This window comes from Salvelinus fontinalis, chromosome 33 (assembly GCF_029448725.1).
Source record: "Salvelinus fontinalis isolate EN_2023a chromosome 33, ASM2944872v1, whole genome shotgun sequence".
NCBI classification, from domain to species: domain Eukaryota; kingdom Metazoa; phylum Chordata; class Actinopteri; order Salmoniformes; family Salmonidae; genus Salvelinus; species Salvelinus fontinalis.
This window is the reverse complement of record NC_074697.1, coordinates 9,669,358-9,957,715: the sequence shown is the minus strand read 5'-3', so window position 1 is coordinate 9,957,715 and position 288,358 is coordinate 9,669,358. Positions and strand designations below refer to the sequence as shown.

At 44.9% G+C, this 288,358-nt stretch overlaps 11 protein-coding genes and 2 pseudogenes across 17 annotated transcripts in view; 6 read left to right on the top strand and 7 right to left on the bottom strand.

Moving 5' to 3' along the window:
• Positions 1-4,325: 4,325 nt before the first annotated feature.
• LOC129832551 (olfactory receptor 1L4-like) lies at positions 4,326-5,826 on the bottom strand. Its single transcript, XM_055896695.1, has 2 exons — positions 5,031-5,826; positions 4,326-4,492 (listed from the first exon to the last, which is right to left on the bottom strand). Exons 1-2 carry the CDS (start codon positions 5,824-5,826, stop codon positions 4,326-4,328), a joined length of 963 nt encoding a protein of 320 aa, XP_055752670.1.
• A 25,545-nt stretch (positions 5,827-31,371) lies between these two features.
• Positions 31,372-32,310, bottom strand: LOC129832552 (olfactory receptor 52B2-like). The gene has a single exon (XM_055896696.1). It carries the CDS (start codon positions 32,308-32,310, stop codon positions 31,372-31,374), a length of 939 nt encoding a protein of 312 aa, XP_055752671.1.
• Positions 32,311-50,047: 17,737 nt separating this feature from the next.
• Positions 50,048-50,998, bottom strand: LOC129832517 (olfactory receptor 52J3-like). Its single transcript, XM_055896636.1, has one exon. It carries the CDS (start codon positions 50,996-50,998, stop codon positions 50,048-50,050), a length of 951 nt encoding a protein of 316 aa, XP_055752611.1.
• A 2,953-nt stretch (positions 50,999-53,951) lies between these two features.
• LOC129832555 (putative gustatory receptor clone PTE01) lies at positions 53,952-54,887 on the bottom strand. The gene has a single exon (XM_055896698.1). It carries the CDS (start codon positions 54,885-54,887, stop codon positions 53,952-53,954), a length of 936 nt encoding a protein of 311 aa, XP_055752673.1.
• Positions 54,888-71,059: 16,172 nt separating this feature from the next.
• LOC129832553 (olfactory receptor 52E4-like) lies at positions 71,060-71,997 on the top strand. The gene has a single exon (XM_055896697.1). It carries the CDS (start codon positions 71,062-71,064, stop codon positions 71,995-71,997), a length of 936 nt encoding a protein of 311 aa, XP_055752672.1. The 5' UTR covers positions 71,060-71,061.
• A 582-nt stretch (positions 71,998-72,579) lies between these two features.
• Positions 72,580-102,054, top strand: LOC129832516 (olfactory receptor 16-like; annotated as a pseudogene).
• Positions 102,055-102,195: 141 nt separating this feature from the next.
• LOC129832515 (olfactory receptor 24-like) lies at positions 102,196-103,378 on the top strand. Its single transcript, XM_055896635.1, is given in 2 exon segments — positions 102,196-102,239; positions 102,649-103,378. Coding segments are annotated over 2 exon segments (774 nt in total).
• Positions 103,379-111,079: 7,701 nt separating this feature from the next.
• On the bottom strand, positions 111,080-118,048 carry LOC129832549 (neuronal acetylcholine receptor subunit alpha-9-I-like; annotated as a pseudogene).
• Positions 118,049-118,178: 130 nt separating this feature from the next.
• Positions 118,179-129,287, top strand: LOC129832558 (post-GPI attachment to proteins factor 2-like). Of its 3 annotated transcripts, none has more exons than XM_055896705.1 (6): positions 118,179-118,622; positions 118,856-119,021; positions 119,106-119,355; positions 119,669-119,775; positions 125,255-125,363; positions 127,900-129,287. In XM_055896705.1, exons 2-6 carry the CDS (start codon positions 118,857-118,859, stop codon positions 128,028-128,030), a joined length of 762 nt encoding a protein of 253 aa, XP_055752680.1. In that variant the 5' UTR covers positions 118,179-118,622; position 118,856; the 3' UTR covers positions 128,031-129,287. The 3 variants fall into 3 exon arrangements, with proteins under 3 accessions (XP_055752680.1, XP_055752679.1, XP_055752678.1); XM_055896704.1 differs by having other exon boundaries at positions 118,851-119,021; XM_055896703.1 differs by lacking the exon at positions 118,179-118,622 and having other exon boundaries at positions 118,818-119,021.
• Positions 129,288-129,894: 607 nt separating this feature from the next.
• Positions 129,895-132,219, bottom strand: LOC129832561 (rho-related GTP-binding protein RhoG-like). 2 transcript variants are annotated; one of them, XM_055896708.1, is made up of 2 exons: positions 132,102-132,219; positions 129,895-130,992 (listed from the first exon to the last, which is right to left on the bottom strand). In XM_055896708.1, exon 2 carries the CDS (start codon positions 130,964-130,966, stop codon positions 130,391-130,393), a length of 576 nt encoding a protein of 191 aa, XP_055752683.1. In that variant the 5' UTR covers positions 130,967-130,992; positions 132,102-132,219; the 3' UTR covers positions 129,895-130,390. The 2 variants fall into 2 exon arrangements, with proteins under 2 accessions (XP_055752683.1, XP_055752684.1); XM_055896709.1 differs by having other exon boundaries at positions 132,111-132,210.
• A 3,497-nt stretch (positions 132,220-135,716) lies between these two features.
• LOC129832544 (stromal interaction molecule 1-like) lies at positions 135,717-216,435 on the top strand. 4 transcript variants are annotated; one of them, XM_055896689.1, is made up of 14 exons: positions 135,719-136,548; positions 137,046-137,169; positions 152,465-152,595; positions 159,410-159,524; positions 162,287-162,395; positions 162,494-162,609; positions 167,690-167,867; positions 195,668-195,845; positions 197,424-197,591; positions 206,839-206,939; positions 207,072-207,304; positions 210,709-210,789; positions 212,553-212,616; positions 213,978-216,435. In XM_055896689.1, exons 2-14 carry the CDS (start codon positions 137,058-137,060, stop codon positions 214,510-214,512), a joined length of 2,121 nt encoding a protein of 706 aa, XP_055752664.1. In that variant the 5' UTR covers positions 135,719-136,548; positions 137,046-137,057; the 3' UTR covers positions 214,513-216,435. The 4 variants fall into 4 exon arrangements, with proteins under 4 accessions (XP_055752663.1, XP_055752664.1, XP_055752661.1 ...); XM_055896686.1 differs by lacking the exon at positions 210,709-210,789 and having other exon boundaries at positions 135,721-136,548; positions 212,550-212,616; XM_055896687.1 differs by lacking the exon at positions 210,709-210,789 and having other exon boundaries at positions 135,723-136,548.
• Positions 216,436-226,282: 9,847 nt separating this feature from the next.
• On the bottom strand, positions 226,283-234,281 carry LOC129832514 (short transient receptor potential channel 2-like). The gene is made up of 13 exons (XM_055896634.1): positions 234,267-234,281; positions 233,314-234,006; positions 232,792-232,992; positions 232,499-232,663; positions 232,040-232,214; positions 231,226-231,426; positions 230,895-231,057; positions 230,669-230,761; positions 230,389-230,581; positions 230,117-230,244; positions 229,953-230,013; positions 229,727-229,859; positions 226,283-228,783 (listed from the first exon to the last, which is right to left on the bottom strand). Exons 1-13 carry the CDS (start codon positions 234,279-234,281, stop codon positions 228,350-228,352), a joined length of 2,655 nt encoding a protein of 884 aa, XP_055752609.1. The 3' UTR covers positions 226,283-228,349.
• A 10,520-nt stretch (positions 234,282-244,801) lies between these two features.
• The window catches only part of robo2 (roundabout, axon guidance receptor, homolog 2 (Drosophila)), a 768,110-nt gene continuing 724,553 nt past the window's right edge, over positions 244,802-288,358 (top strand). The window contains exons 1-2 of the mRNA XM_055896664.1: positions 244,802-244,904; positions 249,027-249,155. Coding sequence (XP_055752639.1) covers positions 249,041-249,155 — 115 coding nt within the window. The 5' untranslated portion in view covers positions 244,802-244,904; positions 249,027-249,040. The remainder of the gene's footprint in view (positions 244,905-249,026; positions 249,156-288,358) is intronic.

Sequence of the window (288,358 nt, the reverse complement as noted above, 5' to 3'; positions counted from 1 at the left end):
GCTCAGCATACGTAAGAACCCCTTTCAAGGCGTTTGGAAAAGCATTCCAAGTGATCTGGTTGAGAGAATGCCAAGACTGTGCAAAGCTGTCATCAAGGCAAAGGGTGGCTGCTTTGAAGAATCTCAAATAAAACATATATTTAGATTTGTTTAACACTTTTTTGGTTACTACATGATTCCATATGTGTTATATCATAGTGTTGATGTCTTCACTATTATTCTACAATGTAGAAAATAGTCAAAATAAGGAAAAACCTTGGAGTGGGTATGTGTGTCCAAACTTTTGTCTGGTACTGTATGATAATGTTTGATCATGTATGTTTTGGATGTATGATCATGTATGTTTTGGATGTACAATAATTTATGATAATGCATGTTTTTGGATGTATAATGTATGTTTGGTATGTATGATATTGTATGTTTTGAATGTATGATAATGTATGTTTTCGATGTATGATATTGTACTGTATGTTTCGCTAAAACTGTTTCTTGACTTTTGAATTATGACTCACATTCTTGTACATTTCACAGTACACTTTTTAATACATTTCATGAATAATCTTTTAGAAATATTTAGTTTATCGTAAATGTTACAAATGCTTCTAAATAGATTTGAAGGACTCATATTATATCACTGGCTCATAATCTTTTTTCAGCTTGATCTACGTACAGCTCGGAAAACGTATGGTGTACGTGGACAACTACAAATACCTAGGTGTCTGGTTAGTCTGTAAACTCTCCTTCCAGGCTCACATTAAGCACCTCCAATCCAAAATTAAATCTAGAATCGGCTTCCTATATCGCAACAAAGCATCCTTCACTGATGCTGCCAAACATAGCATCTTAAAACTGACCATCCTACCGATCCTCGACTTCGGTGATGTCATCTATAAAATAGCCTCCAACACTCTACTCAACAAACGGGATGCAGTCTATCACAGTGCCATCCATTTTGTCACTAAAGCCCCGTACACTGTCCACCATTGCGACCTGTACACTCTCGTTGGTTGGCCCTCGCTTCATACTCGTCGCCAAACCCACTGGCTACAGGTTATCTACACGTCTCTGCTAGGTAAAGCCCCGCCTTATCTCAGCTCACTGGTCACCATAGCAGCACCCACTCGTAGCACGCGCTCCAGCAGCTATATCTCACTGGTCACCCCCAAAGCCAATTCTTCCTTTGGTCGTCTTCCCTTCAGTTCTCTGCTGCCAATGACTGGAACGAACTGCAAAAATCTCTGAAGCTGGGCACTCATATCTCCCACGCTAGCTTTAAGCACCAGCTGTCAGAGCAGCTCACAGATCACTGCACCTGTACATAGCTCATCTGTAAACAGCCCATCTATCTACCTACCTCATCCCCATACTGTATTTATTTATTTATCTTGATCCTTTGCACCCCAGTATCTCTACTTGCACATTCATCTTCTGCACATCTACCATTCCAGTGTTTAATTGCTATATTGTAATTACTTCGCCACCATGGCCTATTTAATTGCCTTAACTCCCTTATCTCACCTCATTTGCACTCATTGAATATAGACTTTTTGTTTTCTTTTGTTCTACTGTATTTTTGACTGTATGTTTTGTTTATTCCATGTATAACTCTGTGTTGTTGTATTTTTCGAATTGCTATGCTTTATCTTGGCCAGGTCGCAGTTGTAAATGAGAACTGTGCAACTGGGTACTGGACTTCCTGACGGGCCGCCCCCAGGTGGTGAGGGTAGGTAACAACATCTCCACCCCACTGATCCTCAACACTGGGGCCCCACAAGGGTGCGTTCTGAGCCCTCTCCTGTACTCCCTGTTCACCCACGACTGCGTGGCCATGCACGCCTCCAACTCAATCATCAAGTTTGCGGACGACACTACAGTGGTAGGCTTGATTACCAACAACGACGAGATGGCCTACAGGGAGGAGGTGAGGGCCCTCAGAGTGTGGTGTCAGGAAAATAACCTCACACTCAACGTCAACAAAACAAAGGAGATGATTGTGGACTTCAGGAAACAGCAGAGGGAGCACCCCCCTATCCACATCGACGGGACAGTAGTGGAGAGGGTAGTAAGTTTTAAGTTCCTCGGCGTAAAAAATGTATCACTAGCCACTTTAAACAATGCCACTTAATATAATGTATATGTATATACTGTACTCTATATCATCTACTGCATCTTGCCATCTTTATGTAATACATGTTTCACTAGCCACTTTAAACTATGCACTTGTATGTTTACATACCCCACATTACTCATCTCATATGTATATACTGTACTCGATACCATCTACTGCATCTTGCCTATGCCGTTCTGTACCATCACTCATTCATATATCTTTATGTACATATTCTTTATCCCTTTACACTTGTGTGTATAAGGTAGTAGATGTGGAATTGTTAGGTTAGATTACTCGTTGGTTATTACTGCATTGTCGGAACTAGAAGCACAAGCATTTCGCTACACTCGCATTAACATCTGCTAACCATGTGTATGTGACAAATAACATTTGATTTGATTTGATTTTGATTTGAACTTGTTCTCAACTAGCCTACCTGGTTAAATAAAGGTGAAATACAATAAATAAATAAAAATAGAGGACCTTACCTGTCACAAAGAAGTGAGAAAAAGACCAAGAGAACCTTGGGCTCAAATGGGACTGGCCCATGGTATGGAACAACATTTCTTCTTCATCTAGAAACCTTTCCCATCAGCTGGACTTATTTCACTCCTGACAGTAGACTTTAACTACAGCTTGTAGATAATGATCAACATTACAAATGCTCTTGTTCTGAAATAGGAAACTTTCTGCATATTTTTTGGCACTGTTTTCACCGTGGATCTCCTTGGAAACACGTTTTAGGTAAAATTGAAAGTAAGATATTTCCATTATGCTCTGTTCTCATGCTGTGTCCCAAACGTGTAACTACACTGCTCCTTAATAGTTATGTATATTCACCATATAATACAAGAACTGCAACACTGTGTATTTTATTTTAATTTCATATCCTTTATTGTTTTATTCCTTGTTTTATCTCTCTTTTATTCCTCGTTTCTCCCCTTGCATACTGCTTGTATGTTACCTTATACTGAATATATTAAAAATAAATCAATACTTTTATTCCTCGTTTCTCCCACTGCATACTGCTTGTATGAACTGCTTCTATGTTACCTTATAACTGAATATACTAAAAATAAATCAATACTTTTATTCCTCGTTTCTCCCACTGCATACTGCTTGTATGTTACCTTATACTGAATATATTAAAAATAAATCAATACTTTTATTCCTCGTTTCTCCCACTGCATACTGCTTGTATGAACTGCTTCTATGTTACCTTATAACTGAATTTACTAAAAATAAATAAATACTTTTATTCCTCGTTTCTCCCACTGCATACTGCTTGTATGAACTGTTTATATGTTACCTTATACTGAATATATTAAAAACAAATAAATAATTGTTCACATTTAAAAAAAAAATTGTAATGATTATAAAGCTTATACATGCTTATGAATGCTTACAAATATGTATTTATTAAAGGTTTATAAATCATTTATTAATCCTTATTCATGAAATGTGTTAGTGTTACTCATTTTACCTTTGAACAGAGCACTACAGTGTGTCTCTGCCAGTGAATATATTTTAGTGCCATCTAGTGGAACTAATGAACGTATGTTATTTGACTAGTTGAACTCTTTCAACGTAAATACTGTATATCTAGATACTTTGCAAAACTTTACCTCTATGCCATAATTGTATGTGATGATCACTATATGTGACAAATACCTGTACTCACTCATCATGCCCTGTACTGTCAGTTATCATAATGATTTTACCTGGATATTCTGTACCTTTCTGTTAATAGCTTTATTTTATTTTATTTTTTAAATGTAATCTTTAACTAGGCAAGTCAGTTAAGAACACATTCTTTATTGTGGAAGCAACATGAATTCGTCCAGTAATTAATGTTATTATAATATATAAACACTCCATGATTACAGCTGTGGCATAAGAACTTGTATCTGAAAAGCACAAAAATAATGATTTGAAATTAGAAGTTTGAATTGTATTCATTTACCACAATAAAATATGTTAAATCTATTATATGCAAATATGAAGTGTTCAACAGAAGAATAGTCAGACATTGTTTTATTGCAATTATCTTAAGAGTAAGAGTGTTCATAAAATAGTATTAACAGAAAAATGCTGAAATTAAATAGATACTAAATACAAGGGGAAAGTCACCTTACTTGGAAACTTTTCCTATATCTACAGTTCTTGAGTTTTTGCTGCAGATTTGAAAATACGATCAACAACTCCACGCAAAGTCTCATTTGTGAGAAGAAACTTTTGTCTTTACAAACAGTTTGGTGATTTTCTCCCGCAGCTCCTCTGTCTTTAGGCTGTAGATGATAGGATTGAGCATGGGTGGCAGGGTGACAGACACAGTGAGGATGGCAGTCAGGAGGTCTGAGGACTGCACCAGGCGCAGGTTACCTAGGAGGGAAGGGAAATCACACACATCCAGTGGCTTTGAGATGTTGATTGATAGTATTAACAGTAAATTATGATATTCAGCTAAAATAAGAAGGAACTTGTGCACTGAGACATGCTGTACGCTCCCACTTGTCATAGCCTAGCAACCAGACAACTCAGATGTGCGGCAGGTAGCCTAGTGGTTAAGAGGTTTGGACCAGTAACTGAAAGGTTGCTGGTTTGAATCCTGAGCTGACTGTGAAAAATCTGTCAATGTGCCCCTGAGCAAGGCACTTAGCATCTACTAAAATGCAATGTGCTAGTGATCTTTTGAATGACAATTTATACAGCACAATAAACACATAATTGGGGGCAAATTAGTCAGAGTCTTCCTTTATTCCTGACCTACACTTAGGGAGCATACAGTTTACAGCAGGTATACAAGTTGTGGCGAAGAGCACATAAACATTTCGCTGAACCTTTTAGACCTGTGGGAAACTGTGAACGTGACGAATATTTTTGATTTGATTTTGAAGTCTACAGTCGTCCCTGTGTTTACCTAGGACGTAGGCCAGGATGACAGGGAGGTAGTACACCAGGACCAGCAGCAGGTGAGTGAGACAGGTGTGGAAGGCTTTCCACCGCTGGGTAGTCGAGGCAAACTTCAGCACCGCAACCACCACCACAGCATAGGTGAAGATGATGAAGGACAGGGGGCCTAACAGGACAGCCAGAGTTTTAGCTGTTGCTAGTTTCCTGTTGAAAGAGATGTCAGAGCAGGCCAGTCTGTATACAGGACCGTGCTCACAGCAGCAGCTCTGCACCACCCTAGAGGCACAGTAAGGCAGTCTAGAGGCCAGGGCGACAGGGTAGACCTCCAAGAGGAAGGCCAGAGTCCAGATCCCTAGCAGGATGAGCAGCATCCTCAGGTTGGTGTTGATGGTGAGGTAACGCAGAGGGAAACAGATGGCTATGACACGGTCGTACGCTAGGAGAGCCAGGGAGAAGGACTCCATATCGCCAAATAAATGCATGAAGAACATCTGAGAAAAACACGTCCCAAAGGAGACGTAGTTCAGATTGAACACAAATACAGGCACCATCTGGGGGATGATAACACTGTTCAAAGAGATGTCCACCACAGCTAAATTGCACACTGCAACATATTTTGGATTTTGAAGGCTTGGGTTCATAATGAAGACTGCTAACAGAACAAAGTTACCCATTAGAGTGATGATGTATATTATAGAGAGAGCTAGGATGAGGTAGTTCTTATTGCCCAGTGTGTGGAAGGCTGTGATGTAGAATCCATCATCTGATGATCCCGTTCCATTGTAAAGCACAGAAAAACCCATTTGAGGGGCCACTGTGTGTCTGGAAGAGAAATACAGATGACCGAAATGGAAAATCAATCAAAATCCATAAGTTATCTGATGATACATAATGAAGTGACTAAGGCAAGACCATCTCAAACTAAACAGCCTTCCTGTTCATTTTATACCTCTCTGACACTATTTTACAATAATAATGAACACCCACTGTGCCAACACCAATAATACTGAACACCCACTGTACCAACACCAATAATACTGAATACCCACTGTACCAACACCAATAATACTGAATACCCACTGTACCAACACCAATAATACTGAATACCCACTGTACCAACACCAATAATACTGAATACCCACTGTACCAACACCAATAATACTGAATACCCACTGTACCAACACCAATAATACTGAATACCCACTGTACCAACACCAATAATACTGAATGCCCACTGTACCAACACCAATAATACTGAATACCCACTGTACCAACACCAATAATACTGAATACCCACTGTACCAACACCAATAATACTGAATACCCACTGTACCAACACCAATAATACTGAATACCCACTGTACCAACACCAATAATAATGAATACCCACTGTACCAACACCAATACTACTGAATACCCACTGTACCAACACCAATAATACTGAACACCCACTGTACCAACACCAATAATACTGAATACCCACTGTACCAACACCAATAATACTGAATACCCACTGTAACAACACCAATACTACTGAATACCCACTGTACCAACACCAATAATACTGAATACCCACTGTACCAACACCAATAATACTGAATACCCACTGTACCAACACCAATAACACTGAATACCCACTGTACCAACACCAATAATACTGAATACCCACTGTACCAACACCAATAATACTGAATGCCCACTGTACCAACACCAATAACACTGAATACCCACTGTACCAACACCAATAATACTGAATACCCACTGTACCAACACCAATAATACTGAATACCCACTGTACCAACACCAATAACACTGAATACCCACTGTACCAACACCAATAACACTGAATACCCACTGTACCAACACCAATAATACTGAATACCCACTGTAACAACACCAATAATACTGAACACCCACTGTACCAACACCAATAATACTGAATACCCACTGTACCAACACCAATAATACTGAATACCCACTGTACCAACACCAATAATACTGAATACCCACTGTACCAACACCAATAACACTGAATACCCACTGTACCAACACCAATAATACTGAATGCCCACTGTACCAACACCAATAACACTGAATACCCACTGTACCAACACCAATAATACTGAATACCCACTGTACCAACACCAATAATACTGAATACCCACTGTACCAACACCAATAACACTGAATACCCACTGTACCAACACCAATAACACTGAATACCCACTGTACCAACACCAATAATACTGAATACCCACTGTAACAACACCAATAATACTGAACACCCACTGTACCAACACCAATAATACTGAATACCCACTGTACCAACACCAATAATACTGAATACCCACTGTACCAACACCAATAATACTGAATACCCACTGTAACAACACCAATAATACTGAACACCCACTGTACCAACATCAATAATACTAAACACCCACTGTACCTCCGCTTTTAACAACGTTTTGTAAGCAGTCTTTGTGTGAACTGAGGGACAATTAGACAAATCCACCATTATAAAGAGTTGTGATAAAGAATGCAATCGTCATTTGGGTTTAATTAGAGTGAGAAAACAAGTACATATTTATATATTAACAACTCATTAAAGGTAATGTTAATAGAAGAGGACCTAATTATCACCACCTTATTTTATCATGTCAGGGCCTAATGATCTCTTTTGACTATAATGTTTACACTCATTACGTTCTCTGTTTAATTATAACAACAATTAAGGATAATCTAGTTTAAACCGCTCAGTTCTGCCTCCAGGGAAAGGTTCATGACAATAAACACCAACCTGCGCCTTTTGGTCTTCCCATTTGCCTTTTCTAACTCTTGTTCTGGCCTCCCTGTAAGAACATTTTAAAACCCCTGGCTTATCTTGACATGTCTTCTAAACCCATACGCTATCCCTGTCTTCTAAACCCATACGCTATCCCTGTCTTCTAAACCCATACACTAACCTGTCTTCTAAACCCATACGCTATCCCTGTCTTCTAAACCCATACACTATCCCTGTCTTCTAAACCCATACGCTATCCCTGTCTTCTAAACCCATACACTATCCCTGTCTTCTAAACCCATACGCTATCCCTGTCTTCTAAACCCATACGCTATCCCTGTCTTCTAAACCCATACGCTATCCCTGTCTTCTAAACCCATACGCTATCCCTGTCTTCTAAACCCATACGCTATCCCTGTCTTCTAAACCCATACGCTATCCCTGTCTTCTAAACCCATACGCTATCCCTGTCTTCTAAACCCATACGCTATCCCTGTCTTCTAAACCCATACGCTATCCCTGTCTTCTAAACCCATACGCTATCCCTGTCTTCTAAACCCATACGCTATCCCTGTCTTCTAAACCCATACGCTATCCCTGTCTTCTAAACCCATACGCTATCCCTGTCTTCTAAACCCATACGCTATCCCTGTCTTCTAAACCCATACACTATCCCTGTCTTCTAAACCCATACACTATCCCTGTCTTCTAAACCCATACGCTATCCCTGTCTTCTAAACCCATACGCTATCCCTGTCTTCTAAACCCATACGCTATCCCTGTCTTCTAAACCCATACGCTATCCCTGTCTTCTAAACCCATACGCTATCCCTGTCTTCTAAACCCATACACTATCCATGTCTTCTAAACCCATACACTATCCCTGTCTTCTAAACCCATACGCTATCCCTGTCTTCTAAACCCATACGCTATACCTGACCGTTGGAAGTGAGTTTGAGCAATGTACAATGTATTAAAACAATTATGTTACGTTAACATGCAACACAAATGGCTGAGTTGATCAAACAACCAGTTAAAATACTGTGTTGGCTTAAAATGCATATGTTCTCTAAAACATATTTCCCGGCGTGCTTTTCAGCAAGTTGCATTTCACTTGTCAGGGACCAGTTGACAACTAAAATGTATATTTCAGAGGCTGAAATATGCATCAGATGCATTAAACCAGTGTAGCAACAAAGTACAGTGCCTTCAGAAAGTGTTCATACCCCTTGACTTATTCTACATTTTCTATCCCATCTATACACAATACCCCATAATGACAAAGCAATAAAATGTTTTTAGAAATGTTTGCAAATTAATTGAAAATGAAATACAGCAATATCTTATTTACATAACTATTCACACCCCCGAGTCAATACATTTGACAGCAATTACAGCTGTGAGTTTGTTCAACATTGGATTTCGCAACATTTGCCTGTTCTTTTCAAAATTCTTAATGTCAGACTGTTTCTTAACCATCGCTAGACAACCATTCTCAAGTCTTGCCATAGATGTTAAAGTAGATTTAACCCTCTTAACATTCTGTGTACTCCCCTTGTCCGAAGGGTAGAAAATGACCCGCGTTCACTAAACCCCTAAAATAATGTAGCTTAATTGAATTTGAAATCCCAAATCTATTTTGCATGAAGAAATAACCTGTCATTCATCACAAACTTTGTGAATATTTGGGTTTTCCCTCTTCACAATGCAGAAAGACTGTGTTTAATCAGTGGACACCACTCTATACTAAAGTAAAGGTTTATTATTATTATTATTATTGCTAAAGGTACTGCATAGGTGTAAACATACATTTTTTAGTAAGAGATAGTACTTGTATAGCCTAAGAAAGTATCAGAAATGTGCAGAAAGTAGTTTTGAATGCATTTTATTGAAGGGAAACAATAACAGTCTTGAACTTTTTGGCAACATAGTGATATATTCTTATATATTGTACAATGAGAAATTCAAGAAAATACTAGTCTTCTCCCATTTTTTAACCATTGCCCCCACCCACAAGGTGTATAAACAACAACAAATAAGAAAACAAGATAATAAATACAAAACAAAAACGTAAAGAACATAAATCAATCAACTCTAATTAGCACATGTAGGACAGTATGCAAGTATATGTGCATGGACTTTGCAGATGTATTTCTCACATATGAAGCACATAGTATTTGTTTTACAGTCCTTCTTTGGGGGGCATAATTGGCATCTCCTCTTTCCTGCCCCAGCTGCAGCCTCCGGTGGATAAGGACAAGATTCAGCCCCCTGAACAGCTTTCATAAGCACTGCAGAGGCTGCTGTATGGGGGAGGCGCTCCCTTATTTGAATGTGTGGAGTTACAAGTGCCTTTCCCAGCTTCTCCAGCAACACCCTCCTCTTGTTCCGCTTATCAGGCATCCAGGTAGGGTTGATCTTGTTCCATGTCACGAAGGCATTGTATGAGGACACATCAATGATATTATGGAAGATGACCAGGGGCCAGCGGGCAGTCATCCTCCTGCAGCTGTAAGTTCCAATCACCTTGTCCAGGTTGTCCACGCCTCCTTTGTTGTGGTTGTAGTCGAGGATGATGGCTGGTTTTCCGTCCTCACAATCACTCAGCCGTTTTGTGCAGTGTGCTCAGGAGGACCACATGCTTGTTCCTCTTTGGGAGGTAAGAAACTAGAGTGGTGGTGGGGGTGAAGGAAAACTTTGATGAGAAGGCCTCTCTCCCCCTTGTTGCGAGGACTGCAGGGGGAGCTCAGGCTTGTTGTTTCTAACTGTGCCAACCATGGTGATGGTTGGCACATCTTCCTCTTCAGAAGCTGCTGGCTGAGTTCATAAGAGGTGAAGAAATTGTCACACGTGATATTGTGCCCCCTCAGTCCATATGTCACATCAAGCACAACCCGCATCCCCTGGTTCTTCTCCGGGCCTCCGCTGGTCAGCTTCCCTGTGTAGACTTGCATCTTTCCTCCAAGCGTAGCTGGATTGTGCGTCACAGGCCACCCGTATCTTGATGCCATACTTGGCTGGCTTGCTGGGCATATACTGCCGGAAAGGAATGCAACCTTTTGACAAATGAGATTACAATCAGTAAATAGTATCAGTGTCACAGAAAACAATCACATAAATCAATGATATTACAGCAATACATAATAAAATTAACAGTGAAAATCACTTACATTACAGATATGAAAATAAAAATGTACCTCTGAATGGAACCAGTTGCTCATCCACTGTTACTTCAGGCCCAGGGTTGTAGAGGTACGGCAGACGCTCCACCCACTTCTCCCAGACCTCTCTTATGGCCTCCAGTTTGTCTCTCACACGTATTGCAGGTCTTGACTCGCGGTTATCAAATCGTAGCATTGTTGAGAAAGTGTGAAAGACTTTCAGTGGCATCGTGGCACGGAAAATCACCCTTCCACTCTCTGCATCCCAGAGACTACATGTAGCCTCACCTCGGGACCTATATACACCCACAAAGATTAGCAGCCCTATGTAGGCACACAGGTCAATCTCATCCATCCTTTTCCAGTTGTCTCCATATTTACGGAAACCCTCCAAATGTGTCATCTCCAGGACGTTTTCTCCGATGGCTGGTGTGATGAACATGTAGAATGTTGAGGCGATGCCCTGGGCATGGGCAACTGCATGTCTTGTGGGCCCTGGGGTCATCCTTGTGACATTTTGTGCTGCCATCCTGCTCTGGTTGCCATATGGTGACAAGGACCATGTTATTTTGCTGTTCTTTGACAAAAATGTATCTTTTTCAGCTTGGGGGATTTCTTCTTCATCTGAAGATGATGCATCGTGCTCTGGGTTGTATTCTCACCATCTTATTCTTCAAATACCTCCTCCTCTTCTAAATCATTGTTCTATTGATCCTCCTGGACATCTGAAAAAATCAGATATACAACCTGTTGGGCACTGAAACGTGCAGTCAGCAAAGAGAGAACTGGGGGGACTGTCATCTGCAGCACCTTTATAGCCTCTGACTGCATTCCACATTAGCAAACAATGCTTTCAAGAAATGTTTATTTTGTCTGAAATTGTTTTTATTTTGTCTGTGAACTTGAGTCATGCTGCATGTGTACAATACAGTTTTAGTTTTGTCTGAGTTCAATCAGTAGCATGCAATCTCAATTTCTCATTGTGTGTTTGTGTGTCTGTGGTTTTTGTGGTGTGTAAACTATTTTATAACTGCCGAGTCAAAAATGACCCTAAGACAATCTTTGAACCCTGGTGGTGTACAGCTTTCATGGAAATATGAACAAAGGTGATGTTTCACTTTTTCTAATGTTGAGGTCACTCTAGAAAAAGTCATCAAATTTCAAGTTGAGAAAATATCATTTAGGGGGTTTTCTCTGCTGTTAAACATAGTGGCGGGTCATTTTTGACCCTTAAGACAACACACAGGTTAAGTCAAAACTGTAACTTGGACACTCAAGAACATTGACTGTCTGCTTGGTAAGTACCTCCGGTGTAGACTTTGCCTTGTGTTTTAGGTTATTGTCCTGCTGAAAGGTGAATTGATTTCCCAGTGTCTCGTGGAAAGCAGAAGGAACCTATCACGACTCAGGATATGACCCAGATGCAGACACAAGAGACAGAAGGTTCAATACACAGAGTAGTTTATTAAACCACAGGAGACAGGCAAAGGGCAGGTCGAGACAGGCAGAGGTTCGTAACCAGGTCAGAGTCAGATAGGTACAGTACGGCAGGCAGGCTCGGGGTCAGGGCAGGCAGAAATGGTCCGAACCGGGAGGACTAGAAAACAGGAACTAGAGAAATAGGAGTACGGAAAAACAACCTGGTAGACTTGACGAGACAAGACGAACTGGCTACAGACAAACAAAAAACGGAGCTATAAATGCACAGGGGATAATAGGGAAAATGGGAAACACCCAGAGGGGGGTGGAGACAAGCACAAGACAGGTGAAACAGATCAGGGTGTGACAGAACCAGGTTTTTGTTTGTGCTTAGCTCCATATTTATCCTGAAAAACATCCCATTCCTTAACGATTACAGGCATACTCATAACGTGATGCAGCCACCACTATGCTTGAAAATATGAAGAGTGGTACTCAGTAATTGTCACGCCTGCTCCCGCTCCCCCTCTCTGGCGCTCGAGGGCGCCAGGCTTCCCTTCATTATGCACACCTGTCACCATCATTACGCTCATCTGCGCTCATTGGACTCCCCTGTACTCCTTCACGGTTTTTGATTGCCCCCTCTATATCTGTCTGCTCCTCAGTTGTGTTCCTAATTTTAGCATTATTGTTGTAATGTCATTTTGTTTCCCCTGTCGAGAAGCTATTCTGTCCATTTTCCTTTAAATATTCTCTACCTGTACTTGATTCTCGTCTCCAGCGTCGGTCCTCACAGTAATGTGTTGTATTAGATTTGCCCCAAACATAACACTTTGTATCCAGGACAAAAATGTAATTGCTTTGCCACATTTTTTGCAGTATTCCTTTAGTGCCTTGTTGCAAACAGGATGCATGTTTTGGAATATTTTTGACACTGTAGAGGCTTCCTTCTTGTCAATTAGGTTAGTATTGTGGAGTAAGTACAATGTCACCATTGGCCTCCTAGTGAAATCCCTGAGTGGCTTCCTTCCTCCCCGGCAACTGAGTTAGGAAGGACTCCTGTATCTTTGTAGAGTACTGGGTGTTTTGATACACCATCCAAAGTGTAATTAATAATTTCACCATGCTCAAAGGGATATTCAATGTCTGCCTTTTACATTTCTTTACCCATCTACCAATAGGTGCCCTTTGCAAGGCATTGGTAAAACTCCCTGGGATTTGTGATTGAGTCTGTATCTGTTTGGGTTTACAGAGATTTAGTCATTCAGAAAATTGTGTCCATGGAACTTATTATGTGACTTGTTAAGCAAATTATTACTCCTGGAGGAGGTCAGAGTCCTGGCAGTGTGGTGCCAGGACGACAACCTCTCCCTCAACGTTAGCAAGACAAATGAGCTGATCGTGGACAACAGGAAAAGGAAGATCAAGCATGCTCCCATTCACATCGACAGGGCTGTAGAGGAGTTGGTCAAGAGTTTCAAGTTCCAACAAACTGTCATGGTCCAAACACACCAAGACAGTCGTGAAGAGGGCACAACAACACATTTTCCTCTCAGGAGACTGGAAAGAGTTGGGATGGGTCCCCAGATCCTCAAAGAGTTCTACAGCTGCACCATCGAGAGCATCTTGACCGGTTGCATCACCGCCTGTCATAGACTGTTCCCTCTGCTACCGCACAGCAAGCGGTACCGGAGCACCAAGTCTGTTTTTTTATTTTCTTTTTTTATTTCACCTTTCTTTAACCAGGTAGGCCAGTTGAGAGCAAGTTCTCATTTACAACTGCGACCTGGCCAAGATAAAGCAAAGCAGTGTGACACAAACAACACGGAGTTACACATGGGATAAACAAACATCCACTCATTAACACAATAGAAAAATCTATATACAGTGTGTGCAAATGTAGTAAGATTACAGAGGCAAGGCAATAAATTTGCCATAGTGGCGAAATAATTACAATTTAGCAATTAAACACTGGAGTGATAGATGTGCAGAAGATGAATGTGCAAGTAGAGATACTGGGGTGCAGAGGAGCAAACAAATAAATAAAAATATGGGGATGAGGTAGTTGGGTGGGCTATTTACAGATGGGCTGTGTACAAGTGCAATGATTGGTAAGCTGCTCTGACAGCTAAAGCTTAAAGTTAGTGAGGGAGCTATGACTGAAGCTTCAGTGATTTTTGCAATTCGTTCCTGTCATTGGCAGCAGAGAACTGGAAGGAAAGGCGGACAAAATAGGAGTTGGCTTTGGGGATGACCACCCACCTAGGTATTTGATGTTGTCCACTTATTCTAAGTCAGAACCGTCCAGAGTAGTGATGCTAGACAGGCGGGCGGGTGCGGGCAGCGATCGGTTGGAGAGCATGCATTTAGTTTTACTAGCATTTAAGAGCAGTTGGAGGCAACGGAAGGAGTGTTGTATGGCATTGAAGCTCGTCTGGAGGTTTGTTAATAATAAGGGCCAGAAGAAGTATACAGAATGGTGTCGTCTGCGTAGAGGTGGATCAGAGAATCACCATGTAGGCTCCTTAACAGCTTCTACCCCCAAGCTGTAAGACTGCTGAACAATTAATCAAATTGCCACCAGGACTATTTACATTGACCTCCCCCCTTTTTTGTTTTTGCATTGTTGCTGCTTGATGTTTATTATCTATGCATAGTCACTTTACCGTACCTACATGTACAAGTTACCTCGACTAAGCTGTTACCCCGCACATTGACTCTGTACTGGTACCCTCTGTATATAGCCTCGTTATTTATATTTTATTGTGTTATTTTTATAAAATCTTTTGCTTTAGTTTATTTAGTAAATGTTTTCTTAACTCTATTTCTTGAACTGCATTGTTGGTTAAGTAAGCATTTCACGGTAAGGTCTACCTACACCTGTTGGATTCGGCGCATGTGACAAATACAATTTGATTTGATTTGCCATAACAGAGGTTGCAAACTTACTGACTCAAGACATTTTACTTTTTCATTTTTAATTCATTTTGAAAAAATTTTAAAACATAATTCCACTTAAGGGGCCAGTGCCCCAAAAAATATAGATTTAATCCATTTTGAATTCAGGCTGTAACACAACAGAATGTGGAGAAAGTCAAGGGGTGTAAGTACTTTTTGAAGACATTGTATGTGGATTTGTTCTCACCATTAGTGAGATTGTTGTACCAGTTTATCCGGTTAATGGTTTAGTGGCATCCTCTGGTGGCTTATTGATTGGGCATTATCAATATCACTACAACTCAAACACCCTCTCTACCTTTTTGTGCTGCTCTTAAGAAAGTGGGACAAAGAATAAGGGGGCTGTATAAGAAGTCATGAATCATGAAAGAGGATTAAAAACAGCACACAGACTTACAGGATAACTGTGATATATCAGACATTATAGGTATGACAACGAAAAAAACGTTTTACTGGTCTTATGTTGGTAACCAGTTTGTAATAGGAATAAGGCACATAGCAATAAGGCACCTTGGGGGCTTGTGGTATATGGCCAATATACCACGGCTAAGGGCTGTATCTAGGCACTCTGCAGTGCGTCGTGCTTAAGAACATTACTTAGGCGTGGAATATTGGGCATATACCACACCTCCTCAGGCCTTATTGCTACATTATACAATCTAATCAACTGATACCATACTAACTTATTCTGAATATAAAATACACATTTACATTGTGCATGTGTGTTACTGAATTCCCTGTTCACTAAACTCAGAAAGACTTGATAAGATCAATGGAGCTGCGTTAGAAGAATCATAGTCTGAAGAGAGGAGTAGGTAAAGTCTGTCAGTGAAGATGCAGCCAGTGAATGAGAAGATTGGGGACCTGGGCTCCACATTCTAAAAGGATACCTCCCCCTCCTCATAATCTACTAACACCCCCACCTTCAGAGGCTTCTCTCTCAGGGAGAGAATAAAGCTGGGCACAGCGTGAACTGACTATTCCCTATTTTTTCAGGCCCACAGTCCAGTATCCATTTGCTTTACTCATGTCACGCCCTGACCATAGAGAGCCCTTGTCAGGGCGTGACGAGGGGGTGTTCTAGTTTAAAATTTCTATGTTGGTGTTTTGGTTTGGTTCCGAATTAGAGGCAGCTGGTAATTGTTTAAGTAGCTTATTTTCCCACCTGTGTTTATGGGATATTATTTTGTGTTTGTGCATGTGCACCACGTAGTCACGTTTCGTTGTTCGTTTATTGTTTTGTTTTGCTTAACTTCACTAGGGTAGGGGGCAACATTCTGAATTTTGGATGAAATGCATGCCCAATTTTAACTGCCTGCTTCTCGGGCCCAGAAGATATGATATGCATGTCACGACTTCCGCCGAAGTTGGCTCCCCTGCCTGTTCGGGCGGTGCTCGGCGGTCGTCGTCCCCGTCCTAATAGCCGCCACCGATCCCTTTTTCGTTTGTCTATTTGTTTTGTCTTATTACTTGCACCTCCGGTTTTTGGTTTCGCAATGAGCTTCCCTATATTTAGGAGTTTGACCCGCCCTTGTTTTGTGCGGGATTGTCTTTTGGTTACGTGCGTGTGTTTTGGGTTTTGCAAGTGTTTCTCTGCGCCCTGGATGTTCGGGCTTATCATTTTTGTGAAATAGTACAAAGGACTATTTTTTCCAAGCGGCTCTCTGCGTCTGATTCTTTCACCCACCTAGTCCCGCGTGACAGAATCCCGCACCACCAAATGGAATCAGCAGGAGCAGCCGCGTCTCCTCTCCCATCGATGGAGGAAAGGGTCCTCCATCACACCAGTGTTCTCCACAGAATTGGGTCAGCTATGGACCAAATGATGGAGAGGATGGATCGATGGGAGAGGAGTGGCCTTCCCACCTCATCTCCAGCACCCCCTCCTCCAGCACCTCCTGTTCCTGTTACCGCATCCGGCTCCGGGGCTCTTCGGCTGGCGCTCCCACGGGAGTATGATGGAACGGCGGCCGGGTGTCAGGGGTTCCTTCTCCAGCTGGAGCTTTACCTGGCGACCGTTCGTCCTACTCCCTCCGGAGAGGAGAGCGTGAGCACCCTCGTCTCCTGTTTGACTGGACGAGCTCTCGAATGGGCCAACGCAGTGTGGAATGGCCCAGACTCGGCGAGGGATCATTACCCTGAGTTCACCCGCCGATTCCGAGCTGTGTTTGACCACCCACCAGAGGGTCGTGCGGCGGGTGAACGGCTGTTCCACCTGCGTCAGGAGACAAGGAGCTTCCAGGACTTTGCCCTGGAGTTCAGGACCTTGGCCGCAGGAGCAGGGTGGAACGACAAGGCCTTAATAGACCATTTCCGATGTAGCCTTAGGGAGGACGTCCGCAGGGAGCTAGCGTGTCGGGACACCACACTCACGCTGGATGAACTCATTGACATGGCCATCCGTCTCGACAATCTGCTAGCTGCCCGCGGACGTTCGGAACAGGTCCTGTCGTTTCCACCTCCCAGCCCTCCTGCTCCTATCCCTATGGAGTTAGGGGGGGCAGCGTCAAGGGGGACCGGAGGAGGAGTGTCCTCCTGCACCAGTTGTGGTTGGCGAGGGCACACGGCCGACCGGTGCTGGAGGAACTCTTCTGGGAGTCGGGAGGGCAGGCGGAACACTACTCGATCACCCCAGGTGAGTCAGTACCAGACTTACCCAGAGCTTCCTGTCAGTCGTATGTATGTGTTAACCTATTTCCCCGGGTTTTCTCCCTCTCTACAGCATAAGGCGCTAGTCGATTCAGGCGCAGCTGGGAATTTCATAGATCGGGGGCTCGCATTGAGGCTAGGGATTCCCCGTGTGTCGTTAGACCTACCTTTCCCCGTGCACTCCTTAGATAGCCGACCATTAGGGTCAGGAATGGTCAGGGAGGCCACAGTACCACTGGACATGGTAACGCAGGGTAGTCATAAGGAGCAGATTAGTCTGTTCCTTATCGACTCACCTGCGTTTCCAGTGGTGTTGGGAATTCCCTGGCTAGCTCAGCACAACCCGGTGATTTCCTGGCAACAGGGGGCTCTTAAGGGGTGGTCAGAGGAGTGTTCAGGCAGGTGTATAGGAGTTGCCGTTGGTGCGACTACGGTGGAGAGTCCAGACCAGGTTTCCACCGTGCGCATTCCCTCTGAATATGACGATTTGGCTATCGCCTTCAGTAAAAAGAAGGCGACCCAATTACCACCCCATCGTAGAGGGGACTGCGCGATAACCCTCCTGGAGAACGCTGCACTTCCTAGGAGTCATGTGTATCCTTTATCCCAGGAGGAGACAGCGGCTATGGAGACATATGTTACTGAATCACTGGGGCAGGGATACATTCGGCCCTCCGCATCACCTGTCTCCTCAAGCTTCTTTTTTGTGAAGAAGAAGTATGGCGGTTTAAGCCCGTGCATTGATTATTGAGGTCTAAATTCCATCACAGTGGATTTAGTTACCCACTACCTCTCATCGCTACGGCGGTGGAATCATTTCACGGGGCACGCTTCTTCACAAAGTTGGACCTGAGGAGTGCGTATAATCTGGTGTGTATCCGTAGAGGAGATGAGTGGAAAACCGCATTTAGTACTACATCTGGCCATTATGAGTACCACGTCATGCCATATGGGTTGAAAAATGCTCCAGCTGTCTTTCAATCCTTCGTAGATGAGATTCTCCGAGACCTGCTCGGGCAGGGAGTGGTAGTGTACATTGATGACATCTTGATCTACTCTACCACACGCGCGGCGCATGTGTCTCTGGTGCGTAAGGTACTTGGGCGACTGCTGGAGCATGACCTGTATTGCAAGGCGGAGAAATGTGAGTTCTTCAAACAGGCCGTTTCCTTCCTGGGTTATCGTATTTCCACCTACGGGGTGGTGATGGAGGATGACCGCGTTACAGCCGTGCGTAATTGGCCGACTCCGACCACGGTGAAAGAGGTGCAGCGGTTTTTAGGGTATGCCAATTACTACCGGAGGTTTATCCGGGGTTTTGGTCAGGTGGCTGCTCCCATTACCTCACTGCTGAAGGGAGGACCGGTGCGCTTGCGTTGGAAGAGCGCGTCACGAGTCCGGTGCAACCTGTGCTGGCTCCACGCATCAGGCCTCCAGTGCGCCTCCCCAGTCCGGTCCGTCCTGTGCCTGTTCCCCGCACTCGCCCTGAAGTGCGTGTCACCAGTCCAGAGCTTCCGGCGACGGTTCACAGTCCAGAGCTTCCGGCGGTGGTTCACAGTCCAGAGCTTCCGGCGACGGTTCACAGTCCAGAGCTTTCGGCGACGGTTCACAGTCCAGATCTTCCGGCGGCGGTTCACAGTCCAGAGCTTCCGGCGACAGTTCCCAGTCCAGAGCTTCCGGCGACAGCTCACAGTCCAGAGCTTCTGGTAACGGTTCAAAGTCTGGAACTTCCTGCGACGGATCACAGTCCGGAACCTCCTGCGACGGTTCACAGTCCGGAACCTCCTGCGACGGTCCACAGTCCGGAACCTCCTGCGACGGTCCAAGTTTCGGAACCTCCAGCTACGGTCCACGGTCCGGAACCTCCAGCGCCAGTCCACGGTCCGGAACCTCCAGCGCCGGTCCACGGTGCGGAACCTCCAGCGACAGACCACGGTCCTGAACCTCCAGCGACAGTCCACAGTCTGGAACCTCCAGCGACGGTCCACGGTCCTGAAACTCCAGCGGCGGTCCACGGTCCGGAAACTCCAGCGACGGGCAATGGTCCGGAACCTCCAGCGACGGGCAACGGTCCGGAACCTCCAGTGACGGGCAACGGTCCGGAACCTCCAGCGACGGTCCACAGTCCGGAACCTCCAGCGACGGGCAACGGTCCGGAACCTCCAGCGACGGGTAACGTTCCGGAGCTTCTAGGCACGGTGTCCAGTCTCGCTCCAAGGTATGAGCCTTCCTCTGCGCCATGGCCAGTTTAGGCACGGTGTCCAGTCCCGCTCCAAGGTCGGAGTCTTCCTTTGCACTGGTGTCCAGTCCAAGCACGGCGTCCAGTCCAGCTCCATGGCAAGAGCCTTCCTCTGCACCGGTGTCCAGTCCAGACACGGCGTCCAGTCCCGCTCCTAGGCCGGAGCCTTCCTCAGCGCGGGTGCCCAGTCCGGGCGCGGCGTTCAACCCAGCTCGATGGCCGGAGCCTTCCGGAGGCCGGAGCCTCTGCGCTGATACCCAGTCTAGGCAAGGCGTCCAACCCAGCTCCAGGGCCAGAGCCCTTCTCTGCGTCGATGCCTACGACCCGCACCGGAGCCACCCCCGCACCGGAGCCACCCCCGACACTAGTCACCCCCCCAAACCCTCCCATTTGGTTTCAGGTTTTGCGCACCTTTGGGGGGGGGGGGGGGGGGGGGGTACTGTCACGCCCTGACCATAGAGAGCCCTTGTTTCTCTATGGTGTAGTAGGTCAGGATGTGACGAGGGGGTATTCTAGTTTAAAATTTCTATGTTGGGGTTTTAGTTTGGTTCCTAGTTAGAGGCAGCTGGTAATCGTTGCCTCTAATTGGGGATCATATTTAAGTAGTTTTTTTCCCCCACCTGTGTTTGTGGAATATTATTTTGTGTTTGTGCATGTGCACCACGTAGTCACGTTTCGTTGTTCGTTTATTGTTTTGTTTTGCTTAAATTTCACTTGAGATTAAAGATGTGGAACTCTACGTACGCTGCACCTTGGTCCAGTTCTTACGACAACCGTGACAATTTAGTTGGTTACCTCCCTGTCAACTGACTCTCTGTACACTCCTAAATCCCAGCCAGTCTTCCTCTTCACCTGCACCTCATAGTAGAAACTCCCTTAGGAGAATCCCTAATTTTCTCAAACATAGCGATTATTCTAAAACCTCTGTGGGTTAGCAGGTAGATTCTGAGGTAAACTAAGTGACCAAAAGTATGTTGACACCTGCTCGTCGAACATCTCATTCCAAAATCATGGGCATTAATATGGAGTTGGTCCCCCCTTTTGTCACGCCCTGACCGTAGAGATCCTTTTTATGTCTCTATTTTGGTTGGTCAGGGCGTGAGTTTGGGTGGGCATTCTATGTCTGGTGTTCTATGTTGTCCTTGTTTTGTATTTCTGTGTGTTTGGCCTGGTATGGTTCTCAATCAGAGGCAGCTGTCTATCGTTTTCTCTGATTGAGAATCATACTTAGGTAGCCTGTTCCCACCTGTGTTTGTGGGTGGTTGTTTCCTGTTTAGTGTTTGTTTCACCATTCAGGACTGTTCGTTTGTCGTGTTTGTTGTTTTGTCAAGTGTTGCGTATTTTATTAAATAATATGAACACTTACCACGCTGCACCTTGGTCCTCTTCTCCTTCTCCCGACAACGTTCGTTACACCTTTGCTGCTATAACAGCCTCCACTCTTCTGGGAAGGCTTTCCACTAGATGTTGGTAAATTGCCGTGGGGACTTCCATTCAGCCACAAGAGCATTAGTGGGGTCGGGCACTGACGTAGGGCAATTAGGCCTGGCTCGCAGTCGGTGTTCCAATTCATCCCAAAGGTGTTCATTGGGGTTGAGGTCAGGGCTCTGTGCAGATCAGTTAAGTTCTTCCACACTGATCTCGACAAAGCATTTCTATATGGACCTCGCTTTGAGCATGGGGATATTGTCATGCTAAAACAGGAAAGGGCCTTCCCCAAACTGTTGCCACAAAGTTGGAAGCACAGAATCGTCTAGAATGTCATTGTATGCTGTTGCGTTAAGATTTACCTTCACTGGAAGTAAGCGGACTAGCCAGAACCATGAAAAGCACCCCCAGAACATTATTCCTCCTCCACCAAACTTTACAGTTGGCACTATCCATTTGGGCAGGTAGCATTCTCATGGGATTCGCCAAACCCAGATTCTTCCGTCGTGATTCATCACTCCAGAGAATGCATTTCAACTGTTCCAGAGTTCATTGGTGGCGATTCCATTTCACAATAACAGGACTTACAGTTGACCAGGGAAGCTTTAGCAGGGCAGAAATTTGAAGAACTGACCTGTTGGAAAGGTGGCATCCTATGACGGTCCCATGTTGAAAGTCACTGAGCTATTCAATACGGACCATTCTACTATCAATGTTTGTCTCTGGAGAGTGCATGGCTGTGTGCTCAATTTTATACACCTGTCAGTAACGGGTGTGGTTGAAATAGCCGAATCCACTTATTTGAAGGGGTGAGATGGATGAGATGAGGACATGCTGTATCAGCATGTCTCAAGAAACTTCTCCATCTCTTTATTGAGTGTTTTTCAGCTCTCTTCACAGTCAGCACACCCAGACCACTGTGAACACTGGTCTCAGACCTACATCTACATATCTACCTCAATTGCCTCGTACCCCTGCACATCGACTCGGTACTGGGACCCCGTGTATATAGTCAAGCTATTGTTACCCATTGATTTACTTGTCTCAAACAAAATATTAATGTTAAAACCGAAACAAAAATCCATAGTCGAGCAACTTGTCTCATGAGTCAGAAGAATTTCCCTAACACATACTTTTAAGTTGATTATACTGGTAACACTTTGCTTGACACCCAGCGTCATAACACATTATGAGACGGTCATAACCATGTCATAATATGTCATAACAGCTTACATAACTTGTTGTAACATATATTCTGTTATTTTATAGCTGGTTATGACACCTCCATAAGTGTCAAAACCCATGTTTATTAAAATGTGTTTTTCCTGCCAAAAAGTTGCCTTTCGTTTGAAAAGTTGTTTCTTAAGTCCTTTGTTGTTGATGTAATGAATTATTTACAGTCGTGCTTTTAAATAACCTGTCATAATATGCTGTATATTTAGACCTGTTGTGACATATAATGCTTCTTGACAGTATCATAAAGTGTATTTTCTTAGTCCAAGTAAAGTGACATTGCATGGTCATAATGCTTCATGACATTGTCATAAAGTGTATTTTCTGTATGTTATTTAAAATCACGACTGTAAAGAATTCATTACATCAACAACAAAGGACTTAAGAAATACATTTTCAAACAAAAGGTAACGTTTTGGCAGGAAAAACACATTTTAATAAACATGGGTTTTGACACTCTTACAAAGGTGTCATAATTTATATTGCGTTATTTTATGGCTGGTTATGTCAGCTGTTATGACATGATTATGATCGTGTCATGACGTGTTATGACGCAGGGTGTCAAGTAAAGTGTCAATTAAAGTTCAGAAATAGTTACTTTTTGAGTTGGGCCACCTAAAAAACAAAGTACATTGTAACCAAAGCCATTCCAGCTGAGTTGTAGTTGGTCAAGTGTTCCCACTCGTTCACAGATGGCTGACTCAATAACCTGAGGCTCTTGCTGTCAACCATTCCCTAGAGGTCCATTACCAGTGCTAAGTAGGGAGGTAGAGGGACCCAGGAGAGGAGCATGTGTGCCACACCCTTCCTATCAACTCTGCTGCAAACAAAGCAGTCATTAACCTAATGAACAAAGTTTCAAAGAAAGCAAACATTGTGGTTGCTACTGTATACACATGGTTGGTAAGTGTACTCTTCAATAACAAGGCCTAAGGTGAGGAGAGACCCTCCAATGACATGAGTTCACCGAGGCAGCCAATGAGGTGCAAGCTATGATGACACCACTGTGTCGTCTAATTCCATTGGGTGCTTTGTCGGAGCAACATCTCTAAGCTTCATTTCAGTTGTAACAGAGGCGACAGACAGAGAGGGCCTCACACTACAGAGCTCATTACAGAAATGTATCAACAGTTATACGTACAGATATATTTTATTTTCTGTTCAGGCACTGTAGAAGATGACAATACTACACATTTGCTGTCTAGTGTATACAAAGCACACTGAATAAATCCTTACGGGAGTCTACTGAATAATAACTCATGTTTATTCCTATCACGTGTCAGCCGTCAACAAAACACCTTTTAAACAGAGTTTGTTAACTGTAATATGCACATTATCGGGCTGCAAATCACGCTGTGAACCTCATGCTCAATGTTAAGATTGAACATTTTGAGACACAATTGCCCCAGATTCAATTTACCTGTATAAAACTGCTGTTTGTAATATTTTCAAATGAGGATACTATATTTCCTCAATGACCAACAGTCTTTCTATAAGCAATATCTATATGTAATGCATTGCACGATAAATGCAAAATAGGCATTTGGTTTACAAAGGTTCTCATTAAAGCCAGGAGGTTTTATGAACGCTTATAGCAAACTATACAACTCCTCATCTTTGGTGAAATAAGACATAAATGAACAGGAATTAGCTGACAAAAGGAGAGGAAAGGCTCCACCACTCAAGACAATTTAATTAAAGTTCAATTGTTCTTTTCTGCCATCTTTTGACCTTTGAGTGTGACGTGCATTTTATTTATTTATATATATATATATTACAAAATATTGTATAAATCATGTTTTTATTTATTTATTATTTAACCTTTATTTAACTAGGTAAGTCAGTTAAGAACAAATTCTTATTTACAATGACGGCCTGTTCAATTCCACTGTAAAACCCTTCAATAAAATAGCCTATTGTAACCCAGTCTTTTTCTTTATTTTTTGCTATGTGAGTGCTTTATCTGCAGGATATTTCCATGGCTTTGCTCTGATGAAGGCCTGAACAACCATGGCCCTGCCAGACCATGTCTGCAACAGATCTGGGTTCAAATACATTTGTATTGGAGTATTTGTTAATTAAATGTTTGAGTATTTGTTATTTCTATAATGGAGTATTTTCCTATCTTAATAATATGCATGCAACAACATGTTTCAATAAGTATTAACACTGATGTACTGCACTGTACATCTACAGTACAAGGCTATCAGTGATTAACAATTCCAAATACATTTAAATCAATGTTTAATGGGACTTTTTTCAACTCTTCAAAGCTGGTGTGATGCTGCCGTGAGGTTCAACACTACAGGAGGATCGGGAATCGAACCACAGATGTACTTGACAGTTTTTTTATAACGGGCAAAATAGACTTGTCCTCTGAAGGGAAATATTTGACTGTCCTAATAGGCTCTCTCGTCTACACTGTTCGGTAATCTGGCTTTGCTTGCGGTTATAGCTTTACACAGAAATTGACACAGGCCTTCGTATCTGTTCCTTCTGAACTTATCCATCAATGACTTGATCGATATCAGTGCCATGATTCCAAGGGTCGTGTCAGATGTATTGTCTGAGGATAGGAATATCAGTTACCCAGCATGCTTGGTTCAGGCTTTCTGTATTCATATGTATGGCAGAGCGACACTTATCATATTGTCTATCATGTCTTTTGATCTCTACATACAGTACCAGTCAAAAGTTTGGACAAACCTACTCATTCAAGCGTTTTTATTTTTTTATTTTTTACATTGTAGATTAATAGTGAATACATCAAAACTTTGAAAAAAACATATATGGAATCATGTAGTAACCAAAAAAGTGTTCAACAAATCATAAAATATAATATAATATAATATAATATAAATATAATAAGTTGCCACAATTTGCCTTGATGACAGCTTTGAACACTCTTGGCATTCTTTCAACCAGTTTCATGAGGTAGTCACCTGGAATGCATTCAATTAACAGGTGTGCCTTGTTAAAAGTTAATTTGTGGAATTTCTTTATGCGTTTGAGCCAATCAGTTGTGTTGTGACAAGGTAGGGGTGGTATACAGAAGATAGCCTTATTTGGTATAAGACCAAGTCCATATTATGGCAAGAACAGCTCAAATAATCAAAGAGAAATGAAAGTTCATCATTACTTTAAGACATGAAGGTCAGTCAATACGGAACATTTCAATAATTTTTAATGTTTCTTCAAGTGCTGTCGGAAAAACCATCAAGCGCTATGATGAAACTGGCTCTGTCACGTTTCCCCGCACGTGCCGAGCTAGAGTTACCATCCAGCCAGGACGGGTTGTGCAGGCCATTAGCTCGAGACCTCCAGTGCGTCTTCACGGTCCGGTCTATCCAGTACCACCAGTGCCAACACCACGCACCAGACCTCCAGTGCGTCTTCACGGTCCGGTCTATCCAGTACCACCAGTGCCAACACCACGCACCAGACCTCCAGTGCGCCTCCACAGCCCAGTACATCCTGTTCCTTCTCCCCGCACTAGCCCTGAGGTGCGTGTTCCCAGCCCGGTACCACCAGTTCCGGCACCACGCACCAGGCTTCCTGTGCGCCTCCAGGGTCCAGTATGCCCTGTTCCTGCTCCCCGCACTAGCCTTGAGGTGCGTGCCCCCAGCCCGGTACCACCAGTACCGGCACCACGCACCAGGCCTACAGTTTGCCTCGGCACGCCTGAGCTGCCCGTCTGTCCAGCGCCGCCTGAGCTGCCCGTCTGTCCAGCGCCGCCTGAGCTGCCCGTCTGTCCAGCGCCGCCTGAGCTGCCCGTCTGTCCAGAGCCGTCAGAGCCGCCCATCTGTCCTGAGCCGCTAGAGCCGTCCGCCAGTCAGGAGCCGCCAGTCAGGAGCCGCCAGAGCCGCCCGCCAGTCAGGAGCCGCCAGAGCCGCCCGCCAGTCAGGAGCCGCCAGAGCCGCCCGTCAGTACTGAGTTACCCCTCAGTCCGGAGCTGCCAGTCAGTCCGGAGCTGCCAGTCAGTCATGAGCTGCCCTTCAGTCATGAGCTGCCAGTCAGTCCTGACCTACCCCTCAGTCCTGAGCTTCCCCTCAGTCCGGAGCTACCCCTCAGTCCGGAGCTGCCCTTCAGTCATGAGCTGCCCTTCAGTCATGAGCTGCCCTTCAGTCATGAGCTGCCCTTCCCAGTCCTTCAAAGACTGTTTCTTCATAAAACTGGTTGAGAGAATGCAAAGAGTGAGTAAAGCTGCCATCAAGGCAATGGCTACTTTGACGAATCTCAAATATAAAATGTATTTTGATTTGTTTAACACTTATTTTGGTTACTATATGATTCCATATGTGTTATTTCATAGTGCTGATGTTTTCACTATTATTCTGCAATGTATTATTCTACAATCCCTTGAATGAGTAGGTATGTCCAAAGTTTTGACTGGTACTGTAGCTATCTGTCATCCCTTTAAGGTACCACTCCATCATGACTGTTGTAAGTCTCATTGCCTCTGCTTGGCTGATTTACTTTTTACTGATGGGGGCTCATGTTGTGTTTCCCTGTTTGTAAAACAGTTATCGTGAACATCTGTGGTGACAACGTGTCCCTGTTAAGACTGACCTGTGCAACAGACACAGTAGTGAACAACCTCTATGGTTTATTTATCACAGGCATACTCCATGGGGAGTTTTTTTTCTGTGATCTTCACCTACTCATTGATTCCATTCACATGCTTTAAAAGTAGTGACTGATGCCAAGCTAAAGGCCTTAAATACCTGTTCCACACACCTGCTTGTATTTCCAATCTATTGGTTCTCAGGTATCATTGTTGTCCTTGTGTGTTGAATACTAAACAGTCGACCGCTACTTCAGAAATATGCAGGACTGATATGTTTTATATTTCCTCCAGGTCTAAACCCAGTAGTATATGGTATTAACACTAAAGAGATGATAGTGAAATTACTTCAGCTTTTCTCCATGTCAAAAGGCTCAGTTAGAGCAGTAAAAGTCAACGGTCATTCTTCATTGTTCTGTTTGTTATACACTGAGTGTACAAAACATTAAGAACTTTCCTAATATTGATTTTCACCCTTCTCTTTTGCCATCAGAACAGCCTCAATTCATCGGGGCATGGACTATACAAGGTGTCGAAAATGTTCCACAGGGATACTGGCCCATGTTGACTACAATGTCTCCCACAGTTGGCTGGATGTCCTTTGAGTGGTGGACCCTTCTTGAAACACACAGGAAACTGTTGAGTGTGAACAACCCCGCAGCCTCGCAGTTCATGACACAAAATAAACTCAAGGAAAATAATAGTCAAGAGGACTGTATGTTAGAAAGCACAGGGACGTCAATATATATTATAAACCATAGGGACATCAATGTATATTAGAAACCATGGGGACATCAATATATATTAGAAACCATAGGGACGTCAATATATATTAGAAACCATAGGGACGTCAATATATATTAGAAACCATAGGGACATCAATATATATTATAAACCATGGGGACGTCAATATATTTTAGAAACCATAGGGACATCAATATATATTAGAAACCATAGGGACAGCAATATACATTAGAAACCATAGGGACATCAATATATATTAGAAACCATAGGGACATCAATATATATTAGAAACCATAGGGACATCAATATATATTATAAACCATGGGGACATCAATATATATTAGAGACCACAGGGACGTCAATATATATTAGAAACCATAGGGACGTCAATATATATTAGAGACCACAGGGACGTCAATATATATTAGAAACCATAGGGACGTCAATATATATTAGAAACCATAGGGACGTCAATATATATTAGAGACCACAGGGACGTCAATATATATTAGAAACCATAGGGACGTCAATATATATTAGAAACCATAGGGACATCAATATATATTAGAGACCACAGGGACGTCAATATATATTAGAAACCATAGGGACGTCAATATATATTAGAAACCATAGGGACATCAATATATATTAGAAACCATAGGGGCGTCAATATATATTAGAAACCATAGGGACGTCAATTTATATTAGAAACCATAGGGACGTCAATATATATTAGAAACCATAGGGACAGCAATATACATTAGAAACCATAGGGACAGCAATATACATTAGAAACCATAGGGTCATCAATATATATTAGAAACCATAAGGACATCAATGTACACTCCCATACATATTTATTTGGACTGTTAATCTAAAAGTTATAATTTGGTTCTATACTCATACTATGAATATGGTACCAAATGAGTGAATAAGTGAATTTGTCCAAATATGTCTGACACCTTCAAATGGGGGGACTAGATACAAAAAGTGCATTCATTTCTAAATGGTAAAACAGATATTTGATATAAAATCCAAAATGCTGGAGTATTGTGCCAAATTAAGTTTTAGCTTCGATGTGCAAATCAATACGTTGGGGAGTTTATTTGTTCGCGGGCCATTTCCAGACTTGAGCTGCATGTGCAGAATGTGGACAGTAATATAATGCATTGATGTCCAGAGCCTGTTGTTTAGCTGCAACATGCACGGCCAGTCACGGCCTGTTCCCCCCCGGAGACCAGGGTTCAATCCATGACCCTTCCTGCTGTTGTCCCACTTGCCTGTCCCCCCTCTTTTTCCAGCCATCTAAATAAAGGGTCAAATACTGTGTGTGTATATACAGTATATTATGTCAATTTCAGATTCATGTAAGTTGATTGTGTTTGAAGTTACCTGAATTTCCACAAAAAGAAACAAACACATATTTAACCTTTAATATGTTTAAGTATCAAATTCAATTTACTACACATATTTAGATTTTTACTTTGGTTTAATTTATGAAAACTGTCGGCTGGAATACCCCTTTTCTATTAACACCAAATTTATCATAAAATATAAAATCATTTATTTCAATAATTATTTCAATTTGTAAACAAAACTTTCCACTACTCTTTTCCTGACACATTTTCACTTTACATTTGTATTTCTAGCCTGTTTTAGTATTGTTTCATTTCTTTGATTCAGCCTGGAACTGAATTGAATCTGAGCTGTGATGAAGGGTGTTACACAACAGTCAATAGACCAAATCTTCAGAAGCCACATTTATCCACTTGGGCTAAACCCGCCTGTCGTTTCTGAGAGGACGCTGATCAAATGCCTCTACTGGACAATTTCCAGACTGAATCATTGACTTGAAACAATAGTGAAACACTGTGGATTCTTGGCTATATTCTGTGCAAAACAAATACACTAGAGGGCGCTGTGAACTAATTCAGTTCATCAACATTGTTGTAATCAGCATCACAGGCTTTAGAGATGAACATAATTTCTAGACCTAAATAGAAATGTGTATGTCTCGTTTTCTGCATTTGAAATATGTCTTGTTTGGTGGTATGAGTTTGTAAGATGGATAGAAGAGTTATTACTGTAGGCCTACAACTGCAACACTAGGGCATTACACAGCAGACACACTGATTGGAATATGATGTCATGTCTTTAATGTGACCAGACATAACATGACAGATGGAATGCATAGGCAGATATATAACTATTTGTTTTTGTGTTAGCATTTGAGAATCCAGCGAAATATTGCCAGAGAATTAATTGTACATGATTAAATTCAACATTATTTTACCAAATCCGACCAACGTTGAAGATGGATATTGGAAATCAGTTGATCAATTTCAGACGTATTTCCACAGATAAATAAAAGTCTAGTCAAGATGAGTCCATGTCTCACACCATCTGTGGTGGTGATCCATCTTTATACATGAATCCCCATGAAGTAGGAAAGATAGGCGCTACGTAATTTCATGATTTTATTTAGTGCATTTTAAAATGCAGACTATTATAACCATGATGAAAGATATCACAGGACCTCTGACTTTCTCATCCAATGGGTTTTCAGAAGGAGACGAGGAGAGAGGACACGAGGAGAGAGGACACGAGGAGAGAGGACATGAGGAGAGAGGACACGAGGAGAGAGGACACGAGGAGTAGGCAGTTAAGATCTTCACATTGACGGCATGATTTACATTGTCTTGTGAAATCTTGACAATCCACAAAAAGCACAGGATTAAAATCTTCTTACTAGTTCATTCAAAATATGATCTTCTATTTACATTGACTGTTGTTGATTGACCCAGACCATTTTTAAGTGTATTTGTGGTTTTATTTAATTTGTTCCAACAAAATCAGTCTCTGATTAACACTAGCGTCCTAGCGCATAAAATGAATGGCACCCAACAATGACTCTTATATAATTTCAAATCAGGTGAGGGATTTCTTGATACCCCGGGGTGTTTCATTGGTTTACTGGTTTTGGAATATAAGTGATACATTTACAGTTATTATAAATAAAGATAACAACAAGGGGTACATCAAGCTGCCAGACTGTAAAAAACAGCAAAATAGCCTAAATAAAATCGCACTGAGTAGATCGTGACAATTCATATAGTTTTGGATAAATGATGTAGTGGTTCTCTTCAAATCCATGTCTACTATTGGAAACTATGATGGAAAGATCTTTGTCCGCAAGAAATGCATTGCTTTTACTCTGATATCCTTTATTTTAAGACCATATATAATTGGATTTAAAGTTGGGGGGAAAATTAATGTGGAAACTCCTATGAGTCTCCGTAACTGCGGGGGAAATTGGCTCAGTCTGTATGAGATAACAGTGAGAAGCCCTAAACACTCTAAGAGGAGAAAAACAATTAAATGTGTAGCGCAAGTCTGCAGAGCTTTGCTTTTAGTGTCAGCTGATCCTTTGTTTCTAAAACATGTGACAAGTATCTGAATGTAAGTGTAGAGAATGGCCCAAACAACTATGACCTGCATGAGGGCAGTAATAAAGAGTCCATAGATGTTATTGATGGCTGTGTTAGCACAGACCAGTTTCAACAGGGAGGGATTGTCACAGTATGAGTGTGACATCAGAGATCTGCAGCGTGGTAATCGAAGCAGCAGGAAAAAGAGCACTCCAATCAAAGTCAAGTCACACACCCATAGCAGTGTGATGATTTTCCTGAGATGAGCATTGGTCATAGTTGTGTTGTACCTCAAAGGGGAACATATGGCAATGTATCTGTCATACGCCATAGCAGTCAGAATTAACACAGCTCCCGTTCCATAGACATGAATAAAGAAAGCTTGTGTGACACAAGCAGAGTATTGAATGGTCCCTGTGTCAAGTAAAAGCTCTTTGATGACCTGTGTAAAGAGTGCCGTGGAGCCTATGAGGTCATTGATGGGTAGGTTTAGCAGCAGAAGGTACATGGGCTGGTGGAGACTCCTATTGAGGATGATGGTGAGAATCAGGACCAGATTACAGAAGAGAATGACCATATAGCTCAGTGTGGCGAAAATAAATGCGGAAAAGGCACTTTCAGGGGGGAGATTGAAGCCTTCTAGTGTCAAAACAGAAGACACATTTGAGAAGTCATCCATTTTCACGGATTCAGGTTTTCCTCTTCAAGCCTGTAAATGTACGACAACAACTGTTATGTTTACAATACATTTTAACAATGAAAACTTTATTATAGTCACATTATGACAACGGATGAATAGTTGAGTCATTAATAAATCAATTAATCAATACATGTTAGCAGTTCTAAATACTTGAACTGTGTAAAAAATTGACATTAATACATTAAATTGACATTTATGTTAACAGAACACTGGAACAAGATTATGACCATGGGTGAATACTGCTTGTCTTTTTAAAACTCAATGTAGTGAGTCATGATACCCAATTTTAAAACAAATCATATAGTGAGGAAATCACAGTAGAAAATGTATACGACTCACGCTAGAGAGACATCATTACCTGAAACTCTGAGAGAAACTAACTCTATCATATGACTTGGTAAGGTATTTATAGAGACTGTGAGGAACATTCGCCATTCCTCTGAGATATCTAATAGTTGATCTTCAAATAATGGGTTAGTCTCTCAAGAGAGGTCATGTCTTGAAAAACATGTGTGACTCATTGTGAGGAACAACATACTGGAATTGAAACAGAAAAATAATCCAGTACATCATTTTATGTTTAGGATATTTATTTTTGTAGTAATATGTTTTTTCAAGTATTCATTCACTCAACATCTCTTCCTCCGCATCGGCCTGACGAATGTGCTATCAACCTTCTCCCGGGCACCACACCGCCTTGGGGGTGATTTTGTCCCTGTTGGGTCTGGAGACCAAAGCGATGGAAGGGTGCATTGAGGATTTTCTCGCTGCAGGGATTATGTGTCCATCTTCCTCCCCCGCCAGTGCAGGCTTCTTATTCGTGGAGAAGAAGTACAAGACCCTGCGCCCATGTATCGACTACCGGGGTCTTAAAAACTTCTTATGGCTGCAATCCCGGTAACGGGATCGATATGACAACAGCCAGTGAAAGTGCAGGGCGCCAAATTCAAACAACAGAAATCTCATAATTAAAATTCCTCAAACATACAGTGGGGCAAAAAAGTATTTAGTCAGCCAACAATTGTGCAAGTTCTCCCACTTAAAAAGATGAGAGAGGCCTGTAATTTTCATCATAGGTACACTTCAACTATGACAGACAGAATGAGAAAAAAAAATCCAGAAAATCACATTGTAGGATTTTTTATGAATTTATTTGCAAATTATGGTGGAAAATAAGTATTTGGTCAAAATAACAAAAGTTTATCTCAATACTTTGTTATATACCCTTTGTTGGCAATGACAGAGGTGGGAGAACTTGCACAATTGGTGGCTGACTAAATACTTTTTTGCCCCACTGTACATGTGTCTTATACCATTTTAAAGGTTTAAATCTTGTTGTTAATCCCACCAAAGTGTCCCGATTTCAAATAGGCTTTTCAGCGAAAGCACCACAAACGATTATGTTAGTCACCACCAACTCACAGAAAAATTCAGTCATTTTTCCAGCCAAAGAGAGGAGTCACAAAAAGCACAAATAGAGATAAAATGAATCACTAACCTTTGATGATCTTCATCAGATGACACTCATAGGACTTCATGTTACACAATACATATATGTCTTGTTCGATTAAATTCATATTTATATCCAAAAACCTCCGTTTAAAATTGGCGCCATGTTCAGAAATGCCTCCAAAATATCCTGAGAAATTGCAGAGAGCCACATAACAGAAATACTCAACATAAACTTTGATGAAAGATACATGTTTTACATAGAATTAAAGATACACTTGTTCTTAATGCAACCGCTGTGTCAGATTTCAAAAAGCTTTACGGCAAAACACAATATTCAATAATCTGAAAACAGCGTTCAGCCACAAAAGCAAGCCATACAGTTACCCGCCCAAATTGTGCAGTCAACAAAACTCATAAAAAGCATTATAAATCTTCACTTACCTTTGCTGATCTTCATCGGAATGCACTCCCAGGACTCCCACTTCCACAAGAAATGTTCGTTTTTTTCCATCTTGTCCATCATGTCCATGTCCATCATTTATGTCCAAATAGCTATTTTTGTAGCGTGTTTGGTAAACATATCCAATGCCAGGGAAGCGCGTTCACTAAAACCTGACGAAATGTCCAAAAGTTCTGTAACAGTCCGTAGAAACATGTCAAACGATGTATTGAATCAATCTTTAGAATGTTTTTAACATAAATCTTGAATAACGTTTCAACTGGAGAATTACATTGATTTCCGATGAACGATGGAACAGAGCTCCCTCTCATGTGAACGCGCAGGGTCAAAGAACGGTCAGGTCATGGCAGACCTGACTAATTTTCCTCTGATTTTATTCGATATAGGTGTTAAAGACATCATAATGTTGTTATTTTAAACCGAGTTATATCAGTTTATATCAGTATATTGCGATTTTCTGTATTTTATTTGTGCTGCGTTATGGTGAGTTGGACACGTTTTCGCCACATGGCTGCATCCCTGCGCCTTCCTTTCCCATCATCTTAACCCCGCTGAGAGGAACTATGACGTGGGAAATTAAGAATGACTTGCAGTTAAGATGGCGTTTGAGGAGTGGACGCACTGGTTAGAAGGGGCAGAACATCCATTCTTGGTGTGGACAGACCATAAGAACTGTCACGACTTCCACCGAAGTTGTTCCCTCTCCTTGTTCGGGCGGCGTTCGGCGGTCGACGTCACCGGCTTTCTAGCCGCCACCGATCCATGTTTCATTTTTCCTTTTGTTTTGTCTGTTTACACACCTGGTTCCCATCTCATAATTATGTTCCTTATTTAACCCTCTGGTTTCCCTTTCTGTTTTGTGTGTGATTCTCTTTCGTGTATTCCGGTGTGTTGTATTTTGAGTCCTGTTTTGTCCTTGTTTGGAACGGGATTTTGTTACGTTTTGGATTGAGTAAATCAGTATTGTTACTCTTACCTGTGTCCTGCGCCTGACTCCTTCGCTATCTTTTAGATAGACTCAACTCCAGGCAGGCGAGATGGGCCCTGTTATTCACTCTTTTCCATTTCACTATCTCCCACCACCTGGGGTCCAAGAATGTGAAGCCTGGCGCACTCTCACGTCTGTACAACCCCGCTACCACACCACGAGATCATCTTCGCTGCACAGCTATTTTCAGGTCTCTCCAGAGATGTTCGATTGGGTTCAAGTCCGTGCTCTGACTGGACCACTCAAGGACATTCAGAGACTTGTCCCGAAGCCACTCCTGCATTGTCTTTGCTATGTGCTTAGGGTCGTTGTTCACGTTGGAAGGTGAACCTTCGCCCCCAGTCTGAAGTCCTGAGTGCTCTGGAGCAGGTTTTTATCAATGATCTCTCTTTACTGTAATCCGTTCATCTTTCCCTCGATCCTGACTTGTCTCCCAGTCCCTTCCACTGAAAAACATCCCCACAGCATGATGCTGCCACCACCATGCTTTACCGTAGGGATGGTGCAAGGTTTCCTCCAGACGTGATGATTGTCATTCAGGCCAAAGAGTTCAATCTTGGATTCATCAGACCAGAGAATCTTGTTTCTCATGGTCTCTGACTCCTTTATGTGCCTTTAGGCAAACTCCAAGCGGGCTGTCATGTGCCTTTTACTGAGGAGTGGGTTTCATCTGGCCACTCTACCATAAAGGCCTGATTGGTGGAGTGCTGCAGAGATGGTTGTCCTTCTGGAAGGTTCTCTCATCTCCATAAAGGAAATTTGGAGCTCTGTCAGAGTAACCATCGGGTTCTTGGTCTGGTCACCTCCCTGGCTAAGGCCCTTCTAAAACCTGTTTTTGCTTTGTCATTATGGGGTATTGTGTGTAGACGCTGAGGGAAACAAATGATTTAATACATTTTAGAATAAAGCTGTAACGTAACAAAATGTGGAAAAAGGGAAGTGGTCTGAATACTTTCCGAATGCATTGTAGCTTTAAGATCCCTCAGTAGAGCAGGAAATTTCAAACACAGACCAATGTCTTGCACATAAGGGTACCTATTGGAAGATGGGTAAAAATGAAAAAAGCAACTATTGAATATCCCTTTGAGCATGGTGAACATATTAATTACACTTGAATAGGTTATCAATACACCCAGTCACTACAAAGATACAGGCGTCCTTCCTAATGCAGTTGCCGGAGAGGAAGGAAACCGTTTAGGTATTTCACCATTAGGACAATGGTGACTTTAAAACAGTTACAGAGTTTAATGGCTGTGATAAGAGAAAACTGAGGATGGATCAACAACACAGGAGGTTGGTGGCACCTTAATTGGGGTGCCACCAACCAATTACCATGAGCCCGTGCTCATGGTAATGGCTGGAGGGGAAAAGTGGAGTGCTATCAAATCATAAGACACATGGTTTGATGCCATTTCATTTGCTCCTTTCCAGCCATTATTTTGTGGCAAAGCAATTAACTTTTTGTCCTGAATACAAAGTGTTATGTTTGGGGCAATTCCAATACAACACATTATGTGGACTATGAATATGTGGACAGATAAAAATACATATCAATCATCTCCAATCCAAAATCAAATCTAGAATCGGCTTTCTATTTCGCAACAAAGCCTCCTTCACTCACGTCGCCAAATTTACCCTATTAAAACTGACTATCCTACCGATCCTCGACTTCGGCGATGTCATATAAAAAATAGCTTCCAATACTCTACTCAGCAAACTGGATGCAGTCTATCACAGTGCCATCCGTTTTGTTACCAAAGCCCCTTATACCACCCACCACTGCTACCTGTATGCTCTAGTCAGCTGGCCCTCGCTACATATTCGTCGCCAGACCCACTGGCTCAAGGTCATCTATAAGTCTATGCTAGGTAAAGCTCCGCCTTACCTCAGCTCACTGGTCACGATAACAACACCCACCCGTAGCACGCGCTCCAGCAGGTATATCTCACTGGTCATCCCCAGAGCCAACAACTCATTTGGCCGTCTTTCCTTCCAGTGCTCTGCTGCCGGTGACTGGAACGAATTTCAAAAATTGCTTAAGCTGGAGACTTACATTTCCCTCACTAACTTTAAACATCAGCTATATGAGCAGCTAACCGATCGCTGCAGCTGTACATAGTCCATCTGTAAATAGCCCACCCAATCTACCTACCTCATCCCCATATTGTTTTTTATTTACTTTTCTGCTCTTTTGCACACCAGTATCACTACTTGCACATCATCATCTGCTCATCTATCACTCCAGTGTTAATCTGTGTAACGGAAAAAGGAGGAGTGGTGATTCGACCAAGACGCTGCGTTGTAACTTGACATTATATTTATTAAACAAGACGAAAAAACACGAAACGAAATACACTTGAATAATTAACAAAATAACAAAACGGAGTAGACAGACCTGGACATGGAACTTACATAAAACACGAAGAACTCACGAACAGGAACAGACTACATAAACCGAGACAGTCCCGTGTGGCGCGACAAACACTGACACAGGAGACAACCACCCACAACAAACAATGTGAAACAACCTACCTTAATATGACTCAATTAGAGGAAACGCCAAACACCTGCCTCTAATTGAGAGCTATACCAGGCAACCCATTAACCCAACATAGAAAACACATAACATAGACTACCCACCCAAAACTCACGCCGTGACCAATTAAACACATACCACACAACAGAAAACAGGTCAGGAACGTGACAGAACCCCCCCCTCAAGGTGCGAACTCCGGGCGCACCCCTACAACTCAAGGGGAGGGTCTGGGTGGGCATCTGTCCGCGGTGGTGGCTCCGGCGGTGGACGAGGACACCACTCCACCACTGTCTTTGTCCCTCTACTTCGCGTCCTTTGAGTGGCGACCCTCGCCCCCGACCATGGTCCAGGAACCCTCACTAAGGCCCCTCCTACATAGGGGATACAGCTCAGGACAGAGAGGTAGCTCAGGACAGAGAGGTAGCTCCGGACAGAGAGGTAGCTTAGGACAGAGGGACAACTCTGTACTAATGGCAGCTCCGGACTGGGTGGCAGCTCCGGACTGGGTGGCAGCTCATGACTGGAGGGCAGGTCATGACTGGAGGGCAGCTCATGACTGGAGTGCAGCTCATGACTGGAGGGCAGCTCATGACTGTAGGGTAGCTCCTGACTGTAGGGCAGCTCCTGACTGGCTGGTGGCTCTGGCAGCTCCTGACTGGCTGGCGGCTCTGGCAGCTCCTGACTGGCTGGCGGCTCTGGCGGCTCCTGACTGGCTGGCGGCTCTGGCGGCTCCTGACTGGCTGGCGGCTCTGGCGGCTCCTGACTGGCTGGCGGCTCTGGCGGCTCCTGACTGGCTGGCGGCTCTGGCGGCTCCTGACTGGCTGGCGGCTCTGGCGGCTCCTGACTGGCTGGCGGCTCTGGCGGCTCCTGACTGGCTGGCGGCTCTGGCTGCTCCTGACTGGCTGGCGGCTCTGGCGGCTCCTGACCTGCTGGCGGCTCTGGCGGCTCCTGACTGGCTGGCGGCTCTGGCGGCTCCTGACTGGCTGGCGGCTCTGGCGGCTCCTGACTGGCTGGCGGCTCTGGCGGCTCCTGACTGGCTGGCGGCTCCTGACTGGCTGGCGGCTCTTGCGGCTCCTGACTGGCTGGCGGCTCTGGCGGCTCCTGACTGACGGACGGCTCTAATGGCTCGGGACAGACGGACGGCTCTAATGGCTCGTGGCAGATGGATGGCTCAGAAGGCCCTGGGAAGACGGATGGCTCAGAAGGCGCTGGGCAGACGGATGACTCAGAAGGCGCTGGGCAGACGGATGACTCAGAAGGCGCTGGGCAGACGGAAGACTCAGAAGGCGCTGGGCAGACCGATGGCTCAGAAGGCGCTGGGCAGACGGATGGCTCAGAAGGCGCTGGGCAGACAGATGGCTCAGACGGTGCTGGGCAGACGGATGGCTCAGACGACGCTGGGCAGACAGATGGCTCAGACGGCGCTGGGCAGACAGATGGCTCAGACGGCGCTGGGCAGACAGATGGCTCAGTCCTGCTGAGGCCCACAGTAGGCCTGGTGCGTGGTGCCGGAACTGGTGGTACCGGACTGGAGACACGTACCTCAAGGCTAGTGCGGGGAGCAGGAACAGGGCACACTGGACCCTCGATGCGCACTATAGGCCTGGTGCGTGGTTCCGGAACTGGAGGTACCGGGCTGAGGGCACGCACCTCAGGGCGAGTGCGGGGAGAAGGAACAGTGCGCACAGGGCTCTGGAGACGCACAGGAGGCTTGATGCGTGGTGCCGAAACTGGAGGCACTGAGCTTGAGACACGCACCACAGGGAGAGTGCGTGGAGGAGGAACAGGGCTCTGGAGACGCACTGGAAGCCTGGTGCGTGGTGTAGGCACTGGTGGTACTGAGCTGGGGCGGGAAGGTGGCGCCGGATATACCGGACCGTGTAGGCGTACTGGCTCCCTTGAGCACTGAGCCTGCCCAACCTTACCTGGTTGTATGCTCCCCGTCGCCTGACCAGTGCGGGGAGGTGGAATAACCCGCACCGGGCTATGTGGTCTCCCGGGTGGCGCAGTGGTCTAGGGCACTGCATCGCAGTGCTAGCTGCGCCACCAGAGTCTCTGGGTTCGCGCCCAGGCTCTGTCGCAGCCGGCCGCAACCTGGAGGTCCGTGGGGCGACGCACAATTGGCATAGCGTCGTCCGGGTTAGGGAGGGTTTGGCCGGTAGGGATATCCTTGTCTCAGTATGTAAAAAATGTAATGAAATGTAAAAAATGTAATAAAATGTATGCACTCTACTGTAAGTCGCTCTGGATAAGAGCGTCTGCTAAATGACTAAAATGTAAAAAATGTAAAAATGTAGGCGAACCGGGGACACCATGCGTAAGGCTGGTGCCATGTAAGCCGGCCCAAGGAGACGTACTGGTGGCCAGATATGTAGAGCCGGCTTCATGGCACTTGGCTCAATGCTCACTCTAGCCCTACCAGTGCGCAGAGGTGGAATAACCCGCACCGGGCTATGCACACGTACAGGAGACACAGTGCGCTCTACTGCGTAACACGGTGTCTGCCCGTACTCCCGCTCTCCACGGTTAGCCTGGGAAGTGGGCGCAGGTCTCCTACCTGCCCTAGACCCACCACCTCTTAGCCCCCCCCCCCAAGAATTTTTTGGGTTGGCTTTTTGGGCTTCCTTGCTAGACTCTTCCCCTCATAATGCCGGTTCCTCTCTCCGGTTTCCTCCGCTCTCCGAGCTGCCTCCAGCTGTTCCCATGGGAGGCGATCCTTTCCAGCCAGGATCTCCTCCCATGTGTAGCAACCCTTACCGTCCAAAACATCCTCCCATGTCCATTCCTCCTTCTTGCGCTGTCGTTGGTGTCCGTTAACCCGCTGCTTGATCTGGGTTTGGTGGGTGATTCTGTAACGGCCGTCTTTCGGTGAGTGAGTAGACCAAGGCGCAGCGGGTGATGAATACATAATGACTTTATTGTAAGACGAAGAACAGACACGAAATACACTTGACTAATATACAAAATAACAAAACGAACTAGACAGACCTAAACTACGAACTTACATGAAACGAAGAACACATGAACAGGAACGAACGAACGAGACGAGACAGTACGGTGTGGTGCAACAAACACAGACACAGCCACAATCACCCACAAACAAACAGTGAGAACAACCTACCTTAATATGACTCTCAATTAGAGGAAAACGCAAAACACCTGCCTCTAATTAAGAGCCATACCAGGCAACCCAAAACCAACATAGAAACAGAAAACATAGACTGCCCACCCAAAACTCACGCCCTGACCAACACACACATACAAAACAACAGAAAACAGGTCAGGAACGTGACAATATGAAGCTGTTATTGAATGCATTTCTAATGGCTAATATCAAATTCATTGAACAAATTCAATGTTTCATCAAATCATTTTGTCATCGTTTTTGATACCTTAAGGGGTCCTAAAATTCCAAATGAAATGGCTAACAAAAGACTTTCAGCAAACAGGGAAGGGCTTTCAACATGGCACTTACACAAATGGATAATTGGCTGAGAGAAATTGATAAGAAGAAGATTGTGGGAGCTGTTTTGTTACGACTTCAGTAAGGCTTTTGACATCGGTCATAATGCTTGAAAAACAAATGAGTTATGGCTTTACATCCCCTGGTATATTGCGGATCGAGAGTTACCTGTCTAACAGAACACAGAGGGTGTTCTTTAATGGAAGCCTCTTCAACATAATCCATTTGATTTACAAAGGAGCGTATCTTTCTTTTATTTTGGAAGGCCTTAAAAATTGTCCCTAAAGCCCATGACATGTATTATCAGATTCATGTTGCAGTATTTCTTCTCATTTAACTGAAGATACCCTTTGTTTGCAGAAACCCAGAACAATTTGTTGAATTTATTTTGTTTTTAGACCATATATGAGGGGATTCAGAATGCGTGGGAACACCATTACTGACACTCCAAAAGCCCTTCTCAGAGATGGAGCTGAAATCTAAAAAAAAGCTAAAATCGATGAGCTATCAGGGCTAAAGCAGGCGTTGAACTCTGAGAATACCAACACTACAAGATGTGTACCACATGTCTGAATGGCCATGCTCCGTGCATCAGTCGAATTATTCATAGCACAGGTGAGCAGGATCTAGATATATGCAAATATAACCACTATCAATGTTACATCCTGAAAGACAGCTGTTATTAACAACCCATAGCAGTTGTTTATATGTGTGTCATCACTGTGTAATGACCAAGAGCCACTGGTCAAAACACTGACTGTGGTCCTGCTGGGTCTGGTCACTCACTTCAAAATCTGCAGAACGACAATAGTGGATATGTTTTGTAACAATCCGTCATTGGTGAGGCTCATTTGTGATGACACACGTATAAACAACTACTAATCAAATCAAATCAAAATCCGGCGGTACCGAGTCAATGTGGGGGGGTACAGTCGAGGTCATTTGTACATGTAGGTAGGGGTAAGGGTTATGGGTTATGCATAGATAATAAATAGTGAGTAGCAGCAGTGTAAAAACAAAGGGGGAGGGTCAATGTAAATAGTCCGGGAGGCCATTTGATTAGTTGTTCAAGAGCCTTATAGCTTGGGGGTAGAAGCTGTTAAGGAGCCTTTTGGACCTAGACTTGACGCTCCGGTACCGCTTGCTGTGGGGTAGCAGAGAGAACAGTCTATGACTTGGGTGACTGGAGTCTTTGACAATATTTTGGGCCTTCCTTTGACACCGCCTAGTATATAGGTCCTGGATGTCAGGAAGCTTGGCCCCAGTGATGTACTGGGCCATACACACTAACCTCTGTAGTGCCTTAAGGTCGGATGCCAAACAGTTGCCGTACCAGGCGGTGATGCAACCGGTCAGGATGCTCTCGATAGTGCAGCTGCAAAACTTTTTGAGGATCTCTGTCTCCTGAGGAGGAAAAGGTGTTGTCGTGCCGTCTTCACGATAGTCTTGGTGTGTTTGGACCATGATAGTTCATTGGTGATTTGAAAGTCTCGACCCGCTCCACTACAGCCCCGTCGATGTCAATGGGGGCCTGTTCGGCCCTCCTTTTCCTGTAGTCCACAATCAGCTCCTTTGTCTTGCCCGCATTGAGGGAGAGGTTGTTGTCCTGGCATCACACTACCAGGTCTCTGACCTCCTCCCTATAGTCTGTTTCATCGTTGTCGGTGATCAGGCCTACCACTGTTGTGTTGTCAGCAAACTTAAGGATGGTGTTGGAGTCGTGTTTGGCCACGCAGTCATGGGTGAACAGGGAGTACAGGAGGGACTAAGCACGCACCCCTGAGGGGCTCCAGTGTTGAGGATCAGCTTACGGATGTGTTGTGGGCTTTGTGGGCACTATGGTGTTGACCGCTGAGCTGTAGTCAATGAACAGCATTCTCAAATAGGTGTTCCTTTTATCCAGGTGGGAAAGGGCAGTGTGGAGTGTGATTGAAATTGCATTATCTGTGGATCTGTTGGGGCGGTATGAGAATTGGAGTGGGTCTAGGGTTTCAGGGATGATGGTGTTGATGTTTTATATATTTTTATTTATTTCACCTTTATTTAACCAGGTAGGCCAGTTGAGAACAAGTTCTCATTTACAACTGCGACCTGGCCAAGATAAAGCAAAGCAGTGCGACAAAACCAACAACACAGAGTTACACATAAACAAATGTACAGTCAATAATGCAATAGAAAAATATATGTACAGTGTGCAAATGTAGAAGAGTAGGGAGGTAAGGCAATAAATAGGCCATAGAGGTGAAATAATTTCAATTTAACATTAACACTGGAGTGATAAATGAGCAGATAATGATGTGCAAGTAGAGATACTGGAGTGCAAAAGAGCAAGAGGATAAATAACAATATGGGGATGAGGTAGTTGGGCGTGCTATTTACAGATTGGCTGTGTACAGGTACAGGGATCGGTAAGCTGCTCTGACAGCTGATGCTTAAAGTTAGAGAGGGAGATATAAGACTCCAGCTTCAGTGAGTTTTGCAATTCGTTCCAGTAATTGGCAGCAGAGAACTGGAAGGAAAGGCGGCCAAAGGAAGTGTTGGCTTTGGGGAAGACCAGTGACATATACCTGCTGGAGCGCGTCCTACGGGTGGGTGTTGCTATGGTGACCAGTGAGCTGAGATAAGGCGGGGCTTTACCTAGCAAAGACTTAAAAATGATTTGGAGCCAGTGGGTTTGATGACGAATATGTAGTGAGGGCCAGCCAACGAGAGCATACAGGTCACAGTGGTGGGTAGTATATGGGGCTTTGGTGACAAAATAGATGGCACTGTGATGGACTACATCCAGTTTGCTGAGTAGAGTGTTGGAGGCTATTTTGTAAATGACATCGCCGAAGTCGAGGATCGGTAGGATAATCAGTTTCACAACGTATGTTTGGCAGCATGAGTGAAGGATGCTTTGTTACGAAATAGGAAGCCGTTTCTAGATTTATCTTTTTGGATTAGAGATGCTTTATTAATGTGAGTCTGGAAGGAGAGTTTACAGTCTAACCAAACACCTAGGTATTTGTAGTTGTCCACTTATTCTAAGTCAGAACCGTCCAGAGTAGTGATGCTAGTCGGGCAGGCGGGTGCGGGCAACAATCGGTTGAAGAGCATGCATTTAGTTTTTCTAGCATTTAAAATCAGTTGGAGGCCACAGAAGGAGAGTTGTATGGCATTGAAGCTTGTTTGGAGGTTTGTTAGCATAGTGTCCAAAGAAGGGCCAGAAGTATACAGAATGGTTTCGTTTGCGTAGAGGTGGATCAGAGAATCAGCAGCAAGAGCGACATCATTGATATATACAGAGAAAAGAGTCTGCCCAAGAAATGAACCCTGTGGCACCCCCATAGAGACTGCCAGAGGTCAGGATAACAGGCCCTCCGATTTGACACACTGAACTCTATCTGAGAAGTAGTTGTTGAACCAGGCGATGCAGTCATTTGAGAATCCAAGGCTTAGTCTGCCGATAAGAATGTGGTCATTGACAGAGTCGAAAGCCTTGGTCTGGTCGATGAAGACGGCTGCACAGTACTGTCTCTTATCGATGGCGGTTATGATATCGTTTTGGCCCTTGAATGTGGCTGAGGTGCACCCATCTCCCGCTCGGAAACCAGATTGCATAGTGGAGAAGGTACGGTGGGATTTGAAATGGTCGGCGATCTGTTTGTTATCTTGGCTTTCGAAGACCTTAGAAAGGCAGGGTAGGATGGATATAGGTCTTTAACAGTTTGGGTCTAGAATGTCTCCCCCTTTGAAGAGGGGGATGATCGCGGCCGCTTTCCAATCTTTGGGGATCTCAGACGATACGAAAGAGAGTTTGAACAGGCTAGTAGTAGGGGTTGCAACAATTTTGGTGGATAATTTTAGAAAGTGAGGGTCCAGATTGTCTAGCCCAGCTGATTTGTAGGGATCCAGATTTTGCAGCTTATTCAGAACATCATCTGTCTGGATGTGGGTGAAGGAGAAGCGTGGGGGGGGGGGGGGGGGCTTGGGCAAGGTGCTGCAGGTGGTGCTGAGCTGTTGGCTGGGGTTGGGGTAGCCAGGTGGAAATCATGGCCAGCCGTAGAAAAATACTAATTGAAATGATCGATTATCGTAGATTTATCGTTGGTGATTGCGTTTCCTAGCCTCAGGGCAGTGGTCAGCTGGGAGGAGGTGCTCTTATTCTTGAAAAAGCTAGCCTTAGCTTTCCTAACTGACTGAGTATATTGGTTCCTGACTTCCCTGAAAAGTTGCATATTGCGGGGGCAATTCGATGCTAATGCAGAAAGCCAGAGGATATTTTGTTGCTGGTCAAGGGCAGCCAAGTCTGGGGTGAATCAAGGGCTATATCTGTTCTTAGTTCTACATTTGTTGAATGGGGCTTGCTTATTTAAGATGGCGAGGAAAGCCCTTTTAAAGAGCAACCAGGCATCTTCTACTGACAGGATGAGGTCAATATCCTTCTAGGATACCCGGACCAGGCCGATTAGAAGGCCTGCTTGCTGAAGTGTTTTAGGGAGCATTTGACAGTGATGAGGGGTGGTCGTTTGACCGCGGACCCAATAAGGCAGTGATCACTGAGATCCTGGTTGAAGACAGCAGAGGTGTATTAGAGGGCAAGTTGGTCAGGATTATATCTAAGAGGGTGCCCATGGTTATGGATGTATAGTTGTACCTGGTAGATTCCTTAATAATTTGTGTGAGATTGAGGGCATCTAGTTTAGATTGTAGGACGGCCGGGGTGTTAAGCATATCCCAGTTTAGGTCACTTAACAGTTTGAACTCTGAAGATAGATGGGGGCAGTCAATTCACATATGGTGTCCAGGGCACAGCTGTGGGCTGAAGGGGTCTATAAAAAGCGGCAACGGTGAGAGACTTGTTTCTGGAAAGTTGGATTTTTAAAAGTAGAAGCTCAAATTGTTTGAGCACAGACCTGGATAGTATGATAGAACTCTGCACGCTAACTCCACCCCTTTTGGCAGTTGTATCTTGTCGGAAGATGTTATAGTTAGGGATGGAAATTTAAGGATTTTTGGTGGCCTTCCTAAGCCATAATTCAGACATGGCTAGGACATCAGGGTTGGCGGAGTGTGCTAAAGCAGTGAATAAAACAAACATTACAGAAGTCAACAAATTAGAGCGCCTGGGGAATGAGAGTGGTGCTGGGGGCTGCCGGGCCTGGGTTAACCTCTACATCACCAGAGGAACAGAGGAGCAGTAGGATAAGGGTACGGCTAAAGGCTACAAGAACTGGTTGTCTAGTGCTTTCGGAACAGAGAGTAAAAGGAGCAGATTTCTGGGCGCGGAAGAATTGATTCATGGCATAATGTACAGACAAGCGTATGATAGGATGTGAGTACAGTGGAGCTAAACCTAAGCATTTAGTGGCGATGAGAGAGGATTTGTCTCTTTTGGGGCACCAGGTGAGGCGAGGTCACCGCATGTGTGGGGGGTGAAACAAAAGGTCTATCTAAGGCATATTGGGCAGGGCTGGGGGCTCTACAGTAAAATAAGACAATAATTACTAACCAAAATAGCAATAGACAAGGCATATTGACATTAGGGAGAGGCATGTGTGGCCAAGTGATCATAGGGTCCAATGAGAAGCACTAGATGAGTCAGGAAGCCAATTCAGTAGTCGCTGCTACGCTAGGCGAGCTGGAGACACGGCGATGCAGACAGCTAGCGGGCAAGGGCTAGCAGATGGGCATCCGGTGACGTCGCAACAAAAGAGCCTGTTAAAACCACCCCGGACGGTTACGTCGGCAGACCAGTCATGATGGATCGGCGGGGCTCCGTTTCGGCATTAAAGGGTCTAGGCCATTTGGCAAAAGAGGTATTGTAGCCCAAGAATTGGCTGGTCGACCTCTTTGGCTAGCCGGGAGATGGCCCTAGCTCGAGGCTAGTAATGACCAGCCTTTCAAAGCACTTCATAGCTAAAGACATGAGTGCTACGGGGCGGTAGTCATTTAGGCAGGTTACCTTCGCTTTCTTGGACAGCAGATAGCGATATACCTGTCATAAGCCATGGCAGTCAGGATAGTGAAGGAGCCAGCTCCGTACAGGTGGATGAGCAGAGCCCAGGGGTAGTATACAGGGTAGGAGATAGACCTATTCTGAGCCAGGATGCTCACCACCAGCTGAGAGAAGAAAGCTGTAGCACTCAGGACCGAGTTTGGGGAACCCTGATCTAGTTGATGATAACATTTTAAAACAACTGTATTCCAATATTAACAGTGACTCCAGAAAGTATTTACACCCATTGACTTTTTCCAATTGTTGTTGTATTACAAGATGGGATACAAATGGATTTAACTGTACATTTTTTGTCAATGATTTACACAAAATTCTCTGTAATGTCAAAGTGGAAGAAAGATGGAAAAATTGTAAATAATTAAAGAAAAATAAAACACTACTATATCATGATTACATAAGTATTCAACCCCCTGAGTCAAGACATCTTATAAACTGGGTGGTTTGAATCCTGAATGCTGATTGGCTGACAGACGTGGTATATCAGACCATATACCACTGGTATGACAAAACATTATTTTTACTACTCTAATTACGTCGGTAATCAGTTTATAATAGCGATAAGGCAGCTCAGGGGTTTGTGATATATAGCCAGTATACCACAGCTAAGGGCTGTGTCCAGGCACATGCCTAAGAACAAGCTTTGGCCATGGTATATTGGCCATATACCACACCCCCTTGGGTCTTATTGCTTTGGCACCTTTCTGGGTAAGTCTATACACACCAGGATTGTACAATATTTGCCCATTAATCTTTTTAAAATTCAACCAACTTTTTTAAGTTGTTGATCCTTGCTAGACAGCCATTTTTGTGTCTTGCCATAGATTTTCAAGACGATTTAAGTCAAAACTGTAACTAGGCCACTCATGAACATTCATTGTCCTTTTGGCAAGCAGCTCCAGTTTATATTTAGCCTTGTGTTTTAGGTTATTGTCCTGCTGAAAGGTGAATTTCCCAGTGTCTGTTGGAAAGGAGACTGAACCAGGTTTTCCTCTAGGATTTTGCCTGTGCTTAGCTCTAATCAGTTATTTTTATCATAAAAAAACTCCTTAGTCCTTGCTGATGACAAGCATACCCTAAACATGATGCAGCCACCACCATGCTTGAAAATACGAAGAGTGGTACTTAGTGAAGTGTTGAATTGTCCCCAAACATAACACTTTGTACTCAGGACATAAAGTTCCTTTCTTTCCAACATTTTTTGCAGTTTTACGTTATTGCCACACATGGTCTACTGCTTGATCTCTTGTTCCTTTTATAGAATATTAGCTCAAAAGTATTGTGGAGTTCCTGCACCTAAATATTAACAGTACCGGCACCCAAAATGAGTACCAGAACCTATTTCAGTCCAAGTCAAGCACTGGTTCTACCCCTCCCATTGTTTGGCATTCAATGATGATAATGATATGTTGTGAGTAAGTAAACTAAGCCAGTTTTCGGTTGCTGACTTTCATAATCTATATACTAGCCAGTTATCTGTACACTTGAAGTTTGTCTGAACTATCCCTTTACAACAGCCCAATGTGAGTGAAACGAGTATGCATATCGGTAGACCAAGCTCAGACTGTCTAAGCTCAAAGTACTGTGGTGATTATAGATACAGCCCCGGAAGACAGGTAAACTGTGACAGAGACAAAAGGAAGTCTCCTTGGGTTTCCATGGTGCTGCTCTTCCGGTTGTGGAGTACAGCTGTAGTCACACCTGCCCCCTAACAGTCACACCTCCTAACCGAATAGTACACAACCACAAGGCCTTCCAAATGCCTTACTTAAAGGTCCAATGCAGCTGTTTTTATCTCAATATCAAATCATACATGGGTAACAATTAAATACCATGTTGTGTTTGTTTTCAATTAAAATGGTCAAAAAGAAACAAAAATTGCAAAGAGAAATTTCTCAATCAAGAATTTTGCTAGGACTGAGTCTTCTTAGTGGGGAGGGAAAAATGGAATATTAGCTGTTATTGGCAGAGATGTTTGGAACTATTTCTTATTGGTCTATTAACGAATTTACTGCCTGGTGACCAAAAAGCCATTCCACCAAAACAGGCTGAAATGTTTTGAAATAGCTCTTACACTAAAAGGGCATTGTCTTATTTTTACAATTTCATAGTATTAAGTGTGGAAATATATATAAAACACTGGGCCTTTACGTCATTGGGACTGTGTAAACCATAAAGCCGTCTAAAGGCCTTAGTTAAATCATTGGGACTGGGTAAGATTACCAATTACACATACAGCTGTCTCATAGTCTGCTCGAGTCCAATGACAAAAGAGGCTTTCATAGACTGAAGCAGGTCATTTTCAATTTAATAATTTGTAATCACATTCACATTCCTAATGACTGACACTTATTGATAATATGTCATAGGGTTGATTGGCTGATTGAACAATATAATACAGCACCAAGTGGTTCAGTCTGGGTGGCTTGGGAAATTGCAGGACTACTCATTCACATGACAGAATTTTCCACGCTGAGGTCACCTTGCAATATATCAATTTATATGAAACAACTTTATGCATATATTAAAATATCTCATAAAATATATGAGTAAAACAAACCTTTAAAAAGGCCACTGCCTAACATGTCCAGTTTACACAATGCGATTGAATAGTATTCTCAAAACAAGTCAAGGAAGAAAGGTATTAAACAGATGTTCGGTATTTTACTATGACAGCATATTGATCGGCCTACACTACATCAGCAGAGTATGTCGATGTTGCCCCAAAACAGATTCATTTTCCATTTGATTAGCGGAGATATACACATGAGCCCTAAGACACACAGGAAACCAGTGTGGAGCTGACATTCATGAAATGTTCACTTGAACGCTATCTTTTTCTTCCTCACGACCGTGAAAAATGCTGTTCTGATGTCCTTTGTTTTCATCCCATATATAATTGGATTAATAATTGGTAGGAGCAGGTAGATTATCATACCGCACAGTTTCTGTGCATTAGGAGGTATGTTCTGAAAGCGATATGACAGTATTACAAAGGTGGAAGTCAATTCAAAAAGGAGAAATGTCACTAGCTGAGCAACACAGGTGTTTACAGCCTTGCTCTTGGTGTCAGATTGTCGATTAATTATGCATATTACAAGAATGTTAATATAGGAAAATAACTGAATACCAACGCTGATAATCTGCATAACCGCTGTAATAGCCAAACCATAAATGTTGTTAGCTGTGAGATCTTCTCCACATGAGAGGCGAAGTAGAGAGGGGTTGTCACAGTAGACATTTTGTATGTAAGCCTTGCACCTCTTAACTCGGGACTGAAGAGCAAACAGGGTCAATATCATGGCCATGTCCAGGCCCCAAGCAGCTGATATAATGACACATAGTGTAAAAGGTGTCATGATCGAGGGGTATTGCAGTGGTTTGCAAATGGCAAAATATCTATCAATTGACATCGCTGCAAGTACAAAAAACACACCACCCCCATACATGTGGCAAAGAAAAGCTTGAAAAACACATGTGGGGTAGTACACAGAGTGAGTCTGTGTCACGATGTCTGACAACACCCTGGGTAGCATAGAGCTGATTCCTACCAGGTCATTCAGGGGGAGACTGAAGAGGATGTAAAACATGGGCTTGTGGAGAGTCCGCTGTGTGATGATCAACAGCATGATGGTCAGGTTACAGAAAATAGAGAACAGATAGAGCAGGAGACCCATGATGAACACAGGGTAGGTCAATGGGGTAGGGATGTCAAAACTGGCAATCTGCAAGTGGTAACTGAACGTCTGATTAAGAGTCTGGACCGACATCATCAAATACCTGTAAAGAGAGAAAAGCAAATCTAATGTACACCTTTTAAAGTACTATTAAACTAATTGGTATGCAAATCTGACTCAATACTAGCAAAAATGTATCTAAAGCTAGTTAGCTCCAGTGTAGCTTAATGTAAGGTTCTTATCAACATATTTACTGAATTTTCAGATTGGTTATATTCAGTCACTGTAGATGGTGAATTGAAATGTAATCATATTGTAGTTTATAATTGTAAACATATATTGTCTTTATCTTAACATGTACTCTGCATTTAAAGCAATGTGTATGTAAGTATACGGAATGTTATTCAGATGAGTGGTATAGCTTACCTGAGGGTTTATCTCTCTGTCACATGTTGTCTAAGAGCAAACAATACCCTGCTACTATGTTGCCAATCTTTCTGAACTAGTTTGGACAGAGCTGCAGCACTAGCAGAAATATTGCCCTAACTCGTTGTGCAGTAGTGAGTTATTTAAAGGAAACAGATTCATGTGATTGTAATCCCAGAGAACCACTCACACATTCTGACGTAACTCAAGACTAAGTCATTGGTTGTTGGGATGATTGCATGTTGATGTTGTCATGCCCTGACTTTAGTTATATTTGCTTTCTTTATTATTTGGTTAGGTCAGGGTGTGACAAGGGGTGGTTTGTTTAGTTTTTGTATTGTCTAGGGGTTTTTGACTTGTCTAGGGTTTTTGTTATCTATGGGGATTTTGTATTTTCTAGGGGTTGTAGGTTTATGGTGGCCTGTGTGGGTTCCCAATCAGAGACAGCTGTTTATCGTTGTCTCTGATTGGGGAGCATATTTAGGTTGCCATTTTCCATGTTGGTTTGGTGGGTAGTTGTCCATGTTTAGTTGCCTGTGAGCACTACGTTGGTGTTTGTTAGTTTGTTAGTTTGTTAGTTTGTTAGTTTGTTAGTTTGTTAGTTTGTTAGTTTGTTAGTTTGTTAGTTTGTTAGTTTGTTAGTTTGTTAGTTTGTTAGTTTGTTAGTTTGTTAGTTTGTTAGTTTGTTAGTTTGTTATTTTGTTAAGTGTTCTTCGTTGAATTGAAAGATGTATTCCAATCTCGCTGCACCTTGGTCCACTCCTTTAAACGGCCGTGACAGATGTATTAATTACTGTATCTAAATACATGATGATGTTGTGGTAAATTAGTGTATGTATAACATATGCTATGTGATCTATGAACACATTCTGTACATACAAGACAGTATTAATGTATATTTTAAACGTTAACACCAATAAAATGTCACTTTCTTTCTGAATACAGTAATGACCTATGAAAAGGCTTTATTGTAAAATCACAACATCAGCACATAACAGCACACTTTTAAAATTACCCAAAATTACAATAGGCTCTATTCAATCAATACCAGTGAAGTTCAGCTTTACAGTGTGATTGGAAATTAAAGGCAATGTTTACACTTTAGCGGAGACTGCATTCACAGTAAACGCTGCCTGCATACGGTGTGACGGCTGTATTGGAAATTTACTTTTACATTTATATCACAGAATCTGTTACGTTTCAGCTTTACAGATTGAATTGAGTCCAAAGTAGAAAATAAATTGTACATTTAGAAAACAATCAAATATTAAATAAAAATGTTATGGGGAAAAATACAAGCAAAATTACTCCTTGTGCTATACAAATCAAGGGCAGAAAATAGTATTTATACTATTTACTTTTAGGGGGAAATCTGCAGCTCAAACAATAACAAAGTGACAACTCACCACTGTTTTGGTAAACAGACAGCTTGCAGATGCTGTTATCCAAAGCCACTTATAGTCATACTTGCATACATTTTATGTACGAGTGGTCCTGGGAATCAAACCCACTATGCTGGCGTTACAAACACCATGCTTTACCAACTGAGCTACAAAAGGGGCTGGATAACTGTAACCTTTCTCTAATTTATAGACAGAGCTATAGATGCAAGAACTGACCATCCCTGATATCAAAATGATAGTTTTAACCATGAGTGGGTCCTGATGTTAGTACGACACTTGAACTAAGATAATGAGGCATTTAGAATTATACTGTATTTTTCAAGAACCAATGGGTATTATTAATTAAGTTAAAGTCCAAAAATGGATGTGCCAATCACAGATTGGACCTTAACATATATATTTTTTAAGTGTTCCCTCCCATATTTTACCTCATTGTTTAACGTTGTAAGTTTCCCCTCTGGAAACATGTCTAAATGCTTTCTAAAGCTGAACATTTTTAAATAAAAATACAAACAAAAAATACCAAGAAACCTTGAGATGTAAATAAAGATAAGGTGAAGGGATACAACTTAAAAGCACAATCTCTAATTTCAACAGCCAGTCACTTTGTTTGGTAAACTGAGAGATGGGGCTGGGGATTCAGGGACTGCCGGTCCATGAGGTTGAAATGATAGTTTGATTAATGATTTGAAGCTATGGTATACTTCAGCAATAAGGCCAGAAGGGGTGTGGTGTATGGCCAATATATCACGGTTCTAATACACGACTCAACACGGAGTGTCTGGATACAGCCCTTAGCCGTGGTATATTGCATTTCGCTACACCTTCAATAACATCTGCTAAACATGTGTATGTGACCAATAACATTTTATTTGATTGGCAATATACCACCAACCCCCAAGGTGCCTTGTTGCTATTATAAACTGGTTACCAACGTAATCAGAGCAGTAAGAATAAATATTTTGTCACACCCATGGTATACGGTTTGATATAACATGACCTTCAGCCGATGGTATATCAGCATTCAGGGCTCGAACCACAAAGTGTATACTGTGCATTGCTTACTAATACAAAGCACAGATATAGTGATGAACTAGCAACAGGCAGTATTACGCAACTAATTACTTTCATGTGTTCTGTGCAGAAACAATACACTGCCCCACATCTGGTCTAATTGGGACTGTAAATCATCATCACACACCATGTTTATAATTGGTTCAGACGGATACTTTGTTGAGAAATACTTTCAGTAGGGAGATTCGTATTTCACTTGCATTCAGCCCGTATACAATTGGATTCATAAGTGGAGATACTAGAAAGATGAGCATGCCCATAATCTTTTGCAAGTCAGCTGAGACATTCTTGAATCTGTGTGATAAAATTGTGAAGGTTCCCACAACCTCAAATATAAAGAATATGACCAACTGTGCCACACAGGTGTTCAAAGCCTTAGTCTTAGCGTCAGACTTTCTTGTAACCAAGCAAGTGATCAGAATCTTCACATAGGAAAAAATCTGAATGGATACACTTATAATCTGCATGAGTGCTGTGTTAAACAGTCCTATGACATTATTCAGTGTAGTATTACCACAGGTGAGTTTAAGAAGGGAGGGGTTATCACAAAACACATTCATTATGGAGGATCTACACCGGGGCAGATTTATCTGCAGAGAGAACAGCAGTAGGATCAAGAGGAGGTCAAGACCCCAAACCAGTAAAATAATGACTGTCACATTCCTGGGTGTCATAATAGTACCGTACCTCAACGGCTGGCAGATGGCAACATAACGATCAAAGGCCATTGCCGCAAGAATAAAGAGAATCGCACCTCCGTACATGTGGAGCAAAAACCCCTGAATAACACAGAGAGGGTAAAAGACCGTGTTTGTCTCAGTCACAATGTCTGACAGCACCTTTGGGAGCATCGCAGTGATTCCTATCAGATCGTTGAGAGGAAGACTGAAGAGAATAAAATACATGGGTTTGTGAAGGTTCCTTTGCATGACGATGACGGACAGTAAGGTCAGGTTGCAGAACACGCCAAATGAATAGATAGCAATGCCCAGGAAAAAGATGGGATACTTTCCACCAGGTGGAATAGAAAATGGGTCCAGAGTTAAGTTATAGCTGAGGGTGAAGGATACGTTCTCCATCAGAGCTCACCAGAGTGGTGCTGGAAACCTAGAGAGAACAATGTTGACAATGAGTCTAAGAACTATGTCCATGAAATCGGCTACATGTTTAATATACAATGCAATGCATCACCTTCCACGAACAGCACAGCATGAATCTTGAGAAGATGTAGGTGCCTCCAGGGTGGAGCACTGCTTTGTACGTATTGGACGTTGAAGCGTTCTTTTATTGCTGCCGTCTGACTGCTATGAGTCAGTCTTAGAATCCCATGAGATAGTGGAGGTTTGATTACAAAATTTAAAGGATCAACTTAGTTAGCGCGGGTTCGACTTGAAATTATAATGAATGAATTCAATATAATCAGGGTTAGGGTTAAGGGCTTTACAGACAGGAAGTGGCGCCATGGTTGCCCATTCATTTTCATTGTAGCTAGGCGGGGGGCGCAAATCTATCCAGGCCGGAGTGATCGGCACTGCTCATGCACGTGATTTATACAATATTTTTTGTATTATCCAGTGGTGAAAAAAGTGCTCAACTTTCATACTTGAGTAAAAGTAAAGATACCTTAATGGAAAATGATTCAATTAAAAGTGAAAGTCACCCAGTAAATTAGTACTTGAGTATAAATCTAAAACTATCTGGGTTTAAATGTATTTAAGTAGAGTGGGGGGAAAATTACTCAATTGTCATACTTGAGTAAAAGTCAAAAGTAAAAGTAAATTATATACCGTATATCAAAATCCTTTAATTAAGCAAACCAAACGGCACAACAAAAACATTTTACAGACAGACGGACACACTCCAACACTCAGACATCATTTACAAACACAGTATTTGTTTTTAGTGTCCACCAGATCAGAGGCAGTAGGGATGACATTGCTTTATATTGATAGGTGTGTGAATTGGGGGATGTTGCTGTTCTGCCTAAGCATTCGAAATGTAACGAGTACTTTTGGGTGTCAGGGAAAATGTATGGGAGTAAAAAGTACAGATCTTCTTTAGAAAGGTAGTGAAAAAGTTGTAAAAAATATAAATATTAAAGTCCAGATACCCTATTAAAGTCCAAACCTAAGTAGTACTGTAGGACTGTAGTACTGTAGTACTGTAAATAAGAATTTGTTCTTAACTGACTTGCCTAATTAAATAAAGGTTAAAATAAAGACATGTCAATTAACATATGTTTTATCTGGCATGAACACAACCAGTCATGATGTTTTCATCTGATTGTCAAACAAATCACTTCAAAAAGTAGGCTACCTGCGCACGTTGGTCCACTCCAAATCATTCCAGCTTCCAAACAGTCTACTGTGCACCCACCATTTGATGAATGTTAGGAGACAGTGTGATGTCATTCAGTGATTTGCCTACACAGTGGTGTGTATTCATGGATGCCAATTGGAAAATATTAAACTAAAAACAAATAAAACAAATAATAATTAATCTTTCTTGTCTCGAAATTGTCATTCAATTTGCATGTAGCTGAATCTATCTCACCGGAGAAAGTCAAGTCATTCTCCTTTTGACCAGACAGCATCCGATACATTGGCTACAAGTACAGGGGGCGCTGTTTTTCTCACTCGGATGCGTTCTCTGGTGAGATTGATGTGTCTTGCTGTCGGCGCACATCTCTGTCAAATGATCAATATGAAGAGAGACTACACCAATGTTTTGTTACCTGTAGGGGAGCTCAAGTCTCATTCAGATGCCTTACCATCACTGCCCCTCACCTTTCCTGTACATATACAATATCCAATACAGTAAGACGTAGTTGATTTTTAAATATCACTGATATCTAAAAACAAGTTATTGATACATGTTTTATAATTATAATACTCTCTGTTACAAGTCAGGATGTCTCTTTTTAACTTTTACCGTCTGATAAAGGCCCCATCTAGTATTCCATGTTTTGACCATTATTCATCAAATACAGTTCACCGTGGCTACTTAATCCCATGATGACATCAGTTAGAAGAGACTGTGTCATCTTGATGTAAGAAAACATGTATTAATGAGCACCGTAGAGAGCTGATTATATGATGTCTCATTAACTGTCTCTTGTTGTAATTAATCCGTTGGGACTTCAGAAACCTCTTGCCAGTTATTGGAGTCTTCATCTCTCGCTAATGAAGCATGTTGATCAAAAATACCACTGAGGCATCACAAGTTCAAGTTAGGCCTCTGCCTTATAGTTTGGTAGCATTACACATATTTTGATGAGATAAATCATATAGATGATATCTCAAATGTCTAATGCATTTCAATAGAGAAATGTCTTATTTAATTATCCATGCCTGTAGCCCAGGCATGCTCTAACCATAGTATCCATGTTGATGCTCCTTCAGAACGGATATCTAATCATATTTTAAAAGTGAATATTTAATATCTGCTCGTCTCTATTACCCCTTCCGTCCTGACGCATCAGGATGTCCGCAGAGAGAAACATTTATTAAGTATCTATTAAAACTAGAGGGGATAAGGGAATATGTGGACACTGACCGATGGGATTGCAGTGGATACAAGCGGGCCTCTTTACCAAAGTGGCGTATAGAACTGGGGAATGGTCAGAAGGGATAGGTTAATCATCCCACCCAGGAGAGAGATCCCTATTGGACAGGGAAGTGGTTAATTAATTGAATCAAGCTCTGGTCATTGTTAGTGGATGAAGGGTTAGGGCGAGGCCACCAGAACCTCTCTCATAACTGGAGGAATACTGAAGGATCCTGAGGGATGGAAGACTCCATGCCGCTGACTAACTATCCTCCCTTTACCCACTGCTAGACTGTCACGTTCGTCGTAATCCTCCTCGTCTGAGGAGGAGTAAGGATCGGACCAAAATGCAGCGTGGTTAGAATACATACTTAATTTAATAAACGATGACGAAACGAAGAACACTTGACAAACTATCCAAAACAACAAACGAACGAGAAGCTATATAACAAATAGTGCTGACACTAAAACACTACACATAGACAATAACCCACAACCCACAATACAAAACAGGCTACCTAAATATGATTCCCAATCAGAGACAACGCAAAACAGCTGCCTCTGATTGAGAACCATATCAGGCAAAACACAGAAATAGATAAACCAGACATACAACATAGAATGCCCACACAGATCACACCCTGACCAACCAAAACATAAAACAGACAAAGCAAACTATGGTCAGGGTGTGACATAGGCCATCCTTCACAAACCTACTGAATTGGTGAGGAATTAGTTCTTCAAAAACATATACAGTGCCTTCAGAAAGTATTCAAACCCCTTGACTTTTTCCACATTTTGCTGTGTTACTGCCTGCATTTAAAATAAATTACGTTTAGATTTTTTTTGTCACTGACCTACACACAATACCCCATAATTTTCAATTATAATTGTTTTATCAATGAAAAACTGAAATGTCTTGAGTCAATAAGTATTCAACCTCTTTGTTATGGCAGGCCTAACTAAGTTCAGTAGTAAACATGTGCTTAACAAGTCACATTATAAGTTTTATGGACTTATGCTTTGTGCAATAATGGTGTTTAAAATGAGTTTGATTGACTACCTCATCTCTGTACCCCGCACATACAATTATCTGTAAGGTCTCTCAGTCAAGCAGTGAATTTCAAACACAGATTCAACCACAAAGACCAGGGAGGTTTTTCAATGCTTCACAAAGAATGGCACCTATTGGTAAATAGGTAAAAAAAAAGCAGACACTGAATATCCCTTTGAGCATGATGAAGTTATTAATTACACTTTGGATGGTGTACCAGTCGTTACAAAGAAGCAGGCGTCCTTCCTAACTCAGTTGCTGGAGAGGAAGGAAACCGCTCAGGGATTTCACCATGAGGCCAACGGTGACTTTAAAACAGTTACAGAGTTTAATAGCTGTGATACAGTGTTTTGCAAAAGTATTCATCCCCCTTGGTATTTTTCCTATTTTGTTGCATTACAACCTGTCATTTAAATAGATTTTTATTGGGATTTCATGTAATGAACATATTTTCTTTTTTAATAAATGGAAAAGTGGTGCATGCATATATATTCACCCCCTTTGCTATGAGGCCCCTAAATAAGATCTGGTGCAAACAATTTGTCACGACTTCCGCCGAAGTTGGTCCCTTACCTTGTTCGGGCGGCGTTCGGCGGTCGTCGTCACCGGTCTTCTAGCCATTGTCGCTGCACCTTTAATTTTTCCATTTGTTTTGTCTTGTTTTCCACATACCTGGTTTACATCTCCTCATTATTACTATGTGTATTTAGCTCTCTGTTCCCTACATGTCTGTGTGGGGTATTGTTTATTGTCTAGGTTGGCACGCTTCCGGCTGGGTTGCGCCGGGTTTTATTAGTACCCGTGATTTGTGGCAGCCGGTACATTGTACTTGGTTGTTGTACTTTGTGCTGCCTCACTTGTTCTTTGGGCATTTGTTTTTGTGACGCGGTTGCGTTTTGTTCTTTCTATTGCCTCAATAAAGTGCTTCTTTGTTCACTCATCTCTGCTCTCCTGCACCTGACTTCCACCAGCCACACCCACCGCATGACACAATTACATTCAGAAGTCACAAAATGAGTTAGATTGCACACAGGTGGACTTTATTTAAGTGTCGCATAATCTGTCACATGATATCAGTATATATACACCTGTTCTGAAAGGCCCCAGAGTCTCTAACACCACTAAGCAATGGGCACCACCAAGCAAGCGGCACCATGAAGACCAAGGCGCTCTCCAAACAGGTCATGTACAAAGTTGTGGAGAAGTACAGATCAGGGTTGTGTTATAAAAAAATATCAGAAACTTCGAACATCTTACAGAGCACCATTAAATCCCTTTTTTTTTAATTTATGGCATCACAACAAACCTCCCAAGAGAGGGCCGCCCACCAAAACTCACAGACCGGGCAAGGAGGGCATTAATTAGAGAGGCAACAAATAGACCAAAGCTACAAAGCTCCACAGCAGAGATTGGAGTGTCTGTCCATAGGACCACTTTAAGCCATACACTCCACAGAGCTGGGCTTCACAGAAGAGTGGCCAGAAAATAGCCATTGCTTAAAGAAAAAAATAAGCAAACACATTGGTGTTCTCCAAAAAGCATATGGGAGACTCCCCAAACAATGGAAGAATGCACTCTGGTCAGATGTAGCTTTTTGGCCATCAAGGAAAACACTAAGCCTGGCGCAAACCCAACACCTGTCATCACCCCGAGAACACCATCCCCACAGTGAAGCATGGTGGTGGCAGCCTCATGCTGTGGGGATGTTTTCATTGGCAGGGACTGGGAAACTGGTCAGAATTGAAGGAATGATGGATTGCACTGAATACAGGGAAATTCCTAAGGGAAAGCTGTTTCAGTCTTCCAGAGATTTGAGACTGGGACAGAGGTTCACCTTCCAGCAGGACAATGACCCTAAGCATACTGCTAAAGCAACACTTGGGTGGTTTAAGTGAAAACATTTAAATGTCTTGGAATGGCCTAGTCGAAGCCCAGATCTCAATCCAGCTGAGAATATGTGCTATGACTTAAAGATTGCTGTACACCAGCGGAACCTATTCAACTTGAAGGAGCTGGAGCAGTTTTGTCTTGAAGAATGGGCAAAAATCCCAGTGGCTAGATGTGCCAAGCGTATAGAGACATACCCCAAGAGACTTGCAGCTGTAATTGCTGCAAAAAGTGGCTCTATAAAGTATTGCCTTTGGGGGGGATGAATAGTTATGCACACTCAAGTTTTCTGTTTTTTGTCTTATTTCTTGTTTGTTTCACAATAACAAATATTTTGCATCTTCAAAGTGGTAGGCATGTTGTGTAAATCAAATGATACAAACCACCAAAGAATTGCTTTCATTTCCAGTTTGTAAGGCAACAAAATAGAAAAAATGCCAAGGGGGGTGAATACTTTCGCAAGCTACTGTAGGAGAAAACTGAGGATGGATCAACAACATTATAATTACTCCAAAATACTAACCTAATTGACAGAGCGAAAGAAGGAAGCCTGTACAGAACAAAAAATATTTCCAAAACATGCATCCTATTTGTAACAAGGCACCAAAGCAATATTGAAATAAATGTGGCAAAGCAATTAACTTTTTCTCCTGAATACAAAGTGTTGTGATAGGGGAAAATGTATTTGGAGTGTACCACTCCATATTTTCAAGCATAGTGGTTCCTGCATCATGTTATGAGTATGCTTGTAATCGTTAAGGACGGGGGAGTTATTCAGGATAAAAAATAAACAGAATGGAGCTAAGCACAATCCTAGAGGAAAATCTGGTTCAGTCTGCTTTCCACCAGGCACTGGGAGATTAATTAACCTTCCAGCAGGATTGTCCTAAAACACAAGGCCAAATCTACACTGGAGTTGCTCACCAAGAAGACAGTGAAGGTTCCTGAGTGGCCCATTTACAGTTGTGACTTAAATCTGCTTGAAAATCTATGGCAAGACCTGAAAATGGTTGTCAAGCAATGATCAATAATCAATTTGATAGAGGTTGAGAGAGGTTAAAGAATTCAGGCAGTAACGCAACAAAATGTGGAATAATTTCTCATGGCACTGTACTAAACTGTACTAAACATTGCTTTATCGGGTTATCTCAACAAGATGTTATGTTCTAGGTGACAATGTTCTGATCTTTTACAGAACCATAGTAGTTCAAATAGAAATTCACCCACCAACTGAGAAGAGGATACAGAGCCTTCAGTCGTGCTGAAAAGACAGCATTTTTCAGGAGATTCTTCATATTTGTATGATTGAAAACATGAATACAACTAGATGTAAGTTCTTGTTAATTAATTCTAAAGGACTATCTGATTTTAATGAGTGGAGGTTAAGAATTTGATTTTACAATCCTCTTTTGTTTTGTTGTAGCAAATTGAGATCCCGAATAAGTTCCCCCAAAAAATATAAGATAAAATATCTTCTGGCCCGTGACGACTTAGATTTTTTTTTAAATACATACAAAATTAACCCTACCAAAATGTTAAAAAAATATGATACATTTTACATTTTTTTAGGAACTCAACTTATTGTTGAGAGTCAGAGAATTTGAATACACAATGTGCAATGTTGAAATTTGGTAGTTGTTTTTATACATCTTTCAAAGAGATTCTCCAGTACTTTTGTATACTTTTTAGCCAGTAGTTCTGAAAGTAGCAAGCCAAAAGCGGTCTACTAAAATTGCATACTACGTCACATTATGTGCAGATATGTGCACCACGTTTATGCTCTCTCTTTCCCTCTCCTGTGTGTGCATGATGTGCCTCTTACTAGCTGTCACTCATATGGCAAGCTCGTTGGTCAAACTCAAATTGCTGGGGGGTTGGCCCACATGGGGGAATAATGAAGGGAAAATGGCACAACACAGCTTCAACTAGGGATTTTATGGATATTGAGGTAAAACAGTAATTCTGCTAAATATTATTATGCATATTTTAACTACTCTACACGTTTACACATCCAGACCAAACTGGGTGGTGTGCAAAAAATACTTTGTAGTTGCCAAAGTTCCAGAGCATGGCATTAATACTGGTAATAAGAATGTGTTGTTAGGTGTCATGTTACACGGCTACAATTTACAATGTGATTTTATGAATGCTTATTAAAAAGCTATGGTTTAAAAACCCTAAAAAGATATTGTTTACCTTTTATATTTCTAAATACATTTGTTCGGCCCGTGGCCCACAAGCCCCAAAAGTTTGAGCACCTTGCTTTTTTTGGATAAAACAGTTTGGATTATGCACACATATTATATTATACAGGAAATGTAGCCATACTAGTGTTTTCCTCTCCATTGTATTGTTCCTTTCCCTGGTGGGAATTAGAGTTAGGGATCTTAGATAATTAGCCCTTTGTTTTTAGCCTGATTTGTTAAACGCTACAGTACATAATGATCATGGCGCTCATTTGTTCCTCTTGTCCTTGTACTATAACAGCTTGAACAACAACGGAAAACAATGTCAGGTCACTATCACTTGACCCGCTGTCGATATCAAAAGTATGTACTTGCTCCACTTGGGTAATTTAGAGTGAAATGATATAATTCCAAGAGGGCTTGCAGACAGGCGGAAACAGGTGTCATTTCACTGATCGAGGGCACAACATGATAGATCTAAGGCGTTGTTGAGAGTATGACAGTAGGCCCCTATGGCACCATCCATAAAATTGTTACATATTTAAACACATTGAGCATATAATGCATGGTCTAGTTTACCAATAATTAAACAGCATAACTTATTGTTGCATATCTATGTACCATAAGGACTGAATGCAGTAACCAATGTACATTTTCTCAGACACATACTGGGCTACAGCAGGGTGAATGACAGAATCATTAAATCACTTACAGTATCAGTATAAAATATCAGTATTTGATCTTACAGCTAGTCTGGTCCCAAAACCTTTTGTGATGACTATCCAACTCCTATATGGAGTAATTGTCACACCAACCAGCCATATTGGCCTGCATGGTGAGACAATGAAGACGGTGGAAACAGATCCAGGACCAGGCTAACAAAAAGCTACACAATATCCTTCAAAATCTAGTTGCCAGATGGCTTCTGTTAGTGATCCCTCGCACAATATTTTCAAAATCTTTAATGCATGAACATTTCCTTCTCAAGAGCCTCAAGATGACTTGTCATTTCAATCAGCCTAACTATAGCTTTTGAGACTATGTGTCACGTTCTGACCATAGTTCTTTTGTGTTTTCTTTGTTTTAGTGTTGGTCAGGACGTGAGCTGAGTGGGCATTCTATGTTGTGTGTCTAGTTTTCACATTTCTATATTTGGCCTGATATGGTTCTCAATCAGAGGCGGGTGTTAGTCATCCTCTTCAGACGAAGAGGAAATCTGCCGTTACAGAACCACCCACCACAAAAGGACCAAGCAGCGTGGTAACGGGCAGCAGCAGCGGCAGAAGCAGCAGCAGCAGCGATGTCAGGATTCCTGGACATGGGAAGACGTTTTGGACAACAAGGGTTGCTACATATGGGAGAAGATCCTGTCTTGAAGGGATCGCCTCCCATGGGAACAGGTGGAGGCAGCTAGGAGAGCGGAGGCAGCTGCGAAAGGGAAGCGGTGTTCGGACGGAACACGGCTGGCAAGGATGCCCGAGAGGCAGCCCCAAAAATTTCTTGGAGTGGGAACACGGGAGGAGTGGCGAAGTCAGGTAGGAGACCTGCGCCAACTTCCCGTGCTTACCGTGGAGAGCGAGAGTACGGGCAGACACTGTGTTATGTGGAAGAGCGCACAGTGTCTCCTGTACGCGTGCATAGCCCGGTGCGGTACATCCCAGCTCCTCGTATCGGCCGGGCTAGGTTGGGCATCGAGCCAGGTGTCATGAAGCCGGCTCAACGCATCTGGTCTCCAGTGCGACTCCTCGGGCCGGTGTACATGGCACCAGTCTTACGCATGGTGTCCCCGGTTAGCCAGCACAGCCCAGTGCGGGCTATTCCACCTCGCCGCACTGGCCTGGCTACGGGGAGCATTCAACCAGGTAAGGTTGGGCAGGCTCGGTGCTCAAGAGCTCCTGTGCGCCTTCACGGTCCGATCTATCCGGTGCCACCTCCTCGCACCAGCCCAGTACCACCAGTGCCAACACCACGCACCAGGCTTCCTTTGCGTCTCCAGAGCCCTGTACGCACTGTTCCTTCTCCCCGCACTCGCCCTGAGGTGCGTGCCCTCAGGCCGGTACCACCAGTGCCGGTACCACGCACCAGGCTTATAGTGTGCCTCGAGACTCCAGTGTGCCCTGTTCCTCCTCCACGCACTCGCCCAGTGGTGCATGTCCCCAGTCCGGTACCACCAGTTCCGGCACCACGTACCAAGCCTCCTGTGCGTCTCCAGAGCCCTGTACGCCCTGTTACTGCTCCCGCACTAGCCTTGAGGTGCGTGTCCTTAGCCCGGTACCACCAGTTCCGGCACCACGCACCAGGCCTACTGTGCGCCTCAGCAGGACAGAGTCTGCCGCCTGCCCAGCGCCGCCTGCGCTGCCCGTCTGCCCAGCTCCATCTGAGCCGCCCGTCTGTCCAGCGCCATCTGAGCAGCCCGTCTGTCCTGAGCCGCTAGAGCCGCCCGTCAATCAGGAGCCGCCAGAGCCGTCCGCCAGTCAGGAGCCGCCAGAGCCGCCCGCCAGTCAGAAGCTGCCAGAGCCGCCCGCCAGTCAGGAGCTGCCAGAGCCGCCCGCCAGTCAGGAGCTGCCAGAGCCGCCCGCCAGTCAGGAGCTGCCAGAGCCGCCCGCCAGTCAGGAGCTGCCAGAGCCGCCCGCCATCAGGAGCAGCCAGAGCCGCCCTCCAGGCATGAGCTGCCCTTCAGTCATCAGCTGCCATTCAGTCCGGAGCTGCCCTTCAGTCCGGAGCTGCCCTTCAGTCCGGAGCTGCCCTTCAGTCCGGAGCTGCCCTTCAGTCCGGAGCTGCCCTTCAGTCATGAGCTACCCCTCAGTCATGAGCTACCCCTCAGTCATGAGCTACCCTTCAGTCATGAGCTACCCCTCAGTCATGAGCTACCCCTCAGTCATGAGCTACCCCTCAGTCATGAGCTACCCCTCAGTCCTGAGCTGCCCCTCAGTCCTGAGCTGCCCCTCAGTCCGGAGCTGCCCCTCAGTCCGGAGCTGCCCCTCAGTCCGGAGCTGCACCTCAGTCCGGAGCTGCTTCGTCAGTCCAGAGGCGTCTTTCAGTCCAGAAGTGTCCCTCAGTCCTGTGGGCCCATTTAGTAGGGTTCCCAGGCCAGGGTTGGTGGCGAGGGTCGCCGCTCAAAGGAGGACACTAAAGCGGACAAAGACTATGGTGGAGTGGGGTCCACGTCCTGCGCCAGAGCCGCCACCGCGGGTGCTGTCACGTTCTGACCTTAGTTCTTTTGTGTTTTCTTTGTTTTAGTGTTGGTCAGGACGTGAGATGAGTGGGCATTCTATGTTGTGTGTCTAGTTTTCATGTTTGGCCTGATATGGTTCTCAATCAGAGGCAGGTGTTAGTCATTGTCTCTGATTGGGAACCATATTTAGGTAGCCTGTTTTGTGTTGGGGTTTGTGGGTGGTTGTCTTCTGTCTGTGTCTATGCACCTGTCACGATCGTGTGGCGGATTAACGGACCAAAATGCAGCAGTTGGAAAATAAGCCATCTTCTTTTATTATACAACGAAGATGAACACGACACAAGAACACTTTACAAACTAACAAAATAACAAAACGACCGTGAAGCTACAAACGTTGTGCACAAACATACAGGCTACTAACGTTTTACATAGACAATTACCCACAATCAATGAGAGCCTATGGCTACCCTAAATAAGGCTCCCAATCAGAGACAACCGAAATCAGCTGTCTCTAATTGGGAACTCATTCAGGTAACCATAGACTCTCCTAGATAACTAACCAACATAGACAACTCTAGACATATACACTCAACACAAAACCATCTACTACACCCCATAACCCCTTTACCAAATAAACACCCAAAACCAACAAAACATAAACATTCCCCATGTCACACCCTGACCTAACTAAAATAATAAAGAAAACAAAGAATAATAAGGCCAGGGCGTGACATAACCCCCCCCTTGAGGCGCGAACTCCGGGCGCACCATACACAGTCTAGGGGAGAGTCTGGGTGGGCTCCCCTCCACGGTGGCGGCTCCGGCTCTGGTCGTAGTCCCCACGTCACCACAGTACCTAACCACCTCCTAGGCCTCCTCCAAACGACCCCCCTCCACATTAACCCCATTGTATTAAGGGGCAGTTCCGGACTAAGGGACAGCTCCGGACTAAGGTCCAGTACCAGGGTAAGGGGCAGTACCAGGATCAGGGGCAGTACCAGGGTAAGGGGCAGTACCAGGGTAAGGGGCAGCACCAGGGTAAGGGGCAGCACCAGGGTAAGGGGCAGCTCCGGACTGAAGAATGGCAGCTCCGGACTGAGGGACTGCAGCTCCGGACTGAGGGATGGCCCATGGCTGGCTGACGGATCTGGCTGCTCATGGCTAGCTGACGGATCTGGCTGCTCATGGCTAGCTGACGGATCTGGCTGCTCATGGCTAGCTGACGGATCTGGCTGCTCATGGCTAGCTGACGGATCTGGCTGCTCATGGCTAGCTGACGGATCTAGCTGCTCATGGCTGGCTGACGGATCTGGCTGCTCATGGCTGGCTGACGGATCTGGCTGCTCATGGCTAGCTGACGGATCTGGCTGCTCATGGCTGGCTGACTGATCTGGCTGCTCCTGTCTGGTTGGCGGCTCTGGCAGATCCTGTCTGGTTGGCGGCTCTGGCAGATCCTGTCTGGTTGGCGGCTCTGGCAGATCCTGTCTGACGGACGGCTCTAGCGGCTCCTGTCTGGCTGGCGGCTCTAGCGGCTCCTGTCTGGCGGACGGCTCAGTGGGCTCATGGCAGACGGGCGGCTTTGCAGGCTCATGGCAGACGGGCGGCTTTGCAGGCTCATTGCAGACGGATGGCTCAGATGGCGCTGGGGAGACGGATGGCTCAGATGGCGCTGGGGAGACGGATGGCTCAGATGGCGCTGGGGAGACGGGCAGTTCAGTCATTGCTGTGCAGACGGCAGACTCCTGCCGGCTGAGGCGCACTGTAGGCCTGGTGCGTGGTGCCGGGACTGGTGGCACCGGGCTGGGGACACGCATCTCAGGGCTAGTGCGGGGAGCAGGAACAGGGCATACTGGACCCTGGGGACGCACATTAGGCCTAGTGCGTGGGGCCGGAACTGGTGGTACCGGACTGGGGACACGCATCTCAGGGCTAATGCGGGGAGCAGCAACAGGATGCACAGGACTCTGGAGACGCACAAGAGGCTTAGTGCGTGGTGCCGGAATTGGTGATACCGGGCTGGAGACAAGCACCATAGGACGAGTGCGTGGAGGAGGAACAGGGCTCTGGAGACACACTGGAAGCCTGTTACGTGGTGTAGGCACTGGTGGCACTGAACTGGGGCGGGGAGGTGGCGCCGGAAATACCGGACCGTGCAGGCGTATTGGCTCCCTTGAGCATTGAGCCTGACCAACCTTACCTGGTTGAATGCTCCCCGTTGCCCGGGCTATGTAGGCGAACCGGGGACACCATGCGTAAGGCTGGTGCCATGTAAACCGGCCCGAGGAGACGCACTGGTGGCCAGATATGTAGGGCCGGCTTCATGACATCCGGCTCAATACTCAATCTAGCCCTGCCAGTGCGGGGAGGTGGAATAACCCGCACCGGGCTATGCACACGTACAGGAGACACCGTGCGCTCTACTGCGTAACACGGTGTCTGCCCGTACTCTCGCTCTCCACGGTAATTACAGGGAGTAGGCGCAGGTTTCCTACCTGACTTCGCCACTCTCCCTTTAAGCCCCCCCCAAATAATTTTTTGGGGTTTTCCCACAGGCTTCCTACCGCTTCGTCGTGCTGCCTCCATTCGCCGGTATCCCTCCTCGCACTGCGCCAGAGAATCCCAGGCGGGCTCCGGCACTCTCCCTGGGTTGATCGCCCACCTGTCGATCTCCTCCCACGTAGTGTAACCCAGATCCTTTGTAGGTTCCTTTTCCTGCCTCCGAGCTAGCTCCTCATATCGCCGCCTCTCTGCTTTCGCTGCCTCCAGCTCAGCTTTGGGGCGGTTATATTCTCCTGGTACCTCCCGGTCTAAAATTTCCTCCCATGTCCATAAATCCATTGTGGGTAGGTCCTGTTGCCGCCTTCCATGCCGCTTGGTCCTATGGTGGGTAATTCTGTCACGATCGTGTGGCGGATTAACGGACCAAAATGCAGCAGTTGGAAAATAAGCCATCTTCTTTTATTTTAAAAGATGACGAAAAATAAACACGAAACACTTAATACAAACTAACAAAACAACAAACGACCGTGAAGCTACAAACGTTGTGCACAAACATACAGGCTACTAACGTTTTACATAGACAATTACCCACAATCAATGAGAGCCTATGGCTACCCTAAATAAGGCTCCCAATCAGAGACAACCGAAATCAGCTGTCTCTAATTGGGAACTCATTCAGGTAACCATAGACTCTCCTAGATAACTAACCAACATAGACAACTCTAGACATATACACTCAACACAAAACCATCTACTACACCCCATAACCCCTTTACCAAATAAACACCCAAAACCAACAAAACATAAACATTCCCCATGTCACACCCTGACCTAACTAAAATAATAAAGAAAACAAAGAATAATAAGGCCAGGGCGTGACAGCACCAGATAGACTGTTTCGGTTTTTCACATTTGTTGTTTTTGTATTTTGTAGTGTTCACGTTTTTTGTCATTATTAAACATGATGAACAATAACCACGCTGCGCTTTGGTCCGATCCCTGCTACACGTCCTCTTCAGATGAAGAAGAGGAAATCTGCCGTTACACTATGATGTGAAAATTCACATGGTGATAACAGTGGAGGCTCCCCAGAGGAGGAAGGGGAGGACCATCCTCCTCAGTGAGTTTCGTAAAAATAAAAATGGTTCAATGTTAAAAAAGTTATACGTTTTCGATAAAACTATACTAAATATATTCATGTCACCAAATAATTGATTAAAACAAACTGTTTTGCAATGAAGGTCTATAGTAGCCTCAACGGCACTCTGTAGGGTAGCATCATGGTGTAGCCGGAGGACAGCAGTTTTCCATCCTCCTCTGGGTACATTGACTTCAATACAAAACCTAAGAGCTCATGGTTCTCACCCCCTTCCATAGACTTACACAGTAATTATGACAACCTCCGCAGGACGTCCTCCAACCTGTCAGAGCTCTTGTTGCATGAACTGACATGTTGTCCACCCAATCAAAAGATCAGAGAATGAATCAAGTAGTGAAATTATAAGCTACAGTTAGCTAGCACTGCCCTGCTTAAAATGTGGTTGGTAGTTGACTCAGAGGGAGAAAGACAGTAGTTGAACAGTTTAAAGGAGAAGCAAGAAGGAGAAGGAGAAGAAAGGAGAAGGAGAAGGAGAAGCAATAAAGGAGAAGCAAGAGAGAGAAAGCGAGAGAGCTAGCTATATTTTATTGTATTTTGTTCACTTTCACCTACTTAGCTGGCGGATGCATAAAGCTAGTTTAGCCAACTCAAACACTAAACAGAGAGAGATGCTATGTTAGCTAGCTGGCTATGGCTATCCAACACTGGAACTGTTCCAACTCAAGGAAAGCTTTTGGTTTTATGAATTTATTGCCACCGTGGCCCGCTGGTGTACCTGCTAAACTGTTTGCTGACTGCATGATTGTAGTGGGTTTACTAACACGTTAGTTCTCGTAGTTATATTCACTATGACGTCACTTTAGCTAATATGGTGACAACGATGTAGGCTGTGTGTAATGGTTAGCTGATGTGACAAACAGCTGATGTGTTGTGCACTGAAGTCCACAAGCAAAGGAAAAGATGAGAGGAGGAGAGCGCGTAGATGCGAAAAGGAATTAATAAGCATGTTTGTATGTGACTGCTATGAGAGTGAACTGTGTTTTCGTGTGATCAGGGGTGTATTTATTCAGCCGATTCTGTTGAAAAAGTTTCTTAAAAATGGAAGTATACGGAACGAAATGGGGATAAACATACCTGAATTTGTCCAATAGAAACTTAGATTTGCAACAGTTGCACTAATGATTACACCCTTTATCAGCTAGATGCAAGAGTGTGCAAGGCTGTATTGAATGTGTCACTGTCTATCACCTTGATTACACGAATTTGTCTCTTGACCTGTGCACCTACATTGTAAACTTTCATTCATAGGCTAGGTTGTAACAACCTCATGATGGGTATAGGGAAAATTAGAGTATCATGTAGTAGCCTAAACCTATCGATGTTACATTGAGCTGGGTGAACGGAATATGAATCACAGTCATCCAATGTGCTGTAATAGAAAAAAATGACCCCAACCGCCACTGGTTGATAATCACGTGACTTGATTGACATCAAATTAAGGATGTGTTTTAGATAAAAAGGATGTGGCCGATGCCTGTGGCAGGATTCTCACTCTCTTCAGCAAGGTAAAGGTATGGCTTTAGAGGACTACCTTTCTACAGTCCTCTTGACTGATTGCAGCAGTGATATTCTTACTCACTCTGCCAAATGTGTTTATTGAGGTATTCAAAATGACTAGCAGCATTCACAAAAGAAGATACAAATAGCATGTGCTAAAAGTTGTATTTACAATTGCTGCCTATAATAATCATTTTTATCTATATTTGTATGTCTTCTTTTTTCAGGTTCGCCCTGCATTGCTATAAGGATGGACAACAACATGTCATTTCCAAGCCATATCCTTCAAATCCAGGGTTTTGAATTCTCACAGACATTCATGTATCCCATGTTTTTCTCCATACTGTTTGTTTATCTCTCCCTCCTTGTGTCTAACATTGGTGTCCTGATAGTCATCATCAAGGAAAGAAATTTGCACCAACCAATGTACATCCTCTTCTGTAACCTGTCTGTAAATGATCTGATTGGTAACACTGTCTTGTTGCCTCGCCTCATGGCTGATATTGTTTCAACTGAGAGGTTTATCACGTACAGCCAATGTGTTACTCAGGCCTTTTTCAGTCACACGTTTGGATCAGCCTCACATATGATACTGATCATTATGGCCTTTGACAGATATGTGGCCATATGTTACCCGTTAAGGTACACATCAATAATGACAACCAAAACTCTAGTTATGCTGTCTGTGTCTGCTTGGGGGGCTTCCCTTGTGTTAGTGTCTGTCCTACTGGGTCTCACCATAAGGCTTTCCCGCTGCAGGTCAATCATTCTAAATGTTTATTGTGACAATGCGTCATTGTTCAAGCTATCCTGTGAGAACGTTTCAATCAACAACATTTATGGACTTTTTTTCACAGTTCTGCTCTTTACTTCTTCAATGGGAAGCATAGCTGTCACTTATATCAGGATTGCTGTGATTTGCTGGACCAAGAAAAGCAAGGAGCTGAACAACAGAGCGTTGCAGACCTGTGCAAGCCACCTGGTGGTGTATCTCATTATGCTCTGGAGTGGGTTTCTAACCATCATACTGCATCGCTTTCCAGACTATCCGTATCTGAGAAAACTGGCTTCTGTTCTATTTCATGTTGTCCCTGCTCATTTAAATCCAATTATCTACGGCTTGCAAACAAAGTCATTGAGGCAGAAAATTATGCAAATACTCTGTCGGAAAGTTACACACTCATAATACAGATTTTCCTTTGTAAATCAACTCGACAGGCTTGATTATTGTGGTCCTAAAACACCCAAAACAAAATGGTTCGTATTTCAACACATCCCAGTCTTAAAAGCTGTGTTCAAGGTACCTTTCTATCATATTCATCATCTCTAGCACCAGCCCAACATCAACATACACTATGTGAAAATGGAGCGCTTCTATGTCTTGTAGTCAAAAAGATAGAGGAAGATTAGTGTTTCTGAGGACATCATCTGCTGTGTATCATGTGATTTGAACCAATTATGTGCAGGCAATGAGCAGAAATAGTTGTGGCAGCAATTGCAATATTTCCCTCTAAAGGTTATGTTTTGCCATTTTCACATATTTTGATGTTGGGGTGGTGATGGAGAGGATGAATATGAAGTTTAAATAATTGTTTTATTACCCTTTAAAGGTTATGTTCGGTAAGATATGAGGTATGAATGAGGGGAACTGTAAAGGTGACGATGAGCACACGTTCTTAATCAGGCTTTCCTGTCTGTGCTTAGTCGTTACCTTGTTGCCAGTCAAAATGGTATCTCAATTGAGACCTCTAGTGTCTGTTAGCTGAAAATGCAGAGGGACGTTGCAGGGATGCTCAAATCCAAGCCTGAAGGTCTGCAATACTGCTGGTTTTCAGGTGAATTGAGAGATTGTCACTGATGGTCAGAAATTCCACTCACCTGTAACGGATTCCCTCTATAGAGCCAACCTGGAACAGAGAGACTGATAAAGAGCTTCCATCTCTAGCCGGCCTCCGCCCGGTACCCTGTCCTGAACCTTAGACACTGTCACTTATCGGCTACCAACAGGTACTCTACCCTGCACCTTAGAGACTGCTGCCCTATGTACATACAGTAGTCATTAAATAATGTAATAATGTTTACATACTTTCTACTTTTAATATACAGTGCATTCAGAAAGTACTCACACAGTACTTCCACATGTTGTTGTGTTAAAGCATGAATTTAAAATTGATTCAATTGAGATTTGGTGTCACTGGCCTACACACAATACCCCATAATGTCAAACAGGAATTATGTTTTTAGAAATCTTTACATATTAATTAAAAAATAAAAGCTGAATTGTCTTGAGTCAATAAGTATTCAACCCCTTTGTTATGGCAAGCCTAAATAAGTTTAGGAGTAAATATTAGCTTAACAAGTCACATAATAAGTTGCATCCACTCCCTCTGTGTGCAAAAATAGTGTTTAGCCTCCCAGTATTTGTGGGTCCCCCACGGGACAGTTGAGCTAACATAGGCTAATGCGATTAGCATGAGGTTGTAAGTAACAAGAACACTTCCCAGGGCATAGACATATCTGATATTGGCAGAAAGCTTAAATTCTTGTTAATCTAACTGCACTGTCCAATATACAGTAGCTATCCAGGCTGCATCACATCCGGCCGTGATTGGGAGTCCCATAGGGCGGCGCACAATTGGCCCAGCGTCGTTCAGGTTTGGCCGGGGTAAGTCATCATTGTAAATAAGAATTTGTTCTTACTGACTTGCCAAGTTAAATAAAGGTTACATTAAAAACAAATAAAAAATGAAAACTATAGTAAAAGATGACCATGCTATTGTTTGAGGAGAGTGCACAGTTATGAACTTGAAAAGTTATTAATTAACCAATTAGGCACATTTTTTTAATAAAAAAATAAAAAATATATCACCTTTATTTAACCAGGTAGGCTAGATGAGAACAAGCTCTCATTTGCAACTGCGACCTGGCCAAGATAAAGCAAAGCAGTTCGACACATACAACAACACAATGTTACACATGGAATAAACAAACAGTATATCGAGTATATGGGGCTTTGGTGTCAAAACGGATGGCACTGTGATAGACTGCATCCAATTTGTTAAGTAGAGTGTTGGAAGCTATTTTGTAGATGACATCGCCGAAGTCGAGGATTGGTAGGATAGTCAGTTTTACAAGGGTATGTTTGGCAGCATGAGTGAAGGATGCTTTGTTGCAAAATAGGAAGCCGATTCTAGATTTAATTTTGGATTGGAGATATTTAATGTGAGTCTGGAAGGAGAGTTTACAGTCTAACCAGACACCTAGGTATTTGTAGTTGTCCACATATTCTAAGTCAGAACCGTCCAGAGTAGTGATGCTGGACGGGCGGGCAGGTGCGGGCAGAGATCGGTTGAAAAGCATGCATTTAGTTTTACTTGCATTTAAGAGCAGTTGGAGGCCACGGAAGGAGAGTTGTATGGCATTGAAGCTCGTCTGGAGGTTAGTTAACACAGTGTCCAAAGAAGGGCCAGAGGTATACAGAATCATTGATGTATACAGAGAAAAGAGTCTGCCCGAGAATTTAACCCTATGGCACCCCCATAGAGACTGCCAGAGGTCCGGACAACATGCCCTCCGATTTGACACACTGAACTCTATCAGAGAAGTAGTTGGTGATCCAGGCGAGGTAATCATTCGAGAAACCAAGGCTGTTGAGTCTGCCAATAAGAATGCTGTGATTAACAGAGTTGAAAGCCTTAGCCAGGTCGATGAATATGGCTGCACAGTAATGTCTCTTATCGATGGCAGTTATGATATCGTTTAGGACCTTGAGCGTTGCTGAGGTGCACCCATGACCAGCTCTGAAACCAGATTGCATAGTGGAGAAGGTACGGTGGGATTCGAAATGGTCGGTATTCTGTTTGTTAACTTGGCTTTCGAAGACCTTAGAAAGGCAGGGTAGAATATATATAGGTCTGTAGCAGATTGGGTCTAGAATGTCTCCCCCCTTCCAATCTATGGGAATCTCAGACGATATGAAAGAGAGGTTGAACAGGCTAGTACTAGGGGTTGCAACAAGATTTTTGGGAACTTTTGGGCAGTCTTGATTCAACATCTTGAACAGAAATACAATGGGTCATTGGATCAGTATAAAACGTTGCATATACACTGCTGCCATCTAGTGGCCAAAATCTAAATTGCCCCTGGGCTAGAATAATACATTATGGCCTTTCTCTTGCATATCAAAGACGATGGTACAAAAAATAATGTTTTTTTCTTTGAATTATCTTTCACCAGATCTAATGTGTTGTATTCTCCTACATTCATTTCACATTTCCACAATCAAAGTGTTTCCTTTCAAATGGTATTAAGAATATGCATATCCTTGCTTCAGGTCCTGAGCTACAGGCAGTTACAGATGAAGTCGGAAGTTTACATACACCTTAGCTAAATAGTTTTTCACAATTCCTGACATTTAATCCTAGTAAATATTTTCCCTGTCTTAGATCAGTTAGGATCATCACTTTATTTTAAGAATGTGAAATGTTATTTCGTTCATCAAATTCCCAGTGGGTCTTTAACTTTGTTCAAATGTTTCGGGAAGCCTTCCACAAGCTTCCCACAATATGTTGGGTGAACTTTGGCCCATTCCTCCTGACAGAGCTGGTGTAACTGAGTCAGGTTTGTAGGCCTCCTTGCTCGCACACACTTTTTCAGTTCTGCCCACAAATTTTCTATAGGATTGAGGTCAGGGCTTTGTGATGGCCATTCCAATACCTTGACTTTGTTGTCCTTAATCCATTTTGCCACAACTTTGGAAGTGTGCTTGGGGTCATTGTTCATTTGGAGGACCAATTCGCGACCAAGCTTTAACTTCCTGACTGATGTCTTGAGATGTTGCTTCAATATATCCACATAATGTTCTATCCACATCATGCCATCTATTTTGTGAAGTGCTCTAGTCCCTATTGCAGCAAAGCACCCGCACAACATGATGCTGTCACCCCCGTGCATCACGGTTGGGATGGTGTTCTTCGGCTTGTAAGCTCCCCCTTTTTCCTCCAAACATAATGATGGTCATTATGGCCAAACAGTTCTACTTTTGTTTCATCAGACCAGAGGAAATTTCTCCAAAAAGTATGATCTGTGTCCTCATGTGCAGTTGCAAACCGTAGTCTGACTTTTTATGGCGGTTTTGGAGCAGTAGCTTCTTCCTTGCTGAGCGGCAATACAGGTTATGTCGATATAAGACTCGTTTTACTGTGGATATAGATACTTTTGTACCTGTTTCCTCCAGCATCTTTACAAGGTCCTTTGCTGTTGTTCTGGGATTGATTTGCACTTTTCGCACCAAAGTCCGTTCATCTCTAGGAGACAGAACGCGTCTCCTTCCTGAGCGGTATGACGGCTTCGTGATCCCATGGTGTTTATACTTGCATACTGTTGTTTTTACAGATGAACATGGTACCTTCAGGCGTTTGTAAATTGCTCCTAAGGATGAACCAGACTTGTGGAGGTCTACAATTTTTTCTGAGGTCTGTGCAAATCACCCGACCTCAACACAATTGAGATGGTTTGGGATGATTTGGCCTGCAGAGTGAAAGAAAAGCATATGTGGGAACTCCTTCAAGTTTGTTGGAAAAGCATTCCTCATGAAGCTGGTTGAGAGAATGCCAAGAGTGTGCAAAGCTGTCATCAAGGCAAAGGGTGGCTACTTTGAAGAATCTCAAATATATAATATATTTTGATTTGTTAAACACTTTTTGGGTTAGTTACTACATGATTCCATACATGTTATTTCATAGTTTTGATGTCTTCACTGTTATTCTACAATGTAGAATATAGTAAAAATAATGATGCTGGCCTTTTAGGCAGATTTGCAAAGAAAAAGCCATCTCTCAGACTGGCCAATATCAAGAAAAGATTAAGATAGGCAAAAGAACACAGACACTGGACAGAGGAACTCTGCCTCGAAGGCCAGTATCGCGGAGTCGCCTCTTCACTGTTGACGATGAGACTGGTGTTTTGCGGGTACTATTTAATGAAGCTGCCAGTTGAGGATTTGTGAGGCGTTTGTTTCTCAAACTAGACACTCTAATGTACTTGTTCTCATGTTCAGCTGTGCACCGGGGCCTCCCACTACTCTTTCTATTCTGGTTAGAGCCAATTTGCGCTTTTCTGTGAATGGAGTAGTAGTACACCGTGTTGTACGAGATCTTCAGTTTCTTGGCAATTTCTCGCATGGAATAGCTTTCATTTCTCAGAACAAGAATAGACTGACGAGTTTCAGAAGAAAGTTATTTGATTCTGGCCATTTTGAGCCTGTAATCGAAACCACAAATGCTGATGCTCCAGATACTCAACTAGTCTAAAGAAGGACAGTTTTGTTGCTTCTTTAATCAGCACAACAGTTTTCAGCTGTGCTAACATAAATGCAAAAGGGTTTTCTAATGATCAATTAGCCTTTTAAAAGGATGAACTTAGATTAGCTAACACAACGTGCCATTGAAACACAGGTGTCACGTTCCTGACCTATTTATGTTAGTTTTTGTGTGTTAGTTGGTCAGGACGTGAGGTTGGGTGGGCATTCTATGTTATCTGTTTCTATGTTGGTTTTGGTTTGCCTGGTATGGCTCTTGATTAGAGGCAGGTGGTTTGCGTTTGCCTCTAATTAAGAGTCATATTTAGGTAGGGCATTCTCACTGTTTGTTTGTGGGTGATTGTCTCCTGTGTCCGTATGTTATGTTCGTACCACATAGGACTGTAGCGTTTGTTTGTTTCGTTTTCGTTTCGATGTCGTCTGTTACCTGTACGTAAGTTTATGTTTAGTTATGTAAGTTTATGTTCAGGTCTCGTCAACGTCGTTTTGTTATTTTGTAGTTTGGAAAGTGTTTTGTTTCGTTTCGTGTGCCATCGTAATTTATAATAAAGATGGCTTATTTCCCTGAGCCTGCGTTTTGGTCTGAAGATCCTTCTCTCCTCACCTCTTCCGAGGATGAGGAGAGCGTCACCCGTTACAGAATCACCCACCAAGCTAAGACCAAGCGGCAAGGGAAAACGAAACGGAGTAAGGGACAGGAGAGAAAGGAGCAATGGACATGGGACGATGTTTTGGATGGAAAGGGTTGCTACACTTGGGAGGAGATCCTGGCTGGGAGGGATCGCCTCCCATGGGAACAGGTGGAGGCATTGAGAGAGCAGAGGCTACCTGGGAGAGGAACCGGAGCTATGAGGGAACGCGTCTGGCACGGAAGCCGAAAAAGCCCGTAAGTAATTCCCAAAAATTTCTTGGGGGGGGGCTAGGAGATAGTGGGCCAAGGGCAGGTAGGAGACCTGCGCCCACTTCCCAGGCTTACCGTGGAGAGCGGGAGTACGGGCAGGCGCCGTGTTACGCAGTAGAGCGCACGGTGTCTCCTGTACGAGTGCATAGCCCAGTGCGGGTTATTCCACCTCCCCGCACTGGTAGGGCTAGATTGAGTATTGAGCCAGGTGTCATGAGGCCGGCTCAACGCGTCTGGTCTCCAGTGCGTCTCCTCGGGCCGGCATACATGGCACCTGCCTTACGCATGGTTTCCCCGGTTCGCCTACATAGGCCGGTGCGGGTTATTCCACCTCCCCGCACTGGTCGGGCAACCGGGAGTATTCAACCAGGTAAGGTTGGGCAAGCTCAATGCTCAAGAGTGCCAGTACGCCTCCACGGTCCGGTATTTCCGGCACCACCTCCCCGCCCCAGCCTAGTACCTACAGTGTATACACTACGCACTAGGCTACCAGTGCGTATCCTGAGCCCTGTTCCTCCTCCACGCACTCTCCCTGTAGTGCGTGTATCTAGCCCGGTGCCTCCAGTTCCGGCCCCACGCACTAAGCTACCAGTGCGTCTCCAGAGCCCTGTACACACTGTATATTCTCCCCCTACTAATCCTGATGTGCTTGTCCTCAGCCCGGCGTCACCAGTACCGGTACCACGCATCAGGGATAGAGTAGGCTTTGAGAATACAGTGTGCCCTGTCCCTGCTCCCCGCACTAGTAGGAAGGTGCTTGTCATTAGCACGGTGCCTCCAGTTCTGGCACCACGCACCAGGTCTACAGTGCGCCATATCCGGCCAGAGCCATCCGTCTCCCCAGCGCCATCTGAGCCATCCGTCTCCCCAGCGCCGTCTGAGCCATCCGTCTTCCAGGAGCCTGCAAAGCCGCCCGTCTGCCATGAGCCTGCAAAGCCGCCCGTCTGCCATGAGCCTACAGAGCCGTCAGCCAGACAGGAGCCGCTAGAGCCATCAGCCAGACAGGAGCCGCTAGAGCCGTCAGCCAGACAGGATCTGCCAGAGCCGCCAACCAGACAGGATCTGCCAGAGCCGCCAACCAGACAGGATCTGCCAGAGCCGCCAACCAGACAGGATCTGCCAGAGCCGCCAGCGAGCCATGAGCAGCCAGAGCCGTCAGAGCGCCATGAGCAGCCAGAGCCGTCAGAGCGCCATGAGCAGCCAGAGCCGTCAGAGCGCCATGAGCAGCCAGAGCCGTCAGAGCGCCATGAGCAGCCAGAGCCGTCAGAGCGCCATGAGCGTCGAGAGCCGTCAGACTGCCATGAGCGTCGAGAGCCGTCAGCCTGCCATGAGCGTCGAGAGCCGTCAGCCTGCCATGAGCGTCGAGAGCCGTCAGCCTGCCATGAGCGTCGAGAGCCGTCAGCCTGCCATGAGCGTCGAGAGCCGTCAGCCTGCCATGAGCGTCGAGAGCCGTCAGCCAGCCATGAGCATCGAGATTCGTCAGTCAGCCATGAGCTGTCCTTCAGCCTGAAAAGGCTGGATACCCAGAACTGCCCATCAGTCCAGAGCTGTCTCTCTGTCCGGAGCTGCCTTTCAGTCCGGAGTTGCCCCTCTATCCTAATCTCCCTCTCTATCTTCATCTATCTCTATATTCTTATCTATCCCTCTTTCTTGATTTATCTCTCTGTCCCGGTGTTGTCCCTATTAGATATGTTGTTAAGGGAATTTTGTGGGGGTCAAAAGAGGGTGGACATTCTTGGAGGGAGGAAGTTAGGATGGATTATGGTGGGGTGGGAACTGCGCCCCGAGCCTGAACCACCACCGTGGTTAGATGCCCACCCAGACCCTCCCCTAGACTTTGTGCTGGTGCGTGCGGAGTTCGCACCTTGTGGGGGGGGTACTGTCACGTTCCTGACCTATTTATGTTAGTTTTTGTGTGTTAGTTGGTCAGGACGTGAGGTTGGGTGGGCATTCTATGTTATCTGTTTCTATGTTGGTTTTGGTTTGCCTGGTATGGCTCTTGATTAGAGGCAGGTGGTTTGCGTTTGCCTCTAATTAAGAGTCATATTTAGGTAGGGCATTCTCACTGTTTGTTTGTGGGTGATTGTCTCCTGTGTCCGTATGTTATGTTCGTACCACATAGGACTGTAGCGTTTGTTTGTTTCGTTTTCGTTTCGATGTCGTCTGTTACCTGTACGTAAGTTTATGTTTAGTTATGTAAGTTTATGTTCAGGTCTCGTCAACGTCGTTTTGTTATTTTGTAGTTTGGAAAGTGTTTTGTTTCGTTTCGTGTGCCATCGTAATTTATAATAAAGATGGCTTATTTCCCTGAGCCTGCGTTTTGGTCTGAAGATCCTTCTCTCCTCACCTCTTCCGAGGATGAGGAGAGCGTCACCCGTTACAACAGGAGTGATGGTTGCTGATAATGGGACTCTGCACGCCTATGTAGATATTCCATAAATAATCTGCCATTTCCAGCTACAGTAGTCATTTACAACATTAACAATGTCTACCCTGTATTTCTGATCAATTTGATGTTATTTTAATGGACAAAAAATGTGCATTTCTTTCAAAAACAAGGTAGTTTGAACGGTAGTGTATATTATTAGATTTTTGAAAAATAATTCAGAATACATTGTAATATATACAAATATTTTTGCTTGGGCTATCAAATAATGGTCATAGATACAAAAGCCGCCAATGATCCAGGGTCTTTTTCCTCTGACACAGTTCCTACAATCCTTCTGGTAATCCCTCTCACAGAAGCAGAGCCAGGCAATTGACGTTCATGTCTGTCTGTTTACCAAAAACATCACAAGAGGGACAGAGTGAGCTCAAAAAGTTTGGAACAATTACACATTTTTGGATGTTTGGGCTCTGTACTTTGGAATTGAAACGATGACTCTGAGGTTAAAGTGCAGACCGTCAGCTTTATTTTGAGGGTATTTTCATCCACACCAGGTGAACCGCTTAGAAATTACAGTACATTTTCTGCATTTTAGGGGACCAAAAGTATTGGGATAAATTTACTTTTTGTCAGAGACGTGTGTATAGGTGGCAGGGAAGTCAGGCGCAGGAGAGTCAAACGGAGTGTAAAATGGAGTCTTTTAATGAATGTCGAAGAAACATGCTCCATAACACTAATAAGAAAATGAATAATAAACAAATATGGGTATGAAGACCCATCACGCACCTATACAAAATAAACACTATACTGACAACAAACAATCTCTGACAAAGACATGAGGGGAAACAGAGGGTTAAATACACAACAGGTAATGGATGGGATTTAAAACATGTGTGTGGGAAGACAAGACAAAACCAATGGAAAATGAAAAATGGATCGATGATGGCTAGAAGACAGGTGACGTCGACCGCCTAGCACCTCCCGAACAAGGAGAGGCAACGACTTCGGCAGAAGTCGTGACACTTATATGTGTATTAAAGTAGTCAAAAGTTAAGTATTTGGTCCAATATTCATTGCACGTAATGACATCCACCTTGTGACTCCACTAATTTGTTGGATGCATTTGCTGTTTGCTTTGGTTGTGTTTCAGATGTTTTTGTGCCCAATAGAAATTAATGGAAAATAATGTATTGTGCAATTTTGGAGTAACTTTTATTGCAAATAGAAATATAATATGTTTCCAGACACATTCATGTGGATGCTCCTGGATAATGGATAATGGATAATCCTGAATGAATCGTGAATAATGATGAGTGAGAAAGGTACAGATGCACAAACATCATACCCCCCCCCAAAAAAAGCATGTCTTGGGTGTCTGTACGTAACTATTTATATTTTTGACAACTTTTAGTGCACTCTACTCCTAAAGGAGATTATATGCTTTTTACACCATACATTTTCACTGACACCCAAAGTACTCGTTACATTATGAATGCTTATCAGAACAGGAAAATGGTCCAATTCACACACTTATCAAGAGAACATCCGTCATCCCTGCTGCCTCTGATCTGGCGGACTCTCTAAACACAAATATTTTTTTTGTAAATGATGTCTGAGAGTTGGAGTGTGCCCCTAGCAAGCCGCAAAAAAAAAAAAAAAGTTTGCCTAATATAAGGAATTTAACTTTTGATACTTAAGTACATTGCTCAAAAAAATAAAGGGAACACTTAAACAACACAATGTAACTCCAAGTCAATCAAACTTCTGTGAAATCAAACTGTCCACTTAGGAAGCAACACTGATTGACAATACATTTCACATGCTGTTGTGCAAATGGAATAGACAAAAGGTGGAAATTATAGGCAATTAGCAAGACACCCCCAATAAAGGAGTGGTTCTGCAGGTGGTGACCACAGACCACTTCTCAGTTCCTATGCTTCCTGGCTGATGTTTTGGCCACTTTTGAATGGTGGCGGTGCTTTCACTCTAGTGGTAGCATGAGACGGAGTCTACAACCCACACAAGTGGCTCAGGTAGCGCAGCTCATTCAGGATGGCACATCAATGCGAGCTGTGTCAAGAAGGTTTGCTGTGTCTGTCAGCGTAGTGTCCAGAGCATGGAGGCGCTACCAGGAGACAGGCCAGTACATCAGGAGACGTGGAGGAGGCCGTAGGAGGGCAACAACCCAGCAGCAGGACCGGTACCTCCACCTTAGTGTAAGGAGGTGCACTGCCAGAGCCCTGCAAAATGACCTCCAGCAGGCCACAAATGTGCATGTGTCAGCATATGGTCTCACAAGGGGTCTGAGGATCTCATCTCGGTACCTAATGGCAGTGTCCTCATATATCTTACTCGTTTTGGGAGAAACAAGCCTGAAACAAGTATTTTACTGGTTGACTTTCACCTTTACTTGAGAAATGTTCTTTTAACTTCATAAGGCTAGGCCCCTTTTATCTTCACTTCCTGTCTGACTGACGTGCCCAAAGTAAATTGCCTTTAACTCAGGCCCTGAAGCCAAGATATGCATATAATTGGTACCATTGGAAAGGAAACACTTTTAAGATTGTAAAAACGTTAAAATAATGTAGGAGACTATAACACAATATATATGGTAGGAGAAAATCCAAAGAAAAAACAACCAGATTTCTTGTTTTGAGAGCCCATGCTCTTACAATGGAAAGTATAAGGAAATTATTAAATCTACCTCCCAGGATGCAATTCCTATGGCTTCCACTGGGTGTCAGTAGTCTTTTATCAAGGTTTTTATTTATTTTTATTTCACCTTTATTTAACCAGGTAGGCAAATTGAGAACACGTTCTCATTTACAATTGCGACCTGGTTTCAGGCTTGTTTCTCCCAAAACGAGTAAGATATATGAGGACACTGTTGCTTGACATTAAGGTTTATTTTCTAATAGTGAATCTTGACTTAATTGAACATAAGCAGTGCCCTATTTCATTATCAACTGATTCCAAACAATTCTTTGCTTTGGAATTTGCAGTGTTGTCTAATGGTGAAACGTCTTGACCTGAACAACTATCAAACTAACTCTTATATCATCCTGAGCCTTAATAAAAGGCAATTCTTTCATTATGTTATCATGTAACTTCTGTCACTATTCAATTTAAAAAAGTTACACTATACACTGAGTATACCCCGCCCCTGTGCCCTCAGAACGGCCTCAATTCGTCGGGCATGGACTCTACAAGGTGTCGAGGGTGTTCCACAGGGATGCTGGCTCATGCTGTCTCCAATGTTTCCCACAGTTGTGTCAAGTTTGCTGTATGTCCTTTGGGTGGTGGACCATTCTTGATTCACACGGGAAACTGTTGATTGTGAAAATCCCAGCAGCGTTGCAGTTCTTGACACAAACTGGTGTGCCTGGCACCTACTACCATACCCTGTTCAAAGGCACTTAAATATTTTGGTCTTACCCATTAACCCTCTGAATAGCACACATACACAATCCATGTCTCCATTGCCTAAAGACTTAAAAATCCTTCTCTAACTTGTCTCCTCCCCTTCATCTACACTGATTGAAGAGGATTTAACAAGTAACATTAATAAGGGATCATAGCATTCACCTGGTCAGTCTATGTCATGGAAAGATCAGGTGTTCTTAATGTTTTGTATGCTCAGTGTGTGTGTGAGTGTGTGTGTTTGTGTGTGTATGTATGTATGTGTGTCTGTGTACATGTGTGTGTGAAACTACTGAATACAGATGTTTGATGTGTTCATAATAATGTCATAACAACTACACTACTTAAAACCTGATGATGATAGGGGGCGCTATTTACACTTTGGGGGAAAATCGTTCCCAATTTAAACGGCCTCGTACTCAATTCTTGCTCGTACAATATGCATATTATTATTACTATTGGATAGAAAACACTCTCTAGTTTCTAAAACCGTTTGAATTATTTCTCTGAGTGAAACAGAACTCATTCTGCAGCACATTTATTGTCAGGGAGTGAGATTTCAGAAATCGAGGTCCCTGTTCTGGGGTCAGTTTATAAGTCCCAATGTAAGCTATGGGGCTACATGCACTGCATACGCCTTCCTCTAGATGTCAGTAAGCGGTGAGAATTTGAATGGAGTGGATTGCGCAATCTGGGACCTTATATAAGACCGTGGAACGGAAGTACCGACCTTTTCAACGGTGCGCCTGGCGCAAGAAACATCACAATGGCGTCCTGCAAACGCTTTCGTTTTAGTAGTTCTATATCTCCGGTCATGTTTTTATTCGTTATAGGTGTTAAAGACATCATAAGGTAGTTAATTTAAACCGACTTATAGCAGTTTATAGCAGTTTATTGCGATTTTCCTGGATTTCTTTGTGATGCGCGTTCACGAGTTGGACACCTCTCCAGTGGGTGGCTAACGTTAGCGGCTAATTCGACAGGACAAGAGGACATCTTTCAGCCAAAAGACGATTGTTCTGAAGAAAGGACACCTTGCCCAAGATTCTGATGGAAGCTCAGCTAATAGTAAGCAGTCTTTATGCTGATAATTCATTGTTCTGTTGAAAAAAGTCAAATGCATAAGACGCCATTACTTGCAGTGTAGCCTTGCTTTATTGCACGCTGTATTGCGCAGTAACGTTAATTTAAAAAATGTAACCCAGCGATTGCATTAAGAACTAATTTGTCTTTCAATTGCTGTCCAACCTGTATTTTTTTTGTCAAGTTTATGAATAGTTTTCGATAAGAATAGGTGCCTTTCCAAGATGGCGCCATTTTTCGAACAAAACATAGATTTATTGTGTAACATGTTATAAGACTGTCATCTGATGAAGTTGTTTCTTGGTTAGTTTGGTTGCTTCTTGGTTAGTTAGGTTGGCTTTGTGCATGCTACCTGTGCTGTGAAAAATGTCTGTCCTTCTTTGTATTTGGTGGTGAGCTAACATAAATATACGTGCTGTTTTCGCTGTAAAACATTTTAAAAATTGGACATGTTGACTGGATTCACAAGATGTGTATCTTTCATTTGCTGTATTGGACTTGTTAATGTGTGAAAGTTAAGTATTTCTAAAAAATATTTTTTGAATTTCGCTCTCTGCCTTTTCAGTGGAATGTGGGAGGAGTTCCGCTAGCGGAATGCCTGGGCTAGACAGGTTAACAATCTATTCCTTTAAGTTACACTGTGTCAGACTATATGCTGTGTAAATATATACCAGTATGTGTTTTAGACAGTGCTTCGTGGATGCATGCTCTTCGATAAAAATCGTATTCTCTCGTGATGTTTTTCAGATGTTTTTCAACCACTGGAGTTCAACGTGAGCCTGTTTTCAGATTTCCTGATAGATGGACGGGAACTGGGTCTCAAGGAGATCTACACAGAGCTGGCCATCTTTCTTCTGTTGCTGTACATCATGTTTGTCATCGGCATGATCATCACTCTGGTGATCATCACTCCAAACTTCACACATCAGTGTGTATATTCCTCTGTAATCTGTCTCCCACCAACATTGTGATCACCACCAGTGTTCTACCTAAAATGATATCAGTGTGCTTGTGGAATGATGTGTCCATTTCATTTGCAGGTCGCTTCTCTGCAGATGTATACCTATTTGACATTCCAAACTACAGAGGGATTTCTCCTATGTGCTGTGGCCTACAACCGCTATGTTGCTACCTGCAATCCTTTACGCTACAACAGCATCATGACAATCAAAGTGTGTGTTCCTGGCCTCAACAACATGGGCTTCCAGCATTGAATGTCATTCTTGCATCAAAACTACCTTTCAGTAGTCATCAGATAATGTATTGGTTTTGTGATTATCCTCCGATTGTTACATTGTCAGGTTGGAAACAATATTGTTGATAGATCTAGCCCTCGCATGTGCTTTATTTGTGATGTATGTTCCATTCACTGTCATAATTTGGTCATATTGTAAAATCATCAAATCCGTTTGCAAAATTGCCACATCTGAAGGGCGGAAAAAAAGCTTTCTCTACCTGCTCCTCTCATCTCATTGCTGTCATTACCTTCTACATTGCATATTCATGTGTCTACATCAGTGCTAAATCATATCAGAATTATCCCAATGTCCTCATCTTGATGTCTATTGTCAACTCTGTTTTAACTCCTCTTGTGAATCCACTTGTTTACAGTTTCAGGAACAAACAGATAAAGGCTTCTGTCCTGAAATTCCTGTCTCCAATAAAGTTATTCCATAATGCACCATGTTTACATTTCATTATTATTATTATTGACCCTGAGGAATATACAGTGATGCCGAAAAGTTGGTAAATACCCATTGAGTTGCTGGGAGTTTGTATATGGAGTGTGCAACTTTCTTTATTTTGTTAGTTTATAGATTTTATTATTTAACAATGAATGAGCAGGTCTGAATTGGAGAATATAATTCTGCTACTTAGACATGATAAAAGGTTACTCCGCAAGGTAAAACCAACGTCTCTACATTTTGGGTAAAACCAACGTCTCTACATTTTGGGTAAAACCAACGTCTCTACATTTTGGGTAAAACCAACGTCTCTACATTTTGGGTAAAACCAACGTCTCTACATTTTGGGTAAAACCAACGTCTCTACATTTTGGGTAAAACCAACGTCTCTACATTTTGGGTAAAATCAACGTCTCTACATTTTGGGTAAAACCAACGTCTCTACATTTTGGGTAAAACCAACGTCTCTACATTTTGGGTAAAACCAACGTCTCTACATTTTGGGTAAAACCAACGTCTCCATTTTGTGTAAAACCAACGTCTCTACATTTTGGGTAAAACCAACGTCTCTACATTTTGGGTAAAACCAACGTCTCTACATTTTGGGTAAAACCAACGTCTCTACATTTTGGGTAAAACCAACGTCTCTACATTTTGGGTAAAACCAACGTCTCTACATTTTGGGTAAAACCAACGTCTATACAATTTGGGTAAAACCAACGTCTTTACATTTTGGGTAAAACCAACGTCTATACATTTTGGGTAAAACCAACGTCTTTACATTTTGGGTAAAACCAGCGTCTCTACATTTTGGGTAAAACCAACGTCTCTACATTTTGGGTAAAACCAACGTCTTTACATTTTGGGTAAAACCAACGTCTCTACATTTTGGGTAAAACCAACGTCTCTACATTTTGGGTAAAACCAACGTCTCTACATTTTGGGTAAAACCAACGTCTCTACATTTTGGGTAAAACCAACGTCTCTACATTTTGGGTAAAACCAACGTCTCTACATTTTGGGTAAAACCAACGTCTTTACATTTTGGGTAAAACCAACGTCTCTACATTTTGGGTAAAACAAACGTCTCTACATTTTGTGTAAAACCAACGTCTCTACATTTTGGGTAAAACCAACGTCTCCATTTTGTGTAAAACCAACGTTTCTACATTTTGGGTAAAACCAACGTCTCTACATTTTGGGTAAAACCAACGTCTCTACATTTTGTGTAAAACCAACGTCTCTACATTTTGGGCAAAACCTACGTCTCTACATTTTGGGTAAAAACAATGTCTCTACATTTTGGGAAAAACCAACGTCTCCATTTTGGGTAAAACCAACGTCTCTACATATTGGGTAAAACCAACGTCTCTACATTTTGGGTAAAACCAACGTCTCTACATTTTGGGTAAAACCAACGTCTCTACATATTGGGTAAAACCAACGTCTCTACATTTTGGGTAAAACCAACGTCTCTAAATTTTGGGTAAAACCAACGTCTTTACATTTTGGGTAAAACCAACGTCTCTAGATTTTGTGTAAAACCAACGTCTCTAGATTTTGTGTAAAACCAACGTCTCTACATTTTGGGAAAAACCAACGTCTCTACATTTTGTGAAAAACCAACGTCTCTACATTTTGTGAAAAACAAACGTCTCTACATTTTGGGAAAAACAATGTCTCTACATTTTGGGTAAAACCAACGTCTCCACATTTTGTGTAAAACCAACGTCTCCACATTTTGTGTAAAACCAACGTCTCCAGATTTTGGGTAAAACCAACGTCTCTACATTTTGGGTAAAACCAACGTCTCTACATTTTGGGTAAAACCAACGTCTCTACATTTTGGGTAAAACCAACGTCTCTACATTTTGGGTAAAACCAACGTCTCTACATTTTGGGTAAAACCACTGTCTTTACATTTTGGGTAAAACCAACGTCTTTACATTTTGGGTAAAACCAACGTCTATACATTTTGGGTAAAACCAACGTCTATACATTTTTGGTAAAACCAATGTCTTTACATTTTGGGAAACACCAATGTCTCTACATTTTGGGAAAAACCAATGTCTCTACATTTTGGGAAAAACCAATGTCTCTACATTTTGGGAAAAACAATGTCTCTACATTTTGGGTAAAACCAATGTCTTTACATTTTGGGTAAAACCAATGTCTTTACATTTTGGGTAAAACCAATGTCTCTACATTTTGGGTAAAACCAATGTCTCTACATTTTGGGTAAAACCAATGTCTCTACATTTTGGGTAAAACTAATGTCTCTACATTTTGGGTAAAACCAATGTCTCTACATTTTGGGAAAAACCAATGTCTCTACATTTTGGGAAAAACCAATGTCTCTACATTTTGGGAAAAATAATGTCTCTACATTTTGGGTAAAACCAATGTCTTTACATTTTGGGTAAAACCAATGTCTTTACATTTTGGGTAAAACCAACATCTTTACATTTTGGGTAAAACCAACGTCTCTACATTTTGGGTAAAACCAACGTCTCTACATTTTGGGTAAAACCAACGTCTCTACATTTTGGGTAAAACCAACGTCTCTACATTTTGGGTAAAACCAACGTCTCCATTTTGGGTAAAACCAACGTCTCTACATTTTGTGTAAAACCAACGTCTCTACATTTTGGGTAAAACCAACGTCTCTACATTTTGGGTAAAACCAACGTCTCCAAATTTTGGGTAAAACCAACGTCTCTACATTTTGGGTAAAACCAACGTCTCTACATTTTGGGTAAAACCAGCGTCTCTACATTTTGGGTAAAACCAACGTCTCTACATTTTGGGTAAAACCAACGTCTCTACATTTTGGGTAAAACCAACGTCTCTACATTTTGGGTAAAACCAACGTCTTTACATTTCAAATCAAATCAAATTTTATTAGTCACATACACATGGTTAGCAGATGTTAATGCGAGTGTAGCGAAATGCTTGTGCTTCTAGTTCCAACAATGCAGTAATAACCAACAAGTAATCTAACCTAACAATTCCACAACTACTACCTTATACACACACAAGTGTAAAGGGATAAAGAATATGTACATAAAGATATATGAATGAGTGGTGGTACAGAACGGCATAGGCAAGATGCAGTAGATGGTATAGAGTACGGTATATACATATGAGATGAGTACTGTAGGGTATGCAAACATAAAGTGGCATAGTTTAAAGTGGCTAGTGGTACATGTATTACATAAAGATGGCAAGATGCAGTAGATGATATAGAGTACAGTATATACATATGAGATGGGTAATGTAGGGTATGTAAACATTATATTAAGTGGCATTGTTTAAAGTGGCTAGTGGTACATTTTTACATAATTTCCATCAATTCCCATTTTTAAGGTGGCTGGAGTTGAGTCAGTATGTTGGCAGCGGTCGCTAAATGTTAGTGGTGGCTGTTTAACAGTCTGATGGCCTTGAGATAGAAGCTGTTTTTCAGTCTCTCGGTCCCTGCTTTGATGCACCTGTACTGACCTCGCCTTCTGGATGATAGCGGGGTGAACAGGCAGTGGCTTGGGTGGTTGTTGTCCTTGATGATCTTTATGGCCTTCCTGTGACATCGGGTGGTGTAGGTGTCCTGGAGGGCAGGTAGTTTGCCCCCGGTGATGCGTTCTGCAGACCTCACTACTCTCTGGAGAGCCTTACGGTTGTGGGCGGAGCAGTTGCCGTACCAGGCGGTGATACAGCCCGACAGGATGCTCTCGATTGTGCATCTGTAGAAGTTTGTGAGTGCTTTTGGTGACAAGCCAAATTTCTTCAGCCTCCTGAGGTTGAAGAGGCGCTGCTGCGCCTTCTTCACGACGCTGTCTGTGTGGGTGGACCAATTCAGTTTGTCCGTGATGTGTACACCGAGGAACTTAAAACTTTCCACCTTCTCCACTACTGACCCGTCGATGTGGATAGGGGGGTGCTCCCTCTGCTGTTTCCTGAAGTCCACAATCATCTCCTTTGTTTTGTTGACGTTGAGTGTGAGGTTATTTTCCTGACACCACACTCCGAGGGCCCTCACCTCCTCCCTGTAGGCCGTCTCGTCGTTGTTGGTAATCAAGCCTACCACTGTAGTGTCATCCGCAAACTTGATGATTGAGTTGGAGGCGTGCATGGCCACGCAGTCGTGGGTGAACAGGGAGTACAGGAGAGGGCTCAGAACGCACCCTTGTGGGGCCCCAGTGTTGAGGATCAGCGGGGTGGAGATGTTGTTACCTACCCTCACCACCTGGGGGCTGCCCGTCAGGAAATCCAGGACCCAGTTGCACAGGGCGGGGTCGAGACCCAGGGTCTCGAGCTTGATGACGAGTTTGGAGGGTACTATGGTGTTAAATGCTGAGCTGTAATCGATGAACAGCATTCTCACATGGGTATTCCTCTTGTCCAGATGGGTTAGGGCAGTGTGCAGTGTGGTTGCGATTGCGTCGTCTGTGGACCTATTGGGTCGGTAAGCAAATTGGAGTGGGTCTAGGGTGTCCGGTAGGGTGGAGGTGATATGGTCCTTGACTAGTCTCTCAAAGCACTTCATGATGACGGAAGTGAGTGCTACGGGGCGGTAGTCGTTTAGCTCAGTTACCTTAGCTTTCTTGGGAACAGGAACAATGGTGGCCCTCTTGAAGCATGTGGGAACAGCAGACTGGGATAAGGATTGATTGAATATGATAAGGATTGATTGAAAACCAACGTCTATACATTTTGGGTAAAACCAACGTCTATACATTTTTGGTAAAACCAACGTCTATATATTTTGGGTAAAACCAATGTCTCTACATTTTGGGAAACACCAATGTCTCTACATTTTCGGAAAAACCAATGTCTCTACATTTTGGGAAAAACCAATGTCTCTACATTTTGGGAAAAACAATGTCTCTACATTTTGGGTAAAACCATTGTCTTTACATTTTTGGTAAAACCAATGTCTTTACATTTTGGGTAAAACCAATGTCTCTACATTTTGGGTAAAACCAATGTCTCTACATTTTGGGTAAAACCAACGTCTCTACATTTTGGGTAAAACCAACGTCTCTACATTTTGGGTAAAACCAACGTCTCTACATTTTGGGTAAAACCAACGTCTCTACATTTTGGGTAAAACCAACATCTCTACATTTTGGGTAAAACCAACGTCTCTACATTTTGGGTAAAACCAACGTCTCTACATTTTGGGTAAAACCAATGTCTCTACATTTTGGGTAAAACCAATGTCTCTACATTTTGGGTAAAACCAATGTCTCTACATTTTGGGTTAAACCAATGTCTTTACATTTTGGGTAAAACCAACGTCTATACATTTTGGGTAAAACCAACGTCTATACATTTTGGGTAAAACCAACATCTATGCATTTTGGGTAAAACCAATGTCTATGCATTTTGGGAAACACCAATGTCTTTACATTTTGGGAAACACCAATGTCTCTACATTTTGGGAAAAACCAATGTCTCTACATTTTGGGTAAAACCAATGTCTTTACATTTTGGGTAAAACCAATGTCTTTACATTTTGGGTAAAACCAATGTCTCTACATTTTGGGTAAAACCAATGTCTCTACATTTTGGGTAAAACCAATGTCTCTACATTTTGGGTAAACCCAATGTCTCTACATTTTGGGAAAAATCGATGAACAGCATTCTCACATGGGTATTCCTCTTGTCCAGATGGGTTAGGGCAGTGTGCAGTGTGGTTGCGATTGCGTCGTCTGTGGACCTATTGGGTCGGTAAGCAAATTGGAGTGGGTCTAGGGTGTCCGGTAGGGTGGAGGTGATATGGTCCTTGACTAGTCTCTCAAAGCACTTCATGATGACGGAAGTGAGTGCTACGGGGCGGTAGTCGTTTAGCTCAGTTACCTTAGCTTTCTTGGGAACAGGAACAATGGTGGCCCTCTTGAAGCATGTGGGAACAGCAGACTGGGATAAGGATTGATTGAATATGATAAGGATTGATTGAAAACCAACGTCTATACATTTTGGGTAAAACCAACATCTATGCATTTTGGGTAAAACCAATGTCTATGCATTTTGGGAAACACCAATGTCTTTACATTTTGGGAAACACCAATGTCTCTACATTTTGGGAAAAACCAATGTCTCTACATTTTGGGTAAAACCAATGTCTTTACATTTTGGGTAAAACCAATGTCTTTACATTTTGGGTAAAACCAATGTCTCTACATTTTGGGTAAAACCAATGTCTCTACATTTTGGGTAAAACCAATGTCTCTACATTTTGGGTAAACCCAATGTCTCTACATTTTGGGAAAAATCGATGAACAGCATTCTCACATGGGTATTCCTCTTGTCCAGATGGGTTAGGGCAGTGTGCAGTGTGGTTGCGATTGCGTCGTCTGTGGACCTATTGGGTCGGTAAGCAAATTGGAGTGGGTCTAGGGTGTCCGGTAGGGTGGAGGTGATATGGTCCTTGACTAGTCTCTCAAAGCACTTCATGATGACGGAAGTGAGTGCTACGGGGCGGTAGTCGTTTAGCTCAGTTACCTTAGCTTTCTTGGGAACAGGAACAATGGTGGCCCTCTTGAAGCATGTGGGAACAGCAGACTGGGATAAGGATTGATTGAATATGTCCGTAAACACACCAGCCAGCTGGTCTGCGCATGCTCTGAGGACGCGGCTGGGAATGCCGTCTGGGCCTGCAGCCTTGCGAGGGTTAACACGTTTAAATATTTTACTCACCTCGGCTGCAGTGAAGGAGAGCCCGCAGGTTTTGGTAGGGGGCCGTGTCAGTGGCACTGTATTGTCCTCAAAGCGGGCAAAAAAGTTGTTTAGCCTGTCTGGGAGCAAGACATCCTGGTCCTCAACGGGGCTGGTTTTCTTTTTGTAATCCGTGATTGACTGTAGACCCTGCCACATACCTCTTGTGTCTGAGCTGTTGAATTTGCGACTCGATTTTGTCTCTGTACTGGGACTTAGCCTGTTTGATTGCCTTGCGGAGAGAATAGCTACACTGTTTGTATTCGGTCATGCTTCCGGTCACCTTGCCCTGGTTAAAAGCAGTGGTTCGCGCTTTCAGTTTCACGCGAATGCTGCCGTCAATCCACGGTTTCTGGTTTGGGAATGTTTTAATCGTTGCTGTGGGTACGACATCGTCAATGCACTTCCTAATGAACTCGCTCACCGAATCAGCATATTCGTCAATATTGTTGTTGGACGCAATGCGGAACATATTCCAATCCGCGTGATCGAAGCAGTCTTGAAGCGTGGAATCAGATTGGTCGGACCAGCGTTGAACAGACCTGAGCGCGGGAGCTTGTTGTTTTAGTTTCTGTTTGTAGGCTGGAATCAACAAAATGGAGTCGTGGTCAGCTTTTCCGAAAGGGGGGCGGGGGAAGGCCTTATATGCGTCGCGGAAATTAGTATAACAATGATCTAGGGTTTTTCCAGCCCTGGTAGCACAATCGATATGCTGATAGAGTTTAGGGAGTTTTGTTTTTAGATTAGCCTTGTTAAAATCCCCAGCTACGATGAATGCAGCCTCAGGGTGTGTGGTTTCCAGTTTACAAAGAGTCAGATAAAGTTCGTTCAGGGCCATCGATGTGTCTGCTTGGGGGGGAATATATACGGCTGTGATTATGATAGAAGAGAATTCCCTTGGTAGATAAAGCGGTCGACATTTGATTGTGAGGAGTTCTAGATCAGGTGAACAGAATGACTTGAGTTCCTGTGTGTTGTTATGATGATCACACCACGTCTCGTTAATCATAAGGCATACCCCCCCGCCCCTCTTCTTACCAGAAAGATGTTTGTTTCTGTCGGCGCGATGCATGAAGAAACCAGCTGGCTGCACCGACTCCGTTAGCGTCTCTTGAGTTAGCCATGTTTCCGTGAAGCAGAGCACGTTGCAATCCCTGATGTCTCTCTGGAATGCTACCCGTGCTCGGATTTCATCAACCTTATTGTCAAGAGACTGGACATTGGCGAGTAGTATGCTAGGGAGTGGAGCGCGATGTGCCCGTCTCCGAAGCCTGACCAAGAGACCGCTACGTTTGCCCCTCTTACGGCGTCGCATAGGGTCCCCGGCTGGGATCAGATCCATTGTATTGGGTGGAAGGCAAAACACTGGATTCGTTTCGGGAAAGTCATATTCCTGGTTATAATGATGGTGAGTTGACGTTAATCGTATATTCAGTAGTTCCTCCCGACTGTATGTGATGAAACCTAAGATTACCTGGGGTACCGATGTAAGAAATAACACATAAAAAAACAAAATACTGCATATTTTCCAAGGAACGCGAAGCGAGGCGGCCATCTCGGTCGGCGCCAAATTTTGGGTAAAACCAACGTCTCTACATTTTGGGTAAAACCAACGTCTCTACATTTTGGGAAAAACCAACGTCTCTACATTTTGTGTAAAACCAACGTCTCTAGATTTTGTGTAAAACCAACGTCTCTACATTTTGGGAAAAACCAACGTCTCTACATTTTGGGTAAAACCAACGTCTCTACATTTTGGGTAAAACCAACGTCTCTACATTTTGGGTAAAACCAACGTCTCTACATATTGGGTAAAACCAACGTCTCTAAATTTTGGGTAAAACCAACGTCTCAAAATTTTGGGTAAAACCAACATCTTTACATTTTGGGTAAAACCAACGTCTCTACATTTTGGGTAAAACCAACGTCTCTACATTTTGGGAAAAACCAACGTCTCTACATTTTGTGTAAAACCAACATCTCTAGATTTTGTGTAAAACCAACGTCTCTACATTTTGGGAAAAACCAACGTCTCTACATTTTGGGAAAAACCAATGTCTCTACATTTTGGGAAAAACAAACGTCTCTACATTTTGGGAAAAAAAATGTCTCTACATTTTGGGTAAAACCAACGTCTCCACATTTTGTGTAAAACCAACGTCTCCAGATTTTGTGTAAAACCAACGTCTCTACATTTTGGGTAAAACCAACGTCTCTACATTTTGGGTAAAACCAACGTCTCTACATTTTGGGTAAAACCAACGTCTCTACATTTTGGGTAAAACCAACGTCTATACATTTTGGGTAAAACCAATGTCTTTACATTTTGGGTAAAAACCAACGTCTATACATTTTGGGTAAAACCAACGTCTATTCATTTTTGGTAAAACCAACGTCTATATATTTTGGGTAAAACCAATGTCTTTACATTTTGGGAAACACCAATGTCTCTACATTTTCGGAAAAACCAATGTCTCTACATTTTGGGAAAAAACAATGTCTCTACATTTTGGGTAAAACCATTGTCTCTACATTTTGGGTAAAACCATTGTCTTTACATTTTTGGTAAAACCAATGTCTTTACATTTTGGGTAAAACCAATGTCTCTACATTTTGGGTAAAACCAATGTCTCTACATTTTGGGTAAAACCAACGTCTCTACATTTTGGGTAAAACCAACGTCTCTACATTTTGGGTAAAACCAACGTCTCTACATTTTGGGTAAAACCAACGTCTCTACATATTGGGTAAAACCAACGTCTCTACATTTTGGGTAAAACCAACGTCTCTAAATTTTGGGTAAAACCAACGTCTTTACATTTTGGGTAAAACCAACGTCTCTACATTTTGGGTAAAACCAACATCTCTACATTTTGGGAAAAACCAACGTCTCTACATTTTGGGAAAAACCAACATCTCTAGATTTTGTGTAAAACCAACGTCTCTACATTTTGGGAAAAACCAACGTCTCTACATTTTGGGAAAAACCAATGTCTCTACATTTTGGGAAAAACAAACGTCTCTACATTTTGGGAAAAACAATGTCTCTACATTTTGTGTAAAACCAACGTCTCCAGATTTTGTGTAAAACCAACGTCTCTACATTTTGGGTAAAACCAACGTCTCTACATTTTGGGTAAAACCAACGTCTCTACATTTTGGGTAAAACCAACGTCTCTACATTTTGGGTAAAACCAACGTCTATACATTTTGGGTAAAACCAATGTCTTTACATTTTGGGTAAAAACCAACGTCTATACATTTTGGGTAAAACCAACGTCTATTCATTTTTGGTAAAACCAACGTCTATATATTTTGGGTAAAACCAATGTCTTTACATTTTGGGAAACACCAATGTCTCTACATTTTCGGAAAAACCAATGTCTCTACATTTTGGGAAAAAACAATGTCTCTACATTTTGGGTAAAACCATTGTCTCTACATTTTGGGTAAAACCATTGTCTTTACATTTTTGGTAAAACCAATGTCTTTACATTTTGGGTAAAACCAATGTCTCTACATTTTGGGTAAAACCAATGTCTCTACATTTTGGGTAAAACCAACGTCTCTACATTTTGGGTAAAACCAACGTCTCTACATTTTGGGTAAAACCAACGTCTCTACATTTTGGGTAAAACCAACGTCTCTACATATTGGGTAAAACCAACGTCTCTACATTTTGGGTAAAACCAACGTCTCTAAATTTTGGGTAAAACCAACGTCTTTACATTTTGGGTAAAACCAACGTCTCTACATTTTGGGTAAAACCAACATCTCTACATTTTGGGAAAAACCAACGTCTCTACATTTTGGGAAAAACCAACATCTCTAGATTTTGTGTAAAACCAACGTCTCTACATTTTGGGAAAAACCAACGTCTCTACATTTTGGGAAAAACCAATGTCTCTACATTTTGGGAAAAACAAACGTCTCTACATTTTGGGAAAAACAATGTCTCTACATTTTGGGTAAAACCAACGTCTCCACATTTTGTGTAAAACCAACGTCTCCAGATTTTGTGTAAAACCAACGTCTCTACATTTTGGGTAAAACCAACGTCTCTACATTTTGGGTAAAACCAACGTCTCTACATTTTGGGTAAAACCAACGTCTCTACATTTTGGGTAAAACCAACGTCTCTACATTTTGGGTAAAACCAACGTCTATACATTTTGGGTAAAACCAATGTCTTTACATTTTGGGTAAAAACCAACGTCTATACATTTTGGGTAAAACCAACGTCTATACATTTTTGGTAAAACCAACGTCTATATATTTTGGGTAAAACCAATGTCTCTACATTTTGGGAAACACCAATGTCTCTACATTTTCAGAAAAACCAATGTCTCTACATTTTGGGAAAAACCAATGTCTCTACATTTTGGGAAAAACAATGTCTCTACATTTTGGGTAAAACCATTGTCTTTACATTTTTGGTAAAACCAATGTCTTTACATTTTGGGTAAAACCAATGTCTCTACATTTTGGGTAAAACCAATGTCTCTACATTTTGGGTAAAACCAACGTCTCTACATTTTGGGTAAAACCAACGTCTCTACATTTTGGGTAAAACCAACGTCTCTACATTTTGGGTAAAACCAACGTCTCTACATTTTGGGTAAAACCAACATCTCTACATTTTGGGTAAAACCAACGTCTCTACATTTTGGGTAAAACCAACGTCTCTACATTTTGGGTAAAACCAATGTCTCTACATTTTGGGTAAAACCAATGTCTCTACATTTTGGGTAAAACCAATGTCTCTACATTTTGGGTTAAACCAATGTCTTTACATTTTGGGTAAAACCAACGTCTATACATTTTGGGTAAAACCAACGTCTATACATTTTGGGTAAAACCAACATCTATGCATTTTGGGTAAAACCAATGTCTATGCATTTTGGGAAACACCAATGTCTTTACATTTTGGGAAACACCAATGTCTCTACATTTTGGGAAAAACCAATGTCTCTACATTTTGGGTAAAACCAATGTCTTTACATTTTGGGTAAAACCAATGTCTTTACATTTTGGGTAAAACCAATGTCTCTACATTTTGGGTAAAACCAATGTCTCTACATTTTGGGTAAAACCAATGTCTCTACATTTTGGGTAAACCCAATGTCTCTACATTTTGGGAAAAACCAATGTCTCTACATTTTGGGAAAAACCAATGTCTCTACATTTTGGGAAAAACCAATGTCTTTACATTTTGGGTAAAACCAATGTCTTTACATTTTGGGTAAAACCAATGTCTCTACATTTTGGGTAAAACCAATGTCTCTACATTTTGGGTAAAAACCAATGTCTCTACATTTTGGGTAAAACCAATGTCTTTACATTTTGGGTAAAACCAATGTCTTTACATTTTGGGTAAAACCAATGTCTCTACATTTTGGGTAAAACCAATGTCTCTACATTTTGGGTAAAAACCAATGTCTCTACATTTTGGGTAAAACCAATGTCTCTACATTTTGGGTAAAACCAATGTCTCTACATTTTGGGTAAAACCAATGTCTCTACATTTTGGGTAAAACCAATGTCTCTACATTTTGGGTAAAACCAATGTCTCTACATTTTGGGTAAAACCAATGTCTCTACATTTTGGGAAAAACCAACGTCTCTACATTTTGGGTAAAACCAACGTCTCTACATTTTGGGTAAAACCAACATCTCTACATTTTGGGTAACACCAACGTCTCTACATTTTGGGTAAAACCAATGTCTCTACATTTTGGGTAAAACCAATGTCTCTACATTTTGGGTAAAACCAATGTCTCTACATTTTGGGTTAAACCAACGTCTCTACATTTTGGGTAAAACCAACGTCTCTACATTTTGGGTAAAACCAACGTCTATACATTTTGGGTAAAACCAACGTCTATACATTTTGGGTAAAACCAATGTCTTTACATTTTGGGTAAAACCAACGTCTATACATTTTGGGTAAAACCAACGTCTATACATTTTGGGTAAAACCAACATCTATGCATTTTGGGTAAAACCAATGTCTTTACATTTTGGGAAACACCAATGTCTTTACATTTTGGGAAACACCAATGTCTCTACATTTTGGGAAAAACCAATGTCTCTACATTTTGGGTAAAACCAATGTCTTTACATTTTGGGTAAAACCAATGTCTTTACATTTTGGGTAAAACCAATGTCTCTACATTTTGGGTAAAACCAATTTCTCTACATTTTGGGTAAAACCAATGTCTCTACATTTTGGGTAAAACCAATGTCTCTACATTTTGGGAAAAACCAATGTCTCTACATTTTGGGAAGAACCAATGTCTCTACATTTTGGGAAAAACCAATGTCTCTACATTTTGGGAAAAACAATGTCTCTACATTTTGGGTAAAACCAATGTCTTTACATTTTGGGTAAAACCAATGTCTTTACATTTTGGGTAAAACCAATGTCTCTACATTTTGGGTAAAACCAATGTCTCTACATTTTGGGTAAAAACCAATGTCTCTACATTTTGGGTAAAACCAATGTCTCTACATTTTGGGTAAAACCAATGTCTCTACATTTTGGGTAAAACCAATGTCTCTACATTTTGGGTAAAACCAATGTCTCTACATTTTGGGTAAAACCAATGTCTCTACATTTTGGGTAAAACCAATGTCTCTACATTTTGGGTAAAAACCAATGTCTCTACATTTTGGGTAAAACCAATGTCTCTACATTTTGGGTAAAACCAATGTCTCTACATTTTGGGTAAAACCAATGTCTCTACATTTTGGGTAAAACCAATGTCTCTACATTTTGGGTAAAACCAATGTCTCTACATTTTGGGTAAAACCAATGTCTCTACATTTTGGGTAAAACCAATGTCTCTACATTTTGGGTAAAACCAATGTCTCTACATTTTGGGTAAAACCAATGTCTCTACATTTTGGGTAAAAACCAATGTCTCTACATTTTGGGTAAAACCAATGTCTCTACATTTTGGGTAAAACCAATGTCTCTACATTTTGGGTAAAACCAATGTCTCTACATTTTGGGTAAAACCAATGTCTCTACATTTTGGGTAAAACCAATGTCTCTACATTTTGGGTAAAACCAATGTCTCTACATTTTGGGTAAAACCAATGTCTCTACATTTTGGGAAAAACCAATGTCTCTACATTTTGGGAAAAACCAATGTCTCTACATTTTGGGAAAAACAATGTCTCTACATTTTGGGAAAAACAATGTCTCTACATTTTGGGAAAAACCAATGTCTTTACATTTTGGGTAAAACCAATGTCTTTACATTTTGGGTAAAACCAATGTCTCTACATTTTGGGTAAAACCAATGTCTCTACATTTTGGGTAAAAACCAATGTCTCTACATTTTGGGTAAAACCAATGTCTCTACATTTTGGGTAAATCCAATGTCTCTACATTTTGGGTAAAACCAATGTCTCTACATTTTGGGTAAAACCAATGTCTCTACATTTTGGGTAAAACCAATGTCTCTACATTTTGGGTAAAAACCAATGTCTCTACATTTTGGGTAAAACCAATGTCTCTACATTTTGGGTAAAACCAATGTCTCTACATTTTGGGTAAAACCAATGTCTCTACATTTTGGGTAAAACCAATGTCTCTACATTTTGGGTAAAACCAATGTCTCTACATTTTGGGTAAAACCAATGTCTCTACATTTTGGGTAAAACCAATGTCTCTACATTTTGGGTAAAACCAATGTCTCTACATTTTGGGTAAAACCAATGTCTCTACATTTCGGGTTGATATTGACTTGAGCTTTCAGATTTGAAAACTATCACACACATCTAAGCATCATTTAAAAGGACATGTACAACTCCCTGCTGGCAACACAACTGTTTGTTTTATATCCGCATTTGCAGTTAATATCTAGCTAGCCAATGGAGTTTGTTAAGAGTTTGTTGAACATCTATCCATGCATATAGACATTTTAGAGGATCAAAATTAAGTGTTGGACATAATTAATCAGAAACTATGTGCTCCAGTCATAAAGGAGGATACCTAGTCAGTTGTACAACTGAATGCATTCAACTGGAATGTGTTTTCTGCATTTAACCCAACCCCTCTGAATCAGAGGCATACATAATGATGCAACATGGGAAGGGCGGCACAGAATAAAGTTATTATTATTATTTGTTTTAGCTCTGCTCTCGTTTGCAACGAATGCCGTGCACGTTTTACCAATCAATGCATGCTTGGGAGTTATTAGGCCTACTGTTGTGTTTAACGCTGATTGGCTGGAATAATCCCAGGAAACCAACTATGTTCTGAACTAGGAGAGAGCTTGCATTCAGAGGAGGTGTGTGGAAGCCCCTGGGAACTGCAGGAGGGCCATAAAATCAACAGGACAACAGAAACACAACACTTGGTCTCTAGATAAAGTCCACATGATGACCTGTACATTGAGATAAACTAGTCAGTCATATTGTCAACCCACTATCACGTGTTTGATCTTTTGCATTTTCTTCTGTGAATTAAGTCTTCTTAAGTGAATTATTTTTTGCAAACTCTATTAAGCAGCATTGTTTTGTGTACAGTACACAGACGGTAAGTGTTAATGTATGGTGATAGGCATTTCAAACCTTGGTGTTGTTGGGCTAATTCAATACCAGATTCATCAATTCATCATTTGCATCAATGGTTATTCAAAATTGTTTATATTTAAATGTAGTGTATACTATAGATTCATTATTCATGTTGGTATGTCTCTTTTTGTGTCTGTTCACAGAAATAGTCCAAATAATATCAAAATCTGGCGTGTGAACAACATAAATGCCCCGAATAGAGCTTTCACAATGTAGAAAGTAAGTGGCTCATACAAAATAGCTGTTTCTGTCTTTCTCAAGCAAATGTTGATATTGTGCACCTTAGTAAAATGATCTTCCTTGACCTCCAGAAGACTCTTGCCTTCAAGCCAACGTGACAGTTGTGACTGAATTCCTCTTCATTGGGGTTGAGAGCGGTGTAACGTTTATCGTCATAATCTTCCTCCTCCTCGGACGAGGAGAGGCGAGACGGATCGGACCAATACGCAGAGTGGGTAGTGCTCATGATAATTTATTAAATCGAACTTGAACACTAAACATGAAACAAAATAACAAAATGAAACAACCGACAACAGTCCCGTGTGGCACGAATACAAACACGGAAACAAACACCCACAACACACACGTGAAACCCAGGCTTCCTAAGTATGATTCTCAATCAGGGACAATGATTGACAGTTGCCTCTGATTGAGAATCATACCCGGCCGAACCCAAACATCCCAACATAGAAAATCACATATAGACAAACCCACCCAACTCACGCCCTGACACAAGACAAAAGAAAACAGGTCAGGAATGTGACAAGCGGGCTGAAAAACGTCTACCTAGAGCTGGCCATCTTCCTATTGGTGGTCTACCTGATGATCCTGATTGGAAACCTCACCATACTTACCCTGGTGGCGACAGACCCCAAGCTGCAGTCAGCCATGTACATTTTCCTCAACCAACTGTCCCTCGTAGACATTGTGATATCGACGAGTGTTCTGCCTAAGATGATAGCAGTGAGTTTGTGAAATGACGTAACGATCTCCTACTCAGCGTGTTTCCTCCAGTTGTATGTGTATTTGTCATTTCAAACCGTGGAGAGCATGCTGCTGTGTGTCATGGCCTATGACCGCTATGTGGCCATCTGCAAACCCTTACACTATGGCAGCATTATCACTAAGAGACTGTGCGGTCTGTTGACTACAGCGGCATGGGCATCTGGACTCAGTGTGTCTGTCTTCTGTGTCATTTACGCAGCACAATTGCCCTTCTGTAGCAACAAAATAAAATGTTGGTTCTGTGACCTTCCTCTTTTAGTTTCACTGTCCTGTTCGGACACAACCTTTTTGATCGACGTGGCTCTTGTGTGTGCTTTAATAGCGATCTATTTCCCGTTCAATGTCATTATTTGGTCCTACTTCAGAATCATTGTAGCCGTCTGCAAGATTGCAGGCCTTCTCTACCTGCTCCGCACATCTCACTGTCGTCGTCACCTTCTACCTCGCTCACTCCTGCGTCTACATTAATGCCAAATCTGAAAACGTTCACTGTAATGTTATAATCTTGATATCTATTGTTAACTGCTTCCTGACTCCTGTTATGAATCCCATCATCTATAGTTTAAGAAACAAAGAGATAAAGGCTGAGAAAGCTCTGTTCTGGTAAGGGCGACTCTGATGGTGTACAACAGGGACACTTTTGAACCGTTGTGGGGATAAACAGTCAATTACAATATTCAGCTATACAAAATGCAGTAATTTGTCAGGAGACTTGCTGGATGTCTGAGCAGATCAAATTAAATATTTCTCTGTGGAGAGAGGTGAGATCAGTAGGGAATACAAGTTGGCACAACAAAGCAACGCATATGACGTACAGTTCAGGATCTGCACATACAGTTCAATCCACCATAAACGGACAATAAAGACTGGTTTACATACCAGCTAATAATTAAACCGATAATCTTTGTTTCTCTTAACAATTTCACGTGCATGTTAAAGTTGAATTGTCACTTTTAATTTATCCGACATACACTAAATGATGGTATAATTGTCACGTTCCTGACCTGTTTTCTGTTATTTTTGTATGTGTTTAGTTGGTCAGGACGTGAGTTGGGGTGGGCATTCTATGTTTTGTGTTTCTATGTTTAGGTCATTGGGAATTAGCCTTATATGGTTCTCAATCAGAGACAGGTGTTTGACGTTTCCTCTGATTGAGAACCATATAAAGGTAGGCTGTTCACACTGTTTGTTTGTGGGTGGTTGTCTTCCGTGTCTGTGTATGTTGCACCACACGGGACTGTTTCGGTTTGTTCGTTCGTTTGTTGTAGTCGGTACCTGTTCGTGCGTTCTTCGTGTTATATGTAAGTTCTCATAGTTCAGGTCTGTCTACGTTCGTTTGTTATTTTGTAGTTTGTTATTTTGTAGTCGTTACAGAACCACCCACCTCACCCAGGATCGGTGGTATGAGGAGGCAGCAAGGAGACGTGGCTGGAAACCCGAAAATAAACCCCAAAACTTTCTTGGGGGGGGGGGTGGGGGGGGGGGGCTAAAAGGGAAGGTGGCGAAGTCAGGTAGGAGACCTGCGCCTACTCCCTGTACTTACCGTGGAGAGCGAAAGTACGGGCAGACACCGTGTTACGCAGTAGAGCGCATGGTGTCTCCTGTACGTGTGCATAGCCCGGTGCGGTACAAACCAGCTCCTGTATCGGCCGGGCCAGATTGAGCATTGAGCCAAGTGCCATGAAGCCGGCTCTACACATCTGGCAACCAGTGCGTCTCCTCGGGCCGGCTTACATGGCACCAGCCTTACGCATGGTGTCCCCGGTTCGCCTACATAGCCCGGTGCGGGTTATTCCACCTCCCTGCACTGGTCGGGCGATGGGGAGCATACAACCAGGTAAGGTTGGGCAGGCTCAGTGCTCAAGGGAGCCAGTACGCCTGCACGGTCCGGTATTTCCGGCGCCATCTCCCAGCCCAGTACCACCAGTGCCTACACTGCGCACCAGGCCTATAGCGCGTCTCAGCCGGCCAGAGTCTGCCGTCTGCCCAGCGGCGCCTGAACTGCCCGTCTGCCCAGCGGCGCCTGAACTGCCCGTCTGCCCAACGCCGTCTGAACTGTCCGTCTGCCAAGCGCCGCATGAACTGCCCGTCTGTACTGAGCCTTCAAAGCCGCCCGTCTGTACTGAGCCTGCAAAGCCACCCGTCTGCCATGAGCCTTCAGAGCCGTCCGCCAGACAGGAGCCGCTAGAGCCTTCCGCCAGACAGGAGCCGCTAGAGCCTTCCGCCAGACAGGATCAGCCAGAGCCTTCCGCCAGACAGGATCAGCCAGAGCCTTCCGCCAGACAGGATCAGCCAGAGCCTTCCGCCAGACAGGATCAGCCAGAGCCGCCAGCGAGCCATGACCAGCCAGAGCCGTCAGCCAGCCATGACGAGCCAGAGCCGTCAGCCAGCCATGACCAGCCAGAGCCGTCATCCAGCCAGGATCCGCCAGAGCCGTCATCCAGCCAGGATCCGCCAGAGCCGTCATCCAGCCAGGATCCGCCAGAATCGTCATCCAGCCAGGATCCGCCAGAGTCGTCATCCAGCCAGGATCCGCCAGAGTCGTCATCCAGCCAGGATCCGCCAGAGTCGTCATCCAGCCAGGATCCGCCAGAGTCGTCATCCAGCCAGGATCCGCCAGAGCCGTCATCCAGCCATGACCAGCCAGAGCCGTCATCCAGCCATGACCAGCCAGAGCCGTCATCCAGCCATGACCAGCCAGAGCCGTCATCCAGCCATGACCAGCCAGAGCCGTCATCCAGCCAGGATCCGCCAGAGCCAGCCAGCCAGGATCCGCCAGAGCCAGCCAGCCTAGATCCGCCAGAGCCAGCCAGCCAGGATCCGCCATCCAGTCCGGAGCTGCTGTCCCTCAGTCCGGTGCTGCCGTCCCTCAGTCCGGAGCTGCCGTCCCTCAGTCCGGAGCTGCCGTCCCTCAGTCCGGAGCTGCCCCTTATCCCGGTGCTGCTCCTTATCCCGGTGATGCCCCTTAATTTAGGTGGGTTTATTTGGAGGGTGCTCATTGAGAGGGGGATACGGAAGCAGGGAGTGATTATGGTGGGATGGGGACCACGCCCAGAGCCTCAGCCGCCACCGTGGACAGATGCCCACCCAGACCCTCCCCTAGACTTTTGGTGGTGCGTCCGGAGTTCGCACCTTGAGGGGGGGGGGGGGGGGTTCTGTCACGTTCCTGACCTGTTTTCTGTTATTTTTGTATGTGTTTAGTTGGTCAGGACGTGAGTTGGGGTGGGCATTCTATGTTTTGTGTTTCTATGTTTAGGTCATTGGGAATTAGCCTTATATGGTTCTCAATCAGAGACAGGTGTTTGACGTTTCCTGTGATTGAGAACCATATAAAGGTAGGCTGTTCACACTGTTTGTTTGTGGGTGGTTGTCTTCCGTGGCTGTGTATGTTGCACCACACGGGACTGTTTCGGTTTGTTCGTTCGTTTGTTGTAGTCTGTACCTGTTCGTGCGTTCTTCGTGTTATATGTAAGTTCTCATAGTTCAGGTCTGTCTACGTTCGTTTGTTATTTTGTAGTTTGTTGAAGTGTTTTCGGTTTTCGTCTTTACTTTAATAAACTTCATTATGTCCACATTCCACGCTGCGCTTTGGTCCAATCCCTACTCCTCCTCTTCTTCCGAAGAGGAGGAGGACAATCATTACAATAATGAGATATTGTCAGTGCTTAAAATTTCAGCCGAATCCTGCCAGAACAGGATCCGGCACCTCTCCGTTTTGGACTGTTTTGTTCCGGTACCTATTTGGCCGGATCCGGTACCTCTCATGGCATGAAAAATAATTGGCACTTTTTTCAATGTAAAAATTATAATAAAAGCTGTTCAAGTTCTCTTCGTAAATGATCCTGTCCCAAAACAAATGCTATGTGAAATAGTAGATTTTCATCCCGGGCCTAATATTCTAAGAGTCGTTTTGGGTCGGGCCGGCCAGGGTTTATGGTTTGCGCAACATTGTAACCGATGTGTGAGTGTAAGGGCTGTCTCTCTCCTCATCCTCGGACGAGGAGAGGAGAGAAGGATCATCAGACCAAAATGCAGCAGTAGGGAAATAGGCCATCTCTTTATTTGAAAAACTATGATGGCAACACGAAAAAACAAAACACTTTCAAAAATACAAAACAAGAAAACGACGTTGACGAAACCTGAACATAAACTTACATAACTAAACGAAAACTCACGGACAGGAAACAGACGACATCAAAAATAAACGAACAGCCAAACAGTCCCGTATGGTACATACATTCGACGACACAGGAGACAATCACCCACAAACAAACAGTGAGAACACCCTACCTAAATATGACTCTTAATTAGAGGAGAACGCAAAACACCTGCCTCTAATTAAGAGCCATACCAGGCAACCAAAACCAACATAGAAACAGATAACATAGACTGCCCACCCAAAACACATGCCCTGACCTAAACACATACAAAAAACAACATAAAACAGGTCAGGACCGTTACAGAACCCCCCCCTCAAGGTGCGAACGCCGGGCGCACCAGCACAAAGTCCAGGGGAGGGTCTGGGTGGGCAGTTGACCACGGTGGTGGCTCCGGCTCTGGACGCTGTCCCCACACCACCATAGTCACTCCCCGCTTCTGTCTTCCCCTCCCAATGACCACCCTAAAACTAACATCCCCTAAATGAATGGCCAGCACCGGGAGAAGGGGCAGCACCGGGACAAGGGGCAGCACCGGGACAAGGGGCAGCACCGGGACAAGGGGCAGCACCGGGACAAGGGGCAGCACCGGGACAAGGGGCAGCACCGGGACAAGGGGCAGCACCGGGACAAGGGGCAGCACCGGGACAAGGGGCAGCACCGGGACAAGGGGCAGCACCGGGATAAGGGGCAGGTCCCGGCTGATATACTCTGGCAGATCCCGGCTGATATACTCTGGCAGATCCCGGCTGAGGGACTCTGGCAGATCCCGGCTGAGGGACTCTGGCAGATCCCGGCTGAGGGACTCTGGCAGATCCCGGCTGAGGGACTCTGGCAGATCCCGGCTGAGGGACTCTGGCAGATCCCGGCTGAGGGACTCTGGCAGATCCCGGCTGGACGGCTCTGGCAGGTCCCGGCTGGACGGCTCTGGCAGGTCCCGGCTGGACGGCTCTGGCAGGTCCCGGCTGGACGGCTCTGGCAGGTCCCGGCTGGACGGCTCTGGCAGGTCCCGGCTGGACGGCTCTGGCAGGTCCCGGCTGGACGGCTCTGGCAGGTCCCGGCTGGACGGCTCTGGCAGGTCCCGGCTGGACGGCTCTGGCAGGCCCCGGCTGGACGGCTCTGGCAGGCCCCGGCTGGACGGCTCTGGCAGGTCCTGAATGGACGGCTCTGGCAGGTCATGGCAGGACGGCTCTGGCTGGTCATGGCAGGACGGCTCTGGCTGGTCATGGCAGGACGGCTCTGGCTGGTCATGGCAGGACGGCTCTGGCTGGTCATGGCAGGACGGCTCTGGCTGGTCATGGCAGGACGGCTCTGGGTGGTCATGGCAGGACGGCTCTGTAGGAAGGAGAAGGAGAGACAGCCTGGTGCGTGGTCTAGGCACTGGCTGCGCTGGAGAGGAGGATACAGCAGGAGAGAGAACCCGGAGAGACAGCCTGGTACGGGGGGCTGCCACCGGAGGACTGGTACATGGAGGTGGCACCGGGTCTACCGGACCGTGAAGGAGGACACGTGCTCTTGAGCACCGAGCCTCCCCAACCCTACCAGGTTGAATGGTCCCCGTAGCCCTGCCAGTGCGGCGAGGTGGAATAGCCCGCACTGGGCTATGCAGGCGAACCGGGGACACCACCTGTAAGGCTGGTGCCATGTACGCCGGCCCGAGGAGACGTACTGGAGGCCAGATACGTTGGGCCGGCTTTATGACATCCGGCTCGATGCCCAACTTAGCCCTCCCAGTGCGGCAAGATGGAATAGCCCGCACTGGGCTAAGCACGCGTACTGGGGACACCGTGCGCTTTACCGCATAACACGGTGTCTTACCAGTACGACGCCTTCTACCTCCACGGTAAGCACGGGGAGTTGGCTCGGGTATCCTACCCGGCTTTGCCACACTCCTCGTGTACCCCCCCCCCAAGAAATTTTTGGGTCTGACTCACGGGCTCCCAACCGCGTCGCCGCGCTGCCTCCTCATACCAGCGCCTCTCAGCCTTCGCTGCTTCCAACTCCTCCTTGGGACGGCGATATTCCCCTGGCTGAGCCCAAGGTCCTCTACCATCCAGGATCTCCTCCCAAGTCCAGGAGTCCTTGTTGCTCTGTTGAGCATTCCCTTGCCGCTTGGTCTTAGCGTGGTGGGTGATTCTGTAAGGGCTGTCTCTCTCCTCATCCTCGGACGAGGAGAGGAGAGAAGGATCATCAGACCAAAATGCAGCAGTAGGGAAATAGGCCATCTCTTTATTTGAAAAATTATGATGGCAACACGAAAAAACAAAACACTTTCAAAAATACAAAACAAGAAAACGACGTTGACGAAACCTGAACATAAACTTACATAACTAAACGAAAACTCACGGACAGGAAACAGACGACATCAAAAATAAACGAACAGCCAAACAGTCCCGTATGGTACATACATTCGACGACACAGGAGACAATCACCCACAAACAAACAGTGAGAACACCCTACCTAAATATGACTCTTAATTAGAGGAGAACGCAAAACACCTGCCTCTAATTAAGAGCCATACCAGGCAACCAAAACCAACATAGAAACAGATAACATTGACTGCCCACCCAAAACACATGCCCTGACCTAAACACATACAAAAAACAACATAAAACAGGTCAGGACCGTTACAGTGAGACCAACGCTTGGCCGTGCCTGTGTGAGAAGCGCGCTTCTATCTCTCACATAACTAGAATTAGATTCACTTTCTATGATCTCTCTCCATCTCTGCTCTGAAAGACATGAGCCTACAACTCTCATCTCTCATGCACTTTATAATGTTTTCCTGATAAAACCATTGCCACGCGAATGGTTCTGAAGGAACTGCAGCACCCCTGATACATACATTTGCCAAAATTATAGAATTACCGCTGTATGTTAATGAAATCATTCAGAATAGCCTACTACACCATGAGAAGGTCTATAATCTAGCCACCAAGGATCAATAGATTTTTTTTTTTAAATAGCATAGCTGTGGATTGTTGCCCAGTAACACCTTGCCCAAACCGGCTGCGCGCGGGCTCCATCGTGCGCTATCGTGCATAAATTTATTTTGCCCCCCCACACCAAACGCGATCACGACACGCAGGTTAAAATATCAAAACAAACTCTGAACCAATGACATTAATTTGGGGACAGGTCGAAAAGCATTAAACATATATGGTATTTTAGCTAGTTAGCTTGCACTTAGTAGCTAATGTTAATTTGTCCTGTTTAGCTAGCTTGCTGTTGCTAGCTAATTTGTCCTGGGATATGAACATTGAGTTGTTATTTTACCTGAAATGGACAAGGATCTCTACTCCGACAATTAATCCACATATAAAACGACCAACCGAATCGTTTCTAGTGCTACAACGCGACGTGTCCGGTCTGGTCAGCATGTAATAACGAAAACCTACAGCGGCAAATCTGTCCGTGAAAAAACAGCATGCAGTCAAAACCGTTTTTTCGCAATATTTCAAATACAGTTGAGGGGAAGCACAGGTTGGAAAGCAATTGGCTCCTGCTGAAAAGTGAACACTATGCTGTAGGCTACCAACATATTTGATCAACATCCAAACATTGTTTTACCAAAGAGAGAGAGCGAGGCTTTTGGCATGAGCGCATCATTGGTTGAAACTGGAAAGCATTTTTAGGAATTTCCTAGGCAAAGGCTGTTGATGGATTCAAGACAAGGTCGTTTTCATTGATCTCATATTCTCAGTTTGTCAGTGTCAAAGATTCTGCCAGTCATGCAAAATTACGTCGAATTGCATGAAATGCATTAATAAAAGGCCACATTATTTCCCAGACACTAGGCTACAAATTATTTTCCCGATGTGTGCAACTTCTGTAAGTGCCTCTATTCTACTGCTCTATGTCACTACGCACATGCGATAGTCTGCATGCAATGCTTTATTATGAAGGGGATTGTTTTTTCTTATTTGTTCTGGTACCTTAGAACTCCCCATGTCGCTCTCACTTTTTGACCAGGAACCTCCCGATTTACAAATTAAGCACTGGATATTGTGATGCTGTAACTGATTATTTAAGTGTTTATTAAATGTCACAAACATAATTGATTTTCATGTGTTATTAATTGTTGACAAATTAACCCATAAAGCTTAAATCAACTGTTAATTTCTGTTTTATCATCCCTGAATGGTATTGCAATTCCCATGTTCACTTTTAAATTAATGTTAGAAATTACAAATAATGATCTAACACACACCACATGTAGAGATGTAGGATCTTCATTTCCTCAACCTTTTGCAGGAGAACTCCAGGAAATGTAGAACTTGTAGTATATGTGAGCTTCTTAAGTTTGTAATTTCCACTTTGACATTTCAGACTTGATTTTCTCGTACAAAAAATATATCACCCCTACAAAAATGTCCATTAATTATATTCCACATAATTCACATTTCCTGTTGCTGCAGCAGGATTATTTTTCCTGCAGTAGCAAACTGGCTCAAATTAAGATCCTACATCTGTATGACAACTAAACTGTAAAAGTAAACAATAACAACATATGAAGGTAACAAACACACATTTGGAATAACAAACAATTAAATTAAATTGATGAAGTCTGGATGAAATCCTTCTGTTCAAATTAGGCCTTAATGTATAAAAAAGTGTGAGGTGAAAAGTGGAAACTGATCACTTCAAACGTATTGCACATGCTGCCTGTTCTCTCAATTTGGTTATCCTCAATAAGTGTAAAACCGAAAAAACATTTTGATACACCATTTCAGGCAAAACTTCCTTCACTTCAACATGTTTTCTCCTGTTTCGTACCTAATGAACACAGCCCAGGTATGAGGTTAGATGGCTTTCCCCATGATGAGCAGGCTCATGGAAAACACCACGATGAAAAAGATCCACATGAAGAATCGGTCCAACACCTTCGCCACCTTCTTCCACTCCCCAGTCCTTTTTGCTGTGGCCCTCGTATCTCTGTAACAGTTGGCAATGTACTCAATATGTCAGAGGAGCTGCTGGTGCTGACAGGTGCACTGGGTCTTACACACCTCCTCTCTCCCTGTACTCTCTCCTACTCCACCATTCCGGCTCCTCCTGGCTGCGGCCAGCCCTGGCGAGTCCCCACAGTCCATGAACATGCCGTTTCTCCAGGCACTGTAGTGGTTGGTGGGGTTCCTCCCCATGGAGCCGGTGGGGCTCATCAACTGATCTTCTGTCTCCTCAATTATTTTGTGGGTCTTGACCTCTTTCCACCTTCAGAATCAAGTCTTCTTGGACCTTTTGTCCGTTCATGGTGTAGTTGTTGCACCTCAGGTTGAGGTGGCGGGTCCTGTTTCTCAGGCTGGAAAGACATGCAGTTCTCCCCTACTTCATATACAAAGCACTCCTTGGCCATGTACTACAGGATGAAGATCTTGGCCCACTTGGGCACAGGCTTGGCGTCTGGGCCACAGTGGTGGATGTTCGTGATAAAGATGGTCAGGGCCGTGGAGGCTGCTATCATGGTCATGGTGGCAATGTAGTACTTTCCTGTGGGACATTGAAAGAGGAACATGTATAATTATCACTATCTATCATTGAATGGTACTGATGTCACTTTAAAGGTCCTGTTTTCCCCTTGACAGAGACAGTGCATGGAGTTCAATCAACTACAGTGTTACGGACATGTTCATCACTGGCTAATGATTGCCCTCATGGGCGGACTGACCATTTGGCATTTCAGCAAATATCAGATGTGATGGTCCATTTTTAGCCTAGTGGGCCTGTCTCACTTGTTTTTTTCTGCAAAATTATCATGATCTGGGTAGTAATGGGGGCCTCAAGGGAGAAAATAGTCTGATGTGGGGGACTCAAGTAAAATAATGGGCCAGTGTGTTAGAAATGTCAGGGCCGATTTCTGGTCCCAGTCCACCCCTGATTGCCCTCACCAATAAGTGGCACGTTCTCTGATGGAGGCATGGTTTCAGTGACCAACAGCTGAAACACGGTGAGAGCCAGCATGACGGTGACGCCCAGGGACACCTTCTCCCCAGAGTCAGCCGCCAGGTAGAAGCCCAGCGGAGCCAGGAAGGAGATCATCACACACGGGATGAGCAGGTTGAACACGTAGAAGGAAGCCTTCCTCTTTAGTTGGTGAGTGTAGGTCACATCAGGGTAAGGTTCAGCACAGCAGCGATACAGATTTATGTTCCTCTTGGCAGGCATCCCCAGGACCTGAGAACCAGCACCACAATGGCAAAGAGTGATTCAGTTATTCATTCATTCATTGGGGAAAAGATGGACAGAGTTCAAAACAGAGGATAAGAAGTTAGACCGTGTTTCCCGAAGGAAAAAATATGTTAACTCTACTGTGTTTTTATCATCAATGATTTTTTATTGAGTGTATTGTTGCAACTCTATGTAATTTAAATTGGTCAAATAAAAGGGATCAATTAAGAGTAAGATAGAGAGAGAGAGAGAGAGCTAGAGAGAGAGAGCTAGAGAGAGAGAGAGAGAGATAACTGTACAGCTGTTGATTAAAGCACACAGTTAAGAATTATACTAGCATTGGTTTAGTGTTAGATCAACAGAGACTGAAGTCCATTCATATGAAGACAGTGACGAACAATGTATATATTAACACTCTAAGAAAGAAGAAACAAATGTATTAACCTTTTAGAACAGACAGGCATGACTAGCAGGACCAACCAGGCATGACTAGCAGGACCAACCAGGCATGACTAGCAGGACCAACCAGGCATGACTAGCAGGACCAACCAGGCAAGATTAGCAAGACCAACCAGGCATGGCAAGCAGGACAAACCAGGCATGACTAACAGAACCAACCAGGCATGACTAGCAGGACCAACCAGGCAAGATTAGCAAGACCAACCAGGCATGGCAAGCAGGACAAACCAGGCATGACTAGCAGAACCAACCAGGCATAACTAGCAGGACCAACCAGGCATAACTAGCAGGACCAACCAGGCATAACTAGCAAGACCAACCAGGCAAGACTAGCAGGACCAACCAGGCATGACTAGCAGGACCAACCAGGCATGACTAGCAGGACCAACCTGGCATGACTAGCAAGACCAACCAGGCATGACTAGCAGGACCAACCAGGCAAGACTAGCAGGACCAACCAGGCATGACTAGCAGGACAAACCAGGCATGACTAGCAGGACAAACCAGGCATGACTAGCAGGACCAACCAGGCATGACTAGCAAGACAAACCAGGCATGGCGAGCAGGACCAACCTGGCATGACTAGCAGGACAAACCAGGCATGGCGAGCAGGACCAACCAGGCATGGCTAGCAGGACCAACCAGGCATGACTAGCAGGACCAACCAGGCATGACTAGCAGGACTAGCCAGGCATGACTAGCAGGACTAGCCAAAGGCACAAGAAAATCAATGGAAGAAGAGTGGCCCCGTTATGAAATGAGATAGCTCTTTTATGGGTTGACTCAACTTTGTTTCTGCATTTTATAACCTTGATGTTTTATTGTCACATAGGTGCAGTGAAATGTGTTGTTTGGCAGGGTCAGCAACAATAGTACCGCACTAGTGGAGCAGATTTGTGTTAAGTGCTTTGCTCAAGGGCACATCGACAGATGTTTCACCTTTTCGGCTCGGGTATTCAAACTAGCGACCTTACAGTTATTGGCTGAACACTCTAACCGCTAGGCTACCTGCCGCCAGTTACTTCCCAGATTCCCAGTACATCCCAGTGTATAAAAAGCAGAACACTCGCATGAATAAATGTGTTCAAGGAGGGTTCAGCTTGTGCCTCCACACTGACAACAACGTTGATGTGTGGAATGGATTGTGGGAGCAACAGAGCTTTCTGATGAACCCAATACCAGTCTGACCTACTTGTTATATAAGACTATATCAGGTCTCCGTATATAACTACTAGGTATTCGGATGGTATCAAGTCTATCATAATCATCTTTATTCAAGGTGAGGTATGAGTCTACCCACACCTGTTGTATCCACAAATATGCTGTCAAGATCTGGTTATGTTCATCCTGGAATAGAAGGAACATGGTGACCACTGGCTTCATTTCACTAGTTATTAACTTAGCACTTAAAATATGACGTCTATTTCAAATGCCAAATGTGAACGTATGAGTTTTTTTCTTTTTTTTTTTTCTTATACATTTAAAAATGTATAAGAAAGAACATAATTCTCACCTAAACACCTAAACACAATCAATTTATTTTAATATAGTGAGCACGACATCATACATTTATTCAAAAATGACAATCTGTTACAACCTGATGTCAGCCAGAACAAAGATATACAGGTAACTGAAAAATAAAGGAAACACCAACTTGTTAAGACCAACTCGTCTTAATAGCCGAGCCGCCAGAAGAGCTTCAATGCGCCTTGGCATAGATTGTACAAGTGTCTGGAACTCTATTGGAGAGATGTATTACCATTCTTCCATTAGATATTCCATCCTTTGGTGTTCTGTTGATGCTGGTGGAAAATGCTCTCCTGCGCCTCTTCAGAATTTCTCAAAAGTGTTTAATTGGGTTTAAATCTGGTGACACACACACACACAAACACACATACACACACATATACAGAGAGACACATCCCATCATACTTAAATGACCCTAAGCATGATGGGGTGTTAATTGCTTAATTAACTCAGGAACAGCACCTGTGTGGAAGCACCTGCTTTCAATATACAGTACTTTGTATCCCTCATCTACTCATGTGATTCCTTTGTTTTGTCAGTTACCTGTTCATGGGTAAAAGTCTTAGTGTATCAGAGAACATGTGAACACATGGCAGATGGTGCAGAACACTGGGACATAGGGGGATTTGGGAGTGGATTACGCTTCTGATGCTATAGTAAGAGATGAAGCAAAGCTTCCATTATGAGCCAGCAGATGCAACTGAGGCATCTGTTGACCCCAAGCAGGGATATGTTGATACACGCCCTAATCCATGGGACATTTGCTATATAATACCACCATAGAAAATAAACACAGCTAGGCTATAATACACTCTAATAGACATACTGTACCCTGTTCTTGTAGGTTAAATGCATGCATTAAAAAAAGTGTTTTTTATTGTCACATAAGCTGGATAGGTGCAGTGAAATGTGTTGTTTTACAGGGTCAGCCGTAGTAGTATGGCACCCCTGGAGCAAACTAGGGATAATTTCCTTGCTCAAGGGTACATGGACAGATTTTTCACCTTGTCTGCTCGGGAATTCGAATCAGCAACCTCTAAACGCTAGGCTACCTGCCACCCTAAAGTACTTTATGCTGATTCTTTTTTATCCATTTGTATAGAAAGATAAAATAATATTTGGATGAGTTTTCAACAAAATACAGTTGTGCAATCTTCTGCATACTTGGAATATACAGGACCATTTCATTTTCTCTCCAATCTTTGATCCTGTTTCTTTGTATTATTATGTTGTTATGAGAATATATGGTTTTCACATGTATTAAATTATTGTTTTTTTCCCGAGAATTCATTTCAAATTCTTGACAAACATAATTGAGTTCAGAACACTGCCAGAAGCAACTGTTTACAGTGGTCTCAGTGGATTGGGTGAGCCAGATGTTACCCTGCTTCACTGTTTCAATAAAGCCTTTTGAGGAGGCTGTAGAAAAGGGCCACATGATTAATTTACAGTACCAGTCAAAAGTTTGGACACACCTACTCATTCCAGGGTTTTTCCTTATTTTTACTATTTTAGAATTTAGAATATTTAGAATAATAGTGAAGACATCAAAACTATAAAATATGACATCACTTGTCACAACACAACTGAATGGCTCAAACGCATTACGAAGGAAAGAAATTCCACAAATTAACTTTTAACAAGGCACACCTGTTATTGAAATGCATTCCAGGTGACTACCTCATGAAGCTGGTTGAGAGAATGCCAAGAGTGCGCAAAGCTGTCATCAAGGCAAAGGGTGGCTACTTTGATGAATCTAAATATAAAATATATTTTGATTTGTTGAACACTTTTTTGGTCACTACATGATTCCATATGTGTTATTTCATAGTTTTGATGTCTTTGCTATTATTGAACAATGTAGAAAATGGTGAAAAACAAAACAAAAAAACACCTTGAATCAGTCAGTGTGTCCAAAGTTTTGACTGGTACTGTGAATAAGATGATACCTAAACAAATGGCAGGGAGATCCTGCCTCCTGCCTGGGAAACAGCTGTGAGGGTTATCTAATCAGAATCTGACTGGGACAGAGGAAATAAACAACCACTGTAGATGTCACAATGATTCATCATTAAGAGACCATTAATAATGTAGTTTACATCAGGTACTTCAGTAACTCTTTTAATGTAATACAAATCCAACAGGCTATATGTCAAGAGGCTACTCTAAACCAGTCATGAAACCATTTAACTCACCACTTGCCTGATGTTGACTGAAAACACAAAATGAGAAACAATCATTGCGATTGGACTGTAAGTTTGTGTTGATATAGACACTTAACATAACGTCTACATTCCTAAATATGTACATTGGGAATTTACAATTTTCAACTGTACATAGTTCAGCAAAAGAGAGAATCTATAGCCTACCTGGAATAATATTCAAGCAGAAAATAAAACTCAGCGAAGCTCGAAATCCACATAGTTTAATTTTGCTGTTACAGGTTACACTTATCTATATCCAAAAATATACCAGATGATCATTTAAATTACGTTTAAGTTCCCGGATGAATAGCTGTAGACTGCTCTTGTGCCTTGACAAAGATGATGGTTAGCGTGAGATGACTGGCGTTAGAGGCGGGGTGGAGGCTCATCATGACGTATTTGAGCACTATTGGAATTTACACATCATATATTTGAATAAGACGCGTGGGACTTATCCATTGACCAAAAATCATCACCATCAACAACAAAAACATTGACTTGAGTCTTTTCCAAATACCCCCATTTTCTCAAAGTATGTATATGGTTATTTCATGAGGCAACTTGCATTGCCAGGCTGTCAAAGATAAGGCTACAGCATTTGGTGATGCGCAAGAACAGCACCACGGACAGCTCCGGTGATATAAAGTTGGCTTATCAATGAATTCAATTTCTTACACATCGTGACACTTCAGCCACCAATGATTTTTCAGTACAGACACATCGCGTAACATGACTGGTTCTTGACGTGCCGACGTTTTTTTATAGGCTACTCCCATCCGGTCACTACTGAGCCAGTACCTTGCTATCTCTTCCGGTTATCGCAATACATTTTAATCCGATATCTTCAATACTTTTTTCGTATTTCATTTGTACTGCATTTATTTTCAAACATTATTGAAGATATTTATAATATGGCAGCTGGGGGAGGATTCAGGTTAAACGCTTATTCTGCATCGCGTTGATGATACTCAGTGTTCATGTTGTGCTGGGCTGAAGGGAACATGAACAGATGCTAATGAATTAGAGAAAACATTACAATTTGTGAAATACCCGACCAAGATAAATCCCTATATGCGACGATGCAAATGCGTTTGTGGTGACAGTCCAATTCAAGCCAACAAAAGCCATTTCCTTTTCTGACTATGCAAGAGCTATATCTGTAAACAATTGATCTGGCTGTAGCCTACAAATAGGAGGTATGGAATCATATTCAGATCATTTTTATGCATGTTTCTGATCAAACGTATATATAGTCCTGCCTTAATATCACTGAAAACAGCAGCATGATTTTGCAGGAGGCATGTCAAACTCTCAAACCTAAATCCAGAATTAGCCTATATGATTATTACACATTATTTTGTTCATATCTGAACATTCTCAGTTAAAATGCTTATTTAGTGATAAATATGGCCCTGATGTCCCAGTCTAGGATGCTGCAGGGTCCACATGTCCTGGGTTATGACAAGCCCCTGATCAGACTATCATTCACCTCCTGTGTTGTGGGCACCGTCAGTCTGCCACTGCTTGGCTTAATTACCTGCATCTTCATCTCCTCCGTGTTCCATTTCCAGGACTCCACTGACACACATTGCAAGGTAATCAATCCTGTCCCTTTTATTAAAAATGTAGCATGCATGCAAATACATGGTCTGACTGTCTTTTTTTTGGGGGGGGGTTAGGTTACCAATTATCTGCCCTCCATTAGTGCCTCCATAAGCCTGAGCCCAGAGTGCCATATCTGGCGCTTCTGCATTGGCCTGCACTCTGCTCCCAGGTTCCTGGTGGCCGTGGCCTATTTTAACTTCTATAAGGGCCGCTTCTCCACAAGGTTCCTGGAGTGGCTGCTCAGCTGCCTCAACTTCATGTGTGCCATCACTGAGAACTTTGGCCTCTTGCTGCTCACCTACGTGTCATCCAATGAGACATACCGTGAGTGACCTTTGACATTTAGTCAGCTGGGAATAAATCGGCATAAGGCCTGCCCTACAGCATAATAGGCTGCTCATTTACATGGATTAATATGCTGCATGATATACAATTATGTTTTTGAACAAATTACAGAATTTCGTTTGCCTATTTCTTGCAGTTATAAATAAGGCCCTGAGTTTTTCCAGATACATGACCCGACCAGGAAAAACTATGGACCCTAGTTATAAACCATATAACCTGTATCAGTGAGTGTTATGACTAATACAGTTGTACTTGTATGCTTTTAGCTTTTATGTCCTTCTTTGCCCCATAGTTGTCCATAAAGAAGGTTTTGTCCTGTTCATTGCCAGTTCTGTTATCCACATGGTGTTAACCTGTCGGCTGTGGCTGGTTATAAAGAAGTACTCACTGATTCCTGAGGTAAGGCATCGTTACTTCCCTTCAGCCCTGTACTTGATCAGGAAATGTTGAAATTGCATGAAAGACAGAAATGTAAAGGGAAGTTAGTTGTTCGTTCAACTGAATGAAGAAGTGAGCTAACTATTTTGGTGGTATGATACAGTTTCCTGGTGAAGCAGGCAGTATAGTATAGTTCCTGTTAGTAGAGGGGCTTTTGGTGACTTTGTCTGCAATGTCGACAATGTTGACACTAGAGCCCTCTAGAGTAGAAGCCAACTACTGCAGCCTGATGAAACGGCATTGTCAAGTGCAGTTCAAAGCTGTGGGGAGATTCTCAAATGGTTTTGCTTGACTCTTCGCATCCTCTTCTCCATCCTCTCCTTGCCACCTTTCTAAAACGGTCAAAGGTAATCGAGGAGAGTAGTGAAGGAGAGGAAACATGGAAACAAATGCACTTGTATAAAATTAAACTCTTCTTCTCCACTAGCATGTCATTTACAAATTACGTTTACAAGGGTGGAATCCTAAAATAAATGCAAATTATTTTAGCTAGTTGTGTGAGACATTTTATATATAAAAGGGTAATTCGTGTATAAAACATTTTTCTCCCTTGAGAATACAACAGCTGTTTCAAAGGGAGTGCGGCAGATTTGAAAACACTTTGCACTACACATGAGTATCTTCGACTGTAGGAGGCAATTGAGGAGAGAAGCAAAGTTCTCTGTTCACCTATCATTGAGTTGAAACACTCGACCAATTATCGGTTTCCGGGTCACGGAGGAGAGGAGGACAGAGGAGTATAAGAGAAGACAGAATCTCCCTGTGTCCTTTCCTTTCACTCACACTGATGCATACTGCCTGGTGACTGAGCCTTCAGTGCTCCAGTCTATTGCATTTACCCATGTCAATCATTATAGCTAAATCTTATTTATATAGTCTCTCATTTTAAGTTCTTACTATATGGTTGAGGGACTTGAAGCACTGCTATTCTGTGTTAGGACTCTAGGAGAAATACCAGCATTTTGATCCCAACCAGATCGGTGGTATAGGGTGTTACTGAGGGTCTGTTCAGTCAGACTTGGAAGAAGCCTCTGGCTGTGTTTACACTGTCAGGACCTGGGCCTCTGTTCTGGAGGAACAGCTGTTTCCTGACCCAGTCTGGGGCTGTGACCAACACAACCCTCCACACTCCACACAACTCATTGGGAGTGTAGGCTGTCATGTGCACCACACATGCACACACGCAGAGATTGTAGCAAGCACAAACACATTAACCTTGCTCTAACTTGGCTTGCACACTTACACTGGCACATAATGTATTCATTGCATATGGTATATACTTGCCAAGCCTGAGTACCAGTATCTTTATCTTACATTCCACTCCTTGTCATTGCCAGAGACTGGCTTTCTGCCATCTTCAAATATGAACATTCTCGAGAACAGAGCTGATCCTGGTTGATAACCCTCACAGCTATGCTCCAATCGCATCGATTATCTGAATATTGGAACTCGTGTATCACTTTTTTTTTCTCCATGGAAAATGTTGGTAGTTATTTTTTTGTCCAGACATAACAAGTCCGTCAAAAGTTGCTAGCTCACGTCTAAATTCTCAAACTAAATACATACTGTAGCTACTTCAATTCCAAACACAAAACCTCTTTGCTTTGATATTAAGCTTCAACATACAAAAACTTGCCTAGCTAACAGCAAAATATTTGTTTTTGATTCTAATTATATATTTTTTGAGGATCCACATGTTGTCATGGAAAATATTAATGTTATTTCCAACAACAATGAGTAACTCCGTAAATCCAGCTGCATTGCCGAAAGGCCAGCCTCTTGGTCGTCACTAGTTACCACAGCCACAAAGTCATAAACCCCGCCTATTTCTACAATGACCTTCTAAAAATCAGATTTAGAAACTAATCTTTTTCCTAACCTTAAACTTAATTTAAGACAAAAAAGCTAATTTTTGTTTTTAAGAATTTTTATGATGTAGCCAATGTTTACTTTGTGGCTGTGGTAACTAGTGGAAACCCAGTCTGATTTGGCAATGATATGGAGTGGCAAGGAGTGGAATGTTAGCTAAATATACTGGTTCCTGTAAGGGCTGCTGGACGTCGTTTGGAGATGTGCTACATACATGCTACATACAGCGGTGGAGGCTCCACAGAGGAGGAAGGGGAGGACCATCCTCAGTGAATTTCATAAAAATTAAAATGTTGAAACATTAAAAAAACTAGCTAACAACCAATCAAACAAGCTAAGCGTCAGTATAGAGACAAAGTAGAGTCGCAATTCAACGTCTCAGACACAAGAGGTATGTGGCAGGGTCTACCATCAATCACGGATTACAAAAAGAAAACCAGCCCTGTCGCGGACCAGGATGTCTTGCTCCCAGACAGACTAAACAACTTCTTTGCTCGTTTTGAGGACAATACAGTGCCACTGACATGGCCCGCTACCAAAACCTGTGGACTCTCCTTCACTGCAGCCGACGTGAGTAAAACATGTAAACGTGTTAACCCTCGCAAGGCTGCAGGCCCAGACGACATCCCCAGCCGCGTCCTCAGAGCATGCGCAGACCAGCAGGCTGGTGTGTTTACGGACATATTCAATCAATCCTTATTCCAGTCTGCTGTTCCCACAGGAGGGCCACCATTGTTCCTGTTCCCAAGAAAGCTAAGGTAACTGAGCTAAACGACTACCGCCCACAACCGTAAGGCTCTCCAGAGGGTAGTGAGGTCTGCACAACGCATCACCGGGGGCAAACTACCTGCCCTCCAGAACACCTACACCACACGATGTCACAGGAAGGCCATAAAGATCATCAAGGACAACAACCACCCGAGCCACTGCCTGTTCACCCCGCTATCATCCAGAAGGCGAAGTCAGTACAGGTGCATCAAAGCAGGGACCGAGAGACTGAAAAACAGCTTCTATCTCAAGGCCATCAGACTGTTAAACAGCCACCACTAACATTGAGTGGCTGCTGCCAACATACTGACTCAACTCCAGCCACTTTAATAATGGAAAAATGGATGTAAAAATGTATCACTAGTCACTTTAACCAATGCCACTTTATATAATGTTTACATACCCTACATTACTCATCTCATATGTATGTACTGTACTCTATACCATCTACTGCATCTTGCCTATGCCGTTCTGTACCATCACTCATTCATATATTTTTATGTACATATTCTTCATCCCTTTACACTTGTGTGTATAAGGTAGTTGTTGTGAAATTGTTAGGTTAGATTACTCGTTGGTTATTACCGCATTGTCGGAACTAGAAGCACAAGCATTTCGCTACACTCGCATTAACATCTGCTAACCAGCCACGCTCAAGGTCATAAACGATATCTTAACCGCTATCGATAGGAAACAGTACTGTGCAGCCATATTCATTGACCTGGCCAAGGCTTTTGACTCTGTCAATCACCACATCCTCATCGGCAGACTCGACAGCCTTGGTTTCTCTAATGATTGCCTCGCCTGGTTCACCAACTACTTCTCTGATCGAGTTCAGTGTGTCAAATCGGAGGGTCTGTTGTCCGGACCTCTGGCAGTCTCTATGGGGGTGCCACAGGGTTCAATTCTTGGACCGACTCTCTTCTCTGTATACATCAATGATGTCGCTCTTGCTGCTGGTGAGTCTCTGATCCACCTCTACGCAGACAACACTATTCTGTATACTTCTGGCCCTTCTCTTGACACTGTGTTAACAACCCTCCAGGCGAGCTTCAATGCCATACAACTCTCCTTCCGTGTCCTCCAATTGCTCTTAAATACAAGTAAAAGTAAATGCATGCTCTTCAACCGATCGCTGCCTGCACCTGCCCGCCTGTCCAGCATCACTACTCTGGACGGCTCTGACTTAGAATATGTGGACAACTACAAATACCTAGGTGTCTGGTTAGACTGTAAACTCTCCTTCCAGACTCACATCAAGCATCTCCAATCCAAAGTTAAATCTAGAATCGGCTTCCTATTCCGCAACAAAGCATCCTTCACTCATGCTGCCAAACATACCCTTGTAAAACTGACCATCCTACCAATCCTCGACTTCGGTGATGTCATTTACAAAATAGCCTCCAAAACCCTACTCAATAAATTGGATGCAGTCTATCACAGTGCCATCCGTTTTGTCACCAAATCCCCATATACTACCCACCACTGCGACCTGTACGCTCTCGTTGGCTGGCCCTCGCTTCACACTCGTCGCCAAACCCACTGGCTCCAGGTCATCTACAAGACCCTGCTAGGTAAAGTCCCCCCTTATCTCAGCTCGCTGGTCACCATAGCAACGCCCACCCGTAGCACGCGCTCCAGCAGGTATATCTCTCTGGTCACCCCCAAAACCAATTCTTCCTTTGGCCGCCTCTCCTTCCAGTTCTCTGCTGCCAATGACTGGAACGAACTACAAAAATCTCTGAAACTGGAAACACTTATCTCCCTCACTAGCTTTAATCACCAGCTGTCAGAGCAGCTCATAGATTACTGCACCTGTACATAGCCCATCTATAATTTAGCCCAAACAACTACCTCTTTACCTACTGTATTTATTTATTTTGCTCCTTTGCACCCCATTATTTCTATCTCTACTTTGCACCTTCATTCACTGCAAACCAACCATTCCAGTGTTATTTTTTACTTGCTATATTGTATTTACTTCGCCACCATGGCCTTTTTATATTTTTATTTATTTATATATATATATTGTTTGCCTTCACCTCCCTTATCTCACCTCACTTGCTCATATTGTACATAGACTTATTTTTCACTGTATTATTGACTGTATGTTTGTTTTACTCCATGTGTAACTATGTGTTGTTGTATGTGTCGAACTGCTTTGCTTTATCTTGGCCAGGTCGCAATTGTAAATGAGAACGTGTTCTCAATTTGCCTACCTGGTTAAATAAAGGTGAAATAAATAAAATAAATAAAAAAGCTGTAATAGAAATAAGGCCATACTCATTATTTTTTATTTATTTTTATTAATCGTCTTCCCTGATCATGAATGGCACCGACCGCCATTGACATACAGTAGTATTAGGCTGCCACTGTCATACCATTTTTATGGGCAATTGCAGTTGGATAATGGTTTGATATGGGGCTTGTAATCGTGTGTCATGATAATCTATTGTGGGCATTTAAGGGTGGGACCAGTAAATAGAAAAAATGCTTTTGCTTGAGACGCTGCCAGTGATCTGCAGTATAAATAGTATTAGTGGAAGGATGTGGCTGAAACTGTTTTTACATCAGCTGCAATGTGTTACTGATGTCTCATCTCAATAGTTTCTCAGAGGGGGCTTGATTAAGACTGCTCATTGTCTTTCTCAACCTAGATAAATGAAAGGTTTTTAATTGTTCAAGTTACAAAGTAGGCCATTGCAATCGCATAGTACAAATACACAGTAGTTAAGTACACAATATATATTTTTTATATTGCAATCTTTCTCTATCAAATCGCTCTTTCTTTTTTCACACACAGGACGTGAAATCTTTCCACTGGAAAATCCGCTGCTTGATCCTCAACATCGCTTTCTGCTGCTTGGCTGCCTACTTTTACTGGAAACACAACATGTATTGTGAACAAGGGAGTAAGTATATTGTAGCATCAGTATGTTTAAGGTCATGAGCAGTCATTCTGAAAATACTTTTTCTCTCATGGCTAACTACCATGAAGTTTGAAATGACAAGCTGAGTGGGCGGGGAGATTATATTCATGAGCTCGCATTGACTGACAGCTCTTTGAAACGCCTATGTTAAGCAACTTGGATGCAGTGACCAGTGTTGCAGTAAAATCATCTAAAGGAAATTTGGTGAAACACAAAGTAACTGAAACATAATTGAAATTGCATCAATGATATCCTTGTTACAGTTGAAGTCGGAAGTTTACATACACTTAGGTTGGAGTCATTAAAACTCGTTTTTCAGCCACTCAACACATTTCTTGTTAACAATCTATAGTTTTGGCAAGTCGGTTAGGATATCTACTTTGTGCATGACACAAGTAATATTTCCAACAGTTGTTTACAGACAGATTATTTCACTTATAATTCACTGTATCACAATTCCAGTCGGTCAGAAGTTTACATACACCAAGTTGACTCTGCCTTTAAACAGCTTGGAAAATTCCAGAAAATGATGTCATGGCTTTAGAAGCTTCTGATAGGCTAATTGACATAATTTGAGTCAATTGGAGGTGTACCTGTGGATGTATTTCAAGGCCAAACTTCAAACTCAGTGCCTCTTTGCTTGACATCATGAGAAAATCAAAATAAATCAGCCAAGACCTCAGAAAAAAATGTAGACCTCCACAAGTCTGGTTCATCCTTGGGAGCAATTTCCAAATGCCTGAAGGTACCACGTTCATCTGTACAAACAATAGTGCGCAAGTATAAACACCATGGGACCACGTAGCCGTCATACTGCTCAGGAAGGAGACTCGTTCTGTCTCCTAGAGATGAACGTACTTTGGTGTTGAAAAGTGTGAATCAATCCCAGAACAACAGCAAAGGACCTTGTGCTAGAGGAAACAGGTACAAAAGTACCTATATCCACAGTTAAATGAGTCCTATATCGACATCACCTAAATGGCCGTTCAGCAAGGAAGAAGCCACTGCTCCAGACCTCCATAAAAAAGCCAGACTACGTTTTGAACTGCAAATGGGGACAAATATCGTACTTTTTGGAGAAATGTCCTCTGGTCTGATGGAGGAAAAAGGGGGACGCTTGCAAGCCGAAGAACACCATCCCATCCGTGAAACATGGGTTGGCAGCATCATGTTGTGGGGGTGCTTTGCTGCAAGAGGGACTGGTGCACTTCACAAAATAGATGGTGTCATGAGGCATGAAAATTATGTGGATTTATTGAAGCTGCATCTCAAGACATCAGTCAGGAAGTTAAAGCTTGGTCACAAATGGGTCCTCTAAATGGACAATGACCCCAAGCATACTTCCAAAGTTGTGGCAAAATGGCTTAAGGACAACTTAGTCAAGGTATTAGAGTGGCCATCACAAAGCCCTGACCTCAATCCCATAGAACATTTGTGGGCAGAACTGTAAAAGCGTGTGCGAGCAAGGAGGCCTACAGACCTGACTCAGGTCTCCTGACCAGCTGTCAGGAGGAATGGGCCAAAATTCAACCAACTTATTTTGGGAAGCTTGCAGAAGGCTACCTGAAACTTTTGATCCAAGTTAAACAATTTAAATAGGTACCGCCTTGTAACCGACATCGGAGAAGGCGTGTTTGTGTTTGCAGAGAGGCGTGGTTTACATAGCTAGATAGCTACTCTAATGATGCCAACATTTGACTGTAGGGTGTCAGCAAATATAATTCAAAGTTGACCCTATTCATCTATGGCAACGATACTTGTGTTTCCCCTTCCAACTGTGTATGGTGTTAGCTAGTTACTGGCTAGCTAGGTGTTCAGCCAGCATGGAACAAAAGGTGGGAATGCTGTGATCTGCATCCCAAGATCCCTGCCAAATGATATATATATATATATATATATATATATATATATATATATATATATATATATATATATATATATATATATATATATATATACTACCGATCAAAAGTTTTAGAATACCTACTCATTCAAGGGTTTTTCTTTATTTTTACAAATTTCTACATTGTAGAATAACAGTGAAGACATCAGAACTATGAAATAACACATGGAGTATTTGTAGTAAGCAAAAAAGTGTTAAACAAATCCAAACAAATTATATATCTGAGATTCTTCAAATAGCCACCCTTTGCCTTGATGACAGCTTTGCAAACCCTTTAAATAAGGTAAGAGTATATCGTGTTAACATTGGTGTATTAAAATGAAAGTTAAGGTGATGTCACCTTGTCCCCTTAATAATGAATCCTAGTGTTCGACATGGGGGAGGGGACCAGTAACTTTGTGATCAAACTTTATCAATGTAAAAGCAACAGTCATTTTTCATACTTTAGTCATCATACTTTCATCTGGTTTCCTTCAGATATCATCAATTTTCATGAAAAACATTATTTTGACTGTTCATAACCTTTAAGCATTATATGATACAAAAGTATATTTTAATTTTACATTGTTTGTTAAAGTGTTTATAAAAGTCTCCTGTCTTTCCTAACCTCCACAGGCTACACCTTTTTCGCCCTCTTTGAGTATTGTGTGGTGTTCTCCAACATGGCCTTCCACCTAACAGCCTTCTGGGACTTTAAGAGCAGAGAGATGGTGGTCATCTCACCAGAGGAGGGTAAAGACTTCTGACTGGGAAACAGAGGGTCAGGTGACAGGTGTTCAACCACTCAGAACACACCTAGCGGAGATGATGCTGTTGCAGAGGAGGAGGAGCAGGAAGAGAGCGCCTTCTTCCATATATTTACATGATGGCGGATGTCATGACTGTAAATAATCACTTTATTTATCTGGACTGTTCAACCTGAAAGTCAATCCTACTGTACCAACATGTTGATAATGTTGATATTAGCATACTGTATGATAGATGACAGACTTAGAGTCCTCTATGATTTGGGTTAGGGTTAGGGTTAGGGTTAGATCACCTTGACTTAAGAGTATGTCCTTCTTTAGTCATGCTCACGTGTCTATGACTTATCACTTGTGAAATTCGGGAAATGCTGACTGTTGCCAATGATGTGATCTGAAGAGAGTGTCTTCAGCTCTTTGTAGAAAGTATTTTTAAATGCATCACGAACTGTGGACAAACGCAAATATGATTTTGTATATTCTCAAGTAGAGAGAGATATCTTAAAGGTATTAATAGTCTAATAGTGATTTTTTTGCGTAAACATTAAGCTTTATTAAACAATTATTTCAGAACCTTTTTGTTATTTACCATAACATGCTTATTCTTAGTGAGTCAGTCAGTCAGTGAGGTCCACAACCTAAATTAAGGAAGTTACAAATAAATGTACTTCCTCGTTTGTAAAGACAGAGAGAGTGAGCGAGACAGAGAGAGAGAAAGAGAATGAGATGGAGAGAGAGAGAGACAGAGAGTGAGAGAGACACAGAGAGAGAGACACAGAGAGAGAGAGACATAGAGACAGAGAGAGAATGAGATGGAGAGGTAGATCCAGATAGTACTAGAGTGTATACAGTCACATACAGTATATACTATACTAAAACAGTAAGGACATATATCTGTATGTCCCTCCACTGCTCTCACACAAAGAGGTGTCTGTTATCCAGCAGGCAGAGCAAAGGCACTGAGGCCTTATTTCACTGTCAAATGAGTCCAGTGACCTGAGGTGTGAGAGAGGACAGTGATTGTGCAACAAATGAAAATGTATGTTTCACAACTCTGTAACAGCAAGCTGGATCATTTCACTTCCAAATCATTCTCAGGCAAATCAGGGACCTCATCATTGTTTAGCATGCTGGTTTCTATCACATCCCATGACTCCATTGGAAAGGGTTTGGCATTCTTGAAGTATTAATTTAATTGTATGCATTGATCAACACATTTATTTGCTGTTCCTGAATAAAGACATGTCACAGTAATCTACACTACAGTTTGCACATAATTTCCATCTCTCGTTTATAACGGTACAGAAGATGTCATAACAATAATAATAATTTGGTGGGTGCTTATGTTTGAATTGAGACACCCCTGAGACACCCTCGAAGAGTGGGGTCATGGCCTTCTCAAAATAGTTACACAACATTGAAACATCTAGAACCCCAACTTAACTAAAATAGATAATAAGCTAAGGACTTTCAAAGGGAAGTTACAACCAGGTTCCATTTCTCTCTCCTCTATCTCTCTCTCACACACACACACACACACACACACACACACACACACACACACACACACACACACACACACACACACACACACACACACACACACACACACACACACACACACACACACACACACACACACACACGCACACGCACACTGACTAATGACCTTCGATAGGAAAATCAGCCTATGCATTTCTTATCAAAAACCTCTCCCTGCATTTCCTCTTTTGTGTCCAGCATTCAACACATTCAGACAAAGTTGAATAGCACTAACAGCACACAACACACCTGATGGTGTAAAAAAACATACTTCTATGATACAACAAATTATTTGTGAAAAAGAAGTATTCATTATGGGAGGATGGATATTTAAATTCCTGATATTTTTTTTTATTTTTTTTGTAAAGGCCATACATGTCAAAATGTGACAACAATACAAGCACTGATAAATGAGAGAATGTATCTCCTCATCAGAAAGTCTCAGGTCTTGTTTGTTAATTGCTATAAAAAGAGGGCAAAATAATGGATATACGAAAGCAAGGATTCTTACAGACAGCATTTGACCCAGGTCCTTCTTGCCTACCTAACATTGGCTCAGTTTTGAGGCATCCATCTTGAGCCAATGCCTCTTCCTCAATGTTCCTCTTGTCTCAAGGAAGTCTTGATATGGCAGGGTTTGTTATCGGCAGTACAACAAAAACATATTTCACAATAAAATCAACTCCAATGGTTTACACACATTCAATTAATTAATATTGTTCTGTTTGATTTGCATATGTGATAGTATCTCTACTGCCTTTACAATAGCACACAGGGGTTCCTACTGCATTTACAATAGCACACAGGGTTTCCTACTGCCTTTACAATAGCACACAGGGTTTCTTGGTGGCGACAGGTTGTGGGTTGAGAAAGGCTCGCACACCCTCAGCGAACACCTCTTTGATTCCATCTTGGTTGAGGGCAGAGCATTCAAGGTACTTGATGGCTTGGATCTGCCTGGCCAGGGCAGTGCCCTGCTGTTGGGTGATGGTTGTCTGGTTCTGATCCTTAAGCTTCTTCAACACCTCCGGGTCATTACGCAGGTCCTTCTTGGTGCCCACCAGTAGAATGGGCGTATTGGGACAGTGGTGGGTGACCTCCGGGTGCCACTTGTGCTTGACGTTCTCAAAGGAGGGGGGGCTGGCAACAGAGAAGCAGATGACAAACACGTTGGTCTGGGGGTAGGAGAGGGTGCGCAGGCGGTCGTACTCCTCCTGGCCTGCTGTGTCCCACAGGTTGAGGCTAATAGTCCTGCTGTCCACAGTCACTTGGGCACTGTAGTTGTCAAACACAGTGGGGATGTACTCCTTGGGGAAGGCGTTGGTGGTGTAGGAGATGAGTAGGCAGGTCTTCCCTACTGCACCGTCTCCTACCACCACACACTTGATGCTCTGCATTCTGGCCCCTTCACTCTCTCAGACACCTGGACATGAGAAACACAGGGAGAAATGCACTTTATGCTACAATGTTCAGGTGCACTTTACACCAAAAGAGAGACACTGGCTAGGGCCCAACAAATTTAAACTGTTGAAAATGAGGTCTGTGGTTTAAATTGCTCTCACACTTTATCGGGTACGAACATCACTCTCACACCCTCATTTACACAGTACAGTTTGACACTATCTATTTTTATCCGTCTTTGTTTATCTACTGGCTTTCATTTCAACTTGAACATTATGTTAATCTGTGGGCCTACTTTATTTATAGTTACAGTACATAAGGCTTGTGTTCCCCATGAATTCAAGTGTGAACACTGAAACTGCAAAATATGGGTGGAGACTGGAGAGTTTGAAATACATGCAGTAATTGTAATTCATTGTTAGAGAGGAGAGCTGGACTCTTCCCACTGCTCTCTGAGAATGTTGGAGAAAATGTGAATATAACTAAACCCAGTCTACAGGGACCCGAGCCTGGGAGCACTGAAATGTACTTCTCTGTACACTGACTGGGGATAGTTCATCAAATCCAATAAACCTTTGTATGCCTACCACCACTGATGCATACCCTTGGCTTATCCACTGAATATCTATGATAGGTGAATTTTACTAATTTTAGGCCATCAACAAGGCCATAGCATTCTGATCGTGTACATTTCTCATTTCATTCACCTAGATTATTAAGAAAAGGGCTATGTGTTAATAGGGCCTAATAGTAACCCTGAAATTAGAAAAAGAGTTCACCATAAATTACAGTAAAGTTTTTTCACCATTATCATAATTTCACAGAAAAAGAGTCAGCAGAGCAAGTTAGAACTTTAAATGGGCTAAATGAAACACAAAATAACTGTCACAATTAAATATTGCAATTGTGGATTTTAACATTGCATGCCATATCGTAGGCCTATAGAGTTTGATATAGAATTGCGCCTACCAAAATTATAACGGCAGTTGGCTACCTCGCCTTATGGTGCGTCACCAAGTGCTTCCGTAGGTTTATATGTTACAGCCTACATATCTATTATACAGTAGTAGTACATAATTACAACAATTTGACAACAAAAACAAGCAAAGGTTAAAAACAAGTCAGACTCACCAAACATACTTTCTTTAATGGCAGGTTTTGTATGAACATATAGCCTACAATCTGTCCGAGAGCGTCAAAGCAGTCAAGCAAAGTGTTGCTGTAGTGGAGGAAGTGTGTGTGTTCGCTGAAGAGGAAGTCACTCAAGAAATAATGGCACTGTGAGGAAGTGTATTGTCTCCCCACCACGACAGCCTGAGCTATTGTTTTAAGTATACGTTGCTGGTAGATTATTAAACAGCATTTTTAAATAAAATTGTTACCCAATGAATTACCTTATTTGACATTCAAATGTACAGAATAGGAATAACCACATAGTTGTTAGAGGCCCAGTGCAGACAAAATTCAGTGTTTCCTGTGTTTTATATCATATTGTACAACAGCTGATGAAACTAACACTGTAGAAGTGGGAAGAAAAGGGATCAGTGTTTTTCCTGATTGTTGCCGGTTGAAAATATAATCTACACAAGACCATCTAATCCTCAGGTTTGCAATGGGCGGGAGTTTTGGTTTGCCTGGTGACATCACCAGGCAGTAAATTGGTTAATAGACCAATAACAAAAAGAGTTCCAAACCTCTCTGACAATAACAGCTAGTTTTCAGTTTTCCCCTCCACATTCAGACCACTCCCAGACAGTTCTAGCAAAATTCTTGCTTGAGAAATATTTTATTGCTAAAAAAGCTATTTTTGTCAATTTTAATGGAAAACTATTAAAGTATGGTACTTAATTGTTACCCAGAAATGATTTGATGTTAATATAAACATGGCTGCATTGGGCCTTTAAACTAAGAATTGATGATTTACCATTAGCTTATGATGCAGTATATTATCAGATCAAGGTGTATCATACATCTTTATTATAAGAATTTGTGATTTATCATGATAAGGCCTACATGATAAGGCCTATCCCATTGAGGCTCAAATCTGTTCTGATGGGGGGCATCAGTTCCATCAGAAGATGCCCCCCCTCTTTTTCCCTATCAACATATCTCCTCCTCTTTTATTGCTAGTGTTGTGTAGCCTACAGCCTCAAGGTGGCATACTTGAGCTTAGTTGTGGGGGCTGATGAGTCGATGAGCTCCTCTGTACCTTTGTTCTGATAGCCCACATAGACTTAGATCGACACCACATTATCCATTTTGAAGTAGTCAATTTTCTTCTTTAACTACATTGAACAAAAATATAAAATATAATAATAAACCATTTCAAATATTTTACTGAGTTACAGTTCATATAAGGAAATCAGTCCATTTAAATAAATTCCATAGGCCCTAATCTATGGATTTCACACGACTGGGAATGCAGATATGCATCTATTGGTCACAGATACCTTAAAAAAAGGTGGGGGTGGATCAGAAAACCAGTCAGTATCTGGTGTGACCACCATTTGCCTCATGCAGCACAGCACATCTTCTTGATCAGGCTGTTGATTGTGGCCTGTGGAATGTTGTCCTACTCCTCTTCAAGGGCTGTGTGAAGTTGCTGGATATTGACGGGAACTAGAACACGCTGTCGTATACGTCAATCCAGATCATCCCAAACATGCTCAATGTGTGACTTGTCTAGTGAGTATAGAAGAACTGGGACATTTTCAGCTACCAGTAATTGTGTACAGATCTTTGCGACATGGGGCCATGCATTATAATGCTGAAACATGAGGTGATGGCAGCAGATGAATGGCACGATGATGGGCCTCAGGATCTCATCACGGTATGTCTGTGCATTCAAATTGCCATCGATAAAATGTTATTGTATTTGTTGTCCGTAGCGTATGTCTGACTATACCATAACCCCACCGCCACCATGGGGCACTCTGTTCACAGCGTTGACATCATCAAACCACTTGCCTACACAACGCCATACAAGCTGTCTACAATCTGCAAGGCACTGTTGAAACCGGGATTCATCCGTGAAGAATATACTTCTCGAGCGTGCCAGTGGCCATTGAAAATTAGCATTTGCCCACTGAATTAGGTTACAACCCTGAACTGCAGTCAGGTCAAGATCCTGGTGATGATGACGAGCACATACTTGAGCTTCCCTGAAACGGTTTCTGACAGTTTGTGCAGAACTTCTTTTGTTGTGCAAACCCACAGTTTCATCAGTTGTCCAGGTTGCTGGTCTAAGATGATCCCACAGGTGAAGAAGCAGGATGTTAAGGTCCAGAGCTGGCGTGGTTACACGTGGTCTGCGGTTGTGAGGCCAGTTGAACATACAGCCAAATTCTCTAAAACAATGTTGGAGGTGGCTTATGGTAGAGAATTTAACATTTAATTCCCTGGCAACAACTCTGGTGAACGTTCCTGCAGTCAGCATGCCAATTGCACGCTCCCTCAAAACTTGAGACATCTGTGGCATTGTGTTGTGTAACAAAACTGTACATTTTAGAGTGGCCTTTTATTGTCCCCCAGCACAAGGTGCACCTGTGTAATGATCATGCTGTTTAATCAGCTTCTTAATGTGCCACACCTGTCAGGTGGAAGGATTTTCTTGGTAAAGGAGAAATGCTCACTAACAGGGGTGTAAATACATTCCTGCACAAAATTAAGTTTTTCTTTGTATAGAACATTCTGGGATCTTTTATTTCAGCTAATGAAACATGGGACCAACACTTTACATGTAGAGCTTATATTTTTGTTCTTTGTACTTGTATGAGTTGGCAAACAAACTGAATGGGTGCACACTGCCACCTAGAGTGTGTTGTTTGAACAGGTAAAAATCCAAAGTTGGCGATTTACAGGATTTACATTATGGAATGTATTATTCATTGCCTGATCCTTCCTGGTGACCTGGATGGAATTATGTGATCATTCCTTAACCAATACGAAGTCCCACCCAGTGACTACTTCAAAATGGTGAAAATCCTCAATGGCTATGCCCGTGGTAAAATGTATTTTGGGCGCTAGAGTTCTCTATCTATCTCTATGCCTCAAAAATCTCAACGAATTTATTTGTGTGTGAAGCCAGCATGAGCAACAGCTAGCAACAATAAGGCTGTGACCTACAGTAGGAGATTTCCTTTAAAAAAATGTCTTGCGTTGATATTGCTACAAACGTAGCATACAAATGGTCGGTATTAATTTAGATATAATATATTTAATTAACTAGGCAAGTCAGAGAAGAACAAATTCTAATTTGCAATGACGGCCTACTGGGGACCAGCGGGTTAACTGCCTTGTTCAGGGGTAGAACAACAGATTTTGTTAACTTTGTCAGCTCGGGGACTTGATCCAGCAATCTTTCAGTTACTGGCCCAACACTCCAACCACTAGGCTATCTAGGTGTGGTATATGGCCAATATACAAAGGCTAAGGGCTGTTGTTCTTTCTACGACGCAACGTGGAGTGCCTGGATACATCCCTTAGCCTTTGTATATTGGCCATATATCACAACCCCCCGATGTGCCTTATTGCTAGTATAAACTGGTTACAAACGTAATTAGAGCAGTACAAATAAATGTTTTGTCATACCCTGAATACTGATTGGCTGACAGCCCTGGTATATCAGACCATATACTACGGGTATGACAAATCATGTATTTTTACTGCTCAAATGATGTTGGTAACCAGTTTATAATATAAATAAGGCACCTCGAGGGTTTGTGATATCTGGCCAATATACTTCGGTTTAGGGCTGTTCTTAGGCACGACGGGCCTTATTGCTTAAATATATAATAACTGTAACATAATTAGACATCCGAATATATTTTTTATTTCATAATTCATTTACACCGTTTACAGGGCTGTACAATTATTTTGAAGGATTATCAAAAAAACTGAACAGGAAGTGATTCGTTAATATTGCTGGATTCACATGGGTGAAGCAACCCAGTCTGAAGAACATTTTTTTGTGTGTGGGGGAAACCGGCTGTAGCGGACATGTAGCTAGTGCATTACAACCGCCCTGTGTTTGAATCAATCATAAATACGTTTTTCTTACTTGAGTGTATTTTATCCAGTAAATTTACGTAAAAGGACGGGGTTGCTAAGTTGCTCGCGTTCTGTCACTGTGGCTAGTTCGTGTGCGATGATTATCGGTTTAGCCAATCTTCCTAGCTGCTGACAGTGGTCTGAAGGCTGCTGTTCTGTTGTGGTGGTGAGCTACCCGAAGAAGCGGCCCCGACCATAACGTTAGCTAGCTGGCTTTATCCAAGTGTCTGTTTGTCGACCTCCACGTATCTGTTAGTCGACCACCTCGGCCAATTGCATTGGATTGTCTGCGCATTGCTGGCTAGCTAGCTACCTAACGTTAGCTGGCTAAACAGAGCGGAAAGTCATCTGTCATATGCAGATATGACAGCCAACTAGCTAGCTAGCCAGCTAACTTCGCTCTTTATCCATGGAATACAAATGGGTTTCTCTTTGGAGTATGAACCTACGATTGATGGCGTGCCTTTGAGTCTACGGTAACCCACAAGAGTTGTAATAAGAAAAGCATCCAATGCAAAAGTATTGAAAGGTAACTAACTAGCTACTATACATTTAATGGCTACCTAGAAAATCATGAAACGACTTACTTGATTATGATAGCTATTCAGGCCGGGCTGTCAAGCTCCCAGCTGTCACTTTTTGTTTTGATAACGTTGGTTAGCCAGACATGTATGTAGCTACTGACTGGTAACGTTAGCTATGGTTGCTTGTTATCCATGTGCAGTTAATATAGCCTTGTAATGTAATATAATGATTTTATTGATGGTGAAATTGTTTGCTAGTAGTGTTATGGTTTAGTATTAGCCAACCACTGATTTTTGTGAGAGCCTGTTATCTGCCTTTAGCCCTATGTGACTTCTATACTATGTCTGTTGATATTTGGCTTGTAAAGCTCTGATGTGATCTCATTTGTCATTGTTGTTTGAAATCTGAAGTTGGCATAGTCAAATCACTAGGCTAGTAGCTAAAATTGTAGCTATGTATGCGTAATGTCCCTCTAACATTTCCTCTCCATCCTCTTCCTAGCAAACCTCCATTATGGATTTCAGCAAATCGTTGACCTTGTGGATTGCATGCTTATGCCTCCTGAGGGAAAGCTGGACGATACACGCCAGCTCAGACCACCATCATATTGATAATGGTGTGTCAGGTATGTAAATATCATTCAGAATGTTCTGAACGTTATGACACACATGTAATCATTCAGCCCATATGCCAGCACGTGTATTCATACAATACTCCATACACAATGTGATCCACATCGGACACATTGTAGACATTTGTTGCATTATCAGTGTACTACAACCTCCTCTACCATTCCTGTATTTAGAAATTGTGCCGGCTCTAAATGTAGCCGTGCTGAGAATAGTTAGGGTATGCAATCTCCATTAAGCTCTGTTCTCGGGTGATCATGGCACACTGTCAAGTCAGGGAGTCGTGCATCTTCGTAGTGAGTTTGTTTTGTTACCTATTGACAAGTCAGTCAAAACATTTTTCACTCCTCTTCACTAGTTTTGCCACAGCATTCCGTGTCAGAACAGGAAAAGGATTCTCATAGGTTTTGTTTAAACTAAACTACATGGCACTGAGCATTTTTGGGACTTAGCAAAAATGGAAGGAACATCATATAGGTGCCTACACCTCATGTCAGCTACAATAGCAGGCTAGACGTAGCCTATTCATTGTTAGTTTCGACTGGATCAGACCCTAGATTTATGGAAATGTCATCTGTGTTGATTGTGAATGTCCTAACCAGTCTCTTCTGGTGTTCCCTGTTTGGTGGGTATGGATCATGCATCGTCATGTCATATTTATACAGCTGAGGGCAAATGAAGTGCCTGCCCATCATTTTATCATCACTGTTTATACAGGGCTCTTATGATTACACTTGAACAGTGTTGATGTTGAACTTGTGGCATTTGTAATTTATCATGTAGTGCCATGCTTCCTGTCCAAAGGGCCCTTAACTAATGTATGCCTATTCCTGAAACAATTGAGACATTTAGAAATGAATAACAGTATCTTTGAAGACCACTCTCGGCCCTGACTTTTGTAAGTAAGTCTATTCTATACCACTTACATTAATTGTGCCTCTACTTGTAAGGTCTTTGATTTGACATCATGCATTGAGGCCAGACTGCGTAAAGGCTTGGAAAGGAGCCTAGTCATGGAGTGATACAACATGTTTGGCTATGACAGTGACCCATCTCCAATAGAGATTGTATTTGTGGTAAAACATTACACGGTTTTAGTGGTTTCTATGGACCTGTTGGTGGTGAGACATTCTGTGAATGTGGCCTAGCTAGCCACATGCATAATGTATAGGTTAGTGTCTGTGCTCAGCAACAGTTTTACTAGCTCGTGACGTTTGTGTGATGAAGAGGCTCGGTGCCTGGAGAGGGTTGACTACTACAGACTACTGCCTGCTACAGTAAGCCTGGTTGGGCATCCTGGAGTCAGGATGGGAAACAGTAATTACACCGGCAGTGAACTGGAATGTTCCAGAGGGCAAGTGCGTGTTCAATCTTCTACAGGCACACATACAGAGAGAGTGTTACATAACGTAAAGCTTTTGAAAAGGTTGTCTAGTATGTAAATACCTGATCTCCAGACCCAGTAAGTTTGCAAACGAAATGAGAAAGAGGGTGTGAGTGAGAATAGCAGGTGATAAACATCATAATTGTTTTCATAATGGCAGTGTTTTCTGAAGAAGCACTGGGCTGGAGTTCTGGAATGTAGACCCACTAGTTTTTTCAAATACACAAAACAACGGCCCAAAAGTAGCATTTTTAACCACAACCATCACACACTTGGGCTGTAGACTTAACCTTTATCTAGTAGGCTAGCAGTGTTCAGCACACTGACTTGGGTTGTAGACGTAACCTTTATCTAGTAGGCTAGCAGTGTTCAGCACACTGACTTGGGCTGTAGACTTAACCTTTATTTAGTAGGCTAGCAGTGTTCAGCACACTGACTTGGGCTGTAGACTTAACCTTTATCTAGTAGGCTAGCAGTGCAGCACACTGACTTGGGTTGTAGATTTAACCTTTATTTAGTAGGCTAGCAGTGTTCAGCACACTGACTTGGGCTGTAGACTTAACCTTTATCTAGTAGGCTAGCAGTGTTCAGCACACTGACTTGGGCTGTAGACTTAACCTTTATTTAGTAGGCTAGCAGTGTTCAGCACACACACTTGGGCTGTAGACTTAACCTTTATCTAGTAGGCTAGCTGTGTTCAGCACACTGACTTGGGCTGTAGACTTAACCTTTATCTAGTAGGCTAGCTGTGTTCAGCACACTGACTTGGGTTGTAGACGTAACCTTTATTTAGTAGGCTAGCAGTGTTCAGCACACTGACTTTATTTAGTAGGCTAGCAGTGTTCAGCACACTGACTTGGGTTGTAGACGTAACCTTTATTTAGTAGGCTAGCAGTGTTCAGCACACTGACTTTATTTAGTAGGCTAGCAGTGTTCAGCACACTGACTTGGGTTGTAGACTTAACCTTTATCTAGTAGGCTAGCAGTGTTCAGCACACTGACTTTATTTAGTGGGCTAGCTGTGTTCAGCACACTGACTTGGGTTGTAGACTTAACCTTTATTTAGTAGGCTAGCAGTGTTCAGCACACTGACTTTATCTAGTAGGCTAGCAGTGTTCAGCACACTGACTTGGGTTGTAGATTTAATCTTTATCTAGTAGGCTAGCAGTGTTCAGCACACTGACTTGGGTTGTAGACGTAACCTTTATTTAGTAGGCTAGCAGTGTTCAGCACACTGACTTGGGCTGTAGACTTAACCTTTATCTAGTAGGCTAGCAGTTTTCAGCACACTGACTTGGGTTGTAGACTTAACCTTTATTTAGTAGGCTAGCAGTGTTCAGCACACTGACTTTATTTAGTAGGCTAGCTGTGTTCAGTACACTGACTTGGGTTGTAGACTTAACCTTTATCTAGTAGGCTAGCAGTGTTCAGCACACTGACTTGGGCTGTAGACTTAACCTTTATTTAGTAGGCTAGCAGTGTTCAGCACACACACTTGGGCTGTAGACGTAACCTTTATCTAGTAGGCTAGCAGTGCAGCACACTGACTTGGGTTGTAGATTTAACCTTTATTTAGTAGGCTAGCAGTGTTCAGCACACTGACTTGGGTTGTAGATTTAACCTTTATTTAGTAGGCTAGCAGTGTTCAGCACACTGACTTGGGCTGTAGACTTAACCTTTATCTAGTAGGCTAGCAGTGTTCAGCACACTGACTTGGGCTGTAGACTTAACCTTTATTTAGTAGGCTAGCAGTGTTCAGCACACACACTTGGGCTGTAGACTTAACCTTTATCTAGTAGGCTAGCTGTGTTCAGCACACTGACTTGGGCTGTAGACTTAACCTTTATCTAGTAGGCTAGCTGTGTTCAGCACACTGACTTGGGTTGTAGACGTAACCTTTATTTAGTAGGCTAGCAGTGTTCAGCACACTGACTTTATTTAGTAGGCTAGCAGTGTTCAGCACACTGACTTGGGTTGTAGACGTAACCTTTATTTAGTAGGCTAGCAGTGTTCAGCACACTGACTTTATTTAGTAGGCTAGCAGTGTTCAGCACACTGACTTGGGTTGTAGACTTAACCTTTATCTAGTAGGCTAGCAGTGTTCAGCACACTGACTTTATTTAGTGGGCTAGCTGTGTTCAGCACACTGACTTGGGTTGTAGACTTAACCTTTATTTAGTAGGCTAGCAGTGTTCAGCACACTGACTTTATCTAGTAGGCTAGCAGTGTTCAGCACACTGACTTGGGTTGTAGATTTAACCTTTATCTAGTAGGCTAGCAGTGTTCAGCACACTGACTTGGGTTGTAGACGTAACCTTTATTTAGTAGGCTAGCAGTGTTCAGCACACTGACTTGGGTTGTATACTTAATCTTTATATAGTAGGCTAGCAGTGTTCAGCACACTGACTTGGGTTGTAGACTTAACCTTTATCTAGTAGGCTAGCAGTGTTCAGCACACTGACTTTATTTAGTAGGCTAGCAGTGTTCAGCACACTGACTTTATTTAGTAGGCTAGCAGTGTTCAGCACACTGACTTTATCTAGTAGGCTAGCAGTGTTCAGCACACTGACTTGGGTTGTAGACGTTACCTTTATCTAGTAGGCTAGCAGTGTTCAGCACACTGACTTTATTTAGTAGGCTAGCAGTGTTCAGCACACTGACTTGGGCTGTAGACTTAACCTTTATCTAGTAGGCTAGCAGTTTTCAGCACACTGACTTGGGTTGTAGACTTAACCTTTATTTAGTAGGCTAGCAGTGTTCAGCGCACTGACTTTATTTAGTAGGCTAGCTGTGTTCAGTACACTGACTTGGGCTGTAGACTTAACCTTTATTTAGTAGGCTAGCAGTGTTCAGCACACTAACTTGTGTGGGTTGATTTGGAGCCCCCAGCGAGATTTATGCTGTTAGGTTGCTGAATTTAAATAACAGTTTGACCTGGAATGGATTTGTCAGTCAGTAATCTGGAGCCGTATTAGCATGGAGGCTGTCATTTTGAGCTGCATGGTTATTGTCAAACTGCCACTATAGATGGGGTTTGAGATTTTGTGCCTTTCATTGCAGCTGTACAGCCTAGTTATGGCAGAGGAAATACTGTTTTTGATCAGAAATGCTCCACCCCACTTTCTGCTGCAGTGCAGTGGCACATTTTTGTGGCACATGCTACTGCCTGTATGCTTGTGTTGAAGAGAAGGCTTTACAATCAGAGAATGTTAGCATGTCTTAACAAGCAGCTCCAGAAAACCTGACAGAAAGTCAGTTGATGGATTAGCAGCTTGTTGTAGCCTACTTACACTGTAAATAATATATATTTTTTCTTGTTAGAGTTCTGAATAGAGTGGTGGGAGGGTGTTTGACAAAGATGTATGTTTCCTCGTGCACATAAAGGCTTCTTGAAGTCAGGAACAGTTTTACTCAAATAGAGAATATATTTGACTAAATGGATAAATACAACAGTTAAAATCAGTTTTTGAGCTAAAACAAGGATATAAGTTCAAAAAGGCAAGATCACCTCTGTCCTTGTTTTCAACGACTCACACTGCCTATCTCTCACAAACACATAAACCCCTCTGTTCAACCAACTCAGTTTGGTTGGAGGGGCTACAATCCTGACTCAACACACATTCCTCACATGTATAATTACACACTTAACTGTAACAGACTAAATGTTTGACTGGAAGGTTATGAAAAATGACTGAAAAACAGGGCCCTTTAACAAATAAACATTAACACAGTCACACTCACACACAATGAGGAATGTATGAGTCTTTAGGTGAGGAAGTGCCATCATCCTCACAGGGTGTCAGCTGTGTTGGTGGTTGTTGATATGCCTGGATATTATAGAATTGATTTCACATTGGCCACCTGTCACAGCTAGGGCTGGGCAATATGGCCAAAATGTTAAATCACGGTATTTCCCCAAAAATTGGACGGTATGACGGTATTTGACTGTATTTTTAGTTTTGAATAATAAAAGTTGTACATTTACTTTATGAGTAGTGAGTGATCCTAGTGCTTTATGAGTAGTGAGTGATCCTAGTGCTTTATGAGTAGTGAGTGATCCTAGTGCTTTATGAGTAGTGAGTGATCCTAGTGCTTTATGAGTAGTGAGTGATCCTAGTGCTTTATGAGTAGTGAGTGATCCTAGTGCTTTATGAGTAGTGAGTGATCCTAGTGTTTTATGAGTAGTGAGTGATCCTATTGCTTTATGAGTAGTGAGTGATCCTAGTGCTTTATGAGTAGTGAGTGATCCTAGTGCTTTATGAGTAGTGAGTGATCCTAGTGCTTTATGAGTAGTGAGTGATCCTAGTGCTTTATGTGTAGTGAGTGATCCTAGGGTGGCAACACATTCATTCTTAGTGATTTCAATGAGTCTTTCTCCATTCTGATTGTTTTATACTGTTCAATTCAACTTCAACCAAAACACATTTCAGCACTTTTTATAATTTATATATTTCCTGCACTCAATTGCAGTGTTGGAAAAAGTACCCAATTGTCATACTTGAGTAAAAGTAAAGATACGTTAATAGAACATTACTCAAGTGAAAGTCACCTAGTAAAATACTACTTGAGTAAATATACTTAAGTATCAAAAGTAAAAGTATAAATAATTTCAAATTCCTTATATTAAGCAAAGCAGATGGCCCCATTTTTTTTTTTTTTTATTATTATTTTTTTTAAAATAAATGTACGGATAGCCAGGGGCACACTCCAACACTCATAATTTTCAAACAAAGCATTTGTGTTTAGTGAGTCCTCCAGATCAGAGGCAGTAGATGACCAGGGATGTTCTCTTGACAAGGGCGTGAATTAGACCATTTTCCTGTCCAGCTAAGCATTCATGTAACGAGTACTTTTAGGTGTCAGGGAAAATGTAAGGAGTTAAAAAGTACAGTATTTTCTTTAGGAATGTATTGAAGTAAAAGTTTTCACAATTTTTTTTTTTGTAAAGTACAAATAGCCCAAAAATGACTTAAGTAGTACTTCAAAGTATTGGTATCAGGCTGTATTAGCTAGCTATGTTTGCTCTTACTCAGTACATTTATTAGCTAGCTAACAATTAGCGTCTCACAAGATTTAGTGCAACTTGATAAGAAAAGACAAACTAGCTGTTTGCTGATGTAAGAAACACAAACTAATAGTGTCATTATAGAACGCTAGTTGATTTATATTAAGACGCAAAGTGAAAACAGCATCGTGCATGCTCTTCAACCGATCGCTGCCTGCACCTGCCCGCCTGTCCAACATCACTACTCTGGACGGCTCTGACTTAGAATATGTGGACAACTACAAATACCTAGGTGTCTGGTTAGACTGTAAACTCTCCTTCCAGACTCACATCAAACATCTCCAATCCAAAGTTAAATCTAGAATTGGCTTCCTATTCCGCAACAAAGCATCCTTCACTCATGCTGCCAAACATACCCTTGTAAAACTGACCATCCTACCAATCCTCGACTTCGGTGATGTCATTTACAAAATAGCCTCCAAAACCCTACTCAATAAATTGGATGCAGTCTATCACAGTGCCATCCGTTTTGTCACCAAAGCCCCATATACTACCCACCACTGCGACCTGTACACTCTCGTTGTCTGGCCCTCGCTTCATACTCGTCGTCAAACCCACTGGCTCCAGGTCATCTACAAGACCCTGCTAGGTAAAGTCCCCCCTTATCTCAGCTCGCTGGTCACCATAGCAGCACCTACCTGTAGCACGCGCTCCAGCAGGTATATCTCTCTGGTCACCCCCAAACCAATTCTTCCTTTGGCCGCCTCTCCTTCCAGTTCTCTGCTGCCAATGACTGGAACGAACTACAAAAATCTCTGAAACTGGAAACACTTATCTCCGTCACTAGCTTTAAGCACCAGCTGTCAGAGCAGCTCATATATTACTGCACCTGTACATAGCCCATCTATAATTTAGCCCAAACAACTACCTCTTTACCTACTGTATTTATTTATTTATTTATTTTGCTCCTTTGCACCCCATTATTTCTATCTCTACTTTTTTCTATCTCTACTATCTCTACTTTTTTTCTTTTTTTTAACTTGCTATATTGTATTTACTTCGCCACCATGGCCTTTTTATTTTTTAATTTATTTATATATATATTTTGTTTGCCTTCACCTCCCTTATCTCACCTCACTTGCTCATATTGTATATAGACTTATTTTTCACTGTATTATTGACTGTATGTTTGTTTTACTCCATGTGTAACTATGTGTTGTTGTATGTGTCGAACTGCTTTGCTTTATCTTGGCCAGGTCGCAATTGTAAATGAGAACGTGTTCTCAATTTGCCTACCTGGTTAAATAAAGGCAAAAAATATATATATAAATAAATAAATAAATAAATAAAATAAATCGTTGTCATCAACATTGTTGCATGTGCTGCACTGACCATGCAGACTGAATGCAAGTGTTTCATGGTTGAGGAACATCAAATGTGCTCCTTGAGTGGCGGGGGGCGTGGCTAGGTCTGTGTGGAAAGCGGCATGGAGAGAAAGAGTGGAGAGAGATGACTCCAGTAGCGAAGTAAACTATAAAAATTGACATTTAACACATTTTAACAAACCAACATTCAAATACTGTTCTAGAAGGTAAAGTAAAAACCTGAACCGGTCCCTGCATCAATACCGGTATATCGTAAAATACGGTATACCGTCCAGCCCTAGTCACAGCCTCTGTGGCTGGCTTGCTCTTGACAGTTGTGGTTCCAAAGAAGTTGAATCATTTGCCCCTATGCTGTTGCCTACAGCTAGACAGCTAGATATAATGCAATTCCATAACTTCACTTTTCTGGCCTGAGAAATGGCCATTTTCTGTGCAGCACTTGCTACCTTAATTTCTTTGAAGTCTTTGTCATAAATAAAGCTGCAGTAGGATTCCATGCCAGAGAAGCTCCTGCCTGCCCTGTGCTATAAGTTGCACTCTGCATGGGCCAATCGGGGAAAGTTACTTACTGGTCTTGCCTAGTGTTGTAATACTACGAGCTACCTTGTGCAGCAAATGGGAGAGCAAGCAGGAAGTAAACACACATGGACACTTGCTGTTGTGTGCTTCCTCATGATAGATTTCATCACACAGGGAGATGCCTGATATCACATTTCTTAGTGTGAAATATGACGATATCGCACTAATGTAGGCCTTGCACTATTTTTTTTATTTAACCGTTATTTAACTAGGCAACTCAGTTAAGAACACATTCTTAATTACAATGATGGCCTACCAAAAGGCAAAAGGCCTCATGCGGGGACGGGGACTGAGATTAAAAACATAGGACAAAACACACTTTTTATTTTATTTATTGAACCTTTATTTAACCAGGAAGGGCTCATTGAGATTTAAATCCTGGCCAAGATAGGCAGCACCAAGTCATTACAAAAATTACAGACAAACACCATGAAAAACTACAAGTAATCTAGTAAAAACCATAAAATTCACAAGAGTATAACAAAAATCAAAAACAGCAAATTAAAAACATTGACAGGTCAGGGAATCAGTCTCAAGATCATTCATCAGTGATCTAAAAATACCAATCGGGACAAGTTCTTCCAGTTTAAAAGTATTTTGTAAGGCATTCCAAGACGATGGCGCAGAATACATAAAAGCCCTTTTACCAAATTCAGTTCGGACATTTGGAACAGTTGGCAGGATAAAGTCCAGCGAACGGAGAGTGCCATCACGACGAGAGACAACACTACATAAAGATAGTCCTAAAACGACAACACAACATAAAGATAGTCCTAAAACGACAACACAACATGGCAGCAGCACAACATGGCAGCAGCACAATTTGATAGCTGCACAAAACATGGTACAAACATTATTGTGCACAGACAAACCACAAAGGCAAGAAGGTAGAGACAACAATACATCGTGTGAAGCAGCCACAACTGTCAGTAAGAGTGTCCATGACTGAGTCTATTTCATTTGGGTTTTGGTCAGGTTTCTGGGCAGGATAAGCCACACAGTCGTACAAGAGAAAATATTTTGCACAGACTCTTTTCTTTGATCTATCTGGTCAGCTCTTTCCCTTTTAGGGACTGTTGGCTATGACTTCTTTCAGCCATTTTGCCTGTATTTCTAGCCTGCTGTTTCATCATGAAGACTCCATTATTTCGACCTGAGATTGTATACTTAACTTAGAACATTGAAGCTTTCAGAAATGACACTTGGCTACACTGCAGATCTCTGTGGCTTAGAGGCAGCCTTGGTTACCCTCCTGCACACAGCCCAGAATGTCTGCAGACTGCAGCTCAGACCAAACTATGTTTTCCTCTGAGTTGAAGTGAGGCCGTTGATCTGCTGTTGTAGAGGGTTTCTAATCCCCCAGGAGAGAGGGGAAGACTGCAGGCCAGGCAGGCATAGACACACCACCTAATATACAGCCTAGCCGGATGGTTTCATAACCATGACTACAGCCAGAGATACTCCCGGCATGTGACACCATTCATACAACTTTTTTTTTTCAAACAACTGAATTGGAATGGCTGCATAGCTGGAATTCTTGAGGTGAAAGTGAACACACTTCTTACTAAGTATAGACCTCTATGTACGTGCTATTATGCTGATGTGTAATAATGTATGCTAAGATAGGCGGGTCGTTCCACGAATAGAGTACATTTTGGGTAGTGTAACTTGGTAAAATAAAAATATATAACGGTCTGTCATAAAAAGCACATAAAGATGTATTATAGAGGTCGACCGATTAATCGGAATTTGCCGATTTAATTGGGGCCGATTTCAAGTCTTCATAACGATTGGTAATCGGCATTTTTGGACACCGATCATGGCCGATTACATTGCACTCCACGAGGAGCCTGCATGGCAGGCTGACTACCTGTTATGCGAGTGCAGCAAGGAGCCAAGGTAAGGTGCTAGCTAGCATTAAACGTATCTTATAAAAAACAATCGATCTTAACATAATCGCTAGTTAACTACACATGGTTGATGATATTACTAGATTATCTAGCTTGTCTTGCGTTGCATATAATCGATGCGGTGCCTGTTAATTTATCATTGAATCACAGCCTACTTCGCCAAACGGGTGAATTAACAAGCGCATTCGTGAAAAAAGCACTGTCGTTGCACCAATGTACCTAACCATAAACATCAATGCCTTTCTTAAAATCAATACACAAGTATATATTTTTAAACCTCATATTTAGTTAATATTGCCTGCTAACAATTTCTTTTAACTAGAGAAATTGTGTCACTTCTCTTGCGTTCTGTGCAAGTGGAGTCAGGGTATATGTAGCCGTTTGGGCCGCCTGGCTCGTTGAGAACTGTGTGAAGACTATTTCTTCCTAACAAAGACGGCCAAATCCGCCAAATGGGGGATGATTTAACAAAAGCGCATTTGTGAAAAAAGCACAATCGTTGCACGAATTTACCTAACCATAAACATCAATGCCTTTCTTAAAATCAATACACAGAAGTATATTTTTTTAAACCTGCATATTTAGTTAAAAGAAATCCAGGTTAGCAGGCAATATTAAACTAGAGAAATTGTCACGTCTCTTGCGTTCATTGCACGCAGAGTCAGGGTATATGCAACAGTTTGGGCCGCCTGGCTCGTTGCGAACTAATTTGCCAGAATTTACGTAATTATGACATAACATTGAAGGTTGTGCAATGTAACAGGAATATTTAGATTTATGGATGCCACCCGTTAGATAAAATACGGAACAGTTCCGTATTTCACTGAAAGAATAAACGTTTTGTTTTCGAAATTATAGTTTCTGGATTTTACCATATTAATGACCTAAGGCTTGTATTTCTGTGTGTTATTATGTTATATTTAAGTCTATGATTTGATATTTGATAGAGCAGTCTGACTGAGCGGTGGTAGGCAGCAGCAGACTCGTAAGCATTCATTCAAACAGCACTTTCGTGTGTTTGACAGCAGCTCTTAGCTGTGCTTCAAGCATTGAGCTGTTTATTACTTTAAGCCTATCAACTCCTGACATTAGGCTGGTGTAACCGATGTGAAATGGCTAGCTAGTTAGCGGGGTACGCGCTAGTAGCGTTTCAATCGGTGACATCACTGGCTCTGAGACCTTGAAGTAGTTGTTCCCCTTACTCTGCAAGGGCCGCGGCTTTTGTGGAGCGATGGGTAACGATGCTTCGAGGGTGGCTGTTGTCGATGTGTTCCTGGTTCGAGCCCAGGTAGGGGCGAGGAGAGGGACGGAAGCTATGCTGTTACACTGGCAATACTAAAGTGCCTATTAGAACATCCAATGTCAAAGGTATATGAAATACAAATGGTATAGAGTGAAATAGTCCTATAATTCCTATAATAACTACAACCTAAAACTTCTTACCTGGGAATATTGAAGACTCATGTTAAAAGGAACCACCAGCTTTCATATGTTCTCATGTTCTGAGCAAGGAACTTAAATGTTTTTTTTACATGGCGCATATTGCACTTTTACTTTCTTCTCCAACACTTTGTTTTTGGATTATTTAAACCAATTGAACATGTTTCATTATTTATTTGAGGCTAAATTGATTTTATTGATGTATTATATTAAGTTAAAATTAAAGTGTTCATTCAGTATTGTTGTAATTGTCATTATTACAAATAAATAAATAAAAAAATTGTCAGATTAATCGGTATCGGCTTTTTTGTGACCTCCAATAATTGGTATCGGCGTTGAAAAATCACAATCGGTCAACCTCTAATGTTTTATCATCTCAAGGGGGTAACAAAAAGACTATAGGACATGCCAATAACGTGCCATTAAAGTAACAGGGTTGACCGTAACAGGATTGAGGTTTTCATCTTAAGTTAGCCATTAATCCCCTTGTGATATGGGGAATGGAAGCTTTGTGCAACAGGGAAGGGCAATTCAATGCAAGCTTCCCTCTTCTTCTTCTTTTTTTTTTACATTGTTCAAACATTTCTAGCTCATCTATTAGTAACAGGGTGTTATGTTCAGTTTTCCATCACTTAACACCAGAAAAGAAGAGTAAATGCTATGATTTGACTATTATATTTTCAATGTTTCTTACATATAAAAAAATGAGAGTTCAGTTGACGTAACAGGGTTGACCTTAGAATGATGAACAGGATTAATTGAATCACTAATCATAAAAAAAAATAATCATCTTCAGAAAGGAAAATCAAAGCAACAACATAACTAGGGCTTTACAATGATGGTGAAAACTTGAAGACGTGTTGGGGTTAGATCTTCCCAGGAAAGTCTGAAAAATATGACGAAGGACATGTCAAAATGCAGATTATTATTCATTTTTTATTCATATAAAACCTTATTTACAGAAATGTCCATGTGGTATATATTGAAAGGCACTTCATTAAATGTAATACTAGTTGTAGGCTTTATTCCATACTAAGTAAAGGAAAATAACATTAGGCTAGTAAGGATTTGGATGTTTTGAACACATGGTTCCCTCTGGTCTTTGACTTCTCCCTCACTAGAACTCTACTTCCCTACACACGTGTTGCACTGGGATTGATGACATAACATCAGCACCCTTGTCATTCTGAGTGTTGACAACAATGTGCTGACAACACTCAGGTTACACTGTTGTAAGAAAGCAGCTACCCGCCACAACACAGCCTGGTTATAAATAGCCCCTGTGGTTTTCTGCTGTGAGCAGCAAAGTTCCTAGGCCACAATGTGGATTTGAACAAATGGCTTGCGATGGTTTCAAGGTGGACATCATTTTGGCTGTTGTTAGCCTACCCATAAACTGAAGTGTGTTATAAGCTGATTGACACTAGACTAGAGCTGACCCCATTTAGTTGACTGGTCGATTGTTTGTTTGGTCAATAGGCTGTTGGTCGACCAATATATATTTTTTTGAGCAGTGCCAAATCTAGAAAAATAATTTATGGCACACGAGACACCTGTCTGATTCATACCTGTCTGAGTGGACTAACCCATTGCGGAGGCCTGTCTGAGTGGACTAACCCATTGCGGAGGCTGCGGGGATGGCACACCAGTATCATCAGTAGTACATTTACTGTTATTTCCCATTTCTCATCTACAATGTGTGTTTGGTTATGGTAATTTCTGTTAATTTATTTGATTTATTATTATTATAGTCTTAGTGTTGTCATTGTAGGCGTTGACACGTTGTTTGCAGAGAGCACAACTGAGGCTACACTTGTTAGAAAAAAGTTGTGGTTTATTTCATTCCATTTACGAGTTGTCAGATTATTCATTGTCTTTTGTTTTGCAGCGCTCTTGTCAATCTTGAGTAAGGACATGCACCTGATTACGCATAGAAGTAGGCCTAGACTACCTGGCCTACATGCAAATATAGGCCTATAAATGTGTCCATTTGGGGATTTGATACTATTTCTGATTGTCTTAACCATCACAAAGGAGCTTTTTAAAGAAAAAATGTATTCACATCAAACAGCAAGTAAACAAAGTGTGTTTTTACACCCATAGAGAATGACAGTAGTTCCTCAATGTAGCCTACTTGATACATTTTTTTTTGCGTCTCTCTATCGATTACCACCCCGCATGAAAGGGGGAAAAAATGTCATGCTCTGATCTGGTGGAAAAGTCATAAAATAGGCCTACCTAATTACTTCTTATCCCTTGTGCAAATAGCCTACAACTGTGTCCATGGCAGGGGAATATTTTATGCAATGTTGCAAGTTTGCTAGCACTAGCTTTGGGACATACCAAGTTAATAGTTGATACAATGTTTCAAGTTTCTTGCAGACAGGCCATGCGTAGCCAATGTCATTTATAGGATATTTATTTTTATCAGGATATTTTCTACCTGCAGGCTGCAATGTTTTTATTTGTTGGCCTTATGTAGGCTAGTTTTACATAGTTGGCAATAGCAATAAAAGTTACTTTTAGATTTGTATCATTTTCATTTAGATAGAATTTTGGCTACACCAGCAGCTATTATGTGGCTATTAACCACGTCATTGATTTTGAGATATGAAGACTTTATTATAAATGAAATGAAACTGTTCCACAGAAATGTACATATAAAACTGGCACATGGATTAGTAGAAATTGTAGGAAAACTTGGCACTCCAAATGGAAAAGGTTGCCGACTGCTGGTGTAGCCTTGGCAGAATCTGCAAAGGCAGCAGCAGCGGGCAGGGATAGGAGGAGAACATATTTCTTTTTAGTTTTTTTCTGGGTAGGCTATATTGATCTGTCTCCCTCTTTAGTAGTTTGTGTCTTCATTTTGAATCGCAGTGCTTAAAGCATCAGACAAGCTCAGTAGCCTACATATAGTTGATTTTATTCAAAAAGAGTGTGTCTATATTTGGGAAAAATGTTGTGGACAACCCTACACTAGACCTACTGTGTGGTGTTGGGCGGTTCCTAAATTCTGGTTCCAAAACGTTCCTGCACCATACCGGGGTATACGGTATTACTGACAGTGCACGCAAAGGGCGTTATTTCTTTCCAAACCCCCAAAAATATATACATTATTCTTTTGACACACAAAACAAATTTTGTCAGCAGGGATCTTGATCCAGGAGGAGATTGATTGTCTCTGCTCTAAGAAGCTTGATCTTGCAAGCTAGCCACTTAACCAGTCACTTAACCAGCCACTTAACCAGCCACTTAACCAGCCACTTAACCAGCCACTTAACCAGCCACTTAACCAGCCACTTAGCCAGCCACTTAGCCAGCCACTTAGCCAGCCACTTAGCCAGCCACTTAGCCAGCACGCTAGCAAACCAAATGCATAGGTGGAGCCCTGAGTTGGAAATAATTTATTTTGGCACATCTTGGATAGTGTTACTTATAGTTACAAGCAGTGGCGTAGCTTTAGGGTGCCCCAAACTATTGAAAATGTATACCAGTATACAATATATATGAATTACCGCCCAAGTTCAGGTATTGTTGGGAGCCCTGTACAACTGCTGACTCAAGTTCAACTTGTCTTTTCTCTCTCAGAGCTCTGTCGCATCGATGAGCCTCGGTGCTACGATGAAAATACCATCCTCAGCTTCGAGGCCATCCGCAGTATCCACAAGCAGATGGATGACGATGCTAATGGCAATGTGGATGTGTCAGAGACGGATGGGGTGAGTAGTACCACCAGGTTCCCTACACAATGTGGGCGTGTCAGAGAAGGACTGGATGAGTAGTACCACCAGGTTCCCTACACAATGTGGGCGTGGCAGAGGACTGGGTGAGTAGCACCACCAGGTTCCCTACACAATGTGGGCGTGTCAGAGAAGGACTGGATGAGTAGTACCACCAGGTTCCCTACACAATGTGGGCGTGGCAGAGGACTGGGTGAGTAGTACCACCAGGTTCCCTACACAATGTGGGCGTGTCAGAGAAGGACTGGATGAGTAGTACCACCAGGTTCCCTACACAATGTGGGCGTGGCAGAGGACTGGGTGAGTAGTACCACCAGGTTCCCTACACAATGTGGGCGTGGCAGAGGACTGAGTGAGTAGCACCACCAGGTTCCCTACACAATGTGGGCGTGTCAGAGAAGGACTGGATGAGTAGTACCACCAGGTTCCCTACACAATGTGGGCGTGGCAGAGGACTGGGTGAGTAGCACCACCAGGTTCCCTACACAATGTGGGCGTGTCAGAGAAGGACTGGGTGGGTAGCACCACCAGGTTCCCTACAAAATGTGGGCGTGTCAAAGGACTGGGTGGGTAGCACCACCAGGTTCCCTACACAATGTGGGCGTGTCAGAGAAGTACTGGATGGGTAGCACCACCAGGTTCCCTACACAATGTGGGCGTGTCAGAGAAGGACTGGGTGAGTAGCACCACCAGGTTCCCTACACAATGTGGGCGTGGCAGAGAAGTACTGGGTGGGTAGCACCACCAGGTTCCCTACTTCAATAGCATTTGATAGATTACTGGTGTTTTCATAGTGTGATGTGTTGGAGAGGATGTAGTGCTGCATGTCACCAGCCAAACCTGCCTATGTGAGTCACAGAAAAGTGTCCTGAAGGTATCAGTACTTTAATCCCCTGTCATCCACCAGCAGGGATTCCTTCCGAAGATGGCCACAGATAATGAGATTAGTTAATGGCTGCTCGGTAATGGCTTTTACTTTGCTATTGAAGTTAGTGGTGGATTTGTGCTCCTCCTGCTTCTCATGTTGTAGTGCTGTGCTTGAGTTCACTGAGTAGAAACCCCTGCTGGTTTTTACTATGGTGCTGCAGGAGTTGGCTCCTGTTTTACAGGCTCCTAACCAATTGCTATTTTACCAGCTGCCTCCGGTAAGGCATAGGGTGGTGGTCTGTGTCTGTCAATAACAGCTGGTGCGCAAAATCTAATATTTAGGAAGTCTCAAGGTTTTGCTTGACTGAGTATCTCTTGATAAGCTGTAGACCACACTATTTACCAAGAGAGTTTTCTTCTATTTTTCATATCTGTCTATTTACCACCACAAACCGATGCTGACACTAAGACCGCACTCAACGAGCTGTACAAGGCCAAAAGCAAATAAGAAAATGCTCATCTAGAGGCGGCGCCTAGTGGCCGGGGACTTTAATGCAGGACTTTTTCATTTTACCTAATTTCTACCAGCATGTCACGTGCAACCAGAGAGGGACCATAATTCTATCCTGATTCCTGCTTACAAACAAACGCTAAAGCAGGAAGTACCAGTGAGTCGCTCAATGTGGAAGTGGTCAGATGACGCAAATGCTAAGCTGCAGGACTGTTTTGCTAGCATAGACTAGAATATGTTCCGGTGTTCATCCGATTGCATTGAGGAGTTGACCACATCAGTCATTGGCTTCATCAATAAGTGCATCGATGACGTCGTCCTCACAGTGACTGTACGTATATACCCCAACCAGAAGCCATGGATTACAGGCAATATCTGCACTGAGCTAAAGGGTAAAGCTGGTGCTTTCAAGGAGGGGGACTCTAACCCGGAAGCTTATTAGAAATCCTGCTCTGCCCTGCGAACCAGCAAACAGGCAAGCCGTCAATGCAGGACTAAGATTGATACCTACTACACCGGCTCTGACGCTCGTCGGATGTGGCAGGGCTTGCAAACTATTACGGACTACAAAGTGAAGCCCAGCCGTGTGCTTCCCAGTGACACGACCTTACTAGACGGGCTAAATGACTTCAATGGGCGCTTCGAGGCAAGCAACACTGAAGCATGCATTAGAGCACCAGCTGTTCCGGACAACTGTGTGATCACACTATCCGTAGTAAGACCTTTAAACAGGTCAACATTCACAACGCCGCAGGGCCAGACGGATTACCAGGACGTGTACTCGGAGAATGCGCTAACCAACTGGCAAGTGTCTTCACTGACATTTTCAACCTGTCCCTGACAGTGTCTGTAATACCTACATGTTTCAGGCAGACCACAATAGTCCGTGTGCCCAAGAACTCCAAGGTAACCTTCCTAAATGACTACTGACCTGTAGCACTCACGTCTGTAGCCATGAAGTGCTTTAAAAGATTGGTCATGGATTACATCAACACCATCATCCCAGAAACCCAAGGCCCACTCCAATTCGCATACCGCCCCAACAGATCCACAAATAACACAATCTCTTTTGCACTCCACACTGCCCTTTCCCACCTGGAGAATAGAAACACCTACGTGAGAATGCTGTTCATTGACTACAGCTCAGCGTTCAACACCATAGTACCCGCAAAGCTCATCACTAAGCTAAGGACCCCGGGACTAAACACCTCCCTCTGCAACTGGATCCTGGACTTCCTGACGGGCCGCCCCCAGGTAGTAAGTGTAGGCAACAACACATCTGCCACGCTGATCCTCAACACAGGGGCCTCTCAGGGGTGCATGTTTATTCCCCTCCTGTACTCCCTGTTCACCCATGACTGTGTGGCCAAGCACGACTCCAACACCATCGTTAAGTTTGCCGACGACACAACAATGGTAGGCCTGATCACTGACAACGATGCGACGTCCTATAGGGAGGAGGTCAGAGACCTGGCAGTGTGGTGCCAGGACAACATCTTCCTCAACGTGATCAAGACAAAGGCAGTTATCGTGGACTACAGGAAAGGATGGCCGCTCATGCCCCCATTCAAATGAACAGGGCTGTAGTGGAGCAGGTTAGAAGCTTCAAGTTCCTTGGTGTCGACATCACCGACAAACTATCATGGTCCAAACACACCAAGACAGTTGTGAAGAGGGCACGACAATGCATATTCCCCCCAAGAGACTGAAAAGATTTGTCATGGGTCCTCAAGTCCTCACCATCGAGAGCATCCTGACTGGTTGCATCACCGCCTGGTATGTCAACTGCTCGGCCTCTGACCAGAAGGCCCTACCAAGTACATCACTGGGGCTAAGCTTCCTGCCATCCAAGGCCCTAAAAATGGCCAAAGACTACAGCCACCCTAGTTAGACTGTTCTCTCTGCTAACACACGGCATGCGGTACCTGAGCGCCAAGTCTAGGTCCAAAAGGCTTTTTAACAGCGTCTACCTCCAAGCCATAAGACTGCTGAACAGTAAATCAAATGTCCACCCAGACTATTTGCATTGACCCCCCCCCCCCCTCCTGCTATTCACTGTTTACTTTCTATGCATTGTCACTTTACCCCTACCTACATGTACATATTACCTCAATTACCTTGACTAACCTGTACCTCCGCCTATTGACCTGGTACCGGTGGCCCCTGTATATAGCCTTGTTATTGTTACTCTTTTTTTCTTAACTGCATTGTTATTTAAGGCCTTGTAAGTAAGCATTTCACAGTAAGGTCTACACCTGGGAGTGTTGGGACTTGTCCCGTCCTTTCTGTTGTGTAACCAGTGTCCTGGGCCTCCTCTGGGACTGGGAGAGCTTGGCAAGGCAGCCACAAGCAGCACAGCATGGCCAGGTCAGTCCAGGCATTCCTTCAGTCAGAGAGAAGTCAGGGCTGCAAAAATGACACCTGTGTGGCCTGACCTCGCCTACCCTCCCCGTAGCAGGCTTCCTCTAACACTGCAACCAGTAGTAGAGCAGCCACGACCAGGCTGGGAGAGGAGAGGCCTGTAGGGCAGCCACGACCAGGCTGGGAGAGGAGAGGCCTGTAGGGCAGCCACGACCAGGCTGGGAGAGGAGAGGCCTGTAGGGCAGCCACGACCAGGCTGGGAGAGGAGAGGCCTGTAGGGCAGCCACGACCAGGCTGGGAGAGGAGAGGCCTGTAGGGCAGCCACGACCAGGCTGGGAGAGGAGAGGCCTGTAGGGCAGCCACGACCAGGCTGGGAGGGGAGAGGCCTGTAGGGCAGCCACGACCAGGCTGGGAGGCCTGTAGGGCAGCCACGACCAGGCTGGGAGGCCTGTAGGGCAGCCATGACCAGGCTGGGAGGCCTGTAGGGCAGCCACGACCAGGCTGGGAGGCCTGTAGGGCAGCCACGACCAGGCTGGGAGGCCTGTAGGGCAGCCACGACCAGGCTGGGAGGCCTGTAGGGCAGCCACGACCAGGCTGGGAGGCCTGTAGGGCAGCCACGACCAGGCTGGGAGAGGAGAGGCCTGTAGGGCAGCCACGACCAGGCTGGGAGAGGAGAGGCCTGTAGGGCAGCCACGACCAGGCTGGGAGAGGAGAGGCCTGTAGGGCAGCCACGACCAGGCTGGGAGAGGAGAGGCCTGTAGGGCAGCCACGACCAGGCTGGGAGAGGAGAGGCCTGTAGGGCAGCCACGACCAGGCTGGGAGAGGAGAGGCCTGTAGGGCAGCCACGACCAGGCTGGGAGAGGAGAGGACTGTAGGGCAGCCACGACCAGGCTGGGAGGGGAGAGGCCTGTAGGGCGACCAGGCTGGGAGAGGCGAGGCCTGTAGGGCGACCAGGCTGGGAGAGGCGAGGCCTGTAGGGCGACCAGGCTGGGAGAGGAGAGGCCTGTAGGGCAGCCACGACCAGGCTGGGAGAGGAGAGGCTTTTAGGGCAGCCACGACCAGGCTGGGAGAGGAGAGGGCTGTAGGGCAGCCACGACCAGGCTGGGAGAGGAGAGGGCTGTAGGGCAGCCACGACCAGGCTGGGAGAGGAGAGGGCTGTAGGGCAGCCACGACCAGGCTGGGAGGGGCGAGGCCTGTAGGGCGACCAGGCTGGGAGAGGCGAGGCCTGTAGGGCGACCAGGCTGGGAGAGGCGAGGCCTGTAGGGCGACCAGGCTGGGAGAGGAGAGGCCTGTAGGGCAGCCATGACCAGGCTGATAGAGGCGAGGCCCACCTCAGGAGGCTCTGGTCTGGGCTAGAGCTGTCTTCCACTGCAGCTTCTTCTGCAGGGGCTAAGCAGTTTGAGAAGGAGACATTAGCTCTGCAGACATCCCTGAAGCAGCCAGCCTGTGAAATAAGCACATATCTCCAGTGTCAGTCCTGGCTCAGAGCCAACACTGAGAAAAGCGGAACAAGACATGTAGAGTGCTTGGACCGAAACAGCTCTGATGCCTGGGATCTTCTTAGAGAAAGAAAAATGTTATGATCATGTTTAAACATTTTTTTTGTATTTTATTAGGATCTCCATTAGCTGTTGCAAAAGCAGACGCTACTCTTCCTGGAGTCGACACAAAACATGAAACATCATAATACAGAACATTAATAGACAAGCTCAAGGACAGAACTACATACGTTTAAAGTGGCGCAGCGGTCTAAGGCAATGCGTCTCAGTGCTTTAAGCGTCACTACAGAAGATTCCAGGCTGTATCACAACCGGTTGTGATTGAGAGTCCCGTAGGGCGGCGCACAATTGGCCCAGTCGTCTGGGTTTGGACCGGTGTAGGCCGTCATTGTAAAAAATAATTTGTTTTTAACTGACTTGCCAAGTTAAATAAAAATATAAAGCTGAGATGATTGAAACAGCATGTTGCAGCTAAATAACACACCGGACCAGGATTTTTTAAAACATCATCTATCTGGCTACATTGTCAAAGAAACGGTATGATTTATTGCCTGATTGATTGTGAGTGTCCGTCCTGTAGTGAAAACCACCCACACTAAGCTCTGAAGAAGGAAAATCAGCATCATGGCTTGTCCTGCGCCCATGTTCTTTGAGATGTTCTTTGTGGGGGCGTGTGTGTCGTACAGCAGCCAAGCTTCTTCCTCCCAGTGATAACAGCATGGGGGCTGGCTAGCGATGGATGAAACATCATGTCATCTAAGCCCTTTTGCTGTGCTTCTATGTCGTTGCTCAAGAGAACTGGACACTTAATGTGTCCGATATTACTTAGAGTAGGCTCTTTTAGATTGAAAGATTGGTGAGTGTTTAGACGAGAAGAGGAACACCTGATTTCCTGTTTGTGTTTCTCATCAAATAATGATCTATTGTCCACTGCTGTTAGAAATGGAGTTATAGGTTTGTAGATTCAATCACAGGATCTCAGGCCAGTAAAGCTTCAGTGTAAAATATTATACATGTACATGGCCAAACGTATAGATCTTTATTGACATTCACTTGATGAGACAATGTCTAGGTCTTAACTGTCATTCAGTCGCAAAAGGCTATTTGTTTTCTAGCCCCTTCTCAGTGTGTGTGGTGTGAATAAAGCATAGTGTTCCTGGCTGTTCCATTAATGCTAGGCTCCTCTCTACTGCACACTGTACTACAGTAACAAGGCTGGGTGCACACAGTGAAGTGAGCCTGGTCTGCAGCAGTAAGCTTAGCTGTCTGACTCTGCAGGCGGGGGAAGGCTCAGGGCATGCCTCTATTGGTTATTCTCTGAGCACGCTGTACAGAGATCTTTTTATCCTTCCCTGCTATAGCTGACACTTTGCACTCTCTTAGGTTTACCTCAGCCTTGATGTAACGGTTTGATTCCACCATCTATAAGTGACAGGCCACATAATCTTTTTGGCTGCATTGATTGATACCTCCCCTGTTCTATCTTCACTTCTCTCTCTTACCTGCTCTCTGTCTTCCCTTCTGTCTCCCTCCATGTGACCCTGGCGACCTCCAGTTCCTGAGGGAGGACCTGAACTACCACGATCCCAAAGCCAAGCACAACAGTTTCCACGGAGACGACCAGTTCATCAGTGTGGAAGACCTGTGGAATACCTGGAAGGGTTCTAAAGGTGCTGGAACTACGCTGTAACTAACGCCGTGGTGTTACAGGAGCCTCCCGTTCTGTCTCTGCTCTCTACAGGCTAGCAGTACAAACAGGTCTCCCCTCCAGGCACGCTGCCCCACTTAGTGCATCCGTGTGCATATAAGAGAGTCTCAGACGATGAATCTCTGTCAGTACACTGTGTTCTGTGTTCTCCTCAAGGGAGCGCTGCTCTGTCCGTCCAGCCCTCCTTGTTTGAGGTCTCACTGCTGACTGACACCATGTTAGCTACAGTACCAGTCAAAAGTTTGAACACACCTACTCATTTCAGAGTTCTTCTAAATGTTTTACTATTTTCAACATTGTAGAATAATAGTGAAGACATCAAAACTATGAAATAACACATGGAATAATTTAACCAAAAAAGTGATAAACAAATCAAAATATATTTATATTTGAGATTCTTCAAAGTATTCACCCTTTCCCTTGATGACAGCTTTGCACACTTTTGGCATTCTCTCAACCAGCTTCATGAAGTAGTCACCTGGAATGCATTTCAATTAACAGGTGTGCCTTGTTGACATTTTATTTGTGGAATTTCTTTCCTTAATGCGTTTGAGCCAATCAGTTGTGTTGTGACAAGGTAGGGGTTGGTATACAGAAGATAGCCCTGTGTGGTACAATTCCATATTATGGCAAGAACAGCTCAAAGAAAAAAAACTGGCCATTCAATAGTTTAAGACATGAAGGTCAGTCAATCCGGAAAATTTCAAGAACTTTGAAAATTTCTTCAAGTACAGTCGCAAAAACCAGCAAGCGCTATGATGAAACGGGATCTCATGAGTACCGCCACAGGACAGGAAGACGCAGAGTTACCTCTGCTGCAGAGGATAAGTTCATTAGATAACCCAGCCTCAGAAATTGCAGCCCAAATAAATGCTTCAGAGTTCAAGTAACAGACACATCTCAACATCAACTGTTCAGAGGAGACTGTGTGAATCAGACCTTCATGGTTGAATTGCTGCAAAGAAACCACCATAAAGGACTCCAATAAGAAGAAGAGACTTGCTTTGGCCATGAATCACGAGCAATGGACATTAGACCGGTGGAAATCTGTCCTTTTGGTCTGATGAGTCCAAATTTGAGATTTCTGGTTCCAAATGCCGTGTCTTTGTGAGACGCAGATGACGTGAACAGATGATCTCCGTTTGTGTGGTTCCCACCGTGAAGCATGGAGGAGGAGGTGTGATGGTGTGGGGGTGCATTGCTGGTGAAACTGTTTGTGATTTATTTAGAATTACAAGCACACTTAACCAGCATGGCTACCACAGCATTCTGCAGTGATACGCCATCCCATCTGGTTTGCGCTTAGTGGGACTATCATTTGTTTTTTCAACAGGACAATGAACCAACACACCTCCAGCCTGTGTAAGGGCTATTTGACCAAGGAGAGTGATGGAGTGCTACATCAGATGACCTGGCTTGCACAATCACCCGACCTCAACCCAATTGAGATGAGTTGGGCCACAGAGTGAAGGAAAAGCAGCTTACAAGTGCTCAGCATATATGGGAACTCCTTCAAGACTGTTGGAAAAGCATTCCAGGTGAAGTTGGTTGAGAGAATGCTACGAGTGTGCAAAGCTGTCATAAAGGCTGGCTACTTTGAGGAATATAAAATCTTAAAATAAATGTTGATTTAACACTTTTTTTGGTTACTACTTGATTCCATATGTGTTATTTCATAGTGTTGATGTCTTCACTATTATTCTACAATATAGTAAAAATAAAGAAAGTCCCTTGAATGAGTAGGTGTGTCCAAACCTTTGACTGGTACTGCATATCAGAACCCTTCCCTGCTGTTCTGAGCCTCCCTGTGCTTTGTACTGTCTGTTTTAAAGCACTGCGTTGTTTTTACATTTGTATCATCAGTAATTAGATATCGATTGAAAGCTTAGATTTTCTGTCTGGTTACTGTATAGGTAATGGAGAGTATTTTCTCAGCCTCTCTGCAGTTAGGCTGCCCAGCCAGAGTAGTCAAACGTATCAGTTGGTATGTCATCATAGTCAAGTGAAGTGCAGACCACTTAGCAGCTCAAGCATCCTGGCAGAGGGTGACTAGTGTACCTTTCATCAGAACATACACACACAGATAACAACCATCCACACTGATGTACCAGCTACGCCTCCCTCTCCTTGACCTGCTGGCATTACACTCACTACTCTTTGTCCCTTACCCCTCCTTCCTCCCTCTCTCTTTATCTGTCTCTCTCATTCCACCCTCCCCTCTCCCTACCTCTCTTCTGTCCCCCATCTCTCCAACCCCCCCCCCCCCCCCCCTTTCCGTTTCCCTCTCTGGTTGTGTTTGAGTCTCTGCATTGCAGCTTCCTGTCAGGGGGTGCTCAGAGTGGAGGTTTGGAGCCAGGAAACTGCAGAAGCACATTAACCAAGCTAGCTAGTCAGCCTGAGCCCACAACAAACCTCACTGCTGCTGTCTCCCTGCCAGTCCCGTCTCCCTTCCTCTGGCTTTTATTGAGAGATGGCCAACGTGCGTAGCTACATTTAAGTGTGTTATGATAGAGGATACCTATAAGGGTTTTTGGATATACTCGTCTCACGGCGACGCTCATAAATTATAAAGCAGAGTCAAATGTTCTTTCTCTGTGTGTGGGTCTGCGTTGCCTCAACGTTGGCATATAACCAGTGATGGAGATTACTGAGGCTGAAACGAGAGTCTTTAGAGAGAGTTGAGAAGCAAGGATAGTGTGGTAATATCATGTTTGTGTATTGCAGTGTACAACTGGACAGTGGACGATGTGGTGTTGTGGCTCACCCACGTGGAGCTGCCGCAGTATGTGGACGCCTTCCGTAAGATGCACTTCAACGGTACCATTATGCCCAGGTAAGTTACCCCACAGGGTCCTTCCTACCAACCCTCCTATTCTCCCCCAATCTTCCTTTAACTGCACTGTAGAGTCTCAATCTGTCCGTTTCCTTCAGGCTGGCTGTGAAGAACGCCACTCTGACAGTGTCCATTCTGAAGATGCTGGATCGCAGCCATGTTCAGAAGCTGCAGCTCAAGGCCTTGGACACTGTGTTGTTTGGAGCCCCACTCAGTAAGTGGATTATTATTATTATTATTATTATTATTATTTTTTTTTTTTTACAATTACATTACCTGTTAGCGTTAGTAGTGTGTTTAACTTTCACCCAGACCGATAAAAGAGGATTTCTGTTAGATACTGAAGCGACTGTTTGTGAATGTAATTATAAGAGGAAGAACAGTGTCTGGTCTGTTTGTCTCTCCAAAGGGAGACAGTTGGGAAAACAACTCCAAAATGTGTTCATTAGTCTCAAGCAGCAGGTTGGCAGTGCTGGTAAATCTGTTCTTGTCAAGTTGTAATGTCACATGCACAAGTTAAATGTCGTTATTGCAAGCTATAAACCCAACAATGCAGTAACCAAGAACAATGTAATACTAAAAATAACATAGAACAAAAATAAGAAATAAGCCCCTCCCCCTATATGTTTTAGTTAATCATTTGGACTACCTGCAGTCAGCCTTCTTGCTGCAGCATAGAATACAGTGAATCAGTATGATCCATTTCAATTCTGCTACAATGTCCTCTGATAAATAACATAATTTCATGAGTATCACCAGGGTTACTCTGAGGCCAGAAACCACCATGGTTTCCCCTAAAGTAAGTGAAGTCTTCTTTAGAAAGGCTATTCTGTAGTGCTCTGTGTGCCATACCACAAGCTTTTCCAGCCTCAGCAGAGAGAGAGCATTACTATTGAAGAGGAAGTGAGTTGATGCTCAGGCTGAGCTACTCTGTATACTAGGCACACACCTTTGGCACACTGACACAAACACACCACATCTTTAGGATCCTATAAAATCGCACCTCTGGCGCACTGAGACAAACACACCACACCTCTAGGGCCCTATAAAATCGCACCTCTGGCGCACTGAGACAAACACACCACACCTCTAGGGCCCTATAAAATCGCACCTCTGGCGCACTGAGACAAACACACCACACCTCTAGTGCCCTATAAAATTGCTGTTGTGGACAGAATCATTGAATCCAGACATTAAAATGGAATTCAATAATAAATGTATTGAACTTATTAGAAACGAATTTGCCCAAGATAATCATAAAACAAAATGCATCAGTGAATCATATATTCCTGTAACTTTTTGAAACACAGGAATTCCCCTGTCTGTGTGTGTCTACTTTGTGTAGCCGTTAGCGATGATGCTAATGATAACTATCTTCTGGTAGAGATGGAAAGGCTTTCCCAAAAACCTTCTCAATTAAATGTTAACTCCAAAGTAGCCTACCTGGCAGAATGAGATCAGGATTATTTTCCTCAATCCAGTGGCCATTTGGTTTGTCAACTCTGCAATCACATGAGTGATACAGGAACATTGCTAACCAAACAACGGTCTCTTGCTTGTGCACACTTTCATTAACGAGGTGCATATCCTAACCTGGCACTAAGTCCTACCAGTTATGGAGTTAAAAGCACCTGCACTGTGTGAAAGCCGTTAGACAGGACAGGAAACAGAATGTGCCCGTTGTAGTTATGTGGAGCATGATTTGTCGTTCCCACAGCAACCCTGGGCCTGGTGAAGCAGGAAACACGCAGCAGTTGGTTGCTGACAGCTATCTCACAGTGACATAGTTCAGCATGTTGTAACAGCCCCAGAGGCTGCTGCTGTATCAGTGGTTGGTAGACACACCAGTTTCCCCCGTTTTTGTTTTCCTACTGGAAATGTATGTTGGTCATTCCTGTCAGACTGGCCCTGGGGCTTGGGAGAACCTGCTGATGTCATGTCACCACCAGACGAGGTGGTTCCTGGGAATCGTACCAGTGGGTTAGCTCTGGGGAGGGAAGGAGAACCTGATGTCTCACATTCTGGGGCTGCAGTGTGTGTGTGTGCACGTGTGTTTCACTATACTTGTGGGGACCAATAGTCTTCACAAGAATAGTCAACAAACAACAATTTGGGAAAATAAGATGTTGAATGGGACTGAATTGTGCGTCCCCACAAGGTTAGTTATACAAGACTGTGTTTTCTGCCTGATTCCGTTTTCTCTGTTTTTCCCCAGTTTAAAAAAATATCTAATAAATGTATATTTTTGGGTGTAGAACAAGAATCCCTGGTGAGATTATGTAAGGAAACCAGAATATGAATGCGCCCTAGTCCTTCCTCTGGCCTTGAAGTTCTGTCTGCTCTGCTCTCCATACTAGAGAAAGAAGAGGACACTGTGCAGAGAGGGGAAAGATAGAGTCAGGGGGAGGGGATTGGGGGGGGGGGGGGGATTTGGGTTGTTTTATAGGAAGGTTGCAGCAGGATAAGGGAGAGTTAGGGGTCTGTGTCTGGCATGTATCATTGTGCGTGTGTTTAGTGAAGAGTCTCAGCTGGAGGAAGAGAGGTCGTCTGGAGATGACAGCCTGAGCCTAAAGCCACAGGTCCTGCTGATAGTCCCACAGACTGGCTGTGCACAGCAGCAGCACTTTAAGACACATTTCACAATGGGCCCCATCAAAAATGGACACTTCTCCTTGTCTTAATGGCTGACGCATTTATCAAAGTGGACCCGTTCCACAGCCCTTTTTCACAACCTATTAGATGCAACTGGACTGTTCACCTGAAGGAGAACCGAGAAAGACCGGTTTGAGCCAAGTCGTTCCCAGTCTAATGGTCAGTTAGACCTGTCACTTTGGACTTTCTAGCCAACATTCCTGCTAATCAGCGACGTGTTTTCAGACAAAGAAAAAGCTAATGGATTGTGTTAGCCGTAGGTCTTTTCCTCTAGCTATCTGCCAAAAATGACATCATTTGGTGTTTTTTTGTTGATGGTGGTGGAAAACTGTCTCAGGCGTCGCTCCAGAATCTCCCACAAGTGTTCAATTGTGTTGAGATCTGGTGACTGAGACACACACACACCTTAATGAGACCAGTCTTTCAAAGTCACTGAGATCTCTTCTAGCCATAGTACTGGGTACTTTTATACGTGACCATAAGCATGATGTAATGTTAACTGCCTATTTAAATCAGGAACCACACTTGCTTTCAATATACTTTGTATCCCTCATTTACTGAAAGGTTTCCTTATTCTGGCAGTTACCGGTTTTATTCTGGCAGTTACCGGTTTTATTCTGGCAGTTACCCGTTTTATTCTGGCAGTTACCCGTTTTATTCTGGCAGTTACCCGTTTTATTCTGGCAGTTACCCGTTTTATTCTGGCAGTTACCCGTTTTATTCTGGCAGTTACCCGTTTTATTCTGGCAGTTACCTGTGCCTGTTTGTGTGTTGAACTGGTTGTATTCAACTACCAGTAATTGAACTGTAGCAACAGGAGATGCAAATGATTTAGTTGAGGATGTCCATAGGGATCAGATATTTCTCTGCAGTGTCTGGTCTTCCACAGACGAAGAGTTGAATTCTAATGCTGCAGACCCAAGACAAATGGATAGCGAAGACGCTGAAATTCAATATCATGTCAGCAATGCGAGAGGGAGTTGTTTTCCTGCGGGAGGGAACAGATGATTGGCCTGATGTATATTAGATAATACTAATATTAGAAACCATGTTGTCTCTCCTGTGTGTTGGACATAAGACTGTAAAATCAATAGCAAATCAGCATAGTGATTTTTAATTTAGGAAAATCTGTTCCCAAGTATTCCCATGAATAAATAGAGGGATATGTGATCGTATCCCATTGTAATCGAGGTTTGAAATTTCTCAGTTTTGATCAAATACTATATCTGTTTGGGATTATAGTGGTACATATGCAGCGTACAAATGATTTAGAACTATGTTCTGGCCCCCGAACATCTGCTCAAGGGATAATCGGCCCAGGGCTGAGTGTGATTGGGGACCCCTGCCCTAGAGCTTTATAAGGGAAAAGCCTAGGCCATTCTCATGTGGTTCACCTTGTTGCTGTAACACTGGTCTGACACCAGTCTAGTCATAAATGTTCTTCACTATCCGGCCAAGTTCTGCTGTTAATGGCCAACTGTGTTTGTACTGGATTGTGTAGGCAAGGCTACAAGAGCCCACACACACAGCTCTTGACTGATGACAGAGGGCAAGAAAACATTGCTGGCCTAATGAGCACATTACCATGCATCATTACTCTACATCAATAACCTATGTCGGTGACACGAAAGGAAGCCTTGTGTCAGCGTGGAGGTTGTTCTTCTGTGAGGCGAAGGGAGGTCTTTTGTTCCTTGTCAATAACAGCCAGCTGAGAGAGCTTAGTGTGTAAGGCTTGTTTGTAAGTTGGCACGCCCTCTATGCGCCAGTATAGAGAGATGCCAGGCCCAGGCTTTAGCTGACACTTCACTTCCTCTTTTGTTTCCCTCCAGGACATAAGTGCTGTGCTTGCTAAGAGATCATGCTATGTGTTAGCTCAGATCTTGTCCCTTTACAAGGCCCTACGATGGATCGGCCTTCACAGCTTTAAGAGAATGGGCTTTGTAGTCTTCATCTCTCTGTGCTTTAAGGATGATGGATGGATCACGTCTAAGGCCTCTTGGCTGATTTTACATGAGGGTTAGTTGCTGCCTGCCTGATTGGCGTCCTGGCAGTGACTGTGAGGAATGGGACTGTTCTGAATCCATTAGGATGGCAACATTATGACAGAGGACATTCACACCTCTCTACACGGGCCAAACCGCTTGTCCCCAGAGGACAGGGAGGGCAAGACCGAGGCTGTCGGGGCCGGGCCTTTGATTCGTCGCCTCTCATATAAATAGTGTGTTAATCTGCCTTTACCTTGGTCTTTTAGCCTGGTGCCTCCTCAACGCATCCCAACCTCAACCGCACATCTCTCTTGGCGAGACCTCGCCACAGTACCATGACTTGAGTTCATTCAGTTTCACACACTTTCACAACATTAGTTCACCACCAATGAGTTTTGTTGGATGAAGGGACAATCTGAAAACAATATGTATTATTTTCTATGTCTCTGCATCCAGTATGAAGGAGGTTAAAGAGTTTTGCGAGCTAATGCTAAATTGCGTTAGCGCAATGATTGGAAGCCTATGGTATCTGCTAGCATACTAGCTGTTACCATAAACTTACAATCTTTGTGCTAAGGCTAGGGGAAGGACATAAAGGTCTTCATTGCCAAAATCCTGAAGTATACCTTTTAACCTAACACTTCTCTCTCTCCCCAGTGAACACTCATAACCACCTGAAGGACTTCATGCTGGTGGTGTCCATAGTGATCGGCATTGGAGGCTGCTGGTTCGCCTACATCCAGAACCGTTACTCCAAGGACCACATGAAGAAGATGATGACGGACCTGGATGGCCTACAGAGGGCTGAGCAGAGCCTGCATGATCTGCAGAAAAAGTGAGTTTGTCTTTCCCTTCAACCACTGTACCTGAGGAAGCAGGCCCATAGTAGCCCATAGAAGTAGTGACTCTGAATGATGTCATTATCCACTGGCTTGACGTCGTGGTGGCTTGACGTCGCGGTGGCTTGACGTCGCGGTGGCTTGACGTCGCGGTGGCTTGACGTCGCGGTGGCTTGACGTCGCGGTGGCTTGACGAGAACTTGGGGACAGTCAGTGTTCATTTGGTCAGGAATTGGCAGAATAAACATGTTTTTCAGGTGTGTCATATTGAAGCCACTCCATGATACAACAGAAACAGGAAGTGAAGGTTTAACTGGTCTGAAGCCATCAGTTGAGTTCCTCATTCAGAGCTCATTCTAGAGATTGCTGCAGGAATTATGCAAGAGGACAAAATATCCTGTCCGCACATTGTGGAACTGTTCTCTATGGAATATCATTGAAGATTCTCTGAAGTAAGTCTCACAGCTGATCACAAGAGGGACTTGGTATCAACTGTCCTTGAAAATTATTTTTTTATGATTATTCCGCAAATATCTTTTGAAATCTGAGCTAGCATATGGCCCTCTCTAAGCTTCTATCCTGGTTCTGTCACTACAGAGCTCAACTCCCCTTCCTCCTCTGTGGCCCTCTCTCTCTGTACTGGTTCTGTCACTACAGAGCTCAACTCCCCTTCCTCCTCTGTGGCCCTCTCTCTCTGTACTGGTTCTGTCACTACAGAGCTCAACTCCCCTTCCTCCTCTGTGGCTCTTTCTCTCTGTACTGGTTCTGTCACTACAGAGCTCAACTCCCCTTCCTCCTCTGTGGCTCTTTCTCTCTGTCCTGGTTCTGTCACTACAGAGCTCAACTCCCCTTCCTCCTCTGTCACTACAGTATCACGTATGTCTCTCACTAGTATTATAGTACACCGCACAGCTGCTTTGGTGGGGTGTGTTTGTGTGTTGTAACAGGGGAGTAGAAAGTATGTCTCGCAGCACAGTGTATTGTTCCTGTTGAATACAGACCAACAGGCTCATTCTCCATTCTATGGCATGGCGACAAGCCAGGAGGTTCAAATTATCCTTCCCCCTGGCAGGAGGTTCAAATTATCCTTCCCCCTGGCAGGAGGTTCAAATTCTCCTTCCCCCTGGCAGGAGGTTCAAATTCTCCTTCCCCCTGGCTGGAGGTTCAAATTCTCCTTCCCCCTGGCTGGAGGTTCAAATTCTCCTTCCCCCTGGCAGGAGGTTCCAATTCTCCTTCCCCCTGGCAGGAGGTTCCAATTCTCCTTCCCCCTGGCAGGAGGTTCAAATTCTCCTTCCCCCTGGCAGGAGGTTCAAATTCTCCTTCCCCCTGGCAGGAGGTTCAAATTCTCCTTCCCCCTTGGCAGGAGGTTCAAATTCTCCTTCCCCCTTGGCAGGAGGTTCAAATTCTCCTTCCCCCTTGGCAGGAGGTTCAAATTCTCCTTCCCCCTTGGCAGGAGGTTCAAATTCTCCTTCCCCCTTGGCAGGAGGTTCAAATTCTCCTTCCCCCTTGGCAGGAGGTTCAAATTCTCCTTCCCCCTTGGCAGGAGGTTCAAATTCTCCTTCCCCCTTGGCAGGAGGTTCAAATTCTCCTTCCCCCTTGGCAGGAGGTTCAAATTCTCCTCCCCCTAGCAGGAGGTTCAAATTCTCCTCCCCCTAGCAGGAGGATCAAATTCTCCTCCCCCTGGCAGACAGACTGCTTTGCTGACCACCCCTTTTTGATGCTGTAGTCTAGGCTTGGGCAATACCACGGTGTATGATATAAACTGTTTATTTCGAAATACCGACTTTATGATTTTCAATACCATTTAAAAACGTGCTATGCCACGTTTACATATAAATCTAAGATGTGATAAAATAAATGATATCCAGCTCAGGGCTCAAGCTATTCATTTGGTGTGCTAAGTGGCTAGATGTCAGCTATTCATTTGGTTTGCTAAGTGGCTAGATGTCTGCTATTCATTTGGTTTGCTAAGTGGCTAGATGTCTGCTATTCATTTGGTTTGCTAAGTGGCTAGATGTCTGCTATTCATTTGGTTTGCTAAGTGGCTAGATGTCAGCTATTCATTTGGTTTGCTAAGTGGCTAGATGTCAGCTATGTATTTGGTTTGCTAAGTGGCTAGATGTCAGCTATGCATTTGGTTTGCTAAGTGGCTAGATGTCAGCTATGCATTTGGTTTGCTAAGTGGCTAGATGTCTGCTATGCATTTGGTTTGCTAAGTGGCTAGATGTCTGCTATGCATTTGGTTTGCTAAGTGGCTAGATGTCTGCTATGCATTTGGTTTGCTAAGTGGCTAGTTGTCAGCTATGCATTTGGTTTGCTAAGTGGCTAGATGTCTGCTATTCATTTGGTTTGCTAAGTGGCTAGATGTCAGCTATGCATTTGGTTTGCTAAGTGGCTAGATGTCAGCTATGCATTTGGTTTGCTAAGTGGCTAGATGTCAGCTATGCATTTGGTTTGCTAAGTGGCTAGATGTCTGCTATGCGTTTGGTTTGCTAAGTGGCTAGGTGTCTACTATGCGTTTGGTTTGCTAAGTGGCTAGATGTCTGCTATGCATTTGGTTTGCTAAGTGGCTAGATGTCTGCTATGCATTAGGTTTGCTAAGTGGCTAGATGTCGGCTATGCATTTGGTTTGCTAAGTGGCTAGGTCTTGGCTATGCATTTGTTTTGCTAAGTGGCTAGATGTCAGCTATTCATTTGGTTTGCTAAGTGGCTAGATGTCAGCTATGCATTTGGTTTGCTAAGTGGCTAGATGTCAGCTATGCATTTGGTTTGCTAAGTGGCTAGATGTCTGCTATGCATTTGGTTTGCTAAGTGGCTAGATGTCTGCTATGCATTTGGTTTGCTAAGTGGCTAGATGTCAGCTATGCATTTGGTTTGCTAAGTGGCTAGATGTCAGCTATGCATTTGGTTTGCTAAGTGGCTAGATGTCAGCTATGCATTTGGTTTGCTAAGTGGCTAGATGTCTGCTATGCGTTTGGTTTGCTAAGTGGCTAGGTGTCTACTATGCGTTTGGTTTGCTAAGTGGCTAGATGTCTGCTATGCATTTGGTTTGCTAAGTGGCTAGATGTCTGCTATGCATTAGGTTTGCTAAGTGGCTAGATGTCGGCTATGCATTTGGTTTGCTAAGTGGCTAGGTCTTGGCTATGCATTTGTTTTGCTAAGTGGCTAGATGTCAGCTATTCATTTGGTTTGCTAAGTGGCTAGATGTCAGCTATGCATTTGGTTTGCTAAGTGGCTAGATGTCAGCTATGCATTTGGTTTGCTAAGTGGCTAGATGTCTGCTATGCATTTGGTTTGCTAAGTGGCTAGATGTCTGCTATGCATTTGGTTTGCTAAGTGGCTAGATGTCTGCTATGCATTTGGTTTGCTAAGTGGCTAGTTGTCAGCTATGCATTTGGTTTGCTAAGTGGCTAGATGTCTGCTATTCATTTGGTTTGCTAAGTGGCTAGATGTCTGCTATTCATTTGGTTTGCTAAGTGGCTAGATGTCTGCTATGCATTTGGTTTGCTAAGTGGCTAGATGTCTGCTATGCATTTGGTTTGCTAAGTGGCTAGATGTCTGCTATGCATTTGGTTTGCTAAGTGGCTAGATGTCTGCTATGCATTTGGTTTGCTAAGTGGCTAGATGTCTGCTATGCATTTGGTTTGCTAAGTGGCTAGATGTCTGCTATGCATTTGGTTTGCTAAGTGGCTAGATGTCTGCTATGCATTTGGTTTGCTAAGTGGCTAGATGTCTGCTATGCATTTGGTTTGCTAAGTGGCTAGATGTCTGCTATGCATTTGGTTTGCTAAGTGGCTAGATGTCTGCTATGCATTTGGTTTGCTAAGTGGCTAGGTCTTGGCTATGCATTTGGTTTGCTAAGTGGCTAGATGTCTGCTATGCATTTGGTTTGCTAAGTGGCTAGATGTCGGCTATGCATTTGGTTTTTTCTAAGTGGCTAGGTCTTGGCTATGCATTTGGTTTGCTAAGTGGCTAGGTCTTGGCTATGCATTTGGTTTGCTAAGTGGCTAGATGTCAGCTATGTATTTGGTTTGCTAAGTGGCTAGATGTCAGCTATGTATTTGGTTTGCTAAGTGGCTAGATGTCAGCTATGCATTTGGTTTGCTAAGTGGCTAGATGTCGGCTATGCATTTGGTTTGCTAAGTGGCTAGGTCTTGGCTATGCATTTGTTTTGCTAAGTGGCTAGATGTCAGCTATTCATTTGGTTTGCTAAGTGGCTAGATGTCAGCTATGCATTTGGTTTGCTAAGTGGCTAGATGTCAGCTATGCATTTGGTTTGCTAAGTGGCTAGATGTCTGCTATGCATTTGGTTTGCTAAGTGGCTAGATGTCTGCTATGCATTTGGTTTGCTAAGTGGCTAGATGTCAGCTATGCATTTGGTTTGCTAAGTGGCTAGATGTCAGCTATGCATTTGGTTTGCTAAGTGGCTAGATGTCAGCTATGCATTTGGTTTGCTAAGTGGCTAGATGTCTGCTATGCGTTTGGTTTGCTAAGTGGCTAGGTGTCTACTATGCGTTTGGTTTGCTAAGTGGCTAGATGTCTGCTATGCATTTGGTTTGCTAAGTGGCTAGATGTCTGCTATGCATTAGGTTTGCTAAGTGGCTAGATGTCGGCTATGCATTTGGTTTGCTAAGTGGCTAGGTCTTGGCTATGCATTTGTTTTGCTAAGTGGCTAGATGTCAGCTATTCATTTGGTTTGCTAAGTGGCTAGATGTCAGCTATGCATTTGGTTTGCTAAGTGGCTAGATGTCAGCTATGCATTTGGTTTGCTAAGTGGCTAGATGTCTGCTATGCATTTGGTTTGCTAAGTGGCTAGATGTCTGCTATGCATTTGGTTTGCTAAGTGGCTAGATGTCTGCTATGCATTTGGTTTGCTAAGTGGCTAGTTGTCAGCTATGCATTTGGTTTGCTAAGTGGCTAGATGTCTGCTATTCATTTGGTTTGCTAAGTGGCTAGATGTCTGCTATTCATTTGGTTTGCTAAGTGGCTAGATGTCTGCTATGCATTTGGTTTGCTAAGTGGCTAGATGTCTGCTATGCATTTGGTTTGCTAAGTGGCTAGATGTCTGCTATGCATTTGGTTTGCTAAGTGGCTAGATGTCTGCTATGCATTTGGTTTGCTAAGTGGCTAGATGTCTGCTATGCATTTGGTTTGCTAAGTGGCTAGATGTCTGCTATGCATTTGGTTTGCTAAGTGGCTAGATGTCTGCTATGCATTTGGTTTGCTAAGTGGCTAGATGTCTGCTATGCATTTGGTTTGCTAAGTGGCTAGATGTCGGCTATGCATTTGGTTTTTTCTAAGTGGCTAGGTCTTGGCTATGCATTTGGTTTGCTAAGTGGCTAGGTCTTGGCTATGCATTTGGTTTGCTAAGTGGCTAGATGTCTGCTATGCATTTGGTTTGCTAAGTGGCTAGATGTCTGCTATGCATTTGGTTTGCTAAGTGGCTAGATGTCTGCTATGCATTTGGTTTGCTAAGTGGCTAGATGTCTGCTATGCATTTGGTTTGCTAAGTGGCTAGATGTCTGCTATGCATTTGGTTTGCTAAGTGGCTAGATGTCTGCTATGCATTTGGTTTGCTAAGTGGCTAGATGTCAGCTATGTATTTGGTTTGCTAAGTGGCTAGATGTCAGCTATGTATTTGGTTTGCTAAGTGGCTAGATGTCAGCTATGCATTTGGTTTGCTAAGTGGCTAGATGTCAGCTATGCATTTGGTTTGCTAAGTGGCTAGATGTCAGCTATGCATTTGGTTTGCTAAGTGGCTAGATGTCAGCTATGCATTTGGTTTGCTAAGTGGCTAGATGTCAGCTATGCATTTGATTTGCTAAGTGGCTAGATGTCAGCTATGCATTTGGTTTGCTAAGTGGCTAGATGTCTGCTATTCATTTGGTTTGCTAAGTGGCTAGATGTCTGCTATTCATTTGGTTTGCTAAGTGGCTAGATGTCTGCTATGCATTTGGTTTGCTAAGTGGCTAGATGTCTGCTATGCATTTGGTTTTCTAAGTGGCTAGATGTCTGCTATTCATTTGGTTTGCTAAGTGGCTAGATGTCTGCTATTCATTTGGTTTGCTAAGTGGCTAGATGTCTGCTATTCATTTGGTTTGCTAAGTGGCTAGATGTCTGCTATGCATTTGGTTTGCTAAGTGGCTAGATGTCAGCTATGTATTTGGTTTGCTAAGTGGCTAGATGTCAGCTATGCATTTGGTTTGCTAAGTGGCTAGATGTCAGCTATGCATTTGGTTTGCTAAGTGGCTAGATGTCTGCTAGGCATTTGGTTTGCTAAGTGGCTAGATGTCTGCTATTCATTTGGTTTGCTAAGTGGCTAGATGTCTGCTATTCATTTGGTTTGCTAAGTGGCTAGATGTCAGCTATTCATTTGGTTTGCTAAGTGGCTAGATGTCTGCTATGTATTTGGTTTGCTAAGTGGCTAGATGTCAGCTATGCATTTGGTTTGCTAAGTGGCTAGATGTCAGCTATGCATTTGGTTTGCTAAGTGGCTAGATGTCTGCTATGCATTTGGTTTGCTAAGTGGCTAGATGTCAGCTATGCATTTGGTTTGCTAAGTGGCTAGATGTCAGCTATGCATTTGATTTGCTAAGTGGCTAGATGTCTGCTATGCATTTGGTTTGCTAAGTGGCTAGATGTCAGCTATGCATTTGGTTTGCTAAGTGGCTAGTTGTCAGCTATGCATTTGGTTTGCTAAGTGGCTAGATGTCTGCTATTCATTTGGTTTGCTAAGTGGCTAGATGTCTGCTATTCATTTGGTTTGCTAAGTGGCTAGATGTCTGCTATTCATTTGGTTTGCTAAGTGGCTAGATGTCTGCTATGCATTTGGTTTGCTAAGTGGCTAGATGTCTGCTATGCATTTGGTTTGCTAAGTGGCTAGATGTCTGCTATGCATTTGGTTTGCTAAGTGGCTAGATGTCTGCTATGCATTTGGTTTGCTAAGTGGCTAGATGTCAGCTATGCATTTGGTTTGCTAAGTGGCTAGATGTCTGCTATGCATTTGGTTTGCTAAGTGGCTAGATGTCAGCTATGTATTTGGTTTGCTAAGTGGCTAGATGTCAGCTATGCATTTGGTTTGCTAAGTGGCTAGATGTCTGCTATGCATTTGGTTTGCTAAGTGGCTAGATGTCTGCTATTCATTTGGTTTGCTAAGTGGCTAGATGTCTGCTATTCATTTGGTTTGCTAAGTGGCTAGATGTCAGCTATTCATTTGGTTTGCTAAGTGGCTAGATGTCAGCTATTCATTTGGTTTGCTAAGTGGCTAGATGTCTGCTATGTATTTGGTTTGCTAAGTGGCTAGATGTCAGCTATGCATTTGGTTTGCTAAGTGGCTAGATGTCTGCTATGCATTTGGTTTGCTAAGTGGCTAGATGTCTGCTATGCATTTGGTTTGCTAAGTGGCTAGATGTCTGCTATGCATTTGGTTTGCTAAGTGGCTAGATGTCTGCTATGCATTTGGTTTGCTAAGTGGCTAGTTGTCAGCTATGCATTTGGTTTGCTAAGTGGCTAGATGTCTGCTATTCATTTGGTTTGCTAAGTGGCTAGATGTCTGCTATGCATTTGGTTTGCTAAGTGGCTAGATGTCTGCTATGCATTTGGTTTGCTAAGTGGCTAGATGTCTGCTATGCATTTGGTTTGCTAAGTGGCTAGATGTCTGCTATGCATTTGGTTTGCTAAGTGGCTAGATGTCTGCTATGCATTTGGTTTGCTAAGTGGCTAGATGTCTGCTATGCATTTGGTTTGCTAAGTGGCTAGATGTCTGCTATGCATTTGGTTTGCTAAGTGGCTAGATGTCTGCTATGCATTTGGTTTGCTAAGTGGCTAGATGTCTGCTATGCATTTGGTTTGCTAAGTGGCTAGATGTCTGCTATGCATTTGGTTTGCTAAGTGGCTAGATGTCTGCTATGCATTTCGTTTGCTAAGTGGCTAGATGTCTGCTATGCATTTGGTTTGCTAAGTGGCTAGATGTCTGCTATGCATTTGGTTTGCTAAGTGGCTAGATGTCGGCTATGCATTTGGTTTGCTAGTGGCTAGATGTCGGCTATGCATTTGGTTTGCTAAGTGGCTAGATGTCGGCTATGCATTTGGTTTGCTAAGTGGCTAGATGTCAGCTATGCATTTGGTTTGCTAAGTGGCTAGATGTCAGCTATGCATTTGGTTTGCTAAGTGGCTAGATGTCTGCTATGTATTTGGTTTGCTAAGTGGCTAGATGTCTGCTATGCATTTGGTTTGCTAAGTGGCTAGATGATAAAGCTTCTTGGCTTCAGCAGAGACCCTCCTTGATCAAGATCCCTGTTTCCTAAATTATTTTTAGAAGTAGTGCCTGTTGTGTAATAGCATATACCCCGGTATGGTACAGAACAGTATGACTGTATAAACCCTGGATACCACCGTACTGTAGTCTTGCCTTGCCATTTCTGCCATTAGCAATGAACATTTCCATGCTTTCTGCCGGAAGCTTGGAGGTGGGTTATTTTCACATCCTCCCGCTCATCTATGGTTCAGTCATGCTGACTCATACACACACACAGTGTCTCTATCCCTGACACACGTTTCCTCCTGTAGGCCACAGGAGGCTGCTGAGGGAGGACGGCTCATAATAATGTCCTGAATGGAGCGATAGAAGGGCATCCATGTGAAACTGTATATTTTATGTATTTGATACCATTCTGCTCCAGACATTATCACGAGCCTGTCCTCCCCAATTAAGGTGCCACCAGCCTCCTGTGATGTAGGCCTATTCATCCACCACCGTAGCTTAGCCATAAAGAGGCACCATCTGCTGTCCTTGCTACCAGGAGGTCAATTATCCTGTGTGTGTTCTACAGCCTTGCTAGCTGAGAGCGTTACCGGGGCTGTGTCCTCTGCTGTGCTGAGAGGAGAGCGGCCTTGGAACAGAGTTATGTTGTGCCTCTATTGACGTCCCTCTCTCCCCAGACAGACACTTTGTATATCACATCTTGTCAGTTAGTTACAGGGGTTAGTCATGCCCTCCTTGTTCATTCACTGTGATAGTAAAACATCTCTGGCATTCCTCACGTCACGCCATCTCACCCCCTGCTGCTGTGGCGCATGCAGATGAGGCTGGGGATATACATCTGCTGCATGTCCCTCTGCTGCAACTCTCTGAAACACCTAGTGAACACCAAAGCAGAATGTGAAATGCCAATTGATAATTTTTTAGAGAGGATTGCAACATCTCATGCGTACTAACTAATGTGCATGCAGTTTTGTATTGTTGCTGTTTTGTAGTTTGTTACCTATGGGGTTATAGACCTGGTGCTCTCCCAGGAGCTGAAGGGGAGAGGGGTCATGTCCTCTGTCTTTAGCCGTCCCTTCTTCCTAAACCCATGCTGGGGGCAAGCTGTAGGACTATTTCACCCTGTGTTTACTCTGGGTGCCTTTTACAACACCAGCTGGTGCCAGGCATTACCTCTTTACACGTCACCTCCACCGCTTACTCACTCCCATGTGGACGGAGGTGTGGACTGGGTTGTGTGCAGGACAGGACAGGTCTCTACAAAACGTAATCATGTGGACGGAGGTGTGGTGTAGTGGGTTGTATGCAGGACAAGACAGGTCTCTACTAAACGTAATCATGTGGATGGAGGTGTAGTGGGTTGTATGCAGGACAGGACAGGTCTCTACAAAACGTAATCATGTGGACGGAGGTGAGGTGTAGTGGGTTGTATGCAGGACAAGACAGGTCTCTACTAAACGTAATCATGTGGACGGAGGTGAGGTGTAGTGGGTTGTATGCAGGACTAGACAGGTCTCTACTAAACGTAATCATGTGGACGGAGGTGAGGTGTAGTGGGTTGTATGCAGGACAAGACAGGTCTCTACTAAACGTAATCATGTGGATGGAGGTGTAGTGGGTTGTATGCAGGACAGGACAGGTCTCTACAAAACGTAATCATGTGGACGGAGGTGAGGTGTAGTGGGTTGTATGCAGGACAAGACAGGTCTCTACTAAACGTAATCATGTGGACGGAGGTGTAGTGGGTTGTATGCAGGACAGGTCTCTACTAAACGTAATCATGTGGACGGAGGTGTGGTGTAGTGGGTTGTATGCAGGACAAGACAGGTCTCTACTAAACGTGGTCAATAGATGATGTAACTGATGGATATGGAATTCATACAGCATACACCTGGATAGGTATATACAGTGCATTCAAAATGTATTCCCGACCACTTGACGTTACAGCCTTTTTCTAAAATGTATTAAGTTGTTTGTTTTTTCCTCTTCTCATTAATCTACACTTTTTCCCAATCTACACACAGTACCCCATAATGACAAAGCAAAAACAGTAGGGTTTTTTTGTTTGCAAATTTAGATTTTTTTTGTAAATATATGAAATGGCACATTTACATAAGTATTCAGACCCTTTACTCAGTACTTTGTTGAATCACCTTTGGCAGCGATTACACCCAAGAAGACTCGAGACTATGACGCTAAAATCTTGGCACACCTGTATTTGAGGAGTTTCTCCCATTCTTCTCTGCAGATCCTCTAAAGCTCTGTCAGGTTGGGCGGGGAGCGTTGCTGCACAGCTATTTTCAGATCTCTCCAGAGATGTTCGATCGGGTTCATGTCTGGGCTCGGGCTGGGCCACTCAAGGACATTCAGAGACTTGTACCAAAGCCACTCCTGCGTTGTCTTGGCTTAGGGTCGTTGTCCTGTTGGAAGGTGAACCTTCGTCCCAGTCTGAGGTCCTGAGCGCTCTGGAGAAGGTTTTCATCAAGGATCTCTCTGTACTTTGCTTTGTTCATCTTTCCCTCTAACTTGACTAGTCTCCCAGTCCCTACCACTAAAAAACTTCCCCACAGCATGATGATGGTGCCAGGTTTCATCTAGACGTGATGCTTGGCATTCAGGTCAAATAGTTCAGTCTTGGTTTTATCAGACCAGTGAATCTTGTTTCTCATGGTCTGAGAGTCCTTTAGTTGCCTTTTGGCAAACTCCAAGCCAGCTGTCATGTGCCTTTTACTGAGGAGTGGAATCCATCTGGCCACTACACCATAAAGGCCTGATTGGTGGAGCGCTGCAGAGATTGTTGTCCTTTTGGAACTTTCTCCCATCTCCACAGAGGAATTCTGGAGTTCTGTCCAAGTGATCATCAGGTACTTGGTCACCTCCCTGACCAAGGCCCTTCTCCCCTGATTGCTCAGTTTGGCCGGGTAGCCAGCTCTAAGAAGAGTCTTGTTGGTTCCAAACTTATTCCGTTTAAGAACGATGGAGGCCACTGTGTTCTTGGGGACCTTCAATGCTGCAGACATATTTTGGTACCCTTCCCCAGATCTGTGCCTCGACACAATCCTGACTCCGAGCTCTACGGACAATTCCTTCAACCTCGTGGCTTAGTTTTTGCTATGACATGCACTGTCAGCTGTGGAACCTTACATAGACCAGTGTGTGCCTTTCCAAATCATGTACAACCAATTGAATTTACCACAGGTGGACTCCAATCAAGTTGTAGAAACATCTCAAGGATGTTCAATGGAAACAGGATGCACCTGAGCTCAATGTCGAGTCTCATAGCAAAGTGTCTGAATACTTATGTAAATAAGGTATTTCTGTTTTGTATTTTTTATACATTTGCAAAAATGTCAAAAAAAATGTTTTCGCTTTGTCATTATGGGGTATTGTGTGTAGATTGAGGAATTGTTTTAAGAATAAGACTAATGTAACAATGTGGAAAAAGGGGTCTGAATATTTTCAGAATGCTCTATACTTGATCCACGTTCTGCTACTGCTCATATTCCAGTGTCTCATAAACGATATTGATTTAAAACTAGTCTCACTTGTAGGAATGCTATTCACACAAATCTATATCAGCCCAGTCAGTCTGGAGCTACTGAGATGGTCCTGCAAATAGGCTTTGATGTTGTTTGATTGTACCCTGCAGTAGGGCTGAGTGTCTGCATCGAGCCTCCTTCAGTGGAGTGTTATACAGTGCTGTGTGCCTGCCCTGCTGTTGTTGCTGCTGAAGCTTTGGCTAGTGAATGGTAGAGGTCAGGGTCAAGAGCATTAGTGGGAGGGCCCACTCCCCACATTTTCCATTCTCAGCCCCCCGGATCACCTTTCACTGTTGCCTGGCTACCCATCCACATCACGCCGACATTTCTTCTCCACCATGAGTCTGGATTTGCCACCCTCCCTGACGATCTCTAGAATGCGAACACATTCTGACCGTTCTGATTTGTCCCAGAAACCGATGGGTTGGGCCTGAGCCGACCTGCATGATGACATTGTCAACTTTGATACGGTGACTGGTTGGATTTGTAAGACGATCCATTCGCTGATGAATTTGTTTTGTACAACGCGCCCTGTCATTTTGAAATGAAGTCACACAAACAACTTGTAGGATGGCAGCCCTCTACCTTCTCCTATACCTCTGGTGGGATGAGGCTGCTCATGACTGCAGCCCTCTGCCTTCTCCTATACCTCTGGTGGGATGAGGCTGCTCATGACTGCAGCCCTCTGCCTTCTCCTATACCTCTGGTGGGATGAGGCTGCTCATGACTGCAGCCCTCTGCCTTCTCCTATACCTCTGGTGGGATGAGGCTGCTCATGACTGCAGCCCTCTACCTTCTCCTATACCTCTGGTGGGATGAGGCTGCTCATGACTGCAGCCCTCTGCCTTCTCCTATACCTCTGGTGGGATGAGGCTGCTCATGACTGCAGCCCTCTACCTTCTCCTATACCTCTGGTGGGATGAGGCTGCTCATGACTGCAGCCCTCTACCTTCTCCTATACCTCTGGTGGGATGAGGCTGCTCATGACTGCAGCCCTCTGCCTTCTCCTATACCTCTGGTGGGATGAGGCTGCTCATGACTGCAGCCCTCTGCCTTCTCCTATACCTCTGGTGGGATGAGGCTGCTCATGACTGCAGCCCTCTACCTTCTCCTATACCTCTGGTGGGATGAGGCTGCTCATGACTGCAGCCCTCTGCCTTCTCCTATACCTCTGGTGGGATGAGGCTGCTCATGACTGCAGCCCTCTACCTTCTCCTATACCTCTGGTGGGATGAGGCTGCTCATGACTGCAGCCCTCTACCTTCTCCTATACCTCTGGTGGGATGAGGCTGCTCATGACTGCAGCCCTCTGCCTTCTCCTATACCTCTGGTGGGATGAGGCTGCTCATGACTGCAGCCCTCTGCCTTCTCCTATACCTCTGGTGGGATGAGGCTGCTCATGACTGCAGCCCTCTACCTTCTCCTATACCTCTGGTGGGATGAGGCTGCTCATGACTGCAGCCCTCTGCCTTCTCCTATACCTCTGGTGGGATGAGGCTGCTCATGACTGCAGCCCTCTGCCTTCTCCTATACCTCTGGTGGGATGAGGCTGCTCATGACTGCAGCCCTCTGCCTTCTCCTATACCTCTGGTGGGATGAGGCTGCTCATGACTGCAGCCCTCTGCCTTCTCCTATACCTCTGGTGGGATGAGGCTGCTCATGACTGCAGCCCTCTGCCTTCTCCTATACCTCTGGTGGGATGAGGCTGCTCATGACTGCAGCCCTCTGCCTTCTCCTATACCTCTGGTGGGATGAGGCTGCTCATGACTGCAGCCCTCTGCCTTCTCCTATACCTCTGGTGGGATGAGGCTGCTCATGACTGCAGCCCTCTGCCTTCTCCTATACCTCTGGTGGGATGAGGCTGCTCATGACTGCAGCCCTCTGCCTTCTCCTATACCTCTGGTGGGATGAGGCTGCTCATGACTGCAGCCCTCTGCCTTCTCCTATACCTCTGGTGGGATGAGGCTGCTCATGACTGCAGCCCTCTGCCTTCTCCTATACCTCTGGTGGGATGAGGCTGCTCATGACTGCAGCCCTCTGCCTTCTCCTATACCTCTGGTGGGATGAGGCTGCTCATGACTGCAGCCCTCTGCCTTCTCCTATACCTCTGGTGGGATGAGGCTGCTCATGACTGCAGCCCTCTGCCTTCTCCTATACCTCTGGTGGGATGAGGCTGCTCATGACTGCAGCCCTCTGCCTTCTCCTATACCTCTGGTGGGATGAGGCTGCTCATGACTGCAGCCCTCTGCCTTCTCCTATACCTCTGGTGGGATGAGGCTGCTCATGACTGCAGCCCTCTGCCTTCTCCTATACCTCTGGTGGGATGAGGCTGCTCATGACTGCAGCCCTCTGCCTTCTCCTATACCTCTGGTGGGATGAGGCTGCTCATGACTGCAGCCCTCTGCCTTCTCCTATACCTCTGGTGGGATGAGGCTGCTCATGACTGCAGCCCTCTGCCTTCTCCTATACCTCTGGTGGGATGAGGCTGCTCATGACTGCAGCCCTCTGCCTTCTCCTATACCTCTGGTGGGATGAGGCTGCTCATGACTGCAGCCCTCTGCCTTCTCCTATACCTCTGGTGGGATGAGGCTGCTCATGACTGCAGCCCTCTGCCTTCTCCTATACCTCTGGTGGGATGAGGCTGCTCATGACTGCAGCCCTCTGCCTTCTCCTATACCTCTGGTGGGATGAGGCTGCTCATGACTGCAGCCCTCTGCCTTCTCCTATACCTCTGGTGGGATGAGGCTGCTCATGACTGCAGCCCTCTGCCTTCTCCTATACCTCTGGTGGGATGAGGCTGCTCATGACTGCAGCCCTCTGCCTTCTCCTATACCTCTGGTGGGATGAGGCTGCTCATGACTGCAGCCCTCTGCCTTCTCCTATACCTCTGGTGGGATGAGGCTGCTCATGACTGCAGCCCTCTGCCTTCTCCTATACCTCTGGTGGGATGAGGCTGCTCATGACTGCAGCCCTCTGCCTTCTCCTATACCTCTGGTGGGATGAGGCTGCTCATGACTGCAGCCCTCTGCCTTCTCCTATACCTCTGGTGGGATGAGGCTGCTCATGACTGCAGCCCTCTGCCTTCTCCTATACCTCTGGTGGGATGAGGCTGCTCATGACTGCAGCCCTTTACCTTCTCCTATACCTCTGGTGGGATGAGGCTGCTCATGACTGCAGCCCTCTGCCTTCTCCTATACCTCTGGTGGGATGAGGCTGCTCATGACTGCAGCCCTTTACCTTCTCCTATACCTCTGGTGGGATGAGGCTGCTCATGACTGCAGCCCTCTGCCTTCTCCTATACCTCTGGTGGGATGAGGCTGCTCATGACTGCAGCCCTTTACCTTCTCCTATACCTCTGGTGGGATGAGGCTGCTCATGACTGCAGCCCTCTGCCTTCTCCTATACCTCTGGTGGGATGAGGCTGCTCATGACTGCAGCCCTTTACCTTCTCCTATACCTCTGGTGGGATGAGGCTGCTCATGACTGCAGCCCTCTGCCTTCTCCTATACCTCTGGTGGGATGAGGCTGCTCATGACTGCAGCCCTCTGCCTTCTCCTATACCTCTGGTGGGATGAGGCTGCTCATGACTGCAGCCCTCTGCCTTCTCCTATACCTCTGGTGGGATGAGGCTGCTCATGACTGCAGCCCTTTGCCTTCTCCTATACCTCTGGTGGGATGAGGCTGCTCATGACTGCAGCCCTCTGCCTTCTCCTATACCTCTGGTGGGATGAGGCTGCTCATGACTGCAGCCCTCTGCCTTCTCCTATACCTCTGGTGGGATGAGGCTGCTCATGACTGCAGCCCTCTGCCTTCTCCTATACCTCTGGTGGGATGAGGCTGCTCATGACTGCAGCCCTCTGCCTTCTCCTATACCTCTGGTGGGATGAGGCTGCTCATGACTGCAGCCCTCTGCCTTCTCCTATACCTCTGGTGGGATGAGGCTGCTCATGACTGCAGCCCTCTGCCTTCTCCTATACCTCTGGTGGGATGAGGCTGCTCATGACTGCAGCCCTCTGCCTTCTCCTATACCTCTGGTGGGATGAGGCTGCTCATGACTGCAGCCCTCTGCCTTCTCCTATACCTCTGGTGGGATGAGGCTGCTCATGACTGCAGCCCTCTGCCTTCTCCTATACCTCTGGTGGGATGAGGCTGCTCATGACTGCAGCCCTCTGCCTTCTCCTATACCTCTGGTGGGATGAGGCTGCTCATGACTGCAGCCCTCTGCCTTCTCCTATACCTCTGGTGGGATGAGGCTGCTCATGACTGCAGCCCTCTGCCTTCTCCTATACCTCTGGTGGGATGAGGCTGCTCATGACTGCAGCCCTCTGCCTTCTCCTATACCTCTGGTGGGATGAGGCTGCTCATGACTGCAGCCCTCTGCCTTCTCCTATACCTCTGGTGGGATGAGGCTGCTCATGACTGCAGCCCTCTGCCTTCTCCTATACCTCTGGTGGGATGAGGCTGCTCATGACTGCAGCCCTCTGCCTTCTCCTATACCTCTGGTGGGATGAGGCTGCTCATGACTGCAGCCCTCTGCCTTCTCCTATACCTCTGGTGGGATGAGGCTGCTCATGACTGCAGCCCTCTGCCTTCTCCTATACCTCTGGTGGGATGAGGCTGCTCATGACTGCAGCCCTCTGCCTTCTCCTATACCTCTGGTGGGATGAGGCTGCTCATGACTGCAGCCCTCTGCCTTCTCCTATACCTCTGGTGGGATGAGGCTGCTCATGACTGCAGCCCTCTGCCTTCTCCTATACCTCTGGTGGGATGAGGCTGCTCATGACTGCAGCCCTCTGCCTTCTCCTATACCTCTGGTGGGATGAGGCTGCTCATGACTGCAGCCCTCTGCCTTCTCCTATACCTCTGGTGGGATGAGGCTGCTCATGACTGCAGCCCTCTGCCTTCTCCTATACCTCTGGTGGGATGAGGCTGCTCATGACTGCAGCCCTCTGCCTTCTCCTATACCTCTGGTGGGATGAGGCTGCTCATGACTGCAGCCCTCTGCCTTCTCCTATACCTCTGGTGGGATGAGGCTGCTCATGACTGCAGCCCTCTGCCTTCTCCTATACCTCTGGTGGGATGAGGCTGCTCATGACTGCAGCCCTCTGCCTTCTCCTATACCTCTGGTGGGATGAGGCTGCTCATGACTGCAGCCCTCTGCCTTCTCCTATACCTCTGGTGGGATGAGGCTGCTCATGACTGCAGCCCTCTGCCTTCTCCTATACCTCTGGTGGGATGAGGCTGCTCATGACTGCAGCCCTCTGCCTTCTCCTATACCTCTGGTGGGATGAGGCTGCTCATGACTGCAGCCCTCTGCCTTCTCCTATACCTCTGGTGGGATGAGGCTGCTCATGACTGCAGCCCTCTGCCTTCTCCTATACCTCTGGTGGGATGAGGCTGCTCATGACTGCAGCCCTCTGCCTTCTCCTATACCTCTGGTGGGATGAGGCTGCTCATGACTGCAGCCCTCTGCCTTCTCCTATACCTCTGGTGGGATGAGGCTGCTCATGACTGCAGCCCTCTGCCTTCTCCTATACCTCTGGTGGGATGAGGCTGCTCATGACTGCAGCCCTCTGCCTTCTCCTATACCTCTGGTGGGATGAGGCTGCTCATGACTGCAGCCCTCTGCCTTCTCCTATACCTCTGGTGGGATGAGGCTGCTCATGACTGCAGCCCTCTGCCTTCTCCTATACCTCTGGTGGGATGAGGCTGCTCATGACTGCAGCCCTCTGCCTTCTCCTATACCTCTGGTGGGATGAGGCTGCTCATGACTGCAGCCCTCTGCCTTCTCCTATACCTCTGGTGGGATGAGGCTGCTCATGACTGCAGCCCTCTGCCTTCTCCTATACCTCTGGTGGGATGAGGCTGCTCATGACTGCAGCCCTCTGCCTTCTCCTATACCTCTGGTGGGATGAGGCTGCTCATGACTGCAGCCCTCTGCCTTCTCCTATACCTCTGGTGGGATGAGGCTGCTCATGACTGCAGCCCTCTGCCTTCTCCTATACCTCTGGTGGGATGAGGCTGCTCATGACTGCAGCCCTCTGCCTTCTCCTATACCTCTGGTGGGATGAGGCTGCTCATGACTGCAGCCCTCTGCCTTCTCCTATACCTCTGGTGGGATGAGGCTGCTCATGACTGCAGCCCTCTGCCTTCTCCTATACCTCTGGTGGGATGAGGCTGCTCATGACTGCAGCCCTCTGCCTTCTCCTATACCTCTGGTGGGATGAGGCTGCTCATGACTGCAGCCCTCTGCCTTCTCCTATACCTCTGGTGGGATGAGGCTGCTCATGACTGCAGCCCTCTGCCTTCTCCTATACCTCTGGTGGGATGAGGCTGCTCATGACTGCAGCCCTCTGCCTTCTCCTATACCTCTGGTGGGATGAGGCTGCTCATGACTGCAGCCCTCTGCCTTCTCCTATACCTCTGGTGGGATGAGGCTGCTCATGACTGCAGCCCTCTGCCTTCTCCTATACCTCTGGTGGGATGAGGCTGCTCATGACTGCAGCCCTCTGCCTTCTCCTATACCTCTGGTGGGATGAGGCTGCTCATGACTGCAGCCCTCTGCCTTCTCCTATACCTCTGGTGGGATGAGGCTGCTCATGACTGCAGCCCTCTGCCTTCTCCTATACCTCTGGTGGGATGAGGCTGCTCATGACTGCAGCCCTCTGCCTTCTCCTATACCTCTGGTGGGATGAGGCTGCTCATGACTGCAGCCCTCTGCCTTCTCCTATACCTCTGGTGGGATGAGGCTGCTCATGACTGCAGCCCTCTGCCTTCTCCTATACCTCTGGTGGGATGAGGCTGCTCATGACTGCAGCCCTCTGCCTTCTCCTATACCTCTGGTGGGATGAGGCTGCTCATGACTGCAGCCCTCTGCCTTCTCCTATACCTCTGGTGGGATGAGGCTGCTCATGACTGCAGCCCTCTGCCTTCTCCTATACCTCTGGTGGGATGAGGCTGCTCATGACTGCAGCCCTCTGCCTTCTCCTATACCTCTGGTGGGATGAGGCTGCTCATGACTGCAGCCCTCTGCCTTCTCCTATACCTCTGGTGGGATGAGGCTGCTCATGACTGCAGCCCTCTGCCTTCTCCTATACCTCTGGTGGGATGAGGCTGCTCATGACTGCAGCCCTCTGCCTTCTCCTATACCTCTGGTGGGATGAGGCTGCTCATGACTGCAGCCCTCTGCCTTCTCCTATACCTCTGGTGGGATGAGGCTGCTCATGACTGCAGCCCTCTGCCTTCTCCTATACCTCTGGTGGGATGAGGCTGCTCATGACTGCAGCCCTCTGCCTTCTCCTATACCTCTGGTGGGATGAGGCTGCTCATGACTGCAGCCCTCTGCCTTCTCCTATACCTCTGGTGGGATGAGGCTGCTCATGACTGCAGCCCTCTGCCTTCTCCTATACCTCTGGTGGGATGAGGCTGCTCATGACTGCAGCCCTCTGCCTTCTCCTATACCTCTGGTGGGATGAGGCTGCTCATGACTGCAGCCCTCTGCCTTCTCCTATACCTCTGGTGGGATGAGGCTGCTCATGACTGCAGCCCTCTGCCTTCTCCTATACCTCTGGTGGGATGAGGCTGCTCATGACTGCAGCCCTCTGCCTTCTCCTATACCTCTGGTGGGATGAGGCTGCTCATGACTGCAGCCCTCTGCCTTCTCCTATACCTCTGGTGGGATGAGGCTGCTCATGACTGCAGCCCTCTGCCTTCTCCTATACCTCTGGTGGGATGAGGCTGCTCATGACTGCAGCCCTCTGCCTTCTCCTATACCTCTGGTGGGATGAGGCTGCTCATGACTGCAGCCCTCTGCCTTCTCCTATACCTCTGGTGGGATGAGGCTGCTCATGACTGCAGCCCTCTGCCTTCTCCTATACCTCTGGTGGGATGAGGCTGCTCATGACTGCAGCCCTCTGCCTTCTCCTATACCTCTGGTGGGATGAGGCTGCTCATGACTGCAGCCCTCTGCCTTCTCCTATACCTCTGGTGGGATGAGGCTGCTCATGACTGCAGCCCTCTGCCTTCTCCTATACCTCTGGTGGGATGAGGCTGCTCATGACTGCAGCCCTCTACCTTCTCCTATACCTCTGGTGGGATGAGGCTGCTCATGACTGCAGCCCTCTGCCTTCTCCTATACCTCTGGTGGGATGAGGCTGCTCATGACTGCAGCCCTCTACCTTCTCCTATACCTCTGGTGGGATGAGGCTGCTCATGACTGCAGCCCTCTACCTTCTCCTATACCTCTGGTGGGATGAGGCTGCTCATGACTGCAGCCCTCTGCCTTCTCCTATACCTCTGGTGGGATGAGGCTGCTCATGACTGCAGCCCTCTGCCTTCTCCTATACCTCTGGTGGGATGAGGCTGCTCATGACTGCAGCCCTCTACCTTCTCCTATACCTCTGGTGGGATGAGGCTGCTCATGACTGCAGCCCTCTGCCTTCTCCTATACCTCTGGTGGGATGAGGCTGCTCATGACTGCAGCCCTCTACCTTCTCCTATACCTCTGGTGGGATGAGGCTGCTCATGACTGCAGCCCTCTACCTTCTCCTATACCTCTGGTGGGATGAGGCTGCTCATGACTGCAGCCCTCTGCCTTCTCCTATACCTCTGGTGGGATGAGGCTGCTCATGACTGCAGCCCTCTGCCTTCTCCTATACCTCTGGTGGGATGAGGCTGCTCATGACTGCAGCCCTCTACCTTCTCCTATACCTCTGGTGGGATGAGGCTGCTCATGACTGCAGCCCTCTGCCTTCTCCTATACCTCTGGTGGGATGAGGCTGCTCATGACTGCAGCCCTCTGCCTTCTCCTATACCTCTGGTGGGATGAGGCTGCTCATGACTGCAGCCCTCTGCCTTCTCCTATACCTCTGGTGGGATGAGGCTGCTCATGACTGCAGCCCTCTGCCTTCTCCTATACCTCTGGTGGGATGAGGCTGCTCATGACTGCAGCCCTCTGCCTTCTCCTATACCTCTGGTGGGATGAGGCTGCTCATGACTGCAGCCCTCTGCCTTCTCCTATACCTCTGGTGGGATGAGGCTGCTCATGACTGCAGCCCTCTGCCTTCTCCTATACCTCTGGTGGGATGAGGCTGCTCATGACTGCAGCCCTCTGCCTTCTCCTATACCTCTGGTGGGATGAGGCTGCTCATGACTGCAGCCCTCTGCCTTCTCCTATACCTCTGGTGGGATGAGGCTGCTCATGACTGCAGCCCTCTGCCTTCTCCTATACCTCTGGTGGGATGAGGCTGCTCATGACTGCAGCCCTCTGCCTTCTCCTATACCTCTGGTGGGATGAGGCTGCTCATGACTGCAGCCCTCTGCCTTCTCCTATACCTCTGGTGGGATGAGGCTGCTCATGACTGCAGCCCTCTGCCTTCTCCTATACCTCTGGTGGGATGAGGCTGCTCATGACTGCAGCCCTCTGCCTTCTCCTATACCTCTGGTGGGATGAGGCTGCTCATGACTGCAGCCCTCTGCCTTCTCCTATACCTCTGGTGGGATGAGGCTGCTCATGACTGCAGCCCTCTGCCTTCTCCTATACCTCTGGTGGGATGAGGCTGCTCATGACTGCAGCCCTCTGCCTTCTCCTATACCTCTGGTGGGATGAGGCTGCTCATGACTGCAGCCCTCTGCCTTCTCCTATACCTCTGGTGGGATGAGGCTGCTCATGACTGCAGCCCTCTGCCTTCTCCTATACCTCTGGTGGGATGAGGCTGCTCATGACTGCAGCCCTCTGCCTTCTCCTATACCTCTGGTGGGATGAGGCTGCTCATGACTGCAGCCCTCTGCCTTCTCCTATACCTCTGGTGGGATGAGGCTGCTCATGACTGCAGCCCTCTGCCTTCTCCTATACCTCTGGTGGGATGAGGCTGCTCATGACTGCAGCCCTCTGCCTTCTCCTATACCTCTGGTGGGATGAGGCTGCTCATGACTGCAGCCCTCTGCCTTCTCCTATACCTCTGGTGGGATGAGGCTGCTCATGACTGCAGCCCTCTGCCTTCTCCTATACCTCTGGTGGGATGAGGCTGCTCATGACTGCAGCCCTCTGCCTTCTCCTATACCTCTGGTGGGATGAGGCTGCTCATGACTGCAGCCCTCTGCCTTCTCCTATACCTCTGGTGGGATGAGGCTGCTCATGACTGCAGCCCTCTGCCTTCTCCTATACCTCTGGTGGGATGAGGCTGCTCATGACTGCAGCCCTCTGCCTTCTCCTATACCTCTGGTGGGATGAGGCTGCTCATGACTGCAGCCCTCTGCCTTCTCCTATACCTCTGGTGGGATGAGGCTGCTCATGACTGCAGCCCTTTGCCTTCTCCTATACCTCTGGTGGGATGAGGCTGCTCATGACTGCAGCCCTTTGCCTTCTCCTATACCTCTGGTGGGATGAGGCTGCTCATGACTGCAGCCCTCTGCCTTCTCCTATACCTCTGGTGGGATGAGGCTGCTCATGACTGCAGCCCTCTGCCTTCTCCTATACCTCTGGTGGGATGAGGCTGCTCATGACTGCAGCCCTTTGCCTTCTCCTATACCTCTGGTGGGATGAGGCTGCTCATGACTGCAGCCCTTTGCCTTCTCCTATACCTCTGGTGGGATGAGGCTGCTCATGACTGCAGCCCTCTGCCTTCTCCTATACCTCTGGTGGGATGAGGCTGCTCATGACTGCAGCCCTCTGCCTTCTCCTATACCTCTGGTGGGATGAGGCTGCTCATGACTGCAGCCCTCTACCTTCTCCTATACCTCTGGTGGGATGAGGCTGCTCTCTGGTGATGTAAAACAACATTACACCTCCTGCCTCCTTTATCATCTCAACCTCAATTTGCCCTGTAAAACCTGCTCTCAAAATTACTGATGCATTTTTTAAACTCATGCGTGTACTTCATGGATTCAGGTTCATTTATATTAATTGAAATGCTGTTCATAATTTCAATGTACCAATTCTCATCAGATATTGATAATCTCATACATATGCTGTGACCTCTTTAAAACATAGCAAGCTAGGCTGTGTACAAGCTAAAGCAGTCTCCTTGTAGATTTTACATGAATGTCTATAGTCCTATTTCTCCCAGTGGGCCCTCTGTGTGTTTGAACTGTGGTCTTGTGACCGACCTCACAGCATGGCGTGAAGTGACACGTACTAACCCAGCATGACACAGCCACCCATCCCACAAATGGGCTCCTTGTTGGTCATTTATATAGTCATGTCTGAGGCACTGGGGACATTATTCTGTGGCAGAGGAAGAGCACCTTGATCCCAATACAGAACGGCCATAGAGTACTGGGCTCTCTGTCACCACTGGGGCCCTGGCCTGGCCAAGCCTTGACATCATTCAGTACTGTGACAGCTGATCCAGGTCCTCTGCCCTCTACACATTAGCCATTGTTTTCAGCCACATACTGTAAGATGCAAGCCCCTCATGCTATCTTTACACTCCCTCACTCACATTCTTAGCCTACTATAAGGCTGGTGTTTAGCCAATGACATTGTCTACAGAGCAAGTTGTATAAAGTAGCCACTTTAATTAACTCTATTTACATGTACATACTAGAGGTCGACTCTAGTAATCGGCAAGGCCGATTAATTAGGGCCGATTTTCAAGTTTTCATAACAATCGGTAATTGGCCTTTTTGGACGACGATTACATTGCAATCCACGAGGAAACTGCGTGGCAGGCTGACCACCTGTTACGCGAGTGTAGCCTCAAATGGACCTTGTGGCTGCAACGAGCCAAGGTAAGTTGCTAGCTAGCATTAAACTTATCTTATAAAAAACAATCACTGTTCACGTATTCACTAGTTAACTACACATGGTTGATGATATTACTAGGTTAACTAGCTTGTCCTGCGTTGCATATAATCAATGCGGTCCCTGTTAATTTATCATTGTATCACAGCCTACTTCACCTTCGCCAAAAGGGTGATGATTTAAGAAAAGCGCATTCGCGAAAAAAACACAATCGTTTCACAAATGTACCTAACCAAAAACATCAATGCCTTTCTTAAAATCAAGACACAGAAGTATATATTTTTTAAACCTGCATATTTAGTTAATAGAAATTCATGTTGGTAGGCAATATTAACTAAGGAAATTGTGTCTCTTCTCTTGCGTTCAGTGCAAACAGAGTCAGGGTATATGCAACAGTTCGGGCTGAATGGCTCGTTGCAAACTGTGTGAAGACCGAATTTTACATTATTATGACATAACATTGAAGGTTGTGTAATGTAACAGCAATATTTAGACTTAGGGTTGCCACCCATTTGATAAAATACGGAACGGTTCTGTATTTCACTGAAAGAATAAACATTTTGTTTTCGAAATGATAGTTTCCGGATTTAACCATATTAATGACCAAAGGCTCATATTTATGTGTATTTATTATAATTAAGTATATGATTTGATAGAGCAGGCCGACTGAGCGGTGGTAGGAAGCAGCAGGATCGTAAGCATTCATTCAAACAGCACTTTACTGCATTTTGCCAGCAGCTCTTAGCAATGCTTGAAGCACAGCTGTTTATGACTATCAACTCCCGAGATTAGGCTGGCAATACTAAAGTGCCTATAAGAACATCCAATAGTCAAAGGTATATGAAAATACAAATGGTATAGAGAGAAAAAGTCAACGTGTCAGAATTCCTATAATAACTACAACCTAAAACCTCTTAACTGGGAATATTGAATCACCAGCTTTCATATGTTCTCATGTTCTGAGCAAGGAACTTAAACGTTAGCTTTTTTACATGGCACATATTGCACTTTTACTATCTTCTCCAACACTTTGTTTTTGCATTATTTAAACCAAATTGAACATGTTTCATTATTTATTTGAGACTAAATAGATTGTATTTATGTATTATATTAAGTAAAAATAAGTGTTCATGCAGTATTGTTGTAATTGTCATTATTAAAAATATATATATAAAAATCGGCCAATTAATCGCATTTCACTAAGATCTACACCTGTTGGATTCAGCCCATGTGACTAATCAAATTTGAGTAGATTTAGAGAAGACACTCTCTTGACTGTATGATCTGTGCACTCTGTTGGTTGCTTTAGTTTCACTGAATAACGTATTTATGCTGTTGTTTTTCAACAATATCTGCTCAGTTATGTGTAAAATGTAAAGCGTGGAAATTCTCTGAATTCCTGTGATAGGCTTACAGTCCGGAACTACAGACTAGTGCTCAACTCTTTAATGTAGTTACAAGGCAACAGGCTGCTACAGTCAGTGTACTTCCCCCTACTGTAGTTAGCGCTTGAAACCGGACCCTGCCTGTAAAACAAACCATGTCTTTATCTCTGCCCAGGGAAACTCAACTACATGTAGCATATACATCAAAAAATGATGGATCCCTGGCTTCCTTGGGCTCTATAGTGGTCATTCTTTATAGCAAGGAGCAGCAAGGTCCAAGGACAGCTGGTTGGAGAATACTATGTGGACTTTCCAGGCTCCCTGGTATCTAGTAGTAAAATTATACAGGCACTTCTATTGTTTGCCCCTGATGAGTCACTGATTACGAGCACCTGTAACAAGGCCTCAGAATTCTTCCAGATCCTGGTGTTCTTGATCAGGAACAGAACAGATCACATCTCATGCTTTTCCTTGTCTGATTCTCTCTTTCTCTCGCTTTCTCTCTCTCTCTCTCTCAATTCAAGGTGCTTTATTGGCATGGCAAATATGTTTACATTGCCAAAGCAAGTGAAATAGATAATATACAACATTTAAATAAACAATGAAAAATGTACAGTAAACATTACACTCCCAAGTTTCAAAGTAATAGAGGCATTTGCTATAACGATGTGCAAATACAAAAGGAAAAATTAATATGGGTATATTTACAATGGTGTTTGTTCTTCACTGGTTTCCCATTTCTTGTGGCAACAGATCACAAATATTGCTGCTGTGATTGCATTGTATTTCACCCAATATATATATATATGGGAGTTCATCAAAATTGGGTTTGTGTTTTAATTCTTTGTGGGTCTGTGTAATCTGAGGGAAATTGTGTCTCTAACGTGGTCATACATTTTGCAGGAGGTTAGGAGGTGCAGCTCTGTTTCCACCTCATTTTGTGGGCAGTGTGCACATAGCCTAGTCTTCTCTTGAGAGCCAGGTCTAATTAGCAGGTATCGGCCTAATCCTGCTCTGCATGCATTATTTGGTGTTTTACGTTGTACACAGAGATGTTTTCGCAGAATTCTGCACGCAGTCTCAATTTGGTATTTGTCCCATTTTTTTGTGAATTATTGGTTGGTGAGCAGACCCCAGACCTTACAACCACAAAGGGCAATAGGGTTCTATAAATGATTCAAGAATTTTTAGCCAGATCCTAATTGGTATGTCGAATTTTATGTTCCTTTTGATGGCATTTTAAGACCCGTCTGTCTCTCAGATCGTTCACAGCTTTGTGGAAGTTACATATGGTGCTGCTGTTTAGGCTGAGGTTGGTAGAGTTTGTTGTGTGCTCTAAGTCAACAGTGTATAGATGGAATTTGTATTTGTGGTCCTGGCAACTGGACCAGTATTTTTGTCTAACTGAGGTTTACTGTCAGGGCCCAGGTCTGACAGAATCTGTGCAGAATATCTAGGTGCTGCTGTAGGCACTCCTTGGGTGGAGACAGGAGCACCAGATCATCAGCAAACACTAGACATTTAACGTCAGATTCTAGTAGGGTGAGGCCAGGTGCTGCAGACTCTTCTACTGCTCTTGCCAATCAGTTAATATATACAGTGCCTTGCAAAAGTATTCATCCCCCTTGGCGTTTTTCCTATTTTTTTTGCCTTACAACATGTAATTAAAATGGATTTTTATTTGGATTTCATGTAACAGACATACAAAAAATAGTCCAAATTGGTGAAGGGAAATGCAAAAAAATAAATAAAATGAAGTGTGCGTGCATAAAGTTGAAGTCAGAAGTTTACATACACCTTAGCCAAATACATTTAAACTCAGTTTTTCACAATTCCTGACATTTAATCTTAGTAAAAAATCCCTGTTTTAGGTCAGTTAGGATCACCACTTTATTTTAAGAATGTGAAATGTCAGAATAATAGTAGAGCGAGTGATTTATTTCAGCTTTTATTTCTTTCATCACATTCCCAGTGGGTCAGAAGTTTACATACACTCAATTCCTGTTTGGTAGCATTGCGCTTAAATTATTTAACTTGGGTCAAACATTACGGGTAGCCTTCCACAAGCTTCCCAGAATAAGTTGGGTGAATTTTGGCCCATTCCTCCTGACAGAGCTGGTGTAACTGAGTCAGGTTTGTAGGCCTCCTTGCTCACACACGCTTTTTCAATTCTGCCCACAAATTGTCTATGGGATTGAGGTCAGGGCTTTATGATGGCCACTCCAATGTCTTGACTAAGTTGTCCTTAAGCCATTTTGCCACAACTTTGGAAGAATGCTTGGGGTCATTGTCCATTTGGAAGACCCATTTGTGACCAAGCTTTAACTTCCTGACTGATGTCTTGAGATGTTGCTTCAATATATCCACATAATTTTTCTACCTCATGATGCCATCTATTTTGTGAAGTGCACCAGTCCCTCCTGCAGCACAGCACCCCCACAACATGATGCTGCCACCCCGTTCTTCACGGTTGGGATGGTGTTCTTCGGCTTGCAAGCCTTCCCCTTTTCCCTCCAAACATAACAATGGTCATTATGGCCAAACAGTTCTATTTTTGTTTCATCAGACCAGAGGACATTTCTCCAAAAAGTACGTATAGTGTGCTCTATACCAAATTAGCATACCCCCTGAGTCTCTTCCCTGTTTCACACCTGGTAGTTTGGTGGATGGGACTACCAGCTCTCTGTAACCTAGAGGGCAACCAGTGGATCCATCTCCCCTATACCATGTTTCTTGTAGGATAACAATGTCTGTATTTCCAATATCTTTTAATTAAGTCTGGGTTCCTGCTCTTCAGGCCAAAGGCAGATGACCTCAGACCTTGTATATTCCAGGATGAGATAGTAAAAGATTCTCTCGCTCTCAGGCTGCAGATAGCCCAGGAGGAGCACCGTACAGTGGAGGTGGAGAAGGTCAACCTGGAACAGAAGCTGAGGGATGAGATCAACTGTGCCAAGCAGGAGGCCCAGCGGCTGAAGGAGCTCCGCGAGGGCACCGAGAACGAGCTGAGTAGGCAGAAATACGCCGAGGAGGAGCTGGACCAGGTACTGGACTGTACCACTTTGGGGAGGGACAGGTGTGGAGAACAAATGCATGTGGATGAGAGAGGGGGAATTAGTCTAGCGGGGTACTTGTTGAGAAACAAGGTGTGGTTGAGGCCACTAACATGATCCTGTAGATTAATGCCAGAGAGGGGAGACTTGACTGAACTTTGTTAACCACTCTATATTCTAGGGAGCCAGCTATACATTTAGATGGATCAGATGCAGAATGCTATCAGTAGGCATAACTCCCACTCAGCTCTTTGCCCATCAGGGAAATGGCAGGAAAAGAAGCAGCGGTCGGCCCACACAGGGCAGCTGAGCCGAGGGCTCATGTTGTGTACTCTCTTCATTCTACTACGATCACGATGGTCTCCTGAGAACACTGTAGTCTGCTGGAGGAAGCAATAGTCACTCCTTTATCTGATTTCTGTGTGTAAGAATCCAGCTCAGTATGTTTTCATATGACGTAAGGATTAGATTCACCACTCCTGACTGCAGACAGGGCATATTGCACCCTAAACCATGGCCTAGTTCTTCACAGGATTTAGAATGAAAATTTAATCCGGATGGTTTCTCTGGAGGCCTGTTATCTTGTTGTCAGGTCCCAGTGGAGGTCAAACCAGGTCAGCCCTCATGCCTGCCTGATCAGAAAAGAGAACCACACAGATGTCACATGGCCCCATATACAGCCCTAACTCTCCCCTGTGCACATGGCTTGCAGGCCCCCTGCTCACCTAACCCTAACTCTCCCCTGTGCACATGGCTTGCAGGCCCCCTGCTCACCTAGCCATAACTCTCCCTGTGCACATGGCTTGCAGCCCCCCTGCTCACCTAACCCTAACTCTCCCCTGTGCACATGGCTTGCAGGCTCCCTGCTCACCTAGCCCTAACTCTCCCCTGTGCACATGGCTTGCAGGCCCCCTGCTCACCTAGCCCTAACTCTCCCCTGTGCACATGGCTTGCAGGCTCCCTGCTCACCTAGCCCTAACTCTCCCCTGTGCACATGGCTTGCAGGCCCCCTGCTCACCTAACCCTAACTCTCCCCTGTGCACATGGCTTGCAGGCTCCCTGCTCACCTAACCCTAACTCTCCCCTGTGCAGATGGCTTGCAGGCCCCCTGCTCACCTAGCCATAACTCTCCCTGTGCACATGGCTTGCAGGCTCCCTGCTCACCTAGCCATAACTCTCCCTGTGCACATGGCTTGCAGGCTCCCTGCTCCCCTGGCTGGCCCAGTGCTGCTCCATTAAGGCTTGCCAGTGATTGAGTCTAAGGGCAGGTGGATGCCTCTATGGCTCTGGGCTCATTTGCACAGCTCTTAATGAGGCTGTCTGGAGACAAAGAGAGCGCTAGCTTTCACAAGCCAATGAGATCACATTTCCCTCTCCCACCTCCCCATCCACATTCACACCATGGTCCAGAGAGACACTGTGGGAATGATTCATTTGTGCTTAACCACTTTGACTTTTAGCGTGAAGACTTTTGTGTGTTCTTTTCACTGCTGTTTTGAGGCAGAAGAAGTTATATGCTGTAGGTTGACTTCTGGTCTTTGTGACGTGTGTATGTGTGTTTTTTTGCAGGTGCGCATGGCCCTGAAGAAAGCAGAGAAGGAGCTGGAGTCCCGCTGCAGCTGGTCCCCACCAGAGTCCCTCCAGAAGTGGCTCCAGCTCACCCATGAGGTGGAGGTGCAGTACTACAACATCAAGAAGCAGAACGCTGAGAAACAGCTACTGGTGGCTAAAGAAGGGGTGAGATGCCACAGGAGTAGAGATATACACCGCATGAGGACTAGAGATATATATATATATTCTACCATTCAAAAGTTTGGGGTCACTTAGAAATGTCCTTGTTTTTGAAAGAAAAGCAATTTTTTTCCTCCATTTAAACTAACATCAAATTGATCTGAAATACAGTGTATACATTGTTAATGTTGTATATGACTGTTGTAGCTGGAAACGGCAGATTTATTATGGAATATCTACATAGGTGTACAGAGGCCCATTATCAGCAACCATCACTCCTGTGTTCCAATGGCACGTTGTGTTAGCTAATCCAAGTTTATAATTTTAAATGGCTAATTGATCATTAAAAAACCCTTTTGCAATTATGTTAGCACAGCTGAAAACTGTTGTGCTGATTAAAGAAGCAACAAAACTGGCCTTCTTTAGACTAGTTGAGTATCTGGAGCATCAGCATTTGTGGGTTCGATTACAGGCTCAATATGTCCAGGAACAAATAACTTTCTTCTGAAACTCGTCAGTCTATTCTTGTTCTGAGAAATGAAGGCTATTCCATGCGAGAAATTGCCAAGAAACTGAAGATTCCGTACAACGCTGTGTACTACTCCCTTCACAGAACAGAGCAAACTGGCTCTAACCAGAATAGAAAGAGTGGGAGGCCCCGGTGCACAAGTACATTAGTGTCTAGTTTGAGAAACAGACGCCTCACAAGTCCTCAACTGGTAGCTTCATTAAATAGTACCCGCAAAACACCAGTCTCAACGTCAACAGTGCCGAGGCGACCCCGGGATGCTGGCCTTCTAGGCAGTTTACAACATTACCAATGTTTACACTGTATTTCTGATCAATTTGATGTTGTTTTAATGGACAAAAAAATGGTGTGTCTTTCAAAAACAAGGACATTTCTAAGTGATCCCAAACTTTTGAACGGTATACTATATATGCCGTATGAGGACTAGAGATATATGCCGTATGCGGACTAGAGATATATGCCGTATGCGGACTAGAGATATATGCCGTATGCGGACTAGAGATATATGCCGTATGAGGACTAGAGAGATATATTGTATGAGGACTAGATATATATATATATATATATATGCCGTATGAGGTCTAGAGATATATACTGTATGAGGACTAGATATATATATATATATATATGCCGTATGAGGACTAGATATATATGCCGTATGAGGACTAGATATATATGCCGTATGAGGACTAGATACATATGCCGTATGAGGACTAGATACATATGCCGTATGAGGACTAGATACATATGCCGTATGAGGACTAGATATATATGCCGTATGAGGACTAGATATACACTGCTCAAAAAAATAAAGGGAACACTTAAACAACACAATGTAACTCCAAGTCAATCACACTTCTGTGAAATCAAACTGTCCACTTAGGAAGCAACACTGATTGACAATAAATTTCACATGCTGTTGTGCAAATGGAATAGACAAAAGGTGGAAATTATAGGCAATTAGCAAGACACCCCCCAAAAAGGAATGGTTCTACAGGTGGTGACCACACACCGCTTCTCAGTTCCTATGCTTCCTGGCTGATGTTTTGGTCACTTTTGAATGCTGGCGGTGCTTTCACTCTAGTGGTAGCATGAGACGGAGTCTACAACCCACACAAGTGGCTCAGGTAGTGCAGCTCATCCAGGTTGGCACATCAATGCGAGCTGTGGCAAAAAGGTTTGCTGTGTCTGTCAGCGTAGAGTCCAGAGCATGGAGGCGCTACCAGGAGACAGGCCAGTACATCAGGAGACGTGGAGGAGGCCGTAGGAGGGCAACAACCCAGCAGCAAGACCGCTACCTCCGCCTTTGTGCAAGGAGCTACACTGCCAGAGCCCTGCAAAATGACCTCCAGCAGGCCACAAATGTGAATGTGTCTGCTCAAACGGAACAGAAACAGACTCCATGAGGGTGGTATGAGGGCCCGACGTCCACAGGTGGGGGTTGTGCTTACAGCCCAACACCGTGCAGGACGTTTGGCATTTGCCAGAGAACACCAAGATTGGCAAATTCGCCACTGGCTAGCTGTGCTCTTCACAGATGAAAGCAGGTTCACACTGAGCACATGAGCACATGTGACAGACGTGACAGAGTCTGGAGACGCCGTGGAGAACGTTCTGCTGCCTGCAACATCCTCCAGCATGACCGGTTTGGCGGTGGGTCAGTCATGGTGTGGGGTGGCATTTCTTTGTGGGGCCGGACAGCCCTCCATGTGCTCGCCAGAGGTAGCCTGACTGCCATTAGGTACCGAGATGAGATCCTCAGACCCCTTGTGAGACCATATGCTGACACATGCACATTTGTGGCCTGCTGGAGGTCATTTTGCAGGGCTCTGGCAGTGCACCTCCTTGCACAAAGGTGGAGGTAGCGGTCCTGCTGCTGGGTTGTTGCCCTCCTACGGCCTCCTCCACGTCTCCTGATGTACTGGCCTGTCTCCTAGTAGCGCCTCCATGCTCTGGACACTACGCTGACAGACACAACAAACCTTTTTGCCACAGCTCGCATTGATGTGCCATCCTGGATGAACTGCACTACCTGAGCCACTTGTGTGGGTTGTAGACTCCGTCTCATGCTACCACTAGAGTGAAAGCACCGCCAGCATTCAAAAGTGACCAAAACATCAGCCAGGAAGCATAGGAACTGAGAAGTGGTCTGTGGTCACCACCTGCAGAACCATTCCTTTTTTGGGGGTGTCTTGCTAATTGCCTATAATTTCCACCTTTTGTCTATTCCATTTGCACAACAGCATGTGAAATTTATTGTCAATCAGTGTTGCTTCCTAAGTGGACAGTTTGATTTCACAGAAGTGTAATTGACTTAGAGTTACATTGTGTTGTTTAAGTGTTCCCTTTATTTTTTTGAGCAGTGTATATACCGGATGAGGACTAGAGATACAGTGGGGAGAACAAGTATTTGATACACTGCTGATTTTGCAGGTTTTCCTACTTACAAACCATGTAGAGGTCTGTAATTTTTATCATAGGTACTCTTCAACTGTGAGAGACGGAAAATCACATTGTATGATTTTTAAGTAATTAATTTGCATTTTATTGCATGACATAAGTATTTGATACATCAGAAAAGCAGAACTTTAATATTTGGTATAGAAACCTTTGTTTGCAATTACAGAGATCATTCGTTTCCTGTAGTTCTTGACCAGGTTTGCACACACTGCAGCAGGGATTTTGGCCCACTCCTCCATACAGACCTTCTCCAGATCCTTCAGGTTTCGGGGCTGTCGCTGGGCAATACGGACTTTCAGCTCCCTCCAAAGATTTTCTATTGGGTTCAGGTCTGGAGACTGGCTAGGCCACTCCAGGACCTTGAGATGGTTCTTACGGAGCCACTCCTTAGTTGCCCTGGCTGTGTGTTTCGGGTCGTTGTCATGCTGGAAGACCCAGCCATGACCCATCTTCAATGCTCTTACTGAGGGAAGGAGGTTGTTGGCCAAGATCTTGCGATACATGGCCCCATCCATCCTCCCCTCAATATGGTGCAGTCGTCCTGTCCCTTTTGCAGAAAAGCATCCCCAAAGAATGATGTTTCCACCTCCATGCTTCACGGTTGCGATGGTGTTCTTGGGGATGTACTCATCCTTCTTCTTCCTCCAAACACGGCGAGTGGAGTTTAGACCAAAAAGCTCTATTTTTGTCTCATCAGACCACATGACCTTCTCCCATTCCTCCTTTGGATCATCCAGCTGGTCATTGGCAAACTTCAGACGGGCCTGGACATGCGCTGGCTTGAGCAGGGGGACCTTGCGTGCGCTGCAGGATTTTAATCCATGACGGCGTAGTGTGTTACTAATGGTTTTCTTTGAGACTGTGGTCCCAGCTCTCTTCAGGTCATTGACCAGGTCCTGCCGTGTAGTTCTGGGCTGATCCCTCACCTTACTCATGATCATTGATTCCCCACAAGGTGAGATCTTGCATGGAGCCCCAGACCGAGGGTCATCTTCAACTTCTTCCATTTTCTAATAATTGCGCCAACAGTTGTTGCCTTCTCACCAAGCTGCTTGCCTATTGTCCTGTAGACCATCCCAGCCTTGTGCATGACTACAATTTTATCCTTGATGTCCTTACACAGCTCTCTGATCTTGGCCATTGTGGAGAGGTTGGAGTCTGTTTGAGTGTGTGGACAGGTGTCTTTTTATACAGGTAACAAGTTCAAACAGGTGCAGTTAATACAGGTAATGAGTGGAGAACAGGAGGGCTTCTTAAAGAAAAACAGGTCTGTGAGAGCCGTAATGCTTACTGGTTGGTAGGTTATCAAATACTTATGTCATGCAATAAAATGCAAATTAATTACTTAAAAATAATACAATGAGATTTTCTGGATTTTTGTTTTAGATTCCGTCTCTCACAGTTGAAGTGTACCTATGATAAAAATGACAGACCTCTACATGCTTTCTAAGTAGGAAACACTGCCGATTTTTCAGGTTATCAAATAATTGTTCTCCCCACTGTATATGCCGTATGTGGACTAGGTATAAACTCAGCAAAAAAAGAAATGTTCTGTCATCTGCGTTTATTTGGAGTCAACAACTGAGACATAAACTGAACAAGTTCCACAGACTTGTGACTAGCAGAAATTGAATAATTTCCCCCTGAACAAAGGGAGGGGGGTCCAAATCAAAAGTTACAGTCAGTATCTGATGTGGCCACCAGCTGCATTCAGTATTGCAGTGCACTTGCTGTGAGATGTTACCCCACTCTTCCACTAAGGCACCTGCAAGTTCCTGGACATTTCTGGGGTGAATGGCCCTAGCCCTCACCCTCTGATCCAACAGGTCCCAGGCGTGCTCAAAGGGATGGAGATCCGGGCTCTTCGCTGGCCATGGCAGAATACTGACATTCCTGTCTTGCAGGAAATCACGCACAGAACGAGCAGTATGGCTGGTGGCATTGTCATGCTGGAGAGTCATGTCAGGATGAGCCTGCAGGAAGGGTGCCACATGAGGGAGGATGATAACTTCCCTTTAACGCACAGCGTTGAAATTGCCTGCAATGACAGCAAGCTTCGTCCGATGATGCTTTGACACCGTCCCAGACGGACCCTCTACCTCCAATTCGATCCCGCTCTAGAGTACAGGCCTCGGTGTAACGCTCAGTCCTTTGACGACAACCGCGAAACCGACCCTCACCCCTGGTGAGACAAAACCACGACTCGTCAGTGAGGAGCACTTTTTGACAGTCCTGTCTGGTCCAGCGACGGTGGGTTTGTGCCCATAGGCGATGTTGTTGCCGGTGATATCTGGTGAGGACCTGTTTTACAACAGGCCTAAAAGCCCTCAGTCTAGCCTCTCTCAGCCTATTGCGGACAGTCTGAGCACTGATGGAGGGATTGTGCGTTCCTGGTGTAACTCGGGCAGTTGTTGCCATCATGTACTTGTTCAGATGTACCGATCCTGTGCAGGTGTTGTTACACGTGGTCTGCCACTGCGAGGACAATCAGCTGTCTTGGGCGTCTCACAGGACGGACATTGCAGTTTATTGCCCTAGCCACATCTGCAGTCCTCATGCCTCCTTGCAGCATGCCTAAAGCACTTTCACGCAGATGAGCAGGGAACCTGGGCATCTTTCTTTTGATGTTTTTCAGAGTCAGTAGAATGGCATCTTTCATGTCCTAAGTTTTCATAACTGTGACCTTAATTGCCTACCGTCTGTGAGCTGTTAGTGTCTTAACGACCGTTCCACAGGTGCATGTTCGTTAATTGTTTATGGTTCATTGAACAAGAATGGGAAACGGTATTTAAACCCTTTACATTGAAGATCTGTGAAGTTATTTTGATTTTTACGAATTATCTTTGAAAGACAGGGTCCTGAAAAAGGGACAATTCTTTTTTTGCTGAGTTTAAATGCCGCATGAGGACTAGGGAGAGAGGCCGCATGAGGACTAGGGAGAGAGGCCGCATGAGGACTAGGGAGAGAGGCCGCATGAGGACTAGGGAGAGAGGCCGCATGACCCTACTAGGGAGAGAGGCCGCATGACCCTACTAGGGAGAGAGGCCGCATGACCCTACTAGGGAGAGAGGCCGCATGACCCTACTAGGGAGAGAGGCCGCATGACCCTACTAGGGAGAGAGGCCGCATGACTCTACTAGGGAGAGAGGCCGCATGACCCTACTAGGGAGAGAGGCCGCATGACTCTACTAGGGAGAGAGGCCGCATGACCCTACTAGGGAGAGAGGCCGCATGACCCTACTAGGGAGAGAGGCCGCATGACCCTACTAGGGAGAGAGGCCGCATGACTCTACTAGGGAGAGAGGCCGCATGACTCTACTAGGGAGAGAGGCCGCATGACCCTACTAGGGAGAGAGGCCGCATGACTCTACTAGGGAGAGAGGCCGCATGACCCTACTAGGGAGAGAGGCCGCATGACCCTACTAGGGAGAGAGGCCGCATGACTCTACTAGGGAGAGAGGCCGCATGACTCTACTAGGGAGAGAGGCCGCATGACTCTACTAGGGAGAGAGGCCGCATGAGGACTAGGGAGAGAGGCCGCATGACCCTACTAGGGAGAGAGGCCGCATGACTCTACTAGGGAGAGAGGCCGCATGAGGACTAGGGAGAGAGGCCGCATGACCCTACTAGGGAGAGAGGCCGCATGACCCTACTAGGGAGAGAGGCCGCATGACCCTACTAGGGAGAGAGGCCGCATGACTCTACTAGGGAGAGAGGCCGCATGACTCTACTAGGGAGAGAGGCCGCATGACCCTACTAGGGAGAGAGGCCGCATGACTCTACTAGGGAGAGAGGCCGCATGACCCTACTAGGGAGAGAGGCCGCATGACCCTACTAGGGAGAGAGGCCGCATGACTCTACTAGGGAGAGAGGCCGCATGACTCTACTAGGGAGAGAGGCCGCATGACTCTACTAGGGAGAGAGGCCGCATGAGGACTAGGGAGAGAGGCCGCATGACCCTACTAGGGAGAGAGGCCGCATGACTCTACTAGGGAGAGAGGCCGCATGAGGACTAGGGAGAGAGGCCGCATGACCCTACTAGGGAGAGAGGCCGCATGACCCTACTAGGGAGAGAGGCCGCATGACTCTACTAGGGAGAGAGGCCGCATGACCCTACTAGGGAGAGAGGCCGCATGACCCTACTAGGGAGAGAGGCCGCATGACCCTACTAGGGAGAGAGGCCGCATGACCCTACTAGGGAGAGAGGCCGCATGACCCTACTAGGGAGAGAGGCCGCATGACCCTACTAGGGAGAGAGGCCGCATGACCCTACTAGGGAGAGAGGCCGCATGACCCTACTAGGGAGAGAGGCCGCATGACCCTACTAGGGAGAGAGGCCGCATGACCCTACTAGGGAGAGAGGCCGCATGACCCTACTAGGGAGAGAGGCCGCATGACCCTACTAGGGAGAGAGGCCGCATGACCCTACTAGGGAGAGAGGCCGCATGACCCTACTAGGGAGAGAGGCCGCATGACCCTACTAGGGAGAGAGGCCGCATGACCCTACTAGGGAGAGAGGCCGCATGACCCTACTAGGGAGAGAGGCCGCATGACCCTACTAGGGAGAGAGGCCGCATGACCCTACTAGGGAGAGAGGCCGCATGACTCTACTAGGGAGAGAGGCCGCATGACCCTACTAGGGAGAGAGGCCGCATGACCCTACTAGGGAGAGAGGCCGCATGACCCTACTAGGGAGAGAGGCCGCATGACCCTACTAGGGAGGGAGAGAGGCCGCATGAGGACTAGGGAGAGAGAGAGAGGCCGTGTCATGACTTTGCCCTGTTGGGTGAGGGTCATAAAATCCCCTTTCCCGCTCTTCCCCCCCACCGGTTTATGACCCCACCCCCCATAAATACCTTTACCCCTTCAGTCTCCACTCTACAAAAATTGACCTTTGAAAATCTGTTGTTACCACAGAGAGAGACTTTGTAATACAATAACGTCAAAAGGTTGGGAACGGAACAATATTTCAGTAATCCAACCAGTTGAAAGTATCCGTTGGTACTTATAGAATATGATGTCAGATCAGTTGTTGTCTGGGACATTATATCTGATGATAGGACAATATAAACTGTATCTTGGAAAGTCTACATGTTCTAGTTATCAGAATCACATGGAATTGTTGTGCAATTTAAATGTTTAAATATGAAACTATTTATGAAAACTAATGTAATTTTAGCCTTCTAAATGAGGTAATTATTTTCACAAGTAAACTATGCTCGCTCAATGGCCTCGCCCAAGTGAACAGACATTGGTTGGAGAGGGATGGAACACGCCCTTCTCTTCTCCAGTATAAAAGCCCCCGTGACCCAATTCACGTCAGACTAAGCAAACCCTAGTGTGAGCTGTGGTTGCAAATGGTTGAATATCCACTCTACATGATAAAATTTACATGAGACCAGATCACGTGGAGGTGATCACCACCACGCTGGAAGGATGAATTTCTACTAGACCAGCTAGAACACAGCGCGAACTGATTATGGCAAAATGGTATGAACTTTGAAAACGTATTCATTAAAGAAGAAGTGATACATCCTAGAAGTCGAGTAATCAGCTGCAGCTGTAAACGTACGTGGCTTAGGAAAGGACAGACAATTTCCTAATAAGAACGACAGGGTATAACGTCCAGAAAAATTATTCAAAGGACAATGGCTATCTCTGCTGGGCAAACCTGTCTCAGTGTAAATATATATCTTGCATTCTCCTATTCCGAATGGGCGGTTATTAGAATGCATAAGATTCTGTATTTACAGTAGCATAGCTTCTCAAGGTCCGATAGGGACCCAATCCCTTTGTCCCTCAGTCTTCCCGCTCTTTCATTCAAACACAGCCGTCATGACGGTTTTGTCCACTAGGGACTCTTTGTTTTATGACATTATTACTAATCGATGTATGATCCATCCTGTGTACATGTAGTTCTGTGTGATTATTTAGTAAATGAATAATTAAGCCAATTTTTGTATTACTGATTCAACTTGTTAGCCAGAGTTTGTGAAGATAACCAAGAATTTTACGACTTTCAGATGAGACTGAATAAGGTGACGATTAGTAATTGACTGCTATTGATATAAAATCACGTAATCAATCAAATGTTAGGTAATCGATTTGATAAAATAGCCTGTCATATAATTTAATCAGCCAGAGACATGACAACCGTATGAGTAGGTCCAGGAGATTACCTTGTCCATGTGAGCAGGAGATACTCTGGACCCTTAGTGTGACAAAATGGGGGAGTAATGTTTTCTCTTGTGTGTGTGACTGCAGGCAGAGAAGATCAAGAAGAAGAGGAACACCATATTTGGGACCTTCCATGTGGCACACAGCTCCTGTCTGGATAATGTGGATCACCAAATTCTGACAGCCAAGTGAGTTTAATTTAAAGATGTATTGGGATTTGTCTAAGCCAATATCTCCTATATATATGTTCACATTGTGATCTGTGCTTGTATCCCTCTGTTCTCCTCCTCCCCGTCTCCCTCTCCTCTCCTCCGGTCCAGACAAGCCCTGGGTGAGGTGACTGCTGCTCTGAGGGAGAGGCTGCACCGCTGGCAGCAGATTGAGATTCTGACGGGGTTCACCATCGTCAACAACCCTGGGCTCTCCTCTCTGGCCTCCACCCTGAACCTTGACCCCAGCATCATGGGTGGCCGGGCCACGCCCCAGCACTTCATTATGTCTGATGACATGGACGACATGGACGAGGACATCATATCGCCCGGAACTCTGCAATGTAAGGGCTCGCCCGACTCCCCCGGCTCCACTGTGGGACTCGGTAGCAAAATAACCCCTAAATACACCAAGGGCCTCCTGGGGAAATCCAAAAATCAGCTCTCATATGAAAATTAGCATTCAGCCACAAAGTATTATCATTAACGATTTATCAACGATTCTATGAATTTACAAAATGAGCAGCCTTGTTGGTGAAGGGATTCAGGTTGTTTGTCTGTGATTTGAGGTTGTTGTGTGTTTGCAAATCTATAATATATGAATTGTAATTTCACCTGTTTTTTTAATACATGTTTTCAGTTGGTTATTTTGTTCCATTTTGGAAATGATTGTTGCCTTGATATATGGGAATTTCACTTCTGGGATGAAGTGTAAGATGAGAACAAGGTGCACAATGTTGATATCCCATGCTGTGAAAATTGAGCCTCTGAAAAAATACATGCTTCATGACACCAAATCTTTGTGCTGATCTATTTTTAGCAGTTGTCTCCTAGTCTGACTAATGGAATGTGCTGAACATGAAGTAATAGTAATCAATATGAAAGGCCATGGTCCTCCAGTACTCCTGTAAACTTTCTAAGGCTTTAGCTTTGGTCTAGGCCTATATTTGGGAAAGAAGAAGGCACAATGGCCTTGTAGTGCTGCCTGGTAGACCGTTTGTTTTACTTTCTCACATAGCCTTGCTTCCTATTGTCATTCCCCTGGGGGTACATGTTATACTCCATTCAGAAAGTATTCAGACCCCTTGACTTTTTCCACATTTTATTACGTTAAAATTGATTAAACAGTTTCCCCCCTCATCAATCTACACACAGTACCCCATAATGACGAAGCAAAAATAGTTTTTTAGATTTTTGGGCAAATGTATAAAAAAATGTAAATTTGACATTTACATAAGTATTCAGATCCTTTTCTCAGTACTGTAAACCACCATTGGCTGTGATTACAGCCTCGAGTCTTCTTGGGTATGACTCCACACGCTTGCCACACCTGTTTTTGAGGAGTTTCTCCTACTCTTCTCTCCAGATCCTCTCAAGCTCTGTCAGGTTGGATGGGGAGCGTTGTTACACAACTATTTTCAGGTCTCCAGAGATATTCGATCGCGTTCAAGTCTTGACTCTTGTTGGGCCACTCAGGGACATTCAGAGACTTGTCCCGAAGCCACTCCTGCATTGTCTTAGTTGTGTGCTTAGGGTCGTTGTCCTGTTGGAAGTTCCTGAGCGCTCTGGAGCAGGTTTTCATCAAGGATCTCTCTGTACTTTTCTCCGTTCATCTTTGCCCTCGATCCTGATTAGTCTCCCAGTATCTGCCGCGGAAAACATCCCCACATCATGATGCTGCCACCACCCTGCTTCACCGTAGGGATGGTGCCAGGTTTCCTCCAGACGTGACACTTGGCATTCAGGCCAAGGAGTTCAATCTTGGTTTCATCAGACCAGAGCATCTTGTTTCTCATGGTCTGAGAGTCCTGTAAGTGCCTTTTGGCAAATCCAAGAGTCTTGGTGGTTTCAAACTTCTTCCATTTAATAATGATGGAGGCCACTGTGTTCTTGAGGACCTTCAATGCTGCAGAATGTTTTTGGTGTCCTGTGCCTCGACACAATCCTGTCTCTGAGCTCTACGGACAATTCCTTCTACCTGATGGCATGGTTATAAATTTGCAAAAGAAAATGAAAAACCTGTTTTTGCTTTGTCATTATAGGGTATTGTGTGTAGATTTAGGATTTTTTTATTTTTTATTATCAATTTTAGAATAAGGCTGTAACGTAACAAAATGTGGAAAAAGTCAAGGGGTCTGAATACTTTCCGAATGCACTGTATCACTTTTTTTCAGCCACTAAGGAATTCCATACTCAGGGTTTCTTCTTTTGAATTGAGAATTACAGCTTTTATTAACCAGTTACGGTCTCAAAGGGAGTTATGATGCAAACAACATACTTTAGTTCTTATGTCTATTTCTAGTCTTTTGGCAACCTAAATGTATTATATTTGTCACAACATAATGTTGACATATAAAGCCAATGTGTACTGGTCTCCTGGTACCCAGCTCTGAGCTCTACTGGTACCCAGCTCTACTGGGCAGTGTCTGGGTTATGATTATAGCTGACCCAGAGAGAAGGTCTAATACTAACTGTCTGGGTTTATGATTATAGCTGACCCAGAGAGAAGGACTGATAGTGTCTTGGCTATGATTATAGCAGACCCAGAGAGAAGGACTGATACCTTCTGGGCTATGATTATAGCTGACCCAGAGAGAAGGACTGATACCTTCTGGGCTATGTTTATAGCTGACCCAGAGAGAAGGACTGATACTGTCTGGGCTATGATTATAGCTGACCCAGAGAGAAGGACTGATAGTGTCTTGGCTATGATTATAGCAGACCCAGAGAGAAGGGCTGATACTGTCTGGGCTATGATTATAGCTGACCCAGAGAGAAGGGCTGATACTAACTGTCTGGGTTTATGATTATAGCAGACCCAGAGAGAATGGCTGATACTAACTGTCTTGGTTTATGATTATAGCAGACCCAGAGAGAAGGACTGATACCGTCTGGGCTATGATTATAGCAGACCCAGAGAGAATGGCTGATACTGACTGTCTGGGTTTATGATTATAGCAGACCCAGAGAGAAGGACTGACAATGTCTGGGCTATGATTATAGCAGACCCAGAGAGAATGGCTGATACTAACTGTCTTGGTTTATGATTATAGCAGACCCAGAGAGAATGACTGATATTTTCTGGGTTATGATTATAGCAGACCCAGAGAGAAGGACTGATATTTTCTGGGTTATGATTATAACTCACCCAGAGAGAAGGACTGATACTGTCTGGGCTATGATAACTGTCTGGGATATGATTATAGCTGACCCAGAGAGAAGGACTGATACTGTCTGGGCTATGATTATAGCTGACCCAGAGAGAAGGACTGATACTGTCTGGGCTATGATTATAGCAGACCCAGAGAGAAGGTCTGATACTAACTGTCTGGGATATGATTATAGCTGACCCAGAGAGAAGGACTGATACTGTCTGGGCTATGATTATAGCTCACCCAGAGAGAAGGACTGATACTGTCTGGGATATGATTATAGCAGACCCAGAGAGAAGGTCTGATACTAACTGTCTGGGATATGATTATAGCAGACCCAGAGAGAAGGACTGATACTGTCTGGGTTATGTTTATAGCTGACCCAGAGAGAAGGGCTGATACTAACTGCGGTGGTAATCTGAGTTCTGGTGCTGCAGTCTCCTTCTAGAGCTCTGTCACTACAGTCCTCTAGTAAGTATTCTAATCCACATTAATTACATGTTCCCTCCTCCTTCACTTCCTCTCTCTCCTCCCACCAACACTTTCTCTTTGGTTTTCGGCTGCGGCTGCCGTTCGTGTCTCTGGTCCACCCGCAGACACCAATTGCCTCAAGGACCGGCGACCCAGTGATCTGTGGTCCGTGGGTTCTGACAGCCAGTCCCTCAGGAAATACTCTGGTTGGCCTGTTAGCTACTTATTCCCCTTTGTCCTGACCTCAACGCTCTCTCTCCTTAAGTCACACACCCCTGTCAACCTCACAGAGCACATACTGTAACTCTGTGGCCTAGGGCAGGGGTATGTAGATGGATATAGCTGTAACACTGGCCTGGGACAGGGACTGTAGATGGATATAGCTGTAACACTGGCCTGGGACAGGGCCTGTAGATGGATAAAGCTGTAACACTGGCCTGGGACAGGGCCTGTAGATGGATAAAGCTGTAACACTGGCCTGGGACAGGGACTGTAGATGGATAAAGCTGTAACACTGGCCTGGGACAGGGCCTGTAGATGGATAAAGCTGTAACACTGGCCTATGGCAGGGGTATGTAGATGGATATAGCTGTAACACTGGCCTGGGACAGGGACTGTAGATGGATATAGCTGTAACACTGGCCTGGGACAGGGACTGTAGATGGATATAGCTGTAACACTGGCCTGGGACAGGGCCTGTAGATGGATATAGCTGTAACACTGGCCTGGGACAGGGACTGTAGATGGATATAGCTGTAACACTGGCCTGGGACAGGGCCTGTAGATGGATATAGCTGTAACACTGGCCTGGGACAGGGCCTGTAGATGGATATAGCTGTAACACTGGCCTGGGACAGGGACTATAGATGGATATAGCTGTAACACTGGCCTGGGACAGGGACTATAGATGGATATAGCTGTTACATTCTGGCCTGGGACAGGGCCTGTAGATAGAGAAGGAAAACTGTCTATGCTGTGTCCATGTATCCCTGGCCGTACTGTCTCAAGCTGTCCAATGACTTGCTCTTCTTTCTCTGATCCTCATCTTCCGCATCACCCAGAGAACTCTTAGACCCTCTCACAACACACTGCCTGATTTTACAAATGAAAGAGGAAGGATTAGTTATGACAAATATCCTCACCAGACACCAGCCATACGTCTCACCAGACACCAGTCAAACGTCTCACCAGACACCAGTCAAACGTCTCACCAGACACCAGTCAAACGTCTCACCAGACACCAGCCATACGTCTCACCAGACACCAGTCAAACGTCTCACCAGACACCAGTCAAACGTCTCACCAGACACCAGTCAAACGTCTCACCAGACACCAGTCAAACGTCTCACCAGACACCAGTCAAACGTCTCACCAGACACCAGTCAAACGTCTCACCAGACACCAGTCAAACGTCTCACCAGACACCAGCCATACGTCTCACCAGACACCAGCCATACGTCTCACCAGACACCAGCCATACGTCTCACCAGACACCAGCCATACGTCTCACCAGACACCAGCCATACGTCTCACCAGACACCAGCCAAACGTCTCACCAGACACCAGTCAAACGTCTCACCAGACACCAGCCATACGTCTCACCAGACACCAGCCATACGTCTCACCAGACACCAGCCATACGTCTCACCAGACACCAGCCAAACGTCTCACCAGACACCAGCCATACGTCTCACCACAGTGCCATCCCTCATTTTCTCTTGTTTAATGCTATGGCATAGCTAAGACCCAGGTAATTGAACAGCCATCACTTGCCTTTCTCACAACCAAACGTTACTGAAGTGCTCAGAACAGTGGTCAACAACACCAATTCAGGACTGAAATGTCTCCAACACCCATGTCTCCTGCCCTCCCTGTCTAATTCCAACCTACCTTCTTCCCTCACTCTGTGTGTTGTGTATAATCAGACTTTGGTTGTTGATAATGGTGTTGTTCTGTGTTGTGTCAGCAGCTCCCAGTATGATGTCCCTGCGTCAGCGCCACATGGACTCCCAGCTGGCCATGGGCTCTCAGAGGTTGGTAGAAACCTGCCTGTTGGTGGGGCAGCAGGGAGACGGCACCTCCTACCCATCCAGGTCTAGGGCCACCCACCAACAGTCACACAACCAGTCCTTCCAACAGTTTGAGGCTCTCCCCCTGCCTCTCCTGTCCTCGGCTGTCTCACACCCCTCGATCATCTGCTCCTCCCCATCTCCTCCTTACCGTCAGGCCCACTCCTTCCACTCCTCCTCCTCCTCCTTACACGCCTCCGCTCCTCATTCCTCCCATTTCTATCACTCGTCTTATTTTCAGCCCATGGACACCATCCCAGACTTCCAGCGCAGCAGCAGCTTCGGGTACCCCTCTGCTCTCTTCCCTCCACACGCACCGCATGCGCCTTGGTTTTTCTACCCGCCTACTTTTTCACCCATTCGTTTCACCTGTAGTATATTACATTTTTTTCCATATCTGGGTTGCAGTGTTTTCTCATTTTCATTAACGATAGTTTCATCTGACTATAACTCACCCATTTTGCAACCTGGGCATTAATACTTTTCTTTGAAAATCCATTTTGTTTTATTCTTACATATTTGAGTTTTTCCATCCACTCCCAACCCTTGTCTTTCCTGGTAGCCCAAACTACCCTGCCCCCTGCCTGAACTACTAACAGGAGTGGAGTTCCAGTTTCTGAGTAGTGCCCACAGTGTCCTGTTGGCGCGTAGTGCCCACAGTGTCCTGTTGGCGCGTAGTGCCCACAGTGTCCTGTTGGCGCGTGGTGCCCACAGTGTCCTGTTGGCGCGTGGTGCCCACAGTGTCCTGTTGGCGCGTGGTGCCCACAGTGTCCTGTTGGCGCGTGGTGCCCACAGTGTCCTGTTGGCGCGTGGTGCCCACAGTGTCCTGTTGGCGCGTGGTGCCCACAGTGTCCTGTTGGCGCGTAGTGCCCACAGTGTCCTGTTGGCGCGTAGTGCCCACAGTGTCCTGTTGGCGCGTAGTGCCCACAGTGTCCTGTTGGCGCGTAGTGCCCACAGTGTCCTGTTGGCGCGTAGTGCCCACAGTGTTCTTGGCTTTACAGGCGTTGGATAGATTACCTCCAGCATGCAGTGCTTTAGCTTGGATCCCCTTTTCAGTCAGGGCCAGTGCAGAAACAATTCCTAGCCTTTACCGCATAGGTACCGCATAGTTCTGAAAGGATTATAAAGGTGTAAGCATTCCATCTGGTGCTAAAACATCCACCTAGCCTATCAAAGGGGAAAATGGAGCTACTGCCATTGCTTATATCTGTCCAGTTCTTTCAGATCTACCTGAAGTGCCTAGGTGGTAGAGGCGATAGAATGTCTCTGGACCGGGCCTCGCTGGCCCTCTCTTCCTCCACCGACTCTCTTCTGTTCTTCCACAGGGATCTGAACCGCTCAGACTCAGACTCCTCCCTGTCCCTCTCCCAAATCGGTGATCGTCTGTCCGCCTACAGCTCCAAGGGCCACCTGGTGAAACCCACCCCCTTCCTGTATGGTCCCCCTGTCCGCTCCGCCTCTGACGAGCCCTCCCTGCATGCCCACACACATAATGGAGGGAACCGTGTCCACGAGGGAGGAGCCCAGACCGAGCCAGTCCTCGAGAGCCCCATCCTGATGAAGAAGGTGTACAGCATCGAGAAATCAGCCAGCCTGGGAGAGATGGACGTTGGCCTCATCGGTATGTCCATGTCAGAGTCCTCCTGCTCCGTCAGCCTCAACTCCACCGACGCCGACACCCCCTCCCCCACGGGGGGCCAGCCTGGAGCAGCAGGGGCCAAGGGAAGCAGCCGCATCCCTCAACTCTCCTCCAAGAAGAGCCCTCTGGAGGAAGACAGCGGCTCCACGGGAGAAGACACAGACTCCGTCGCCAGTCGTAAGAAGCACACCTTCAAGATCTTCAAAAAACAGAAGAAATAATAACGAGGGCTACTGAAGACTATTAAAGAGCTATTAAAGGTGTTTCACTTATTATTATTTCTGTTTTGGAAAACTTGTTTTGGGTTGTTCACTGGTCACAAGCGATGGCGCAAATCTTTGCCTTTAGGGTTTTCTAGGTACTTTCTCTGAGGGACTGTGGGAGCAACCAGCTATTCGATGATGTTTGCAATGGGTGGTATTGTATAGTGGAATGTAAGCACTATTTATTTTGCAGGAAAGTGTGCCAGTCGCTCAGAGGGAAAAAAGTATCCTGGGTGGATGTCTTCTGTTACTTACTTCAACCTGTATCAGTTTGCATGTCTTCACCTTTGTTTGACTGATATTTTCTGAATTCTCTTAGGCGTGTGCTTGGTTCTTGTCCCTATTCTGCTTAGACAACACTTAAAAACTCAGCTGTTTCTTGTCGTTAATCCCCGACCACCTCCTTGTTACATGTCAGATGGACATTGAGCACTTAATGCCAGTCAGAGTTGGTCAATGGTGAGGGGAGGGGAGGGGGGGGGCTGAAAAGGGCTGAACAATACTTGCAAAAACTTCCCGAGTCAATTGTGCTAACAAGAAATCTAGCAGTCAATGTTATCACAACTCTTCCAGTACAGCTGCAGACACAGCAAGACACAAACTAGGCAAACATTTCCCTGGGATGGTGCACCTTTAGAAGTGGAAGTGCTAACTTGATTTAAACCCCTTGAAGACCCCAGCACATACAAAGCACAAGGCCTGTGTAACTGCCTTGTGTAATTGTCCCAATCATAGCCCTGATCCAAGTTCCCTAATAGAGGAGGAGGTTATTAAAATGACTACTTGAACTATATGAATTTCGTATCAATGTATGTTTATTGAAGTAAACCTCTACATTTGCAAATTGCCAATCATATCAATCTGTGTTGTAATTGTAGGAGATATCACGTGAATCATTAGGAGTGCTGGAGGAGACGCTAATTTTTTTAAGTGCCAAAACAAAGACTCGGGTCCAGTGGCCTTTATTCTTGTCAACAACTATATATGTACTGTCCGTTGTAAGTTAGAGGCAGCTTTAGAATGAGTAGCGCTGCCTTCTGTTTTTATCTGGGGACTCCAAACTAAAATCAGGTGATCAATTTGACATTGTCACCCACACCATTTCAAGCAGCGAGTTTCAGGCAGCATTTGTAAATCGAAGACTCCCAAGTTGTGTGTAGAGCATTTTCGAGAGGTGTTTGCTACTTTAACGTGTACTGTAGACTACCCTGATCACCTAGATTCACATTATACAGCTCCAAAGTCAAGCACACAGTAATGGTATCTACGTGTCACCATTATAAACTCACTTGCCATTATTGGTTTTGTGAAAGCACAAATGGTTTAGAAACGGATGTCGCAATGCATTCTGGTAGTAGGGACTCTCCTAATAACTTCCTAAACAATTGACCTGCTCGCCTGCTCCTGAATCTGATAACCAAAGCTGTGCTGCTAACGACACCATCGCCCCCCATGGAGGCCTCACACAGTGAGATGGATGGTATGGATGAGAAAGAAATGTCATTCTTTCATTGATCAGTTGAAAACATGAACTTCCTATTGGTCATTTTTAAAGTGTAGTTTGTACCTCTTCTGCACGATGAAGCTGTAATATGGATTATGATGTCTATCAGTGAGTGTCTGTCTGTTGCCAGGATACTGCACTGAGTTGTATTGATGCATGTCAGCTACTGTATTAATGTCTATAATGGGCTTGAGGCAGAGGCCAGCTCGAGCATCATCTCTGTCCACCTCTACTTTAACCCCAACTTCTCATTTTGACCTTCTATTTATGAATACATATATTTGTACAGAGAAAGACAAATATTTTGCATCTTCTGTGGCGTTCTCTTGACTTTTATGGCACTCCTGCATGATAGCAATAAACTATTTTGAATGAAAGACATGGACTGTGTTTATCAGATACGAAGAGGTCTTTGTTTGAGGGATGATGATGCCAACACATAAAACAGTAGCAAGGTATTTTTTTATTTTTTATTTTACCGTTATTTTACCAGGTAAGTTGACTGAGAACATGTTCTCATTTGCGGCAACGACCTGGGGAATAGTTACAGGGGAGAGGAGGGGGATGAATGAGCCAATTGTAAACTGGGGATTATTAGGTGACCATGATGGTTTGAGGGCCAGATTGGGAATTTAGCCTGGACACCGGGGTTAACACCCCTACTCTTACGATAAGTGCCATGGGATCTTTAATGACCTCAGAGAGTCAGGACACCCGTTTAACGTCCCATCCGAAAGACGGCACCCTACACAGGGCAGTGTCCCCAATCACTGCCCTGGGGCATTGGGATATTTTTATTATTTTTTTAGACCAGAGGAAAGAGTGCCTCCTACTGGCCCTCCAACACCACTTCCAGTAGCATCTGGTCTCCCATCCAGGGACTGACCAGGACCAACCCTGCTTAGCTTCAGAAGCAAGCCAACAGTGGTATGCAGGGTGGTATGCTGCTGGTATGTGCTGTTATCACAGAGTAATTGGCACTGCATAATGAACAGACATGACATACCGGGATTTTGTCATTTATATATACTTTTTTTTTGTTTACTTTCTTATCCCTCTAGTTCACAGGAAATCACAAGTGCAATATGTATTAAATGTGTGAACATTTTCAAATTCTGTAACAAATTCAGAGTGAATTTTTGGTTGAGTTGCCTGGACCCCATCTCTCAAATAATCCCTAAATCTGTTGGTCACGTGACCAGCGTCTGATTTGCGTAGCGCTAACAGGTGTAGCGTTCTGCATTATTTACATAAGCACTTGTTTCGCTGGTGGACAAAGCAGGATGCAGTGGTGGAAAAAGTACCCAGTTGTCATACTTGAGTAAAAGTAAAGATACCTTCATAGAAAATGACTCAAGTGAAAGTCACCCAGTAAAATACTACTTGAGTAAAAGTAATTGGTTTTAAATATGCTTAAGTATCATAAGTAAATGTAATTGCTAAAATATACTTAAGTATTAAAAGTATAAATAATTTCAAATTCCTTATATTAAGCAAACCAGACAGCATAATTTTCTAGTTTTTTTAATTTATTCACGGATAGCTAGGGCCATGCTCTAACACTCAGGCATAAATTACAAACAAAGCATGTGTTTAGTGAGTCTGTCAGATCAGGGGCAGTAGGGATGACCAGGGATGTTCTCTTTATACTGTGTGTGATTTAGGCAATTTTCCAGTCCTGCTAAGCATTCAAAATGTAACAAGTACTTTTGGGTGTCATGGAAAATGTATGGTGTAAAAAGTACATTACTTTCTTTAGGAATGTAGTGAAGTAAAATTAAAAGTTGTCAAAAATCAAAATAGTAAAGTAAAGATACTCCAAAAAACAACTTAAGCAGTACTTTAAAGTAATTTTACTTCAGTACTTTTCACCGCTGGGAGGATGTTGGTCCAGGTTCTTGTGATTGGAATTTTTTCTCAGGTTTCTACCATTCAAAAGGACAGCAAACATAGCTTTTGTAAACTAGATTTGACTATATGTCCCTTTATCTGTGTATCTACTGGTAACCTTTTCATTTGACTGATTTTAGTGTTTGTCTTTCTTGTGCTAAAATCATTAAAACCTACTTTTTATTGAGCAGCCGTCATCTGAAACAAATTAACACCTCCACACTCGGACCATGAACCAGCATTACTGGGATAGGTGTGTATTACTGTTTATCCTCAGTTTACAGGTAGGCTATGTTGTACTATATCTATTTTCAAAATACCTGTCATACCCACACACAGTAATGTTTCAATTTAGCTGCTTAATTTTAAAGAACTGTATCAACTTTGGATGTACATACTATTATGCAGGCTTTCCGGCTATCCCTCCACACAGATGGTTTGGTGTTGCTGAACCTTTTGGTGTCACATCGGTTACATTCACCCCCCTTTCGACCTCCTCCTTTTCCGCAGCAACCAGTGATCCGGGTCAACAGCATCAATGTAACAGTATAACTTTACATCCGTCCCCTCGCCCCGATCCGGGCGCGAACCATCTCTGCACACATTAACAACAGTCACCCACGAAGCATCGTTACCCATCGCTCCACAAAAGCCACGGCCCTTGCAGAGCAAGGGGAACCACTACTTCAAGGTCTCAAAGCGAGTGACGTCACCGTTTGAAAGACTATTAGCGCGCACCACCGCTAACTAGCTAGCCATTTCACATCGGTTACGCTGAAAGATGTGGGCTTTGTGTTGGGTGATATTTTAGACTTTTATTCTCCCCTGTTGCCAGGTGTGTGTCCTCCATCTGGTTATTCCTGATGCAACGCTGCCAGGAAAACATGTATGGCGTCTTTCACCACGTAGACTACCAAACAAACTGCCACTCCCAATTTATTATTCAAATGTTCAGGCAACATAATGCTCTTCCATCCTCACTTCTCAAACATTTTATTACCTATTTCTTTATTAAAATATGTATTTTTGTAGGTGTAGATCAGCTTAAAATTGCAGATAGATTGTGGTTTCCATGAATGTTATTGTCTGCATCATTTCCAATCCCCCATATATTTATTTTTGTAAATATACACTGCTCAAAAAAATTAAGGGAACACTTAAACAACACAATGTAACTCCAAGTCAATCACACTTCTGTGAAATCAAACTGTCCACTTAGGAAGCAACACTGATTGACAATAAATTGCACATGCTGTTGTGCAAATGGAATAGACAAAAGGTGGAAATTATAGGCAATTAGCAAGACACCCCCCAAAACAGGAGTGATTCTGCAGGTGGTGACCACAGACCACTTCTCATTCCTATGCTTCCTGGCTGATGTTTTGGTCACTTTTGAATGCTGGCGGTGCTCTCACTCTAGTGGTAGCATGAGACGGAGTCTACAACCCACACAAGTGGCTCAGGTAGTGCAGCTCATCCAGGATGGCACATCAATGCGAGCTGTGGCAAAAAGGTTTGCTGTGTCTGTCAGCGTAGTGTCCAGAGCATGGAGGCGCTACCAGGAGACAGGCCAGTACATCAGGAGACGTGGAGGAGGCCGTAGGAGGGCAACAACCCAGCAGCAAGACCGCTACCTCCGCCTTTGTGCAAGGAGCTACACTGCCAGAGCCCTGCAAAATGACCTCCAGCAGGCCACAAATGTGCATGTGTCAGCATATGGTCTCACAAGGGGTCTGAGGATCTCATCTCGGTACCTAATGGCAGTCAGGCTACCTCTGGCGAGCACATGGAGGGCTGTGCGGCCCCACAAACCAAAACATCAGCCAGGAAGCATAGGAACTGAGAAGTGGTCTGTGGTCTGTGGTCACCACCTGCAGAATCACTCCTGTTTTGGGGGGTGTCTTGCTAATTGCCTATAATTTCCACCTTTTGTCTATTCCATTTGCACAACAGCATGTGCAATTTATTGTCAATCAGTGTTGCTTCCTAAGTGGACAGTTTGATTTCACAGAAGTGTGATTGACTTGGAGTTACATTGTGTTGTTTAAGTGTTCCCTTTATTTTTTTGAGCAGTGTATATTTATATACACAGTACCATTCAAAAGTTTGGACACACCTACTCATTCAAGGGTTTTTCTTTATTTTTTAAATTTCTAAATTGTAGACTAATAGTGAAGACATCACAACTATGAAAAACACGTGGAATCATGTAGTATCCAAAAAAGTAACAATCAAAATATATTTTAGATTTTGATTCTTCAAAGTAGCCACCCTTTGCCTAGATTACTGCTTTACACACTCTTGGCATTCGGTTCATACTGCAGAACACAGGTAAGGATGAACCGGATAAAAAAAGAGCACTATAGCATTTTGAATATGGAAAGGGAAAAGGGGATACCTAGTCAGTTGTACAACTGAATGCCTTCAACTGAAATGTGTCTTCTGCATTTAATCCAACCCCTCAGAGTCAGAGAGATGCGGGGGGCTGCCTTAATCGACATCCACGTCTTCGGCGCTCGGGGAACAGTGGGTTAACTGCCTTGCTCAGGGGCAGAACGACAGATTTTTACCTTGTCAGCTCGGGGATTCGATCCAGCAAGAACTGGTTTCTTACAGGTTCTGAGATCCTATACACCTGTATGACACGGACGGCTGCTTTGTGGTCAGTGGAGGTCAATTTATGAGAGGTATTGAAGGATATTATGGACCGTTGGTGTAGTATCGTAACAGAATACCTGACTTCAGGATGGTAACAATCAGTCAGACACATTCAAATCCATCTTTAATTAAACAAAACCTGTGTTATACCTGTATTCACTCGTCTCCCACAGTCTGAAGTCGTTGTTCCAGACCATATTAGGAGTCTGAAATTGACTGGATGGATACAGTCCTGTCAGGAGTTTCAGTTGGAGCTTCATGTCAAGTTGACTGGATATTTATTGAGAACCAGACAGAAACAAGATTCTGGTAATGATGTGTAATATCCACTAGATGGCAGGATGGTGTATAAAATAAAAATTTAGTGGCTCACAAAGTTTGTGTCACTCCATTCAAACTGACACTACCTCTGTTTTCCAGAGAACTGTATGGATGCTTATCATGAGCAGACATTCAATATCATTGAGCTGTGACACCACACTGTGAACCCTGGGAGACACCCAGTGCAATTTAAAGACGTTGTGCAGTATGACTGCCAAAGCTACTGAACTCCAAGCATGGTAAGAGCTGGTTATAATGATAAATTCAACAATTTTTTCCTCCGAAGGTGTCACACCAGCTAACACCATTTAATGAGGATGTTGAAATCTCTCTAATGTTATTGTTTATACTGTATACCCAGGTGGCAGAAAGGTTGATCTGCATCAGTGGGAAGGTCTCTGTACTCCTTGTCTCTGTTTTAACTGTGTTAAGAGAGCACTGGATCCACTCGACTAGTTAACAGGATAATGGCCCTTCTGCTGCAAGCTGGCTGTCTGGGGAACAACAGAGCTCTACACCTCTCATCAGTGCTCTACAGCAGTGGTGTAGAAGTGGAGAGGCAGGCCAATAAGGTGGGTGAAGGAGAATGGGTATTCAGGTGTCTGTCTTGATGACTAGAGCCAGGAGTTTATTTATACTTTGGGCCCCCTGTTAATACTTTGCATTTTTCTTATTCTCCTCATCCTCCAGGCATGGCTACTGTCTCTGCTGTCAGCCCAGAAGGACTGGAGACTGGCCCTGCTGCTCCTCGGGCATCTGCACCAGATGGGTGAGCTGGGTATCCCTACTACTCTGACATCGCCAAGCGGACATCCTCTGACCAGCATAACCCCTCACCTCAGCAGGTAGGCCTTCGTGGTTGAATCAAGATCATCTCGGCTGTGTGTATTACACAATCCTAAAACAGCTCCTCCTCTGCTCTGTCTGTATTGTAGATGTTTGTAGAATCTATTTACTTGAACGAGGATGTGCTGGTGTTCCAAATCAAAGAAAACCATGATATATTTCACTGGTTAAAACTCTAGGCCCGCAATGGAGCTGCAGATGCAGAGGTTCTATACATCTGTCTTATGGTTTTCAGTATTAAACATCATCTGACAAAATCTTTGTGATAATGGTTGAACTGCTCTTCTATAGCAAGCCGTGGCCCGTATGCTGTTTTGGGGCCAGCAGGGTGTGTCTCCAGACATCCAGACTGCTGTGAGACACTACGAGAGCGGAGCTTTCTGTCTGCGGGGACACAGTGTCCATGTAAAACTAGGCCATAGTCCTCATGCAGGTCCGAGGTGAAACACTCAGTTTGATGACACAGTCAGTCTCTGTAGTCATTCTAAGTTCAATGATAGTAATGTCTTTTGACAATACCATCATTATATTTAAGGGCCAAGGAGTCAAGAAAGACATTCCAAGGGCAGAAGAAGCAGTAGAGCAGGTTGGTCCAAATTATGTTCAGAACGTTATCATTATGCATGGGCTGTAGGACTACAATGACACCTTCACAATTGCTCATCATACCATTCTATCCCACAGGGTTTCACGCCAGCGATCAACGCCCTTGGCTGGTGCTATGAGCAGTTTGAGAAGGACTACTATTTTTGCAAATTTATAAATAAAAAAAATAAAAAACTGAACTATCACATTTACATAAGTATTCAGGCCCTTTACTGAGTACTTTGCTGAATCACTTTTGGCAGCGATTACAACCTCAAGTCTTCTTTGGGTATGATGCTACAAGCTTGGCACACTTGTATTTGTGGAGGTTCTTCCATTCTTCTCTGCAGATCCTCTCAAGCTCTGTCAGGTTGGATGGGGAGCATCGCTGACAAGCTATTTTCAGGTCTCTCCAGATATGTTCGATCGGGTTCAAGTCCGGGCTGTGGCTCGGTCACTCAAAGACATTCAGAGACTTGTCCCGAAGCCACTCCTGCGTTGTCTTGGCAGTGCGTTTTGGGTCATTGTCCTTTTGGATGGTGAACCTTTGCCCCAGTCTGAGGTCCTGAGTGCTCTGGAGCAGGTTTTCATCAAGGATCTCTTTGTACTTTGCTCCGTTCATATTTCTATAGACAGGTGTCTGCCTTTCCAAATCATGTCCAATCAATTTAATTTACCACAGGTGGGCTCCAATCAAGTTGTGGAAAACATCTCAAGGATTATCAATGGAAACAGGATGCACCTGAGCTCAATTTCTAGTCTCATAGCAAAAGGTCTGAAAACATATGTATATTGGATATTTCTGTACATTTAAAAACAATTTTTTTTCGCTTAGTCACTATGGGGTGTTGTGTGTAGATTGATGAGGAACAAAGTAATTTAATCAATTTTAGAATAAGGCCGTAACGTAACAAAATGTGGAAAAAGTCAAGGGGTCTGAATCCAAAAGTTGGATTGGTGAAACTTGTTTCCACAGTGATGATATGCAGTATCAATGCATAACTACAACTAAATCAATGAGTGACACACATGTAGTTGAAAACAGTCTGCATCGACTCTGTCATTGGATGCATTTTATCTCCATCCATCCTCTCCAGCCCTGATCAGGATGGGACCTGCTGTATGAAGGACATGAGCAGGGACAGAGAGGGGTGGCAGCAGATATGTACAAACAGGCACCACTAAGGAGTGTGATGCCATTACCATCTCAGGAATGCCGTCACACTCATCTGCCATCCGTTTGTGTGTGTGTGTGTGTGTGTGTGTGTGTGTGTGTGTGTGTGTGTGTGTGTGTGTGTGTGTGTGTGTGTGTGTGTGTGTGTGTGTGTGTGTGTGTGTGTGTGTGTCAGCATGCTTTTTCTCACAGTGCTGGTACAGTCTACACTTTCCCGCAGGTATGTACTTTGGCACTGTACATCATTCACAACGACTGCCATGCATCCAACCTGAGAGAATGATGGTACTATATTACTGTCAACTGGTTAGGCTGTTCTCACTGTACAATTCCTATACTTTTCCATATGTGCAGAGACTCCAATGGCACAGCTGAGTCCTACTTGCCCTGCAGATTTGCGATATTCAGTGCCTATCTGCAGTCTTTCCAAAATACCTACAGTGCCTCTATCAAGTTATGTATGTTGTTGGAATATTGAACTTGTAGTATTCAACATAGATGTACAGTATAATATGAACATTGATTTTGGGCTGTCTTCTCTCCCTCAGGTCTCTGGTACTGTGATGGTTGCCGTTGCAGTTCCACCAATCCTCTTCATCAAACCCTGTGTTCTCAGGGAGCGTGGCATCATGTCTTATCATCACTAGGACCAGGAAGTCCATCAGCCTATCATGTCTTATCATCACTAGGATCAGGAAGTCCATCAGCCTATCATGTCTTATCATCACTAGGATCAGGAAATCCATGTGTCACACCCTGATCTGTTTCACCTGTCTTGTGCTTGTCTCCACCCCCCACCAAGTTTCTCCCATTTGTTCCCATTATCCCCTGTGTATTTATACCGGTAGTTTCTGTTTGTCTGTTGCCAGTTTGTCAAGCCTACCAGCGTGTTTTTCTGTACTTGTTTTTCTAGTCTGTTTTCTAGTCCTCCCGGTTCCGACTTTTTTTGCCTGCCCTGACCCTGAGCCCGCCTGCCATACCATTCTGCCTGCCATGACCCTTTGCCTGTCTACCATACCATTCTGCCTGCCCTGACCTCGAGCCTGTCTACCATACCATTCTGCCTGCCCTGACCCTGAGCCTGTCTACCATACCATTCTGTCTGCCCTGACCCTGAGCCTGTCTACCATACCATTCTGCCTGCCCTGACCCTGAGCCTGTCTACCATACCATTCTGCCTGCCCTGACCCTGAGCCTGTCTACCATACCATTCTGCCTTCCCTGACCCTGAGCCTGTCTACCATACCATTCTGCCTGCCCTGACCCTGAGCCTGTCTACCACACCATTCTGCCTGCCCTGACCTTGAGCCTGTCTACCATACCATTCTGCCTGCCCTGACCCTGAGCCTGTCTACCATACCATTCTGCCTGCCCTGACCTTGAGCCTGTCTACCATACCATTCTGCCTGCCCTGACCCTGAGCCTGTCTACCATACCATTCTGCCTGCCCTGACCCTGAGCCTGAGCCTGTCTACCATACCATTCTGCCTGCCTTGACCTCGAGCCTGTCTACCATACCATTCTGCCTGCCCTGACCCTGAGCCTGTCTACCATACCATTCTGCCTGCCCTGACCTCGAGCCCGTCTACCATACCATTCTGCCTGCCCTGACCCTGAGCCTGTCTACCATACTATTCTGCCTGCCCTGACCTCGAGCCCGTCTACCATACCATTCTGCCTGCCCTGACCCTGAGCCTGTCTACCATACCATTCTGCCTGCCCTGACCCTGAGCCTGTCTACCATACCATTCTGCCCGCCCTGACCCTGAGCCTGTCTACCATACCATTCTGCCTGCCCTGACCCTGAGCCTGTCTAGCATACCATTCTGTCTGCCCTGACCTCGAGCCTGTCTACCATTCTGCCTGCCCTGACCCTGAGCCTGTCTACCATACCATTCTGCCTGCCCTGACCCTGAGCCTGTCTACCATACCATTCTGCCTGCCCTGACCTCGAGCCTGTCTACCATACCATTCTGCCTGCCCTGACCTCGAGCCTGTCTACCGTCCTGTACCCATCTGACTCTTCTGCCTGTCCTCGACCTGCCTCTTGTCTATTAATAAATATCAAAGACTTGAACCATCTGCCTCCTGTGTCTGCATTTGGGTCTCGTCCTGTGTCTTTATTCCATCAACCTATCATGTCTTATCATCCCTAGGACCAGGAAGCCCATCAGCCTATCAAAACTATGAGGAAGATGACTGTATCAGGAGCAACTCCCAGGAAGCAATTTTTTTCACAGATTGTATTCTCATTTTACAGATTTTGTTTTTATAGCTAAAGGTAAATTGTCTTTTGTGTTTTTATCTTTGTTTTATCCGGAATGAAGATAGTACAATGTCCAAAATGTAATGTATAAATTCATTCCTATGTACTGTATAATCATGGTTTACAGAACCTTCTTTTGATTGAGCAGCATCAATAAAGCAAACTAATTTGACAAATGATTGTTTTTTATTGACTGGGGCTCCAGTGTAGAACAGATCATCCAGGGGGTGGGGAGTAACTAACACCGTGTTGTCCCTGAACATAGTCATTTCCCAGGCCCATAGAGAATCGTGCTCTTGGCCTCTGGGCTCCAGGGCTCCTGGTAATGAATGGCTGGTCACGCCCCAGGGGTTCACCAGGCCTGGCACAAACAGCAGGTGAACAGCAAGCTGACACCTGTACACAGACACACTGGAGCCTGGAAAGCACACAGTTACCCTTCTAATTGAAACAACATGAAATGACTGAGTCATGAGCTGGAGGGTAACATTGTAGTCTGTTTTACTGTGTGGTAACGTCACAGTCCGATCTCCCCATACACTCAAAAGCAGGCAGTACATTACTCTGTCTGTATTACTCTGTCTACATTACTCTGTCTACATTACTCTGTCTACATTACTCTGTCTACAGTACTCTGTCTGCATTACTCTGTCTGTATTACTCTGTCTACATTACTCTGTCTACATTACTCTGTCTACATTACTCTGTCTATATTACTCTGTCTGCATTACTTTGTCTGTATTACTCTGTCTGTATTACTCTGTCTATATTACTCTGTCTACATTACTCTGTCTGCATTACTCTGTCTGCATTACTCTGTCTGTATTACTCTCTGCATTACTCTGTCTACATTACTCTGTCTGTATTACTCTCTGCATTACTCTGTCTACATTACTCTGTCTGTATTACTCTCTACATTACTCTGTCTACATTACTCTGTCTGTATTACTCTCTACATTACTCTGTCTACTTTACTCTGTCTACATTACTCTGTCTGTATTACTCTCTGCATTACTCTGTCTACATTACTCTGTCTGTATTACTCTCTACATTACTCTGTCTACATTACTCTGTCTGTATTACTCTCTACATTACTCTGTCTGTATTACTCTGTCTGTATTACTCTGTCTATATTACTCTGTCTACATTACTCTGTCTACATTACTCTGTCTGCATTACTCTGTCTGTATTACTCTGTCTGTATTACTCTCTACATTACTCTGTCTACATTACTCTGTCTACATTACTCTGTCTATATTACTCTCTACATTACTCTGTCTGTATTACTCTGTCTGTATTACTCTGTCTACATTACTCTGTCTGTATTACTCTGTCTGTATTACTCTGTCTACATTACTCTGTCTGTATTACTCTGTCTACATTACTCTGTCTGTATTACTCTGTCTACATTACTCTGTCTATGTACCACATGTTTTCGGTAACACTTTTCTTGACACCCAGTGTCATAACACGATATGACCACGGTCATAACCATGTCATATGTCATAACAGCTGACATAACCTGTTATAATATGGTCATAACACTGTCAGCGCTCATATATTTAGACCTGTTGTGACATATATTGCGTCATTTTATGGCTGGTTATGACACCTAGACATGCGTGTCATAAAACCTACCACACAAGGCAAAACATTCCATTACACCATAGTCTACTTGTCAACAGTATTTTTATGTTACGAAACATTTTCTGAAATTCACCATATCATATTATCATTGTAATTGCTCACACATCGATGTCAGACATGTTACATTTCAGAAGCAGGACAAGACCACCTCTTTTTGAATGATGACTGATATAAGGGCCTATCTGGCTTATATGGTTATGATGGTCATAATGCTTCATAACAGTGTCATAAAATGTATTTTCTTAGTCCAAGTAAAGTGACACAGTATGGTCATAATGCTTGATAACAGTGTGATAGTATTTTCCACACATTATTTTAAAAATAATTTAAAAAGACGACGTAAAGAATTTGTTACAACATCAAAGGATTTAAGAAACACATTTTCAAACTAAAGGAATCTGAATACAGATGGGTTTTGACACTGTAGGTGTTGTAATCAGCCATAAAATAACACAATATATCTCACAACAGGTGTAAATATACGGGTCATGACAGTGTTGTGATCATATTATGACAGGTTATGACTGGTTATGACAAGTTATGTCAGCTGTTATGACATATTATGACATAGCGTGTTATGACACTGGGTGTCAAATAAAGTGTTACCATGTTTTTTCATACAAGAGTTCTCTATATAGAGATGTTATGGTACAGTAAATGTAAATACTACATTTTAAACTGATCATCAGGTTATCCATGCAATTATTTGATTATTTTTTCTACTCATAAACATGCTTTTGCTAATTGCTACATTTTTATGACACGCATAATCAGACCAAAAAATATGTAGGAGTGGGTTCCTTTGTAGGAGTAGGTTTCTTACATAATGGTAGGCAGTTTACATAATAAGCAAGCATAGCTGTTTTAAATATTTACAGAAGGCTATATAGCAGGGATTACATCACTATATGATGTTAGTGTTTTCCTCCACTGTTCCCTGTGTGCAGGTACTCTCTGTGTCTCTCTCCAGGAACTCCTGCCCCCTACGAGACTCAGGGCTGATGTCTGGGGAGCTCTCACTGTTGTTTGTGGGGGTGTTTTTCTCTGTAAACACCTCTGGGATCATTTCTGTTTTCCCCTCCTCTTTCTTCCCCTCCTCCACCACCCCTACGAGGTGCAGATTGACTAGTAACAGGTCTGGGCTATTCCCCATTGCCTCATTTTTATCAAAGTTCTTAAAGTTGTTCTTTGCTCCTTTTATGTACTTGCCCAGGAAGTTGCCTCCATCGCCCTTTGAGCCGAAGGACTTGTTGTTCTGCAGGTTCTGATGGAACTTCTTCATATCAGAGTGAAGTCTCCCCACCCCCTTGTTCAGCTCTGTGATCCTGTTCCCCACATCTGTTTAAAAACAACAAAAAACATGAGAGATAGAAACACAAAGAACAATATGTAGCTGTCACTGTTCTCGACTTTAGGTCAAGGTAAAGTAAACTCACCCCATTCCGTACAAATGTGCATAACCGCGACATTCAAACGAGGCTACAAAGAAAACTAATGGGACTGTAGCGACTGTGTTGACTTCAAAATCGGGGGTGTGAACTACGTTTCTATTCAAGCGTTGATCGACATGGTAATGGCTCTATAGTATTGGAGAAAAGTTGAAATAACTGTCCCTCCGTTACATCTTGACGTGTCATGTCGTAACGTACAGCACGCATAAAGCAACTATTTCTGTCTTACAATCTCTCTCCACCAGGTGTAGCACTTCTCTCATCTTTTAAAAACAAGAAATGGAGAGTGACGGGGGTAAGGGGGGATACATAGTCATTTTTTTGATCATCATTGCATGCGATCATCATTCTCAAGCACCGCCCTAAAAACCTGATTCAAATTCGACACAAACCTTCAAATAGGTATGTAATGACACATTATATAAACTCTTTATAGTGTTTTATTTACATTTTAGAAGCGATAAGGTGATAAGTTGGACAGATCGAGTGAAAAAAGCAATTTTCCCACACGACATCTCTCCATCTCACTATCACGCATTAGTTTCGCTTCCCCACCCGCCATTTTTAAAAAGACCCAACGGGGCTCATTGCCTGCTTGAATTATGCAGAAACGGGCAGTGTTTGAGTCATGTAATCGATTTTGTTGGAAAGGGGAGAAATTGTGCTTTACAATGGTATTGACATTACAGTTGATCTGGAAGTATTACGTTTTTGGGGCGCTAAAATAAGGGCAATTGTACGGACCAAGGCGATGTACGAGTTTATGTGAGTTTACATTACCTGTATAGGGCTAACACATGCTTTACTGTGGGCACATTTAGTCCCTCTACCTTTCCGTGTCGCCTCTCCAAACTCCCTGCGGGCTGCTTCTATGTAGCGCTGTACCAGCGCCTTGACCACCTGCAGGCGGTATGACACTCGCTCCATCCCTGCCTCTCCACTGTTGTTCATTGTACTGTTGGACTGGAAGTGTAAAGGAAAAGACGTATGAGTCTGAAGTGATTATGCTTCTGTGTAGTAAGGTTGGTAAAAAATATATATGTATCTATAACCCACCACAGAGGCAATAGGAGGATAGTCTGGAATTTTCTTTCGGTTGCAACAACAGAAAAAGCTCCTATGACAAAGAAAAAAAAAACACTTGCCAAACGGTTTGATGACAATTTCCACTGTTTAAAGCTTGTTACAGAGACCGGTGTTGCAGTCAGTGGCCAGCCTACCTCAGTAAGTAGAACAAGGCCTTTGGAGTGGGGACGAGGTTGAAGGGTACCGGTATAGTGGAGCCCTCTCTGAAGTAACTCAAGTAGAGCTTTGAACGAGCAAACTTCCATTCAACATCAGCATCATCCTGACAGTGACCAAAAGGATGGCAGTCAAAGAGGACATTGTTAAAACATGTTTTTGTTTTTTTAATAAGTTTCCCTCACATGTATCATGCACATGTTAACATGTTTGATTTATTGATTTGCGATGCCAGATTATAATTTTATACCTCTATCTTCTGGAATGAATTAGTGATCATGGCGATAAGCAAATTGAGCAGGATAATGACAATGACGAGAGTGAAGACCCCATACAGGACCCTGCCCACAAACTGAGCCAGAACAAAATCTGGCATGTCCACATAGCCTTGATTAGATGCACCAAACATGGTCCAGAAGAGAAAGCTGAAGGTTTCATTGAAGCTGAAACCAAAGGAAAAGTGCAATAGGAATGAATGCATAGAGCTCTGTAGGTTTGGAAGATTTTGGTAAAGGTTAGAACTGTCATACCGTCCAAGATGTGGAGAAGTTGCGTAGGGCACATAGATATTATTCAGTCCACAGAGAAAAGCTGTTCCAATGATCATCAAGAGAAACATGAACCTAAAGGAGAAGAGGGAAGATTTGTGTTGTAGTTATTTTAACTAAAAAACATTAAGTTCAATTTTATATTTGCGCATTACTTTCTGGAGTGTCATTTCGAAATACAAAGTGTCCTGACGTGTCCTTGTCTTACCTCATCATGTCATCTATCATTATACCAATGGAGATCTGCAGAGTACCCAGAGACTCATGGGCAGGCAGGATGTGGGCCAGTCGGGTGAAGCTGAGCATGCTGGTCACAGCGAACAGAATCTCTGAGATCAGCTGAGGGTCCTCCTGCCACCATTCATCCCGCACTGCAATAAGCCAGGAAATAGCCATACATGAAGATTCTTAAAGATCAGTAATATTAAACCCAATAGTGTACTTTAGGTGATCATATACCATAACAGGATATTGAGTTGTATGATCCGGAATTAAATATAATATACAGTACCGATGTATTGTTGGTATGTACAGCTCACCTGTTTGGGTGAAGTAGGCACACTTCTCAACCAAGTTTTGGTCTTGGCAAACAAAGTGACCAATTGCCATGATGAGGACTCTCAGACCGAAGGAGGCCAAGTACATGCTGAGTACTATCATGTCCAGAATGTTGGACCAGTCCACGATGTAACCCCTCAGACCCTCCGCCCACACATTCTTACACTCACTCCAGAAGAAACCTAGAGGGGCAGGATCATGTCGTTCCCATATTTTCATATTATGCTAATAGCATTTATAGTTAAACTTTCATCTCTAACATGCTACATACACTGAGTATACCAAACGTTAGGGACACCTTCCTAATATTCAGTTTCCCACAAAACAGCCTCAATTTGTCGGGGCTTAGACTCTACAATGTGTCGAAAGCATTCCACAGGGATTATGGCCCATGTTGACACCAATGCTTCCCACAGAGTGAAAAACCCAGCAGCATTGCAGTTCTTTACATAAACCGGTGCACCTGGCCCCTACTACCATACCTTGTTCAAAGGCACTTACATTTTTAGTCTTGCCCATTCACCCTCTGAATGGCACACATACACAATCCATGTCTCAATTGTCTCAAGGCTTTAAAAATCCTACTTTAACCTGTCTCCTCCCCTTCATGTACACTGATTGAAGTGGATCTGGATTCACCTGGTCAGTCTATTTCATGGAAACAGCAGGTGTTCTTAATGTTTTGTATACTCAGTGTATAAAGGAGCCAATACTTTACAAAGAATTTGTAAAGAGTTTGTGGTATGAGAGATTGATGAATTGATAGTAAAGAATTACAACATAACATAGACCTACCGACCACCCAGATCATATGGAGGGAGTTGTAGAGGATGTTTTGCTGCCGGGATGCGAACTCATCGCGGTACAGCTCCATGAAAATAGACTCAGCTAAAAGGGTGATGATGAACCACAGGTAGGAGGCAGAATGCAGCAGGAATTTGATCACAGGTATCTTCAAAGTCTTTCCAATCTGAAACAGAAGCACAATCCTTACAGCACATCTGAAAAACAACAGTCAGGCAATGTATTTTACGCTAGGGCTGGATTCAATCAATATCGGGGGAAGTATCGTGGAAGATACGCGTTAAAACGTGAAGACAATTTCCGATTGAGTCGACATATGCAGTGTTTACCGTGAATGCAGTCTCCGCAAACACGGGAACATTGCCTTTAAATTTAAATTGAGCTATAAACTCGGAACTTCCGCGAAACTTCTGCGATATGGATTAAATCCAGACCCTACTCTTAGCTCACCTTGGACTTGGGAGCGACCCAGTAGATCATACAGAGGAGAGGCATGGTGAAGAAGATCCCAAGAGACACCGTGAGTTTCCAGACCGTCTTGCTGCCCCGCCACCCTGGGATGTTTCCACACCAAATGGACGACAGCACTTGCTGGCAGATGGGATGACTCACAAACTAGAAGAGGAGAAAAAAATGTGAAAGTAACACATGCTCACATTTTATAAACGTTTCTTCTTTTATTGGTTTGAAGACAATTTAGTTTGAGTATAATACAGGTGGTATGGGGTAGGTAAAGTAGTTACCAGTTTTTGATTGTAATTGACTGCAAGGCGTATGCGTGACAGGGTTGGAATCCCCTCCTCGAAGATCTGCTCGTCCAGTTCATCTTCATTATCGTCATCACAGTTGTTCAGGATTGTTGTGACCTCACTCTGGTTGCGACACATGGCCAGCATCTCCACTGCGAACTCCTGACACAGCTCTTCCAGGCTCAGGTACTGGGGCTGAGGAACACAAACAGAGACACACAGAGACTGAAACAACTAGATACACCAGCAGACCTTTAGATATGTGAGCCTTCGTTCTTCCTTTTCTTGACTTCATTTGAGCTAACATTCAAATGTGATTTACTTTACCTTGATGTTAAAATGTTATCATCAAATTGGCTCATTCATCCCCCCTCCTCTCACCTGTAACTATTCCCCATGTTGTTGCTGTAAATGAGAATGTGTTCTCAGTCAACTTACCTGGTAAAATAAGAGTAAAAAACTAGAAATAATATAGTACTACATTGTCATTTACCCACAACATCAATTAACGCATACCTTAAATTCAGGCTCTTTCTTGGAGAGCTTGCGTAGCTCCCGACTGAGTCTGAAGGCACTGAGCATGGCATCCTCTGTGGTGATGGAGAGGTATGCCCGGCTGGCCATGCCCCGGTAGGTGTTGATACGAGACAGAGAGAACTTCAGCAGGTCATACTGACGACCGTTCCTGCACTCCAGACAGGTACAGGAGATAGAGTGAGGCAGAGGGATGGCATGACCTTTCTTAGTCAACATGGTGACAATGTCATACAGGTCCTTCTGACAGGCCAGGGTGAGCGGGGTCACTCCGGGGGCAAACTGGGAGTCGTCAATGGAGTGGTCAAATATGGCCATGGAGAAGGAGCGCACATCCATCTTGTTGCCCTTTTCCTGGTCCAGGCGGTCCAGGAGCCTCTTGACCACCCGGGGCTGGTTGGTGTCCACCGCCACCAGCAGCGCCTCGTAGATCTGCCTGAAGTCAAACTTGACGCCCAGCATCAGAGCGGAGAAAATGTCCTCGTTGCCCATGCGGATGGACAGGTTCAGGGCTTCTCTCCACAGACGGTCCTCAGACTCATCCAGCTGGCGGATGATGCCGTCCCCTGTGGACAGCAGGCTGCCCACCAGAATTGAGTTGTCTTCCTGAATGGCTGTTATCAGCTCCGGGGGGAAAGTAAGCTTTTTGTTCACAATCGCCTGCCATTGGTCTGGCTGAGAGAGGATTTAACATGACATGTTTTAATGTAGAGTAATTGAATACAATTATCCAGAATGCTGTGTTATGAACCACAATTTTACTCAGTAATACTTTCGGCATTTATATTATATAGTAACATTAGTAGTTGTTGTTTTTATCTCATAGTAGGCTATATATATATCAGAGTAAGCAGTTATTCAAACATTCAAAGTGTTAACCCAAAAGTTGTGTTTACATAAACGGTACAGCAATATTAGAGCATAGGAAGTCTTACCGTAATATTCTCCATGTTGGTTAGCAGGGCAAACTACAAATGAAATCCTCCTTGTAGAGAACCTTCATCTGTAATGCATAATGTAAGTCCATGTAAGACGTATAATGGTTGCTACGTCGTACTTGAGGAAAACAGACTGAGACCTAAACGCTCCAGACTGTCAGTGCAGAGATCTGTTGCCTCTGTGTTGCCTGCTTCTGCTCTTACCTCTGTTACTGTGTAGATCAGCACTGGGGATTTACACCAGAGCACGTTAACGCAACAGAACAACCAATAACAGACGCCTCCCAAGAGGAGTACACCAATTATCACAGAGCACCTCATCGAGGTTTTAGGATTTGTACGGTGTCTCATTTCTCTTCAACGTTTCTATGTCATTTTAATTCTGATCTCAGACCTGGAAATGGGTATCTGTGGTGTATCAACAATGTAGGCACTTTAAGATCCCACAAAGGGCCTGTGGCCTTGTTGCTTATAGACCAATGCATGATTAGGTTATCGACTGATGTTCACATGGATTTTATGGTCCATCAACAAAGTCCAGGTGACCATCTCCAATAATAGGCTATGTGCAGAGTGTACCTTGATACAAAATAATTTAAAGTAAAAAGTATAAAGATATAATTTGCATAAACATGAACATTTCTCATAGACAATGAAAACAGCAGGAACCAATTAATGAGAGGCGCGAAACCTGTGGATAAAAGCCATGCACCTGACCAGCGGAGCAAAGTCACAGATATGGTGAGTGGAGACAGGTTTGCGTTTTCCCAAAAGAAATACAAGCATTTCTATATAACTGGGAACCAGACTGGCGTTTGTTTGTTTATATGACTAATAATGTACAAATCATGTTTGAAGTGACTATTGGTAGAATAGTTAAGTCAGATAGCAAAATGTTCGTAACAAACAACTAGGCTAGACCGTTTGTGATAATCCATTTTTATGGAGGGAAATGTCTGACACAGAGGCGTCATACAGCCATTATTTTAGAGGGGGCACAGAGTATGTGAGGAGGGAGTGAGTGTCACGTTCCTGACCTGTTTTCTGTTGTTTTGATATGTGTTTAATTGGTCAGGGCGTGAATTTGGGTGGGTAGTCTATGTTTCTGTTTCTATGTTGGTTTAAGGGTTGCCTGGTATGGCTCTCAATTAGAGGCAGGTGTTTGGCGTTTCCTCTAATTGAGAGTCATATTAAGGTAGGTTGTTTCACAGTGTTCGTTGTGGGTGGTTGTCTTCCATGTTGCACCACACGGGACTGTTTCGGTATGTTTGTTCGGTTTTTGTGTAGTCTGTTTTCCCTGTCTGTGCGTTCTTCGTGTTACATGTAGTTCTTAAGTTTAAGTCTGTTTAGGTCAGTTTGTTATTTTGTAATCCTTCCAAGTGTTTGTTTTCGTGTTTCGTCTTTGTGTTAATAAATCATTATGCATGCACAACCCGCTGCACGTTGGTCGAATCACTACTCCTCCTCTTCGTATGAAGAGGAACACCGTTACAGTGAGGGTGTTGTGGAGGAGGGTTCAGGAATTCAGAGAATTTAATTCTATGTTTTCATTCTGTGTAAAGTGAACGTCCCACCCACCCCTCCCTTTGCCCTCAGAACAGCCTCAATTCGTCGGGGCATCGACTCTACAAGGTATACGGGAAACTGTTGAGTGTGTAAAACCCAGCAACATTGCAGTCCTTTGACACAAACTGCCTAGCACCTACTACCATACCTCGTTCAAAGGCACTTACATTTTTTGTGTTGCCCATTCACCCTCTGAATGGCACACATACACAATCCATGTCTCAAGGCTTAAATATCCTTCTTTAATCTGTCTCCTCCCCTTCATCTACACTGATTGAAGTGGATTTAGTAACATCAATAAGGGATCATAGCTTTCAGCTGGATTCACCTGGATTCAGCTGGATTCACCTGGTCAGTCTGTCATGGAAAGAGCAGGTGTTTATAATGTTGTGTGTATACTTAGTGTATACTACTAACACATTTTGTATTGCATATTTGAAATATTTACCTGAATTCCTTACCACCCCACTAAATGTGCCACTACCAAAACATAGTGGGAGCGTAGCAATAAAGAGAGAACCATGCATCATTTTGATGAACCTTCTAATCCAGATACATTTTACAAATTATATTTGCATTTATCTCCGCTGTTCCTCTCTAAAATGTTCAATGTTGGTGGTCAGAATCTGCAACTTGCTGATTGATGGAATTACTTAATTAATTATGTTATATGTTTAAATTATAAATTTAGCTATCTTTATTGTGGCATAATAACAGGTGTTTTCAGTGTTGTGTCAATCATAGAGATAAGTAGAGTATCCTAGATGGAAATAACTTGTTTTGGTATAGACTGTAATGCGTCTGTGTGTAGCTGGTGTAGATGAGTCAGGCGCAGGACAGCAGTAATGAGTAATGTACGCAATTTTACTCAACAATAATCACAATACACGTCAAAGAAATCCAAGGCCACAATAACGGACTGCAATACAATAAACAATCACTCACAAACAAACATGGGTGAACAGAGGGTTAAATAATGAACAGGTAATTGGGATTTTGAAACCAGGTGTGTAAGACAAGGACAAAACAAATGGAAAATTAAAAGTGGATCGGCGATGGCTAGAAGGCCGGTGACGTCGACTGCCGAACGCCGCCCGAAACAAGGACAGGGACCGACTTCGGCGTTAGTCGTGACATAGACATCTCCATTGAGGGCTTCCACCATTTAAAAGTTGTCAACTGGGTGAGGATTTCCCCGGGTTTGGAGTGATCAGCCAATGATCAGAGAATTGTCTTTTGTTAAAAACAAAGACTAAGTTAATATCAAATAAAAAAAATAAAAAAATTATATACTGTATATTTTTTTGAAATAATGATTTATTACAAAAAACACAAAGAAGGGGTAACATTAAAGTATTAGAACATGAAGGACAAACAATACAGCATCAAGACACTATCAAACATGTATCAGTCTTTTCACAACAGAGCCATCCTTTTTTCCTTTTTCATGATCACAATCTTGTGAAACCTGAACCCTCCAAGATCCCCCTCACAGTTCCCCAATAGCTGTCCCTCAACCATTCTGGAACCCTCCAAGATCCCCCCACAGTTCCCCAATAGCTGTCCCTCAACTATTCTGGAACCCTCCAAGATCCCCCCACAGTTCCCCAATAGCTGTCCCTCAACCATTCAAAGCCTCTCCCCCCCCCCCCCCCCAGAAGAATAAATATATAAAGTACAATTAATTCCATTCCCCACCCCCAAGAACCCCCCAATGCACCAACAACCAAGAGAATGAACTAAAGAGAAAAAAGGGAAAGACAGAAGAAAACAGTAAACAACAATAAAAAATAAAAAAATGTATTTTAGAACAAAGGACATCAAGGACAACTGAAATCATAACAGCAACGTCTACTTTATGTGTTTGTGTGCATGTCTGGCACTATTACACGTATGTGTGTGTTCTTGTATGCGTTTATTTGAATGAGAGTGTGTGTATATGCATGTGTACAAACACCTGCACGGCATCAGCCTCAGGCAAACCAGCATTAGTTGTAAAAACACTGCCACTTAGTGTCATTCAAATGTACTTTTATTATGTTTTATGTTTTATTTTGACTTTTTTCCCCTTTATCTTTTGACCATCATTCTCTCTCTCACACAGCAACTCCACTCCCACTTGTCTCCAATTCCACATACCAACCCTCAGCTTCCCTCAGCCCATCCCATCTATCTCTGCTGGCCACCCACATCGTGTTTCTACGCAACACATATCTTTCAACTATGCTGTGATGTTTAACGTACAATTTCAATCTATCTAATCGAATAGAATATACAGATTGCGTGTTGAAGATAAATACTTTTACTAAGAGTATTAGTATATTAGTAATTGACTGACCAGGTCTCTCCAGATCTCCTAACAGTACTATTTCCAGGGTCAATTTTAGATCAATGCTATGCATTTTCAGCCATTCCTGAACCTGAGACCAGAAACTGGCTACCTGAGGGCAATACCAAAACAAATGGTCTATTGATTCTGTATCCTCACAACAAAATCTGCAGAGCTTCGATGATTTTATGCCCCAAATATTCAACATTTTGTTGGTGGCAAGAATTCTATATAATAATTTTAGCTGAAAAGCACGAAGTCTTGAATCTTGCGTTGTTTTATATATCAACTCATACACCCTGTACCATGGAATCGGTACATCAAAAATCTCTTCCCAACTATTTAGCAATCTGTATGGCACAGTTGTCAACATCCTGGTCCTCAAATGAAACTGGTATACTTTCCTATTTATGCTATTTATATTCCTCCGCCAGTTTTGATCCTATATATTGGGCAAACAGACCAGTTCCCTGCATCCTCCATTTTGATCCTTTATATTGAGCAGACAGTGTCACGTTCCTGACCTGTTTCCTGTTGTTTTATATGTTTTTAGTTGGTCAGGGCGTGAGTTGGGGTGGGGAGTCTATGTTATGTGTTTTCTATGTTGGGTTAATGTGTTGCCTGGTATGGTTCTCAATTAGAGGCAGGTGTTTGACGTTTCCTCTGATTGAGAACCATATTAAGGTAGGTTGTTCTCACTGTTTTTTTGTGGGTGATTGTTCCTGTGTCTGTGTATACCACATGGGACTGTTTCGTTTGTTCGTTCGTTTTAGGTAGTCTGTTCCTGTTTGTGCGTTCTTCGTCTATATGTAAGTTCGTTTGTTTCAGGTCTGTTGCCTTTGTTTATTGTTTTGTAGTTTGCTCTAGTGTTCATTAGTGTTTCGTCTTTCATTTAATAAATCAGTATGTATTCATCACCCGCTGCGCCTTGGTCCGTTCATTCACCACAAGACGAACGTTACAGACAGACCAGTTCCCTACCTCCTCCATTTTGATCCTTTATATTGGGCAGACAGACCAGTTCCCTACCTCCTCCATTTTGATCCGTTATATTGGGCAGACAGACCAGTTCCCTACCTCCTCCATTTTGATCCTTTATATTGGGCAGACAGACCAGTTCCCTACCTCCTCCATTTTGATCCTTTATATTGGGCAGACAGACCAGTTCCCTACCTCCTCCATTTTGATCCTTTATATTGGGCAGACAGACCAGTTCCCTACCTCCTCCATTTTGATCCTTTATATTGGGCAGACAGACCAGTTCCCTACCTCCTCCATTTTGATCCTTTATATTGGGCAGACAGACCAGTTCCCTACCTCCTCCATTTTGATCCTTTATATTGGGCAGACAGACCAGTTCCCTACCTCCTCCATTTTGATCCTTTATATTGGGCAGACAGACCAGTTCCCTACCTCCTCCATTTTGATCCTTTATATTGGGCAGACAGACCAGTTCCCTACCTCCTCCATTTGGATCCTTTATGTTGGGCAGACAGACCAGTTCCCTACTTCCTCCATTTTGATCCTTTATATTGGGCAGACAGACCAGTTCCCTACCTCCTCCATTTTGATCCTTTATGTTGGGCAGACAGACCAGTTCCCTACCTCCTCCAGCTGCCACCTGCCTTCTCCATTTTTGGGGCAATGCTGTATTCAATTGGTTGTACTCTTGAATTGAGCAGACCTTCCTGAACAATTCTGACAACTCCATGAAGGACATAACTCTACCATTACAATTTACAATATAATTTAAGAACAAAATACTCTTTTCAAACATCTTTCCCATAAATACAGGTTTTTTATCAACCAGCACATTTGAGTTCAGACATAATATTTAATGTAATATTTGTTCTATCTTTTCAAGGGGATGAAATTGAAATTGTAGCCAGCTCTACTTTGAATATTTTTCAATTAATCGAAAAATCAAATTTTATTTGTCACATACACATGGTTAGCAGATGGTAATGCGAGTGTAGCAAAATGCTTGTGCTTCTAGTTCCGACCGTGCAGTAATATCTAACAAGAAATCTAACAATTTCACAACAACTACCTTATACACACAAGTGTAAAGGAATGAATAAGAATATGTACATATACATATATGGATGAGTGATGGCCGTGCGGCATAGGCAAGATGCAGTAGATGGTATAGAGTACAGTATATACATATGAGATGAGTAATGTAGGGTATGTAAACATTATACAAAGTGGCATTGTTTAAAGTGACTAGTGATACATTTATTACATCCAATTTGTTATTATTAAAGTGGCTAGAGATTTGAGTCTGATTGTGATGGCTGTTTAACATTCTGATGGCCTTGAAATAGAAGCTGTTTTTCAGTCTCTCGTTCCCAGCTTTGATGCACCTGTACTGACCTCGCCTTCTGGATGATAGCGGTGTGAACAGGCAGTGGCTTGGGTGGTTGTTGTCCTTGATTATCTTTTTGGCCTTCCTGTGACATCGGGTGATGTAGGTTTGATGTAGGTTTGCCCCCGGTGATGTGTTGGGCAGACCGCACTACCCTCTGGAGAGCCTTGCGGTTGTGGGCGGAGCAGTTGCCATACCAGGCGGTGATACAGCCCGACAGGATGCTCTCGATTGTGCATCTATAAAAGTTTGGGAGTCTGTTGCGCCTTCTTCACCACGCCGTCTATGTGGGTGGACCACTTCAGTTTGTCCGTGATGTGTACGCAGAGGAACTTAAATCTTTCCACCTTCTCCGCTACTGTCCCATCGATATGGATAGGGGGGTGCTCCCTCTGCTGTTTCCTGAAGTCCACGATCATCTCCTCCCTGTAGGCTGTCTCATTGTTGTTGGTAATCAAGCCTACCACTGTAGCGTCGTCTGCAAGCTTGATGATTGAGTTGAAGGCGTGCATGGCCACGCAGTCATGGGTGAACAGGGAGTATAGGAGAGGGCTGAGAACACACCATTGTGGGGCCCCAGTGTTGAGGATCAGCAGGGTGGAGATGTTGTTACCTACCCTCACCACCTGGGGGTGGCCCGTCATAAAGTCCAGAACCTAGTTGCACAGGGCATGGTCGAAACCCAGGGTCTCGAGCTTAATGACGAGTTTGGAGGGTACTATGGTGTTAAATGCTGAGCTGTTATCGATGAACAGCATTCTTACATAGGTATTCCTCTTGTCCAGATGGGTTAGGGCAGTGTGATTGCATTGTCTGTGGACCTATTGGGGCGGTAAGCAAATTGGAGTGGGTCTAGGGTGTCAGGTAGGGTGGAGGTGATATGATCCTTGACTAGTCTCTCAAAGCACTTCATGATGACCGAAGTGAGCGCTACCGGGCGATAGTCATTTAGCTCAGTTACCTTTCTTGGGAACAGGAACAACGGTGGCCCTCTTGAAGACATTGGTCCCAAGATTCAGACCCAGATCCGGTGAGTTGAGACTGGGTCTGGGTCAGTCAAATTACCTAGTGGCGTCATGGGTGGAATGTTATTAATATTTTTCTTAATTTCATAATTAATCAACATAATTTAAAAAAAAACGTCATAAAAAAAAAAAAATGTTTTTTCAATGTCAAACGGTTTTGTTATATTTCTGTGATGTATATAAAGTGTAATATTGAGATGCAAACTCAAAATGTAATACATTTCAGGTGTCTTCTTTTTTTAAGCCCATAACCATGTGTGTGAGGTATATACTTTGGGTTCAAAATAGATTTGTTGAAGACTACGAAGAAAGACTCTGTGTGACCCTGATTTAGCCCACTGCAGGAAAAGGTTAAAGACCACATTTGTGATCTTGAGCGGTCGACAGAACAGGACCACTAGATCAAGAGTCTCTGGGCCCTTTCTTATTGTAAGAAACTGAAGTAGAGTAGAGTACATCACCTTTTAGTAGAGCACAGTACAGCACAGTAGGGCACAGTACAGTAGAGCATTTTTTATTTTTTATTTTATTCTACCTTTATTTAATTAGGCAAGTCAGTTAAGAACACATTCGTATTCTTATTGACCGTGCTGTCACAGACTCCATAATGGCACAGATACAAAGATGAAGCCTCTATGGTGTCAATTGTTTAGGGTTGTGACCGTTTCGGTTTGGATAATTTTTTACTTATTTTGGACTTTAAAGAATCCACGTAGCTACATATGGGTGGTTAACATTCATTGGGACTGTATAAATACCCGTTCAAACTTATGTAACAACAAGCTAAAATGTTGCAATTCTTCCAGTTTGGCCTTCAACAACCTCAACCGACCTGGTACACTCATTTCAGATGAAGAAATTGTCGCAACAGAGAGAAAGAACAAAAGCTTAGATGAGTCCTTGCAGTAGGCCTCCCATGTTTTAAATCAACTCCTCGAAGTACACATTCTAAATTCCCTTAGTTCATCTGAATCATGCTACTGTTGGTAAAAGCTCAATGCTGAGTGGATTGAAAACGTATAAACCTGCTCATGAGTTTAGTACTTTACACCTGTCTTACCCCATCATGATCAGAAACAAAGGGTTTTAACCATGTCTTTGTAAAAACCGTGTATCCTATAGCTTGTTAATACTGGAGCTATCCTTGCAATTTGAGCAACGTTACAATTCCCACCTCGTGGGTTAACATTATTGGCGCAATGCGCACGGTGTTTGCCTTTCACGCTTCCCTGCCCCGCCGTTCGTTACATTAGTTTCAGAGGTGGGATGTCGGTTATGAGGCCATCACAACGCATGGGCCGTCCGTGTGAGGGGGCTGAGCAGTTGAAGAAAGGGGGCATGCCGTTAGGAGGGGCAGTGTAGCAATCCTCACCATATGAGCCATATGAGTGGGTTAACCCTATTGGCTTGATGCATAGGGTGTTAGCCTTCCATGCCAGCGACCCAGGTTCCCTGGTGTTCGCGACAATACGTTAATCTGATCTCATGTCAGTCCTTACATCCTATTCTCCATCTTTGCGTTGAGTTATAAATGTCTTCAGCCCCATCTCCAGCTTCAGACCAATAAATCAAGTGGGGTGACTGCCTTTTGACTGACAACTATTTCTATAGCCTATTATTGTGCCTTTAATTTACTGTCCATAACACAATCCAATAAGCAGGACAGGTTTTTTGCTGAGAGAGATACAGCCCACTGCCCAAAATGTGAGTTCTGCTAATGTGATTCCATTGGAGGAATGTTGTGGGCATTATTGATATTTGAGGAAACAGCACCCTGTATTTTACTGCTCTGTCACAAAAGCAATTTGCACATTTATTAGTTTGAATTTAAAGTGCATAGTCAAATGAAATCCCTATAGATTTGGAGAAAAAGTTTAAAACAGGAGGCTGGGCCCAGTGACCCACCGTTTAGGACACAATGAAAAGTAGGCAGCCTGGCTGTTAAAACAGGAGGCTGAGCCCAGTGACCCACCGTTTAGGACACAATGAAAAGTAGGCAGCCTGGCTGTTAAAACAGGAGGCTGAGCCCAGTGACCCACCGTTTAGGACACAATGAAAAGTAGGCAGCCTGGCTGTTAAAACAGGAGGCTGAGCCCAGTGACCCACCGTTTAGGACACAATGAAAAGTAGGCAGCCTGGCTGTTAAAACAGGAGGCAAAGCTTTCTTCCCTTCAGCTGCCATATTAATCAATTGACCGTGACCTTCTGACACATTTTTTTCAGCTTAATTCTGAGAAGTACACCACGTTTCTTCCGGAGCGTGGCGTATTAATTACGCTGATGGACTCCAGTGGTCTTCCCAGAGTGCCCGGAGGAAGCTGGAGCGCCGGCCGGGCTGAGCTACACTACCTTTGCAATTCAAATGAGAGACACTACATCAGCCTTTGACAGGTATACATTTCATTCACTGTATAAATCTGCTGATAATATACAATAATAGGAAAAACGTGCTCGTACCAATCACACACTTATCATTTACAGCTCCAGCAGGATACATTTGCCGTGTCATGGAAGTAGATTTACTGCACAGATAACGGCAACAGGTTCAGCAATAGTACAGCAATACTACTACACTACGTACAGTATTACGTGTTATTTGGCATTCAGTGAACCGTTGTCCTGGAAACATCACACAGTCTGTGTGTATGATGATTGCCACAGATGACCGCCAGACCAACAAACATAGGAAGCATTGGTGGTCAAGACACACTTCAGTCACACCAGACATACTGTAGTTAGTTCACAGTAGCTGCACCAGACCACATGCTATATTTCTACAGTACTGTACCTGAAGATATTGGAGAGAAATAATTGGACTTTAACTCCCATTAACTTCACAGCAGGACAGGTTAATTTGTGATCAAGACCTGGGGAGACAAAATGTGAATAAATGAATGGCAAAGAAGCCAAGCAGTTTCATGGAGGAGACTAGAATCAAATCAGTTTAATTAACTCTGGTGAGATGACAGAGGCTTTTACTCCACTTGGATTGGATTACCAGGAATGCAACCCTCCTATGACAATTTACATTATCAAGGCAATCTCTCTCCCTCTCTCTCTCTTTCTTCCCTCTCTCCCACTCTGCCTCCCTCCCTCTCTCTTTCTTCCCTCTCTCCCACTCTGCCTCCCTCCCTCTCTCTTTCTTCCCTCTCTCCCCTCTCTCTCTCTCCCCCTCTGCCTCCCTCCCTCTCTCTTTGCCGATGGGCTGTACTTGGGCAGGGGGAGAGCGCTTTACCAGTTGTGTGAGAGCAGGAGAGGCAGAGAGAAGGAGTCCTGATTCTCTCTCCGGCTTGTGGGATATACAGCAGTGACACAGTCCTGTGGTGCCACATAGCCCACAGATCCAGGTAAGACAAACTTGTGTGTGTGTGTGTGTGTGTGTGTGTGTGTGTGTGTGTGTGTGTGTGTGTGTGTGTGTGTGTGTGTGTGTGTGTGTGTGTGTGTGTGTGTGTGTGTGTGTGTGTGTGTGTGTGTGTGTGTGTACATACTGTGTGTACATACTGAATATTTAGTTCCCCATGGAGAGCACTTGTTTACCACAGTAGGGTAGGCTCATGATTCCCCTCTCTGGACAGGTGTGTATTAGTAGGGACGTTGGAAGCATTGGAGAGAAAGAGGATACTTTTAAGTCCTCAAATGCCACTGCTTTTCTCTCAAATTAGATATTGATTTATTGAAGAACTGTTTAGATGGAGATAAGTACTTTGTTTGTGATATTATGCTAGATGTGTGAATTTAGGATGATTAATACCTGTTAATGGCATCAGCATCAGTCGGCAGTGTTTTGGGTCAGGACTGTCGTTGTATCTTTGTGATTGTACATTATAAACATAACCTCTGCTTTATTTCAGTGAAGTTTATTTTGACATTCCTTTATTGTCCAGCCTGATACCAATAGAGCTATCCCCACCACACCAGCATGTTCATCTCTACAGTAAGATAGAAAAGCAGGGATTTGTCTTTACCTTACCTTTATTAAGTCAATTGCGTAATCAATGCGAATGTACGTTTATTGTAAAGATAACTTGAATTTGGTGGCAAAGCAATGACTCCCACTATGGTTAATGGCATGCCAATACTAAGAGGTGGAATGTTTCTAGTCACAGCATGGAACACTTTTCAATCACCTCACCTCCACTGAGAAAGCCATAATTGGTTTGTGACAATATTATCCTCTAAAAGCTTTTTTTCTTCAGGCCCACTGCTGTATAGTTTGATAATGGCATTCTGCGTTTCAGCACAAGATAGCGATGTTGGATGTGTGAGACAGCTTGCTAAAGAAAAATGCATAGAGTGACAGCAGTATGCTTTTCACAGACTTTTTTCCCCTCAGCGGCACAGGAGGGCTCCTGCATAATTGCATTTTGACAGCGCGTCCGACAGCACAGGCTGTCTGTGCCTTACCCATGGCCAGAGTAGGACAGTCACATTGGTACTGTGGATTCAGGACCTTGGACAGTTCCCCTTATAGCATTACCCCGTTTCTAGTAGAACAGATGATGGTGAATCTCTTGGTGTGTTCTTTCAGCACTGCTGGTCCAGGAGATGCCAACCAAGCAGCCAGATTGAGTGGGATGGGGGAGAGTAATCTCTGATAGGTTGCTGCATTACCATGTTGTGGTATCTTGCTCTTCCAGGAGACATGCAGGCAGAGGACTAACACACTATCGTGTCTGAACACCCATACTTGGATTCTAAATAATAGGCTTTTTGGGAATGCGAAAATAGAATGTTTTTTAGTATGTGACCTTTAGGAAATTGAGTATGCTGTAAATGCCTGGATGTAATGCTCATTTCACTTTTACATCTAGTAGAATTCGCTGCATGCTATTGAGGAAGAGAATAGTCCTTTCAGACCCACATGTGTCTGAAAACAGATGATAATCAGCTGATAATGACGCCAAGTATCAAAATGAACGAATGGCGGGTAACAACTCAGTTTGGCCTTAGATGACACATTCTCAGTACGGGTGAGCAGTATGTTGATGTTTTTTGTTTACTGGATACCTTTTTACTAAACAGGACGTTCTAAATGATATATAGTACTATTCGGACACACTATGTTGTTTTAGTAAGTAGTAGGCAAGACAGATTTCAGACGTGACCACTGACTAACGGAGCCACCTGTCGCTCCTCTCCAATCTGTTCCCCCCTGGGACTGTGTCCAGCTCAGGGCCTCTGACCACCCACTCCCCTCTCTGAATTAGACATGACTCTGACTTCACATTGAAGATTTAATAACAGTAGGATTAAATAGCGGTAAATACACTGTAAAATGAAGTAGGAATCCTGAATAGGGATCTCAATGATTATTGTTTGTTCAATTCCATTAGGAGGATCATGATTCTACATCTTGGCTACTTTTCAGAATTCCATTACCAGATATTGAGTAGGTCTAAGTGAGTTACTAAACTGTTATTATCCTAGTGGTCCACTATGTCTTATGATAATATATCACGTACCTCCTCTTGCATAGTACTGGAGTTGGCGCCATGCTGAAGACCTTGGAGGAGACTCCCAATGTCTTTCCACTTTCAGAAGTAAAATTGACAAAATGTTGTCCAATTCATGAGAGACAAATTATTGCATTTACACTGTCACTGAAATTACTAGTTTGCAAATTATCACTTTTCACTACTTCAATTTTAGGTGAACTGTATCTGTTCTGCTTAGGCACACTTTACCATCTCCTACTTCCTCCCTTGGAACAGATTTAGCATCTCCTACTTCCTGTCTTTGGAACAGCTTTACAATCTCTTACTTTCTGTCCTTGGAACAGCTTTACCATCTCCTACTTCCTGTCCTTGGAACAGCTTTACCAACGTCTGTTTCCTGTCCTTGGAACAGCTTTACCAACGTCTGTTTCCTGTCCTTGGAACAGCTTTAGCATCTCCTACTTCCTGTCCTTTAAATGGCTTTACAATCTCTTACTTCCTGTCCTTGGAACAGCTTTACCATCTCCTACTTCCTGTCTTTCGAACAACTGTGTGGTTGTTTGGCATCATGGAGATGTGTATGTAAATGATTACACCTCACCAATAATGAATCTCTCAGAGGTGTCTAGATGAGAAGACAAATGGCTGAGATGTAAGTGTGTGCCTATTGATTTTCCTCTGTACTTTGGAAGATTGTTGTAGAATGTCAGTGACTGATAGCTCTTCGTGGACTGTGTCATGTGATGTAGTCCCATGTTGGTTATAGGCCGGGCTGGACAGGGCTTAACTTTGGGAATGCGTCCTACTTCACTCTTTGCTAATACTAGTTGGTGGTACCTTCGTTCTCCACCCAGATGGAGACCAGCCCCAGCTCTTACTACCAGTACAAACAAAGGAGGTACTAGGGCTACGGTAATGTGTCTTTCACTCTGCAGTGCACAAATCATCCATATGGATACAATGGAGATGAGAATAGTATCTATATCACCTGGAAGCCTGTGGTCTTCAAATAGATATATGGAGACTTTTATAATATACTGTACCTGTAAATCATGATGTCACAGATCCACTTCTTCTGTTCACACATAGTCTCTTTGACAGAGCTCAGCAACTACTGGAGAAAAATGGCACTGTCCTTTTTATAAATGTCAAGTTGTTAAATATCTGCTTTAACTTCAAACAACGCCATGGTTAGAAATGAGAATGGATTTTGTGTCTTTGGGGGCGGTCCTCTGACAGACATCTATCTTATTTCTCATTAACTGGGGACTGAAGCCAGACCGGGTACAGTGTAGGTGTTACACAGGCTTGGGAAAGTTCAGCTGCTTAATGAGCTCATCCTCATCTATCATCTGACTTTTATCTCTTGTATACTGTAGTTATTCTGGCCAGACCATTCTGCCAAGCTTTTTACTTGTTCCATGGTATGTCTGCTGGCATATTTGATTCACTTGGCTCATGAAAAAAACAATACTTGATTAAATACAATGGTAACTCCATAAATTTCACCCCAGAAGTGCATGATTACAAATGTATCCTTAAGATTTGATGAATGGATGGTTTATAAAAGCTTTGTGTTTACTGAGTGGTTCATTCGGGCCATTGACTTGCTATATGTTTAGCAGTGTTACACTCAGTGAATTAAAACAGGCTTGGCTGGGTATCCTCTCATATGACAGAGTGTCTGATTGGGAACTACTTAGCAGTATTAACAGACTCTATCGGGATTTTACAAAAAAATTATCGGAAATATTTATTCTATATTACAATAAATTATATTGTTATATTTCAGGGACAACTGGCTCTGTCAAGTCTTTTGTCATCATAATGTCTATTGAAAGATTTATTGCTTCTTGTAGCCAGGTGACCTTATGGTTTGTCTTAGTCCTGCATGCCCCTCCCACAAAATGATAATATTTATTTTAAACAGCTAAAGAAAACAAGACATCAACTATTATGTTGTGATACTGTATTACGATATTATGACGTGTTCTTCTTCTATGGTTTAACTCAGTTGGTCCTTTGTGTTCCCAGAATCCAATGGTGCGATGGCCCCCAGGCAGGGCAGTGTGGGACTTATAGGTCCTCCAGCAGGCGTGCCTCTCCCCGTCCTCCCACTCCTCCTCCTCCTCTGTGGCCAGATGCGGGATGCCCAGGGTCAAGGTAAGACTTTGATTACTGTCAGTGTTACTTCCACATGGCTCTGTAGGGTTTGGATATTCAATAGGACAACACCTTTGGGAACAGCATTGCTTGACTAGGGTAATTTCCAGCCATGTATCCAATGTGCATTTTGTTCAATCCAGTTGGACAGTGTATATTCCCAGGGGTCCGTGCTGCCAATATCAGTGGTATTGCTTTTCTATGCAGATCTTGTTTAATCTTGGAAACCATTTTGTGCTTTTCAGTCTTGAACCATTGTTCATTCATCACATAGACCTCTTCCAGGGGTAATACTGACATTTTACATACAGTAATTGGGTGCTTGGCTTATTACCTGGGTGCCATGTGGGCTGGGCTGGTTTTGGGTCCAGATTGAATGTGCATCTCCCAGGGAGACAAGGCCACTGTGCCCTCTGCTGTCAGAACCCTCCACTGGCTCCTACCTCTCCCTGTGGCCAATCTTATTTATAGCATGGCGGGAACTGCCACACTAACTGGTGAGAGCACAACACACACACACATACTCACCACGCTCACTCTCACTCCAAACAATTGCCAAGTTTTTGAGGGGTGGGGGGGCGGGGGATGCAGATGGAATTGAAGCAGATACAAGGTTAATGTGGAGTGGAGAGGAGTGCGAATTTTAACATTCAGCTCTCATACAATGAGGCCTGATTAATGGGACTCAACTGTGCCACATGCCAGAGTAAAATATACCAGCCGTAAAGGAGGACGGGCGAGGACCAGGGAGGAACTAGAGTGAGAAACACTCTTTAGACTAATTCAAACCTAAGACGCTTTGAAACGGATATTAAAAGGAAATGCAGGTATTCTGTCAAAAAGCCTAATGTAGTCTAATTTTATATCTCTTAAGTCATTTCTGATCTAGAAAGCTTGTGTACGTTACAGGACCATTTCAGTATAGGGTTAGTTTTAGGGGAGAGTGGGGTAAGTTGAGCCATTTTTTACTTTCAGCATATCACACCAGCCTTCGCTTTGGCTCCCCCTCCTGTCCAGCTCAGGCATTTGGCGTCGCCGGCCTTCTAACTGCTGCCGAACCTACTGCTGGCAAACGCCCTTCACTCATCTACCCCGGACTTGTCTCGTCATCATTACACACACCTGGTTCCAATCGCCACTCTGTCACTGTATATATACTCCCTCTGTCAGTTGTCTATTTCGGTAGTTGTAAATGTTACTTGTTTTCCTGAGAGGAATCTCTCTTACTATTTACTTTAGTACTTTATATTTTGCACTTTGGGTTCACCCTGTTCGGCCTTTTTGTTTATGAAGATATGTTTTGAGCACAACAGCGTTTGGTTTTCGTCCCGCTTTGATCCATGGTGCTTAATTCTTAAGTGTAGGGGGCAGTATTTTCGTTTTTGGCAAACGTACCCATTTGAAAAAAAACGTACCCATTTGAAACTGCCTATTTATCAGCCCCCGAAACTAGAAAATGCATATACTTGTCAGATTAGGATAGAAAACACTCTAAAGTTTCCAAAACTGTCAATGTTTTGTCTGTGAGTTTAACAGAACTGATATTGCAGCCTAAAACCTGAGGAAAATCCAATCAGGAAGTGCCTCTGTTTTTGAAACCTCTCTGTTCTTATGCATCCCTATCATCCATTTTCTATTGCTTCCCTAAGGTGTCAAGAGCCTTTAGACATAGTTTCAGGATTTTATTTTGAAAAATGAGCGAGAACCATCACATTGCGTAAGTGGATAGGTGGGGGCTCTCAGAGTGAGTTGTGCGCAACAGAGAAAGGCGGCCATTGTTACTCCCGGTCCTATTGAAAAACCAACACTCCTGGTTGATATATTATCGAATAGATATTTGAAAAACAACCTGAGTATTGATTATATCAAACTTTTGACATGTTTCTGTGGACATTATGAATATTATCTGGAACTTTAGTCTGCGTAGTCGTGAACACTTTTTGCTGTGGATTTCTCAGCATAACGCACGAAACAAAAGGAGGAATTTGGATATAAAAATATCTTTATGGAACAAAAGGAACATTTGTTGTCTAACTGGGAGTCTCGTGAGTGAAAACATCCGAAGATCATCAAAGGTAAACAATTAATTTGATTGCTTTTCTGATTTTCGTGACCAAGTTACCTGATGCTAAGTGTACTTAATGTTTTGTCGAGCGATCGATAAACTTACACAAACGCTTGTATTGCTTTCGCTGTAAAGCATCATTTCAAAATCTAAGACGACAGGTGGATTAACAAAAGGCCAAGCTGTGTTTTGCAATATCGCACTTGTGATTTCATGAAAATGAATATTTTCTAGTAATATTATTTGACTGTGGCGCTATGCTATTCAGTGTTGCTGATGACAATTATCTCAGATCCGGGATGGGTGGTTCAGAAAGGTTAAATAAACTCAGTAGTTCTAAACCTGCGACTGCCTCCTGCCTACTCCTTTCTACACCAGTGACACAACATCACTACATCAAGGGAAATATAGTATTCTTTCAAACAAAGATATCTACATATATTTCAGGATGTTGTGTATCCCTGGAAATAATCAGAATTTATGTAAACTTAACAATTTTGAAAACATAGCAAGTCCAAAAGGTGGTCTTTTGGCACAACTTACCCTGGGTATGAGGAAAGTTGAGCATAGAGACAGGGTAAATTGAGCCACCTTGAGGTAAGCGGGTCAGTGTCCCTCTTCAGAGTCATTCAGTAAATGTTTTCTTCCCTTAATGCTGCTCTAATGGATTTCTTCCCTTACTGCTGCTCTAATGGATTTCTTCCCTTGCTGCTGCTCTAATGGATTTCCTCCCTTGCTGCTGCTCTAATGGATTTCTTCCCTTGCTGCTGCTGTAATGGATTTCTTCCCTTACTGCTGCTCTAATGGATTTCTTCCCTTGCTGCTGCTCTAATGGATTTCTTCCCTTGCTGCTGCTCTAATGGATTTCTTCCCTTGCTGCTGCTCTAATTGGGTTCTTCCCTTGCTGCTGCTCTAATGGATGTCTTCCCTTGCTGCTGCTCTAATGGATTTCCTCCCCGTGCTGCTGCTCTAATGGATTTCTTCCCTTGCTGCTGCTCTAATTGGATTTCTTCCCTTGCTGCTGCTCTAATGGATTTCCTCCCTTGCTGCTGCTCTAATGGATTTCCTCCCTTGCTGCTGCTCTAATGGATTTCTTCCCTTGCTGCTGCTCTAATGGATTTCTTCCCTTGCTGCTGCTCTAATGGATTTTCTCCCTTGCTGCTGCTCTAATTGGATTTCTTCCCTTGCTGCTGCTCTAATGGATTTTCTCCCTTGCTGCTGCTCTAATGGATTTCTTCCCTTGCTGCTGCTCCAATGGATTTCTTCCCTTGCTGCTGCTCTAATTGGGTTCTTCCCTTGCTGCTGCTCTAATGGATTTCCTCCCTTGCTGCTGCTCTAATGGATTTCTTCCCTTGCTGCTGCTCTAATGGATTTCTTCCCTTGCTGCTGCTCTAATGGATTTCTTCTCTTGCTGCTGCTCTAATGGATTTCTTCCCTTGCTGCTGCTCTAATGGATTTCTTCCCTTGCTGCTGCTCTAATGGATTTCTTCCCTTGCTGCTGCTCTAATGGATTTCTTCCCTTGCTGCTGTTCTAATTGGGTTCTTCCCTTCTCTCACTTCCTTGGCTGCTCTCTCAAGAACCTCAAGGGGGAAGGAGCCCTGCTTGTTTTACGTCTGTATAAATGGGGCAGGATGTCTGCTCTGTAACCAGAAACAGTCTTGAGTTCATATGCCTGACACATAGCAAAAATACTATGCATATTGTGTAGTAAACTGACTAAATGTAATCATCATTTGTATGGGGTATGGTCATTGGCTCAACTTACCCCATGGCCATTGGCTCAGCGTACCCCAAGGCAAACATTTTGACTATATTTATTTTTTTTATTTTTTTATTTCACCCGTATTTAACCAGGTAGGCAAATTGAGAACACGTTCTCATTTACAATTGCGACCTGGCCAAGATAAAGCAAAGCAGTTCGACACATACAACAACACATAGTTACACATGGAGTAAAACAAACATACAGTCAATAATACAGTGAAAAATAAGTCTATATACAATATGAGCAAGTGAGGTGAGATAAGGGAGGTGAAGGCAAACAAAATATATATATAAATAAATTAAAAAATAAAAAGGCCATGGTGGCGAAGTAAATACAATATAGCAAGTAAAAAAAACACTGGAATGGTTGGTTTGCAGTGGAAGAAGGTGCAAAGTAGAGATAGAAATAATGGGGTGCAAAGGAGCAAAATAAATAAATACAGTAGGTAAAGAGGTAGTTGTTTGGGCTAAATTATAGATGGGCTATGTACAGGTGCAGTAATCTATGAGCTGCTCTGACAGCTGGTGCTTAAAGCTAGTGAGGGAGATAAGTGTTTCCAGTTTCAGAGATTTTTGTAGTTCGTTCCAGTCATTGGCAGCAGAGAACTGGAAGGAGAGGCGGCCAAAGGAAGAATTGGTTTTGGGGGTGACCAGAGAGATATACCTGCTGGAGCGCGTGCTACGGGTGGGCGTTGCTATGGTGACCAGCGAGCTGAGATAAGGGGGGACTTTACCTAGCAGGGTCTTGTAGATGACCTGGAGCCAGTGGGTTTGGCGACGAGTGTGAAGCGAGGGCCAGCCAACGAGAGCGTACAGGTCGCAGTGGTGGGTAGTATATGGGGCTTTGGTGACAAAACGGATGGCACTGTGATAGACTGCATCCAATTTATTGAGTAGGGTTTTGGAGGCTATTTTGTAAATGACATCACCGAAGTCGAGGATTGGTAGGATGGTCAGTTTTACAAGGGTATGTTTGGCAGCATGAGTGAAGGATGCTTTGTTGCGGAATAGGAAGCCGATTCTAGATTTAACTTTGGATTGGAGATGCTTGATGTGAGTCTGGAAGGAGAGTTTACAGTCTAACCAGACACCTAGGTATTTGTAGTTGTCCACATATTCTAAGTCAGAGCCGTCCAGAGTAGTGATGTTGGACAGGCGGGCAGGTGCAGGCAGCGATCGGTTGAAGAGCATGCATTTAGTTTTACTTGTATTTAAGAGCAATTGGAGGCCACGGAAGGAGAGTTGTATGGCATTGAAGCTCGCCTGGAGGGTTGTTAACACAGTGTCAAAAGAAGGGCCAGAAGTATACAGAATAGTGTCGTCTGCGTAGAGGTGGATCAGAGACTCACCAGCAGCAAGAGCGACATCATTGATGTATACAGAGAAGAGAGTCGGTCCAAGAATTGAACCCTGTTGCACCCCCATAGAGACTGCCAGAGGTCCGGACAACAGACCCTCCGATTTGACACACTGAACTCGATCAGAGAAGTAGTTGGTGAACCAGGCGAGGCAATCATTAGAGAAACCAAGGCTGTCGAGTCTGCCGATGAGGATGTGGTGATTGACAGAGTCAAAAGCCTTGGCCAGGTCAATGAATATGGCTGCACAGTACTGTTTCCTATCGATAGCGGTTAAGATATCGTTTATAACCTTGAGCGTGGCTGAGGTGCATATTAGCCCACACAGCTACAAGGATGCACTTTCATGCTAGGTTTATGACCTTATATTGTAGCTTATAGATCTGATGTATAAACAATCTTAAAATGATCTACTTTGGTTTAGATACAAGCATCATAAAACTTCTAAAACAAATACATTTTACTTTGTGAAAATCATTTTTTTACCTAACTTGTTTACCAATTTTTCCATGTGGTTTCTTCTTTTATAGACTCCATGAAATTACGACTTCTTCCTAAATATTTGGTCACGATTCATTTTGTGTATGGTTACCTAGAAACAAGGGCTGGCCCAACTTACCCCACTCTCCTCTCCTGGATGAGTTGACAATCCCACTATAACCTTCAAACGTGAAACATTGTCAGAGAGGCGATTTCTGTCTTTCTTTTGGCTTTTGTTGCGTCAAAAGACTACGATTGATTGCTGTGAATGCTCGAAGCTGGGCGGCAGAGACAAGACCATAAAATCTTAGACAAGAGCCACTGAAGTTTGTCTTCAACAAGGGCAGTAAATTGTATTGAAAAAGGCAGTAGGAGGGAGGGCAAAGCCCACAGAATGTAAAATACCTTTATTGTCTTGACCTGTAATGTATGATGCTCCATGAGCCAAAACCCCCTCATTCAATCCTCTGACCTTTGTGGATGTCATATATGGATAATCAGGAATAATATGGTGTGTCATATCTGAAGATGCAGTAGAGCATTCAATCTTTGAATGTTTGAGGAAGTCTGGGTGTGCCCATGAGACCATTGCATCCTGGATCCCAACATCTGCAGTGGCTGGAGCAGCTGCCTTGTGAACTAACCACATTACTGCAGATCCATCTTCCTTACCTCATCTGGTTTGGTTCCTGTGGCTCTGTTCAAACTCTCTGCTCCTTGGCTATGGTTTTAGGACTACCACACCATTCAATGGCCATATCGGACATCATTATGAAAGTATAGTTCTCTTGGAGAGAGAGCTCTTGTGAAGATGAGTTTTAACCTTCATAGTGGTAACTTTCCTCCTCCCTCTCAGTCTGTGGTTGAGTACAAAGCTTTTAGGGATCTAATCTGATAAGTCTCTTCCTCTTGCCTTGGGAAAGACATTACATTTCCACTAGCACTAAAAACACTGCTTTCTCAGTCGCTTCATTTCATCACGTTGTTCCTAGTGGGACCATCAGAACATGGTGACCAGGCTGACTACTTATCCATACACTCATAGGGCTTGTGCATTGTGCCCAGCAACCACTAGATATGTACAGATGTGTTGTAGGCAGTGGTGTAAAGTACTTAAGTAAAAATACTTTAAAGTTCTACTGAAGTCGTTTTTGAGGGTATCTGTACTTTACAATTTATATTTTTGACAACTTTTACTTTTACTTCACTACATTCCTAAATAAAGTAATGTACTTTTTACTCCATACATTTTCCCTGATACCCAAAAGTACTTGTTACATTTTGATAGGAAAATGGTCCAATTCACGCACTCATCAAGAGAACATCCCTGATCATCCCCTGCCTCTGATCCTGTGGACTCACGAAACACATGCTTTGTTTGTAAATTAATGTCAGTGTTGTAGTGTGCCCCTGGCAATCCGTAAATAAATAAAGAAATTCATAAATTGTGCCGTCTGGTTTGCAAAATATAAGGAATTTGAAATGATTAATACTTTTACTTTTACTTTTTATACTTGAGTACATTTGAGCAATTCCATTTACTTTTGATACATACGTTTATTTAAAACCAAATACTTTTAGACTTCTACTGAAGTAGTATTTTACTGGGTGACTTTCACTTTTACTTGAGTCATGTTCTATTAAGATATCTTTACTTTTACTACAGTATGACTTTTGTGTACTTTTTCCACAACTGGTTGTAGGTACATTAAATGTAGTTGTTCAGCATAGTGTAACCTATAGTTCTCTACTGGAGGGTACTGTCTGTTTCTGCTCTACCATACTGAGGAGCTGAGAGCACAGTACATGGAACACATTACTGAGAACCAACCTCTGTGGACTACATTTTAGTTGCAGGGGTGAGATTCATTTGCAAGACCATTATAAAACTCATTTGGGCTACCAATCAAGCAGTCTTTGAAGTAGAAATTGAAGCCATTCCTTTTAAGAATGACATAGACAAGTTCATGTTCCTCAGTGTTGGAAACATTTAATCATATCCTTTACGCTGACATAAACCAATAAGATCCAGCTATAATGTACGGTATAAATATGTAGGATGGGCGTTGTACAGGTAGTATAGGAACTGTTGTTTTGTTTACTCACCATTCCTCTGCTGCCTACAACATCCATCCTATGTGTTCATTCTTTTTATTTAACTAGGCAAGACAGTTAAGAACAAATTCTTATTAACAATGACAGCCTACCAGGGAACAGTGGGTTAACTGCCTTGTTCAGGGGCAGAATGACAGATTTTTACCTTGTCAGTTCAGGGATTCAATCCAGCAACCTTTTGGTTACTGGCACAACGCTCTAACCACTGGGCTACCACAATATTATAAGGAGGTGGTGTTCATTATAAGGAGGTGGTGTTCATTATAAGGAGGTGGTGTTCATTATAAGGAGGTGGTGTTCATTATAAGGAGGTGGTGTTCATTATAAGGAGGTGGTGTTCATTATAAGGAGGTGGTGTTCATTATAAGGATGTTGCCCAATGTGGAAGTGTGTTAAATGTGTGTCTCCTTGCTCTGTGTGTCCTGTGATTTATCTCTCTGTCACACTATCAGGCAACTCACTGCCCTGCAGACAGCTGCCCTGGCAGATGTGCTCTCTACCCCCACCCCATGCGGACACACACACACACACACACACACACACACACACACACACACACACACACACACACACACACACACACACACACACACACACACACACACACACACACACACACACACACACACACACACACACACACACACACACACACACACACACACACACAGGTGTGCAGTATAACACCTTCCAAGGCAGGGCTTCTTTTTATATTTCCACATGACATCTGCATCGGCTGTCAGGCTGATTTTACTGCCTGGGTGAGCTGCTGGTCCCTAGACACAGGGCTGCTGATGACTAAGTCAGAACTCATCACATTCATGAAACAGATTGGAAGGTCCATGTCAGCAACAGAACTTGGCCAGAATATTTGTTTCTGCTTCAGAGCACTTTGTTTGCAAAGGTCTTCATTGAAAAAGGTTTGATCATTACATGTCTGCATCCTGTAAAATTTCTTCGATTAAATCCAGACCATGGAAGATCTGCGTTATAATGCGATTGACATTTAAAGGTAATTTCCCATTGAGCCGACATATGCTAAGTTTACCGTGTATGTGGTCTTTAAAACATGTGAAGAGGACAAAACGCAATCGTATTAAACTTGGCCCTTCAAGTGTGAAAACCAGTAGAGGTCAGTAAATTGCATTATTCAATCTGTCAATCCCGTTTTCCTCGACATCCCTTTCAGCTCGTTAATACTCCTTTCAGCTCGGTAATACTCCTTTCAACTCGTTAATACTCCTTTCAGCTCGGTAATACTCCTTTCAGCTCCTTAATACTCCTTTCAACTCGTTAATACTCCATTCAGCTCGGTAATACTCCGTTCAGCTCCTTAAAACCTGTTGAGGACAGAGGGCGCTGTTTTCACTTTGGGGGAAAATCGTGCCCAATTTAAACGGCCTCGTACTCAATTCTTGCTCGTACAATATGCATATTATTATTACTATTGGATAGAAAACACTCTCTAGTTTCTAAAACCGTTTGAATTATATCTGTGAGTAAAACAGAACTCCTTTTGCAGCAAACTTCCTGACAGGAAGTGGAAAATCTGAAATCGATGCACTCTTCTAGGGGCTGCCTATTAAAGTCCTTGATGTTTATTAGTTTAGATGCACTTCATACGTCTTCCACTAGATGTCGACAAGCAGTGAGAGAAGAAATTAAGTGTGTAACTTGATCTGGCCTCGAATTATAGGTCTTGGCATGACGTGTCACCAGTTTCCTGTTTTCTGGAGAGCGCGAGCAGGGACCTGGATTTGCCTTCTGATAAGCTGCCGTTATGGACGACTAATATCTCCGGCTTTGATTTTATTTGATACATGTGACAATATCATCGTAAAGTATGTTTTTTCAATATAGTTTAATCAGATGATTGAATTTTTTTCGGGAGTTTTGCCGTGTTCTGTTCTCTTCCGTTTGTTGACATGGAGAGATTCGCGCCACTTGGCAAGTGTGCTTGCTAAATCGAGAGGGAAAAAGGCCGTTCTAAATCCAAACAACGATTGTTCCCGACAAAGGACCCCTTGTACAACATTCTGATGAACGATCAGCAAAAGTAGGACCCATTTTATGATGTTATTTCATATATCTGTCGTACATGTTGTACTTGTCGTTTGCCCAGATTTTGGGTACTCTCTCGCTATACCTAAGCTGGATGTCGTAATGAAGTTAATTTTAGAATTCTAACACGGCGATTGCATTAAGAACTAGTGTATCTATCATTTCCTATACAACATGTATTTTTTAGTTATGTTTATGAATAGTTATTTGGTCAGAATATGTGTGTCAGAAAAAGTGTCAGAAAAATATCCGGACGTTGTGGGAAAACGATGCTACGTTAGCACAACGTTAGCACAATGTATAACCACTGATTTCAGCTCTAAATATGCACATTTTCGAACAAAACATAAGTGTATGTATAACCTGATGTTATAGGACTGTCATCTGATGAAGCTTATCAAGGTTAGTCAAAAATTATATATCTTGCTGGTTTATTCGCTATCGCTAACGTGCCTATTGCTATCGCTAACGTGCCTTGATGAATGAATGCGGTAGTGTGGTAGGCTGTTGTAGTAAGCTAATATAATGCTATATTGTGTTTTCGCTGTAAAACACTTAAAAAATCTGAAAAATTGGCTGGATTCACAAGATGTTTGTCTTTAATTTGCTGTACACCATCGATTTTTCAGAAATGTTTTATGATGAGTATTTATGTATTTGACGTTGGTGTCTGTAATTACTCTGGCTGCTTCGCTTCTATTTCTGACGGTAGCTGTGATTGTAGCTGCAATGTAAAACAGATTTATACCTCAAATATGCACATTTTTCGAGCAAAACATCGATTTATTGTATAACATGTTATAAGACTGTCATCTGATGAAGTTGTTTCTTGGTTAGTTTGGTTGGTTCTTGGTTAGTTAGGTTGGCTTTGTACATGCTACCTGTGCAGTGAAAAATGTCTGTCCTTTTTTGTATTGGGTGGTGAGCTAACATAAATATATGTGATGTTTTCGCTGTAAAACATTTTAACAATCGGACATGTTGACTGGATTCACAAGATGTGTATCTTTCATTTGCTGTATTGGACTTGTTAATGTGTGAAAGTTAAATATTTCAAAAAAATATATTTTGAATTTCGCGCTCTGCCTTTTCAGTGGAATGTGGGAGGAGTTCCGCTAGCGGAACGCCAGAGCCAGACAGGTTAATGAGTTGAAAGGAGTAATAACGAGTTGAAATGAGTATTAACGAGCTGGAAAAAGTATTATGGAGCTGAAAGGAGTATTAATGCTCCTTTCAACTCGTTAATACTATTTTCAACTCGTTAATACTCCTTTCAGCTCGTTAATACTCATTGCAGCATGTTAATACTCCTTTCAGCTCGTTAATACTCATTTCAACTTGTTAATAGTCCTTTCAGCTCGTTAATACTCCTTTCAACGCGTTAATATTCCTTTCAGCTCGTTAATACTCATTTCAACACGTTAATATTCCTTTCAGCTCGCTAATACTTCTTGCGGCTCATTAATACTCTTTTCAGCTCATTAATACTCCGTTCAACTCATTAATACCCCTGTAGTCTTGTTAACACTCCTGTAATCTCATTAATACTCCTGTAATCTCGTTAATATTCCTGTAATCTCGTTGTGCATAAACATGCAGTGCACATATATTACCTGTTTGAGTTTTTTATTATCTCCTTTTGAGAGAGGTGTGTTGTGTTCTGAGTTGTGTAGTGATGTTATTCCCATGCAGACAGATAGTCGCTGGGGCTTCTCTGTGGCTCCTGGCTGCAGTTCCATCTGTCTTCCTCCCGCCCAGCCACACGCCTGGGGTATGGCACACCGTCAAGGTGAACTGGCTGCTATGGGGCAGGGAGACAGAGACGCTGCTGGGTTTTTCACGCTCAGCAGTTTCCCATGTGTATCAAGAATGGTCCACCACCCAAAAGACATCCAGCCAACTTGCCACAACTGTGGGAAGCATTGGAGTCAACATGGGCCAGCATCCCTGTGGAACGCTTTCGACACCTTGTAGGGTCCATGCCCTGACGAATTGAGGCTGTTCTGAGGGCAAAAAGGGGTGCAGTTTGTGTAGTATCTGTGTTTTCATGTTTTATGTACGGTCTTTTTAAGCACAGGAGTAAATTAATTTCCCCCTGGTGGGATAATAAAGTTGATCTGAATCTGAATTACGAAGGTTTTCCAAACGTTTTGTAAACTCAGTGTATAGTAGGCATTGCATTGACGCTGACATTTATTGGGGACATTTTCTTAGACATAGCTTTAATCTTTGAGAGCAAGAACGAGTATTACAGGCCTCACCGACAGTTATTTCCAACCTGAAAAGGGTTGAGATTGTGATTCCCTAATGGCTCTGAGAGTCTTTATAGGGGAAGTCGTCCTCTGTGAGCGGATGTGTTTTATTCCCATGGTCAGTGTTCAGCTATTGTTGGCTGGCGGACTGAGCCTCGGTCTGTCATTTCCTGCACTAACTCATCTCCAGATCATTTCCAGAATTCATCATGGAAATTGCTCAGGATTGGCCATTAGGTGTTTTTTCTTTCCCTCTCTGTGAAATAAATGGATGACTGATTGATATTAGAGAGAGGAACTGCTGTGCAATGGCATTTCAGAACAAAAACGAGTGAAAATACAGGAGCCAACATCTAATAGACGGCACGGGTAAATTTGTAAGGAGCAGTGCTTTTGAGAAATGAATGTCACAGAGACATTCTTCAAAGTGTTTGTGTCCCGGGTGGCTTCATAGACTCCATACATCTAACCCTAAATCCAATTTTTCTCTTTAGAATGGGTAGTGGGTCAGGACTAGTTATCATGACAAATGGCAAAACTACCCCAGCACCCTTCCCAGACCTCTGTTTGAGCCATGAGTCATTAACTAAATAGAAGATGATGAATTCTCTGAGAAACATTCAAACGTAATCGAGACTTTGGTATCCAGTCCCCACTGGGTTCAGGCCTTTGGCATCCAGTCCCCACTGGGTTCAGGCCTTTTGCATCACAGTCCCCACTGGGTTCAGGCCTTTGGCATCACAGTCCCCACTGGGTTCAGGCCTTTGGCATCACAGTCCCCACTGGGTTCAGGCCTTTTGCATCACAGTCCCCACTGGGTTCAGGCCTTTTGCATTACAGTCCCCACTGGGTTCAGGCCTTTTGCATCCAGTCCCCACTGGGTTCAGGCCTTTGACATCACAGTCCCCACTGGGTTCAGGCCTTTGGCATCCAGTCCCCACTGGGTTCAGGCCTTTTGCATCACAGTCCCCACTGGGTTCAGGCCTTTTGCATTACAGTCCCCACTGGGTTCAGGCCTTTTGCATCACAGTCCCCACTGGTATCAGGCCTTTGGCATCCAGTCCCCACTGGGTTCAGGCCTTTTGCATTACAGTCCCCACTGGGTTCAGGCCTTTTGCATCACAGTCCCCACTGGGTTCAGGCCTTTTGCATCACAGTCCCCACTGGGTTCAGGCCTTTTGCATCCAGTCCCCACTGGGTTCAGGCCTTTGGCATCCAGTCCCCACTGGGTTCAGGCCTTTGGCATCCAGTCCCCACTGGGTTCAGGCCTTTGGCATCCAGTCCCCACTGGGTTCAGGCCTTTGGCATCCAGTCCCCACTGGGTTCAGGCCTTTGGCATCCAGTCCCCACTGGGTTCAGGCCTTTTGCATCCAGTCCCCACTGGGTTCAGGCCTTTGGCATCACAGTCCCCACTGGGTTCAGGCCTTTTGCATCACAGTCCCCACTGGGTTCAGGCCATTGGCATCCAGTCCCCACTGGGTTCAGGCCTTTTGCATTACAGTCCCCACTGGGTTCAGGCCTTTTGCATCACAGTCCCCACTGGGTTCAGGCCTTTGGCATCCAGTCCCCACTGGGTTCAGGCCTTTTGCATTACAGTCCCCACTGGGTTCAGGCCTTTTGCATCACAGTCCCCACTGGGTTCAGGCCTTTGGCATCACAGTCCCCACTGGGTTCAGGCCTTTGGCATCACAGTCCACACTGGGTTCAGGCCTTTGGCATCACAGTCCCCACTGGGTTCAGGCCTTTGGCAATCAAAGTTCCCACTGGGTTCAGGCCTTTGGCATCCAGTCCCCACTGGGTTCAGGCCTTTGACATCACAGTCCCCACTGGGTTCAGGCCTTTTGCATCACAGTCCCCACTGGGTTCAGGCCTTTTGCATCACAGTCCCCACTGGGTTCAGGCCTTTGGCATCACAGTCCCCACTGGGTTCAGGCCTTTTGCATCACAGTCCCCACTGGGTTCAGGCCTTTTGCATCCAGTCCCCACTGGGTTCAGGCCTTTTGCATCCAGTCCCCACTGGGTTCAGGCCTTTTGCATCACAGTCCCCACTGGGTTCAGGCCTTTGGCATCGGGTCCCCACTGGGTTCAGGGCTTTTGCATTACAGTCCCCACTGGGTTGAGGCCTTTTGCATCACAGTCCCCACTGGGTTCAGGCCTTTGGCATCCAGTCCCCACTGGGTTCAGGCCTTTGGCATCCAGTCCCCACTGGGTTTAGGCCTTTGGCATCCAGTCCCCACTGGGTTCAGGCCTTTTGCATCCAGTCCCCACTGGGTTCAGGCCTTTGGCATCACAGTCCCCACTGGGTTCAGGCCTTTGGCATCCAGTCCCCACTGGGTTCAGGCCTTTTGCATCCAGTCCCCACTGGGTTCAGGTCTTTTGCATCACAGTCCCCACTGGGTTCAGGCCTTTTCCATTACAGTCCCCACTGGGTTCAGGCCTTTTGCATTACAGTCCCCACTGGGTTCCGGCCTTTTGCATCACAGTCCCCACTGGGTTTAGGCCTTTGGCATCCAGTCCCCACTGGGTTCAGGCCTTTTGCATCCAGTCCCCACTGGGTTCAGGCCTTTGGCATCACAGTCCCCACTGGGTTCAGGCCTTTGGCATCCAGTCCCCACTGGGTTCAGGCCTTTTGCATCCAGTCCCCACTGGGTTCAGGTCTTTTGCATCACAGTCCCCACTGGGTTCAGGCCTTTTGCATTACAGTCCCCACTGGGTTCAGGCCTTTTGCATTACAGTCCCCCCTGGGTTCAGGCCTTTTGCATCACAGTCCCCACTGGGTTCAGGCCTTTGGCATCACAGTCCCCACTGGGTTCAGGCCTTTTGCATCCAGTCCCCACTGGGTTCAGGCCTTTTGCATCCAGTCCCCACTGGGTTCAGGCCTTTTGCATCACAGTCCCCACTGGGTTCAGGCCTTTGGCATCCAGTCCCCACTGGGTTCAGGGCTTTTGCATTACAGTCCCCACTGGGTTGAGGCCTTTTGCATCACAGTCCCCACTGGGTTCAGGCCTTTGGCATCCAGTCCCCACTGGGTTCAGGCCTTTGGCATCCAGTCCCCACTGGGTTTAGGCCTTTGGCATCCAGTCCCCACTGGGTTCAGGCCTTTTGCATCCAGTCCCCACTGGGTTCAGGCCTTTGGCATCACAGTCCCCACTGGGTTCAGGCCTTTGGCATCCAGTCCCCACTGGGTTCAGGCCTTTTGCATACAGTCCCCACTGGGTTCAGGTCTTTTGCATCACAGTCCCCACTGGGTTCAGGCCTTTTGCATTACAGTCCCCACTGGGTTCAGGCCTTTTGCATTACAGTCCCCACTGGGTTCAGAACTTTTGCATCACAGTCCCCACTGGGTTCAGGCCTTTGGCATCACAGTCCCCACTGGGTACAGGCCTTTTGCATCACAGTCCCCACTGGGTTCAGGCCTTTGGCATCACAGTCCCCACTGGGTTCAGGCCTTTGGCATCCAGTCCCCACTGGGTTCAGGCCTTTTGCATCACAGTCCCCACTGGGTTCAGGCCTTTGGCATCCAGTCCCCACTGGGTTCAGGCCTTTGGCATCCAGTCCCCACTGGGTTCAGGCCTTTTGCATCCTAGTCCCCACTGGGTTCAGGCCTTTGGCATCCAGTCCTCACTGGGTTCAGGCCTTTTGCATCACAGTCCCCACTGGGTTCAGGCCTTTGGCATCCAGTCCCCACTGGGTTCAGGCCTTTGGCATCACAGTCCCCACTGGGTTCAGGCCTTTGGCATCCAGTCCCCACTGGGTTCAGGCCTTTTGCATTACAGTCCCCACTGGGCTCAGGCCTTTGGCATCCAGTCCCCACTGGGTTCAGGCCTTTGGCATCACAGTCCCCACTGGGTTCAGGCCTTTGGCATCCAGTCCCCACTGGATTCAGGCCTTTGGCATCACAGTCCCCACTGGGTTCAGGCCTTTGGCATCCAGTCCCCACTGGGTTCAGGCCTTTTGCATCCAGTCCCCACTGGGTTCAGGCCTTTTGCATCACAGTCCCCACTGGGTTCAGGCCTTTTGCATCACAGTCACCACTGGGTTCAGGCCTTTTGCATCACATTCCCCACTGGGTTCAGGCCTTTTGCATTACAGTCCCCACTGGGTTCAGGCCTTTTGCATCACAGTCCCCACTGGGTTCAGGCCTTTGACATCACAGTCCCCACTGGGTTCAGGCCTTTTGCATTACAGTCCCCACTGGGTTCAGGCCTTTTGCATCACAGTCCCCACTGGGTTCAGGCCTTTGGCATCGGGTCCCCACTGGGTTCAGGGCTTTTGCATTACAGTCCCCACTGGGTTGAGGCCTTTTGCATCACAGTCCCCACTGGGTTCAGGCCTTTGGCATCCAGTCCCCACTGGGTTCAGGCCTTTGGCATCCAGTCCCCACTGGGTTTAGGCCTTTGGCATCCAGTCCCCACTGGGTTCAGGCCTTTTGCATCCAGTCCCCACTGGGTTCAGGCCTTTGGCATCACAGTCCCCACTGGGTTCAGGCCTTTGGCATCCAGTCCCCACTGGGTTCAGGCCTTTTGCATCCAGTCCCCACTGGGTTCAGGTCTTTTGCATCACAGTCCCCACTGGGTTCAGGCCTTTTGCATTACAGTCCCCACTGGGTTCAGGCCTTTGGCATCACAGTCCCCACTGGGTTCAGGCCTTTGGCATCACAGTCCACACTGGGTTCAGGCCTTTGGCATCACAGTCCCCACTGGGTTCAGGCCTTTGGCATCACAGTTCCCACTGGGTTCAGGCCTTTGGCATCCAGTCCCCACTGGGTTCAGGCCTTTGACATCACAGTCCCCACTGGGTTCAGGCCTTTTGCATCACAGTCCCCACTGGGTTCAGGCCTTTTGCATCACAGTCCCCACTGGGTTCAGGCCTTTGGCATCACAGTCCCCACTGGGTTCAGGCCTTTTGCATCACAGTCCCCACTGGGTTCAGGCCTTTTGCATCCAGTCCCCACTGGGTTCAGGCCTTTTGCATCCAGTCCCCACTGGGTTCAGGCCTTTTGCATCACAGTCCCCACTGGGTTCAGGCCTTTGGCATCGGGTCCCCACTGGGTTCAGGGCTTTTGCATTACAGTCCCCACTGGGTTGAGGCCTTTTGCATCACAGTCCCCACTGGGTTCAGGCCTTTGGCATCCAGTCCCCACTGGGTTCAGGCCTTTGGCATCCAGTCCCCACTGGGTTTAGGCCTTTGGCATCCAGTCCCCACTGGGTTCAGGCCTTTTGCATCCAGTCCCCACTGGGTTCAGGCCTTTGGCATCACAGTCCCCACTGGGTTCAGGCCTTTGGCATCCAGTCCCCACTGGGTTCAGGCCTTTTGCATCCAGTCCCCACTGGGTTCAGGTCTTTTGCATCACAGTCCCCACTGGGTTCAGGCCTTTTGCATTACAGTCCCCACTGGGTTCAGGCCTTTTGCATTACAGTCCCCACTGGGTTCAGGCCTTTTGCATCACAGTCCCCACTGGGTTTAGGCCTTTGGCATCCAGTCCCCACTGGGTTCAGGCCTTTTGCATCCAGTCCCCACTGGGTTCAGGCCTTTGGCATCACAGTCCCCACTGGGTTCAGGCCTTTGGCATCCAGTCCCCACTGGGTTCAGGCCTTTTGCATCCAGTCCCCACTGGGTTCAGGTCTTTTGCATCACAGTCCCCACTGGGTTCAGGCCTTTTGCATTACAGTCCCCACTGGGTTCAGGCCTTTTGCATTACAGTCCCCACTGGGTTCAGGCCTTTTGCATCACAGTCCCCACTGGGTTCAGGCCTTTGGCATCACAGTCCCCACTGGGTTCAGGCCTTTTGCATCCAGTCCCCACTGGGTTCAGGCCTTTTGCATCCAGTCCCCACTGGGTTCAGGCCTTTTGCATCACAGTCCCCACTGGGTTCAGGCCTTTGGCATCCAGTCCCCACTGGGTTCAGGGCTTTTGCATTACAGTCCCCACTGGGTTGAGGCCTTTTGCATCACAGTCCCCACTGGGTTCAGGCCTTTTGCATTACAGTCCCCACTGGGTTCAGGCCTTTTGCATCACAGTCCCCACTGGGTTCAGGCCTTTGGCATCACAGTCCCCACTGGGTTCAGGCCTTTTGCATCCAGTCCCCACTGGGTTCAGGCCTTTTGCATCCAGTCCCCACTGGGTTCAGGCCTTTTGCATCACAGTCCCCACTGGGTTCAGGCCTTTGGCATCCAGTCCCCACTGGGTTCAGGGCTTTTGCATTACAGTCCCCACTGGGTTGAGGCCTTTTGCATCACAGTCCCCACTGGGTTCAGGCCTTTGGCATCCAGTCCCCACTGGGTTCAGGCCTTTGGCATCCAGTCCCCACTGGGTTTAGGCCTTTGGCATCCAGTCCCCACTGGGTTCAGGCCTTTTGCATCCAGTCCCCACTGGGTTCAGGCCTTTGGCATCACAGTCCCCACTGGGTTCAGGCCTTTGGCATCCAGTCCCCACTGGGTTCAGGCCTTTTGCATACAGTCCCCACTGGGTTCAGGTCTTTTGCATCACAGTCCCCACTGGGTTCAGGCCTTTTGCATTACAGTCCCCACTGGGTTCAGGCCTTTTGCATTACAGTCCCCACTGGGTTCAGGCCTTTTGCATCACAGTCCCCACTGGGTTCAGGCCTTTGGCATCACAGTCCCCACTGGGTACAGGCCTTTTGCATCACAGTCCCCACTGGGTTCAGGCCTTTGGCATCACAGTCCCCACTGGGTTCAGGCCTTTGGCATCCAGTCCCCACTGGGTTCAGGCCTTTTGCATCACAGTCCCCACTGGGTTCAGGCCTTTGGCATCCAGTCCCCACTGGGTTCAGGCCTTTGGCATCCAGTCCCCACTGGGTTCAGGCCTTTTGCATCACAGTCCCCACTGGGTTCAGGCCTTTGGCATCCAGTCCTCACTGGGTTCAGGCCTTTTGCATCACAGTCCCCACTGGGTTCAGGCCTTTGGCATCCAGTCCCCACTGGGTTCAGGCCTTTGGCATCACAGTCCCCACTGGGTTCAGGCCTTTGGCATCCAGTCCCCACTGGGTTCAGGCCTTTTGCATTACAGTCCCCACTGGGCTCAGGCCTTTGGCATCCAGTCCCCACTGGGTTCAGGCCTTTGGCATCACAGTCCCCACTGGGTTCAGGCCTTTGGCATCCAGTCCCCACTGGATTCAGGCCTTTGGCATCACAGTCCCCACTGGGTTCAGGCCTTTGGCATCCAGTCCCCACTGGGTTCAGGCCTTTTGCATCCAGTCCCCACTGGGTTCAGGCCTTTTGCATCACAGTCCCCACTGGGTTCAGGCCTTTTGCATCACAGTCACCACTGGGTTCAGGCCTTTTGCATCACATTCCCCACTGGGTTCAGGCCTTTTGCATTACAGTCCCCACTGGGTTCAGGCCTTTTGCATCACAGTCCCCACTGGGTTCAGGCCTTTGACATCACAGTCCCCACTGGGTTCAGGCCTTTTGCATTACAGTCCCCACTGGGTTCAGGCCTTTTGCATCACAGTCCCCACTGGGTTCAGGCCTTTGGCATCGGGTCCCCACTGGGTTCAGGGCTTTTGCATTACAGTCCCCACTGGGTTGAGGCCTTTTGCATCACAGTCCCCACTGGGTTCAGGCCTTTGGCATCCAGTCCCCACTGGGTTCAGGCCTTTGGCATCCAGTCCCCACTGGGTTTAGGCCTTTGGCATCCAGTCCCCACTGGGTTCAGGCCTTTTGCATCCAGTCCCCACTGGGTTCAGGCCTTTGGCATCACAGTCCCCACTGGGTTCAGGCCTTTGGCATCCAGTCCCCACTGGGTTCAGGCCTTTTGCATCCAGTCCCCACTGGGTTCAGGTCTTTTGCATCACAGTCCCCACTGGGTTCAGGCCTTTTGCATTACAGTCCCCACTGGGTTCAGGCCTTTTGCATTACAGTCCCCACTGGGTTCAGGCCTTTTGCATCACAGTCCCCACTGGGTTTATGCCTTTGGCATCCAGTCCCCACTGGGTTCAGGCCTTTTGCATCCAGTCCCCACTGGGTTCAGGCCTTTGGCATCACAGTCCCCACTGGGTTCAGGCCTTTGGCATCCAGTCCCCACTGGGTTCAGGCCTTTTGCATCCAGTCCCCACTGGGTTCAGGTCTTTTGCATCACAGTCCCCACTGGGTTCAGGCCTTTTGCATTACAGTCCCCACTGGGTTCAGGCCTTTTGCATTACAGTCCCCACTGGGTTCAGGCCTTTTGCATCACAGTCCCCACTGGGTTCAGGCCTTTGGCATCACAGTCCCCACTGGGTTCAGGCCTTTTGCATCCAGTCCCCACTGGGTTCAGGCCTTTTGCATCCAGTCCCCACTGGGTTCAGGCCTTTTGCATCACAGTCCCCACTGGGTTCAGGCCTTTGGCATCCAGTCCCCACTGGGTTCAGGGCTTTTGCATTACAGTCCCCACTGGGTTCAGGCCTTTGGCATCGGGTCCCCACTGGGTTCAGGGCTTTTGCATTACAGTCCCCACTGGGTTGAGGCCTTTTGCATCACAGTCCCCACTGGGTTCAGGCCTTTGGCATCCAGTCCCCACTGGGTTCAGGCCTTTGGCATCCAGTCCCCACTGGGTTTAGGCCTTTGGCATCCAGTCCCCACTGGGTTCAGGCCTTTTGCATCCAGTCCCCACTGGGTTCAGGCCTTTGGCATCACAGTCCCCACTGGGTTCAGGCCTTTGGCATCCAGTCCCCACTGGGTTCAGGCCTTTTGCATCCAGTCCCCACTGGGTTCAGGTCTTTTGCATCACAGTCCCCACTGGGTTCAGGCCTTTTGCATTACAGTCCCCACTGGGTTCAGGCCTTTTGCATTACAGTCCCCACTGGGTTCAGGCCTTTTGCATCACAGTCCCCACTGGGTTTAGGCCTTTGGCATCCAGTCCCCACTGGGTTCAGGCCTTTTGCATCCAGTCCCCACTGGGTTCAGGCCTTTGGCATCACAGTCCCCACTGGGTTCAGGCCTTTGGCATCCAGTCCCCACTGGGTTCAGGCCTTTTGCATCCAGTCCCCACTGGGTTCAGGTCTTTTGCATCACAGTCCCCACTGGGTTCAGGCCTTTTGCATTACAGTCCCCACTGGGTTCAGGCCTTTTGCATTACAGTCCCCACTGGGTTCAGGCCTTTTGCATCACAGTCCCCACTGGGTTCAGGCCTTTGGCATCACAGTCCCCACTGGGTTCAGGCCTTTTGCATCCAGTCCCCACTGGGTTCAGGCCTTTTGCATCCAGTCCCCACTGGGTTCAGGCCTTTTGCATCACAGTCCCCACTGGGTTCAGGCCTTTGGCATCCAGTCCCCACTGGGTTCAGGGCTTTTGCATTACAGTCCCCACTGGGTTGAGGCCTTTTGCATCACAGTCCCCACTGGGTTCAGGCCTTTTGCATTACAGTCCCCACTGGGTTCAGGCCTTTTGCATCACAGTCCCCACTGGGTTCAGGCCTTTGGCATCACAGTCCCCACTGGGTTCAGGCCTTTTGCATCCAGTCCCCACTGGGTTCAGGCCTTTTGCATCCAGTCCCCACTGGGTTCAGGCCTTTTGCATCACAGTCCCCACTGGGTTCAGGCCTTTGGCATCCAGTCCCCACTGGGTTCAGGGCTTTTGCATTACAGTCCCCACTGGGTTGAGGCCTTTTGCATCACAGTCCCCACTGGGTTCAGGCCTTTGGCATCCAGTCCCCACTGGGTTCAGGCCTTTGGCATCCAGTCCCCACTGGGTTTAGGCCTTTGGCATCCAGTCCCCACTGGGTTCAGGCCTTTTGCATCCAGTCCCCACTGGGTTCAGGCCTTTGGCATCACAGTCCCCACTGGGTTCAGGCCTTTGGCATCCAGTCCCCACTGGGTTCAGGCCTTTTGCATACAGTCCCCACTGGGTTCAGGTCTTTTGCATCACAGTCCCCACTGGGTTCAGGCCTTTTGCATTACAGTCCCCACTGGGTTCAGGCCTTTTGCATTACAGTCCCCACTGGGTTCAGGCCTTTTGCATCACAGTCCCCACTGGGTTCAGGCCTTTGGCATCACAGTCCCCACTGGGTACAGGCCTTTTGCATCACAGTCCCCACTGGGTTCAGGCCTTTGGCATCACAGTCCCCACTGGGTTCAGGCCTTTGGCATCCAGTCCCCACTGGGTTCAGGCCTTTTGCATCACAGTCCCCACTGGGTTCAGGCCTTTGGCATCCAGTCCCCACTGGGTTCAGGCCTTTGGCATCCAGTCCCCACTGGGTTCAGGCCTTTTGCATCACAGTCCCCACTGGGTTCAGGCCTTTGGCATCCAGTCCTCACTGGGTTCAGGCCTTTTGCATCACAGTCCCCACTGGGTTCAGGCCTTTGGCATCCAGTCCCCACTGGGTTCAGGCCTTTGGCATCACAGTCCCCACTGGGTTCAGGCCTTTGGCATCCAGTCCCCACTGGGTTCAGGCCTTTTGCATTACAGTCCCCACTGGGCTCAGGCCTTTGGCATCCAGTCCCCACTGGGTTCAGGCCTTTGGCATCACAGTCCCCACTGGGTTCAGGCCTTTGGCATCCAGTCCCCACTGGATTCAGGCCTTTGGCATCACAGTCCCCACTGGGTTCAGGCCTTTGGCATCCAGTCCCCACTGGGTTCAGGCCTTTTGCATCCAGTCCCCACTGGGTTCAGGCCTTTTGCATCACAGTCCCCACTGGGTTCAGGCCTTTTGCATCACAGTCACCACTGGGTTCAGGCCTTTTGCATCACATTCCCCACTGGGTTCAGGCCTTTTGCATTACAGTCCCCACTGGGTTCAGGCCTTTTGCATCACAGTCCCCACTGGGTTCAGGCCTTTGACATCACAGTCCCCACTGGGTTCAGGCCTTTTGCATTACAGTCCCCACTGGGTTCAGGCCTTTTGCATCACAGTCCCCACTGGGTTCAGGCCTTTGGCATCGGGTCCCCACTGGGTTCAGGGCTTTTGCATTACAGTCCCCACTGGGTTGAGGCCTTTTGCATCACAGTCCCCACTGGGTTCAGGCCTTTGGCATCCAGTCCCCACTGGGTTCAGGCCTTTGGCATCCAGTCCCCACTGGGTTTAGGCCTTTGGCATCCAGTCCCCACTGGGTTCAGGCCTTTTGCATCCAGTCCCCACTGGGTTCAGGCCTTTGGCATCACAGTCCCCACTGGGTTCAGGCCTTTGGCATCCAGTCCCCACTGGGTTCAGGCCTTTTGCATCCAGTCCCCACTGGGTTCAGGTCTTTTGCATCACAGTCCCCACTGGGTTCAGGCCTTTTGCATTACAGTCCCCACTGGGTTCAGGCCTTTTGCATTACAGTCCCCACTGGGTTCAGGCCTTTTGCATCACAGTCCCCACTGGGTTTATGCCTTTGGCATCCAGTCCCCACTGGGTTCAGGCCTTTTGCATCCAGTCCCCACTGGGTTCAGGCCTTTGGCATCACAGTCCCCACTGGGTTCAGGCCTTTGGCATCCAGTCCCCACTGGGTTCAGGCCTTTTGCATCCAGTCCCCACTGGGTTCAGGTCTTTTGCATCACAGTCCCCACTGGGTTCAGGCCTTTTGCATTACAGTCCCCACTGGGTTCAGGCCTTTTGCATTACAGTCCCCACTGGGTTCAGGCCTTTTGCATCACAGTCCCCACTGGGTTCAGGCCTTTGGCATCACAGTCCCCACTGGGTTCAGGCCTTTTGCATCCAGTCCCCACTGGGTTCAGGCCTTTTGCATCCAGTCCCCACTGGGTTCAGGCCTTTTGCATCACAGTCCCCACTGGGTTCAGGCCTTTGGCATCCAGTCCCCACTGGGTTCAGGGCTTTTGCATTACAGTCCCCACTGGGTTGAGGCCTTTTGCATCACAGTCCCCACTGGGTTCAGGCCTTTGGCATCCAGTCCCCACTGGGTTCAGGCCTTTGGCATCCAGTCCCCACTGGGTTTAGGCCTTTGGCATCCAGTCCCCACTGGGTTCAGGCCTTTTGCATCCAGTCCCCACTGGGTTCAGGCCTTTGGCATCACAGTCCCCACTGGGTTCAGGCCTTTGGCATCCAGTCCCCACTGGGTTCAGGCCTTTTGTATACAGTCCCCACTGGGTTCAGGTCTTTTGCATCACAGTCCCCACTGGGTTCAGGCCTTTTGCATTACAGTCCCCACTGGGTTCAGGCCTTTTGCATTACAGTCCCCACTGGGTTCAGGCCTTTTGCATCACAGTCCCCACTGGGTTCAGGCCTTTGGCATCACAGTCCCCACTGGGTACAGGCCTTTTGCATCACAGTCCCCACTGGGTTCAGGCCTTTGGCATCACAGTCCCCACTGGGTTCAGGCCTTTGGCATCCAGTCCCCACTGGGTTCAGGCCTTTTGCATCACAGTCCCCACTGGGTTCAGGCCTTTGGCATCCAGTCCCCACTGGGTTCAGGCCTTTGGCATCCAGTCCCCACTGGGTTCAGGCCTTTTGCATCACAGTCCCCACTGGGTTCAGGCCTTTGGCATCCAGTCCTCACTGGGTTCAGGCCTTTTGCATCACAGTCCCCACTGGGTTCAGGCCTTTGGCATCCAGTCCCCACTGGGTTCAGGCCTTTGGCATCACAGTCCCCACTGGGTTCAGGCCTTTGGCATCCAGTCCCCACTGGGTTCAGGCCTTTTGCATTACAGTCCCCACTGGGCTCAGGCCTTTGGCATCCAGTCCCCACTGGGTTCAGGCCTTTGGCATCACAGTCCCCACTGGGTTCAGGCCTTTGGCATCCAGTCCCCACTGGATTCAGGCCTTTGGCATCACAGTCCCCACTGGGTTCAGGCCTTTGGCATCCAGTCCCCACTGGGTTCAGGCCTTTTGCATCCAGTCCCCACTGGGTTCAGGCCTTTTGCATCACAGTCCCCACTGGGTTCAGGCCTTTTGCATCACAGTCACCACTGGGTTCAGGCCTTTTGCATCACATTCCCCACTGGGTTCAGGCCTTTTGCATTACAGTCCCCACTGGGTTCAGGCCTTTTGCATCCAGTCCCCGCTGGGTTCAGGCCTTTGGCATCCAGTCCCCACTGGGTTTAGGCCTTTGGCATCCAGTCCCCACTGGGTTCAGGCCTTTTGCATCCAGTCCCCACTGGGTTCAGGCCTTTGGCATCACAGTCCCAACTGGGTTCAGGACTTTGGCATCCAGTCCCCACTGGGTTCAGGCCTTTTGCATCCAGTCCCCACTGGGTTCAGGTCTTTTGCATCACAGTCCCCACTGGGTTCAGGCCTTTTGCATTACAGTCCCCACTGGGTTCAGGCCTTTTGCATCCAGTCCCCACTGGGTTCAGGCCTTTGGCATCCAGTCCCCACTGGGTTCAGGCCTTTTGCATCGAGTCCCCACTGGGTTCAGGCCTTTGACATCACAGTCCTCACTGGGTTCAGGCCTTTTGCATTACAGTCCCCACTGGGTTCAGGCCTTTTGCATTACAGTCCCCACTGGGTTCAGGCCTTTTGCATCACAGTCCCCACTGGGTTCAGGCCTTTGGCATCACAGTCCCCACTGGGTACAGGCCTTTTGCATCACAGTCCCCACTGGGTTCAGGCCTTTGGCATCACAGTCCCCACTGGGTTCAGGCCTTTGGCATCCAGTCCCCACTGGGTTCAGGCCTTTTGCATCACAGTCCCCACTGGGTTCAGGCCTTTGGCATCCAGTCCCCACTGGGTTCAGGCCTTTGGCATCCAGTCCCCACTGGGTTCAGGCCTTTTGCATCACAGTCCCCACTGGGTTCAGGCCTTTGGCATCCAGTCCTCACTGGGTTCAGGCCTTTTGCATCACAGTCCCCACTGGGTTCAGGCCTTTGGCATCCAGTCCCCACTGGGTTCAGGCCTTTGGCATCACAGTCCCCACTGGGTTCAGGCCTTTGGCATCCAGTCCCCACTGGGTTCAGGCCTTTTGCATTACAGTCCCCACTGGGCTCAGGCCTTTGGCATCCAGTCCCCACTGGGTTCAGGCCTTTGGCATCACAGTCCCCACTGGGTTCAGGCCTTTGGCATCCAGTCCCCACTGGATTCAGGCCTTTGGCATCACAGTCCCCACTGGGTTCAGGCCTTTGGCATCCAGTCCCCACTGGGTTCAGGCCTTTTGCATCCAGTCCCCACTGGGTTCAGGCCTTTTGCATCACAGTCCCCACTGGGTTCAGGCCTTTTGCATCACAGTCACCACTGGGTTCAGGCCTTTTGCATCACATTCCCCACTGGGTTCAGGCCTTTTGCATTACAGTCCCCACTGGGTTCAGGCCTTTTGCATCCAGTCCCCGCTGGGTTCAGGCCTTTGGCATCCAGTCCCCACTGGGTTTAGGCCTTTGGCATCCAGTCCCCACTGGGTTCAGGCCTTTTGCATCCAGTCCCCACTGGGTTCAGGCCTTTGGCATCACAGTCCCAACTGGGTTCAGGACTTTGGCATCCAGTCCCCACTGGGTTCAGGCCTTTTGCATCCAGTCCCCACTGGGTTCAGGTCTTTTGCATCACAGTCCCCACTGGGTTCAGGCCTTTTGCATTACAGTCCCCACTGGGTTCAGGCCTTTTGCATCCAGTCCCCACTGGGTTCAGGCCTTTGGCATCCAGTCCCCACTGGGTTCAGGCCTTTTGCATCGAGTCCCCACTGGGTTCAGGCCTTTGACATCACAGTCCTCACTGGGTTCAGGCCTTTGGCATCACAGTCCCCACTGGGTTCAGGCCTTTGGCTTCCAGTCTCCACTGGGTTCAGGCCTTTGGCATCGCAGTCCCCACTGGGTTCAGGCCTTTGGCATCCAGTCCCCACTGGGTTCAGGCCTTTTGCATTACAGTCCCCACTGGGTTCAGGCCTTTGACATTCAGTCCCCACTGGGTTCAGGCCTTTTGCATCCAGTCCCCACTGGGTTCAGGCCTTTGGCATCACAGTCCCCACTGGGTTCAGGCCTTTGGCATCCAGTCCCCACTGGGTTCAGGCCTTTGGCATCCAGTCCCCACTGGGTTCAGGCCTTTGGCATCACAGTCCCCACTGGGTTCAGGCCTTTTGCATCACAGTCCCCACTGGGTTCAGGCCTTTTGCATCCAGTCCCCACTGGGTTCAGGCCTTTTGCATCCAGTCCCCACTGGGTTCAGGCCTTTGGCATCCAGTCCCCACTGGGTTCAGGCCTTTTGCATCCAGTCCCCACTGGGTTCAGGCCTTTGACATCACTGTCCCCACTGGGTTCAGGCCTTTGGCATCCAGTCCCCACTGGGTTCAGGCTTTTTGCATCACAGTCCCCACTGGGTTCAGGCCTTTTGCATCCAGTCCCCACTGGGTTCAGGCCTTTGGCATCACAGTTCCCACTGGGTTCAGGCCTATTGCATCCAGTCCCCACTGGGTTCAGGCCTTTGGCATCACAGTCCCCACTGGGTTCAGGCCTATTGCATCCAGTCCCCACTGGGTTCAGGCCTTTGGCATCCAGTCCCCACTGGGTTCAGGCCTTTTGCATCCAGTCCCCACTGGGTTCAGGCCTTTTTCATTACAGTCCCCACTGGGTTCAGGCCTTTTGCATCCAGTCCCCACTGGGTTCAGGCCTTTGGCATCCAGTCCCCACTGGGTTCAGGCCTTTTGCATCCATTCCCCACTGGGTTCAGGCCTTTGACATCACAGTCCCCACTGGGTTCAGGCCTTTGGCATCCAGTCCCCACTGGGTTCAGGCCTTTTGCATCACAGTCCCCACTGGGTTCAGGCCTTTGGCATCCAGTCCCCACTGGGTTCAGGCCTTTGGCATCCAGTCCCCACTGGGTTCAGGCCTTTTGCATCCAGTCCCCACTGGGTTCAGGCCTTTTGCATCACAGTCCCCACTGGGTTCAGGCCTGTTGCATCACAGTCACCACTGGGTTCAGGCCTTTTGCATCACAGTCCCCACTGGGTTCAGGCCTTTTGCATTACAGTCCCCACTGGGTTCAGGCCTTTTGCATCCAGTCCCCACTGGGTTCAGGCCTTTAGCATCCAGTCCCCACTGGGTTCAGGCCTTTTGCATCCAGTCCCCACTGGGTTCAGGCCTTTTGCATTAAAGTCCCCACTGGGTTCAGGCCTTTTGCATCCAGTCCCCACTGGGTTCAGGCCTTTAGCATCCAGTCCCCACTGGGTTCAGGCCTTTTGCATCCAGTCCCCACTGGGTTCAGGCCTTTGACATCACAGTCCCCACTGGGTTCAGGCCTTTGGCATCACAGTCCCCACTGGGTTCAGGCCTTTGGCATCCAGTCCCCACTGGGTTCAGGCCTTTGGCATCACAGTCCCCACTGGGTTCAGGCCTTTGGCATCCAGTCCCCACTGGGTTCAGGCCTTTTGCATTACAGTCCCCACTGGGTTCAGGCCTTTGGCATCCAGTCCCCACTGGGTTCAGGCCTTTTGCATCCAGTCCCCACTGGGTTCAGGCCTTTGGCATCACAGTCCCCACTGGGTTCAGGCCTTTGGCATCCAGTCCCCACTGGGTTCAGGCCTTTGGCATCCAGTCCCCACTGGGTTCAGGCCTTTTGCATCCAGTCCCCACTGGGTTCAGGCCTTTTGCATCACAGTCCCCACTGGGTTCAGGCCTTTTGCATCACAGTCCCCACTGGGTTCAGGCCTTTGGCATCCAGTCCCCACTGGGTTCAGGCCTTTGGCATCACAGTCCCCACTGGGTTCAGGCCTTTGACATCACAGTCCCCACTGGGTTCAGGCCTTTTGCATTACAGTCCCCACTGGGTTCAGGCCTTTGGCATCCAGTCCCCACTGGGTTCAGGCCTTTGGCATCCAGTCCCCACTGGGTTCAGGCCTTTGGCCTCCAGTCCCCACTGGGTTCAGGCCTTTGCATCACAGTCCCCACTGGGTTCAGGCCTTTTGCATCACAGTCCCCACTGGGTTCAGGCCTTTTGCATTACAGTCCCCACTGGGTTCAGGCCTTTTGCATTACAGTCCCCACTGGGTTCAGGCCTTTTGCATCACAGTCCCCACTGGGTTCAGGCCTTTGGCATCACAGTCCCCACTGGGTTCAGGCCTTTTGCATCCAGTCCCCACTGGGTTCAGGCCTTTTGCATTCAGTCCCCACTGGGTTCAGGCCTTTTGCATCACAGTCCCCACTGGGTTCAGGCCTTTTGCATCACAGTCACCACTGGGTTCAGGCCTTTTGCATCACAGTCCCCACTGGGTTCAGGCCTTTTGCATTACAGTCCCCACTGGGTTCAGGCCTTTTGCATCCAGTCCCCACTGGGTTCAGGCCTTTAGCATCCAGTCCCCACTGGGTTCAGGCCTTTTGCATCCAGTCCCCACTGGGTTCAGGCCTTTTGCATTAAAGTCCCCACTGGGTTCAGGCCTTTTGCATCCAGTCCCCACTGGGTTCAGGCCTTTAGCATCCAGTCCCCACTGGGTTCAGGCCTTTTGCATCCAGTCCCCACTGGGTTCAGGCCTTTGACATCACAGTCCCCACTGGGTTCAGGCCTTTGGCATCACAGTCCCCACTGGGTTCAGGCCTTTGGCATCCAGTCCCCACTGGGTTCAGGCCTTTGGCATCACAGTCCCCACTGGGTTCAGGCCTTTGGCATCCAGTCCCCACTGGGTTCAGGCCTTTTGCATTACAGTCCCCACTGGGTTCAGGCCTTTGGCATCCAGTCCCCACTGGGTTCAGGCCTTTTGCATCCAGTCCCCACTGGGTTCAGGCCTTTGGCATCCAGTCCCCACTGGGTTCAGGCCTTTGGCATCACAGTCCCCACTGGGTTCAGGCCTTTGGCATCCAGTCCCCACTGGGTTCAGGCCTTTGGCATCCAGTCCCCACTGGGTTCAGGCCTTTTGCATCCAGTCCCCACTGGGTTCAGGCCTTTTGCATCACAGTCCCCACTGGGTTCAGGCCTTTTGCATCACAGTCCCCACTGGGTTCAGGCCTTTGGCATCCAGTCCCCACTGGGTTCAGGCCTTTGGCATCACAGTCCCCACTGGGTTCAGGCCTTTGACATCACAGTCCCCACTGGGTTCAGGCCTTTTGCATTACAGTCCCCACTGGGTTCAGGCCTTTGGCATCCAGTCCCCACTGGGTTCAGGCCTTTGGCATCCAGTCCCCACTGGGTTCAGGCCTTTGGCCTCCAGTCCCCACTGGGTTCAGGCCTTTGCATCACAGTCCCCACTGGGTTCAGGCCTTTTGCATCACAGTCCCCACTGGGTTCAGGCCTTTTGCATTACAGTCCCCACTGGGTTCAGGCCTTTTGCATCCAGTCCCCACTGGGTTCAGGCCTTTGGCATCCAGTCCCCACTGGGTTCAGGCCTTTTGCATCCAGTCCCCACTGGGTTCAGGCCTTTTGCATCCAGTCCCCACTGGGTTCAGGCCTTTGGCATCACAGTTCCCACTGGGTTCAGGCCTTTTGCATCCAGTCCCCACTGGGTTCAGGCCTTTGGCATCACAGTCCCCACTGGGTTCAGGCCTATTGCATCCAGTCCCCACTGGGTTCAGGCCTTTGGCATCCAGTCCCCACTGGGTTCAGGCCTTTTGCATCCAGTCCCCACTGGGTTCAGGCTTTTTGCATTACAGTCCCCACTGGGTTCAGGCCTTTTGCATCCAGTCCCCACTGGGTTCAGGCCTTTGGCATCCAGTCCCCACTGGGTTCAGGCCTTTTGCATCCAGTCCCCACTGGGTTCAGGCCTTTGACATCACAGTCCCCACTGGGTTCAGGCCTTTGGCATCCAGTCCCCACTGGTTTCAGGGCTTTTGCATCACAGTCCCCACTGGGTTCAGGCCTTTGGCATCCAGTCCCCACTGGGTTCAGGCCTTTGGCATCCAGTCCCCACTGGGTTCAGGCCTTTGGCATCCAGTCCCCACTGGGTTCAGGCCTTTGGCATCCAGCCCCCACTGGGTTCAGGCCTTTGGCATCCAGTCCCCACTGGGTTCAGGCCTTTGGCATCCAGTCCCCACTGGGTTCAGGCCTTTGGCATCCAGTCCCCACCTGGTTCAGGCCTTTGGCATCCAGTCCCCACTGGGTTCAGGCCTTTTGCATCCAGTCCCCACTGGGTTCAGGCCTTTGGCATCCAGTCCCCACTGGGTTCAGGCCTTTTGCATCACAGTCCCCACTGGGTTCAGGCCTTTTGCATCCAGTCCCCACTGGGTTCAGGCCTTTTGCATCACAGTCCCCACTGGGTTCAGGCCTTTTGCATCACAGTCACCACTGGGTTCAGGCCTTTTGCATCACAGTCCCCACTGGGTTCAGGCCTTTTGCATCACAGTCCCCACTGGGTTCAGGCCTTTTGCATCACAGTCCCCACTGGGTTCAGGCCTTTGGCATCCAGTCCCCACTGGGTTCAGGCCTTTGGCATCACAGTCCCCACTGGGTTCAGGCCTTTTGCATTACAGTCCCCACTGGGTTCAGGCCTTTGGCATCCAGTCCCCACTGGGTTCAGGCCTTTGGCATCCAGTCCCCACTGGGTTCAGGCCTTTGGCCTCCAGTCCCCACTGGGTTCAGGCCTTTGCATCACAGTCCCCACTGGGTTCAGGCCTTTTGCATCACAGTCCCCACTGGGTTCAGGCCTTTTGCATTACAGTCCCCACTGGGTTCAGGCCTTTTGCATCCAGTCCCCACTGGGTTCAGGCCTTTGGCATCCAGTCCCCACTGGGTTCAGGCCTTTTGCATCCAGTCCCCACTGGGTTCAGGCCTTTTGCATCCAGTCCCCACTGGGTTCAGGCCTTTGGCATCACAGTTCCCACTGGGTTCAGGCCTTTTGCATCCAGTCCCCACTGGGTTCAGGCCTTTGGCATCACAGTCCCCACTGGGTTCAGGCCTATTGCATCCAGTCCCCACTGGGTTCAGGCCTTTGGCATCCAGTCCCCACTGGGTTCAGGCCTTTTGCATCCAGTCCCCACTGGGTTCAGGCTTTTTGCATTACAGTCCCCACTGGGTTCAGGCCTTTTGCATCCAGTCCCCACTGGGTTCAGGCCTTTGGCATCCAGTCCCCACTGGGTTCAGGCCTTTTGCATCCAGTCCCCACTGGGTTCAGGCCTTTGACATCACAGTCCCCACTGGGTTCAGGCCTTTGGCATCCAGTCCCCACTGGTTTCAGGGCTTTTGCATCACAGTCCCCACTGGGTTCAGGCCTTTGGCATCCAGTCCCCACTGGGTTCAGGCCTTTGGCATCCAGTCCCCACTGGGTTCAGGCCTTTGGCATCCAGTCCCCACTGGGTTCAGGCCTTTGGCATCCAGCCCCCACTGGGTTCAGGCCTTTGGCATCCAGTCCCCACTGGGTTCAGGCCTTTGGCATCCAGTCCCCACTGGGTTCAGGCCTTTGGCATCCAGTCCCCACCTGGTTCAGGCCTTTGGCATCCAGTCCCCACTGGGTTCAGGCCTTTTGCATCCAGTCCCCACTGGGTTCAGGCCTTTGGCATCCAGTCCCCACTGGGTTCAGGCCTTTTGCATCACAGTCCCCACTGGGTTCAGGCCTTTTGCATCCAGTCCCCACTGGGTTCAGGCCTTTTGCATCACAGTCCCCACTGGGTTCAGGCCTTTTGCATCACAGTCACCACTGGGTTCAGGCCTTTTGCATCACAGTCCCCACTGGGTTCAGGCCTTTTGCATTACAGTCCCCACTGGGTTCAGGCCTTTTGCATCCAGTCCCCACTGGGTTCAGGCCTTTAGCATCCAGTCCCCACTGGGTTCAGGCCTTTGGCATCCAGTCCCCACTGGGTTCAGGCCTTTGACATCACAGTCCCCACTGGGTTCAGGCCTTTGACATCACAGTCCCCACTGGGTTCAGGCCTTTGGCATCCAGTCCCCACTGGGTTCAGGCCTTTGGCATCCAGTCCCCACTGGGTTGACGTTTCCTTACGGACTTCCTAGGTTGGTGCTGAGTGTACTCCATTCGAGGTGAGAGAGGCACTGTTTACCTATGGTTCACTTGAACCTGAAGTTACATACAACTTTTACAAATAGTACAGCCCCAGTACCAGCAGTAAGGGCACGTCCAGCTCTTTAGGATGTGCCAAGAGCCAGGTCCACCTTATCAGACACCATGGAAACTTGCCAACTGCCATGCAGATAGATTGTTTTATTCCCATGAATAAATGGATATTGGATCTGAGTAACGGAGTGGCCTGGCAATGGAGACTCTGTTTCTGCGCCCAGTGTTGAAAAGTGCAGTTTGACGGCCAAGCTGATTCTGTCCAGTGTTTCTACATTCACTCAATGGAGGGCGTCAGACTACTAGCTCTGACAATTAGAGTCATTATTATTGGCAGTGAACTAAATACATCACCGCCACATCTCCTTTTCATTTACCACGCACATGTAGCGTGTGATCATGAGGTTTCACTCATGTAGGTCTAAACACACTGAAGCAATATAGAAGTCTGTATCATGAGCCATTAGTGAGATGCAGATCAATTGAACTACCTACCTACTGGTACGTGAGTTTGACGGGAGAAATGGCCTTGTGTGATGATGACGGTAAAACAACACTCCACTGAATTGTGTCACTACTTAATGATCAGAGCGTTTGGCACCTACTGTAACCATAGTGATGGGATACATCACTAATCATCGTAGCATATTTAATTGAGTGTGACCACAGATCACTTTCTGCATCATCTGTGCTTTGTCCAATGTACCAGATCAGCAGATTGAATGATTTAAGCACTAAGGCCCGAGAGGGTGTGGTAGATGGCCAATATGCCACGGCTAAGGGCTGTTCTGGATACAGCCCTTCGGCGTGATATAGGCCATATACCACAAACCCCAGAGGTGCCTTATTGCTTTTATAAACTGGTTACCAACATAGTTAAAGAAATGTTTTGCCATACCCGTGGTATATTTCATCCAATCAACATTCAGGCTCGAACCACCCAGTATGTCAATGTTAAGTTAGAGACTGGGATCAAAATGACTGCATGGTTCCATTTTGTTTTGTAGATGGTGTTGTGGTGAAACCCATGGTATAGAATAAATACATGTGCATGGGGCAGTAACACAAACTCTGCAATAGATGGCACTATTGCTTTGCGTTGGATGTCATCTTAGGTAACCAAGAGTAGGAACAAAGCCCTGCTTTAAAATCCTTGTGTAAATCCATGGAAATGACTGTTACGATACTAAATAACAGGGTCATGATTTTCTGTTATGAAAGCTTTGCTATTGAAATTGTAGCTGTATTCACAATGCTTGGCAGGCCTTCATTGTAAATAAGAATTTGTTCTTAACTGACTTGCCTAGTTAAATAAAGGTTAAATAAAAATAAATAAATACAAATAAATTGTGCACAACACTACCGGTATGACAAATCATTTAGCTTACTGATTACAAACAGTTCAGCATTCCTTTGAAATGTACTGCAAACATCTTGTTAAACATCTAAGGAGGAGAGGTCAGGGTCTGTCTGTTTGTTCACCTCTTGTTTGGCTGTTGTTTGTGTGACTCCAGTCAGTCCTGTGGGGCCGCAGGAGGCCGTGTTCTCATTCCGTTCCCTGTGTAAGAGCTACTGGAGAGTCATCTAAGATTTATGGATGTCGTGCATGGCTGAGCTGTAGTCAAAAGCAATAAGGGCACAACGCAGCGGGATGCAGCGCTGCTCAGCCACAAATGAATTCAGAGGCATTTTTTGAGAACCACTATTCAGACAGTTCATTTGGGATGCCTGGTTGTTTTATTTAGATGAATTTGTTGTCACTGAGCCAGGAGACGGCGTGTGAATGCATGCTTCTCGGTAAGACTTTTGTGGCTGTAGTGTTATGGGCTATTCCACTATAGCTTCTCTAGCTTCAGCTCTCTTTCTCTCCCTGATGTCTGGCCATAGATGGGCTCATGAAACCTTATGGAGCACCATAAACAGGGTGGCTCTTACATGCCCCACTACGGACGACGCAGGGGGAGAAACGCCCCAGTGGACCACAACCACACCCCCATACAGCCTCATAGCCCCTGTCGTATCTCTGACTTTAATGTGATGACAAGCTATTTTATCAAATCGATTACCTAACGTTTGATTCATTACGTGATTGAATTAAACCATGCAACAATTAACTTGTTAATAACCTGGGGCAGCACGGAAGAGTTTGTTTATATAGAGTGGCTATCTCCTGAATCCACTCTTAAAGATCTGAAGATCTTTTAAATCAATAGCAGTCAATCAGTCATTAATTATTCTTTACCGTCTATCAGTCTCACCTGAACGTCGTAATATTCTTGGTTATCTGCACGAACCCAGCCTTTACTATGAATCATTGATACACAAATTGGCTCAATTATTTATTTACTAACTAAATAAACAATTACAGAATATACAATACATAATAACATTATACAGTAAATACCATTCCTAGTGGACTAAACAAAAACAGTTTGGTTATAACACGATAGATTCCGAGAGGAAAAGGGGGGCGGGGCTTGGAAGAAAGACTAAGGAATGGGTCTCTATCAGACATGGGAAGCTATTCTGACATAAATACAAATACCACTAATCAAATCAAATCAAATCAAAGTTTATTTGTCACGTGCGCCGAATACAACAGGTGTAGACCTTACAGTGAAATACTTACTTACAGGCTCCAACCAACAGTGCAATAAAAAAAATAAGGTATTAGGTGAACAATAGGTAGATAAAGAAATAAAAACAACAGTAAAAAGACAGTGAAAAATAACAGTAGCGAGGCTATATACAGTAGCAAGGCTATAACAGTAGCGAGGCTATATACAGGCACAGGTTAGTTGGGCTGATTGAGGTAGAATGTACATAGATATGGTTAAAGTGAACATGCATATATGATAAACAGAGAGTAGCAGTAGAGTAAAATAGGGGAAGGAGGGTGGTGGGCGGTGGGCGGCGGAACACAATGCAGATAGCCCGGGTAGCCAATGTGCGGGGGCACTGGTTAGTTGGGCTAATTGAGGTAGTATGTACATGAATGTATAGATAAAGTGACTAATCATATTTGATAAACAGAGAGTAGCAGCAGCGTAAATGAGGGGTTGATGGGGGGCACACAATGCAAATTGTCCGGGTATTACCGGGTATCTGATTACCTATTCAGGAGTTTATGGCTTGGGGGTAAAAACTGTTGAGAATCCTTTTGGTCCTAGACTTGGCACTCCGGTACCGCTTGCCATGCGGTAGTAGAGAGAGCAGTCTATGACTGGGGTTTCTGGGGTCTTTGACCATTTTTAGGGCCTTCTTCTGACACCGCCTGGTGTAGAGGTCCTGGATGGAAGGCCACAGTAATGTACTGGGCTGTACGCAGTACATTCTGTAGTGCCTTGCGGTCAGAGGCCGAGCAGTTACCAAACCAGGCAGTGATGCAACCAGACAGGATACTTTCGATGTTGCAGCTGTAGAACCTTTTGAGGATCTGAGGATCCATGCCAAATCTTTTTAGTTTCCTGAGGGGGAATAGGCTTTGTCGTGCCCTCTTCACGACTGTCTTGGTGTGTTTGGACCATTCTTGTTTGTTGGTGATGTGGACACCAAGGAACTTGAAGCTCTCAACCTACTCCACTACAGCTCCGTCGATGAGAATAGAGGTATGCTCCGTCCTCCTTTTCCTGTAATCCACAATCATCTCCTTAGTCTTGGTTACGTTGAGGGATAGGTTGTTATTCTAGCACCACCCGGCCAGGTCTCTGACCTCCTCCCTATAGGCTGTCTCGTCATTGTTGCTGATCAGACCTACCACTGTTGTGTCGTCAGCAAACTTAATGATGGTGTTGGACTCGTGCCTTGCCATGCAGTCGTGGGTGAACAGGGAGTACAGGAGGTGACTGAGCATGCACCCCTGAGGGACTCCAGTGTTGAGGATCAGCATGGCAGATGTGTTGCTATCTACCCTCACCACCTGGGGGCAGCCCATCAGGAAGTCCTTTCTCATGAACGATTGCTTGTTCGGAGAAAGGTAATGCATTGTATTTACGTGACGCTGGCTTCGATAGTTGAGCTGATGGTGTGAGGCTCTGGTTTGCCCAGTCGAGGTCACCATTTTCCTTTGTAGATTCCTCCGTGTCGTCATGGAGTGAGATATTGTGGTTTTCAGCATTGGTCAATGTTCTTTCTAGATTTGCTACCTTTCCAGCTGCAGTCTTTTAGGCGTTAATCTAGGACTCACTTCTTCTTGAGTGATCAATAGTTCCGAGTTCATACCATTTTACGTAGGGCGCAAGCTCTCACATTTTCTGGCCTGTTGAGTTGAAATTAGAATTAGCCGTTTTGGAACTGAGGTGACTTTCCTTCATTGGGGCTTTTATTCTAGAGTGGAAAAGGAGTTGGTTCATCTTTTCCAACCAATGTCTGTTCACTTGGGCGGAGCCACTGACTGGGCACACGTTACCATAAAACAAAGAACTTTTCATTTTAGAAGACGCAATCACATTGTTATCTTTTCAAAAGTATTCTTATACTTCGTCAAACATTTTATCCAACATTCAGATGCAGGCTTCAAAACGGAGGAACCTGTATAAACAGAGTTAGGGTAATGTGGCTGTATTGTCTTTCATGAGGTCACAAACGGACAGGGTTGCTACTGACTTCTCCAACAACCGTTTCCAGATTCTCTAAATTTTGAATAATATTTAATTCTCCAATTCTGGGATGTAGTAGAATTGGGTGGGAGAGTCCCTTTGTCTTACTGTGAAACTCTCTCTCTATTCTGCATGGTCAGGGAGAGAAGAGTCTCTGCATAGCATTTATGACATTGTTGTTAAAGTCATAAACCTGCCCCTTCCTGACAGGAGAGGGGGGCTCTCATCTCTGCTAGAGGGCTAGCGTCATGACACCCCACACTGACTCCCAACACAAGACGAGGCTCATTAACTCTAACCCTTTAGCTCCTCACTCCCAGCTCTACCACTGCCTCATTAATAGAATTGATGATGATCTTTATTTCCATTTAAATGAGGAAACTGGCTGAGATGCTGCAAAGAGAGACTCATAAGTGAATATTATGTGGTAGTGTCCTCTGCAATGTGTTTTCCCTGATGAACTGGAGAGAGCAGATGAATGGGAAATATCATGTAGAAGTAACTGTTTTAATAGATAGGATCATTGTAAATATTATATTGTCCATTGTTTATTGTTGATATAGCAGATCGTCTTGGATATTTTTGCGTTTGCACTAAACCAAGGACCTGACAGGATATCAAGGGATATTTAGCATTAAATTTTTCTTTTTTTTCAAGGAACATTTCTCAAAGTCTGCATTTGGTGTTAAAAATCCAAAGTGTGTCCGTCATTCTGAATTGTAATCTGCATTATTTTCCTCAAGAACATGGACTTACCCTGAATAAGCACTAAAACCCAGGTGGATTTTGTGCTGTGGAAGACCACGTATCCCTCTCCAAAATAAGCACAGCAAGCTATGATGAAACACGTTATTGTGATTTGACCTGCCCTGAGAGAAAAGCTCCACCGTGCCCTCTGACCTTGGCATTGTGTGTCTCTGTGTGACCCTGGCCTCCCCTGAGAGAGAGCCATGTCTGCGCTCTCTCCTCTCCTCCTCTCTCTCCTCTCCTCTTCCTCCCCTCCTCTTCTCTCTTTTCTCTGAGGGTGAGGGCTGCCTCTGTGGTAGTCTCGGTCAGGAACAATATTACTCCGCCCCCGCCTTGTTTTCTCCATAGAGACCATACCACCATTAGGGAAATGTCTGATTTGACAAATGAGTCCCGGCCAATAGATAGTGATGTTGATTGGGCAGAGAAGTCTGTCCAGCCAGTAGATAGTGGTGTTGTTGGGCAGAGGAGTCTGATAGTGGTGTTGTTGGGCAAAAGAGTCTGTCCGGCCAGTAGATAGCGGTGTTGATTGGGCAGAAGAGTCTGTCCAGCCAATAGATAGTGGTGTTGTTGGGCAGAGGAGTCTGTCCGGCCAGTAGATAGTGGTGTTGATTGGGCAGAGGAGTCTGTCCGGCCAGTAGATAGTGGTGTTGTTGGGCAGAGGAGTCTGTCCGGCCAGTAGATAGTGGTGTTGATTGGGCAGAGGAGTCTGTCCGGCCAGTAGATAGTGGTGTTGTTGGGTAGAGGAGTCTGTCCGCCCAGTAGATAGTGGTATTGATTGGGTAGAGGAGTCTGTCCGGCCAGTAGATAGTGGTGTTGATTGGGTAGAGGAGTCTGTCCGGCCAGTAGATAGTGGTGTTGATTGGGTAGAGGAGTCTGTCCGGCCAGTAGATAGTGGTGTTGATTGGGCGGAGGAGTCTGTCCGGCCAGTAGATAGTGGTGTTGATTGGGCAGAGGAGTCTGTCCGGCCAGTA

Bases quoted from the DNA above. Each gene is read 5' to 3' on its own strand.
- LOC129832551 (XM_055896695.1), bottom strand. From the start codon at position 5,826: ATGGGTTTTTCTGTGCTTTACAATGGAACGGGATCATCAGATGATGGA. The intron at 4,493-5,030 runs GTAAACACAGGG...CTTCCCTCCTAG, and splicing joins CATCCTGGCCTACGTCCTAG to GTAACCTGCGCCTGGTGCAG.
- LOC129832552 (XM_055896696.1), bottom strand. From the start codon at position 32,310: ATGGATGACTTCTCAAATGTGTCTTCTGTTTTGACACTAGAAGGCTTC.
- LOC129832517 (XM_055896636.1), bottom strand. From the start codon at position 50,998: ATGTCGGTCCAGACTCTTAATCAGACGTTCAGTTACCACTTGCAGATT.
- LOC129832555 (XM_055896698.1), bottom strand. From the start codon at position 54,887: ATGGAGAACGTATCCTTCACCCTCAGCTATAACTTAACTCTGGACCCA.
- LOC129832553 (XM_055896697.1), top strand. From the start codon at position 71,062: ATGGACAACAACATGTCATTTCCAAGCCATATCCTTCAAATCCAGGGT.
- LOC129832558 (XM_055896703.1), top strand. From the start codon at position 118,833: ATGGCCCTGATGTCCCAGTCTAGGATGCTGCAGGGTCCACATGTCCTG. The intron at 119,356-119,668 runs GTGAGTGACCTT...TTTGCCCCATAG, and splicing joins GTCATCCAATGAGACATACC to TTGTCCATAAAGAAGGTTTT. The intron at 125,364-127,899 runs GTAAGTATATTG...TAACCTCCACAG, and splicing joins CATGTATTGTGAACAAGGGA to GCTACACCTTTTTCGCCCTC.
- LOC129832561 (XM_055896708.1), bottom strand. From the start codon at position 130,966: ATGCAGAGCATCAAGTGTGTGGTGGTAGGAGACGGTGCAGTAGGGAAG.
- LOC129832544 (XM_055896689.1), top strand. From the start codon at position 137,058: ATGGATTTCAGCAAATCGTTGACCTTGTGGATTGCATGCTTATGCCTC. The intron at 162,610-167,689 runs GTAAGTGGATTA...CTCTCTCCCCAG, and splicing joins GTTGTTTGGAGCCCCACTCA to TGAACACTCATAACCACCTG. The intron at 197,592-206,838 runs GTGAGATGCCAC...GTGTGACTGCAG, and splicing joins TACTGGTGGCTAAAGAAGGG to GCAGAGAAGATCAAGAAGAA.
- LOC129832514 (XM_055896634.1), bottom strand. The intron at 231,427-232,039 runs GTAGGTCTATGT...CTGCCCCTCTAG, and splicing joins CCATATGATCTGGGTGGTCG to GTTTCTTCTGGAGTGAGTGT. The intron at 230,762-230,894 runs GTAAGACAAGGA...CTTCTCCTTTAG, and splicing joins ATGATAGATGACATGATGAG to GTTCATGTTTCTCTTGATGA.